Source organism: Dipodomys spectabilis, unplaced genomic scaffold (genome assembly GCF_019054845.1).
Source record: "Dipodomys spectabilis isolate Male_0828 unplaced genomic scaffold, ASM1905484v1 ptg000004l, whole genome shotgun sequence".
Classification (NCBI taxonomy): Eukaryota; Metazoa; Chordata; class Mammalia; order Rodentia; family Heteromyidae; genus Dipodomys; species Dipodomys spectabilis.
In genome coordinates, this window is record NW_024870681.1 from 10005728 (window position 1) to 10294085 (window position 288358).

General features: G+C 39.7%; 4 protein-coding genes and 1 non-coding gene across 6 annotated transcripts; 2 read left to right on the forward strand and 3 right to left on the reverse strand.

Moving 5' to 3' along the window:
- Window positions 1–1621: 1621 nt before the first annotated feature.
- On the reverse strand, window positions 1622–106516 carry Vmp1 (vacuole membrane protein 1). Of its 2 annotated transcripts, none has more exons than XM_042691770.1 (12): window positions 106410–106516; window positions 77481–77582; window positions 75396–75531; window positions 74356–74446; window positions 72318–72428; window positions 52844–53011; window positions 48159–48290; window positions 34469–34549; window positions 29623–29739; window positions 21760–21821; window positions 5001–5103; window positions 1622–4006 (listed from the first exon to the last, which is right to left on the reverse strand). In XM_042691770.1, exons 2-12 carry the CDS (start codon window positions 77554–77556, stop codon window positions 3863–3865), a joined length of 1221 nt encoding a protein of 406 aa, XP_042547704.1. In that variant the 5' UTR covers window positions 77557–77582; window positions 106410–106516; the 3' UTR covers window positions 1622–3862. The 2 variants fall into 2 exon arrangements, with proteins under 2 accessions (XP_042547704.1, XP_042547711.1); XM_042691777.1 differs by lacking the exon at window positions 106410–106516 and adding an exon at window positions 86008–86020.
- Window positions 34782–34888, forward strand: LOC122120516. Its single transcript, XR_006149715.1, has one exon. It is a non-coding gene; the product is annotated as a U6 spliceosomal RNA (small nuclear RNA).
- Window positions 106517–106641: 125 nt separating the features above from the next.
- On the forward strand, window positions 106642–112062 carry Ptrh2 (peptidyl-tRNA hydrolase 2). The gene is made up of 2 exons (XM_042692604.1): window positions 106642–106809; window positions 111438–112062. Exon 2 carries the CDS (start codon window positions 111438–111440, stop codon window positions 111975–111977), a length of 540 nt encoding a protein of 179 aa, XP_042548538.1. The 5' UTR covers window positions 106642–106809; the 3' UTR covers window positions 111978–112062.
- Window positions 112063–116766: 4704 nt separating this feature from the next.
- Window positions 116767–191960, reverse strand: Cltc (clathrin heavy chain). Its single transcript, XM_042692045.1, is given in 33 exon segments — window positions 116767–117790; window positions 119286–119361; window positions 124533–124754; window positions 125102–125272; window positions 127134–127244; window positions 127353–127484; window positions 127577–127726; window positions 128123–128290; window positions 128370–128477; window positions 128579–128743; window positions 128889–129046; window positions 130087–130279; window positions 130460–130643; window positions 130849–130994; window positions 132442–132564; window positions 135926–136160; window positions 140089–140231; window positions 141191–141316; window positions 147306–147469; window positions 148595–148775; window positions 148901–149065; window positions 149275–149412; window positions 151204–151326; window positions 151979–152131; window positions 154888–154906; window positions 154908–155083; window positions 156221–156418; window positions 159573–159746; window positions 160360–160473; window positions 160617–160778; window positions 161657–161925; window positions 165613–165820; window positions 191726–191960. Coding segments are annotated over 33 exon segments (5022 nt in total). The 5' UTR covers window positions 191768–191960; the 3' UTR covers window positions 116767–117665.
- A 7414-nt stretch (window positions 191961–199374) lies between these two features.
- Window positions 199375–240140, reverse strand: Dhx40 (DEAH-box helicase 40). The gene is made up of 18 exons (XM_042692236.1): window positions 239973–240140; window positions 238933–239100; window positions 235142–235287; window positions 233601–233720; window positions 233172–233399; window positions 233005–233071; window positions 231177–231308; window positions 218297–218396; window positions 215993–216079; window positions 215671–215853; window positions 214253–214333; window positions 213109–213266; window positions 208012–208126; window positions 207462–207570; window positions 206252–206346; window positions 202965–203034; window positions 202274–202502; window positions 199375–200664 (listed from the first exon to the last, which is right to left on the reverse strand). The coding sequence occupies exons 1-18, from the start codon at window positions 240082–240084 to the stop codon at window positions 200525–200527; spliced, it is 2340 nt and encodes a 779-aa protein (XP_042548170.1). The 5' UTR covers window positions 240085–240140; the 3' UTR covers window positions 199375–200524.
- Between the last annotated feature and the right edge of the window lie 48218 nt (window positions 240141–288358).

Consider the following 288358-nt stretch of genomic DNA (forward strand, 5'->3'; position numbering starts at 1 on the left):
CTTAAAATTACTATGTATTATCTGTGTTTTATACATTGTCTTAAACAGGATACACCTAAGGGTGTACTTAACTTAAATGAATTTTGTTTTTTATTAACCAAGTTACTAATTCAGTAATTTTCATTTTTGCCGTCATGGGGCTTGAACTCAGGGCCTGGGCTCTGTCCCTGAGCCTCTTGTGCTCAAGGCTAGCCCTCTACTACTTGAGCCACGGTGCCACTTCCAGCTTTTTCTGTGTATGTGGTACTAAGGAATTGAACCCAGGACTTCCTGCGTGCTAGGCAAGCACTCCAGCCACATTCCAAGCCCTCAGCTTTTTTTTTTTTTTTTTTTCTCTAGGACAGCCTGACCTCAAGCTTGTAATCCTCCTCCCCCAAGTGCTAGAATTAAAGGTGTATACAACCAGGCTTGGTGATTTTTGCTTTATTAACTTGGGATTTTTTTCTTAAATGGGTTCTTGCTATGTACCCCAAGATGATCTTGAACTCTCATTGTGCTGCCTCAGTCTCCCAAGCTTCATCTTGCCTGGCTACTAATTTGGAGTTAAAGTAGAAATTCATGCAGGTGTTCATCACCCTGCCTCCCCCCGACCCTTAAACTTTAGTAAAACGTTGTATAGCAGATTGGTAGAGTGTATGATTAAATACAAGGATGCTTTTTTTTTTTTTGTTGGTTGTGGGGTCTGAACTCTAGGAATGGGCACTGTCCCTCAGCTCTTCAGCTCAAGGCTAGTGCTCTACCACTCGAGCCATAGCACCACTTCCGGCTTTTTCTGCTTATGGGGTGCTAAAGAATTGAACCCAGGGCCTCATGCATGCAAGGCAAGCACTCTACTACTGAGCCACCTTCCCAGCCCTAGATGCTGGGTTTAACCCCTAAAGCCCACAAAAACACAAAAGGTTTTCTGGAGGAATGAGTATGCTATCAAATACTGAGCCACACATTCACCCCAGTTTTTTGGCTATTTTGGAGATGCTGTCTAAGGGACTTTTCTGCCTGGGCTGGCTCTGAACCTCAGTCCTTTGGATCTTGAAGAACTACCACCACAGGCATTAGCTACTGGTACCTGCTTCTTTATCAGACTGTTGCATGCTTATCAGTGCGTAGTATTCCCTAAACACTTTATTGTAGTACTTTACAAGAGAGTGGTTGGTTCTTTAGCTTAGTGCACGATTTGTACTGAGTCACAGCCGAATGCCTTGTGAACATAGAGAAGTGGCATGCTGTTCTAAGGCCAGATACCAGAGCACACAGATACAGGGTCTCAACATAGGATGAGACTGTGTGGGAACACTCATTACTGGGCACTTTCATGATTACTGAATTTAAGAAACCTCATTTCCAGTCTGAGTTTTTCTGTATTCTTAGGAGAATGAGACTAGGTGATCACTATCCAAATGAAAGTGAAAATATCCTTTTTTTCCATGCCTCATACTCCACATTATACATATGCACAGGACTCCAGAAATCCATGAAAACTGGATATGACTCCATTTTTAGGTCAGTGCTTAGGTATATTAACTGCTGATGTATTCTGTTCAGCAATCACTGGGATGGGAAATGATAAGAAATCACAGATGGGTAAGGCACAAGATGAAACTTCTATGAAATAGAGATGAAATCAGAATTTTCAAAACCCTCTTTTATTTAGAGTAATAATTAAACCATCCACATGCAAGTTCTCTGCTTTCCACCACCTAGTGTGTGCATTTATTTCTGGGATCATGTAGTTCAATTTACCTTAGTGAACATAAGAAAGGAATAGGCTGGACTCAAATGGGAGAGCCCTTGCCCAGGGAACTTAACCGTAGGTTCAATCCTCAGTATTGAAAAAAAGGGAACAAACCAAGCTCTGGAAAAGACAGGTTATCACATTGCTCGAGCTGGAATCCAACAGAAACATACAAGTGAAGCACAAGTGAATACTCAGAAGGAAAGAGAGCTGTTCTTCATTTTTCTTAAAGCAAGTTAGTTTGAAACAGTGAATAAGTGGTCACCTTAAGTCAAATGAAGCTCTAAGGCAGTTAGCCTAAGAAAGATTTTCTAATACATTACCTGGAACAAATTTATGATAACCCCCCCAAAATTTAGTATGCATGGTGCCATTTATATTTACTTCCTCTTTCCTTTCTTTAGACAAACATGAAATAAATGCAGGTGAAGGAGATGAACCACAACTGGAAGTCAGTTTAGGAGCCCTGACTTTAGCCAACACCAAACAATCTAAAAAATTATGCTGTTTAATGTAAATCTACAATAAAGTTTTTGGTACTGTTTTTCAAGTAGGCTCAACTAACAGTTAAAATGCTAGTCTTTGAAAAACAAACATGCTAAGAAGTAATAACCTTTTCAAAACCGATAAAGCAGCATATTTTATTTAGCTATGGTCATGGAGACTATCCCTATTGCCCACAAAGTCTTCTCGATATGTTGCTATATCATGGCATAAAAGGACCCAAAAGTGCCATTAGACACAAGGACCACAGGTTTTGATTGTGAACCATGATACCAAATGTCTGAATGAGAATACTGATATGGATGGTCAGATGAAAGATACCAAAATGTCAGACAGCCCATCGACTGCTGTTGCCATGAGATTCAACAGTCAACATCAGTCTGATAAGCTACCCGACAAGGTGGTACAGCCATGGAGATGTCACGACGGTAGGCAAAACAAGCAGACATTCAGGAAAGATTTGAATAACCAAACCAAGCATTTCTGGCTTGTTGAAATTTATCTCCAATTCGATTCTACTTTGACACAATGTCAGTATAAATTTTCCTAAAGGAAAAAAAAGTAAAGTCATTTATTTCCCTAAACAAAATGGATAGAAAAAAAATCTCAAAGAAAAAAAAAAGTGTTAAAATTGGAGTACAAATTTGCTAAAATTAACAGATTAGAGAAGGTGTAGTGTTTTTTAAAAAAAATGAGTAACTTTTCTCAAGTGTCCTGTGATTTGTACATTAGCATTTTTCTTTTCTTTCCTGGGTTTTACAAACCATCAAATCCTCAGACTAGGCCAACGTTAGAGGTGTCATTTAGCAATGTGTAGTAGTCCAGTTCGAGCATAACAAGATAACTGGGTGTTGGCTCTTTCATGCAAATAAATAAAGCTTAAGAAATCCCGGTAATAGTTGGATTTGGCAAGGTTGTCCCTCAGTTGATATAAGCTAAAAGGGGAAAAAAGATGATATCGCTCAAGAAAACAAACACAATTTTGGAATGATCAAAGATGTCTTTATAAAGTTTTTTTTCATGACTTCATTCTAAATATACAGAATAAAAAATGGTGTACTCACTTGTGAGACACCAAACAGATTTTCCTTATACTGTTTTAAAATTTAAAGATTAATCTCCCAGAGGGTGTGTAATGCATCATAAAATGGCCTTTTTTTTTCAAGGGTGGGCAAGGAAAGTTTGGGTAGGATGGTATATTAAATTGTACCATGATAGGCATGCAAGACTGATATCCAATCTATATATAATTTATATACATTTTGATGACTTAGAAAAAAACAAACCAGAGACAAGCCTAAAAAGCTTGACATATTTAACATAGTATTCTCCAATTGTACCAAGTAGACCTTTTGAAAGTAATACAGAAGGCCAGTTTCTGTTAACTTTGTGGCTGAACATCACATTCACCCTAATAAAAAAAAAAATGTGGATTGAATTGAGGGTCGATACCTTACCTTAACACATAAAGGAAAAGTATGTCAGTGCAAAATATGAACTTAAAACTGCTTTCAGGAAAAATGTTTTTAAAATTGATACAGGTTGGAAAAGAGAATTTTTCTTCCTGGTTATGGGTCCTCCCATAACCTATTCATCCTAATTTCTGCAGTTAAAAGCCTTCTCTGCTTATTTCGTTTTCTCCTCTGAGTTCAACCGCTGTTGGATTCGTTTGGCATAACTTTGTGCCATTGAGTTAATGATAGACAGGATAAAGTAACACACCATCACCACGACCAACTTCTCAAACATCCAGGATAACCAGTTTTCTCCCTGCAGGAAAAGCAAAAAGCAAACAATTCAAATGAAAAGGCTTCATTTGTTCAGCAGTAAGTAGGGGACCATTTACTACAGTTTAAGGAAAGTAACAAAAATAATAGAACTTGAAACTTGTAACCTAAAAACCTAGGCTAAGGCCAGCATTTTTATATACTTTTATATACAAGACTTCACTTTGTTGGGCAAACAGTAGATATGATTCACAGTTTGGTGAGAAATGCAAATGTGAGTTCATCTTTTGTCTTTTACTATGATCCAAGAGTAGTTATGAGCAAAGTAGTTATGTTGCAAAGCAGTTGTTAGGACAGTTAAACAGTTTTGTTTCAGTATTGGGAGTTAAGATATAACTAAGTTGTTTATGGACAAGTGAGGGCAGCAAAGTGCCTAGTGAAGAGTGCTAAGGCCATTAAAAAGCAACTGCTTCCTTCAAGTTTCCCATTTCAGGCATTTGCTTACTTCCTCCAGTCACAGAACTGTTTATAAAAAAGCATTCTTGGTTAAAGTTAAAGTCTTAAAGTTCAACTTTATAAGAGGAGCCTTGATTTATCTGAAAACAAACTGAAATGATTATTTTCTCACAAGTGAAATAAAAAACAGAATAGGCAGATATTTAAGTTACCAAGTATTTTGTTATTTAAACATTCCAAATTTTAACATTTTAATTTAATCAGGCAGAGACGTGTATCTGATAAATCAGTTAAGATCAAGGCAATAATTCATTTCACATAACAGAATGGAACTGTTCTGCCTCTACTGTTGTTTTTGGAAGATACTCAGAAAAGTAATTAACTTTCTCTCTCTCTTTTTTTTTTGGTATGGATTAAAACAGATTTCCCAGTAGAGAGTTAAGTGCATTCAGGATGCCACAACATCTGTTAAGAAACAGCCAAGCAAACTTCACTCTATCTGCCTAAAAATGTGAGAGCCAAGAACCTAATTTCAATCTGGGACTGCCTAGGGGGAGAAGAACTCAAGAGTAAATTCTCACCTGTGGGGTGCCCACATCTCTTTTGTGGTGAAGCTTCTGGCGCTGAGCCTCCAGGTATTCCTGGAATGGCTTCTGCAGAGAAGGACCGATGCCCGGGACAGCACTGGAGGCAGGGCACAGTAGCCCCAGGGAAGAAAGGCAGGAGAGATAGATATTAAAGAAAACCCACTTACCACCTGGACTCAAAAAAGCAGAAACTGGATTAAAAAAAGAGGAACAAAATATATAAAATAATCCTTGTCAAAATCCCATGAACTCTTTAGTAGATGAAAAATGCTTCATTTAAACAGCTCCTTAAAGTAAGAAAACCTCTGACATCTGAGAGGAACTAAAAGCTGCAGTTAGAAGCCACTTCTGAAGCACAAGTGCTCAAGAGTGAAGCCAACAGAGCCTTCAGAGCACACTTGGGGCTGCACAAAGAATAAAATGAATGACTTCTCAGAAGTCTCACATTTATCACCACCAGTTCCTGTAAGAACTGGTTTGAACCGATTAATAAGGAAATGACTTATGGTTGTGTCATCCCTAGTTAAAAAAGAAACTGCCCGCCCTCTCTCCAACTCGTCCCATCTTCTCAGAGGGGGAGGTGCTTTCTCAATCTAAGTCCTTATTAGGACAATCTGTGCGTCATCCTTATCCAAAAAGAATGCATTAGCAAATTTGGGAGGCACCTCCCCCTAGTCAGAAGTCAGTGATTAACAAAGGAACAAAGAGGAACTATGGACCTTGAATCATTTCGTGGTTTATGGTAGATGGTTTGCACTGGAACTCCTGTACATTACTAAACAACTTGTTCTGAGATGACCTGGACAGAGATCTTTGATAAGAGCTGTACTTGGAGCTCTCTCACCCAGCATATGTGGGGGCAGTGCAGTTAAACCGGTTGGGCAACTGCAGCTATCAGGCACCTGTTATAGATATATTGCAGCCATTTTATAAAAGAGGTAACTAAGGACAACCTAGAAAATCAAATCTTTATTTTCTCATTTGTCACACTATGGCAAAAAGGCAAGTAAGTCCAATCTCTTCCCTTGGGCCAGAAGTGCCTAATGCTTTCCCTAAAGGTATACTGAATCAATTTAAGTTGATTTTTTCCTAGGACAAGTAGGCTCCAGCTTTTGAATCTGGATTTTTACAAAGCAGAGGAATAAAAGAGAAAAAAAAAACTTAGCAATGTCCCTGAGCCTCTCGGTGCTGCTCAAGGCTAGCACTTTAGCACCTGAGCTACAGGGCCACTTCCAGCTTGTTCTGTGTATATGGGATGAAGGAATCAAACCCAGGACTTCATGCTTGCTAGGCAAGCACTCTACCACTCAGTCCCATTCCCAGTCCTTTGCTTTGATCTTCCACCACCAGATACATTAAGGAGACCCTAGTTGGTATTCATGCTATGGAATAAAACCCAAAGTAGTGCGAAAAATAGCTTCTGCACACAAAGAACTTCATTATGGGAATTCAAAATCTCCCCCCCCACCTCAATCTGTGAACAAAGGAATGTACAATTCAAGATTAACTATTGGTACAGAAAATAAACATTAAAAGAACTGGAAGGAGAAAGGACAGATCAGTGTGAGATGAAATGCTCTAAAATGTACTTTAATGAGAACTTGTAGGATGTGCAAAAACGCGTGAGGAGAAATAAAGGAAAGGGGAAGCAGTGAGGATGATACCAGGAGACCTAGAACAGACACAAAGACAGAGAAGGGTAGTGAGGTCTCAATGACTCCTAAGTTGCTTTATGTTACTGGCACACCAGAGCTGTGTCTGAACTGTGTTACTGTTTACCAGTAATGACTCTAACTACAAAGGAGCAACAACAGGAAGTTTTCTCAGAAGAGAGATTTTCCTTAGCAGTTAAAGTAACTTTAAAAAAACATGTAATACAGATAGAAATGCCAGTAGATCATATATTTACATTAGCAATAAATGAGTATAAAATAAATTACAGTAACATACATGCTCCGAAAGATCCAGTTTAAAAAAGATTCAGTATCCAAAGTAAGACTGTTTCTGTTGGGGGCAGCTATCCAGAGGAGAGATGGTAAATGGAGAAGATGATTATGGTTGAAGTATTTGTACAATGGTTGAAGCATATGTGCAAACAGAACAATGAAACCTATAGGAATTGTTTTACGAAGAAAGGGGGTAGAGGACAGGGGAAAGTGGTAGAGGGGGTGAAGTTGATGGGTACTTTGTATGCATGTATGGAAATGTAATGAAAGTTCTTACTGCAACTAATGTACGCTAATAAAGAATTTTAATAAAAAGCTTTCCATTAGTCAATTTACTCAACCTTATCTAATACTCTGTCATCATTTTAAATTACCAAGGATGCCAAAGTTATCCTTAAGGGATGGTCATTAAGGGAAGGAACAAAGACCTAAATATTAGAAAAATTTTAATTTTTCTTGAGGGAATGAAGAAGAATCAGACAACACTTATTGTAGATTTTAACTAAAACTATCAAAAGAAAAAAATTGAACTCATCTACTTTCTCCTTACTAGAAACATTTTTCTTTTTCTTTTTTTGGGTAGTGGGGCTTGAACTCTGGTTCAGCTCTTCAGCTCAAGACTAGCGCTCTAACACTTGAGCCACTTCTAGCCTTTTCTGTTTATGTGGTACTGAGGAATCAAACCCAGGGTTTCATTTCATGCATACAAGGCAGGTACTCTACTACTGAGCCACCTTCCCAGCTCCAACATTTTTTTCTTTTTTTATGCCTGTACTGGGGCTTGAACCCAAGGACTTGCACTTTTGCTTGGCTTTTCCCCTCAAAGCTGGTATTATACCACTTGAGCCCCATATTTTTTTGCTAGTTAATTGGGAGTCTCTTTGATTTGTCTGCCTGGGCTGGCTTTGAACCACCTCCATCCTTAGATCTCAGACTCCTGGTTAGCTAGGATTACAGAGTTCCCATCATTGTTAGAGGTTTGTTTTATTCTGTTTTTCCCAGTCCTAGGGCTTGAACTCAGGGCCTGGGCACTGTCCCAGGCTCAAAGCTAGCACTCTACCACTTTAATCATAGCACCACTTCCGACTTTTTCTGTTTATGTTGTACTGAGGAATCGAACCTAGGCTTCATGCATACTAGGCAAGCATTCTAGCAGTAAACTGCATTCTACCACTAAACCACTTTCTCAGCCCTGTTAGAGATTTTTCTTTTTATTTTTTTTTTGGGTCCGGTCGTGGGGCCTGAACTCTGGGCCTGGGCGCTGCCCCTCAGCTCTTCAGCTCAAGGCTAGCGCTCTACCACTTGAGCCACAGCACCACTTCCGGCTTTTTTTTTCTTTTTGCCTATGTGGTGCTGAGGAATGGAACCCAGGGCCTCATGCATTGCAAGGCAAGCGCTCTACCACTGAGCCACCTTCCCAGCCCCTAGAGATTTTTAAAAAGAGACAAAGTTTTTTAAAAAAAAAAAGTTCAGGAAAACAAACAAAAATTGTTAAAAAAAAGGAAAGCTCCAACAAAACTCTAGATCTACTCAAAATCAGTTTCCTTCTGGGTGCTGGTAGCTCACACCTATAAGCCTAGCTACTCAGAAGGCTAAAATCAGAGGATTGTGGTTCAAAGCCAGTCTGGGCAGGAAAGTCTGTGAGACTCTTTTCCAATTAACCACCAAAAAGCCAGAAGTGGAGCAGAAAGAGTACCCAGGCCCAGAGCTGAGGCCTAAGGACTGGCACCAAGGAAAGAAAAGAAAAGAAAACCAGTCTCACAGGCATGAAAAGAAACTGTACATGGGAAACAAAGACAAACTTCTTGGCAAATTTAGTTACTGTTAAAAATCCACTCAAAGGAATATTGGACAGAAGTATGTCAAGAAGCCTGACTGATTTGCAAACAAAATTTATGGTTTCCTATACTTCTCAGTTTTTTTTTTTTTTTTTTTTTTTTTCCTTTCTTGGATGTCCCTGAGCTTTTGTGCTCCAGGCTAGCACTCTATCACTTAAAGCACAGCTCCAATTTCTTCTACATTTTTTTTTTTTTGGCTTGGGTGCTGTCCTTGCGCTCTTTGGCTCAAGGTGAGCGCTCTACCACTTGAGCCACAGCACCACTTCTAGTTTTCTAGTGGTTTGTTGGAGATAAGAGTCTCATGGACTTTCCTGCCCTAGCTGGCTTTGTTTTTTGTTTTTTTTTAGGTCCGGTCATGGGGCCTGAACTCTGGGCCTGGGTGCTGTCCCTCAGCTCTTCAGCTCAAGGCTAGCATTCTACCACTTGAGCCACAGCGCCACTTCCGGCTTTTTTCTTTTTGCTTATGTGGTGCTGAGGAATCGAATCCGTGGTCTCAGGCATGCAAGGCAAGCGCTCTACCACTGAGCCACCTTCCCAGCCCCCGAGCTGACAGGTATGAGCCTCTGGCACTGGGCTACAGTTTTTTTTTTTTTTTGGGTCCGGTCATGGGGCTTGAACTCTGGGCCTGGGCGCTGTCCCTCAGCTCTTCAGCTCAAGGCTAGCGCTCTACCACTTGAGCCACAGCGCCACTTCCGGCTTTTTTCTTTTTGCTTATGTGGTGCTGAGGAATCGAACCCAGGGCCTCATGCATGCAAGGCAAGCGCTCTACCACTGAGCCACCTTCCCAGCCCTAGAGTTTTGTTTTTTTTTAAAAATACATACACTATTGTGCTTTTGGAAATCACTTATCTGAATAAAATTTGTATTTTAAACTTTCTTATTTCCTCATAAAGGTTTGCATTACTTTCTGTTCTCATAGCCAGAAAATCTTCACCAGGAAGCAAGACAATTGGCAGAGGTTGTATACAGAGTGGGTGGAGTGATTATTCCTGTTTTTCACAATGGTAAATTCTCCTTTGTTGGTTAATACAGTGCACACACCCATTCCAAGCATGCTAGAATCCATGGTTCATTATTATTCCTGTTTGTCAAGGGACTCCTTTCAATTGTGTCTCAAGCAGGTTGGTTCACCACATATTAAAAACATATTTGAATTTCTGCTCTGTCACAGAGCCATTAAATTCAGTCTTGCTATCTGAAGATACTTGCCATGATTATTTGTATTTTTCCAGTCAGGTAGGTTTTTTTCTTCTTTAAGCAAAAAGAAAAAAGCCGGAAGTAGCACTGTGGCTCAAGAGGTAGAGCGCTAGCCTTGAGCTGAAGAGCTGAGGGACAGTGCCCAGGCCCAGAGTTCAAACCCGTGACAAAAAGAAAAGTACAAAACAAAATATACTGATTTGTCTTGTCTGGTCTTGTCTATACTGAGGCATACTTAAAGGATAAGCAGTAGAAATACCAATGATTACTATGGAGGTATTGATAAAGTAATATTTTTATTTAACTCAGGTTTTGCTCCTTTCTCCACTGTTCTTTTAGGGAACTTAACACTAATGTGAGCATGTAAGTTACATTCACTTTCCTAAAAATCAGATCACTAAAAGCTTTAAATGGGGCTGGGAAGGTGGCTCAGTGGTAGAGCGCTTGCCTTGCATGCATGAGGCCCTGGGTTCCATTCCTCAGCACCACATAAGCAAAAAGAAAAAAGCCGGAAGTGGTGCTGTGGCTCAAGTGGTAGAGCGCTGGCCTTGAGCTGAAGAGCTGAGGGACAGCACCCAGGCCCATAGTTCAGCCCCCATGACAAAAAAAAAAAAAAAAAAAAGAAAGCTGAAGATTAAGTGCTCCAGGCCAGTCTGGGATACATTGTGAGATTCTGTCTCAAAACAAAACAAGGAAATCATTTTTTTTTAAAGTGCTGGTTATAGAACCCAGAGTCTTGTATATGCTAGGAATATCACCACTGAGTGATATTCCTAGCCCTAAAATATCTTTTAAGGCTTAGATAGCAGGACAAATAAACATAAGACTGTTAGGCAAGATACCTAAAAAAAGAGAAAAAGGAGAGAGAGTTTCTGCAAAATGTAAGCTGTATATTTCCTTTTTTCTCCTCTTTCTAATAAAGGACTATAGAGAAAGAGCCTTTTATAAGTGTGTGTATGCATGTATGCAAGTAACAGACTTTGAACTCAGGGCTTCAAGATCTTAGTTGGCTTGGCTTTTTTGCTTTATCACATGAGCCATGCCTCTAGTCCAGCATTTTGCTGGTTAATTGGAGGGAGAACCTCCTTACAGCCTTTTCTGTCCTGGCTGGCTTCAAACTGCAATCTTCTAGGCCTCAGCATATTGAATAGCTAGGACTATAGTAGAAAGCCACCCATGCCCTGCTTAGAAAGAGACTTTTCAGTCTAGATAGGGCAAAACCTCAATAGACAGAAACCCTACGCCAGCTTTTAATTAAAAGATGTATCAAAGCTTTAAGAATTAAACAAGGGCTAATGGGTGTAAATCACTAAATCAGTTTATCCTCTGGTACCAGAGAATTCTTCTGAGATTTGACTTAGGAGCATAATAGGGGTAGAGCCCTAAATAAAAAAAGGTCAAAACAAAACAAAAAAATGTTCCTCTTCCTCTTCCTGTTTTTTTTTTTTAATTTTAATTTTTTTTTTCCTCTTTCAGATGATGGATCTCAGGATTGCCTAGAACTCTTGATCCTCCTGGCCCAGCTTTCTGAATGACAGTCTTACAGACATGTATCACCATGCTAGTAAAACAGTTCTCTTCAAACTGAAGCTAACAGACTCTTCTGAAGAGAATGATAAGTAGGACCTATTTTTAGGTCCAACTATCATTACAAGCTGTTGGCTTTTTTTTTTCCTATACAAAAAAAAAAAAAAAGAAGCCAGGCGCCAGTGGCTCATGCCTGTAATCCTAGCTACTCAGGAGGCTGAGATCTGAAGATCACAGTTCAAAGCCAGCCCAGGCAGGAAAAGTCGGTGAGACTCTTATCTCCAATAAACGACCAGAAAACCAGAAGTGGAACTATGGCAAGTGGTAGCGTACTTTCCTTGAGCTGAAAAGCTGAGGGACAGCACCCAGGCCCAGAGTTCAAGCCCCATGTCCAACAAAGAAAAAAAAAAAAGGCAATCCCCTTTCTTGCTAAAAAAGCTTTGCAAATAAACCTGTTTTTAGAAATGTGTCCATTTAGTCATCACAGGGTTAAATTTTTCTCCCCACTCCCCAGGCAGTGATCTAAATAGGCTTAACGGTTAGTATTTTAATGAGTTGTCATTTCCTGTCTGATAAAGGTTCTCACAGTATTTAGCCACCAGTTTCCTTGGGGACCAACCAATTCTACAGCTCTGTTCATAGTGACTCAGAATGGATCTCTGACTCTAGGCCTGATTCAACTCTGACAGATGGCCCGCTACATGAAACTGTCTTCCTGAGGAGACTGCTCAGAAAAGGTGGCAGCTTATCCTGGGCTCTTTCTGAAGATTCTAATGGCCATTTCTTGCTGACTCTCAGTATTTATAGCAGTCCTGATCTCAGAGTTAAAAAGAAAAAAAAAAAAGGGACATACACATTTTTTTTCATTCAGTACTAGAAACTGAATCAAGAGCCTTGAGCATGCCATTAAACAAGCACTCTACCCTCAGTCATACCCAGCTCTGAAAATTTATGATTCATCTGGTAAAAATAAGGTCTAGTAATTTTGTGTGATTAGAATGCAAGTATTTTATATTTATCACTTAACTGGATACAGAATGGAATCTCTGAAGCTGATACTGGAAGAGAAAACTGGTTATTGGATTTTATATGTGGTAGCCTGCCCAAATCAAGTTCCTTTATAGTTAGGATCTTGGAAAGCATCTCAATATAAAACAAAATTCAGGATAAAAATTATGTATTGCATGGAAAAATCTAGTGTTTCCTCACATATACATGTTTAGAATAAATCTCTGGCTAACATTAAGTTCGTTGTGATTCAATCTAAGGACCTGGGATTAAAACATCTTGAATTCCATTTATATCTGTGCCCCTTTCATACTTTAAACCTTTTATGTACTCATTTAGTTCATTGTAAACTGAGTGGCATACAAACACAGGATAGCCTTTCTTAGCTACACAGAAGACCACTGCTTTCTCCAGAAACTTCAGGTATATGGTTTACTATTGCCTTACAACATATTTTGGTAACAAAAGAATTTGCAGGGGCTGGGAAGTTGGCTCAGTGGTAGAGTGCTTGCCTCCCATACATGAGGCCCTGGGTTCAATTCCTCAGCACCATATAAGAAGTGCTGGAAGTGGCTCAAGTGGCAGGACGCTAGCTTGAGCTGAAAAGCTGAGGGACAGAGCCCAGGCCCAGGGTTCAGCCCCCATGATAGACAAAAAAAAAAAAAAAAAAAAAAAGAATTTGCAGCTGGGCGCTGGTGGCTCTTGCCTGTAATCCTAACTACTCAGGAGGCTGAGATCTGAGGATCATGGTTCAAAGCCAGCCCAGGCAGGAAAGTCTGTGAGACTCTTCTCTCAATTAACCACCAGTAAACTGGAAGTGGCACTATGGCTCAAATGGTAGAGCTTGTCGCCTTGAGCTGAAGAGCTCAGGGACGGCGCTCAGGCCCAGAGTTCAAGCCCCATGACAGACAAAGAATTTGCAATTGCCTTTGCTTTTGAACATTCAGAATTGCTTTCTTTTTCCTTCTTTGTGATATCTAAGATTGAACCCAAGGTCCTGCACACGCTAGGTAAGTAAGCACTCTACCACTATTTCTGGCCTTTTTTGCTGTTTATGTGGTACTGAGGAATTGAACCCAGGGCTTCATATATGCCAGGAAGCACTCTACCACTAAGCTACATTCCCAGACCAATATGGTATCACTGAAAAGCAGCTCCATAACACAAAACCTCATTTCACAATGCAGACTTGGGCAATAGAAGACAAGCAGACATTTGTGTTAATTAAGGAGCCTAAAGTTATAAGAGTGTAAACTGCTCAGCTGCCCAAAAAGACTCTGTTAAATAAAGTCAGTTGAGGGTTCTGGTGGCTGTAATCCTAGCTACTCAGGAGATATGAAGATTGTGGTTTGAAGCCAGCAGGAGCAGGAAAGTCTGTGAAACTCTTACCTCCAATTAATCACAGAAAAAGTCGGAAGTAGTAGTACTGTAGCTCAAGTGGCAGAGTGCTAGTCTTGAGCAAAAGGGAACATAGTGACAGTGCCCAGAGTTCAAGGCCCAAGACGGGGGCGGGGGGGGAGGGTCAGTTGATTTCGCTTTCAGCAATTGACAGTCTCCTGGCAGTGAGTGTGTGTGTGTGTGTGTGTTGGACTTGAACTCAAGAACCTGGGCTCTGTCATTGAGCTTTTCTGCTCAAGATTAGAGCTCTACTACTGGTGCCACAATTCCACTTCCAGCTTTTTTAGTGGTTAATTGGAGATACTAGTCTCAAGGCCTTTCCTGTTGGATTTGGCTTCAAACCATGACCCTCATATCCTCATACCTCAGCTTCCTGAGTAACTAGGATTATAGGTGTGAGTCACCAGCACCCAGCATTGGCAGCTTTTTATAAACAGAGCTGAGGCTGACATGAAGATACATTGAGTTATAAGAATGAAAAAATATCAGTAATAGGGACCCACACAGACCTGAAGGTCAAGAACAATGAGTAGTCTACAGAATTTTAAATTTAAGGTAAGACAGCATGAAGCTTACTGTCATGAGGTCACTGAAAATGACATGATCATATGATCATCATAAGTGGATCCCCAAGATGACAATAATTACTGGAATTCAATTTTACCTAAAAATAATGTTATTTCAAGGACTAGTTAAATAGAAAAACCCTCCATGAAAATAGAGAACTAAGAGAAAAAAGTTGCCTTTCCTGCCCTTAAGACACTTGACCTACAAGGGTGTCAGCAGAGAAAGTGTTTAAACCTACAGCACAGGAACTAGTAGGTTTGTCTCTACTACAGTACTGGTGGTAGTAACTAACCCCAGTTTACACAGCAACTGTTTGAGATTGTTACTCTAGCCCAAATCTCTGGCTTCAAGCATCTTAGAATCTTTACCCCAGGCTTGACTTTTTTTTTTCTTAATTTTTTTTTTTTTGTCGGTCGTGGGGCTTGAACTCTGGGCCTGGGCATTGTTCCTCAGCTCTTCAGCTCAAGGCGAGCACTCTACCACTTGAGCCACAGTGCCACTTTTGGTTTTCTGGTGGTTTATTAGAGGTAAGAGTCTCTCAGACTTTCCTGCCTGGTCTGGCTTTGAACCACAATCCTCAGATCTCAGCCTCCTGAGTAGCTAGGATTACAAGCATGAGGTACCAGCTCCCGGCAATATGCCAGGCTTTTCTCTTACCACTTAATGAAACTAAGTTCTCTGTGCTCTGGATTCTCCACCTACTGTAGTACCTCACAGGCTCTACATATTAAATACAACCTTATGGAAAGTATCTAACACTAAAGATAGCTACTAAATGTAAATTTCCTTGTTTTAGTTTTTCTTTATTTTTTAAAATTTCCCATCTCTAGCTTAGTATTTTACCCTTACTACTAGGGATTAAACTTGGGTCCTCCACTTGGCCTGCTCTATCCTCAGTTTTCCCGACAGTCTAAAACACACAGTGCATTCACCTATTAATGAAATAAAACGTGTCAGGAATGACCGTGGCTTATCTTTTCCTTTACCCTACAATTTCACATAATCCAGGATAGTATCTTGGTTTTAGTTTTTACAATTCTAATGAAATGTTCCAATTATGGTCAAGAGCTATTTCCTAATTCCCTGAGCTTCTTTTGCTGAAGGCTAGCACTCTGCCACTTGAGCCACAGTACCACTTCTGGCTTTTTCTGTTTATCGTGGTAAGGAGGAATCAAATCCAGAGCTTCATGCAAGCTAGGAAACACTCTACCACTAAGCCACCTTCACAGCCATGAAGATGAGATCTTAGGATGGAGGTTTAAAGCTAGCCCGAGCAGAAAAATCTAAGAGACTCTATCTAATTAGCCAGCCAAGAAGCTGGACTGGAGGTATGGCTCAAATGCTAGAGCTCTAGAGGTAAGTGAGAAAAGCAAAGCTTTTTCAAGTTCCAGCCTGGTAGGTGGGGAAAAAAGATAATATAATCTAACATTGCTATGAGAAGTTTCCTTAAACTGTAGAGGTTAAATTAAAATCAGTGTACAACTGAGTCTCAGTAGCTAGGGTGTTAACCCTAGTGTATCCTTTTTCAGATACTAAAAATAAATGAATTCTGCACTTTTATAAACTTTCCTGATTATTTCATAATGATCAATGCTAAAGAGAATAGGCACATAAAATTTTTTTTTTTTTTTTTTTGGTTATGGGGCCTGAACTCTGGGCCTGGGCGCTGTCCCTCAGCTCTTCAGCTCAAGGCTAGTGCTCTACCACTTGAGCCACAGCGCCACTTCCGGCTTTTTTCTTTTTGCTTATGTGGTGCTGAGGAATCGAACCCAGGGCCTTGAGCATGCAAGGCAAGTGCTCTACCACTGAGCCACCTTCCCAGCCCACATAAAATATTTTATATTTTAAAGCAAAAGGATTTTCTTTCTATAGAAGAAAAGTCCAGGTTCAAATGTTTACAGCTCATTCAGACCATTTTCCATAGAGTGAGAAACAAGATTCAAACACTTAAGTTACAGTTAAAATGATCACTCTTGCCATAGGCAAGCCCTATGATAAGGTCAAACACCAAGTTAACTCAGAAATAGAAAACAGCAAAGAAGAACATGGAACATTCTGTATCTGGCAAAAAGTCCCTGTTCCAGCCAAACCCATCCCCCAGTACTCAAGTTCAATGATTGAGTTATGGAAACTTTTCTTATGTGGTAAAACTGGGGACTTTGTCTTCCAATAAGACTCTGGCAACCTGACAATGAGCCAATGTTCTGCATATGGTTTGTTGCAAGTCATATGCTTAATGTTATTCTCTGGGAATTCTCATCTTCTATTTGGTGAGAATACCGGAACATGTCATTTTAATTAGGATTTTTTCAAAGTTAGATTTGGTTATATTAAGAAATCTATGCATTTCTCTCAGTGGAGATGGTCTAAAATTAAATAAAAATTAGTTTTAAATCTTAAAACAAATAAGTAAACAAACAAAAAATACCTCACAACCAATGTAACAGTGCCTATTAAGCTCTAAAACTTTCTGGTTTGTTGGTTCTATCCCTTTACTTATTTCAATGAGTCAAAAAAAATTATAAGCTTATCTTTCTTTTTCCTTTTTTTTTTTTTTTTTGCCAGTCTTAGGGCTTGAACTCTGGGTCTGGATGCTGTCCCTAACCTTCTTTTGCTCATGGCTAGAGTTCTACCACTTGAGCCACAGTGCTAGTTCTGGCTTTTTGAGTTAATTGGAGATAAGAGTCTCCTGGATTTTCCTCCTTAGACTGGCTTCCTCAGATCTCAGCCTTCTGAATAGCTAGGATTTTAGGTGTGAGCCATCAGTGCCTGGCTAAGCCTATCTTTCTTTATATTGCCTTTTCTCTTTCTACCCGCTAAATATACCATAAGCCAGAAGGTATTACCTATAGTCTAACTTCTCTCAGAATATCTAACACTGGCAACTACTTTCCAGAATTGGCCAAGAATCTACTAAATATGATTGTAGGATGGAAACTATTTAAATGAGGAGAGGTATTCTCTCTGGGACCTATGGACTTGTATACAATAATGTACTATACTAAAAATAACACAGGCCAAAAGTATACTTAGGGTATTGTATGGAATAGCTAGACGCTTCATACTTACATTAAGAATAGAAATGAGAGAGACTATATAACAGCTTACACTAAGCAAAAGGAAAAAAATGTACATATCACCCAATTTGGAAAAAATAGCTGTAGCGTCAAAGTTTGTAAAGTCCATGAGCTTTATAGACCACAATAATGACAATGTGCCTTGTGAAAGTTAAAATGTGTTTGTGACTTTAACTAAGTATCACTATCCTACAATATTGTGAAATTTATGTAATCACTTAATCTCAGAGAAAAAGAATAGGAGCCATTTGGGTAGTCATCAGAATAGCATTTAAACTTCTGTAAAATACTAAACATGATTACTAGAGGTGTGACTGTCAACAGTAATTATCTTTTTTTTTTTTTTGGGGGGGGGTCTGGTCATGGGGCATGAACTCTGGGCCTGGGCGCTGTCCCTCAGCTCTTCAGCTCAAGGCTAGCGCTCTACCACTTGAGTCACAGCGCCACTTCTGACTTTTTTCTTTTTTGCTTATGTGGTGCTGAGGAATCGAACCCAGGGCCTCAGGCATGCAAGGCAAGCGCTCTGCCACTGAGCCAACTTCCCATCTTTTATTCTTATTTTTTTATTGCCAAGGTGATGTATCAAGAGAGGGGTTATAGTTACATAAGGTAATAAGTACATTTTTTGTCCAACTTGTTATCCCTTCCCTCGTTTTTCTGCTACTTTCCCCTCGTCCCACCACCCCCGCAAGTTGTACAGATCATTTCCAACATATTGTCTTGTGCATGTTGAACAGCAATTATTTCTATGCTCCCCTGGAACAAATACAGAGCCAGACTTAGCAAGCCACAGGTATACTTGTGGTGCTAATTTGCCCAAATATGGTCCTATAGAAAATTAAGAGAGTCATTATCTCATTATCTTATTTATCTCCTTTTTTTTTGGGGTGGGGTGGGGTGGGTCAGTCGTGGGGTTTGAACTCTGGGCCTGGGCGCTGTCCCTCAGCTCTTCAGCTCATCACCTTCAGCTCTGAGCCACCTTTCCAGCCCTATGTCAGTTATTTATAATCTTTCGGAAGTTATACATTTTCTGATTGGTAAAAGGCATTAGAAATAAACAGGAATAATAAATATAACATGTAAAAAGGGCCCACTATGTTCAAAAAGTATTTTCTTCCTTGGGGCTGGGGCTCAGTGGTAGAGTGCTTGCCTTGCATGCATGAGGCCTTGGGTTTGATTCCTCAGCACCACCTAAGCAGAAAAAGCCAGAAGTGGCGCTGTGGCCTTGAGCTGAAAAGCTGAAGAGCTGAGGGACAGTGCCCAGGCCCAGAGTTCAGCCCCCATAACCAAAAAAAAAAAAGTATTTCCTCAAAAATTATCTGTATAGTAGCTAGGCATGGTGGCTGAGACAGGAGGGTTGCAGATTGAGCCTAACCTAGAAAAAAGCTATAAAAGTTAGCCAGACCTATCTCAAAAATAAGCAGGGAGTGGGTGTTCACCTGTGGTACCAGCTACTTGGGAGAATTGTGTTGCAAGTGTTATATAAAATTATGACACTATCTGGAAAACAAATCACAGCAAAAGGACTGGGATGTGGCTAAAATGGTAGTTTATGCTTAGCAAGTCTGAGTACCTCAGTTAAATCCCAGTAATAAAAAAAAAAAGTATTAGTGCCGCCCTGGTGTCCCCGCCCTGGTGTCCCCGGTGTCTCACGCCTTTAAGCCTAGCTACTCAGGAGGCTGAGATCTGAGGATCATGTTCAAAGCCAGCCTGGCCAGGAAAGGCTGTGAGACTCTTATCTCCAATAAACCACTCAGGAAACGGGAAGTGGCAGTGTGGCTCAAGTGGTAGAGCGCTAGCCTTCAGCTAAAGAGCTGAGGGACAGCGCCCAGGCCCCCAGGACCAAGAACAACAAAAAAGTATTAGTATAATCTTCATAAAAGCCTTTGCCTTGGCTGAAAAACATTTTAGTGATCAAATAGTGAAGTAAGCCAGATGTTGGAAGCTGTAATACTTGCTAATTAGGCAAGCACTCTACCACTGAGCCACCCTCCCAGTCCTACTTCCTAATTAGGAGGCTAAGATCAGAGGATTCTGGTTCAAAGCCAGTCCAGCAGTCCATAAGATTTTTATCAATTAAACTACCAGAAGAATGTCTACTCAAAAACAAAACAAGCCCCCCCCAAAACATGTCAAAAGTGCTGCTGGGGCTCAAGTGGTAGAGTACTAGCTTTGAGCTCAAGGATAGCATCCAGGCTCTGAATCGATCACCCCCCCCAAAAAAAAATTCAAGTAAGAGCACAAAACCCTGAGTTCAAGTCCCAATACCGATGCACACATTGAGTGTGTACACATACTTTAAGGAGGGGCTGGCTTTCCTTCAATCTTTCCTGAGAACACAATCAAATCAGCCTTTTCCTGCAGTCAGTAGAAATTGTGGAAATAAGATTTTTAAGAATAAAGGTAGTATCAAACCAGAAACAAAGTCATTTAAAAAACCTCCATATTGGGGCTGGGAAGGTAGCTCAGTGGTAGAGCGCTTGCCTTGCATGCCTGAGGCCCTGGGTTCGATTCCTCAGTACCACATAAGCAAAAAGAAAAAAAAAAGCTGGAAGTGGCGCTGTGGCTCAAGTGGCAGAGCGCTAGCCTTGAGCTGAAGAGCTGAGGGACAGCACCCAGGCCCAGAGTTCAAGCCCCACGACCAGACCCTCCCCCCAAAAAAAAGATAATTGACAGTCACACCTCTAGTAATCATGTTTAGTATTTTACAGAAGTTTAAATGCTATTCTGATGACTACCCCAAATAGCTCCTATTCTTTTTCTCTGAGATTAAGTGATTACATAAATTTCACAAAAAAAAAAAAAAAAAAAAGAAATGTACTCATTACCTGACTTATGTAATGTACTGTAATCCTTCTACATATTACCTTCATAATAACAATTTAAAAAAAGCCAGACAGGAGATTGGCTCAAGTGGTAGGGCACTAGCTGAGTAAGTGCAAGTCCTTGAGTTCAAACCTCAGCAACAAGAAACAACAACAAAAACAATTACAACCACTAAACAAAATTTTCCTTGTATAACTTAGCCTTCATTCTAGTTTCTGTGAGTAATGTTTTGTAGTGTTACTTGCTAGTTTTCATTTGAACACTATATTTAAAAGCAATTCCCACTTCAAACCATAGAAAAACAAATCACATCATGTTCAACTGGAGAATCTGATGATGATATTTTGATGATTACCAAAAAAAACAAAAAAGATACCTTTGGCATCTGATAATAAAGCATCACTTGTCAAGTCCAATCCAATTATTTGTATTGTTTAATATATTACCTATAGAAGAAGCTAAGATAATTCCTATAGACAATGCTGGAAAAACTTAGGTGGATAATATAGTCTTTTAAAATGGTCTAATTTTTCTCTAGTGAGTGAAGTAACAGACTCCTAATTGACATATTTTTGGTAATATTACAATCTCTTATTGTGCCTTATTTAATAAAATACTAAAATACTGTGTAAGATTTATACTTATATGGGAATTGATGTATGATTGGTAAGCTTCATTTTTCCTTTAAAGGATATTCTGAAGGTCTTCTTCAATTTAACAACAGGGCAAGATATCTTTGCTTCTCTAAAACTAAAAAGCTATTTCAAAAATTCTGACCCAAGCCGGGCGCTGGTAGCTCACGCCTGTAATCCTAGCTACTCAGGAGGCTGAGATCTGAGGATCAAGGTTCAAAGCCAACCCGGGCAGGAGAGACCCTGAGACTCCTATCTCCAATAAACCACCAGAAAACCGGAAGTGGCGCTGTAGCTCAAGTGGTAGAGCGCTCGCCTTGAGCTGAAGAGCTGAGGGACAGCACCCAGGCCCAGAGTTCAAGCCCCATGACCGACCAAAAAAAAAAAAAATTCTGACCCAGCTAGGCTCAGGTGGCTCATACCAGTAATCCTTAGCTATTTAGGAGGCTGAGAACTCAGCCAGTCCAGGCAGAAAAGTCTATAAGACTTTTATTTCCATTTAACCATCCAAAAGCTAGAAGGGAAGCTGTGGGTCAAAGGGTAGAGTGCTAGCCTTGAGTGAAAAAGTTCAAGGACAGTGGGGCACATAAATCTGCACATAAATGTACATGCACACATGCATGCGCGCACCCACCCACCCACCCACACCCACACACACCCTTGACCTAATTTAGTCTTTTACACATTTACTCTACTCAAACAGTGATATTAACATTAGTCTTTAAAGAATTACTCACCCAATAAAAGCCACCATTTGTTCTACTATGTGCTTGCTGAATGTTATTATAACAAAGATTTTCTGTAAGAAACACCAATTAAAATATTGTCATTAAAAAACATACTATAAGTTAAAAAAATCTAACAATAATTTAAAAAAAAGCGAAGTCCTGCTATAACTACAATTTAAAATTGTCTTTTATTCATGTGCTGGTACTGGGTCTTGAACTTATCCTTGTACTCTCAGGTTTCTTGCTCACAACCACTTGACATTACTACTTGACAGACTTCTAATCCAAATGTTTCATTTTTATTTTTATTTTTTTAGTTGTGGGGCTTGGGCCTGGGTGCTGTTGCAGCTCTTTTGCTCAGGCTCTACCACTTTGAGCCATAGTGCCACTTCTGGTTTTCTGGTGGTTAAGTGGAGATAAGAGTCTCATGGACTTTTCCTGCCTGGGCTGGCTTTGAACCTTGATCCTCAGATCTCAGTTTCTGAGTAGTTAGGATTACAGATGTGAGCCACTAGTTGATAGATAGAGTAAAAGAATTTAATTCAAATAGTAGGTTTTGTTTTATTTTTTAAGTGGTGGTACTTGGGCTGCACAAGGGTCTTATGCATGCTAGGAAAATGCTCTATCACTTTACTGTGTTCCCAAACTGGTATTATATATTTTGAAAGTGCTTTTCCTTAAGTGCACAGCTTTAATCTTATTAGGATACTTGACAATGACTGAAAGAAATGTGAGTCAAGAAACCCCAGACTGGGCTGGGAAGGTGCTCAGTGGTAGAGCACTTGCCTTGCATGCATGAGGCCCTGGGTTCGATTCCTCAGCACCACATAAGAAGGCAAAAAAAAAAAAAAAGCCGGAAGTGGTGCTATGGCTCAAGTGGTAGCACGCTAGCCTTGAGCTGAAGAGCTAAGGAACAGCGCCTAGGCCCAGAGTTCAGGTACCACAACCGGACTCCTCCCCCCCCCCCGCAAAAAAAGAAACCCCAGACTAAAATGGAATATAGTGGACATGTAAAATCCTGTATGCAACAGAAGCTATACTGATTCACATACAGCTTTTTATTTTTTTAATTTTTTTAGTCAGCTATGAGACTTGAACTCAGGTCCTAGGCACTGTCCCTGAGCTCTTTTGCTCAAAGTTAGTGCTCTACCACTTGTCTACTTCCAGCTTTTGAGTAGTAAATTAGAGATAAGAGTCTTACAGGAACTTTTCTGCCTGGGTGGGCTTCAAACTGTGATCTTCAGATCTCAGCCTCTTGAGTAGATAGCATTATAGGCTTGAGTCACCAGTGCCTAGCTCACACATAGTTTTTTTTTTTTGGGGGGTCCGGTTGTGCGTCCTCAACTCTGGGCCTGGGCGCTGTCTCTCAGCTCTTCAGCTCAAGCCTAGCACTCTACCACTTGAGCCACAGCACCACTTCTGGCTTTTTTCCCCCCTGCTTATGTGGTGCTGAGGAATTGAACCCAGGGCCTCATGCATGCAAGGCAAGCGCTCTACCACTAAGCCACCTTCCCAGCCCCTCACACATAGCTTTGACTACAAAAGCTCAGGGATAGTACCGAGGGCCTGATTTCAAAAACTAAAGACCAGCACTCCCTGCCCCCTAAAAGTATTACAAGGATAGAACAAGTATAGAAGCCGGGAGCTGGTGGCTCACGCCTGTAATCCTAGCTACTCAGGAGGCTGAGATCTGAGGATCATGGTTCAAAGCCAGCCCAGGCAGGAGAGACCGTGAGACTCCTATCTCCAATAAACCACCAGAAAACCGGAAGTGGCGCTGTAGCTCAAGTGGTAGAGCGCTCGCCTTGAGCTGAAGAGCTGAGGGACAGCGCCCAGGCCCAGAGTTCAAGCCCCACGGCCGACAAAAAAAAAAAAAAAGAACAAGTATAGAAATGTAAATGTGTATAAAAGGGTATAACTGCCATTACTGTTTTTTTTAAAAACAATTAAACAAAGAAAATCTAAAAACAACCTAACAAAATAATCTATAATGTCACAAAAGCTTAGAGAAAAACAAGTGTTTACTATTGTTATTAACTGGTGAATAATTACTTTAGCCAATGTAACCTACATAAAGGGGAAAAAAATAAAATGAATCTGAGGAAAGAAGGCAGGTTTGCACTAAAGCATACCATTTTATGTAGAAAACTAGTAAGACAGGGTTACATGAATGGTATATGAATATTAATGAAGCTACCAAGATAATTATTACAGATAGATTAGGGGAGAAGAGCATTAGTATAAGGGGTCTGTGCCAAAAGTCAGTTATTTAGGCTATAAATCTTATCCCAATCAACAGAACCAATGGCACTGACTTCCAATGATTTCATCACCATGAGCTTTCCCTATCATCATTTCCTAACATGTAAAATAAGTTAATGCCCAGATAATTGCACAATTTTGCTTGAGAAACAAAACAAGATTTTCTTTTAAAATATAACAGCTTAAAAATTCACTGTCTTAGCCGGGCGCTGGTGGCTCATGCCTGTAATCCTAGCTACTCAGGAGGCTGAGATCTGAGGATCATGGTTCAAAGCCAGACCGGACAGGAAAGTCTGTGAAACTCTTATCTCCAATAAACCACCAGAAAACTGGAAGTGGTGCTGTAGCTCAAGTGGTAGAGCGCTAGCCTTGAGCCGAAGAGCTGAGGGACAGCACTCAAGCCCAGGCCTACAACGGACCAAAAAAAAAAAAAAATTTCACTGTCTTAGGCAAGGAATAAAATACATCATGTTTAAGAATGTACATCTGAATCTTTTACATTTGAAATCTGAGTGGGAACTCTAGCGAATGATAAAAGGCACAGACCACCAAACAGCCCATCAACAACCATCTGTCAAAGAAACAGGGGAAAGAGCTCAGCAGGAAGAATAAAAATATGAGTACTGATCATGCCAGAATGAATAAAGCAATTATCTGTTAAAGAAGTGTCCTTCATCGGAAAGAAGTATCTTAGACAGGTTTAGCTGTCAGACAGGCACTAGAAGGTATCAGTAAATCAATACATGAAAATTTCTGGTCTCCTGGTGCTAATAATTCCATGCATGTGTTTGCTGGTAAGTGGGAAGGAAGATAGGTAAGAGACAATATCCATGGTAAATAAGTTGTATAAGATAATAGAAACATGTATGTTTTCTTCATTATTTGGGAGAAAAGACAATGTCTCTAGGTAGAGGAGCTGAACTCATCTAATGGATAGACAAAACTTCATCTAACTTTTTTTTTGGCCAGTCATAGGGCTTGAACTTGGGGCCCTGAGCTTCTTTTGCTCAAGGCTAGCACTCTACCTTGCCACAGTGCCGCTTCTGGCTTTTTATGTTTATGTGGTACTGGGGAATCAAACCTGGGGCTTCAAGCATGCTAGGCAAGCACTTTACCATTAAGCCATATTCCCAGCATTGATTTAACTTTTTTGTTGTTGTTGTTGGTTGTGGGGTTTGAACTCTGGTCCTGGGCACTATCCCTCAGCTCTTCGGCTCAAGGCTAGTGCTCTACCACTCCAGCCACAGTGCCACTTCCATTTTTCTGGTGGTTAATTGGAGATAAGAGTCTCATGGACTTTTTTTTTTTGGTCGGTTGTGGGGCCTGAACTCTGGCCTGGGCACTGTCCCTTGGCTCTTCAACTCAAAGCTAGCGCTCTACCACTAGAGTCATAGCTCCACTTCTGGCTTTTTCTGCTTATGTGGTGCTGAGGAGTAGAACCCAGGGCCTCATGCATGCAAGGCAAGCGCTCTACCACTGAGCCACCTTCCAAGCCCCTCTCATGGACTTTTCTGCTGGGTTTGGCTTTGAACCTTGATCCTCAGATCTCAGCCTCCTGAGGTGTGAGCCACCAGTGCCCGGCTTTGATCTAACATTTTTAAGTGAGCCCATTTGAATTTTTTAGGGAAGGCTAACAGGTAGCAAGACAATAATAAAGATAACTCTTATTGGGAGCTGGGAAGGTTGCTCAGTGGTAAGAGTGCTTGCCTTGCATGCATGAGGCCCAGGGTTCGATTCCTCAGCACCACATAAGCAGAAAAAGCCGGAAGTGGTGCTGTGGCTCAAGTGGTAGGGCACTACCCTTGAGCTGAAGAGCTGAGGGACAGTGCCCAGGCCCAGAGTTCAGGCCTCATGACCGACAAAACAACAACAACAATAAAACTCTTATTGGACAACTGTCTGATTTTAAGTTGAGGAAAAAGAGATGAAAGGTGTAAATGTTGACTCACACCTGTAATTTACAAAGAGCTGAGGACCATTATTCAAAGCCATCCAGGGCAGGCGTGTCCATGAGACTCATATCTCCAAATAACCACCAAAAAGCCAGAAGTGAAGCTGTGGCTCAAGTGGTAGAATGCTAGCTTTGAGAGAAAAAGCTCAGGGACCGTGCATAGGCCTTGAATGCAAGTCCCAGGCTTGGCATCAAAAAGAGAGAGAGGGAGGAGAAAAAGGGAGATAGAAGGAGGAGGAGGAGGCGAAGAAAACAAATGCAGAAATAGGTTTAGTATAAAGAGTACAGAAAAAAATGTGTTTGGGTGTTTCTATTTCAGAAATGGCTAAAATATTTACACTGCTCGCTAATATTGCTTACCCAAGAAATGAGAAATGCTTGTTACCATGAACTGCATCTGGATGTACATCAAGTGACATGCCTTTATAAAGTATGTCACTATGACACAATAGAACATAGCAAACATAGCTTTGGTTTAGTGAAGCAATACAGATTCTTTCCTTTCAGAGACAAAAGGATTTGCAGCTTTGTTTTGCTTTTTCCTTCCTTTTTCTTTTTCTTTCCTGTACATAGTAGGTTCAATGAAACAGCTTCAATTTTAAGAGCTCAGTTTGGATTTTAGTATCTTAGGTAAGAAATTTTGTTTCTTTAAAAAAGTTTTATTTTTACCTTAGTTATTTCCTTCTTTCCTGTATTTCCTACTTTGGGTAGTACTGGGAATCTGAACTCATCTTTATTACTTGAGCTATACCTTCAATCTACTTTGTCTTCTCTAACATAGTTTGTCCCTCTTTGAGATAAATAATATGAATTACCTGGCAAGGATCCTGATAAATAGTAGGCATTCAACAACTTAGTTTCCGTAGTCATATTAATAATTTACATAGATAAGAAGGGAATGCAAAAGAAAGAACACTGAACATGAAGTCCTAAGATTTGGGTTCAAATTCAAGCTTTTTTTTTGCTGTCTTGGTCACTGTCCCTGAGCTTTTTTTTTGCCTGAGATTAACAATCTACCACAAGAACCACAGTTCCACTTCCAGTTCTTTTTTTTTTTTTTTGGCCAGTCCTGGGGCTTGAACTCAGGGCCTGAGCACTGTCCCTGAACCTCTTTTGCTCAAGGCTAGTACTCTACCATTTGAGTCACAGAACCACTTCTGGCTTTTTCTGTTTATGTGGTACTGAGGAATTGAAGCCAGAGCTTCATGCATGGTAAGCAAGCACTCTACTACTAAGCCACATTTCCCAGCCCCACTTCCAGCTTTAATTTTTAATATAGCATACCACACTTTACAATGCTTAATGTAATCATATTAAAGAATTACTATGATCATTTTGTGACTGTCAGACTTACAGTGGTTAATAAATGTTGCCTATAAGAAAACCAGCTTGAAGCCGGATGCCAGTGGCTCTCACCTATAAGCCTAGCTACTCAGGAGGCTGAGATCTGAGGATTGTGACTCAAAGACAGCCCAGGCAGGAGTCTGTGAGACTCTTCAATTAACCACTCAAAAACTGGAAGTGGAGCTGTGGCTCAAATTGGTAGAGCTCTAACAAAAGAGCTCAGGGACAGTCCCCAGAGGCCCTGAGTTCAAGCCCTATGACCAACAAAAAACAAAACACAAGAGTTAAAAATGGTTATAACTTAAATGGTCATAACCAGTAGGGTGGTGGCAGTGAATTGCTGTAATCCTAGTTACTTAGGCGACTGAGATCTGAGGATCATCGTTCAAAGCCATCCTAAGCAGACAAATTGAGATGGTTATCTCCAACTAAGCAGCAGCAAAAATACTGCAAATGGAAAGGTATGAGAAGGCCCTACATTCAAATCCCAGTGCTGTCAAAAAGAAAAAAACAACCAACAAACCAAAAAACAGCAAACCAAAAAACAAAAACTTATGGATTCCTAGAAAAGTTCCTATAAATTAATTAAAATACTCCCCTCTACCTCCCCCCCCCCCCCACCTCAGGAGCAGGGGGTTGGTTGTGGGGCTTGAAGTCAGGGCCTAGAGTTTTTCTATTCAAGACTTCCTACTCTACTTCTTTGAGCCACAGTGCTACTTCCAGCCTTTTCTGTTTATGTGGTATAGAGGAATTGAACCCAGGGCTTCATGCATGCTAGGCAAGCACTCTACCACTAAGCCACATTCCCAGACCTCATTCTTTGACTTTAAGAACCAGAGGAAGAGCTAGAGAGAAGGGCTTGAATCCAGGGCCTCATGCTCAGTTTTCTCACTCACAGTTGGCAGTCCACCCCTTGAACCACATCTCTAGTTTGGCTGGTACTTAAGACTAACTCAAGCCGGGCGCTTGGTGGCTCATGCCTGTAATCCTAGCTACTCAGGAGGCTGAGATCTGAGGATCTCTGTTCAAAGCCAGCCCGGGCAGGAGAGAGAGACCGTGAGACTCCTATCTCCAATAAACTACCAGAAAACCGGAAGTGGCGCTGTAGCTCAAGTGGTAGAGCGCTCGCCTTGAGCTGAAGAGCTGAGGGACAGCGCCCAGGCCCAGAGTTCAAGCCCCACGACCGACAAAAAAAAAAAAAAAAAAAAAAAAAAGACTAACTCAAGGTCTTACACATGTGATGCACAGGTTCAACCACAGAAATATATCCCCAGCTGGTTGAGTGTATTTTTAATTATTATGGAATGATATAGTGACACAGAGACATTACTTCATGGTTCTTAACTTTCTTTGGATAAATACCTGTCTTTGTTGCAAATCACATCGATCAAGAACAAATTTTTTCCAGGTTAATTTTTAATTTTATTCTAGTGAGACTTGCCCTTAGTAGGAAATAATTCACATCACAGCTCTTGATTCACATATCTATTTCCCTTTAATGTCTTAGGCTCTAGTTGTGTATGTGTGTATCCTACAGATATTCAGTGTCTCTGGGGACTAGCAGAGTCTCACTTCTGTAACCACAGCCCACATTTCCTTGCTTCTTCAGAATCCTTTCTTCCCCATTTTCTCCCCCACTAACATCTGGCTGGTTTTCGGTAAAGAATGTTAGTGTCAAGAGAGGAAATACTATATAGAGTATGCGAAAGAAAAAAAATAGTGAAAGGCAATATTCTCTCAGGTTGTGGTCGGGAGAAAAACTACATTATTTGACTGTATATATAAAATGCTGTGGATTTTTCTATATAGGAACACACTTTTATTTGCTAAGTTTTAGGTAGATGGTTTCATGGAGCAAAAAATAGATGAGAAAAGGGAAGAGAGGAAAAAAAGAGAAGAGGAAAACAAAGGATTTTTTTAAAAAAAATCTTATTTTTCTGTGCCAGTACTGATGCATGGGTATTGTCACAGAGGTTTTTTTGCTTAAGGTCTACTACTTTGGCTGAAGTAGTAGCTCTCCACTTTCAGCTTTTCCTGGTTAACTGGATTTTGGTGGTTAATTGGATTTTCCTGCCCAGTATGGCAGTGAGCCTCCATCCTCAGATCTCATCCTCCTGACTAGCTAGAATTAGACAGGAACCAACAACATTAGGCAATAAGGGAATTTACTAACATCCAAGTAACATTTGCATACTTTATTATCTAAGTAAGCTATTAAACCAAAGATGAGCCTAATTTTCTTAAAAATGAGCCAGTTTCAGTGTCTTATAACAGTTTATCATAATCAGTTAACAGTCAATAAAGGCTATAATTACCTGGATATGCATTTTAATTATTGCTTTTCCAATCAGGGTTGCACCAAAGAAGGTCCAAAAAGGTACAAGAAAGTGTCCACATGTTATTCCAGCCAGATCAAACAGAGGATTTGGAATCTATTAAGAAAACAACAACAATTTTCATACAACATTCAAAGACCAATTTAATTTTAACACCCACTGGTATATATTATTTTGTTTTGGGCTTTGTTTAAATTGTAAAACAAATCATAAGTTCCCTGGTTAGTTCTACACTGTTCAGAAGCTGGCTTTCACATTTTTCACAGGCTGTTTTTCAGTATGTTCACAGTGAACCAGGCCTTTTCTTTATTTACTGATGGCCAATGCCTCATAAACAAATCTTCTTCCCTTAAATCACAAGAGAAATGGACAAAGTCCATGGATCTGCAGGTATTGAATCCCATTGACTGGATTCTTGGGCATTTGCTTTGGATTGCTTTCTATGGCAAGGTATGAGTAAAGCATTAAAATTATTATTATTTTTTTCCCAGGGCTGAGAACCGAACCCAGGGCCTTGTGCACACCAGGCAGTCGCCCTTCTGCTGGGCTAAACCCCCAGCCCCAAGCATTAAAATTATTGCAGAAGTTACTTAGGTTCTTTTTTTGGTGCCAGTCCTGGAACTTGAACACAGTGCCTGGGTACTGTCTCTACACTTTTGTGCTCAAAGTTAATGTTCTCCTACAATGTCACAACAACATTTCCGGCTTTTTGGTAGTTAATTACAGACAAGACTCTTATAGACTTTCCTGCCCAGGCTGCTTTGAACTGTGATCCTCTTGAGTAGCTAGAATTATAGGTGTGAGTCACCACTGCCCAGCAAGTATCCTAAATTTTTTAGACTGAAATATGAATATTACCTGAAAGTGTTCACATCTTTAACAAGCATTTTTATACATTCAAAATTAATTTACAGATGAATGTTCTTGACATTTAAAATTTCATAATTTCCTTTATATTTGCCAGTTATGGGCCTTGAACTCAGGGCCTAGGTGCTGTCCCTGGGCTCTTTTGCTCAAGGCTAGTGGTCTACCACTTAGAGCTACAGCATCACTTCCAGTTTTCTGGTGGTTGGTTGGAGATAGGAGTCTCATAGACTTTTCTGCCTGGGATGGCTTTGAACTGTGATCCTTAGATCTCAGCCTCCTGAGAAGCTAGGATTACAGGTGTGAGCCACCAGTACCTGGCTCATTATTTATATTTCATGTTTAGAGAGCTCAAGGCTTTGAGTCCCTGTGACATATTTCAGAAAGAAAATAAAATGTGCAAATATGAGAGCACAGATTCACATGTTTTGAATACTTAGTCCCAGACAGAAAAATGATTTACAATAAATAACTTTTCTCCTTCCTCCCTTTCTTTCCTCCCTCCCTCCCTCCCTCTCTCTCCTTCCTTCCTTCCCTCCCTCCCTTCCTCCCTCTCTCTCCTTCCTTCCTTCTTTCTTGGCTGAATCACTTACAAGTCAATAAATTTAATTTTTTAACTCTGAAAAAGCCCAGATGTTTAAAAACTAGTTGCCATATTTTTTTTTTTAAAGCAATGCTATGACTAAATTAGAATTCAAGAATTATTTTGTCGGGGCTGAGAAGGAGGCTCAGTGGTAGAGCACTTGCCTTGCATGCATGAGGCCCTGGGTTCGATTCCTCAGCACCACATAAGCAGAAAAAGAAGTGGTGCTGTGGCTCAAGTGGTAGAGCACTAGCCTTGAGCTGAAGAGCTGAGGGACAGAGCCCAAGCCCAGAGTTCAAGCCCCATTACTGACAAAAAAAAAAAAAAAAGAATTCTTTTGTCAGTAACACTCTGATTCAATAAATTGTCTTTTTAAATGTAAATTAAAATACTTTATGCAATTTATTTTCTTATAACCATGTTGTAAGCTTTATATCTGCCATCTTATAGTTTCTCATGTTATCCTTACAATTCTATGAATTATAACTTTTCCATTATTCTCAGACTCCACTCCACATTGAAATGCAGGTAAATTTAATGTATGGCATATATAATAAAAAGTAGGATTTGACAGACTTTTGGGTATCTCATTCTACAGTGGATACACTCACAAGAGTATAGTGAATGAGTTTATTTTTAGATATACACTTACTATTATTATTATTGTGCTGGTACTAGGGCTTTAACTCAGGGCCCGGGCACTGTCTAAGCTTTTGTGTTAAAGGCTGGAGCTTTACCACTGTGACCCACAGCTTTACTTCCAGTTTTCTGGTAGTTAATTAGAGTCTCACAGACTTTACTGTCTGAGCCAGCTATGAACCAAGATCCTCAGATCTCAGCCTTTTGAGTAGCTAGGACTATAGACATAAGCCACTAGCACCTAGTGTTAGATATTGTGTTAAGGGCTTGATGTTATCAACATAATTCTCACAACCCTATATGATATCATACTAATTTTACATAGGAAAATAATGAAAGAAATCATGTCATTTGTCTTAGGCAAAGGCAGCAAAGTAAGAGTTGAACAACTCTTGGAAGTTTGTGCCTTCTAAGCTTGTTCTCTGGGTTTCTAAATTAATGATATCATTACCTATTAGACATTTCAACATAATACCATAGAAGCCATATAGGCTTCTATAGTATTTTAGCTGTTTCTCAGTACTTCAGGATCCATAAGGAGATGGAATATGTCTTGAACCTCTTATTTATTTATTTATTTATTTATTGGGTCCGGTTGTGGGGCCTGAACTCTGGGCCTGGGTGCTGTCCCTCAGCTCTTTCAGTTCAAGGCTAGCACTTTACTACTTGAGCCACAGCGCCATTTCCAGTTTTTTTCTTTTTGCTTATGTGGTGCTGAGAAATCGAACCCAGGGCCTCATGCATGCAAGGCAAGCGCTCTACCACTGAGCCACCTTCCCAGCCCTGAACCTCTTTTTTAAAATACTTTTTATTTTAGCTGGGCGCCAGGGGCTCACGCCTGTAATCTTAACTACTCAGGAGGCTGAGATCTGAGGATCGCCGTTCAAAGCCAGTCTGGGCAGGAAAGTCCGTGAGACTCTTATCTCTAATAAACCACTAGAAAACTGGAAGTGGCGCTGTGGCTCAAGCTGTAGAGTGCTCGCCTTGAGCTGAAGAGCGCAGGAGAGTGCCTAAGCCCAGAGGTTCAAGCCCCATAACTGACCAAAAATAAAAAAATTAAAAAAAAAATTTTTTTTAACAGTGCTAAAGAGGGCCTTGTGCAGTAGTTGAACATCCTACCACTGAACTGTATCTTCAGACTCCTTTTAAACCTTTACTCCTAGAACAAAGTGGCTAATATAAAGCATATTATGAATACTTACGAGTTTGGTATCGTATTGATATATGGTCTAAAAATCCCTGTATCAGCCTTTGCAGTAAAGTGTCTTATTTCTATTTTTACATCTTTGCCTCTCTGCCTCCTTCTCCCCCTTCTCTCTTTCTCCTTCTTTCCCTCTCTCTCTCCCTTCCCTGTCAATAGACATGGTCTTGCTAAGCAATCCAGTCACAAGCCATCAATCCCTGGTCCTCCTGCTTTAGCCTCTGCAGTGCTGGAACGCAGGTCTTCACTACCATATCCAACGTATGTTCCATTTTTAAAAATAAGAAAATCTGGGCTCTAGGAGTAATGTGAGTGACATTATACAGTTAAGAGGCATACCTGGTTTATGAGTTAAGGCAGCCTGACTCTATAGTGTATTCTCTTTCTAGTCTATTCATTCTATAACTTGTTCGTGAAGTTATAATTAGCTTATGAAAATTCCAGGTATTACCACCAGAGCCTGCAGAAAGTCATCTAGATATATTCTGGCATTTGTTTTACTAAGATAAAGGCGAGTGCAAAGATGCAATATTTGTGACTTAATATATAATTAATAGTTATATCAATAATTTTTCAAATTTTATTTATAATTAAAGTTTATAGCTTATCAACTAGGTGCTTAGATATTTTGGCTAATCTGTCATTCAATTGCCAATAATTGTATATATGCCACTAAGAGAGACTGAACAAACTGGCCTATATTATAAATAAGTTTTTTTTTTTTTTTTTTTGGGTCCGGTAGTGGGGCCTGAACTCTGGGCCTGAGTACTGTCCCTCAGCTCTTCAGCTCAAGGCTAGCGCTCTACCACTTGAGCCACAGCACTACTTCCGGCTTTTTTTCTTTTTGCTTATGTGGTGCTAGGGAATCGAACCCAGGGCCTCATGCATGCAAGGCAAGTGCTCTACCACTGAGCCACCTTCCCAGCCCCTAAATAAGTTTTTATATTAGAAAAGGATGAGAATAAAAACTAATTCACGAAGGAACGACAATTTCACAAATCTGAAATTAAAACATTTTCAGACAAAAATAGCTTCATTACAATCAAAGTTGTCCTTAGCTTTGCTTCAGATACTGCCAATATCAAAGCCAGGAGATAAGGTTTCTTAAGATGAATGTTATATGAATTCTTCCAAATAACTAACACTAGAAACTTTAGAAAAAGACTTTCTCTCTACTACTTTGTGGAACATTATGCTAAAACTAATCTATGTAATTTAAGGGTAGGGATGGGATAGGGAAGATGGAAGAGAACAATAGAGGGGGTAACAGTGATCAAGAAGCACTATACTCATAAACTTATTTATAAAATTGTAACCTCTTCATACACTTACTTAATAATAAAGAAAAAAGTCTTAAAAAACAAAAGTTCTGGGGGTGGTGGTGGGAGATGGGAAGTGATGGGAAGGGAAAACAAAGGAGGAGGCAACAATGCTTGATAAGAAATGTACTCATTACCTTGCCCATGTAACCCTTCTGTACGGTATTTTCACAATAAAAAATTTAAAAAAAGTTCTCACTTTTAATACAACTCACTTACTGAAGCACATGCCAAAATCCCAAAAAATCCAACTTTTTGTACTAGATTTTGAACTGCCAGTTTAGCCCGTGAAGCAAAATCCTGTAAAAAGAAAGACATTAAAACATTAATGGGTTATATTAAATTATATTATCATAAAAACTGATAGCATTGATTTTTCTTCTTCTTCTTCTGCCAGTTCTGGAGCTTGAACCCATGGCCTGGGTGCTTTCTCTGAGCTTTTGTGCTCAAGGCTAGTGCTCTATATTTGAGGCACAACTCCACTGCTTTACTTCCAGCTTTTTGGTGGTTAATTGGAGATAAGAGTCTTACAGTGCTTGCTTCAGCAGCACATATACTAAAATTGGAATGATACAGAGAAGATTAGCATGGCCCCTGCACAAGGATGACAAGCAAATTCGTGAAGCCAGACCCAAAGAAACACAGGTCCCACATTTCCCTTATTTGTAATAATTAGTACACATCTAGGATAATCTTAGCAGAAGAGCACAATATCTCAATAGCTATGTATATATGACCATATATGATGATGTTAGGTAAAATGAACTCTAAGCCATGAACACAAGAGGTTTTTCTTGTTTTAATGTACTATGTGATTTTTTTTTTTTGCCGATTGTGGGGCCTGGGAGGGCTAGTACTCTACCACTTGAGCCACAGCGCCACTTCTGGCTTTTTCTGCTTATGTGGTGCTGAGGAATCAAACCCAAGGCCTCATGCATGCAAGGCAAGCACTCTACCACTGAGCCACCTTCCAAGCCCCTAATGTTCTTTTTCTAGGTTGATCCCAATTCTATCACACAAATTATGTAGTCTCTAACAAATGATAGAAAATTGACTTTTCTACATATGGTATACACAAGAGCAACAGAGAATTGCATCTGGATAAGTGCTCTGGTGCCTTAATTTCAAGGCTTTAGAATTTTCTATTTATTTAAACATGACTGTTAGTACCAACATTTCACATTAGTACCATTTTTCCATTACACAAACATATATATCATGGGGCATTGTTCACTTGGTATAGTAAACACAAGGCCTCAAGTTCAATGTCTAGTGCTGCCAAAATATAAAAGTTCATAAAAAGGGAGACATAACCATATATAAAAATGTAAAGTGGAAAAGAGGTATTGTATTAGTCACATTATATACAGAAAAGAAAGATTAAACATTACACAGATCACCTGTATCTGTTTATGCTATTCTCTTTCCTTTTACAAATAAAGATAGTTAAGACTGGATATGCTCAAAAAAAATTGTTTTTTGAGATGGGATCTTGCTATGGTTCTCCTTGCCTCAGCCCTTCAAGTAATGGGGATTATAGGCATGTACTAAGAACATGTTTTAAAAAAAATATCCACTCATGACCTTACCTATGTAACTGTAATCCCTGTGTAATACAAATAAGTAAAAATCCAGGGCTAGGGTGTGACTCAGGTTATAAGAGTGTCTGTCAAAAAACAAACAAAAGCCATCTTAAACTATACAGTAGTATGCAACTGTAGTTCCAGCACTCAGGCAGAGCAGGAGGTTTGAGAGTTTGAGGCCAGCCTGAATAGCAAGCAAGATTCTGTCACTAAATCTATCAACCAAACAATCCTGAGAAAGAAGTCAATTCATTACAGGAATACTAAGAAAGGAGAATAAAACAGAGAAGGTAAGAATAAAGGAAACAGACTTGTTCTTTCAGATGCCTGAGTGCCCACCATCATTTAACCTTCAAGGTGCTTCCCCAATCTTTATGTCAATGAAAATAAGTTTAGTAGAAACCTCCTTTAACTAATTAATGTTTAAAGAATTAAAGTACCTTCTTAAGGAGTTTTACTTTTTGCTGGGAATGTGGCTTAATGGTAGAGTGCTTGCCTAGCAGGCATGAAGCCTTGGGTTCAATTCCTCAGTGCCACATAAACAGAAAAAGCCAGAAGTGATGCTGTGGCTCAAGTGGTAGAGGGCCAGCCTTAAGTAAAAGAAGCCCAGGGACAGTGCCCAGGCCCTGAGTTCAAGCCCTAGGACTGGTTAAGAAAAAAAAGTTTTATTTTTTAGAAATGGTGAAAGCCATCTACCAAAATGGATTTCATAAATACTCTTAACTATGTAATACACACAGTGACCATGCTACTTTCACTTCCTATAATTTCTTTCCAAGGCTTTCACAATATTCTCAGAATTGAAATTATACACTGAACAACCATGAACATTAGTTGAAATTAAACTAATACAAATTTAAGTTGTTTTCATTAAAAGAAATGAACAGTTACTAAATATATTCTGATTCTTGATTTTTTTCCTTGTCAGTATAATAAAAAAAAATACTTAGGGAAGCACTAGATTAGTGTTCGTTCCAAATCTATAATAAAGTAGTAAATAATAAAGAAGTAACTCATGCTTATATTCTATAAACAGCTATATTTTATCGTATTTTTTTTACGCTGATTGTAATTTTGAAGCCATATCAATAAAATTTACTCATATATAGTTTTAAAGGTTTTTTTGTTTTTTTCTTTAATGTTTCAGGGTGGGTGGTGAATGAACCTAAGGGCTTCATGTGCTTTGGTCTACCACAGCAATACCATGAAACATTAGTCTTTTATTGTACAAAATGTTCTACATGTACTAATTTTGTTTTCCTTGGTGCCCTATATCATTCAAAATAAACATATCTTTTTCTGCTCTTGGGGCTTGAACTCAGGGCTTGAGTGGTGTCCGTGAGCTCCTTCTGCTCAAGGCTAGCTCTCCACCAAGCCACACTGCCACTTCTGGCTTTTTCTGAATAGTTTATTGGCGGAAGTGGTGCTGTGGCTCAAGCGGTAGAGTGCTGGCCTTGAGCTGAAGAGCTCAGGGACAGTGCCCAAGCCCAGAGTTCAAGCTCCACAACCGACCAAAAAACAAAAACTTTCCTGCCTAGGCTGGCTCTAAACCATGATCCTCAGATGTCAGCCTCCTCAGTAGCCAGCAGCTATGCATGAGGCACTAGTGTCCAGTTCTAAAAATATTTTATTAAAAAAAACCCACAAATCAACAATTTCAGTATGTATTAGTTTTATAATATGGCAGATCTTTTAATGTTAATTTTGGAATAATACTGTCCATGAAAATGCTTACATTATCACTTGCCTTTGAAATATAAAGAGGGATAATTTTTCTCTATGTACATTATTTGTCAATAAACTTGACTCTAAACATTCACAAGAAATACCTTCCTATTACCCCAACGCATTCTTTTTACTAAACTTTAAAGAAATCATTTGGAACAAAAATTGCTGTTTTTTTCAAAGTATAACTAAGAATGTATAACAATGATAAACAATATTTTAAAGAAAAAATGGGGAAAGAAGATCATTAAACATATTTGTATGTTATATATTCAATGTTCAAATTAAATACCAAAAGAAAATTAATATTTCATTTTAATCTTTCTGTAGTATTTGTGGGAATTATATACTAAGATCTGACCATCATTTTTCATTTTTTCAAAAACTGTACAACAAAAGCAAATTCCTTTTTATAGTTTCATTTCTCTGTATTCACATTTCACAACTTTTGCTTGTTTCACAATTTAAGTTCCTGGGAAGGCAGTTTCATTTTTTAATATTACTCTAAATAATAACATACATTTGTAATCAGGTTATCATTTTTCTACTTTTTCACAAAAATAAATTATAGATAAATAGAATTACATTTCCTACCCTCAACCATTATAATTTTGTATGTAACCAATCACACTTTCAAAACAATTAGAGACATAGAAGTTCTCCAAGAAACACTAGAAGAAAAACAAGAAGAGGGGCTGAGAAGGTGGCTCAGTGGTAGAGCACTTGCCTTGCATGCATGAGGCCCTGGGTTCGATTCCTCAGCACCACATAAGCAAAAAGAAAAAAGCTGGAAGTGGTGCTGTGGCTCAAGTAGTAGAGCGCTAGCCTTGAGCTGAAGAGCTGAGGGACAGCGCCCAGGCCCAGAGTTCAGGCCCCAGGACTGGCCTCCCTCACCACCTTCCCCCTCCCCCCCAAAAAAAGAAAAACAAGAAGAGTTAGTTATTTCTACCACTGACTTGAAATCTTAAGCCTTGAACTATTAATATTCCTGTACCATTACTGTGTCATAATATATTCCCTACTTAAGATATTTATAATTAAGGAGAAAAACTATAAGGCTAGTTATAATTGGCCTGTAAAATACTAATCTTTGAATCTAGGAATATCAATCTAAATTTAAATATATGAAATGTTTATCTTCAAATGGTAAAAACAAATCTTTTCCATGATGAGTGATAACATAAAAAGACCTCTTTAAAAACAGTGAAGTAGCTAGTCACTGGTGGCTCGTGCCTCTAATCCTATTGTCTGAGGAGGCTGAGATCTGAGAATTGCAATGGAAAGCCAGCTGGAGCAAAAAAGTCCATGAGACTCTTATCTCCAATAAACTACCAAAAAAAGCCAGAAGCAGATCTGTGGCTCAAGTGGTAGAGCTCTAACCTTGAGCAAATGAAACTCAGGGACAGCGACCACGCCTAGAGTTGAAGCCTTAGGACCAGTACCAAGTATAGATCTATTACAACTGTTTGACTAATTAGAACAATTAGTAGTTAGAATAATTAATAGTTATTCTGCAGTCCTTATCTTCTACTAAACTATGATTTTAGGCCAGAATCCCTGGAGGACACACAGCAGTATTAAGAAAGTAGGTTTCTGGCTCATGCCTATAATTCTAGCTACTCAAGAGGCTGAGATCTGAGGATTTCAGTTCAAAGCCAGCCTGGGCAGGAAAGTCCGTGAGACTCTTTCATCTCCAATAAACCACTAGAAAATTGGAAGTGGCGTTGTGGCTCAAGCGGTAGAGTGCTCGCCTTGAGCTGAAGAGCCGAGGGATAGCACCCAAGCCCAGAGTTCAAGCCCCATGACCAACAACAAAAAAAGAAGGTAGGTTTCTATTTAGTATACTATCCATTTGCAAACCCATGAGCAAAAACACAGAAACATATAGTCTGTCAATCCAAGTTTTGATGAAAGGGGACTTTCTAAAGGTACCTTACAAATGGTGTTTGAAACACAAACCTGAAAAAAAAACTTTAATTGGTTAACAAAGGTAGTCTACTGCTCACCCACCACTTATTTTTTCCTATCTGTAAACAAGTGTGGAGAAAATACCAAAGCAGACACAGACAAAAATGAAGACAAACTAAGAAGAGATACATTAATATTTATCAGTGATTTTTTAATAAACTGGTTATATTAATCTCTTATTTTCATTTGAAAATCATGTGGTTCTAATTAGAAGAATTGCTTCTTCATCAAAACAGATAGATTTTTCCCCTATTTTAATTTGATCACTGAGTTAACAAGTATGCCTAGAATATAAACAATGTTAAACTTCCATTATTTTTTCCCTGTGAATAATTTGTTCAAATTTTTCTAGATTCCTTCCTATATAAATACTAATTGTTACAAAAAAGCACTAGAGAGACAAATTTTAGGTGGCTGGACTGAGATTTTTTTTTTTTGGGTCCGGTCATGGGGCCTGAACTCTGGGTCTGGGCGCTGTCCCTCAGCTCTTCAGCTCAGGGCTAGCGCTCTACCACTTGAGCCATGGCACCACTTCTGGCTTTTTTTCTTTTTCTGCTTATGTGGTGCTGAGGAATCGAACCCAGGGCCTCAGGCATGCAAGGCAAGCGCTCTACCACTGATCCACCTTCCCAGCCCGATTGAGATGTTTTTATTCAATCTGTTTTATAAATAAGTCAAGCTAACGACAACAACTTAAGTATAGAAATGAACATGAAAAATGGACAAGCCTGTTATCCTAGGTACTTGGGAGGTAGAGATTAGAGGATTTAAAAGTTTGTGAGATTCCTCTTCAACCAATCATGTGGTATGGGACCAATGACTAGGCATGGTGGTATGCACCTGTTATTTACAACTATGGGGGAAGCAGAATTGCTGAGCACAGTGGCACACACCTGTCATTGTCAGTAATGTGTGTATACACAAGTAGGAGAATTATATCTCAGGTCTGACCTGGAAAGTGATAAGGTGACAGAGTGTATGCCTAGCAAATGCAAGACACTGAACACACACACACACACACACACACACACACACAGACACACGCATGCACACGCACACACGGGGGTGGTGGTGGTGGGAGAAAAGAAAGAAAAGAAAAGAAAAGAAAATGAATGTACAGCCCAGGGCTGGTAGCTTGCTTACACGTTTAATCCTAGCTTCTCAGGAGGCTGAGATCTGATGATGAGGTTCAAAGCCAGCCCAGGGCAGAGAAGTCCTGAGACTCATCTCCAGTTAAAGCTAAATGAGAGTGCTGGGCCCTGTGTTCAAGACCCAGGACTATGCCAAAAAAAAAAAAAAAAAGGGGGCTGGGAAGGTGGCTCAGTGGTAGAGTGCTTGCCTTGTGTGCACAAGGCCCTAGGTTTGATTCCTCAGCACCACATAAGCAGAAAAAAGCTGGAAGTGGTGCTATGGCTCAAGTGGTAGAACGTTAGCCTTGAGCTGAAGAGCTGAGGGACAGCGCCCAGGCCCCATGACCAAAAAAAAGTACAAGGAAAAAATAGCTTTCCAGTGGCCATTCAGTAGCCACATATTAAGTTGCAATTACACTGTAGGAATGAGTTACAGAAATAGAAAAGCCAGAAAAATGAGAGTAAAGTCTGGGAGTGGTGTGGCTAGAGAAGAGTTCAAAATAGAGTAAATACCTCTTGAGAAAGCAAGCAAAAGGAGGCATGAAGAATTCCATCATGCTGGACACCAGTAGCTCCCACCTATAATCCTAGCTACTAAGGAGGCTGAGATTTGAGGATCACAATTCAAAGCCAGCCTAGGCAGGAAAATCTGTGAGATTCATCTCCAATTAACCACTAGAAAACTGGAACTGGTGCTGTGGCTAAAGTGGTAGAGCTCTCGCCTTGAGCTGAGGAGCTCAGGGACAAGGGCCCAGGCCCATGACTGCCAAAAAAAGAAAAAAAGTCCATCATAAGTCATGCTACGTGTGCTGAGAAATTTTAACTACTAAACATTTTAAATGCTACATTTCCTTGCTGACCAAAATGCTACCTTTGATAGCAACACCCAACTATTCTAATAGTTGAAATATTCTGCAACAGAATACATCAAGAGACCACGTAAAATTGCTTAATCTTGATGGCACTTTGTGGTAAAGTCATGAGCCAGCTATGGAAGATGTAGCAGGCTTGCCTTTTCAAAAACTAAGCCTTACTGGGTATAGTAGGTTCACTGTGAAAGGAGAAGCTACAGTTCAGTTACAGTAAACCTTGGTAGATTTGACATGGCCTTTAATGATAAAGAAATGTGTTGAACACATCACTCTTAAGGTTTATTATGATAAAGTTGATCAGTTTAACTCTAGACAAGCACACAAGAGATCCTGAGAGCAGGAAGCTTCTCTGTGGAACTCCTGACGCAACACAAACCATAGCAGTTACTGCCAAGCTTAATGCAAACCCTCTAGAGTCCACGTTGACAAATTCTTTAACAGGCCCTGTGGTTACAGGGAAGCTGGTTTCACTCTGACTCACTCCAGCTCAAACAGTTTACTGGAAATGAAGGGGAGGGGGAATTTTCAGAGAAGTCATGTGATGGCCAGACAAACCACAACCAGCAAAGGTTCAAGAGTCAAAAACAGGTTCCAGCAACAAACTGATATTCACAGGATTCAAATGGCACTCATGAAGTTTTTTATAATCTGTGTGCATATAAAGGAACAGATACTTTATGGAGGGAAAACCAACAGACATTCACATGGTGTAGGCAGTAGCAAACACTTCAAAAGAAAAGGTGTTAAAAGGAAAATAGGAAAAGAATAAAGAATCTTTTGGTTTTCATATTTTCACTTAAATAAATAAATAGAATGTTAAAGCGCCTTAATGAGTGACTAAATAACCATTAAATTCTTTCTCTGTCTAAACTGAAAAGATCAGATATTTTATCATGGTCAAAAACTGAAAAGAACCATTCGTTGAAGAACCTTTTACCTTCCTTTCTTTCTTCCTTCCTTCCCTTTCTCTCTTCTTTCCTTCTCTCCCTCTCTTTTTTCTAGTTTCCTTCCTTCCTTCCTTTTTTTTTTTTGGGGGGGGGGGGGGTCCGGTCATGGAGCCTGAACGCTGTCCCTCAGCTCTTCAGCTTAAGGCTAGCGCTCTACCACTTGAGCCACAGGACCACTTCCAGCTTTTTTCTTATGTGGTGCTGAGGAATTGAACCCAGGGCCTCGAGCATGCAAGGCAAGTGCTCTACCACTGAGCCACCTTCCCAGCCCCCTTCTTTCTTTCTTTCTCTCTCTTTCTTTCTCTCTCTCTTTCCTTCCTTCCTTCTTTCTTTCTTTTCCTCAGGTTCTGGGGCTTAAACTCAGAGGGCCTGGGCACTGTCCTTGAGCTTCCTTTGCTCAAGGCTGGCACTGTACCACTTGAACCACAGTGACACTTCTGACTTTTTCTGTGTATGTAGTACTGAGGAGTCAAATCCAGGGCTTCATGCATGCTAGGCAAGCACTCTACCATTAAGCCACATTCCCAGCCCTTTTTGGAAGGTTTTTTACTATGGAACTATCTATTTCAATGCATAAAAAAAGTCACTAGCCGTAACTATCATAAAGATATCATAAAGAATAAAGAACCTTTTGGTTTTCATATTTTTACTTAATTTGTATAAATAAATTTAAATTTTTGAATAGGGTAAGAATCTTATTTTTTATTTTTTGGGTCCGGTCGTGGGGCTTGAACTCTGGGCCTGGGTGCTGTCCCTCAGCTCTTCAGCTCAAGGCTAGCGCTCTACCACTTGAGCCACAGCGCCACTTCCGGCTTTTTTCTTTTTGCTTATGTGGTGCTGAGGAATCGAACCCAGGGCCTCATGCATGCAAGGCAAGTGCTCTACCACTGAGCCACCTTCCCAGCCCCGGGTAAGAATCTTATTAAGCTAAACTTTTTTTTTTCAGCCTTCAGGAAGTGTAATATAAACTAGTAAAGAGAAAAAACCCTACTTAAATAATTTCAAATAGGCCTTGAAAATTGATTGAATATGCGAGGCAAGGAAGGCAATCGTATGACTAAGATTTTATTCAAATATTTATTTAAATACTTGCTATGTAGCCCAGGTTGGCTTGGATCTTAAATATAAAAACTAATTTACTGTAATCCTAGTCTGGGATTATAGACATGTACCATCACATCTAGCTAGTTTTTAATTTTCTTGGTAATAGGAAATTAATCAAAGATAACTCATATTAACTATTGAGGATAGTAATACTGTTAACAGAAATCAAGAATAAAGAAAAGTTGCCAGGCGCTGGTGACTTACGCCAGTAATCCCAGCTACTCAGGAGGCTGAAATCTGAGGACTGCGGTTCATAGAAAGCCAGGGAAGAACAGACTATGACACTCATTAATTAACCACCAGAAAACCTGAAGTGACAGTGTGTCTCAAAGTGGTAGAGCACTAGCCTTGAATGAAAAAGCTCAGGGATAGCCCTGAGATCAAGGCTTATGACTGACTCCCCCCCCAACCCCCCCAAGTAATTTAACTTTGTAGGAGGCAATTCATAAAATGAAGGAGCAGCTATTTAGATCTGTTATAAATGATGAAAGGATTACTCAAGGACATAGAAAGCTACCTTTATTCATGTCAACCTCCCACAGACATCAAGTTAAAACATGATAAAAAGCCAAGAGCAAACGAAAGTCAGTTTAACAAAAAATACTGCCTAATCTCAATACTATCATCACAAAAAAAATTCAAGTAATCTGAAGGAATCACAATATAAATAAATGCTTTAATAATACTTTTACTGTCAAAACATCTATATGAAATCTTACCATTAGTCAAACAAATTTAAGAAAATAATTACTTTTGAAATTGTTACCTAGTAACAATTTCTAAGCAAAATTCATATGCATCCTTTAACCTACTTGGAAGACACATGACAAAGCAATCAGTGCCAAGTTTTTCTTTTTTCCTGTGATAAACTTATGCTACTAAAATATTTTAACATCAAAAAAAAAAAACAAAAACCACCCCACATTTTCTAACGTACTCTAAAGTAATCTTTGTTTTGTTTGGCTTAATTTTTTGAGACCAGTTCTCACTATGTAGTCTAGTTTGGCCTCAAACTTATGCTCTTTTGGCTCAGCTAATCTGTAAATAACTCACATTATTGATTTTACGTAATTTGTTCTTCTTAACTATGGTTGACCTAACTCTTCCATATTTTAATCACTCTTACCAAACTGAAGATTTTACAAAACCTATGTATCTATGAGCCAATTTAGCACCAAAGTCATATAAACTTTGGATCACCTAAATTGACTGCTAAAGAATTTAAAAATCATAACCAGTAAGACATAACTAAAAAGATGTCATTTTTAAGTTTTTAGATTACCAAACAAAAACTTCATACCTTTTGTATATACTATTAACAACTACAAAAATAAGAAAAAAGATTCAAGTTACAACAACAAGATACAAGGCAAAGATAACATGTTAAAATCATTTGCAAAATACTGTAAGAAAAATTCACAAGTAATTAAAAAGAAAATTTGTTGGATGTTAGTGCCTCAATGTCCTAGCTCCTCAGGAGATTGAGATCTGAGGATCAGGGTTAAAAGACAGCCCAGAGAGACAAATCCATGAGATTCTTTTTTATTTTTTTGGTCAGTTGTAGGGCTTGAACTGTGGGCCTGGGTGCTTTACCTCAGCTCTTCAGCTCAAGGCTAGTGCTCTACCACTTGAGCTACTGCGCCACTTCCGGTTTTCTGGTGGTTACTTGGAGATTAGGGTCTCACAGAGTTTCCTGCTTGGGCTGGCGTTGAACCGTGATCCTCAGCTCTCAGCCTCCTGAGTGGCTAGAATTACAGGTGTGAGCCAGCAGCGCCCAGCAAATCCATGAGATTCTTATCTCCAACTAACCAGCAAAAGAATGGTTGTGGAAGCAAGGCTACAGTGGCTCACGCCAGTAATCCTAGCTACTTAGGAGGCTGAGATCTGAGGATTGCAGTTCAAATTCAGCCCCACAGGAAAGTCTGAGCCTCTTATTTACCATTAACCACTAGAATCTGGAAGTGGCACTGTGACTCAAAATGGTAGAGCACTAACCTCAAGCAGAGCTCAGTGCCTAGACCCTGAATTCAAGTCCCACGACTGATAAATTCTGCATGGGTAGAAGGAAATGTCTTTCTTTTCTCCATCCCCCCCCCCATTTTAACATATTATGGCAAAACAAATCTTTGCTAGAACCTAAAAAATAAAAAAGAGTTGAGACATAGTGGTTATTAGCCTACTGGTTGAGTACATGTTACCTACACGTTTTACTTTATAAACATAAGCCAGTGATCCCAGCTCTAAAAGGAAGAAAAGGAATTGAGTCTACTTTGGGCTACACAGCAAAACTAGGTCTCAAAAAACTCCAAAATTTCAGTGGCTTAGTGGCAAAGTGTTTGCCTTGCATGCATGAGGCTCTAGGTTCAATTTCTCAATACCACATAAACAGAAAAAGCTGGAAGTGGTGCTGTAGCTCAAGTGATAGAGCACTAGCCTAGAGCTGAAGAGCTGAAGGACAGTGCCCAAATCCAAAGTTCAGGCCTCATGAAAGACAAAAAACAAACAAACAAACAAACAAAAAACCCTCCAAGTCTACCTGGTGGCTCACACTTGTAATCCTAGTTACTTAGGAGCCTGAGATCTGGTAATCCTAGTTACTTAGGAGCCTGAGATCTGAGGATTGCGGTTCAAAACCAGCCTGGGCCAAAAAGTCCGTCAGACTCTTATCTCCAATTAACTACCAGAAAATTGGAAGTGGCACTGTGGCTCAAGTGGTAGAGTGCTCACCTTGAGAGCTGAGGGACAGCACCCAGGCCCAGATTTCAAACCCCACAACTGACCAAAAAAAAAAAAAAAAAAAAAAAATATATATATATATAAGTTGAATATAGTAATAGTTCACAGTTTTAACAAACAAAACCAAAAATTTATCTTTGCTGAGCAACAACAAGAAACTCTAACTAATGTATTAAAACACTAATACTTTCTCAGATAATCAAGTCTTCTATCTTATGCCTTCAACAACAAAAATATAAATGAAAAAAATTTGAATTCCATATAACCCCCCTTGTCTAAAATCAGGAAAAAAAAAATCATATTATCTGAAATTTATAGTAAACCATAAAATTAATGGAAATTACTAAAAAGTATAAAAAGAAAAATCAAATCACATATAGGAGAAAAAATTTAAAATTTCATTTTCTGTACTATAAATCTTGATTAAAAAATGCTAAATGGTAGGACTGGAAATGTGGCTTAGTAGTAGAGTGCTTGCCTACCATTCATGAAGCCCTGGGTTCAATTCCTCAGCACCACATAAATAGAAAAAGCTGAAAGTGGTGCTGTGGCTCAAGTGATAAGGGTGCTAGCCATGAGCAAAAGAAGCCAGGACAGTGCCCAGGCAGGCCTTCAAACCCAGGACTGGCAAAAAAAAAAAAAAGACTAAATTATGGTAAACACTGCACTAATCTCACAGTCAAAAACTTGGGTTGGGTTTTGTCTCTAAGATTCACTGGCCTTATATATTCCAGGGTGTGTTTTTAAATTCAAATCAGGGATAAATCTGGCTCAGTGATGCTTATAGTCTCAACTACTATTGAGGAGTAAGGAGGATCACTGAAGTTTGTTTGTTTGGCTGAGCCTGGACAACACTTCTAGACCTCTGCTCTACTGAAAAAAAAAACAAAAAAACCCCACCAAGAATAATAAATACCTTTTACTTACTAGGGATACACGTGGACCCATTGCAACAATGAGATGTGCAAGTCCTTATGTCGAAAAAGGAACTTTACAACTTTGGTGGGGGGGATCGGGTGGGCCGAGGGGGGGAGTATGGGAAGGGATGGGAAAGGGAAACAAAGAGGAGGCAACAATGCTTGATAAGAAATGTACTCATTATCTTGCCCAGGTAATTATAACTCCTCTGTATGGTATTCTCACAATAAAAAAAGAAAAAGAAAAAAAAAAGAATACCTTTTACTGTACAGTTACAGTTGAGTAATTCACTCAAGTATGGTTTTTATTGATCTTAAAAGAAAAATAGTGAAGATCACAAAGTTGCATAGATGAATTACTCTTTTCTCTTTAATCGTATTTATTTAATTATTTTATATTTTACATATTGGCTGACAAGTACATGTAAATGAAATTTTGGTAAAAAATTTTAATAAAAATTTCATAAAGAATATACATATTGTTTTCTGCCAGGTGCTAGTGGCTCACAATTATAATTCTAGCTAGACAGCAGGCTGAGATCTGAGATTGCGATTCATAGCCAGTCTGGGCAAATACATTCAAAATTATTATATTCAATTAACCATCAAAAAGCTGGACGTAGCCAGGCACTGGTGGCTCACGCCTATAATCCTAGCTACTCAAGAGGCTGAGATCTGAGGATCACCGTTCAAAGCCAGAAGTGGCACTGTGGCTCAAGTGGTAGAGTTCCCCTTGAGCTGAAGAGCTGAGAGAGAGTACCCAGGCCCAGAGTTCAAGCCCCACAACATCTTCTTATTACTAATTTGTCTGGAAAACTTGCCACTGGCGCCCGGCAAGGCAGTGTTCTTTAGTGCAACTATTAACCATTTTGTGTTAATAATAACCTTTTTGAAGATTAGTGTTCTATCCCCCACACCCATTCTTACTTGTGGAGTCTCTCCATTTTCCAGCATCTCTTCAAATTCCTGATATTCCTCATCGTCTGGTTCAGCACCTGAGAGGCGAGCTGCCCTGGCCATGAAATATGGAGGTAGCTCTCCAATCGCTGTACCGATACCCTAGGGTGTTAAAACCAAAATATTTGCAATGACTTCCGTTTCCAACATAATGACACTGAACAGATTAAATTTATCCTTTTCTATGTCAGCAAAAACATTATGGAAAAGGGGGAAGCATACATTACATGACCAGAAGGGTAAAAGTTTGAGTCCTGGCTCTATTCTGACCTATATGATATAAATCAAGAAGGCAGACATAAAACTCGTAAGACAATCCTGGCACATACAGACACTAATAGGTATCTGATATTATTATATTCACTAACAGGTTCTGATATTTTTCTGTTTTTCTCCTTCTTTTCTTTTATAGCTTTTTTTGTCCCTAGAGATGAGGACTGAACTCAGGGTCTTGAGCTAGCTAGGCAGGCGCTCTTCTGCTGAGCTAAACCCGTAGCCCCTCTTCTTTTTTTCTATTAGCTAAATGATCTGGTAGTAAAAAAAAAAACAAAAAAAACACTAGTACATAGGTTAATTAATATTCTCCAGGAAATTTGACATTTAAAATGTTTTCTTTACTCTCAACATAATACTTTTTTTTTCTGTGTTAAAACTGAAAACATGGGATCAGGAAGCCCCTTGAAAACTCAACATAAAAATGGACAAATTTGGGGCCAGGGTGGGGGTGGGGGGAGGGAGGTTGTAGTTGTGAAGATGGGAGGGAAGGGATGGTAGAGGAAAAACAAAGGAGAAGGCAACAATGCTTGATAAGAAATGTACTCATTATCTTGCTCATGTAACTGTAACCCCTCTGTACAGTATTTTCACAATAAAATAACATGGGCAAATTCGGACTAGGAATGTGGCTTAGTGTTAAGAGTGCTTGCCTTGCATGCATGAAGTCCTGGGATCGATTTCTCTGTACCATATAAACAGAAAGAGCTGGAAGGGATGCTGGGCTCAAGTGGTAGAGTGCTAGCCTGGAGCAAAAGAAGCTCAGGGACAGTGCCCAAGCCCTGAGTTCAAGCCCCAGGACTGGCAAATATATTAGAAAAAAAAAATCTTCAAAAACGAAAGTCTTCAAAATGACAGGAACATGAGTCACTCTATGTTATGAAGAAATTAAACGTAAAATGTATCTTTTTAAATTTTTTATATCTTAAGATATAAGAATGAAAACAAACTTTGATGAATCAGAAACTTGGTTTAGACTTAAGTAGCTTAAATATGTAATAGGCTATAATGTCACAGGCACACAGTGGTCTCCAGGGAAATTCTGAACGTTGAACCAGACAGACCTGGTTCTCTAAGTCACAGTGAATGAAAAACTTTTGCTAATTGTCAAAGCAACTTTATTATTTTTATTTGTTTTTATTTTTTGAGCCATAGCACCACTTCCGATTTTCTGGTGGTTAATTGGAGATAAGTTTATGGACTTTCCTGTCCAGGCTGGCTTTGAACCGTGATCCTCAGATCTCAGCCTCCTGAGTGGCTAGGATTACAGGTGTGAGCCACCGGTAGCCAGCCTCAAAAGCAACTTTAATCTTTTCAGTTTGCTATGTGCTAATGCGCTGTCTCCAAATACAGAGAGAGAGAGAAAATGAGAGAGGAAGAGGGAAGGGTAACATACATATACAGAAGGATAAGGATAAAACACAAATCATAAATTGCTAAACAAGAAAAGTTAATGATGGTCAACTATGAAGGACTACAGAAAATTAATCATTATTTAAAAAACTGGAACAGGTATGGCTAAAGTAGCTGAAGTCCTGAGTTCAAGCTTGAGTACCACTAAAAACATTATTTCAAAAAGTATTAAGTTAGCCAGCCAGGTGCAAGTGGCTCACCCCTGCAGTCCTAGCTACTCTGAGGATCATGGTTCGAAGCCAGCCTAGGCAGGAAAGTCCATGAGACTCTATTCTCCATTAAACTACTCAAAAAAGCCTGAAGTGGCTCTGTGGTTCAAGTGGTAGAGTGCTAGCTAGCCTTGAGCAAAAGAAGCTCAGGGACAGAGCTCAGGCCCTGAGTTCAAGCCCTACAACTGACAAAACAAAACAAAAAAAGTTAATAAGGAAGTCACACAATGAACTGAACTGTAATCAAGAACTCTGTACTAAGCTGGCAATTTGTTACACTAATTTAATTGTGTTCATGTTTCTCATTAACAAGAAACAAGAATGGTGATCATGTCAGTATATATTATTATACAAATATATAAAGAAAATATATACTGAATGCCAATGCTTCATGGTTGTAATCATAGCTAATCAGGAGGCTGAGATCTGAGGATCGCAGCCAGCCTGGGCAGGAAAGGTTGTAAGACTCTTATCTCCAATTAACCACCAGAAAACCGTAACTGGCACTGTGGCTCAAGTGGTAGAGCGCTACCTTTGAGCACAAAAGCTTAAGGACAGTTCTAAGACCATGAGTTTTATCTTCAGAACCAGTACAAAAAAACCCACAGAAGATTAATGACATTAAATTTATAAAACATGTAATTAATATAATGAATTTGCTTGCATTGTTTAGAAAAGGGCAACAGGAAACGACTTATTTTCCTCTTTCATATTCAACAAATTCAACGGATTATGGCATTTCCTTAATACTTTTATTTTTTTTGCTGGTCCTAGGTGCTGTTCCTGAGCTTTTTCAAATGCTAGTGCTCTACCACTTGACCCACAGCTCTACTTCTGACTTTGGAAGTTTTTTGGAGATAAGAGGTTCATGAACTCTCTTGTCCAGGCTGGCTTTGAGCCATAATCCTCATATCTAAGCTTCCTCAGTAGCTAGGATTATAGGTATGAGCCACAGTTGCCCGGCTATAATAATAATAATAATAATTATCATTATTATTATTTTTGTCAGTCATGGGGCTTGAACTCAGAGCCTGGAAGCTATCCCTGAGCTATATTGCTCAAGGCTAGTACTCTACCACTTTGAGCCACAGCTCTACTTTTGGTTTTTAGGTGGTTAATTGGAATTAAGTCTCATGGACTTTCCTGCCTGGGCTTGGCTTTGATCCTACATCCTCAGATCTCAGCCCCCTGAGTAGCTAGGATTACAGACATGAGCCATCGCGCCCAGTTTCAATTCAGTGTTCTTATTAAATCAAGAAACTATCTTTTATCTATTGCTGGTGTTGGGCTTATAAATAAGAAATAGATCACTACTTCTCTGTACAGTATCTTTACAAGAAAAAAAATACAAAAAAAAAAATAGATCACTGGACTAGGGAACCCAGCTCCATGGCAGGGGTCTTACTTATTAGTAAGTACCAAATTTTTTATTTGATCCCCTCCCTTCAAAGCTAAAACTGCCTCTGCCCCCTTTAAGGGCATACTGTTTATGGCTATTTGAATGAACCGAGAGGATTTTTTTGGGGGGGTGGGGGTGGCATGCTGGAGATTGAATTCAGGGATTAGTTAAAATTTTGAAACAATCTGTTAAAAATGACAGGTATATAAACTTAAAAAATCCAAATGATGAATTAAACAATTTAAATGGTAATAATTTGAAGTCTTTAACAAATAAAATCAATATATTCCTAACTGATAGACACACAAATTTAGGCATATAAACAAAACCAAATCTAGTTCAAGCCCCATGACCGACAAAAAAACAAAACAAAACAACAAACAAAACCAAATCAACTTGAGTGAATTAAAAGATAACTTTCTTTTTTTTTTTCATGGTGACATTGTTTTTTTTTTTTTATTTTTTGTGAACATACTGTACAGAGGGGTTACAATTACATGGGCAAGATAATGAGTACATTTCTTATCAAGCATTGCAGCCTCCTCCTTTGTTTACCCTTCACATCCCTTCCCAGCCTCCCCCCACCAAAGTTGTAAAGTTCGTTTTCGACATGACAACTTGTACTTCTCATTGTTGCAACGGGTCCACCTGTATCCTTAAACGACTTGTTTTTCCCCATCTCCTCCACAAATTATACCGACATCTAAAAGATACTTTCTATTGACAGTATAATCCAAAAAATTCTTAAAATAAACCTAAGAAAATCACAGAGAATAATTAATGTATCTAGAAGGAAGATCTCATTTATAACTGTATAGTTTGAAACCATTACTACAAAAAAAGCTGAGTTTATGGATGAAATATTAGACCATACTTTAACATTGAAGCGACTCCATAAATGAAGAGTATTCTAAGAACAATACTTTAATCTAAGAATAAGCTATATTAACATGACACATGACACAGGGTCTCATAGACAGGTTGGCCTCTTAATCCTACTACCTCAGTCTTCTAAATGATAGGACTACAGCTATGTGCAACTACACCTACTCTATAATTGGTCAGCTGGTATTGACTAAGTATATAAACACTGGAACAAATTTTATAACAGTATAGTTACATCATTTACATTCCATTTTCCTTTGCTGCTGTTGTCTTTGTGTGATCGGTTGCTTTGTGGTATACACTTTGTGGCTTACTTGCAAAAGTAAGTTTTGCCAAGGCTCTAAAAAGTTCTCTCTGCCTTAGAAATTGACATCTGGTCATTTCATGAAGTATATGTTTGAATTTGATTTCAAAAGGCTTAATACAGTATATCAAGGTGGTAAGGTATCAGACAAATATGAAAATGCACAACTTACCCACATACAGGCCTCAATTCTAACTTTTGAGATGATACTCCACAAAGAAATGGCTCCTTCAGTGCCCTCTTCATCTGGACAGATAATCTGATCAGGATAGGGTGGCTCAGGAAAATTGACTGAGTTGCATTCATAAGCAGCTAATGTAACTGAAGCTATATGTGGACCCTACAAAAAAAATAGAAAAAACTTCAGTTGAGAAATATTAATGAAGGAAGAATACCTATGTATGTTAACATAAATATATATTGTAAAGAAGTTTGGCTTTTAAAGAAAATTATTCTGTTTAAGTACGCATTTCAAAATGCAGCTGGTATGAACAACTTGTGATGGATATAGATTATTCTTCCATTTAATGATGAAACACTAGGTGAGTTAGGATAAAGATGCATTTTTTAATCAAATAGGAAGAGGTAAAACTGTTTTAACTATCTTAGGAAAAAATCCAAGTTTGTATTTCTTCTTTTTTTTTGGTCGTGGGGCTTGAACTCTGGGCCTGGGCGCTGTCCCTCAGCTCTTCAGCTCAAGGCGAGCACTCTACCACTTGAGCTACAGCACCACTTCCGGTTTTCTGGTGGTTTATTGGAGATAGGAGTCTCATGGTCTCTCCTGCCCGGGCTGGCTTTGAACCGTGATCCTCAGATCTCAGCCTCCTGAGTAGCTAGGATTATAGGCGTGAGCCACCAGCGCCCGGCTCAACAAGTTTGTATTTCTTTAGGCAAAAACCAAATTCCAAATGCATCGATAATATAAAAGCAATGTAAAAGAATGAAAGTAACCAGTTATTTGATAATCTCCTACATACATAACATACCGCTAGGCTCTCATCTTAGCCCTTTGCATGCACCCGTACCTGTATATCAATCCTGGAGCTTGAACTCAGGGCACAGGCACTGTCCCTGAACTTCTTTTGCTAAGGTTAGTGCTCTACCTTTTGAGCCTTTGAGTTCCATTTCTAGCTTTTTGGTGGTTAACTGGAAACAGAATGGTAAGAACTTCTCTGCCAGGGCTGACTTTGAACCAGGATCTTCAGATCTCAGCTTCCTGAGTTCCTAGGATTACAGGTGTGAGCAACTGGTTCCTGGCTTTGATTTCTATTTTATAAATCCATATCTGTTCATCAAAATGTTATTCCCTGTGATATAAAGTTTCCAAGAACCTGGTTAGGTATAATTTGAAAATATTACCTTTTTTCTGTACTTAAAAACAGTTGCTGGGGCTGGGAAGGTGGCTCAGTGGTAGAGCGCTTGCCTTGCATGCTCGAGGCCCTGGGTTCGATTCCTCAGCACCACATAAGCAAAAAGAAAAAAGCCGGAAGTGGCGCTGTGGCTCAAGTGGTAGAGCGCTAGCCTTGAGCTGAAGAGCTGAGGGACAGCGCCCAGGCCCAGAGTTCAGGCCCCAGGACCGGACCAAAAAGAAAAAAACAAAAAACAAAACAAAACAAAACAGTTGCTGAGGGGCTGGGGAAGTGGCTCAGTTGGTAGAGTGCCTGCCTTGCATGCATGAGGACCTGGGTTTGATTTCTCAGCCCCACATAAGCAGAAAAAGCAGGAAGTGGCGCTGTGGCTCAAGTGGTAGAGCGCTAGCGTGGAGCTGAAGAGCTGAGGGACAGCACCCAGGTCAGGAGTTCAAGCCCCACGACCGACAAAAACAAAAACAAAGCTCCCCCCCAAGAAACAGTTGCTGATGCAACTACCTAACATACCTTTTTCAATTATTCTAAAGTAATGATAAAGTATGAACCTAATAATAGTAAATTTTTCTTTTCTTTTGCAGTCCTTGGGCTTGAACTCAGGGTCTGGGCACTATCCCTGAGGTTCTTCTGCTCAAGGCTAGCACTCTACCACTGCAGCCACAGCGCTACTTTTTGTTTATGTGATACTGAGGAATCGAACCCAGGGCTTCATGCATGCTAGGCAAGCACTCTACCACTAAGTCACATTCCCAGCCTGTAAGTTTTTCTTTAAAAGTAGTATTTCACACAATTTATGCTGCTTTGTTCCTTCGCTCTAAAATACTACAAATTAGCATGAGGGCCTGGGTTCAATTACTAAGCACCACATAAGCAGAAAAAGCTGAAAGTGGTTCTGTGGCTCAAGTGATAGAGCGCTAGCCTTGAGCTGACAAGCTGAGGGACAGTGCCTAGGCCCAGAGTTCAGGCCCCACAACCGACAAAAAACAAAAACAAAAAAAACCCTGAAATTAAAATAATATATTAATGTTGTCAAGAGCTAGTGGCTCATGCATGTAATCTGGAAGCTACTTAGGAGGCTGAGATCTGAGAATTGCAGTTCGAAGCTAGCCTGGCAGGAAAGTCTATGAGACTCTTATCGCCAGTTAATCAGAGAAAAAGCTAAAAGTGCCACTGGTGAGCTCAGGTGGCAGAGTGCTAGCCTTGAGCTAGGACTGGAGGTAGGTGTGTGTGTGTGTGTGTGTGTGTGTACTTAGATGTGTGACAACTATTTGTTGTTGTTGTTGTCCCTGGGGTATTTTTGGCATAATTTCAGGAATGATGCATTTTGTAGGACAGTTTAAATTCTGAATTTGTTAGGCATGGTGGCACATATCTACACTCCTACTAGCATTGGAAGCTGAGGCAGGAGTATTTCCAGGTCAAGGTTGGCATCGTTTTGCTACATAGATGTTAAAGCAGCAAGAACAAACTGAAGGCTTTAAAAAACAATAAAAATTTATTGTAGACTGAATTAATAATATATTGCTACTACTGAAGCTAGAGTAGAAATGGATTCCATAGAATTTAGTACTTTTTCAGTCACTAAAACTTCCTACTTTATACTACTCAAGAAAGATTGTAGGGCTGGGAAGTTGGCTCAGTGGTACAGTGCTTGCCTTACATGCATGAGGCCCTGGGTTTGATTCCTGAGTACCACATAAGCAGAAAAAAGGTGGAAGTGGCACTGTGGCTCAAGTAGTAGAGCGCTAGCCTTGAGCTGAAGAGCTGAGGGATAGCGCATAGGCCTAGAGTTCAGGCCTCATGACTGACCCTCCCTCCCCCAAATATATATATAATCTTTTTCCATAGGTAAATACTTCTATCTGTTCTTATTAGAAATGTTACCTTTCAGTATAACTGATTTGTTCTCTCCTAGACATAGTCTTGCCTAGCCAAGAACTACTTCTATCCTGGACAAGGCAAAATTATTCCATTATCAGACTTTGGAAAATATTGTGTAATAAATGCAGCTCATGAGACTAGATATATGGAATTTTAAAGTGAAACAAAACCAGATGTCCAATATGTCACAAATAGTTGAACTGTCTTGTTGAGTTAGAATGACTATCCTGAATTTTACTCCAAAATAAGATCTTCATTTCCTACTTTGCTTATTGGATAGTCTTCTGTATTGTTCAATTCTTCCATAAGAATTATCAGTCTGCTACTTTTATCAGTTAATGAAGGGTAAGTATTGTAATTTCCAACTGTAAATAGAGATTTGTTTGTATCTTTGTTCAGTTCTGTAAGGATTTATTTTTATATTTTGCCAATCTGTTACTAAGTATTTGTGTATATGTATATACATACATACTTTTAATTGTTCTAGCTTCCTAAGAATTTGTCCTTTTATCATTATGATGTGTCCCTATTCTTGAATTACTATGTTGTAAAGTTTACTTTGTTTAATGTAGCCACTTCATTTTTATTTATTCATTTATTTAGTCTGTCATGGGGCTTGAACTCTGGGCCTGGGTGCTGTCCCTCAGCTTTTCAGTTCAAGGCTAGTGCTCTACCACTTGAGCCACAGCACCGCTCCCAGCTTTTTCTGCTTATGTGGGGCTGAGGAATTGAATCCAGTGCCTCATGCATACAAGGCAAGCGCTCTACCACTGAGCCACCTTCCCAGCCCCCACTCCATTTAAAGGGTATCTCTTTTTCTCATCCTTTACTTTTCATTGGGTCTTGATATTGTGTGTGTGCACGTGCACTGCTAGATTTAAGTTAGTCTTACACTTGCTAGGCAAACTGTCTTACCACTTGAGTCATACCTCCAGCTATTGTCTACTAACCCATTCTGTCTTTGCCTTTTCACTTCATGTTTGCTCCATTTACAGTTAATGTTTTAATCAGTATAGTTGGATTTAAGTCTACCACTCAAGCTGTTTGTCCTATTTATTCCCTCCACCTCTTTTCCTGAGCTCTTTTTAAAATTTTTTTAGTATCTTATTTATTGGCTTGTTATAATTTTAAAAATTTTTAATCATTACTCTGCAGTTTACAGCATGTATCTTCAGTTTAATAAGGTGACTTGTCAAGTGACATTTGTCATTTCACATATACTGTAAAAACCTTACAATAGTGTTCTCCGTTTTCCTCCTTCCATTCATTATCTTCATTGCCTCCAAATGTCATACACTCCAAGTGTTTGTTTTTTCTTTTCTTTTTAAATCCTAGGCCCTCATATATCCTAGGCAACGACTCCTGTTTTATACAGATTCTACTATCTCTTCTGTCTACACACCTCTGGTAACATTTTTTGTCACGCATATCTCTTGGAACAAATTGTTTTGTCTTTTATCTGAAAGTTTTTTTGGTTTTTGTTGTGTTTTATTTTTTGCTAGTCCCAGGGCTTGAACTCAGGGCCTGGGCACTGCCCCAGAGCTTATTTTGCTCAAGGCTAGCACTCTACCATTTGAGCCACAATGCCACTTCGAGCTTTTTCTGTGTATGCGGTACTGAGGAATTGAACCCAGGGCTTCGTGCATGGTAGGCAAATACTCTACCACTAAGCCACATTCCAAGCCCTGAAAGTGTTTTTATTTCATCATAATTTCTTCTTTTTTTTTTAATATAGTAAGGGTTTGAACTCAGAGGGTCTTGCACTTGCTAGGCAGGCACTCTGCCTGTTAAGCCACACCACAAGCTTTTTTTGCTTTAGTGATTTTTCAGATACGGTCTCATACTTCTTTTTCTGCCCATGTAGGTGTCCCCCAGTTCCCTACCTATGCCACCTGTGTATCTGGGATAACAGGTGAGAATGAGGTCTTAGTAACTTTTTGCCCCAGCTGGTCTATGACAGTTAAAGTCATGATCTCAGATATGCTAACCTTATTTTTACATGTTTGCAAGTGACTTAACAGCAATGGCTAAATTAGTTATCCTGTTAACTTACCTCCAAAGGTTTGTTTAATTCATTTATATGCTTATTTATTTTTTTTTATGAGTCCTGGGGCTTGAACTCAGGGCCTGGGTGCTGTCCCTAAGCTTTATTGCTAAAGGCTAATGTTCTACCACTTTGAGCCAAATTCTACTTTTGATGTTTTTTGGTGATTAATTGAAGATAAGAGTCTCACAGACTTTCCTGCCCAGGCTGGCTTCCAACTGCGATCCTCAGGAGCTGGGGAGGTGGCTCAGTGGTAGAGTGCTTGTCTTGCATGCATGAGGGCCTGGGTTCGATTCCTCAGCACCACATAAGCACAAAAAGCCAGAAGTAGCGCTATGGCCCAAGTGGTACAGTGCTAGCCTTGAGCTGAAGAACTGAGGGACAGTGTCCAGGCCAAGTTCAAGCCCTACAACTGGGGAAAAAACCCAAAACATTCCAATCCTCCAATCTCTGCATCCTGAGTAGCTAGGATTATAAACATGAGCCATCTGCATCCCGCTCTCATTTTATTTTTGAAATACATTTTTCCTGGGTGCATTGTCCTTCGGATTGCATAAATTCTAATGAAAAATCCTACCTGTTTTTTTCTATGGATAATATGTTGTCCTATTTTCTCCTTATTGAGTTATAGCAATTTGATGATGATGTGACTGTGATGATTGTCAGCAATTCAATTACATTTTATTTAATTTCATTTACTAGCCAGGCTAATCATGAGCTCTTGATCCTCCTACCTTGCCTCCCAGGTGTCTGGATTATAGACATGTACTTACCATACCAGGTTTTATTCGAATATGTATAATGTTACTAGTACACACTGTCTTGATTTGAATGTTATGTCCAGTGAATAGGGATTTCAATTTGGTTAAAAGCTGTATTATAGAATCTAAAATAATATCACATATCAAAATGATAAATAGCTGAATAAATGAATTATATGAATAAATTCCAATTTCTATATATAGTTGAATAAAGCCATAAAAAGTACTCAAGTTTCTTACTTTTCAAGCCTACTCAGTTTGACCTTCAGAATATAGTAACACTTAACTTTCTTTGAATTGGTAATTCAGTTTTTGTATTTATAGTATTCAACAATGATATAACCTCTACTGGTCATACAATACCATGAAAAGAAAAATAAGGGAATCTTTGCACTCAGTTTTATAGAAGCAAGAAGACAAACAGCAATAAAAATATACTGTAAACTTTGAGATATGTTTCTGTGGTAGCAGAGAAGAGAAGAACCTAACTTGCTATAGGAAAGTTTGGGAAGGCTCTCCAGAGAGAAAGAAAGTTGAGTCCTAAAGGTTGAGTAGGAGTTATTCAAGTATGTATATGTTATGGGTATTTGTTGATCATAGATATACTCCAAGCATATAAAACTCTGAATTTGAAAAATATTTTGACTATTGCTTAGAGCCTGTCTTTGGATCATAGATTACTTTCATCTCCCTTACTCCTTCCTTTGCACAGAGATAGTCTGCAGACAGAAAGCTCCTTAAGATTTCCTCATTTACAAATGAAATTATTCTATGTATGTTGCTCAGTTTTCTGGTTGTTAAAGGAGTAGAAGACTAGTATCCCCTGCTTCATGCTCTGCAGCCAAAACCCTTCACCTGCATACTAGAGACTATAAGTTGTTTCCATGAGGTTAGAACCAACTGCTCATTACAAAGGTTAATTTCCTATTTAATGGTCCTTGTAACTGGTAACCTTTCCTATTTATACTGTATGGATTTATGGCTCTACCCCATTTGTTCATGTTATATGTCTAAAATGTGACTTTTTCACATATAATTCATCATAGAATTGTACTTTTTTAGGAAGTACATTTAAAAGATAGTTTGAGGGCTAAAGGTATATAACTGTAGAGTGCTTGCCTAGCATGTGTTGTAAGGATCTTGAGTTTGATCACAGTACTACAAAAAGGAAAGTAAATATATGTAGCTATTCTAAAGTTATTTTAATCACAATTACTTTTGTTTGGTTTTTATATAAACTTATTAAAAATTATTATTATTATTTAGGAACCATTAAGCTATATTTTTCTAAAAAGAACTCAAGATTTCCTACCAGATAATGTAGTTCAAAATAAAACATCAAGCCATAGGCAAAAAAGTCTTGAGAATGAACAAAGGACAGGAAATTGAGTTGTTAGTGTTCATTTTGTTTGGGAACCAGCACATCTGCTTCTAAGGCTGAGTAATCATGACTTAATAGTGTGGTTACGGAAAGTATATATCACTTTGAGTGAATTAACAGTGTTCTTTAAGGAGAAGATTCTCAGATTGTTGAAAAATTCCTTTTTAGGACACTAAAATTAAGACTTTGTTGGGGAATATATTTACTCTGTTCATGGTACATTTTTTTCATCTATATTTTAGAACAGAAATATATCTCTTCTTGTATATCTCAAAAATAAATTTATCTGTCTTCACCTGGGAGTAAACTCAGGATCCTTTATCTGATCATTTTAAGTGTATGGTAAGAAATTTTTTACTAACTGGTTATTCTAAATATTATATACTTTAAACTCAAGATTTTTGTTTTGGTAGATCAGAAAATAATTTTCCCAACTATGAAATCTCCTATGAAAAATGCTCAAAAGAAAATATCACTTAATTTTTCTATATTTTAAAACCTTAAATATTAATGCTGAAGCATTCTTTTCTTTTTTTGAGGTGGGGGAGTTGGTCATGGTGCTTGAGTTTTCATCTCAGGGTCTGGGCACTGTTCCTGAGCTTTTATGCTCAAGGCTAGTACTCTACCACTTGAACTCCAACTTCACTTCTGGTTTTCTGGTGGTTAATTAGAAATAAGAGTATCACAGACTTTCTAACCCAACCTGGCTTTGAACTGAAATCCTCAGATCTCAGCCTCTGAGTAGGTAGGATTATATAAATGAACCACTGACACCTGGCCTTAGAACTTCATTTTTTAAGATTTTTTAACACAGGGCTGGGAAGGTGGCTCAGTGGTAGAGTGCTTGCCTTGCATGCTTGAGGCCCTGGGTTCGATTTCTCAGCACCACATAAGCAGAAAAAAAAAAGCCAGAAGTGGCACTGTGGCTCAAGTGGTAGAGTGCTAGCCTTGAGCTGAAGAGCTGAGGGACAGCGCCCAGGCCCAGAGTTCAGGCCCCATGACCGGATCCAAAAAAAAAAAAAAGATTTTTTACACAGTATTTAGAAATGAATACAGCTTAGGTTTGTAAGTATCTTTCATTTTAATATGATAACAAAAAAGTGATTATACCAGTAGGCTTTTTGTAATGTTTTATTTTCCATCACTATGTCTTACATTCTTGGCTTTTTGGGAGGAGGGAGACTAGTTTGAACTCGTCATCATGCTTGCTCAGTTGTCACTCTATCACTCAGTTCATTTTTGCTGATTATTTTTTGAGATTGGGTTTCATAAACTTTCCTGCCCAGCCCTAGTCTTCCTAGTCCAGTCTTTTGAAGAGCTAGATTACAGGTGTGAGTGACCAGCACCCTATTTATTCTTAGCTCTTGATCCACAAATTCTTTTACCTGTTAATCTTAAAAGTCTCTTACACTAGGCTGGGAAGGTGTCTCAGTGGTAGAGCGCTTGCCTTGCATGCTCAAGGCCCTGGGTTCGATTCCTCAGCACCACATAAGCAAAAAGAAAAAAGCCGAAGTGGCGCTGTGGCTCAAGTGGTAGAGCGCTAGCCTTGAGCTGAAGAGCTGAGGGACAGCGCCCAGGCCCAGAGTTCAGGCCCCACGACCGGACCCCCCCCCCAAAAAAAAGTCTCTTACACTAATGCCATTTTTCTTTTGTCTCACTTTATGAAAAGTTAATAGAGAAATATTTAACAGAAATGTTAAGATTCAGAAATATTCCCAGTATATGATTAGTAAGTCTTTGTAATTCTAAAGTATTTTTTTATAGAAACTAATAGCTAATATATTCTAAAAGATTTCTATTAGTCTATACTGAGTAAGTAAATTTGAGGGGAAGGTGCTGGTAATGGGGCTTGAATTCAGTACTTATGCTTTCAGTCAGCTGTTGTTTTGCTTTTGATACAACTAGTTTTTTATGAAAACCCAGGGATTTATATTTTAATCAACCCCCTGTTGATTCTCCTGCAGCTAACTTATCCTGTGGATTTTAGAAACTACTGTTTTGTATTGTTTTGTTTCAAAGTGTCTTGGGACTTGAACTCACTGTCTGGTTGCTGGACCTTAGCTTTTTTTTTTTTGGTTGGTCGTGGGGCTTGAACTCTGGGCCTGGGCGCTGTCCCTCAGCTCTTCAGCTCAAGGTGAGCGCTCTACCACTTGAGCTACAGCGCCACTTCCGGTTTTCTGGTGGTTTATTGGAGATAGGAGTCTCATGGTCTCTCCTGCCTGGGCTGGCTTTGAACCGTGATCCTCAGATCTCAGCCTCCTGAGTAGCTAGGATTACAGGCGTGAGCCACCAGCGCCCGGCCCCCTTACCTTTTTTGTTCAAGACCAGCACTCTGCCTCTTGAGCCACAGCTCCACTTCCAACTATTTTTCTGTTTGTTTCGTTTTGTCTTGCAGCCCTGGGACTTGAAACTTTGGGCCTGGGCTCTGTCCCTCAGCTCTTCACCTCAAGGCTAGTGTTCTACCACTGGAGCCACAGCACCACTTCTGGTTTTCTGGTGGTTAACTGGAGATAAGAGTCTCATGGACTTTACTGCCCAGGCTGACTTTGAACTGTGATCCTCATATCTCAGCCTCCTGAATAGCTAAGATTAGGGGCATGAAACACCAATATCTGGCTTGGAATTACTGTTTTTTAGATTTGTTACACATTGGGTGCTGGTGGCTCATGCCTATAATCCTAGCTACTTGGGAGGCTGATATTTGAGGATTACAGTTCAAAGCCAAGGGGACAGGAAAGTCTTTGAAACTTTCTCCAATTACCAGGAAAGCAGAAGTAGTGCTGTGGCTCAAACTGGTAGAGCATTAGCTTTGAGCAGAAAGAGCTCAGGGACAACAACAACAACAAATAGTTATCACACATCTAAGTGTACACACACACACACACACACACACACACACACACACACACACACACACTCAGGGACAACAACAAGTTATCACACATCTAAGTACACACACACATACTCTCACTCACACGTCCAGGGAAATAGATTTTCTGTCAAAAACACAAATTAAGACCTCTGTGTAAGTTGAAAACAATTCTATTAGTAAAATGACTAAATAGCATGTGCATTACTATTCTATTTCAAACAAACCATTTTCTGGATTCCAAAATGTTCAAGTTCAAAACTTTCAAGTTACTGTATTTATCCTTTCCTTACATACTTTTAGCATCCAAGGAACTTAAAAGTTTGTAATCTATAACTCTTGAAACCAAAGAGAGTTTGGGACACCACTGACTTTACTTCAGAGCCATCTTCTAAAAACTAAAAGGAGCATATTAATTAGTTCTAAGCCTAATTTTGTCAAGTCTCTTTATCAACCAAGATAAAGAATACAAAGTAATATTAAGAATGTAAACTATGCCGGCCTGGTAGCCTGTAATCCTAGCTCCAAAGGAGGCTGAGATCTGGGGATCCCAGTTCAAAGCCAGCCTGGGCAGGAAAGTCTGTGACTCTTATCTCCAATAAACCACCAGAAAACCAGAAGTGGCTGTGGCTCAAGCACCACAACCAGTCCAAAAAAAAAAGGAATGTAAACCAGGTGCTGGTGGCTCATGTCTATAATCCTAACTACTCAGGAGGCTGAAATGTGAGGAGTCATGGATTGAAGTCAGCATAGCCAGAAAAAGTCTGTGATACTCTTTTTTTTTGGGGGGGGGGGGGGGCTCGGTCGTGGGGCCTGAACTCTGGGCCTGGGCACTGTCCCTCCGCTCTTCAGTTCAAGGCTAGCGTACTACTACTTGAGCCACAGCGCCACTTCTGGCTTTTTTTCTTTTTGCTTATGTGGTGCTGAGGAATCAAACCCAGGGCCTCATGCACGCAAGGCAAGCACTCTACCACTGAGCCACCTTCCCAGCCCCTTGTTATACTCTTATCTCCAAAAAAATACTTAAAAAAAAAAAGCTGAAAGTTGAGCTGTGGCTCAAATGGTAGAGTACTAGCTCTGTGCAAAAAAGCTCAGAGATAGCACCCAGGCCCTAAGTTCAAGCCCCAGGACTGGCACAAACCAAAAAGATTAAGAATGTAGTGTGCTGTGTATGAATATATTTTTTAATAAGGTAGACAAACAAGAGACAGACAGGCATTTTTCCATGCCAAAGCAGTTTCCTCACAACTGATAAAGCATTCTTAAAGACTGGAGTTGTTTGCACAACATCTGTAACGTCAATTCATAGCCTAATCTACCATCTATATTCAGAAGTCAAGTAAGATTCCCAAAGGCAAAATTTCCAATTTGTTTTGTCTGGAAAGTTCAGGGTAAAGGTAATAAAACCAAGACTCCTCTGCTGATTCACTGGGAAAACATGTGTTTGCCTCACTCCTTCACTAGGAACAAAAGGAGTCAGTGGTTAGTCTGGAATGTGATTCATTGGGAATATCTGGATGATAAATAAATGAAAGAAGATGATAAATGGCTGCCTGTAGGACTTGCCAAAGCATTTTTCCCCCATCAGTTGAGGGCCTAGAACTAGGCCTGGGCACTGTCTCTGAGTTCTTTTGCTCAAGGCTGGTACTACCACTGTAAGCCACAGTACTACTACTGAGTTTTGACCAGTTAGCTGGAGATAAAGAGTCTCACAGGGACTTTTTTGCACCAGCTGGCTTTGAACAATGATCCTCAGATCTCAGCTCCCTAAGAGGCTAGGGTTACAGGCACATGAGGCACTGTCACCCAACCTTTTTTTTTTTTTTTAAATAAGAGAAAAGAGCTTGACTTTTTTAGGACTTCAGAAACCCTTTTTCATACATAGGAATTCTACTCCTCAAGTTTTTTTTTTTTTTTTGGTCCGGTCATGGGGCCTGAACTCTGGGCCTGGGCACTGTCCCTCAGCTCTTCAACTCAAGGCTAGTGCTCTACCACCTGAGCCACAGTGCCACTTCCAGCTTTTTTCTTTTTGCTTATATGGTGCTGAGGATTCGAACCCAGGGCCTTGAGCATGCAAGGCAAGCGCTCTACCACTGAGCCACCTTCCCAGCCCATACTTCTCAAGTTTTTAAACCATTGTTTTTATCAGTATCAAAAAACAACTTATTTAGAATTATGGTCCATAGCAATAATTCTAGAAGGCTAGAGTATAAAACTACTGCTTCCAAGTGAGCCCTGAAAAGTTGACCGACTGCTCATACTTTGTAAAGATTCAAGTTACACCTCTTATCCCTCTCTATAAAAATGCCCAGTTTATTGCAGTTAGATACATTGGGTTTTTTAAATCCATTAGTAATTTCACAGGTATAAAATTCCATCTCATCTTTCTAATTTAATAAAATGCCTAAGAATATAATAATGTCTGTGTTATCACAGAGCAAGAATATAAGATCACAGAATAAAACGCATAAATAGAAAACAAAAGTATAAATTCTGTAGTATCTGATTATGATCCAAGTTACAGTGTATTATTTTAAGCCATTTTTATTACACTGGATTAGCCCATATCTTGTAAAGGTATGTTTTATCTTTCTTTAAACAAATAACCAGACTGGAGTCATGGCTCAAGTGGTAGAGTGTCAGCCTTGAGGAAAAAGGCAAGTGAGAGTATAAGGCCCTGAATTGTTATTTTGTTTTTGGTGTTGGAGCTTGATCTCAGGGACTGGATACTGTCCTTTAATTTTTTTGCTCAAGCTTGGAGCCCTATAGCTTGAACCACAACTCTACTTCCAGCTCTTTGGAGGTTAATTGGAGATAAGAGTCTCACCAACTTTTCTGCTTAGGCTGATTTGGAACCCTGATCCTCAGATCTCATCTCAGCCTCCTGAGGATTACAGGCATTGAGCCACTGGCAACTTACTTAAAAATTGTTTTCCCAAAAACAATTGTGTCAACAATAATTATGTGATATTTTGTTACATTTATACATTGTAGACTGGTCAATTGAAGATATTTAGGCTATGTATCATTTCAAAGATCTATTATTAAACCTTAGCAATTTGGTCACAAGGCTCTTCTAAGTATTCAGGAGCAATGGACTACATATTAACAAAGATAATTATTTTAACAGGTTATAAGCTGGATGCCAGTAGCTCACACCTATAACCCTAGCTATAATCTATCTGGAGGATCACAGTCAGTCTAGAGAAAAAAAGCTTGTGAGTCTCTGTCCCCAAAATAACCAGAAAAAAAGCAAGGGGTTAGAGGCACAGTTCAAATGGTAAGAGTGCTATGTTGCCAAGAAAGTGGAACAAGTGAGCAAGTATGAAGGTCCTGAGTTCAAATCCTCAGTACTAGAAAAGAAAAAAAAATCAAAATTGTTCAAAGTTTATACCTATCAAAATAAACTTAAATGGAGTTTTTTTTTAATCTTTCATTTAGAACACATTAATAAATAGTGACTTAAAAGCAGGAAATTATCCAGTCTGCATACCTCTTTCACTTGGCAAAAACCCAGTCCTGGAGATCTTGACTTCTTCTTTTGATGTGTTGGTACTCATAAGAGTTAAAACATGAGTCATTATTTGGGAAAAGAGCTAGTCTGCTCCCATCAAACAAAAGGCAAACATATCCTTTTCTCAGAAGGGCCTGTTGCTCTTCCCACAAGAGCCCTGAGTCACTACATGCTTATAGCCACAGTCATCGGCCTATAGAAATCAACATTAAGTCATACCAGAACCTGAAGTTTTGGCAATTTCCTCCTTCTTTTGTAAGATACATAGGTAAGCAATGAAGCATTAATAACAAGTCAAACAGAAATGATAGTGATAATGTTTGTTAACAGTTTTTCTGTGTGTAAGTGTGTCAGTGCTAGGGCTTAAACTCAGAGCATGGGCACTATCCCTGAGCTTTTTTGACCAAGGCTAGCACTATACCACTTGAACCACAGCTTTACTTCTGGCTTTTTGGGGGAAGTTGAGATAAAAGTTTCACAGACTTTCCTGCCTGGAATGGCTTTGAACTACAATCCTTAGATCTGTTTTCTGAGTTACTAGAATTAGAGGTATGAGCCACTGGTTCCCAGCCCTAATTCTTAAAATAAACAAATCCCTCTCATTTGCATTCCTAAATTTGAGAAAATCCAATGGTCAAAATATGTGAAAGAGAATTATTGTCAAACATATTCAGTCTTCTATTTATATTCAAGAGTTTGGATGCTTTTAAAAATTACAAAGTAAATATTGATAATCTTCTATTCTTCACTTGTTTAGGAGCTGGGCTCATTTGAAAGGGATATAGTATGTCTTTGTTAAACTTTTCTCCAGGAAATTGCTCCTCCTAGTGTCAAAAACTGCACACACCATACTATATGGGACTGAATTGTTATCCAATGGATCAATTCATTATTAAACAGAAGACTTTATAAACCATTAATGGAACACATAGCTTAGAAATTGTTCTTTAGTGGGCCGGGAAGGTGGCTCAGTGGCAGAGCGCTTGCCTTGCATGTATGAGGCCCTGGGTTCGATTCCTCAGCACCACATAAGCAAAAAGAAAAAAGCTGGAAGTGGCGCTGTGGCTCAAGTGGTAGAGCGCTAGCCTTGAGCTGAAGAGCTGAGGGACAGCACCCAGGCCCAGAGTTCAGTCCCCACGACCGGACCCAAAAAAAAAACAGAAAAAGCTGGAAGTGATGCTATGGCTCAAGTCGTAGAGCACTGTCCTTGAGCAAAATGAAGCTCAGGGATAGTACCCAGGCCCTGAATTCAAGCCCCAGGAATAGCACCAAAAACAAAAACAAAAAAAGCTGGAAGTGGAGCTGTGGCTCAAATGGTAGAGTGCTGCCCTGAGGAAAAAAGATAAGGAATAATGCCTGGACACTGAGTTCAAGCTCTAGTGTAGCATACACAGAAAAAAATCCTTGAACAAAAAGTTCAGAGATAGTGCCTGGGCTCTGAGCCAAGACTGGGGGAAAAGAAAAAAAGAAATTGTTCTTTAATCTTATCATAAGAGCTATGATTTGAATCATAATATATGTGCACATAAAGGGGTATACTTGAGATACATTTCTTGTTAAGTAGCAAAATTTGTTTTAGCCTAGTTGTTACAGAATTATAAGTACTAACATGCTGTTAATGGTAAATAAATATAGGATCTAATGAGTGCTAGCTTAGCATAAATCTGGCCCAGATTTCAGGGGCTGACATGGAAGAGAAGAGTGGTAGCTTAGAATGAAATCTTAGTAGCTTATATTATTTGCCAGGCAAAACTTGCTCACACAGTGATAACATGCCTCCATAAGAAAGAAAAACATGGAAGTGATGCAAGGGTGCTCGCCTTGAGCTGAAGAGCTCAGGGACGGCACCAAGGCCCAGAATTCAAGCCCCATAACCAACACGGACATACACACACAAAACAACAACAACAACAACAAAAACAGAAGAATTATAGTTTGCACATGCGATTTACTCCCTAATTGTTGTTTATTAAACTACAATATGGGCAAATCAAATGATAAGCACATTGATACTGAATAAAGTGATAAAAAAAAAAAATCACATCTTAAATCATGGAACCTGTTTGTCTAAATTAAGCAAACCCAAATGCTAACAGTCTGTTTTAGGGATACATTATTTGGTGAAGCACAATTATTATTTTATTACAAGAATGATATTTTAATTAGCTTTAAGTAGAGTTTATAGCACTAGAGATAAAGGGTTGTTAACAAACATAGTAACAGTAACAAATGGACATATGATTAGTCTGAGGCATTATCCTGTAAACATATTTTTTGTGTAGATTCAGTTCGTAACATTTACACAAAGCACAATGTAAGGGTATCTTACTACACTGTAGCACAAAGTAAGAGTATCTGAAGAGGCTAATTCAGAATGATTTTTTGTTTGTTGTTGTTTTTTTTTTGGTGTTGATCCTAGGGCTTGAACTCAGGGCCTGGCTACTGTATTTGAGCTTTTTGTTTGCTCAAGACTAGCAGTGTACAACTTGAGCCACAGTTTCACTTTCAGCTTTTTTTTTTCCTTAGGAGTTGGAGATAAAGAGTCTCACAGGCGTTCTTGCTTGTGCTGGCCTCAAACCACCATTCTCAGATCTCAGCAAACTAAGTAGCTAGGACTACAGACTTAAGTAATCGGTGCCCAGCTAATTTTTTCATTCATATATTCTATATGAAAATGAACTGAATTTCTGAACTGGCAAGCAGAAGATGAACACTACTGCTGAACACTGCTAATGCACACACTTTAGTTCGGTTCTACCCCTCCACATGAATGAATGATACATTAACAGAATTTAAAGTTAAATGAGGAAATTTGCAGCAATTATAGTTATCATTAAGAACACATGCACAAATTTTCAAAAACTAAAAATGTAACTTATTTCCTACCTTTATTTTTTAAAGCCATGTTCAGCATTTTAAATTATGCTATGATTGCCAGGCACTGATGGCTCAAGCCTGTAATCCTAGCTACTCAGGCAGGTAAGATCTCAGGATCATGGTGCAAAGCCAGCCCCAGCAGAAAAGTCCCCATGAGACTCTTATCTCTAATTAACTACTCAAAAACTGGAAATGACACTATGGCTCTAGTGGTAGAACGCTACTGTTGAATATAAAGAGGCTCAGGGACAAAGTTCAGGCCCTGAATTCAAGTCCCACAATGGACAAAAATAAAATAAAAATAAATTATGCTATGACATAGGCTATATTAAAATTAAGTACAATAAATGGTCATTTTGGGGCTGGGAAGATGGCTCAGTGGTAGAGCGCTTGCCTTGCATGCCTGAGGCCCTGTGTTCCATTCCCCAGCACCACATAAGCAAAAAGAAAAAAAGCTGGAAGTGGTGCTATGGCTCAAGTGGTAGAGCACTACCCTTGAGCTGAAGAGCTGAGGGACAGTGCCTAGGCCCAGAATTCAGGCCCCACGACCAGACCCCCCCCCCCCCCAAAAAAAAAAAAAAAAGAAATGGTCATTTTTAGAGTAAGAGCTAAAGCACAGAAGTTGCAAATTATTGCTTGCTTAAAAAATTATTGTAAGAGTAATGATACAACCACATATTGTCAATCTTATATGTACTAGGCACTATGCTGAGTAATAAAAATGCACTATTTCATTTATTCCTGTAACTAGCCTCTGGAGATAGGTGCTATTATTATCACTTCTATTTATTGTTAATAAACTGGGTTTAAATGTTAAGATATTTGCCAAATATTATACAGCTATTAATATTGGAATACATTCCAACCCAGCAATTTTATGAATATTCTGAATAATCTAAATATTCTCTACATCCTCTCATGATAGGAATCTGTATATATATATGTATACATATGTGTGTATATACATTTCCCCTCCCCAGTACCAAGGTTTGAACTCAGGGCATTTTGCTTGCTGAGCTAGCTTGCCTGGCTAGCACTCTAGTACTTGAGTCATGCTTCCAGCCTGACCTTGTTTTTGGCGGTTGTGGGGCTTGAAGCCAGGCACTGTCCCTGACTTCTTCAGCTCAAGGCTAGTGCTCTACCACCTCCGTCACAGCACCACTTCCAGTATTCTGGTGGTTAATTGGAGATAAGAGTCTCATGGACTTTACTGCCTGAGCTGGCTTTGAAGGCAATCTTCAGATCTCAGCCTCCTGAGTAGTTAGGATTACAGGCGTGAGCCACCAGCGCCTGCCTGGCTCAGCCTGACTTTTTACTTGTCACTCTGGAGTTGGAGTTTCTCAGTCTTTTGTGCCCAGGCTTCCTTTGATCCTCTCCATCTTAGCTTACTGAGTAGCTAGGACTACTGGTTAGTAGTAATGTGAGCCACTAATGCAATGCTTGCATATTTTTTATTTGTTTTTCCAGTGCTAGGAATCAAATTCTGGGCTTTGTACATGCTAGGCAAGTTCTCTACCGTGGAGCTACATTCCCAGCCCAGCATATTCTCGAATATTAATGAAAAGATGGAACTATTCTTACCACTGAACCTGACACTGGGCATGCTATGGGAGTTATATCCTACATGTAAATATGTAGGTCACAATGGTAAAAGGGTGGTAACTGCTGAACTAATGAATACATGTGGAAAACTATTAAGAAAAGTATTTTCACTCACATGTACTAATTGATCTTATATTGACAAAATTAATAGGCATAAATATGAAAATAATAGAATGTCTATAAGCTAAGTAGAGCCATTCTGTTTTTCACTGAAGTTGCTCTAAATATATATTTATCCAAAACAAAACCTGCAAATATAGTATGATGTATTGTTTGTACTAGCAATGCCACCTAGTGGTGGCCAAATATAGGCACAGTTCAAAACAGTTTCAGAAGAGCCGTTTTAAAAATAATTGATTAAAGTACTTTACAGAATGTGACAAATGCTATCAATTCCTTTTTAATTGTTTGCCAGAAAAAAATTATTGTACTTACAGACATATTAGTCAAGTTTAGTGTTTTGAGATTTACAGATATTCTGAAGCCCATTTACTAAACATTAAAATTACCAGAATTTACAAATGTGAAGCTTGAGTTCAAACTCCAGAACCACAAAAACAAAAATAGATAAATGAATGAATGAACAAATGAATCCAACAAACCAACTATAAAATTATAAAATTAGCAGAACAAATCGACTAACCTCTAGGTCCAATTAGCAATGAACTATGAAACAATCAGCTAGAAATGTGTCATTCAATGGTAGAGCACAAGGCTGTCATATGTAAGACTCTGAGTTCAATTCCCAGTAGTGAAACAAAAAACAAAATAAAAGAATACCAAAATACCCATCCAAGTGCATATGTGGCATCTCTGGACCCAAATCTCTTTTGATGAACAATAGATGAACAAGTGTACAGATTATAAACTTTACATGTAATTTTGTATACTTAACATTAATTTCAACTACTAAAATAATAATTGTATAAGCAACAGAATCATTACTCAAAATCTGGAGGGCAGAAAAAGTTCCTGACTAATTTAAATTTATAACATTATTTGTTTAACTGGTTATTTTTCTTGTCTCCTTTTAAATCCTCAAGAAAGCCACACAAATTCCAAACCAAACTTAAAAGTAATGATAAGAAACTGGAAGAGAGGAAGGGAAGGGGTGACACTGTCCAAAAAGAAATGCACTCATTACCTGACTTATGTAACTGTAACCCCTTGGTACACCACCTTTACAGTAACAATTAAAAAAATATATATATATGTATATATATATTTTTTAAAGTAATGATTTGAGGATCTGGATGCTTGCAAAACACAAATCCTAAGATTTTAACTTCTGAAGTAAAAGCCTCAATAAGAAGAAAAATCTCATTTTTGTTCATTAAAGGAAGTTCTTACCAGATAAAGCAGAAAGGTATGCAGCCCTGTTCCAAGCCCAACAGAGGACAAAATCCCCAAGCCTATCCAATAGGCATACAAAAGGAACTGTTTCTCTATACGTTGCACATACTGAAAAACAAAAGGGATGAGATAAAAAACAGATGTTTACACAGCCATGTGATATGTACATACTATTGACAAAATTAAACAAACCGTTAAAATAAGTTTAAGAATAAAATCTTTACAAAGAAGCCTAATAGTTTAGTATAAGACAGCAAGATGAGGGGAAATTATATATACCTGAAATAAAGCTAACATAGCAAAACAGCAAAGTAAGGTTAAGGTATTATAAGACTGAAAAGCAGTGGCTCACACCTGTAATTCTAGCTACTCAGGATGAGGAGATCTGAGGATTTTGGTTCAGGCAGGAAAGTCCAAATAAACCACCAAACCAAACCAAACCAAACTGGAAGTAGAACTGTGGCTCAATGTGGTAGAGCATTAACCTTGAGCATAAAGGTCCAGGGACAGTGCCCAGGCATTGACTTCAAGCCCCATGATTGACAAAAAAAAAAAAAAAAGAATTAAAAATTTGGAGCTATCTACAACTTACAAAATTTTATGTAACAAAATATATAGTAGTAGGAAAGGGGTGATTATATAGTATTTGTGAATCTAATACATTTTTTCAGTAAAAAAAATTATAATAAAATTTGTATATTTAAGACAAGTATGTTTTTCAAAAGAGCAAAATGAAGTCTAGCGAGAAACTTGTTGAAGAAATATAGACTTATTTCTAGAGAAGTTTTCCAGTTTGGGTAAGGAAACTCAGAAAGCTATTTCATCACAAATTCTTAGTAAATGCATAAAATTATTTAAAAGGAAGGGGTGGGATTGGGAAAGATGTGGAAGAATGATAGAAGGGGTGACATCAATGTAGATGTGTTATACTTGAAATGCATATAAAACTATAAAAACTGTAAAACCCCAAAAGTAAATTGCTTCAAATATAAAACAATTACCACTTTAGAAGCATTTATTCTTATAGCAGATTAATAATGTTTGTTTATTTAATGTAAGGTAGTAACAAAATTTTCTATTTTTCCATTACGAATACATTTATAGACTTCAAGCAAGAGAACTTAATATTTCATACAAATAAAACCTAACCCTCAACTCAGGACAAGTCCCATCTATTTGAATATATCATACAAGATACAGTGTAACTTGGGTGTTAAAGTAGCTTACTCTAGCTATTTGAAAGGCTAAGAATGAAAGGATTGTGGTTTGAGGTCAGATGGGGCAGAAAAGTTAGTGAAACCCATTCCCCTTTGATAGCTGGGCACAGCCGTGTGCACCTATCATTCCTAAACTGGGTGGGAGGCTGAGATCAGGCCAGATTAGGTAGAAAAACTGTGACTGTTCCATGGAGTGAAGCTGGACACATTAGTTTGAACCTGTGACCCCAGCAATGCTGGGAAACCTAAAGCAGGTAGATCAAAGCAAAAGGCAGATAACCAAGACTTTGGCAGAGATGAAAGGATTTATGCTGCTTTGACTGAATGGTTTTAAAAGGCATTAACCCTGGGACCCTGGCTCACTCCTATAATCCTAGTTACTCAGGAGGCTGAGATCTGAGGCTCTTGGTTCAAAGTCAGCCCAGGAAGGACAGGTCTGTGAGACTCTTACCACCAATTAGCCAACAAAAAGCCAGAAGTGAAGCTGTAGCTCAAGTGGCAGAGCACTAACTTTGAGCAAAAAAGCTCAGGGGCAGTGCCCCAGGTCATGACTGGTAAAAAAAGAAAATAACAACAACAACAAAAGAAAAACACATAAAGCATGGCTTAATAGGAGAATGCTTGCCTAACAAGCACAAGGCCCTGAGTTCAAGTACAGTGAAAAAAAATTAAGATATCAGTTATGAGAAATTAAAAATACAAACCTAATTCTTAAAATGTTGAGTGTAGAAAAATCTATAATGCATTTATTCCATTCTGAAACTTTCTGGGGTCAACAGAATGTGTAAGACTAGAAAAAAACTTGCTAAATCTCTTACCTGTTGATGTGCTCCTTCAACATAATACGTAGCTATGAGCACAGCAAGCAGCAGTAAAAAAGACACCACAAGGCTTTGACGATGCCATAATCTTAAAAAACAAATTAAAGAATAAAAATAAAATCTCACATTTATCTCACTTTGAGGAACCAACCAGCATTCTCAACATAATTATTAAAGCAGACTTGGGGATAAAGGAAGGATTCAAAGACTTCTGAGCGTAGAACCTATTCTATCATAAACTCCATTATAGCCTTTTCCAAGTCTAATCTTGTCTACATTTTAAATTGTAAATGAAACAGCACTGACATTCAGTCAGGGGCACTGAGCCAGAAATCTTTAGTGCTTTTAGCAAGTTCAAGACACTTAACTTATTCTATTAACCTAACCTATACTTATTTTGGTTCTTCATGTTGTTCCTAAATGAGCTGAACATGTTTTAAAATAGTTTATAAAACTTAAGTACAATAAAAGTATATGATAATAATATAGATAACTTTGTGTGGTAATAGTACAGATAACTTGGAAGGCAAGCAAGAAAATTATAGGATGTGTAAAGTTCAACTTGCTTATGATATCTGAAACAGGGTTTATAAGTACTAAGTTTAAAGACAGAAGACATTATCATGGTAGAGTCCTTCTTCGTTGGTTCAATCTATCAGCAAACTGCCACGTATCCTGAACCTTGTCCTGCGATAGACTCAGTGTATCTAATGTGTACAAGCCTGACTTCTGTTGAGGGCAAAATCAGGAGGAAAATTACTATCACATTTTCCCTTGAAAGATCCAACATTAGACAGTAGAAAACTATAAAAGTCCACTAAGCAAATTCCAACATATAGCCTCATCTATTTTTCTTTGAACAAAATTCCCTACTCTGTTTTTTTCTCAAAATATAGGAAAGAAAATAAATATGTTCTTATGATAATATTCTAAACTTAATCTACTTTGAGGAAGCAGTTGGCAGGGAGCAGGATATGATGAGGACTTCTTAAATTAGACAATAGGTTTATATAAAAAAAGAAAAAAAGATTCTTTACTTTGAGGTCCATTCCTTCAAGATTACAAGAGTTTCCAAAGAAAAATACTGCAAGGTAATGAGTGGCTGTCTCCATAGGACAATATTTTGTCTTTCTTCTCGATCCCTCCTCTTCTTTTCATTCACTGATGAGGGATCTGAAAAATATTAGCAGAAATGTTGAAATGGAAATCTTAGCACTCTTTTTCAAACTAATTATGAATTCATCCATCTTCCTATCCTATACTTGAAAGACTACATATAAAACCTCAAAAGCAGAAACATGATTCACATGTAGGTCATGAAAGTTTAAACAGCAAGAACTAAGGTAAACTGGCACTGGTGGCACACACCTGTAATACTAGCTACTCAGAATTTCTGGCTGAGATTTGAGGATTACAGTTTGAAGTCAGTAGGAAAGTCCCTGAGACTCCTTATCTCCAACTAACCACTGAAAAGCTAGAAGTGAAGCTGTAGCTCAAGTGATACAGTGCCAGCCTAGAGCAGAAAAAGCAAGGGAGAGGATCCAGACCTTGAGTTCCAGTCCTACTACCAATACCAAAAACAAAAAAAAAAAAACCTGAATAAAAACAAACAAATAAACAACAACTAAGCTGAGATCACCCCTTCTGTAGAGGAGGCAACCTTTGGAACACAATACTAATGAACAAAAGTCGTCCAGTGTAAGCGTATCTAAACTCTACAACATAAAGCCAAGATTTGTGATCGATTCTTGTAACTTAAGCCTCCTTGGTATTTGCCTTTACATTTGTCTGTCTCTACCCTGTTAGTAGAAATCTGACTGCTATTGAATGAATTCTTTTCTCATGTCTTGGAGAGGGGTGGTACAATGTATGAGTGCTTAAAGAGAGGTGTACCCATATCCTGGGTAACCATTAAAGTAAGTCCTTTAATCTTGAAACAGCAACTAGTCCAGACGCATCAATACCTACTAGTTCAGAAAGGAAATGCATAATCATAATTACTACTCTTATTTTGATGCTAGGGATTGAATCTGGGTCCACATGTATGCTATACACGTATTCTACCACTGAATTTCACCCCCAAACTATAGCTATCACTTTTAAATCAGTGTTAAGAGAACAACTGAGGCTACAAAGTTTAATGACCCCTGCCACTCTCCCAAAACAAAACAAAAACCCACCAGGCTTTCCTTTGCCAGTTCCTCCTTCTGACAGATTAAAAAAAAAAACCTTTGGGGAGAAAGTGTCCAAAATTAATAATACCAAAAATTTCAGCAGCTGAACAACAGATATTTAGGAAAGAACAAGTGTGGACTAAGTGCTTCTGCCCAATCTTAACATTATTCTTGTGATTATTTTACTGTCAGAACACAGGTTCTACTCTTTTATGTTACTGCAGGTCTAAATTGGGCCACCTTCTTTCTATAAAAGGTATTATTTGAATTTAACATCATACTACAGATCATACCATAGTTTAGATCTCAAAATGTGAAGGCACACAACTTAGTTCCAAATCCAGGCTCTGCCAGGTACCTTTTTTGGTGCCAGTCCTGCAGCTTGAATTCAGGACCTGGGCCTGATCCTTAGATCTCAGCCTCCTGAGTAGCTAGAATTACAGGCATGAACCACCAGGGCCTGGCAGCCAGGTACCATTTATGTGATCTTGGGCAAGTTAGTTAACATTGCTGTGCTTCAGTTTTCTCTTCTGTAAAGTGGAAGATAACAAGTACCTAGTTTTCAGGGTTAGTATAAGGATTAAGTAAGTTAATATATGTAAAATTCTCAGAAGAGTTCGACATTTAGTAAGACCCTACCTATGATTTGTTACTATTGGCTAACTCTGATGGCTCATGCTGATAATCCTAGACACTTGTGATCAGGAAAATTGAGGTTTGATGACACCGTAGGAAGAAAAGCTCATGAGATCCTGTCATCCTCTAGATGATGGTCTAGGGATGTGCCTAGGCAGGAAATAAAACCCTATCTTAAAATAACCAGAGCACAATGAGGACAAGGTAGGGAAATGGCTTAGAGGTAGACTGCCTGGCTAGCAAAGAGGCTCTGAGTTCAAATCCCAATCCTGAAAGAAAAAGATTTTGTTATTGCTGCCATCTAGACTTTACCTGTAAAATTTCCATTATGCTGTTCCTTGTTCATTGCTACACGTCTCTGGTCACAATTTTTTCCATTCTCTGCCATTTCATGGATCAGTAACTCTTGAGGAGCTAGTATGGCAAAATAAAACCTATCAATACATTATATTTTACTTTGCAGCTGAGATAGAATAAAACTACAGGAATAACATAGCAATATAAATATTTGTATGTTTATACTTTTTCTTTTTATAACCAAAATTTGAATGAGTAATTTGTATAAAAATTCTAGCACAACCTAAATGCTTTTAGTTACAAATGGAGGAAATTTATTCACATTAGAGTAAGGATTTCAGGCACTAGAACTCTCAAATATCAATTCAAAATATATCTTTTCATCAGTTCCATCTTTTAAACATTTTTTTGTGTGCCAGTTCTAGGACTTGAACTTAGGGCCTGGGTGTTCTCCCTGAAAGCTAGCACTTCACCTGAGCCACAGCTCCACTTCAGCTTTTTTTTTGGGTAGTTTGTTAGAGATAAGAGTCTCAGGAACTTTCCTGCGCAAACTGGAAATCCTCAGATCTCAGGCTCCTGAGTAGTTTGGATTATAGGCATGAGCCACCAATGCTTGATTATCTTTTAAGTATTTTGTCTTTCATAGTTCTTTCAGTGTTATTAGAGAAAATATAGACTATATTAACAAAGCTATCAGGAATGTTGACTGCTATATCTAAGGCCAAAGATTAGGGGTTTCCTTTTTTTTCCCCCCTGTAGGAACTAAGGGTTTAAGCTTAGAGCCTTGTACTCTTGCTTGACTTTTTGCTAATGGCCAGCATTCTACCACTTGAGTCACGGGAGTTACTTGATTATTTCCAGCATTTTTCTGGCTAACTGTAGATAAGAGTCTTGAGAATTTGTTCAGACAGACTTTGAACCTCTATCCTCAAATCTCAGCCTCGTGAGTAGCTAGAATTATTGGTAAGAGCCACTGGCACCCAGTTTCATATTAGTTTTCTGTAGGAAACAATGCTATGGAATTAGGCATAGAAAATAAAAATAATTAAATGTTTAAAATACATTAAGTGTACTCTATAACTTTTCATATTATATGTGTTTTTACCTTAGGATTTTTAAAAAACTTTTTGTAGTGTTGCTAATTGAATCCAAGACTACATACATCAGGGATGGGAATGTGGCTTAGTGGTAGAGTGCTTACCTAGCGCACATGAAGCCCTGGGTTTGATTCCTCAGTACCATATATTCAGAAAAAGTTGTAAGTGGCACTATGGCTAAAGTGGTAGAGTGCTAGCCTTGAGCAAAAGCAGCTTAGGGACAGTGCCCAGACCCTGAGTTCAAGCCCTAGGACTGGCCAAAAAGAAAAAAAAAAGAAAAAAAGATTACATACATGCTAGACAAAAGCTATATCACTGAGTTATATACCTAGCTCCAATTTTTACTTTAAAACATTGCCATAGCTGAGCACCAGTGGCTTAGGCTTGTAATCCTAGCTACTTGCCCCTGAGTTCAAGCCTTTGTATTGGCCACAAAAAAGTCACTTTAATACAACATGCACCAAAATTCAATGACTGTCATGCCTAAAGTATACTTTTCTTGTCAAAAAGTACCTCATTACAATGCTGAGTTCCTTTTTTTTTTTTTTTTGTTGGTCGTGGGGCTTGAGGCACTGTCCCTGAGCTCTTCAGCTCAAAGCTAGCACTCTACTACTTCAGCCACAGTGCCACTTCCAATTTTCTAGTGGTTTACTGGAGGCAAGAGTCTCACACTTTCTTGCCTAGGCTGGCTTTGAACCGTGATCCTCAGATTTCAGCCTCCTGAGTAGCTAGGATTACAGGTGTGAGCCACCAGCGCCTGGCTCAAGCTGAGTTCTTACTGTAACAATAGTATTTTTAATATAGCTTTTCCAGACTTTCCTAAAAAGACAACTGAGAACTAGGGATGTGGCTCAGTAGGAGACTACCTATCTAACATGTAAGAGGCTCTGGGTTGGAATCCCAGCACAGAAAAAAAGGTAAATAATAAGGAAGTTGTTATAATTACATTTATGTTACAAAGCACATCATCAAGAAAATAAAGAGGGCTGGAAAGGTGGCTCAATGGTAGAGTGCTTGCCTTGTATGCATGAGGCCCTGGGTTCGATCCCTCAGCACCACATAAGAAGACAAAAAAAGCCGGAAGTGGCACTGTGGCTCAAGTGGTAGAGCACTTGCCTTGAGGTGAAGACCTGAGGGACAGCACCCAGGCCCAGAGTTCAGGCCCCATGACTGAACCACTCCCACAAAAAAAAGGAAAAAAAAAAAGAAAAAGAAAATAAGACAACTTACAGAAAGGGAAAAACATTTACAAATAATGTATTTCATGAAATGCTTTTATACAGCTATATAATAAACTTTTATTCTTAAAATAAAGCAAATTTAATCTAATTGAAATACAAACAAATGTTATGGGATTTCTCCGAAAATAATATGCTAATAACTAATAAGCATATGTGGAAAAATGCTCAACATCTTTAGCTATCAAAGAAATGCCAATAAAGCACAAAGATAGCCATAAAATGTCATAATATGATTCCCATTTATAGGAAGTATCCAGAAAAGAAATACAGAGTAGGGGCTGGGAAGGTGGCCCAGTGGTAGAGTGCTTGCCTTGCATCCATGAGGCCCTGGGTTGGATTCCTCAGTACCACATAAGCAGAAAAATCTGGTAGTGGTGCTGTGGCTCAAGTGGTAGAGCACTATCCTTGAGCTGAAAAGCTGAGAGATGGTGCCCAGGCCCAGAGTTCAGGCCCCATGACCAAAACAAAAACAAAAACAAAAAAACAGAGTACATAACAAAAGATTAGTTGAAGGTATGAGGAGGTGCTGCCAATATGTTGCTCCTTTTAGTGGTGATAAAAATATTCTAAAATTGACTGTGGTAACAATAAATAAATGTGAGTATACTAACATTAATTGAATAATGTTTAGTTAGTTCTTTATATCTGTGCTGAGGACCAAACTCAGGGTATGATATATACTAGCCAAATACTCTAAGCATGCCCTGAACTGTACAATTTAAATAGGTGAATTGTATAGTATGCAAATTATACTTCAGTGTTGTTATCTAAGAAAAAAGTCATCAATGGAAACAAAGAATCAAAACATCAAAAAGTCATACAGAAAATCATTTTAGTAAATGCTTTTCATTTTCTCTATATTTAATAATAGCTCCAAGCTTAAAGATATTTTCATGATCAAGTAGTTCAATTTTTTATTTTTTTCTGACTCAGTGATAATCTGAATTAAATTAGACTGTGAGTTTGGGGGGAATATTAAGAAGTGCAAAACTTCAAATCCAAGGTAAAACAAAAAAAAACCCACAATAAATCATTTTATAAGATATTTATGTAACTTTTCTTACTTTCAATTCAGCAATTATTCTGGCAGTGCTGAACAAACCAAGAGTCTTGTGAATACTAGACCCAAGGGCTTTATTACTGAGCTATATACATATACTTTCTGCCTCTTAATTCAACTATCTTAACTAAAGATTATGTAAACTAAGAATCACAACAGATTTGTAGTCAGCTTATCAAAAGATGATAGTCTAAGGTTTGCTAGCTGGGACTAGCTTATTAGGTCTAATTATCATTTTGTTTTATTTTGTTTTGACAGTCTTCCCATGTAAATTAGGTTGACTTCAAACTAACTATGTAGACAGGTTAGCTTCAGAACTTTTTATCTCCTGCCTGACTCTCCCAAGTTCAGAGATTATAGATGGGCTTCACATGTCTGGCTCTAACTATAATTATTTCTAATAACTCATGTAAAAAAAGAACAAGTAAAAGACTATATAAAAGCATACATTTATTCACTGTAAGAGTTTCTTCTTAGCCGGGCACTGGCAGCTCATGCCTGTAATCCTAGCTACTAAGGCTAAGGAGGCCAAGATCTGAGGATCACAGTTCAAAGCTACCTGTGCAGGAAAGTCTGTGAGACTCTTATCTCTAAGGGACCACCAGAAAATCGGAACTGGCACTATGGCTCAAGTGGTAGAGTGCTAACCTTGAGCCGAAGAGCTGAGAGATAACCCCCGCCCTTCCTCCCCCCAAGAAGTGAGGCTGTGGCTTAAGTGGTAGAGCACTCTCCTTGAGCTGAAGAGCTCCGGGACAGTGCCAGGCCCAGAGTCCAAGCCCCGTGACTGACAAAATCCATTTTTGCCAACCTTTGTTTTACTGCCTTCATTTTTCAATGAACAAACAAACACATCAAAAAATAAAGCACAAGGGGCTGGGAAGGTGGCTCAGTGGTAGAGCGCTTGCCTTGCATGCCTGAGGCCCTGGGTTCGATTCCTCAGCACCACATAAGCAAAAAGAAAAAAGCTGGAAGTGACACTGTGGCTCAAGTGGTAGAGTGCTAGCCTTGAGCTGAGGGACAGTGCCCAGGCCCAGAGTTCAGGCCCCACGACCGGACCCCAAAAAAAACAAAAACAACAACAAAAAAAAGCACAAGTTTCTGTTGGTAAGCCTGGTCTAGTCTGCATGACTTAAAGTTTGAATGTCTAGATTTGCATCCTTGTCTAGCTGTATGATCATGAGCAAATTTCATTTTCTTTTGGCTTTGATTTTCTAGAACTACAAAATGAAGACAATAATTGCCACTTTATTAGGATGATAGTTGGATAAAATAGTGTGCACGCATATACATATTTGTGTGTACATATATGTGCAATTATAAATGTAGGAGGTATATAAAGCAATCAACCTGGAAACTACCTAAACTAGAAAAACAACTTTCAGCACATGCTACTGCTCTTCATTTTCCTAGAAGATTTTACAGTTTAACAGAACTATGTTTTAATTGAAGCTTAACATGAAACTATTCAATGAAATTTGGATGAGTTTGTAAATCTCTCCAAATCTCAGCTTTTTTTTTTTTTTTGGGTCGGTCATGGGGCCTGAACTCTGGGCCTGGGCGCTGTCCCTCAGCTCTTCAACTCAAGGCTAGTGCTCTACCACTTGAGCCACAGCGCCACTTCCGGCTTTTTCTGCTTATGTGGTGCTGAGGAATCAAACCCAGGGCCTCTGGATGCAAGGCAAGCACTCTACTACTGAGCCACCTTCTAAGTCCAAATATCAGATTTTTTAATCTGTAAAACAGGAATAACATGATACATATTAGAGGGAAATTATGAATATTAAAAAGGCAATATATGCAAAACACATTATCTCATCACATATTGCCTCAACTTCACACAATGATGATGATGACAATGTAATAGATACTATGGGAGATCAGGACCACTCGTTCAAGAGTTCTTAGAATCGCAAAGTCTAATTAATTATACAAATGTAACTAAAAATAGTTATTTTGTGAAAACACGTAAGATTATAGCATCACAACAGGTTTACAAAATTGAAGTCTACTCCACAAATCTGGATTTTACTTTCTTTTTTATCAGTCATGAGGCTTGAACTCAGGGGCTGGGAGCTATCCTGAGCTCTTCTGCTCAAGGCTAGTACTCCACCACTTTGAGCCACAACTCTCACTTCCGGTTTTCTGGTGGCTAATTGGGAAATAAGAGTCTCATGGACTTTGCTGCCTTCTACTCTGGACTGTCTTCAAACCGTGATCTTAAGATCTCAGTCTCCTGAGTAGCTGGATTATAGGTGTAAGCCACCAGTGTCCAGTCTGGATTTTATTAAATAAAATAAAGGGTGTTTGAAATAGATCCATATAACGGAATTAAAGATTTTCTACCTTCCAGTCACTTATCCTTAAGTTATACTTAAGTTTTATAAATACTTAACAAAACATATGCTCATATTTAGCAATTTCTTTTGGAGATTAAAATCCATTAACCTAATCACAATAAGTAAATTTATATAATTTGTGGTGAAAAGAAGAACAGGGCACAAAAAGGCTATGAAGCAAACTATATACTTTATACTTATCTTTCTTTTTCTTTTCTTTTTTTTTTTTTTTGCCGGTCATGGGGCCTAAACTCTGGGCCTGGGTGCTGTCCCTCAGCTCTTCAGCTCAAGGCTAGTGCTCTACCCCTTGAGCCATAGCGCCACTTCCAGCTTTTTCTGTTTATGTGGTGCTGAGGAATTGAACCCAGGGCCTCATGCATGCAAGGCAAGCACTCTACCACTGAGCCACCTTCCCAGCCCCTATACTTATCTTTCTAACTAAAAAGTTAAAAAAACCAAAACTCTGCTAATCCCCCTTCTCCCCCCAATGACTATTTCCCAGAACACTATTTTTAAGAGGTACAAGACTTTTATCCCAAACAACTTTGGTCCACTTGAGATTGAATATACAATAATGGCTTCCCATAATTATTTAGCAGTTTTGTTTTTAAGACATTACAACAGAGCCAGGCACTAGTGGCTCACGCTTGTCATCTTAGCTATTCAGGAGGCTAAGATCTGAAGATCATGATTCAAAGCCAGCCTGGGCAGGAAAGTCCATGAGACTCATCTCCAATTAACCACCAGAAAATGAGAAGTAGAGCGGTGGCTCAAGTGGTAGAGCATTAGCCTTGAACAAAAGAGCTGAGAGACAGAGCCCAGGCCCTGATTCAAGCCCTATAACTAATTAAAAAACATTACAACAGGAATTTTTATTTGAGAAAATATGTTCTTACAAAATGTGCTAATAATCAAAGAACAGCTTACTGTCATTGTCTTCTAAAAATTATCTCTAGAAAACATAATAGTCTAGAATTTTGTTAAGAAATAATCTAGGGCCCTGAGTTATTTTTGTATAATCAGCCTACTTCCACACATATAAAATAAATCCAGTTTAAAAAAAACCTTCAGGGGATATGGCTCAAGTACTTAAAAGTGTTGCCAAATGAAAGATTCTGATTTCAATCCTCAGGACTGAAAAATAACAAACTAAAAAAGGTTTAGCAGGGCACTGTGGGTAGCTCTCATCTGCAATCCTAGCTACTCAAGAGGCTGAAATCTGAGGATCCTGGTTTGAAGCCAACCTGGGCATAAAAGTCCATGAGACTCTTAACTATATTTAAGCACCCAAAAAGCTGTAAGTGAAGTTGTGGGTCACATGTTAGAGCACTAACCTTTAGTAAAAAAGCTTAGAGAAGCCGGGCGCCTGTGGCTCACGCCTGTAATCCTAGCTACTCAGGAGGCTGAGATCTGAGGATTGTGGTTCAAAGCAGCCTGGCCAGGAAAGTTCTGAGACTCGTATCTCCAATAAAACCCTAGAAAACTGGAAGTGGTGCTGTGGCTCAAGCGGTAGAGTGCTCTCCTTGAGCTGAAGAGCACAAGGACAGCGCCCAAGCCCAGAGTTCAAGCCCCACGACGACCCAGGGCTGGGAAGGTGGCTCAGTGGTAGAGCACTTGCCTTGCATGCATAAGGCCCTGAATTCGATTCCTCAGCACCACATAAGCAAAAAAGGAAAAAAAAAAAAAAGCCAGAAGTGGCGCTGTGACTCAAGTGGTAGAGCACTAGCCTTGAGCTGAAGAGCTGAGGGACAGCACCTAGGCCCAGAGTTCAGGCCCCATGACCGGATCCCTCCCCCCCCCCACAAAAAAGCTTAGAGACAGTACCCTAAGTTCAAGCTCCAGGACCAGTGTGTGCACGAACATACACACACACACACACACACACACACACACACACACACACACACACACACACACACACACACACACACACGTTTGCCATTTCCCAAAAAAAGAAACCATAATAATATATATATAATCCAAGAAAAGAACCACCAGAGTTCTGAACAATTAAGCTTATAAAAACACGAAAACTGTCTATATTTTGACTATTTAGCTATTTTGCATTTTAAACATTTTCTAAAGAGTCTTATTTCTTACAGAGCACTGGTGGCTCATGCCTGTAATCCTAGCTACTTAGGAAACCGAGATCTGAGCCAGAATGTCCCTGAAACTCATTTCTCCAATTAACACCAGAAAATCTGGCACTGAGGCTTAAAGTGGCAGAGCGCTGGCCTTAAGCAAAAGAGCTAAGGGACAGCACATAGCCCCACAACTGATCCCCTCCCCGCAAATAAGAGTCTTTTCTTGCCTTTTTTTTTTTTTTTTTTTGGGGGGGGGGAAGGTACTAATACTGGCTCTTGAACTCAGGGACACTAGTAGACTCTTGCTCAGGTTTTTCCATTCATGGTTGATCCTCTACCAGTTGAGCCACATATAAGTTTTTGTTATTGTGTTTTGGTAAATGGTGATGAATCTCCTGAATTTGTCTGCCGAGGCTGGCTTTGAACCTCAGTCCTCCGATCTTGGCTTCCTTAATATCAAGGATTATAAAAGTAAGCCAGTGGTAACTGACTTACTAGCCATACAACAGACAAGGGTCTCATATCTAAAATATACCTGGAACTCAAAAAATTAAATCCCCCAACAACAAATCCTCAAAGAAACAACTGCCCAATAAACAAGTGGGCTAAAGACTTAAAGAGAAGCTTCTCTGAAGAGGAAAGAAGGATGGCCATTAGACACATGAAGAAATGTTCAACCTCCCTAGTCATAAAAGAAATGCAAATCAAAACAACATTGAGATACCACCTCACTCCAGTTAGAATGGCTATAATCAAGAACTCTAATAACAACAGATGCTGGAGGGGAACAGAAGGGAACCTTATGCATTGTTGGTGGGAGTGTAAACTTGTTCAACCACTTTGGAAAGCAAAAGACTCCACAAAGAGCTCCGCTATGACCAGCAATCCCACTTTTGGGCATTTACCCAAATGATCATAAACAAGATTATACTAAAGCTACCAGCACAACTATGTTTATTGCAGCCTTATTTATCATAGCTAAGATATGGAACCAACCCAGATGCCCCTCAGTAGATGAATGAATCAAGAAAATGTGGTATATATACACAATGGAATTCTATGCCTCCATCAGAAAGAATGACATTGCCCCATTTGTTAGGAAATGGAAAGGCTTGGAAAAAATTATATTATGCGAAGTAAGCCAGGCCCAAAGAAACATACGCCCCATGGTTTCCTTTATTTGCAATAACTAGTATATGTCTGAGACAAGCAGAAACGGTCAGATAAGTTGATGTTAGGCGAAATGAACCCCACGATAAAGATTCAAATGTTTTTTCTTTCATGTGATTGTTTCTAACATATTTATTTATTTTTTTTTGGGGGGGGGGGGTCCGGTAGTGGGGCCTGAACTCTGGGCCTGGGCACTGTCCCTCAGCTCTTCAGCTCAAGGCTAGTGCTCTACCACTTGAGCCACAGCGCCACTTCTGGCTTTTTTCGTTTTGCTTATGTAGTGCTGAGGAATCAAACCCAGGGCCTCATGCGTGCAAGGCAAGCACTCTACCACTGAGCCACCTTCCCAGCCCTCTAACATATTTATAAGATGATTTCTTTGTTGCTTTGTATGTCCCTCCCCCACGGTATAACCCCTGCTTTCACTGTATTTGATGTTGATATAATTTGTGGAGGGGAAGGAAAAACAAATTGTTTAAATAGGGATACAGGTGGACCCATTGCAACAACGAGATATACAAGTCGTTATGTTGAAAAATGAACTTTACAACTTTGGTGGGGGATGGGGGAAGATGGGAAGGGTTAGGAAGGGGAAACAAAGGAGGCAGCAACAATGCTTGATAAGAAATGTATTCATCTTGCCCATGTAAGTGTAACTCCTCTGTACGGTATTTTCACAATAAAAAAAATTTAAAGGAAAAAAACTAATTCATGATATCAGAAATATGAACAACAAATGCTGGCAAAGATGTCTGGAGAAAAAAAAGAACACTATTATATTGTTGGGGAATGTGAATGCAACTGCTACGGAATTCAGTATGGAGACTTCGAAAAACAAATGAAAATAGAACTACTCTTTGATGCAGCAATATCACTCTTGGGTATTTATCCAAAACAATAAGTCATTATCTAATAATTGTGTGCATGTGTGTATCACACACAATGGAATTTGATTAATCTATTAGGAAGAATAAAATTATATCATTTGCATAAAAATATATGGATATGGAAAAAATCACATTGAGTATAATAAGCTCAGAAAGGCAAAGGTTTGTTTTTTTTTCTCATACATAGAACTCAGATCTAAAATATAAACATTAATACAAATATGTACAGGGTCATATGCATAAAGTATCAAATTGACTAAAGTACGTAATATACAGGAGTTAGATTATATGATATAATCCCTCTGAACAATTAAAAGACAATTTAACAAAATGATTATAGGAAGATGAAGCATGTCTTGTCTGTGGACACTATTTCAAAGGGGACAGTAGATGAATATGGGCAAAGACTATTTATGTGTGTGTATGTGTGTTGTGTATGAGAGAGAGAGAAAAAAAAAGAGAGAGAAAGAGAGAGAGACAGAATGGAACCAGAAAATGTAATGAGACTGGTAGGGGAAGGTATAAGTGGTGGTGGTAGAAGAAGGGGTGATTCTTATCAAGATACATTATATATGTGAGTGAAAATGTTCAGTTTTGGGGCTGGGAAGGTGGCTCAGTGGTAGAGGACTTGCCTTGCATGCTTGAGGCCCTGGGTTCGATTCCTCAGCACCACATAAGCAAAAAGAAAAAAGCCAGAAGTGGCGCTGTGGCTCAAGTGGTAGAGCGCTAGCCTTGAGCTGAAGAGCTGAGGGACAGCGCCCAGGCCCAGAGTTCAGGCCTCACAACTGGACCAAAAAAAAAAAAAAAAAGTTCAGTTTTAACCCCCTTGTACAATTATTTGAAGATAATAAAAATTTCCCTTGAAAACATTTCTGCCTCTTTTTCAATCCCAACAACTGTAAGAACAGGCAAAATCATAACCTTAAAACTTTTTATTAAGCTCTGTATGAACAGCTGAACGTAGCTGGAGAAAAATGATCAGAACTATAATAGAACCACTTAAAATTCATTTATCAATTTGATGCATAGTTATCAACTGTCCATTAGGAATTAGTTTTGTGTTTTGTTTGTGTAGGTGCTAGCGTTTGTACTCAGAGCCCCTGGTTCTTACTTGGTTCGACATTCTACCACTTAATGCCACAACTCTACTTCTGGCTTTTTGCTAGTTAATCGAAGACAAGAGTGGGCTTGGACTGACTTCAAACAGCTGTGTAGGTAGATTACAGGCATGAGCCACTTGTGCACAGTTGTCAGGTTTTTTTCCCTTTTCTTCCTCCTAGTTTTTTTCTTTTTTTTTTGGAGGTGGGGGAGTTGGTTGTGGGGCTTGAACTCAGGGCCTGGTCACACCTAAGCTCTTTTGCTCAAGGCTAGTGCTCTACCACTACTACTACTTCTTCCTTCTTCCTGCTCAAGGCAAGTGCTCAACCACCACTACTTCTTCCTTTTTTCCCCTCTTCCCCCTCCTCCTCCTCCTCCTGTCAGTCATGGGACTTAACTCTGGGCCTGGGCACCGTCCCACAGCTCTTCAGCTCAAGGCGAGCACTCTACCATTTGAGCCACAGCACCACTTCCAGTTTTCTGGTAGTTAATTGGAGATAAGAGTCTCACAGACTTTCCTGCCCTGGCTGGCTTTGAACCTCAGTTCTCATACACCTGAGTAGCTAGGATTACAGTCGTGAGCCCCCAATGCCGGGCTTGCTCTACCACTTCTAGCCACAGCACCAACATTCTTTGTTCTCTCTTCTCAAACTGCTTCCCATTTTCTCCTTTTCTACTCAGCTGCTTAGTTGCATTTTTTTGGGGGGGGGGGGTGCCAGGCCTTGGGCTTGAGCTTAGGGTCTGTTCCTGAGCTTTTTTGCTCAGTGCTAGTGCGCTACCACTTTCAGCTTTTTGCCGGTTATTTGGAGATAAATAAAAGTATCTAGATTTTCCTGCCCAAGCTGGTTTTTTTTTTGGGTCTGGTCGTGGGGCCTGAACTCTGGGCCTGGGCGCTGTCCCTCAGCTCTTCAGCTCAAGGCTAGCGCTCTACCACTTGCACCACAACGCCACTTCCGGCTTTTTTTTTCCTTTTTGCTTATGTGGTGCTGAGGAATCGAACCCAGGGCCTCAGGCATGCAAGGCAAGCGCTCTACCACTGAGCCACCTTCCCAGCCCCCAAGCTGGTTTTGAACCTTGATCCTAAAGTCTCAGTTGCTAGGACTGCAGGTATGAGCCGTAGTTGCCAGGCTTGTTTTTTGTTTTGTTTTGTTTTTTTTTTAAATTAAGTACAATTCTATTGTTTTTAAGTGTTGTACAGAGGGGTTACCATTTCATAAGGCAGGTAATGAGTACATTGTTTCTTTTCTTTCTTTTTTCTTTTTGGGTACAGTTGTAGGCCCTGAACTCTGGGTCTGGGCGCTGTCCCTCAGCTCTTCAGCTCAAGGCTAGCGCTCTACCACTTGAGCCACAGTGCCACTTCTGGCTTTTTTCTTTTTTCTTATGTGGTGCTGAGGAATCGAATTCAGGGCCTTATGCATGCAAGGCAAGCGCTCAACCACTGAGCCACCTTCCCAGCCCAAGAGGGGAATTTTTTAATCCTTCTACTAAACTTAGGAAAAGATTTACACCTTTACCTTTATGAGCATTCTCCTTTTTATTCCTAAGGCAGAGTCCTCTACTTGCCAAAGGCTGGCAGGCAATTCTCAGGCACTTAGCTCCTACAGTTCTCACTGTCAGCAATCTTTCCTTTATTCTCAACAACAAATAAGCATTATCTAGTCCTTCCCATTTCTGTACTTCACAGATACATTTCTTAAGAGTTGCATATATATATGGCCATGTGTTGGTGGCTCAGAGCTGTAATCCTAGCTACTCAGGAGGCTAAGATCTGAGGATACTGGTTTGAAGCCACCCTGGGCAGGAAAGTCCCACTCTTTATCTCCAATAAACCACTAGAAAATAGGAAGTGGCACTGAAGCTCAAGCGGTAGAGTGCTCGTCTTGAGCTGAAGAGCGCAGGGACAGCGCCCAAGCCCAGAGTTCAAGACCCACCACCGACCAAAAAAAAAAAAAAAAAAAAAAGAGTTGCATATATGCACACAGTATCCCCTTTAATCACCAAATCTCTACGCAACTCATTGCAACATAACTCCTAACTCAATAAATAAAAGGACATTTCTTTTGTCAAGATCACTAGATGATCATGTTGCCAAATCCCAAGGACACATCTTACTGAACTTCTCACTTTCACTGAAAACAAGTAATCACTTTCTTTTTAAAATATTCTGTTTTGGAAGTGGCGCTGTAGCTCAAGTGGTAGAGCGCTCGCCTTGAGTTGAAGAGCTGAGGGACAGCGCCCAGGCCCAGAGTTCAAGCCCCACGACCGACAAAAAAAAAAAACCTATATAAAATATTCTGTTTTTCTTCCCATTTCTCTGGCTACTCCATTGGTAGGTCCCCCTGGTCTACTTCTTGGATTTCTTCAGATTCTGATCTTAGCTTCCTTTTTGTTTTTCTCCTTATATTCTATCCCTAATGAAGTCATCATGTTACTCAGCCTTAAATAATTTCTGCATACTGATAATCCTCTTTCTTTCAAAAGAGGTATGAAGTTCCCAAGACTGTCCTATCAATATTTGGTAAAAACAAACAGGAAAGAAGAATGGACCTTACAGAGTATTCAAGCTTAACCTCCTCCTGTAACTTATAGATAAGCATTAAGAGGTAAAGTGAGCCGGGCACAGGTGGCTCACACCTGTAATCCTAATTACTCAAGAGGCTGAGATCTGAGGATCACAGTTTAAAGTCAGCCCAGGCAGAAAAGTCTGTGAGACTCTCATCTCCAATAAAAAATTAGAAAACCAGAAGTGGCACTATGGCTCAAGTGGTAGAGTACTTGCCTTGAGCTGAAGAGCTGAGGGACAGCACCCAAGCCCAGAGTTCAAGCCCTAGGACCACGACCATGACCACCACCACCAACCAAAAAAAGAGGTAAAGTGATTTAATAATGTCATGGAACAAATTAATGAGAAATCTAGAGACAAGACCTAGATGCCAAATGGTCCTAAAATAATAATATAAAATGTATTGGCATGTGGGTAAGATAACTTCTTCCCCAACTTAATCTAAGATTATTTTTCTGAGAATTTAAAAAGGGAAAAACTCAATCTATAGAGCGCTTCCCTTTGCAATATTAGAAAACTGACACTGTGGTTTGCAAATCTGAGCAGAATAATTTTATCCCCTAGTCTATTCAGCAGTGTTTTCTCATTCAAAATTTGAAACTACAAAGCTGAAGATACCCTGAGAAAACAGTTTGGACAGACTATCTTCTATTCAGGAAATACCCTATGTACTTTGTTTGCCAATGCTTTCAACAGTAATTATCTAAATGTCTGTGTTCACAGTGACTAAACTACCTCATCTAGTATTAACTCAACCTGTTTCTCTCACTCATTATCTCTTCATATTGACAGGAGAAGTTGGTACCTGAAGGCTGCCAATTTGTCTTGAGTGATCTAAGGCCACACCAAGGCAAAACACATTTGGACCACTGCACCCCAAGACAGAAACTCATTCACCCCATCCTAATTCTGTTCTACCTGTCAGCTCAAGTAGTTAAAAACAAACAAAAATCCTACCATCACTTATTAGTTAGGCCATCTTGATAAGTAGTTTAGACCTTTGCATTTGAATATATTTGTATACTATCCCCATCTTGAGGATTGATTTTGTTTTGCTTTTGGGGACTGTCAGTAATTTAGCTTCTCTACTATAAAAGAAATCACATGTAAGTGCCCAGTTAATGTTTGGCACATTGCAGCCACTTTCTCCAAGCCCTTTTCATGTCATCATTTTCCAAAATAATCACATGACTCCTGAGTATTCATTTATAAGCACTTGCTTTCTATGCTGCCTAAAAGCCTAGATGATTGGTTTTCACAGCCTATGTTACAGAAGCATTCACACAAAGAACTCTTAGTTTGTTGTGTTGGATAGCAAAATTGATTTATTTTCATACAATCTGACTACTGTAATGAGTACTTAAAAGAAGTATTCTAAAAGTTATAGGGATGGGCTGGGAAGGTGGCTCAGTGGTAGAGCACTTGCCTTGCATGCTCGAGGCCCTGGGTTTGATGCCTCAGCACCACATAAGCAAAAAGAAAAAAGCCGGAAGTGGCGCTGTGGCTCAAGTGGTAGAGTGCTAGCCTTGAGCTGAAGAGCTGAGGGACAGCACCCAGGCCCAGAGTTCAGGCCCCACGACTGGACCCCAAAAAACCCCAATAAATAAATAAAAGAAAAGAAAAGTTATAGGGAACAACGGATAGTGCCCTGCACTTCTAAAAGTTATGGGGTAAAAGGGCTCTAGTCTCTATAGCTAGAGTAATTTAAAATAATCATTTTAAAGAAAAGCAACTATTTACAATTCATTGAAGTTGTATCTGTTTTGGTCCTTTTCATGAAATAAGGCCAGTAAAATGCTGGATGTGGGAATAAGTCCCAAGTATTCTTAGTCTAACTGAAATGTCCTCAAGGAGAATTCTAACATATATGTATACATGTAAGCTAGTTTTGCTTAAAAGAGACAGTTAAAAAATACCTTCATAACCAGGTGCTGGTGGCTCACGCCTGTTATCCTAGCTACTAAGGAGGCTGAGATCTGAGGATGGCAGTTCAAAGCCAGCTGGGGCAGGAAAGACTGTGAAACTCTTATCCAATCAACTACCAGAAAACTGGAAGTGGCTCTGTGGCACAAAGTGGTAAAGCACTAGTCTTGAGTAAAAAGAGCCCAGGTACAGAGCCCAGGCCCTGAGTTCAAGCCCTATAACTGGAAAGAACAACAAACACCTTTACATTATTTGTAATGAAGTAATTTATAACTCAAATTCCAAATAACAATGTTCACTATAAACACAGATATGAGAAATACTAAAAAAAATGTGGGTTTTTTTTGGTTTGTTTGTTTCTGGCAGAAATGCTTAGAAAGCACTGCTGAAATTAGCTTATAAAGGTCCTTTGTAGACAATACATCCAGTGTGAAGACAAAAATACTCTATTCATTTTAAACATTAGCTATATTTGTAAAGCAAAAACAAAGTGAAGCTAGATTGCTTAATCCTCCAAAGGACAAAAAAAAAGAAAACTGACACAATAACTCAAACCCTTAGAGTAAGAGTTTGGTAGTTATTAAGAAGGTGAAAAGGAAGAGACATTAAAAAAGTCATTGATTGCATTTCATTATTCCAAAATGAAATGAACATCTTTACTTTAGAAGATCACCCCAGGGCTGGGAAGGTGGCTCAGTGGTAGAGCACTTGCCTTGCATGCCTGAGGCCCTGGGTTCGATTCCTCAGCACCACATAAGCAAAAAAGGGAAAAAAAAGCCGGAAGTGGCGCTGTGGCTCAAGTGGTAGAGTGCTAGCTAGCCAGCCTTGAGCTGAAGAGCTGAGGGACAGCGCCCAGGCCCAGAGTTCAGGAACCACGACCAGACCCCCTCCCCCCAAAAAATAAGTAAATAGAAGATCACCCCAGTTGATGAGGGGGTAAATGAAAAAAAAATCCAAAGGAATTCTACTTTTTTTTTTTGTACCAGTACTAGGGCTCAAACTAAACTAAAAGCTTCTTGCCCTTGCTTGCCTTAGCTTTGTTTTTTTTTTGTTGTTGTTGTTTTGTTTTGGTGGGTCCTGGGCTCTTCAGCTTAAGGCTAGTGTTCTACCACTTGAGCCACAATGCCACTTTCGGCTTTTTCTGCTTATGTGGTACCAAGGAATCGAACCCAGGGCCTCACGCACGCAAGGCAGGCACTCGACCATGGAATCACCTTCCCAGCCCTTGGCTTAGCTTTTCTGAATCATGCCTTAGCCCAAATTCAACTTTTTTACAAAAATACCAGTAAGTTTCCTTCCTTCCTTCCATCCTGTCAGTTATGGGGCTTGAACTTAGGATCTGAGTACTCTCCTTGAGCTTTTTTGTTCAAGGCTAGAACTCTATCACTTTGAGCCACAGGACCAATTCTAGTTTTTAAGTGGTTAATTTGAAATAAGGATCTCACAAGGGCTTTTCTGTCTGGGCTGATTTTAAATTGTCATCCTCAGATCTCAGCCTCCAGAGTAATTACAGTGTTAGCTACCAGCACCTGACTCAAGTAAGTTTTCTTAAATACATTATTCTTCACTCAAGGCATACAAAAACAGTCAATGAAAATGTTACACCTTTCAATAACCTTTCTAGCTTTCAGAAGTATCCACTGTTAATTAGATTTAGAACATCCACTTACAGGCCACTGAAAAAAGACTAAGGAATTTCAATTTACTCTTCAAAACTGAAAAGACGATTTAAGTCTCACACATACACACACATATATACACATATACACACCAAATTATATATTATCTGTCACATAATTATGGTAATGGATTGTTCCCTGAAAATTCATTATGATCTGAATGGGAATATTTCTAAAAAGTCCTTTAAAAATTTTTTTTTTGGTTTCAGTACTGGGCCTTGAACTCAGCATGGCCTTGTGCTCTTGCTTAGCTCTTTCAAGGCTAGTGCCACACCTCCACTTCTGGCTTTTTTGCTGGCTAATTGGAGATAATGCATTTTGTCTTCCCAGGCTAGCTTCAAACCAGGAGCCTAAGATCTCAGCCTACTGAGTAGCTACAATTACAGTGTGAGTCACTGAAGCCTGGCTTTTTTTTTTTTTTTTGGATGGGTTGTAGGGCTTGAACTCTGGTCTGGGCGCTGTCTCTCAGCTCTTCAGCTCAAGGCTAGCGCTCTACCACTTGAGCCACAGGGCCACTTCCCATTTTCTGGTTGTTTATTGGAGATAAAGAGTCTCAAGAACTTTCCTGCCTGGGCTGGCTTTGAAACACAATGGTCTGATCTCAGCCGCCAGAGTAGCTAGGATTACAGGTGTGAGCTACCGGCACCCAGCCCTAGTTTCTTTTTTAACTTTAACTTTACAAAGTACTTAGGGAATTAGACCAACTAAAACCTCAAATTAGGAAATAATTTAAAAGCTTTATTCAAAGATCTCTACATATCTTCCAACAATGGGTTAGCAGGTTAGGAGGGTACATATTTCTGGCCTAAAATCTCTCACTTTTTTTGGTGATGTACAAAGCACATTTAATTTATAGTCTCTAATCATTCAAAAAGACCTAAATATAATGTTTTGTTTATTTTTAGTGCTAGAGATTAAATCTGGAGCTTTCTATGTGCTAAGCAAGTGTTCTATAACTGAGTTATACTTACAACTTCTGATCTAATCATAAATTAAATAAAATCTAGCCGGGCACCAGTGGTGCACGCCTGTAATCCTAGCTACTCAGGAGGCTGAGATCTGAGGATTGAGGTTCAAAGCCAGCCTGGGCAGGAAAGTCCATGAGACTCTTATCTCCAATAAAGCACTAGAAAACTGGAAGTGGCGCTGTGGCTCAAGTTACAGTAGAGCACTAGCCTTGAGCTGAAGAGCATAAGGACAGCACCCAAGCCCAGAGATCAATCCCCTCGACCGACTAAATAAATAAATAAAAAATCTGAAGAATCCCTATTAAAAAGACATAACATGGAAGAATCTAGGACCTCTTTTTATGAGTAAGGGGTTTTAGAGAGGTTTCTCCTCTACCCATCCCACTCCCCTTTTAGTTTTTGAGATAGGGTCTTGCTGTTTACCACAGGATAACCTGGATGTCCTTATAAACCCAAGCTGGCTTGGAACTTGTGATCCTCCTGCCTCAGGCTACTGAGTGCTAAAAAGTGTGTGCCCTCATCTCTGAGGGAAGTTTCTTCACCACAAATATATACATTTTGTTTTATGATCCTTTACATTAGCACACTTTTTTTTAATATAAAAAATGTACAATTTAGGGCTGGGAAGGTGGCTCAGTGGTAGAGCACTTGCCTTGCATGCATGAGGCCCTGGGTTCGATTCCTGAGCACCACATAAGCAAAAAGAAAAAAGCCGGAAGTGGCGCTGTGGCTCAAGTGGTAGAGTGCTAGCCTTGAGCTAAAGAGCTGAGGGACAGCACCCAGGCCCAGAGTTCAGGCCCCATGACTGGACCAAAAAAAAAAAGTACAATTTATAAAACTACAGTCTGAAAAAAATTCTATTCCTCACATATCTATTTCTGAAAGTTCATGTAGTTTTCATAACCAGTGCAATCTTAGCAACACAGATGGAGGAGTTAAGTAAGTGTAAGGTAAAGAATTAAGATAGTGAAAAGAATGCTAAACTAGAGTTGGGAGACTTATAAACTTGCCCCAAGGAAAGGTTCAAAGTTCCTCAGGACAGATGTCTCCCTTCCCCCCCCCCCCCCAATAACTTATTTATCCAGATAAGACAGCTCCTTCAAAGGTCATTCCCCTGGAGCCCTTTCCAAAACAAAGACTACCAACCAGAATACAGGAGAGACTGGGCAGACTTAACAATGCATACTTTTCACACATATACCTCCCCAATTCTTTTTCTACTTGAACCTAAAGCCCATGCAGGTAACCAAAAGATGGCTGAAGTGCTTTCTACCTGACATTTCCTGAGCCATATAATAAACCTATTTTCTTCTACCGTTCACTCTATCTCTATTTGGCATGTAGTGGAAAAGTGACAGGACCTGACAAGTATTAACCTAGGAGTTCAGGCCTGGAGTATACAACTCTGGTTTGATATTTTTACATCTGAATTGCATGTAACCCTTTAACAAAAACAAAGATCAGCTAAATTACACAAGAAAGAATCTTACCTTAAAGAGATCCAGGCCACTTATGATTACATAATAACAAGAAAATTCCTCTGTCTACTAATCAATCAGTCGTAGATATCCACAAGTTCTGCATCCATAGATTTAACCAGCTTCTTTTTGAAAATACTAGGAAAAAACTTGCATTTAAACATGCAATGAATTTTTTCTTCTTTTCTTTTTCTTTTTTTTTTTGTCGGTTGTGAGGCCTGAACTCTGAGCCTGGGCACTATCCCTCAGTTCTTTAGTTGTAGGCTAGTACTCTATCACTTGAGCCTCAGCCCCACTTCTGGCTTTTTTCTGCTTATGTGGTGCTGAGGAATTGAACCAAAGGCCTCATGCCTGCAAGGCAAGCATTCTACCACTGAGCCACCTTCCCAGCCCCTTTTTCCTTTTCATTCCCTAAACAATGTAGCAAATAACTATTTATACAATGCACCGTATTAGGTATTATAAATAATCTAGAGATAACTTTTAAAATACACAGGAAGATGCATATGGGTTCTATGCACCCATGGATTTAGTATCTGAAGGAGTTTCTGGAACCAATCCCCATGGGTACCAATGGACAACTGTACTGTAATCTTCTATAAATGGACCTTAACATTTTTATGATGGAGGCTGGGAATGTGGCTTAGTGGTAGAGTGCTTGGCTAGCATGCATGAAAGCCCTGGGCTCGATACCTCAGTCCACATAAACAGAAAAAGCTGGAAGCGGCGCTGTGGCTCAAGTGGTAAAGTACTAGCCTTGAGCAAAAGAAGATGAGGGACAGTGCCTAGGTCCTGAGTTGCAGGACTGGAAAAAAATTATGATGGAAACCTTCCGTACTCTTTTCATGAAAGCCTTTTTAAAGGCTTTAAATTGAATTCTGGAAGGACTTCACTTGAACACTAAGAAGTAGTTCATCAAACAATTTCATTTCACTGAATTTCATTTTGTCCTCAGCTAAATCAGACAGCAATAGCAACTTGATTCTTAAAAGAATCAAGTTTTTACTTGATCAAGTTTTGACTATATTATTACTTTTGAAATCTCTCCTCTCAAAGAGTGATAAAATATCCATTTATTAAAATTGCAGACTGATAAAATCTTCTAAAATCATCTGGCTTCAGTAAAACATTTTTCATCCGCAGAAGGCTGCTACATTACAGGCATATTGCTTCTCAGCTTTCAGTCAGCTGTACTTGCTCCATATACCTCATTATATAACCCATTTTTATTTCCCATTGAAGAGAAAATGGGGCTTGGGACAAACAACGACCTATAGATACTTCCTGAAGGCTGATGGATGAGACCATATCCTCAAGACCAATTCACTGGTAAATACAGCAATGCGTTAAATTGTTTTAAAAATCTTGCTGTAGGGGGCTGGGAAGGTGGCTCAGTGGTAGAGAGAGCGCTTGCCTTGCATGCATGAGGCCTGGGTTCGATTCCTCAGCACCATATAAGCAGAAAAAAATAAAAACGCCGGAAGTAGTGCTATGGCTCAAGTGGTAGCATACTAGCCTTGAGCTGAAGAGCTGAGGGACAGTGCCCAGGCCCACAGTTCAGGCCCCATGACTGGACCAAAAAAAAAAAAAAAATCTTGCTGTAGCAGGCACTGGTGGCTCCTGCCTGTAATCCTAGCTACTCAGGATGCTGAGATCTGATAATCATGGTTCAAAGCCAGCTCGGGAAGGAAAGACCGTGAAATTCCTTTCTGCAATAAATAAACCACCAGAAAACCAGAAGTGGCGGTATAGCTCAGTGGTACAGCGCTGGCCTTGAGCTGAAAAGCTGAGGGACAGTGCCCAGGCTGAGTTCAAGCCCCACAACTGGCAAAAAAAAAAAAAAAAAATCTTGCTGTCTTCTATCCCAGAATATTGAATAATATTAAGAATATTAATTAATTAATTAAGATATTCCAAGTGCCTTGATGTTTTATCAGTCTTGATGGATAGAGGAGGAACTATGGTAGCCTCTGTATTTAAAGAAAGACATGCTCTTTTATACAGTATGTAAGTATATAGGTAAAGCCATGTGGTAAAGCCGACTTAGGTATTTAATGTAACGAAGAGTGGGGTTTCTTGACAGCACATGTGATTAGTATGAATCCTTTCCTTGATGCTGTTTTTGAAATAAACGTTACTACAATACTGAAAAAATTATCCTCCCCCTTCCCCTGCCTCCCGCTGGTCCTGAGGCTTGAACTCAGAGCCTGGACGCTGTCCCTGAGCCACTTTGTGCTCAAGGCTAGCATTCTACCACTTGAGTCACAGTGTCACTTCTGGCTTTTTGAGTAGTTTATTGGAGATAAGTAAGAGTCTCAGGAGGCCGGGCGCTGGTGGCTCATGCTTGTAGTACTAGCTACTCAGGAGACTGAGATCTGAGGATCACAGTTCAAAGCCAGCCTGGACAGGAAAGTCCGGGAGACTCTTATCTCCAATAAAGCACTAGAAAACCGGAAGTGGTGCTGTGGCTCAAGTGGTAGAGCGTGCGCCTTACGCTGAAGAGCTGAGGGACAGCGCCCAAGCCCAGAGTTCAAGCCCCACAACCGACAAAAAAAAAAAAAAAAGTCTCATGAGGACTTTCTGCCCAAACTGGCTTCAAAAACTGCAATCCTCAGATCTCAGCCTCCTGACTAGCTAGGATTACAGGCATGAGCCACCAGTGCTGGGCTAAGTAAACATTTTATATGCTTAAAAAAAAAAGTTCCCCTGTCTCTTGTTTACCTAGTATTCTCACTGCTAAATATAATTTCTATATTAGTTTTATGTAGCTGACCTCCATGCCCCCCAAGTCCTCCCCCAAGCCAACCTTTCTCCTTTATTTAAATGGGTCCCTCTCCTCTAGCTCTTCAAATAACTCATCTGGTTCTAGGATTAAAATATTCTTGAATTTGTGTCTTTGGTTCTGTCTAGTTATATGTGTAATAGAACCATTAGGATGTTTTTTCAGTATCTCAAATTTAACATACTCTTTCTTCCCAATACCTATCCATCTTTTTTTTTTTTCTGCTTATGTGGTGCTGAGGAATTGAACCCAGGGCCTCATGCATGCAAAGCAAGCGCTCTACCACTGAGCCACCTTCTCAGCCCCACTATCCATCTTATTACACAAACAAAACCTATTCCTCTCCAAATTTTCCCTCACAAAGTATCTGGAACAAGCACCCATCCAGTTACTAAAGCTAGAAACATAGTCATTCTTAACTTTTCTCTTTTCCTCATCACTCATCTAAGGCAGGATCCAGTCCTGTTTCAAATACATTTAGTAACTACACACTACTCTACATTCTCTTTGCCACCTCTCTAGTTCAGAACACCTTTATCTTCCACTTGGACTATGTGAGAGATGACAAGTGATTCATTTTTTTTTTTTTTTTGTTGGTTGTGGGGCCTGAACTCTGGGCCTGGGCACTGTCCCTCAGCTCTTCAGCTCAAGGTTAGCCCTCTACCACTTGAGCCACGCACCACTTCTGGCTTTTTCTGCTTATGTGGTGCTGAAGAATCGAACCCAGGGCCTCATGCCTGCAAGGCAAGCACTCTACCATTGAGCCACCTTCCCAGCCCTGACAAGTGATTCTTAAGGCTAAGAATCAATTTCTTATTAATCATATTACTCTTCTATTTAGAATTACAGAATTATTTCTTAGTAAACTTAAAACCAAAATATCAAGATATGCAAACTCATTCTCGTGATCTGCAAAGCTCTAGGTGATTTGGACTCTGCATATCTTTTCTACTTTACCTCGGTGTCACTGTAATAAGTCCACTTGTGTTCCAACCCTTAAGGCACATATCCAAATTGTTAACACTGCCTCGAAGATGGCGGAGAAGTTGGAGGCTAAACAAGCTCTCTCATAGAAAGCAGTTTTAGTGTTCCAGTGAACAGTCCTAGGCCAGAGAAACACTGCCTCAAACCTTTGCCTGTACCCTTCATAACATTTATTTTGTATTGTTTTTTCTAGAACCAAGGATAAGATCTAGGACACAAGATATTTGTTCATTGATGGAATGAAGAGATAAGGCAACATATGTCACTGAGAAATAAACTTTCTGTGCAAAGGAAATAAGATATTAATTGTCAACAGTTGCTTTCAATTTCTAAATTCTGTGTCAGGATTTACAATAATAATGTAAACTACTAATAGGGACCTGGAAATGTAGCTCAGTGGCAAAGTGCTTGCCTAGCACATGTAACACCCTGGATCAGATCTTCAGCATTAGAGAAAAAAACAAAACAAAACAAATAAACCTTAATAATAATACCAAAAAGTTAAGGAATAGCTATAAGGATATCTCCTTTGGTTAAAGAGCCCACGTGTGTTATAAAATATTCATGAAATGAAATGTATGTTGAGGTATTTATTTACTGAAACATCATTAATAATGAGTAAACAATAATTAAGTCAGCAACAACACAAAGATGCTTTCAAAAGAAGGCTGAGAAAGAGTTCTTGAAAAAAGCTCAGGGGTCAACACGATGATAATTATTATAATCATGGCTAACTATATACTAGGCTGTGTTCTAAAAGGCTTTCTTTAAATGTATTTATTGAATACTAACAATAAAGGTGCTGTCTAGAAGGAAACTGCCATAGCAAAAAGTTAAGTAGGTCACATAGTAATAGAACTGGAATCTGAACCAAGGCTTCTTTGTCCTAGTTCTTTATCTGTTTGGTCCTTCCAGATAATGTAGAAAGGCCAAAATTAACATGGAAGAATCTTCAATACAAAACTAGACATGTTTTCCCTACAGAAAAAAAAATTGGGAATTAATAACTTTCACAGGTATAGATAGACTGGGTTAGAACTACTCAACGGATTGCCTGAGCTTGACTTAAATATACTTAAAACTTACAAATATCCCTACTTATTTACTTACATGTGCTCTACGCTACTTTAACCAAGTCCCTCAACCAAGTATCATCTTTAATACAATACAGAAACATTATTTCTTGTTCAAATTTTCAAGCAGCACAATGTTTTAAAATTGGCTTTATAAAAGGGTTCACAAACTATGACTAAAGTTCATCAAACTCTAAAGCTTACTTTCCCAGAAAAAAAGGAGTTTCTTAGTAGGCAAGATGCTTTTTTTATCATCAGGACGAGGGGTACTGCTCAGCAGTAGCTCTGTAAGAGCATGCACAAGACACTGGATGCAATACCTAGCCACACACACAAAAAATCTACTCTCAAAAAGATTTACATACATCTGTGAAGGCAAATTTGCTAATATCAACTATCAGAAACATAACAAATTTACCACTTCAATTAATGCTGTTCGTCAGGATTTGCTCATCTATACTTCACAATAAAAGAGACACACAAAGGCACTTGAGCATAAACAATAGTGATAGTCACTATTATCAGCTCAAAAAGAGACAGAACAGGTCTTATGAAATCAATGAAAATAAAGTTTCCAACAAGGTTAAAAATTTACTCTTCTACATAGTGTTTACCTAGAATGAAATAGCTAGAAAAATTGTAATGGATAAAACAGAATATTAAAATTTTAAGTTTGGGAAATTTCTTTTTTATTGGGAGCAAAGAAATCAATTCAACTACCTTCTGCACATCAGCAATATTCACTTAGCCACACATTGCAAAAATTCTGTCATTTCTACTTGCCAGAAAGAAGCTATGTCAATACCTGACATCAATGAAGCATGAACTTAAAATAACTTCTAAAGAATATAGCTAGAGAACAGACTCAAGTGGTGGCATTCCAGCCTTGTAAGAAAATGGAGCAAGTGTGAGGCCCTGAGATCAAATTCAAGATCCCCTTGCCTCAGCCTTCTGGGATGATAGGTATGTATTACCATGCTTGACTTCTACTGGGGGGAAAAAAATCTTACTAATCAGTTTTTTTTCCCTAAAATTTACAAATCTAAGCCAAGGAAGTGGCGCTGTAGCTCAAGTGGTAGAGCGCTCGCCTTGAGCTGAAGAGCTGAGGGACAGTGCCCAGGCCCAGAGTTCAAGCCCCACGACCGACCAAAAAAAAAAAGTACAAATCTAAGCCAACTAAAAAGGAAAAAAAGTTCATATGTATATTTATATGTGTCTTTCTTTAATAGATAAAACATTTTATGCAAACCAGGAAATATTACCAATGTTAAAGATGCTTGGAGACAATTGTTATCAGATGACTGGGTCCTAATTTATTTCACGACTAAATGAGAAAAATCTAAGCATGTGGCCACAGAGGATTCTTTTAATTCTAAATACTGGTTTCGCCAGTGGCTCACGCCTGTAATCCTAGCTAGTCACTCAGGAGGCTGAGATATGAGGATCTCGGTTCAATGCCAGCCTGGGCAGGAAAGTCCATGAGACTCTTCTCTCCAATTAACCACCAGAAAACTGGAAGTGGTGCAGTGTCTCAAGCAGAAGAGTGCTAGCCTTGAGCTGAAGAGTTCAGGGACAGCACTCGGGCGTACTTCAAGCCCCAAAACTAAAAAAAAACAAAAAAAAACCAAGGTTTTGGGGGCTGGCAATGTGGCTTAGTGCTAGAGTGCTTGCCTGGCATGCATGAAGCCCTGGGTTGGATTCCTCAGTACCATATAAACAAAAAGCTGGAAGTGGTGCTGTGGCTTAAGTGGTAGAGTGCTAGCCTTGAGCACAGAGAGGCTCAGGGACAGTACCCAGGTACGGAGTTCAAGCTTCAAGCTCCAGGACTGGAAAAAGAAAACATAAAATAATGTTTCTTATTTAATGTTAAATGTAAGGTAGGGCTACTTCTAACCTTTAGTAAATAATATACAGGCATCAAAAACTTCAGCTGTTTCTGTACTTAGAAATTCTCAATTGATATTATATGACCAAGAAAGATCAGATTTAAAATCCCAAATGCAAAGCTACATGCAACTTCCAACACCAACTTCTGAACCAAGGTGATTAATTCAATGAATCAGAATATCAAACCATTCTTTTGTAGTTGTTGTTTTGTCGGTCTTGGGGCTTGACCTCAGGGCTTGTGTGCTATCCCTCAGCTCAAGGCTGGAGCTCTCCCTATTGAGCCACGGTGCCACTTCCTGCTTTCTAGAGCTTTATTGGAGATAAGAGTATCAGGGACTTTCCAGCTGGCTTTGAACCCTGATCCTCAGATCTCAGCCTTCGGAGTTAGCTAGGATTATAGGCGTGAGCCACAGGCACGCCAGGCTCAAACCGTTCTTAACCAGCTTTATTGTGCTCAAAAGTAGGTCAAAGCTCATCTCACAAATGTGTGTGATAATATTTTCAGATAAAAGATTACGGGACTGGGAAGGTAGCTCAGCCGTAGAGTGCATGCCTTGCAAGCAGGAGGCCCTGGGTTCGATTCCTCAGCACCACATAAACAGAAAAAGCCGGAAGTGGCGCTGTGGCTCCAGTGGTAGAGCGCTAGCCTTGAGCTGAAGAGCTGAGGGACAGCGCCCAGACCTAGAGTTCAGGCCCCATGACCGGCAAAAAAAAAAAAAAAAAAAAAAAGATAAAAGGTTAGACAATATAAATCGTTAAATTTTGAAATGATGAAAAGTAATAATATTTGACACTTATATTTCCTGCTGAGTAATATCAGTAGTTTCATTTAAATAGTGATTTCATACTTACCATTTCCCTAAATTTTATAACTCTACATAAAGTGTGCAGTGTTTTTTATCAACACAATCCAGACTAGCTCAGATAAGTTTTGCAGCTCTGACTTCAATCAGATTATCTGATTTAAAGTTTAATGTTTTACAAAATCCTAAAAAGCAGTGATTCCATCCAGCCCAAGGCAGGAAGAAATTAGAAAGAAGAAAAGCTGGATAAATGAGCGGAACAAAAAGAGAATATAATGAACAAATTTGGCAGTAATACAATCCATAAACAAACTCAGTGGATTTAAATGATAAACCTAGCTTTTATAATTCCACCATCAAAGATCGTTATTGCACTTAAAAGACAAGTGTAAAAAAAAGTGCTAACTCAAAAATATGTGAATTAAACAACAAAAGACAATTCTTGAAGTCGGAGGCATGGCTCAGTTAGCAGAATGCCAGTCAATGAGTGAAAGCATCAGGTACCAAGTTCAAGGCTTGATCTCCACCAAGAAAAGAAAAGAAAAAAAAAATCCATTAACTGAAATCTTCAGAAACTTGTTTATATTATTTTCTTTTGGGAATATGAGCCATATAAACTTAACTATTAACCAAGCATATTTTTTGTGAGCGTTCTCTCTCTCTCTCTCTCTCTCTCTCTCTCACACACACACACACACACACAAATCCACAATTTAAAATAGTGTAGGCAAATAAGTAAGAGCCTTCCATGTCATACTCATTTCACATACATAAATTTGTCATATTTGTCTGGGTACCAACATCGCGCTTCCAAAGGCCAATTACAACAATCTGGAACGCATAAAATGCTGACTTGTAAGTAGATCCTTCCCATTTTCGACCCTAAGAATATATAGCCATTAAAATCAGACCTAATGGTAATACAACAGCTGTCGGAATATTAAATTCTCCGTCATTGCAATACTAGATAAACTGGTACAAGGTTCTCTAAATGATCCATGGCAGTCTGCAAAATCTCCGAGAAGGAACACCAAAGCAGAACTGAAAGACTTCTGGGTCAGCATAAGACACGATGTAGTCAAGATAAACAAACAGTGCCAGCCTACACATGATTAGCCCTTTGACGGAGTTGCAGAGAAACAAAAGATGACTGGGTAAATTCTATTGGCGGTCCTAAGTCACCGCCAAGTGTGTGACATGGGGCTAAATAAATACAATTTCTTGAAATTTTAAAGATGAAGCCGACCTTCGAGTCTTACTGTAAATACTTCCACTGTCGTGAAACACCAGCGTTGGGGGGGGGGGGGGGGGGGGTTCAGGGGTTTTGGCAAAGGCAAAGGCATGACAGTGGAGAGAGATCCGACTAGGTCCTCGGCGAAAGGCCCATTCCCTGGGCACTAGGCACTGCCAGATGGCACCTGCATGCACACCGGCATTTTGTGCGGACACATCGAACAGCAGGCGCTTAAGTGACCGGCGAGGGCAAGAACCCCACAGCGAAAGGTCCCGAGAAACAGCTCAGTCATCAGCAGGTTAAGACCTTTCCTCCATTTACCAAGGTCCCGGACACCTCAGAAGGTGAGGGGGGCTCTCTATGGAAGCCCAAGTCCGTAAACGGTCGGGAGTGCGTCCACTGACGGGGTTCACCGTCCCGGCGACCACTCAAGGAGAGGTGTCCCAGATAAATAACCTGGCTACGGTCGAGCTGAGACCTCCAGTCAGCGGTAACCTCAGACCCCTCAGCAAGCCCAAACCACCATGCCCGACGGGCTGAGCTCCGAGAGCAGCCACGCTCTGAGGACGGTCGCAGGCTCCGGTTTCCCCGGCTTACCTCCCCACTCCGACTCCGGCTGCGGCTCCTCAGGATCCCAGAAGCTGCTCAACACCGACTCTCACACCCGCCGCTGGGATCCCGGCCAACCGGAACTCGCTTGCGTCACTTCCTGTGCTCTCCCCCTCCCCTCCACGTCCCGAGAAGACTGCCTCCAAACGAGAAACGTTCCACCTCAGTTGGAACCAACCGCCTCGGTTAATTACCATACGGCCGCCTCCGCGAAATCTCGCGGGATTTCTGTTGAAAGAGGCAGAACGACTGCTAAGCTTCGTTCGTGGTTCTTGATCCGGAATTAGTTGTTTCGGGAACTCCGGAAGTGGTTGCTGGCGCGCGAGAAGCGTGTTCGCTCCCTAAAAGTGAAGTGGCCGCCGCGGTGCGAGGGAAGGGACCTGTTTAGGTAGGTGGTGGCTCCTTCCGGGGCGAAAGAGCGGGTTGCCGGGCTCCATTGGTCCTGTAACTCGCCCCGTTTTCGTGTGTGTGTGTGTGTGTGTGTGTGTGTGTGTGTGTGTGTGAGTGTGTGTGTGTGTGTCTGTGTGTCTGTGTGTGTGTGTGTGTGTGTGTGTGTGTTGGTCCTGGGGCTTCAGCTCGGGCTTTGGGTGCTGTCCCCGAGTATCTCTTTTGCTCAAGGCTGGCGCCCTATCACTTAAGAGCCACAGCTGCATTTCTGGCTTTTTACGAATTAATGGGAGATCAGAGTCTCACAAACTTTCCTGCCCAGGCTGGCTTCAAACCACGATCCTCACTCAGCCTCCAGAATTGCTAGGATGACAGGCGCGTCCACCGGCGCCCAGTGATCCCTGGTTCTCTTCCCTCTTCTGCCTTTGGAAGAAGGAGGCAAGATGGCCTTCGAGAAGGGGTAGGACCCGAAATTTCTGGTTTTCATCATCCATATCTCCTCGTCTGGCAGCATTGATCGATGCCTTTTTTTTTGTCTGTCATGGGTCCTGAACTCTGGGCCTGGGCACTGTCCCTCAGCTCTTCAGCTCAAGGCTAGTGCTCTAGCACTCGAGTCATAGCGCCATTTCTGGCTTTTTCTGTTTATGTGGTGCTGAGGAATCGAACCCAGGGCCTCATGCGTGCGAGGCAAGCGCTCTACCACTGAGCCACCTTCCCAGCCCGAGGCTAATATTTTTTAAACACATCACGTCCCAGGCATTGTACCAGCACCTGGGAATAGACTGTTCGGTAGTTATGTATACATGCTACGGAAGAAAGTCTGGGGAATGGTAAAAACTTCAGCTAGACTTCTACAGGCAAATGGGATGTTTTTGTGTGTATGTTTTAAATGGAGAAGACTAGCAAAGAGAATTTTAGTGTGGCCGTATGGTACAGTGAGTAGCAGGAGAAAAAGTTTGGAAGGGAAAAACTAATTATGTAGTGCTTTGAATTGGTGCTGAAAGATTTGTTTCATTCTGTAGGCGTTCAAGCTGATGATTTTCAAGCATGTGCTTTATAATTATAATTAATGACAGTACCAGCTAGGATGAAGTAGAGCAATAGTGAAGCAAATGGGCAGAGATGGGAGTTTAGAAAGTTAATTTTGGAAGCTGTTGGCAAGAAATGACTAAGACACTGAAGAAATAAAAAGATCTATTGAAGATACGTTTCCTTTTCAGGACTTAAGAGGAGGGAAAGTACAAGATTTCTCAAATAAAAAATACAGAAAATGTTTGGGGGCATAACTCTGGGTTTGATGCCCAAACACTCCCACCCCCCACCCCCAAATGCAGTGTGGCTGATGACTTAGGCCTGTAATCCTAGCTGCTCAGGTGGTAGAGATTAAGAGGATCACAGTTCCAGGCCAGCCCCAGCAAAATGTCTTTGAGGCCTCATGGGAATGAAAAGGCTGGGCATAGCAGTGTGTACCCCAGCTGGTGAAATCTAGCAGAAACTGAAGGTTCAAGTTTTGGAGGCCTGTGCCTAGGATGATTTGGGAATAACAGAGCTTGTTTATCTAGCTCTTTCTCCTCCCACTAGAACATTAGCTCTGCGTGGAACTGTTTTTCTCTTGTTCCTCCCCACCCCCCAATCTTCAGGCTTCTAAACTACCTAGAGCATAATGAGCCCTTAGTGAATACTGATGGATTGGACCAGTGCTGTCTCATAAAACTGTCTTTAATCATGAAAATATTCTGTTTCTCCCTGCGTGAGTAGCTACTAGACACTTTCAGGTTGTTGGATATTTAAGCACTTGAACTGTGGCTAAGTATAGCTGAAGAACTTAGTGTTAGCAGCTAATATAAGTTTATTTATGGCTAAAGGTTACCATATTGGACAGTCAATAGACTGAAATGAAGACCATGTGTAAAGTTATGTAATATAGTTTATTGAGCTCTTTAGTCAGAAAGAAACTAAAAATGCTGAGCTGTTGGATGCTTAGGTGAAAGTTAAAGAATTCAAGGAGGAAGCTGAGTGCCAGTGGCACATGTGATCATTTTAACAGTGTTGATTCTTCTGATGCATCAGTCTGAGATATTGTGTCAGTTTTTCTCGTGTTTTCTTTAATCAGTTTTTTTAAATATAGTTTTCACTGTAGAGAGAGCTTTCTTGGTGAAGCTTATTCTGTAATAATTTCTTTTGTAGGTATTTTGAATTGTATTGCTTTCTTCATTTCTCTCAGGAAGTTCATCATTTGAAAAAGTTTTTTATGAGTGTTTCATTTTTCCATGTATGAATGGTCTTATCTGCAAACATGGATTATTTAACTTCATCTTTTTCCAAGTTGGATTTCTTTTCTTGACTAATGACTCTTACTAAGATTTCCAGTAATGTTTAATAAGAAGGGTAAGTCAAGCCAGTTGCTGGTGGGTCATGCCTGTAATCCTAGCTACTTTGGAGGCAGAGAATTGAGGTTCAAAACCAGACTGGTCAGGAAAATCTGTGAGACTCCTATCTCCAATTAAACCACCAGAAAACCAAAAATGGCACTGTGGCTCAAAGTGGTAGAGTGCTAGTCTTGAGTAAAAAGAGCTCAGGGACAGTGCCTGGGCCTTGAGTTCAAGCCCCACAACTGACAAAAATAAAAAGAATGGCAAGCCAAACTGGGTGCCCGTGGCTTGTGCCTATAGTCCTAGTTACTTTTGAGGCTGATATCTGGGGATCACAGCAAGAAAGTCCATGAGACTCAACCACTAAGAAAGCCAGAAGCCTACTGTGTCTCAAGTGGTAGAGTTCTAGCCTTGAGTACAAAATGTCAGGACAGAGCCCAGGCCTTCAGTTCAAGTCACAGGACTGGCATCAACAACAGCAACAAAAAGAATGGTAAGTCAAATGTGGTGGCACATATCTATAATCCCAGCAATCAAGAGGCTGAAGCAGGAGAACCACAAATTTGAAGGCAACCTAGGTTACATAGCAAGACCTGGTCTGAAAAGTTTCCTCTTTTTTTGGTCAGTTGTGGGGCTTGAACTCTGGGCCTGGGGCTCTGTCCCTGGGCTCTTCAACTCAGGGAGAGTGTTCTATTGCTTGAGTGGTTTATTGGAGATAAAGAGTCTGATGGACTTTTCCTGCCCGGGCTGGTTTTGAACCACTATCCCCAGATCTCAGCCTCCTGAGTAATAGCTAGGATCTATAGGCATGAGCCACCCGCGCCCAGCTCTTTTTTTTTTTTATATATGGAAATATCCTAAATTTCCACAGTCATGGATCAGATGACATACAGGACACAAAGTGTTGCTGAAAGTTTGTTTTTGGTCATGGGGCTTGAACTCAGGGCATGGGTGCTGTCCCTCAGCTCTCTGCTCAAGTAGCCCTCTACCACTTGAGCCACAGCGCCACTTCCAGCTTTTTCTGTTTATGTGGTGCTGAGGAATTGAACCCAGGGCCTCATGCATGTGAGGCAAGTACTCTACCACTAAGCCACCTTCCCAGTCTGTTGCTGAAATTTTGAGTTATAAAAGTTTTAGCCAGGCGCTGGTGGCTCACATCTATAATCCTAGCTACTCAGGAGGCTGAGATCTGAGGAGCACAGTTCAAAGCCAGCCTGGGCAATAAAGTCTGTGAGATTCTTTATCTCCAACAAACCACTAGAAAACCAGAAGTAGAACTGTGGCTCAAGTGGTAGAGCGCTTGCCTTCAGCTGAAGAGTGCAGGGACAGCACCCAAGCCCAGAGTTCAAGCCCCACGACCGACCAAAAAAAAAGTTTTATTAAAATGCAAGAAGTTCGCTAGCGCCGGTGGCTCACACTTGTAATCCTAGCTACTCAGGAGGCTGAGATCTGAGGATTGCAGTTCAAAGCCAGCCGGGGGAAGGAAAGTCTGTGAGACTAACATCTCCAATAAACAACTAGAAAACCAGAACTGGCGCTGTGTCTCAAGCGGTAGAACGCTCACCTTGAGCTGAAGAGCACAGGGACAGCGCACAATCCTAGAGTTCAAGCCCCATGACCGACCAAAAAAAAAAAAAAAAAGCAAGAAGTTCAAAAGTAGAATCAAGGTACTTCCAAATCTATTCTAGAATGTCAATTCCATCACCATTAGGGAAGGTACTTTCCTGTTTTGTGTTTTCTTGTATACTTTGGACCCTAGAGCCTAGCCCAGTATTTGTGAAGAATGCAGTAGTTCATAAAAACAATAGAACTTCTGGCACTATTTCTGATACTTGTTCCTTCAGCTGTGCCCTAGGTTTAGTATCCTCTTTAAAATAAAAGCCTGGGGCTGGGAATGTGGCTTAGTGGTGGAGTGTTTGCCTAGCATGCATGAAGCCCTGAGTTTGATTCTTCAGTACCACATAAACAGAAAAGGCTGGAAGTGGCACTGTAGAGCAGAGGGCTAGTCTTGAGCAAACAAAGCTCAGGGATAGTGCCCCAGGCCCTGAGTTCAAGCCCCAGGATTGGCAAAAATAAAAACAAAAACTCTTCACATAAACATAGCCAATTGCCTTTCCAGCTCATGTTTCATGCATGTGTGCAAGTGCTGCCTTCTACATGAGCTCACATAATTCTTTAAAAATGCTGCTTATATTTGTCTGAGAAACTTGAAAGTTTTCACTGCTAGATAGTAATAACTTTCTCCTTTCTTTTAAAGATGCTCTCCAAGTCCTTGGCTATGGAGTATTTGGCTCATCCTGGTGCACTCAGCTTGGCTGCTGGAGTTGCTTGTGGCATATGCCTGGGATGGGGCCTCAGGATGCGCTTTGGGATGCCACCCACACGCCTGACAAGTGAGCCTGACGCAGAGACCGGAACTGAAGCAAGCATCATGGGGGAGAATGGGGAGTACAAAATGATTCTTGTGGTTCGAAATGACTTAAAGATGGGAAAAGGAAAAGTTGCTGCTCAGTGCTCTCATGCTGCTGTTTCTGCCTACAAGCAAGTCCAAAGGAAAAACCCTCAAGTGCTCAAACAGTGGGAATACTGTGGCCAGCCCAAAGTGGTAGTCAAAGCCCCTGATGAAGAAACCCTGATCGAATTGCTGACCCATGCAAAAATGCTGGGGCTGACTGTAAGTTTAATCCAAGATGCTGGACGTACTCAGATTGAACCAGGCTCTCAAACTGTCCTAGGAATTGGGCCAGGACCAGCAGACCTAATTGACAAAGTTACTGGTCACCTAAAACTTTACTAGATGGGTTTTTGAGTGATGGTAATCCTGTCACAGTGTTTGAAACCTGTCAAATTATAATAAAACTGGATTTCTTCCCCAACTTAAATATCCTCAAGATGAAAATAGAATCTTGGCAAGAATTATTTTTGGGGCAAAAAAAAAAATCTTTCTGGTTAAATGGCCTTGGTGTTTCAAGTAACAGATGCTGAAACAAATAATGAAGATGAGCAAAATGTGTCATGATAAAGGTGGATTTAAAAAGCGGTAAAAAGCCGCACCCTGGTGGCTCACGCCTGTAATCCTAACCACTCAGGAGGCTGAGATCTGAGGATTGTGCTTCAAAGCCAGCTGAGGCAGACAATGCCATGAGAATCTCACCTCCAATAAACTACTCAAAAAAAGCCGTAAGTGGTGCTGTGGCTCAAGTGGTAGAGCACTAGCCTTGATCACAAAGAAGCTCAGGGACAGTACCCAGGCTCTGAGTTCAAGCTCCAGGACCAGCAAAAAAATATAAAAGTGGGTAACAGCATTTCCTTATGTTAGGTCCCTTTTTATCTTTGTTATCAGGTCCTTCCCTGAAACTGTTTACTCTCCCTTTCTTTGGAGGATCTGGATCATGGGTAGTCCCAGTGAGTTCAAATTGCAGTTACTTTTTTACTGTTTTTATTTTTTTGTCATGGGGCTTGAACTCAGGGTCTGGGCGCTGTCCCTGAGCTTTTTTTGCTCAAGGCTAGCGCTTTACCACTGTGAGCCACAGGACTACTTCCCATTTTTGAGTGGTTAGAGATGAGTCTCACAGGGACTTTTCTGCCTGAGCTGGTTTTGAACTGTGATCCTTAGATCTCAGCCTCCTGAGTAACTATGAATACAGGTGTGAGCCACTGGCGCTTGGCTTACTTTTAGCAGTACTAATGCATGGTAGACAGGTACTCTAGCACTTGAGTCATACACCTCCATCCCCTTTTTGCATTGGTTAGTTTCAAAATAAGTCTCACTGTAATGCCCATCAACTTGGGCTGTGGTTGTGCCACGTCACTAGGCACATGCCCTGCCCTCAGCCATTGTGCTTCCTCCGTAGCTTAGAAAACAGGTATATACCACTGTGCTGAGACACTGAAAATAGGAGTCTCTGAAAATTATCTTTGCTGTGCTAGCCTTGAACTCATCCCCCGATCTCTCCTTCTCAAGTAGCTAGGATTATAAATTTGAGCCACCATTTCTGGCCCTGCTTGTTACTTTTTTGGATGACTGATAAACCTATTACTGATCATGATAGAGCCATCCAATGGAATCCTGATTTCAAATTTAACCCTCTGGAGTTCTCATTTGTGTTTTAAAGTTGAAGTTTTTCAGCACTGACAAAACCCATCTGTAGTATTCAACACTCATTTCCCTTGACCCACTCTGGCCTAAGGTTCTCAGCAGTGGTTCTAAGTCACAGCCAAATAAAAATTCTTTTATTTCCCTTTTTCTTTCAATGGTGAAGCAACTGAAATTTGAAATTGCCTTGGAAGATGGAAATGAAGCGAAAGAAATGATCCTAACTAAAATGAATATTAGTTGTCACCAATGTTTCCAAAGAACTTAAGGAGTTAGCAATTTTATTATTTTAAAGGCATTCCCCTTCCTTTTGATCCTTATATAGTTGATGTAATTCTAGTAATTACATAAGCTGCCCAAAATGATTCACTAGGGCCCAACTTCCAAAAATCACATAGCTTCCCAGTAGTCTTGCTAGAATTCATTTTCCTTGAAAGCCCATGGGGAGTCTGACAGCAATTTCAGAATATATCCCTAATAATCCAGTAGATCTAAGAACTATGAGATCTTTATCAGTACTGTGAAGTCACAAATTAAGGAGTTTAAGACTTCCAGCTGGAACTCTAAAAACAATTACAGGCTGTCTCAAAAGTTGTAATACTTGATGCATACTTAGAATACACTAACATATGGCAACACAGGAGAAATTGCAGCTGTGAATGATGACACTGTAGCAACTGTTTCTAAACACATTGTTTATACTAGAGTTAAAATGATGCAACAACCTGTAACTGAGTTAAACGCAATCCTAAATTCATGATATGAGTTGAATAATTTCTAAGACTTAACTCAGATTAATGACTCCAAATTGAGACATTATACATTCCCAACAGAATGGCCTGCCTGCAGTGGCTGGTTTAAGAAATTAATAAATCGGGGCTGGGAAGGTGGCTCAGTGGTAGAGTGCTTGACTTGCATGCATGAGGCCCTGGGTTCCATTCCTCAGCACCACATAAGCAGAAAAAGCTGGAAGTGGCGCTGTGGCTCAAAGTGGTAGAACGCTAGCCTTGAGCTGAAGAGCTGAGGGACAGCACCCAGGCCCAGAGTTCAGGCCCCACAACTGGCAAAAAAAAAAAAAAGAAACGAAACTAATAAATCATTACCTATTAGGATGAATATTATAAAAATTCTGGAAATATTCTAGTGTTTACTGCTCACTGTTAAAGTATACTTTGCAAAGCTCATTGACTCTTATTACAGGATCAAAACTATTTTGATAGTCCTAAGACATTTGGATTTTCCCTGTATTGACATTTGCACCAATGAAATGCCAGTTTACTGTATCCTTTACTGCCTTGGGCTCAAAGTAGTTTCACTTAATATCTTTGATGAAGCACTAAAAAAGACTGACCAGTGACTATTTGTCTTAAAATTCTGTGTAACAAAACATCAGACTATGCTTAAGAGAAATGATTTGTCTGAGTCATGAGCTCAACCAGTTTCATTAACATTTTTACTTCCAAGGACTGTAACTACAGTTTACTGAAATCTGGGTGTAAAGGAACCAGTCACCTCAAGGAAAACAACTGTTTACTATCTCCTCTCTTCATATAATTCAATGTAGAGATCAGTATTCCTCACAAGAACAACTTAAAAAAAATGTAAGCGTCTGGGAAAAAAACCCCCACACTTCAGTAACTTAGTATTTTCCATATAACCAGTTTAATACTGCATAATGTGCAATGAGTATTGGTTATTTCGATTACTATTTCTAGACTTAATTTCTAATGGTATATAAATGACAGGTCTGGGGAGCTTCTGTTATTTGAGAATATAAAAGATCAAAGTGAGAATGTATGTGAATAACAGAAAAGTCAAGTGGCACTATTAGGAGCAACATTGAACGTGACCAACACGTATTACATTATTTATATAATGGCTGGACTTGGATACCAGACAAATCACTGAAATTCTGCCATTTCAAAAATTTCCCATTAACCTCTCCCCTTTCTTTGTGAGTCTTCAAGTAAGTTAATAACTTTTAGGCCTCTTATTTTCTGGTTTCAGTTTCCTTCCCTAGACCATGCATGGTGGCTTATACTTAAAATTCCCTACACTTAGGAGACTGAGGCAGAAGGGACACAGCCTTGGAATATATAGCAACATCCTATTTCAAAACAGTAACCAAAAAGAAAAGAACCCCCCAAACCCAACCACATACTTGAAAACTGAAAAGTACTTAGTGTTTATATACAGAAAACAAACTCACTGAGGATTTGAGCCTGACCTAAATCACTATTTCTAGTGTAGTCCATTATTGATAATTCAAGTGGCACCTCAGTATCACAGGATGTAACACAGTATTATAGCCAGGCTTTTTGTTGAGAAAAAAAAAATGCTATAAGAAAACAAAGTATTCTGAATGGTTTCTATTACAGAATGGAGCAGAATCATGTTATAAGTACAGGAAAGGTGTAGGTAAACAAATCTTTATTGAAAAGATGAGGGTTCCTTCTCCTAGATTTGTTAGTGATGCAGATAGAACAGCTAGGTCTGAGCAAGAGGTTTTTACTATAACAAACCTAAGGAACTTTCCAGCTAACAGTAATTACGAGACAAGAATAGTAAAGCAAAAATTACTAGGGAAAGATACAGGAGAAGCATTTATGGTAAGGTATCTAAGAGTGGTAGAGCAATAAGACTAGGTAGTAGGAAGAAAATAAAGTGAATGTAACATTTGTAGTTGTAAGACTTGGATTCACATACCAGTTTAAAAAGAAAAGGCAAACTACCCATAATTTGAGTCCTTTATAACACAGGATTAGAAACAGCATGTTAACTACTCTTTAAACATGTGCACAGCTGTAATCACAGAAATCAGGAGGACTGAGGCAGAATTCAAGAATTTTAGCCCACTTTGGAATATATAATGAGCTCTAGGTTTGCCTGGGCTACATGAATTCTCTTTCACACACACTTTCAAATTAACATAGCATCTGTGATTTAGTTAGGTAAAATGGTTAGATTAAAACAAAAAAATAAGCCAGGCACTGGAGGCTCACAACTAGCAACTCAGTGGCTCACACCTGTAATCCTAGCTACCCTTGAGGCTGACAAGGATCATAGTCCAAAGCCAGCCTGGGAAGGAAAGCCAGGGAGACTCTTACCTCTGATTTATCACCATAAAGCTAGAAGTGGAGCTGTGGCTCAAGTGGTAAAGTGCTAACCTTGAGCAAAAAAGCTTAGGGACAGCACCCAGGCCCTGAGTTCAAACTCAGGACTAGAACACACATACAACCCATGCCCAATCTAAAGGGCTAGGGCTAGTTGGTTAAAATATTGAGTAGCCAACTACTGAAGTGACTGATTCTTCGGATTATTGCATGTATACTTATTAACTGGGATGCTCATGACCTGATAGTCCAGTTTCCACATATCCCAATCTTTATTTCTCATATTCTTTGGACTGCCTTCGTATCTAATATGAAACTGCTAGTACTACTGTTATTTTGATTTTAGAGGAATTTAATTAAAACTCTGATTCTACACATTATTTCCACAGTCCAGTAATTTATTTTAAATTGGAGTAATTTCAAATTCCACAAAACTGAAGAACAGCAATATTTTGTTTGAATTCTCTCTTCTGTACACTCAGTGATCTAAAACACCACAATATCCAACATACACAAACCTCAGGGAAGGGTTAGTAAATACACACAAGAGTGGAATCATGGTGCTCTTTGTTCCTGAATGGAATGGTCCCACAGAAAAAGCACAGGATACAGCACAACATAAGGGCACCTGTTATATATGAAGTGAGCAAAACACACTAGCATTTTCTATATGCGTATGGGGTAACCTGCATAGGTTAAAGGGCCTTTTAAGTTCATTTAAAAATCAGGCAAGTTGTCTATATGCATTTTTCAAATAATCTGGAGAGCACTGCAATCCCAGAGGATATACTAATTAGTGTTGTCTTTGTTGGCATTGACAGTCTTGCATGGTCACATACCAGTATTTTCGCTTTAGCTCTTCTTTGAGTAAGAGATTTAAATGCACTTAGACAATACATATTTTAAGCTGTTTACATACACTAAATTTAAGAGAGTCAATATTAGAGTTTCTTTGTTTCTTTAAACACTACAGAGTGCAAATCAGGTTCTTCACAACAGATTGAATATTAAACAATTCTTCAAAGAATCAGGGGAAAAGAAAAAGCCCACATGAATACTATTCCCCTTTGAAAATAAATTCTAAAATGATGTGGAATGTGAAATAAGGTTTTAACATAGGTGATCAAAGTGTTCATAGTTAGAAACAAAAAAGGTAGTCCTTCATGAAATAAAGGTTACAAGAACAGGTTGCCTGTTTCCCCCTTTTATACACTGAGAAGTGGGTAGAGACAATGTTTCAGTACGAAAATAGGAGACTACAGGATCAGCTTCCATCTCACATGCTGTACCCAAAGCCAGGCTGTGGCTGGCCATATGGTGGTGCAGTATAACCATAACCAAAAGGTGCCTGGGGAGGGACTGCAACACTGGGTCCTGCAGTCAACATCAGCTGGGGCTGACCTAAAGAAGACAAAAAGAGAAAGGGGACAGGGGTGGTGAAAGAGGAGAAATTGTTAGCATTATGAGGATGTAATCTCCAACCTCCCCTGTTCTAGCAATAGAATTTGGAAAAAATTGAATGGGGCCACTTTTGACTGTCAAAACTTGGAATTCAGTAACTCTAAGAAGGGACCTGCCTAAAAAAAGTTCTACGCTGAAAAACCACAACTTCCCATTATTTAAAGCAATAACACATAGCATTCAAGATTATTATCAACTAGCCTGTCAAGCTAAAACTTGTATATTATGTTTAATAACAAAACTAGCATAAGAAAACCTAACTTGAAAACCAACATCTTTTAATACAACTTTAACTTTTAAATTTTCAAATTTAATTAAAAAATGTGTGAACTGTAATGAAACCTAATGTATTTCTTGCAAAGAAGCCAACACTAATTTAGATATGAAATGTATTACACATCAAATACCACATTAACACACTTGCTTGTAAAATTTAGTGGTTTGTATGTATGTTTATACTAGAGATTAACTCTTAACCTTGTGCTTGCCAAGCAAGCACTCTACCACTGGAGCTACAACCCAAGTCCTATATAGTTCTTAGCATATAAAGAAAACAACCTGGGGGCTGGGAAGGTGGATCAGTGGTAGAACGCTTGCCTTGCACGCATGAGGCCCTGGCTTCAATTCCTCAGTACCACATAAGCAGAAAAAGCCAGAAGTGGCACTGTGGCTCAAGTGGTAGAGCGCTAGCTGAAAAGCTAAGGGACAGCACCTTGGCTCATACTTGTAATCCGAGCCACTTAGGAGGCTGAGATCAAGACAGGAAAACCCAAGACTCCAATAAATCAGCAAAAAGTCAGAGATGGAGTTGTAGCTCAAGTGGTAGAGTACCAGCCTCAGTACCAATTGTTGTGTCCCTTCACACTACCCCCCCCCCAAAAAAAATCAGAACTTATATTACTTGTTTTTAATTTTTTGGCAATATTGAGGTTTATCTACTTTTGGTTGTGGGGCTTGAACTCTGGGTCTGGGCGTTGTCCCTCAGCTCTTTAGCTCAAGGCTAGCACTCTGCCACTTGAGCTAGAATGCTACTTCCAGGGCCTCATGCATACAAGGCAAGCACTCTACTGCTAAGCCACTTTCCCAGCCCAATATTGAGGTTTAAATTCAGTCTTTAGTGCTTTGCTGGGCAAGTGCTAAATAACTTGAGATATTGCTTTTATTTTACTTTAGTGAATAATGCCAATGCCTGTTATAAAATTGTCTCCAGAGTCAAAAAAGAACTTTTTTCAACTCAGCAAAACGTTTACACTTTAGAAGCTTCTTTTTCTTTAGTCAGTCGTAGGGCTTGAACTCTGGGCCTAAGGCGCTGTCCTTCACTCTACCACTTGAGCCACAACGATACTTCCAAAGCTTGTTATATTTCTATTGGAAATAGTCTCTAAAGATTTGTCTAAATTTGTCTAAACCTTGAGGTTAAAAGGCAAAAGATTACCATAAACAATGGGTTGTGTCTCTGTGGCTTGTTCTTCTTCTTTTCTCAGTGATTCTGAAGCATCTAATTTATCCACCTACAGAAAAACAAGTTATGTTAATGAACACCTCAAAAGGATTATAAACTCAGGCTTATGGCAGAAAGTGGAAAAGCCTTAATATTAAATTCTGTCAAAACAAAGCAAACTAAAAAGAACATTCTCAGGCCCCCTCATATTTAATGGTAATATTCACACTTCAGTCAAGGTGGTTTTCAGCACTGTCATTATAAACCCTCAGGAAGGAGGGATTTATAAATGCCACAGAAGCTCACGCCAGGCTAAAACTGGGCATGCTAGGATGCAGCCTGAGGGAGGGAGAAAACAAGGAACCACTTTGTCAAATGAAATTTACACCCTAAAGAAGACAATAATGAACTCATGAATTGACAAGACTTTCCTCCTGAGAGGAAATGACATTCAAAAAAGTGAAATGGGTTTAATAACTGAACAAGCATTTGGGAAGAATAAGCTATTTTTGCCAATTGTGCACAGATTCTTTTTATAATGACTTACAGGTATAGCCTGAAACGTTAAGACTCAAGTGGCTCCATATTCGTTTTTTGTTTTTGTGTTTTTTGGGCGTATAAAGTCAGGCTGCAGATTGTAACACTACAAAGCTCTACATTTTAAAGAAGTTATTAAGATAGCTCGATTTGGTTCGACTTCTTTGAAAAATTTTTTTTTGCTTTTAAGACAGAAGTAAATGGGTATTATATGCTAGCTACTCTAAATCAAAGTGGATAGTAACAGACAGAAATACAATTTTGGAGAAAGAGTCTACGTGTATTAGTGAGAGATCCTGCCATTAATAAGTTGTGTGACTTTGGCAAAGCATGATGTTAGCCCCTAAATCCTCCCTCTACATAAGAGGGTTGAAATGATCATTCTAGGGCCAGATAAAAGAAAAGTAACAATAGGATCCTAGTACTATAGAATATCCTACACCCCCTTTGCCTTTTACACTATAGGTTTTTTTTGTTGTTGTTGTTGGTTGTGGGGCTTGAACTCTGGGCTTGGGCGTTGTCAGTGCGCTCTTCAGCTCAAGGCGAGCACTCTACCTGCTTGAGCTATAGCACCACTTCCGGTTTTCTAGTAGTTTACTGGAAATCAGAGTCTCATGGAGTTTCCTGCCCGGGCTGGCTTTGAACCATGATCCTCAGATCACAGCCTCCTGAGTAGCTAGGATTACAGGTGTGAGCCACCAGCGGCCAGCTGTATTTGTTTTTTAAACTACATTTGGTATCTTAATCTATAGTTGTTATCTCAAAGCATCATACTTGGTCTAGCATTATATTATAAAACTGAATTTCAAATCCTGATGTTATGTATTGTAAGGCTTTTAAGGCCATAAGTGTGCTCTGTGAGCTTGAAGGACATTCATTGTATGTATTTCAAAAGGCAAACAGTGGGAAGCCATTCAAAAGAAACAAAATATGCAGACTCCAGTAAAATAGTTATGAAAACCAGGTTTAAAAAAAAAAAACGTTAAGGGGCTGGGAAGGTGGCTCAGTGGTAGAGTGCTTGCCTTGCATTCATGAGGCCCTTGGTTCGATTCCTCAGCACCACATAAGCAGAAAAAGCTGGAAGTGGCACTATAGCTCAAGTGGTAGAGCGCTAGCCTTGAGCTGAAGAGCTGAGGGACAGCGCCCAGGCCCAGAGTTCAGGCCCCACAACTGGCAAAAAAAAAAAAGAAAAAAGAACCTCTAAAAAAACGTTAAAGCAGTACCTGGGGTCTATTTGAAAATGAATATAGTGTCTTTGAATGTGAACATAGCCATTAAGCATAGGACAGTGTTTCACACTTAAATTATTCCATGTTAAATACAACATGGGTCTAATCTATCTTAATTTGGCAGAGAACTGAAAGTTTGAGAAAAGTATGCTTAAGTTCAAGACTCCTTCATACGAAATGTGATTCTGACTCCCGGAAGAGAGATTTGCTTTTACCTACTACTATCTTTTTTTGTGTCCTACATGATTATAATGTCAAACTAAAACACTATCAAGTATATAAGTACCTTCTGAAATACCTATGATTCAGCATCCAAACTTGGAACAAAAATTACTGAACCTCAGACTTTAATGCAAAGCTGTGCCCTCAAGGGTCAGATGAGGTTTGTTAATCTAGCCAGCTTTCAAGAGTGAGAAACAGAGGTTATCCAGAAAAATGCAGGGATGCCTATATTCTAGTCATTTCTAAGAAAAACAACCAAAAGCCACTGCATAACACACTTCTAGACTTTAAAGGTAAAGAATCTAAAATGAATGCAAGTGTAGAAAAGTTTATGTCTGAGTCAGATGTTGAACACAGAAGTCTTGTTACAGAAATACATGGAAGACTTAGAAGAGCTAGCATTATCACAATGCCCAGGCACAGAGATAAGCAGATTGGGCATAGGGAAAAACAAAAGATCCCAAAAGAATAAAATTATGCTTAACAATTTTTTTAAATGTTTTTATATAATGGGACAGCCTCTGGCACAGGAACATCCAATTTGTTTCTACTAACCCAATTTAGATTGTTCAAAAAAGAAAAACAGAGAAGGCTGTTGGTTTTATACAAGCTTTTGTTAAGAGCTGTAACAAAAGTTTCTGATCCTTGGATTTAAAGAGAAAAATTACAAGTAAGCATGTCACTGAATTCAGTTCCATCTGTATTACTGAAAATTGACTAAAATGTAAAAGGCTTTTCCACAAAGACTGCAATATGCTGCAGAGTAAAAGTTAACATGCAGTCAGTTATTTTGGTGTATGTGTGCATGAAAAAAAGGCAAAAGTACTGAAGCAAGAAGTGAGATCTGAAGATGATTGGTGCTATACAGGCTCTCAAGAAACACACACAGCCCACAGCAATGCTATAAGAGTTTCATAGTATGATGTAATTGCAATGACTTGAACATGCTTGATTTAAAACAACGCGTAACACTGCAGTTCAATTACCTGTTTTTCACACACACGCTTTCTAACTGCCTTGCTTACTAGCTGCTGAAGGGTCTCACACACAATGCATTTACTCAGGTTTGCCCTAAGTTCCAGTGGTGACTCTGGTTCAGTTCAACATAATCCCAACTCATTGCCGCCACCCAAATTCTTTTCTCCAACTCTCCTTTACTTTCCCACTATCCCTTTTCAAGTCACAATTTAAGAGCAGATAAAGCTTGTTTCATTTATACTAGGATTGAGACAAGCTAATGAAAGAACTAGCCAAAAGGTGCTTAAATTTGGCCTCCTTGGTCAAGCCAACAAATCTGTAATAGAACAAATTTTAGGTAACTTCAGGTATGCCTATTACAGAAGTAGACATTAATATTGCTTTTTAAAAACACAAATAATCCTGTTGCTTAGCAACAATTATAGCAAGCTTGAAAAAAATTTTGTTTATTCCTCTTAAAAAGGGAATAGCACCATAAGAACCGGACACCTGGAGAAACGTGAGGAAAGCCTCTTCGGAAGCAGCTAGTATCTCATATATCTACTTTCAGCAAAAAATTAGTAAGAATCAAGAGATCAGAAACTGGATCACAGTCCTTCAATACCAAAAAAACAAAAACAAAAACAAACAAACAACAATTAAAAAAAAACAAACCCCCAAAGCCTCTTAGGGCATGTATATACATATATAAATTCAACAACTGTCAGGCAAGCTCACAAATAAAACCAGAGGCTGATTTAATTTAAGGATCAACAAAGTCCTACTACAGTCCAGATACCCTGACAGGGAAAAGAAATTTCCTGATAGTTTGGAATTAATATTGAAACTCACCATGCTCAGTTTTTAATAATATATTACAGAGAGACTGTGAACCAACTACTGATTAGCCTCCTGCCCTTCCTAAAGCCTATTAGCCGATTAGTAGCAAACATCTACTAATGTCCTACAGCTCTATTGTAGTTATGTTTCAAGAGACTTGCAGAGGCTTTAGTGAAAATTTATTGGGGGGAAGGGAAGCAGCAGCAGCAGTGTAGAAAAGGAAGGAAAAAAAAATCATGCAAATTCCTTAGACTTAGTCCTCCAGACTTAAAGATGGAAAAGAATCAACTTTCACCTTTTCCTTTATTGCATCAACCTGCAAAGGAATTCAGAAGGTGCAGCTTAGAAAAAAAATCAAATTCCATATCGAGCATAAAAAGGTAGAATCAGCAACAAAGATTTAGGGGAGAAACATCTAACCACTAAAAAAGGTAAAAGAGGTGAAAATAAAGGGCATACTGGAAGCAAAATTTAGAATCGTTTTTAAACTTCAGAGCTTATTGAAGAAGAATTTATGCTAAGTCAGTGTGAAAGAAAGCAGCTTAATAGCTAGTAAATTTTACAGCACTTAGGTTAAGAGCAGCTTAGAGCCAGGTCTCAAAAGTTGGCATTACGCATAAGAGATGCTATTCTCATCTATATAGCTATGATAATGCTAGGTTTTTCTTACATTGAGCTTTACATACAAAATATTACTCCTTTAAAATTTCAACTGAACATAATATAATTAGTCATTAATTAGGGATTGCTAGTAGTACCCCCTCCCCTTTGCTCAGGCATGCTAAAATTATCAGATGTGAGACTCTGATTTTAAGTTTTGCTTTCATAAGATGGGCCCTTCTAAATTCATTTTAAAACGTTATAATCAGAAAGCTAGTAACAGAAGATAGGGTGTGTAAAAATATTCCCATCAAAAGGGACACTAAAATGAATGGTAAATTTTATCCTTAACGTGTTTAAGGTGTTTTTAGAAAACATGTGGTTAACCTCCTTAAGACATTTTAAAATTATGGTTTGAACTACCAAAATACTGAAAAAATTAACAGGATACTAAAAAAAATATAGATATTACTATATACATCTATATACACAAGCTTCTTCATATGAAACAGGAAAAGACATTAGTCAGGAACCAACCAAAGAACAGGGAAACTGCAATATTATTATAGGAAAACTGATTTATGGAATTTTAAGATGGTATTAAATTTTAAATATTAAAACAAAATGAAATAAGATTGCTATTCTAAAAAAATGTAGAGGATAAACATTCCTACAAGTTTTGAGTTTCCTTTCCAATCAGTAATTTGCCAGCTAATAAAAAAAATTTTCCATAGAATGATCAACTAATTTTACTAGATGTTATTTAAAAAAAGAACTTGAAAAACTAAATCTGCATGTTGAATTTTATATATTCTGAAGGTAATTTAGCTCTGAATATACTTAGAAGAGTCATTACCTTGGTCAAGTATTCCTTCATGACCTGGATGAAATAGGGCATGGCAAAATCCATGATATTGTGTCTCCATGCAGTTTCCAGGACAACATCTGGCCTTAAAAGATCGTAACAGGTAAAGAGACAAGCTCCAAAGCACTCTCTTTTTTCTTCCTGCAAAAACCACTGTAGGAGTTCTTCAGCCAATTCAGTATCTTTAGATTCAGAGGCATACTGCATTGCATCCTGTTACATGAAACAATAAGGTTAGAGATTCAACTCAAAATACGCAGAACTGGTAAAACAACAGAACTTTTAAAACTCTCAAATTGGAGGTGGGCTCTCTATAATTTAAAAGACCATTTTGAAAGAAAAGGAGGAAGGCTAAAAGTTTTGATTCTTTTTTTATTTTTTTAAATAACAGGTTTAATTTAATCTGAACAGGAGCACCTTATATTCAAGAAATCCATTAACTTAATTACAACCTACTCAAATAAGGAGCCCTAACGTCAGTGTTTATGTGCATAAAGCTTTAGAATCACTTGTTATATGCACACTATTGAGGGTTAGTCCAGACCACCAACTTTACAAACCTTGTAAAGGCTATCTTTCTTACACAGCTCCACACTCTGTTTCCAGCGATTATTGCCTTTGAAGAGATAAGCAGCAATTCTTCTGAACTCAATGAGTTCATGTTTTTCTAAACGCTGAGCAAGTGAAATATTGTCAAAGTTGTCATAAGCATCTATTGATGTCCGCAGAGCCTTGAAAACAAAACAAAACAAAGCTATACAAATATCAATCAGTATCTTGCAGTTTAACATTCATATTCCACAGTTCTTTATCATAGACTCCAGTAGATAGTAAAATGAATATTACAGCCTACGTTCAAGCATCAAACTATTAAACAGTTACACATGAAAACATACCAAGTTTCTTTAATTTCCTAATAATAAAGTTCTCAAATGTACTAGACTGTTCTATATGTACAATTTTCCCCATAGTTTCCAGTATCATAACTAACTTGAATGCTTATGAAATTAAGAGAATGTGTACTTTGGTTAGTAGGAACTTAAGGTCTTATTGTTTGCTAGTCCTGGGGCTTGATTTCAGGAGCTGGATCCTGTTCCTGAGATTTTCTGCTCAAAGACAGAGCTCTACCATTTGAATCATAACTCCACTTATGGCCTTTTTCTTTTCTTTTCCTTTTTTTTTTTTTTGGTGAAGGGGAGTTAACTGGAATTATGCCTCACAGACATTCCTGCCTGGGTAGGCTTCAAATGGCAACAGCAGTCTTCAGCTCTCACACTTCCAGAATAGCTAGGATTACACGCATGAGTTATGGTGTGAAGTTAAGAAAATACTTTTTTTTTTTTTGGTCAGTGGTAGGGTTTGAACTCTGAGCTTGGGTGATGTCCCTCAGCAATATAGCTCAAAATGAGATCTCTACTGCTTGGGCCACAGGGCCACTTCTGGTTTTCTGGTGGTTAATTGGAGATAAGAGTCTCATGGACTTTCCTGCCCAGGCTGGCTTTGAACCGTGATCCTCAGATCTCAGTTTCTTGAGTAGCCAGTATTACAGGCGTTGAGCCACCGGCGCCCTGCAATATCTTTTTTTTTTTTTGGCTAGTCCTGGATCTTGAAACTCAGGCCTGGTATTGTTCCTGAGCAACTCTGTGCTCAAGGCTAGCACTCTACCACAAGTCACAGCATCACTTCCAGCCTTTTCTGTTTATGTGGTACTGAGGAATCAAATCCAGGGCTTCATGCATGTTAGGCAAGCACTGTATCACTAAGCCACATTCCCAGTCCCAAGAAAATATCTTGATATAATTAACATGTTAATCAGCTATACAGGTCAGCATGTACTCTGAACCTGAACCATGCTGAGTATAGTAGGTATATGCCTATAATATTAGATTCCATAAAGCTGAGGCAGGGGATCATTGTGACAGAAGGAGAAAAAATGCAACTAGCTTAACCTTAACTAATTATTTTATGTGAAATCTTTCAGAGGAGCAACTTTATTACAAATACCAGTAAGATAAGCAAAAAAACACCAATAGACAAGAAAAGCAATAAACAGATAATGGTTAATAACAAATACTGTTCATGGACTAAAGAAGAGACCAAAGACTTTTGACTATAATCTAGATGCTGAGATACCTTTTATTTTTACAGAAATATATAAAATCTAGGGCTGGGAAGGTGGTTCAGTGGTAGAGTGCTTGTCTTGCATGCATGAGGCCCTGGGTTCGATTCCTCAGCACCACATAAGCAAAAAGAAAAAAGCCGGAAGTGGCGCTGTGGCTCAAGTGGTAGAGCGCTAGCCTTGAGCTGAAGAGCTGAGGGACAGTGCCCAGGCCCAGAGTTCAGGCCCCACGACTGGACCCCCCTCCAAAAAAAGAAGAAATATATAAAATCTATTTAAACAAAATTCATTAAACTTGGTATTTAGTTAGATTTATCAACCCTGAAAAACCTTATTAAATTTAGATCTGAAGACATATAAGTACTGTTTATAAGCCTAAATAACAGATGCTTTTACTACAGAATATTCTAACATGACAAACCTAGTCATAATCTGAGCTTTGCCATATTTATAAAAGAATCAAAAAGTTTTACCTGATAATCTTCTTCTGTAATAAAGAGATTGTTTAGCGATTCATTCACTGATTTGTTGTTATGGTTCTGAACTGAACGTAAATATGGTTTCACCAGTGGTAGCTGTTTGACCTTCAAGATAAAAGGTTTGTTACAAAGAGCACATTTTTGAAGTTCCAGTAACAAGTTACCCAAATAGATCTCCATTCCTTGTTATCAAGTTTAGTTTAAAACTATCACCTTGCTGAAATAATTGACTGCACGAGTGTGGTCCAACCGTGGAGACAGCACCATCAGCAAATCATTTAACAAAAGAGGCTTGAATTCTAAGTAGAACTGTATTGCTCTGTAGTACAATTCAACATTGGCAACCTAAAATGGGGGGGGTGGGGGAAATCCATAAGTCAGAGTTCTTTCCTAATGAGCATTCCTCTTCTAAAGCCTTTACCTTTGAAGGTACACACCCTGGTAATGATATCTTTGAACTGCCCTTCTTTCCATGCATCAGTTGGATGATTCATCATGGTAATTATGGCATTATCAAATTCTTCATACTTGTCATACAAAAACACCAGTTCTGCCCAAAGATGTGCTTGTTCTGCAGCTCTTAGCACCTGTGTAAGAAAAATCAACTACTTTAGCTAATTGTAGTATTCAAGTCTGTAATCCTAGCTACTTGAGATAGAGTTAAGAGGATTGTGGTTCAAAGCCAACAGTTATACAAAATTCTCCATCTCAATTGAGACTGTCTCATCACTGATAGGTGCAGTAATATGTGACTGCTATCCTAGATATGGGGAAATAAAATGGCTGATACAGTGGTATACATTTGCCATTCCCCAGCTACAGAGGGAAATAAACAGGATGCAAAAATGAACAATGTATGAAGGGGCTAGAAGTATAGCAAGTGCAAAACCTGAGGCTCAATTTCTAATACTTAAGAAATAAAAACAGTATTTCAAAGTATTCACTTTTGCCATAAGTCACTCACAACGGTAAAGGTTGATTACCTTAGGAATATTCACTCTGGACCAGAACAACTCCAGGTGCTCCCTCATTTTCTGTGGCTTAAATTTAGAATACAGAATAGCTAATTCGGTAAACATTCCCATGTGAGCTCGCTCAAGGCCCAATGCTGCTTCCAACATGGCTATTAGTTCTTCAAAATATCCACGATCCTAAAAGAAATGTAAAATTAAAGATGAGAATATCTGTAGCAAAGGGTATCAGTGTAAATAAAAGACCTGTGTTCATTACCTGGTAATAGTTGATAAGTTCCTCTAATTCATCTGCATGTACTACAATATGAAGACCACACATCTGAGCAAGACGGAACTCTTTCCCATCTACACATGCGAAGCAGACCTGGAATAAACATTTATGTTATGTGAATTCCAATGCAAAACTGGCCATACTAATCATATAAATAGCATTTTCAAGTAGTGTTAAGCTTGTGTTTAGATTACCTCTTTCCATGTTCGAGTACTGTTAGCTTTCCTGGCTCCATCAACTGCTGCCTGATATTCACCCAAGTGAACCAGGGTAGATGCCAAGCGTCCAAAATTAGAAACATTATTGTACAGCAACTTAGCAGCATCATACATTTTCTCATCATAACAACGGTCACCAACCTGGGAGTAAAAACATACAGTAATATAGTAGTTTGAGCTTCATTGTCTTTCCTAAATTAATACTGAGGAACAATTTGTGTTCCTGTGAGATTTTCTTAGTTCCTATAATGTACTACATGGTTAAAAGTCTGAACAGGAAACATACTTGTTGAATATGAGCATTATTTGGCCCATTGATGAACTCTTCTAACTCTGAAAGGCGGTTTGTTTTAGCCAGTGCAAATATCAATTCTGTCTCCACATAGGACTCACGAGCCTTCTTTCGGGCCATCTGCAAATATTTCACCAGTTCTTCCCAGTTTCCTAATGAAGAAAGAAAAAGTCCACATAATAACATCATAATTAATCTTTTCAACAAAATAAATGAGAATTGCCATTCTGTTTTCTTGAGAGATAGGTACGTGTGTGTGTGTGTGTGTGTGAGACAGAGAGAGAGAGAGAGAGAGAGAGAGAGAGAGAGAGAAAGAGAGAAAGAGAGAGAGAGAGAAGGGGGGGGAATGTCTTGCTATATAGCATGAGCTAACCTTGAACTCCTGAGTCCCCTGCCTTTTTTTTTTTTTGCCAGTCCTGGGGCTTGAACTCTAGGCCTGAGCACTGTCGCTGAGCTTTTTAGCTCAAGTCTACATCTTTACCACTTGAGCCACAGCTCCACTGCTGGATTTTGGAGATAAAGAATCTCATGGTCTTTCCTGTCCTGGCTGGCTTTGCACAGTGATCCTTAGAGCTCAGCCTCCTGAGTAGCTAGGATTACAGTTATAAACCAGTGTGCCCAGCAAGTCTGCTTTATTTACCCTCCTTTGTACTAAGATTATAGGTGTGTCACACCTGGCTTAATTTCTTTTACAAACAATATACAAAATGACAAATAAAAGGACTGAGGGGTGACCCAGGTGGTAAAATGCCTGCCTAGCAAGCCCCAAGTCCCAAAGTTCAAACTCTAGTAACACCCTCCCTCACACACTGATAAATGATAAATGTAAACTGTGCAGTCTACTTGTAATTATATGCTATTATGTGTCTATATTGTCACTGAATAAATTGAATTCTTTTCTCCCTTATAGAATTATCACAGCTGAATTGTTGTGAGACTGCTACTCGAACTTGGTACCTGATGTCTTTGCTTATTGTCTGGCACTCTACCATCTGAGCCATGCCACCAATCTCAGGGTCTTACAAAACACAGTATCTTCCCCATAGACAATATAAATCCAGAAAGTATAGCCTGTCTTATCTGGATAAAGATGAAGGAACTAAGTGGTATCCGATTCCTATACAATTCCAAATAGATCTTATTGCTTAATCATTTTCTGCAGTATCAAACATGTAACAGCAAGAAGTCATACCACTAGTATTGGCAGCCTGAACAACTTCCATGTAGGATGAAGGATCATCTGCTTTGATGTAAGAATCAATGGCTTCTTTCACCATTCCTTTCTGCAACTGTGCTTTTGCAAGTTGACTCCAGACAGCAGGTTCATTACAGCGTTCAGCAAACTCATATGCCCGGTCCAAGTTTCCAATGTGTTCAATTAATACCTAGCCAACCAGTTTTAAATTAAAATTAAATGGCTGTTAAATAATTAAATAAATATTTGCATTTTATTGTTGTTCTATTGCCCCAACCATCTATGCCTACTCTCAAAGGATAAGACATTTTTGAATCAAAGAAGGTATTTTAAGCCAGTAGCTAAAGAAACACGTAATCTCAAGACATACCTGTACTGCTGAAGTATTGACATCAAACTTCCGGAAAATGGCAAATGCTTCCTCAAATAGCTCATTGCTGATGGCAATATTGGCAATATCTGGGGCATCATAATTATCCAGGCGATTAATATACTCCATGACACGCGTACGATCAGCCTTAATTGCAGTGAGAATGAGGAGGTTTTGCAGATTCCTTTAGGGAAAAACCGTAATATTAACTGTAATATTTTAAAAGATTATCAATTATAATCAGTCTATAGAGAAGTTTTGCTTAAGATTGTAGTGAAAACAGAAGGACTACTACAAGAGATTTTTGTTCTTTTTGTTTCATCTCAAAACTGACAGGCCATAATTAAGGATAATAAAAAAAAGAGCCCATAAATCCTCTAATTGCATACCTGTGTTCACTGAATACAGAGTTATCAAGGACAATTTTCTCTAGCAGCTCAATGAGTTCATTAGGAAGATCTGCAGTCATAAAAGCCTTGACAGTTACTGACACTTCTTCTGGGTCCTGAGTCTCAGACAAGGCTGTCTGTACAACCTACAGGGGATATATAGGGAACATGAATTGAAAATCAAGGTGGTACTTTTTTTTTTGGGTTGGTTGTGGGGCTTGAACTTGGGGCCTGGGTGCTGTCCCTCAGCTCTTCAGCTAAAGGCTAGCACTCTACCACTTGAGCCACAGCACCACTTCCGGTTTTCTGGTGGTTAACTGGAGATAAAGAGTCTCATGGACTTTCCTGTCTGGGCTGGCTTTGAACCGGGATCCTGAGATCTCAGCCTCCTGAGTAGCTAGGATTACAGGCATGAGCCACCGGTGCCTGGCTCAAGGTGGATTTTAATGTATAAATTAGCCTCTGACTAAAAATGTCAAATAAGCAAAAAAAAAAAACAAAACCCCAAAAAATCCCAATGAACTTTAAATTTACTATTCAAAGGTCTTTCTATACAAGCAAACATGAATATATACCATGTAATTCTGTTGAAAAACCACCCTAACTGTATTTTTCTTTTCCCTGACTAAATCATTACCCATACTAACACTCATTATCACTTTAATGGCTATATATAATTCAAGTACCTAGATGTGGAATTATAAAACCAGTAATTCCTCTGTTTTTGGCTATTTGCCTGGTGCTCAGATGTTGCAATGAGTATTTTTTCCAGGAAGCTTTGTATCTACTTGGGAATGTTCCTTAGAATGCTTCCTAGGAAAGGAATAAAAAATTAATAGCCTTTAATCTATTCATCTCAAAATGTATTTAAACTTTTTTCAAGGCTCTTGGGTTTGGAACCCAGGATTTTGCCACTTGCTAGTTAGATGCTCTGCTACTTGATATGCCCAAGCCCTTTTTTGCTTTAGCTACTATTAAGTAGGATCTCTCATTTTTTCCTGTGGCTGACTTCAGACAGTGATTTTCCTATGTAAGTCCTCCCATATAACTGGCATCAGGTGTGTGCCACCACACCCAGTCCAACTGATGGGGTATCTCTAACTTTCTGCCCACACAATTCCTCCCAACTGCCACCCAGAAGCTAGAATGAGAAGCATGAGCACCATATCCAGCCCCAAATGTCATAGTTATACCTTTATCAGAAAAATTTGAGAATCATTGTAATAGCATGAATATTTAGGGCTTTCAAATTAGGTTTTCAATTTTATATCAGCAGAAAACATTTCCTCTGCTGAGCTATTCTTATTAGTAAAATTTAACATCAACTAGACTTTTGTATTTCCTATTATCAATTTTATCATATTGTAACTTGTGTTTTCAATAAATTTAGTCATGTCTAAGGTATTAATAACAATACTTAATGCTTAATTTACTATTTTCCTGTAACTATGATGAATTGAGACAGTTTTATATAAATAATGTTTTTAGATTTAATTTTAGTTTTGTAACTTTCTACTGCCCTCTTTTTTAGTTAAGTATGATGAAAAAGATTTTATTCATAGTTCAAGAGTGAAATGTATTTCCCAACTTTACCTGGTCAATTAGGGGTCTTCTGTATGGATTGCTTTCAAGTAGGACACTGCCCCACAATTCTGGATCCTTTCGACGTACTAGATAGCGCGAAAGACTTTTGAAGAGGGAGTTCTCATTGCAGACCTATTTGAGATACAAAAGATTAATTCCAAGGTTAAAAGTAAAGACATTTTACTAGTTTGACTTGCCTGGGAGCTGCCCCTTAGTTTTTTTGCTCAAGGCTGATACTCTACCACTTGAGCCACACCTCCACTTCTGGCTTTTTGGTGGTTAATTAAAGATAGGAGTCTCACAGACTTTTCCCTAGCTAGCTATGAATCAGGATCCTAAAATCTCAAGACTCCTGAGCAGCAAGGATTACAGGTATGAATCAGGGGCACCCAGCATTGGATGTCTTTTAAGAGTTATTCATAGTAATTAAAAAAAAATTTTTTTTTTTTTGGTTTGTCAAATACTGGGTTTCTGATTTTTGGTGTTGCTCATTGGCTAGTATTCTACAATCTCACCCACTCCTTTTTTTGGTAGGTCGTGGGGCTTAAACTCTAGGCCTGTGCTCTGTCACTCAGCTCTTCAGCTCAAGGTAAGCACTCTACCACTTGAGCCATAGCGCCATTTCTGGTTTTCTAGTGGTTAATTGGAAATAAGAGTCTCACAGTTTCCTGGCTTTGAACTGTGATCCTCAGATAACCTCCTGAGTAGCACCCAGCCATCACTAGCTTTTTTAAAGAAAAGAAATCTTGCACTTTTACATAGACTATTGTCTAATACCAATTGTTCTCACTGAAATTCAACCCACTGGTGGGAGATAGAATTAAAATTTTTAGAGGCTCTTAAAAAGCATCCTGGAAGTGGTGCTGTGGCTCAAGTGGTAGAATGCTCGCCTTGAGCTGAAGAGCTCAGGGACAGCGTCCAAGCTCAGAGTTCAAGCCCCATGACTGACCAAAAAATAATAAATAAATAAATAGTACCCTCATTTGAACCTATATTCTATTCAAGTAAGAAAACTGTGCTCCTTTATAGACTCTCTAATATGTTAAGTAGGACTAGCCTATCTTCATATCTTCCATGTTTCATTAGATTTTTTTGTTGTTGGGGGGTAGAAATGGGGCTTGAATTCAGTTTTTTGTGCATATATTCTTTTGCTGGAACCATTCCTCTAAACCCTTTTGGTTCTGGTTAATTTTGAGATACAGTTTTGCTTTTTTGTACAGACCAGCCTGAACCAAAATTCTATTTACACCACCTACAGTTAATGAGATGGGGTGTTCAAAGACATGGAAGAGATTTAAAAAGCTCCTATCAGGCAAAATGGACAATTTGAACATCAAGATAAATAACAGTAAATGGATTATAGTGTATAAAAGAAAACAAAAATTTTTGAGTTTATGAATAGAGGAGGACTAACAGAAATAGGGAAGCATAAGAAGGGAAATCTTTATCTCTTTCAATCAACACAGTAAGAATAGTTGCTACACTATGACAATAGGCTATTTGTATCTATTCACATGTCTGTAAGATAAAAAGAGTAATTATAGCATTGTGTGCTGTCACAAGCCTATGACCTCAGCTTTTTTTTTTGTGGGGGGGGGAGTGGACTCAGACATGGGTGGGGCTTGATCTCTGGGCCTGGGCACTGTCCCTGAGCTCTTTTTACTCAAGGCTAGTAGTGCTCTACCACTTTGAACCACAGCACCATTTCTAGTTTTCTAGTGGTTAAATGGAGATATGAGTCGCACAGACTTTCCTGCCCCAGTTGGCTTTGAACCATGATCCTCAGATGTCAGCCTCCTAAGTAGCTAGGAATATAGGCATCAGCCACCGGCACCTGGCTATGACCCCAAGGCCAGCCAGAGCTACATAGCAAAATCTGGGCTCAAAAAGTCAAAGCAACCAATCAATGAAAACTCATACAATTTAATCTAAATCCAAAAATGGAGTATTGTATAAGAAGTGTGTGTGTGTGTGTGTGTGTGTGTGTGTGTGTGTGTGTGTATGTGTGTGTGTGTGTGTGTGTGACTGAGGCTTGAACTGAAGCCTTGGGTACTGTCCCTTAGCTTTTTTTGCTCAAGGTTGACACTCTACCAATTGAGCCACAGTTCTACTTCTGGTGGCTAGTTAACTGTAGATAAAAGCCTCATGGGGGCTGGGAAGGTGGCTCAGTGGTAGAGCGCTTGCCTTGCATGCCTGAGGCCCTGGGTTCAATTCCTCAGCACCACATAAGCAAAAAGAAAAAGCCAGAAGTGGTGTTGTGGCTCAAGTGGTAGAGTGCTAGCCTTGAGCTGAAGAGCTGAGGGACAGCGCCCAGGCCCAGAGTTCAGGCCCCATGACCGGACCCAAAAAAAAAAAAAAAGCCTCATGGACTTTCTTCCTAGCCTGATTTCAAACTGCAATCCTCAGATTTCAATTTCTTGAGTAGCTAGGATTATAGGCTTAAGCCACTGGCACCTGGAAGAAGTATTTTATTTTTTATTTTATTTTTTTTTTAAGAGATAGGTGTGGATGTAGCTTATTTAGTAAAGTACTTTCCTAGAGTAGGCAATGCTATGAGGTGAAAAAAGGGAGAGGGATAAGAAGAGGCAGAGGGAGAGACTGACTTTACATTTATTATCAACTTTTCAGAATAGACAAATATAGTTACTGAACAATGTTTGATGGCTGGTACAGGAAATGGGAAAGGGGCAAAGGAAGAAGCTGTATTTCAGAGTAGCGAAAAATTAGAACTAGGTAAGGGTAGTGAGTACTCACCATTGTGAAAGTACTAATAGCTACAAAATTTGTTATGTGTATTTCATCTTACAAAAAGGATCCAAACAGAATTGACTACTTCATACAAAATACATGAGATATGAAAATTTATCCTAAACTAAATAAAGACTGTGATATAATTGATTTTTAAAATATCACCAATGTCATACTGACTGACGGGTATCCATATTATGGTTAAAAGAATACTCTTATTCTTAGGAAATATATCCAGAGTTAATATAAGGTTTAGCTTTCATGATTACAAAATTATGTGTGAAGCTGGCTGCTTGTGGCTCACGCCTATAATCCTAGCTACCCAGGAGACTGAGATCTGAGTATAACAGTTTGAAGCCAGCCTGGACAGAAAAGTCCCCCTATGACTCTTATGTACAATTAACCACTAAAAAAGCACCACCAGAAGTGGTGGTGTGGCTCAAAGTGGTAGACCACTAGCCTTGAGCAAAAGAGCTCAGGGACAGTGCCTAAGCCCTGAGTTCAAGCCCCACAACCAAAAAAAGAAAAATTATGTATGTCCAAGCATGATTGGCATGTACATGTTTATGATGATGTTTAACAGTGTATGGAAATATAAATGACAAAGATAATAGAATTAAACTGCTACAAGTTCAGAATAAAGGGCACAAAATGTTTTATCTTTGGGCTCCTTTCAGCTCCATAGTCATAAAAATTTGTTAGTATAACATTCATTCTATATATATTAGGGTAAAAGTATACTCACATTAATAAGTTCCAAATCACACTGGCCACGTTCATAAGCAACACAGGCTAGATGTGGATCTCTTTTTTCACAATACTTTCCAACAACACGACTGTCATAATAGGGATTTTCACGAAGAAATCTTTCTGGGTTGTTATTACTATCAATGTAGATTTTGGCTAATGCATTGTGAGTAGCAGGTTCTTCACAGCCTTCATGAATTCTGGCCTCTAGCCAAGGCAGAAGCAGTTTCAATCTAGTATAAAAAAAACAAAACCAAACATACTCCAGTATAAGCGGCACAGTCATAAAGCATCATACATTCTTTCACATACATTCTTTTTCTTTTGGCAATACTGGGGTGTAACTCAAGGCCTCATGTTTGTTAGGTAGGTTGTTCTAACTCTGAGCCTCGTCTCCAGTCATTATTTTTAACTTGAAGCAATCCTATTACAAACAGGGAAATTCGAATAGATCCTTGAATTGTGTACAATTTCACAGTATCAAAATGAACATTGATTTTTACTTTTCCAATGTATCTATCTGCTTATATCTGGAAATGAAACAATAGAAACCATAGATTCCTAATTATGCTAAACAAAATTACCTAGACCTTACAGGAAAAAAACTTGGGAGAAATATAGGCAAGATAATTTGAGGATCCTTTCTTTTTTAATAAATGGTTTTTAAATAGGGTTTTGCTATGAAGGCCAAGCTGACCATTAACTTGAAATCTTTGCCTCTGCCTCCTGAGACTGAAGTTACAGACTGTGCCACCATGGCTAGCATCCTTTAAATCAGTTAATATACAATATTGCCTGTAGCCAAAAGAATATGCCCTAACTAGATACTGGGAATAAAGTCTAGAAGCTTTGTGTTTAAATATTTTTAAAAATTTTTTTTGTCGGTCGTGGGTCTTGAACTCTGGGCCTAAGCGCTATCCCTTAACAATTCAGCTCAAGGCTAGCGCTCTACCACTTGAGCTACAGTGCCACTTCCAGTTTTCTGGTGGTTTATTGGAGATAAGAGTCTCACAGATCCTATCTAAGAAAGTGCATTTCGGGCTGGGAAGGTGGCTCAGTGGTAGAGCGCTTGCCTTGCATGCCTGAGGCCCTGGGTTCGATTCCTCAGCACCACATAAGCATAAAGAAAAAAGCCGGCAGTGGCGCTGTGGCTCAAGTGGTAGAGCGCTAGCCTTGAGCTGAAGAGCTGAGGGACAGTGCCCAGGCCCAGAGTTCAGGCCCCACGACCGGATCCAAAAAAAAAAAAAAAAAGAAGTGCATTTCTTCACAGAGCTGTGTCATACCACCCTTTGGCCCTCTGCTGGAAAAGTAGAATCAAGTCTCAATAATGCCTTTTTAATTGTATCCTCTAGTATTATGTATGGAGGACAGTACTGTAACATCCCTCTGTGAATATAAATACCTTGTACCTGCTTTATGATACGTAGTAGTGACTGTGCTTTATCAGAGCTGTTTTTAACGATGTTACTCAAGAATGTGTTATTTCCAGATGATGATTGAGAAGTTAATAAAAAAAAAAAAATGGTGCCAGGTACCACAACAGTAACAGAACTTCACATTTTTCTGGGGTTTTGTGTTTTTATCTTTTTTTTCTTCCTTTTTATTAATGGATGTGCTGGATGTCTAATTTTGTTCAGATGACTGCAGAACCTGGAAAAGCTGTTGCTGCTATTGGTGCATAACATACTGCTATTACTGGTCTTTTTATATAAATATAAATATATATATACATATAATTTGAATTTTTGTAAACTTTAGATGTGCTGTCAACTTTGGAAAAAATATCCCAGTTTACTGTTGAGTTGGCATTGTACAGAAACTAATAGCCATATTGGTCTAGAAATGTTAAACAATTTTTTTCCATTTGTACAGGGGTAAACGCACTGTATTAAATATGTAAGGTCATATCTACGTGGGTTTGATTACAGAAACTAATAAAGTATTCTCTAAAAAAAAAAAAAAACCAGAGTCTCACAGACTTTCCTGCCTGGGCTGGCTTTGAACCATGATCCTAAGATCTCAGCCTCCTGAGTAGCTAGGATTACAGGTGTAAGCCACCGGCGCCCGGTCTGTTTAAATAGTTTGAGTTGTCATGTTCATTCCTAGAAAGGTCAGGGCTTCACTAGTTTACATTTCAATGGTCCTGATGACCATGACTCTTATTTATGCTTTAAACATTAAATGGTATCATTCTATTACTTTGGCTATCAAATTCATGAAGCTAGTAACAATTCCATCAGGATAAAGATACAACACATTTTTAATAAAAGAGGCATAAATCTCTCAAAAATATAAGCACCATAAACACTGTACTTTGTTAAGTGAAAGAATAAAAATTATCTAAACAGAGTTGGCAATATGCTTAGTGGTAGAGTGCTTGCCTAGCACGTATGCAGCCATGGGTTTGATTCCTCAGTACCACATAAACAGAAAAAGTCAGAAGTGGCACTGTGGCTCAAGTGGTATGGCGCTACCCTTGAGCACAGAGTGGCTCAGGAATAGAGCCCAGGCCCTGAAGTTCAAGCCCCAGGACTGGCCAAAAAAAGAAAAAGAAAAAAAGAAAGAAAGAAAAGAAAAATTGTCTAAAGCATGCCTAGATTGAGGATTTAAGTTAACTAAAATATAATTTGTCACTTAAATACCAAATTAACTAAGTGTAGGCTTTAGATTTAAAACTCAACTGAACGTTTTTTCACCCATTATTTATGAACTAAAAATCACTAACATAGGCTCAGATGACAGTACTATCGTGTATATCTCTACTGCAAGTCCCCCACCCATTTTCAGTTTTAGAATTTGAATTCGGGACTTGCACTTGCTGGGTCAGGGTTTTACTATAAAACATGCCTCCAGTCCTACTTTTTGCTGGTTATTTGGAAATGAAGTCTAGACAACTTTTCTGCCTGGGCTAACCCTGAACTATGATCCTCCAGATCTCTACCTCCTGAATACTTAGGATTATAGGTGTGAGCCACCAGCACCCAAGCTTTCTCTATTGCTTTTTTTTTTGTTTGTTTTTTTGGCTGTCCTAGGACTTGAACTGGGCCTGGGCACTGTCCTGAGGGTCTTTTGCTATGCAGCTCCCACTTGAGCCACAGTGCCATTCTGGCTTTTTTTCTGCTTGATATGGTACACAGCGCCACTTTAGGCTTTTTTCTGTTTATGTGGTACAGAGGAATCCAACCCGGGGCTTCATGCATGGTAGGCAAGCACTCTTCCACTAAGCTATATTCCCAGCCCTCTATGGCTCTTTAACACAAAAACTTTCCATATATGAAACATTCTGGTATAAATTCTATTAATAAAGCTAGTAGGTCACTACCCTATCTCAGATTAAAATGATACCCACAGGTTTTGTTGATATCCTCTCATAGAGCTTTAGTAAACTTCTCACTATTATGTCAACTCCACTGACTATTTTGAGCACTCTCTAAACACCAATTTCTCAAAATGTTTTAGCTAAAAACTTTTTAGAAGCACTTATACTGTATTCTACTCTAACAGAAATTCACAATTTATATTACTATATTAAGCTATAAATGAATAAGTTTAACTCAGAGTGCCACAGGAAACTCTTTGCTCAATTATACTTGAAAGAAACATCAGTTTAGAATGATTTATTACATATACTGCTATTATACAAAATAACTAAAGAGAGGGCTGAGAATGTGGCTCAGTAGTAGAGTGCTTGCCTAGGATGCATGAAGCCCCGGGTTGGATTCCTCAGTACCACATAAACAGAAAAAAGCCTAAAGTGGCGCTGTGTGAAGTGGTAGAGCACTAGCCTTAAACCAAAGCTCACGTCAGACAGTACCCAGGCCGAGTTCAAGCCCTATGACAGGCCAAAAAACAACAACAACAACAAAAAAACTAAAGAGGAATTCCTGCCTAGTTGAGTCAAAGGACATGAAAAATCAAATCACATAGTAGGCAATTATAAACATGCAAAAGAAATGATCAAAAAAATGGGGATATAGCTCACTGGTAGAATTGGTTGGCCTATGTGAGACCATGAATTTGAACCACAGGATTAAAAAAGGAAGCCAAGAGTCAGACAACTGAACAGATTTTGTTTTCAAATCTATCAGCTTATCTTCCATGTATTACTGAGTTACTCTGAGAAACCAAACCAGATTTATGAAGGTAACAATAGTACAATACCTGTTTCTTTTTTCAACTTCAGCTACAAGCTCATCTGTAGAGAACTGACCTCTCACAACAAGAATTAAGTTCTTAATGACATCTTCAGAGCAGTCAACATCAAGTAATCCTCCAATAACCACTGGAAGTCGACTTGGATTTACCTGTGGTTAAACAAAAAAGAGTGCCATTATGTTAACAAAGTAAAACATTTAAAACTCATTCCTGTCTTTTAATTTTTAAAATTAGTAGTGAACAGTTTAAAAATTATAGCTAGACAATGGAATTTAGCAGAAGTCCAGTTAAAAAAAATTTCATGGTCTAATAAACACTTTTATCATAGTCTCTGTAAACCTGGTTAATTGGTTACCTAAGGATAGCTCCAAATGATAAATACAAAGAAGGTACCTTCAAAGAATGATTAAAGAACACTGTCTAATAAAAAGAAAATCTTGATCACGAAGGTTAGAATAGGTTTGTAACTTTAAGTATCACTATCTCACAATACTGTGAAATTTGTGAAACTTATGTAATCACTTAATCATAGTAAAAAATTATTTAAAAAAATCTTGAACTAGGGCTGGGAAGGTGGCTCAGTGGTAGAGCGCTTGCCTTGCATGCCTGAGGCCCTGGGTTCGATTCCTCAGCACCACATAAGCAAAAAAAGAAAAAAGCCGGAAGTGGCGCTGTGGCTCAAGTGGTAGAGTGCTAGCCTTGAGCTGAAGAGCTGAGGGACAGCGCCCAGGCCCAGAGTTCAGGCTCCACAACCAGACCCTCCCCCCGCCAAAAAAATCTTGAACTACAGAAAAAGTGTCTGTTTCTACAGTTAGAAAACAAACTTTCTAATTCTATATTTTAAATACTTTAAAAACTTAATTTTAGAGAAAGTGAAACCCCAAGGCCTGTGGCCCTAGCCCATTTGACTTGCTCAACTATGGCAGTTCTATTCTTACATTTTATATACTTAGCATATGTAAAATTTAAACATGAAAAGAAATGTTGAAAGGTACTCTAGGAGACTACTCTTATTAAGCACAAGTACCAAAAGGATAAAGATTTTCAGAATTATGAAAATTGAAACCTATTATAAAATATTCCTTTAGATTATATAACCATTACTTACCTTCTGCACATATATTTCTATATACTTTTGAAGATTATTCCTATATAAATATAGCACCAAGTCATGGACAAAGTCAAATCGATCACAGACAATGATAAGTGGCAACTGATCTGTTAGTTTCGCTTCCTGAAAAAAGAACAAAGTTAAGTCTGAATTTTCTTCTGCTATCAGTTATCAACTCTACGTAAAATGAGGGTGTATTCTATACCAATGGGAGACACTCAGGTAAACTTGTCTCTTCTGTTAAATATTCCTAAAACAGAATGAGCCCATCCCAATTTTAGTATATTTTACTAAGTAATATTTAGATTTACCCAACAAAACACTAGGTTCTTCCCACACATACCCTTCACTAAAAAATTAACAAATAACCATTTGAGAGCCACCAGTGACACTTAAGATTATGAAACTATCACATGGGAACTTTTATTTATAGTTAACAATTCAACTGTATTTGACAGTTGATTTAGGAACTACAGCTATATTGTCCAAAACATACTGTATGAATGGGTCATATTTGTTCCAAATGATTTATTTATCCCTCCCCAATCCCAAGCTACTTAGCCAGCCTCTAACACTCTATCATAATAAAGCCTATACAAAGAGCAGCATGATGTTAATGGCCATAAATTAGGTATAACACATGTTTCTATTAATAAAAAAGGCAAAAATTAAAAAGCATTTAAAGAAACATCATCTTTAAATTGCCAATTGCTTTTATCAGAACAAATACCAAACTACGATCCTAATTATAGACTGACACAAAAGATGTTATAGACAGGTAGTTAAGACCTGTACTGGGCATTTACCTGATACATGTCCTGTTACATTCCACAGACATAAGGTACAGCACAAAAAACAACAGTTTCCATCAGGAATTCATTTATACACAGTGAAACATTCTTCAATAAATGATTCCTCAAAGACATTCTACTAAAGTAGAACTAAACAGGATAACTTTCCCCAATGGTAGCCAATAAGAATCCTATATATAAGGTAAATGTAATGGTTCCCAAGTCTAAGTTTTTAGGCTCCAATCACCCTATTATAAATCATATGAAAATTATTCTTATGAAAGGTTCAGAGAACATCAAGAAAATTTTGTGATCTACTCAAAATGAAAAACAATGGCTATAAATCTGAAATGCAAATCCAGTTACAGAATTTCTACATTAAGAAAAAGTGCAAAGCAAGTACATGTTTTTTAAAAACCATGGGAATTGGGGGCTGGGAAGGGGGCTCAGTGGTAGAGTGCTTGCCTTGCATGCATGAGGCTTTGGTTGGATTCCTCAGCACCACATAAGCAGAAAAAGCCAGAAGTGGTGCTGTGGCTCAAGTGGTAGAGTGCTAGCCTTGAGCTGAAGAGCTGAGGGACAGTGCCCAGGCCCACAGTTCAGGCCCCACAACTGACAAAAAAAAAAAAACTAAGAGTTGCCACAATCATTTCTATAAAAATTTTTATAAAGGGCTGGGAAGGTGGCTCAGTGGCAGAGCGCATGCCTTGCATGCCTGAGGCCCTGGGTTCAATTCCTCAGCACCACAGAAGCAAAAAGAAAAAAGCTGGAAGTGGCACTGTGGCTCAAGTGGTAGAGCACCATCCTTGAGCTGAAGAGCTGAGGGACAGCGCCCAGGCCCAGAGTTCAGGCCCCACGATCGGACCCCCCCCAAAAAAAAATAATAGAAAACTTCTATAAAAATTTTATCTAAGGGCTGGGAAGGTGGCTCAGTGGTAGAGCGCTTGCCTTGCATGCCTGAGGCCCTAGGTTCGATTCCTCAGCACCACATAAGAAAAAAAAGCCAGAAGTGGCGCTGTGGCTCAAGTAGTAGAGCGCTAGCCTTGAGCTGAAGAGCTGAGGGACAGCGCCCAGGCCCAGAGTTCAGGGCCCACGACCGGACCCAAAAAAAAAAAATTTTTTTTATCTAAGCCTGGCACCAGTGGCTCATGCCTGTAATCCTAGCTACTCAGGAGGCTGAGATATGAGGATCCCGGTTCAAAGCCAGGCCGGGTAGGAAAAGTGTGAGACTCTTATCTCCAATAAACCACTCAGAAAACCAGAAGTGAACACCCAGGCCCAGAGTTCAAGCTCCACAACCCACCAAAAAAAAAAAAAATCCTCAAAAATTTTATCTACCCATACAAAAATTGAAATCACATTTTTTCCTTCTAAATGAACATAAAAAAAATGCAGTGGGCCAAGCTAGGCATCAGTGGCTCATGCCTGTAATCCAAGCTACTCAGGAGGCTGAAATCTGAGGATCGCAATTCAAAGCCAGCCCAGGAAAATCCATGAAATTTATCTCCAATAAGCCACCAGAACACAGGAAATGGTGCTGTGGCTCAAGTGGTAGAGCACTTGCCTTGAGCTGAAGAGCTGAGGGACAGTGCTCAGGCCCAAAGTTAAAGACCCATGACCAAGGGAAAAAAAAAAGTAGTGGACCAACACACAAGTTGGTAGAAGACACAAGTCTTCTATCATACCCTGTTTAATATTAATATATTATATATATATAATCACTAAGTGGAAAAGTAATCTAAATGACTTTGCTCTTCTATTCCCTTTACATGAGTGTTTAAGACTTCCATGGTGGGCTGGGAAGGTGGCTCAGTGGTAGAGCGCTTGCCTTGCATCCATGAGGACCTGGGTTCTATTCCTCAGCACCACATAAGCAGGAAAAAAAAAAAAAAAGACTTTCATGGCAAAAACAAGTAGAGGTATTCAAAAAGTAGACTGAAAATGTGGATGAGCAATACAGTATTTTCCTGATTCCTAAATCTGCACTAGAGTTTATACATGGAAATAAAGTCATAAATATTTTAAACTATCCAGTAACAATAGTCAACGTTTTCAATATCAAAACTGGAATTATTTAAATATATCCAGAGGTTTTCAAAACATGAATCTGATCAATTAACAAAATATTTGCTAAGTACCTATGTATTCTAAGTTAGCAGATTCTATTCCCACAAGAGAATTACATCCCATTAGGCAGAAACAATGTTTCACAATGGTGGATGTTATAATGACACAACAGGGTAAGAGTTAAGAGTAGAATATGGTTAGGTTCTATTTTAGATAGGCAGCCAGGGAGCAAGACAACAAGGTCTGAGAGAAAAAATAGTTTGGAGCATAAGCACAAGCCTAGGGCAGGAAATGGCTAGAGCTAGAGCTAGGGCAAGTTCCAGGAACAGCAAAGACATTGGTATGGTAAGGCAATTCCAGGAGACAAAGAATGGTAGGAAATACAATCAAGGTAGTAAGAAGCACATCACCAGTCTAAAAAAACAGTTGTACGTTGTTTAAGGAGAGCTACAGATAAATAAATTTAGTGTCTAATAATATTAAGAGCAGTTTCACTCTTCTTTGTGTGTGTGTATATGTATGTTTGGTTTTTTGTCTTGTTTTGTTTTTGACAGTCCTGGGGCTTGAACCCAGGCGTGACCACTGTCCCCGAGCTTCTTTTGCTCAAGGCTAACACTCTGCCATTTGAGCTATAGTGCCACTTCTGGCTTTCTCTGTTTATGTGGAACTGAGGACTTGAACCCAGGACTTCATGCATGCTAGGTAAGCACTCTCCCACTAAGCCATATTCCCAGCCCCCTGTAGTATATTTTAATCCTTGTCTCTCTTTTTTCCTTTCAGGACAGTGCTGGAAAGTGCTGGTGATGAAACCTGGGTCTGCTATGGAAGTACTCTACCACCAAACCAAGTCCCCAGACTTCATAGGATATTTTAAAGGAGAGATTATACAACATTCCTTGTGGCTATTATAAAAATAGCACCCAATATTCATAATTACATTCAGAAGTAATTTTCTTATAATAGTATTTACATATGATATCAGTTAATAATCATAGAAAGTATCTCCTAAATTAAGTTTAAATAATAGTGATGAGAAGCAATATAGATACATATATAGGTCAGTTTTTAAAAAGTTGAGTAAATGATCTAATATGGAAGCCCTGCCTCAAGTTCCAGCTTTTTGTTGTAACTGGAGATGAGAATCTTTGTCTTCCAATGTTGGCTTCAAACCTTGATCCTCAGCCTCCTCAGTTGCTAGTATTACAATCATGAGCCATCAGTGTCTGGCAGACATAAAGTTTTGATCTCTAAATGAAATCCTCATAAAAATCAATTAAACTGTCATGTTCTAACATCATACTGGCCAGGTTCTCCAGAATATTCATGTCAAGTATAACGTTATACTCATTTTCAGAAAGTTTATCTTTAAAAAAAATTTTTTTTGTTTTTGTTGGTTGTGGGGCTTGAACTCAGGGCCTGGGCATTGTCCCTGAGCTCTTCAGCTCAAGGCTAGAACTCTACCACTTGAGCCACAGTGCCACTTCTGGTTTTTAAGTAGTTAATTGTAGATAAGAGTCTCATGGGGACTTTTCTGCCTGGACTGGCTTTGAACCGTGATCCTCAGATCTCAGCCTCTTGAGTGGCTAGGATTACAGGTGACAGGCAGAAAGTTTATCTTTTTAATCTAAAATGTAAGACAATTTCAGCACTTTGTTAAACCATCAAGGGCTTCACCACTTATCATAAAAGCCAGAGAGTAAATTCTTCAAAAGAACATCTGCCAATGCAAATATAGACTATCTACAAATGGTGATAGCTGAAAGGGAGGAAAGCTGGCTTTGTTTTCATTCTAACAATTTTCCAGAAGACAAAACTTTTAAAAACTCTGAAATCATTACACACAGGCACACACAGTAGTGGGCAGGTGATAATCTGGGTGTTCTCTTATTTTTCTAATCTTTTATACACAACTGCAAACTTTACAAAATTTTCCAGCAACTGGCAGGTATGAAAATAAAGCTAAAGCAAAGCTAAATATAGCTCAGTGGTAGATCCCGGGCCAAGCACCTATAGGGTCCTGGGTTTGATCTACAGCAGCACAAGAAAAAAAGCTGTATTAAACAAATTAACTGCCATTAGGCATCCTCTGAATAGTTTAGAATTTTTAAAACAAAAATTTCCCCTTCAGTAAAATATAGATAATTCTTAATTTTTATTTTTTAGAATCAGGCAGATTTCATTCTAGACATCAACCTATATCCATCAGACTACTACTTTTTTTGCATACAATAAAAGCTCCTCAGCTGGGCATCAGTGGCTCATGCTTGTAATCCTAATTACTCAGGAGGCGGAGATCTGAAGATCATGGTTCAAAGCCAGACAAAGCACGAAAGGCTGTGAGACTCTTATCTCCAATTAAACACCAAAAAGGCCGAATGCAGAGCTGTGGCTCAAGTGGTAAGAGTAGTAGCCTTCAGCAAAAAAGATCAGAACAGTGCCCGGGCCCTTTAAGTTTGAGCCTTAGGACCGTGGGTACCTGCATACACATACACACATCCTTCTCATAATGATATCAAGGCTCAGCTGATTTTTTGGAGGGAGAGGGGGGATGTGCCAGTTCTAGGGCCTGAGCACTGTCCCTGAGCTTTTGTGCTCAAGGATAGTGCTCTACCATTTTGAGCTACAGTGCCAACTCTAGCTTTTTGGTAAGTTGATTGGAGATAAGAGTCTCACAGACTTTTCTACCCAGACTGGCTTTGAACTGCGATCTTCAGATCTCAGGCTCCTGAGTAGCTAGGATTCCAGGTGTGAGCCACCAGGACCTGGCCTAAACTGATTTTAATCTTGAAATCAAAATTAGAGCAAAATTGTGCACACCTGTAATCCCAATACTCTGGAGGCTGATACAGAAGGCTGAATTCAACACCAGCCTGGACTCTACTATCTTGTCTCAAATACAAAATTAAACAGAGAGAAAAGAAAACTAAATGATTACTCTAAAAGATATTGAAAATAAAGAACACTTTAAAAATATTTTCTTCCCAAAATTAAAATGGGGAAAAAAAGGGAAATCTTCTTTGAGGCTGTTTTTTTTTTTTCTTTTTAAACAGATGGTCATTCTCAAGTATTACTTAATTTCCTTCCTTATTTCAAAAGAAACCACAGAGTATTAAAAGAACCTAGCACACAACTTGAGAATGCTAAGATTTTCACATTTATGGAGGAAAAAATAGGTTTTTCCAAACACGACCAAACACCCACAGAAATGCTGATCTTCAAGTCAACCTGAAAACACATAATTCAAAAACACTTACCTTGAGGAAATTCTTGACTCGCTCAGGATCATAGCAGTTGCTTTCTCTGCAGATTCTTTCCACTTCTTTGATCTGCCCAGTCTTGCAAGCTGCCTGGATATATTTAAAGTGCACATCTGGGTCCTGACTAAAGTTAACAATGGATCCCAGAAAATAAAAGAGACCTTAAAAAAACATAATGTAAATTAATCACAGGAACACTTGAGGATAACTGAAAACATGTAATTAAAAAAAGTTATACCAAATACTCCCAAATATAAATAGGTTGTCTAAAATGTTTTCTAAGAATACTAACCCAGGAATAACTAGTTCAGTAAAATGGATTTGTACTTTAATCTTACAGAACAAAGTATTCAATCTAACTTTTTTTTATAATTTAGAAATAAGTAGGAATCAATATTGAGACTAAATATACCATATTCCATGAGAAATTTTAAAGAAAGTAGCATAAAGCCAGTATTTTTCCATATTTAATTAACAGAAAACATTGACAAAATTTTTGAAAGAACTTAATGCAGTGATGTCCAACAAAACTTTGTACGGATATAATGTTCTTTACCTAAATGCCATTTTGGACAGTTTTTCACTTAAAGAACAGTGACTACATTTAAATTTTTAATTTTAATAACTTTAAACTTAAATGGCTATATATGGCTAAATAACTACTGTACTAAAAACGGTAAATTAACTGTTACAAACCAATAAAACTAAGAAAACTCACAAAATCACCCGTCTCTTCTGCCTAAGCACTAATATAGAGGAGAAAGGCTAAGTAGAAACCAGGACTCAGTTAATGAACATAATACTAGCCACCCAACAGTTACTTTGTCAGTACTTTACATATTTGTAGTTATTACTTAAAAGGCGTAGTCCCTGGTGACATTTGGCAATGGTGGGACTGGCACTTGGTAAATAGAAGCCAAGATTACTAAATAATATACATAGAAAGGGCAACCAACCTTTTACAACATGTGATTTTCCAGCCCCAAATGTCTACAGTACTATAAGCCTGAAAAGACCAGCTGTTTAGTAAGTAATGAGGCAGTTAATCATGAAATATTATTCTATATAAACATTAGTATTTTCATTTTACATAATTAGAACAAAAACATTACACATTTTTATCTTAAAATTCATCTACAAAATATCCTGTGATGACATTGTATGTCCCAAGGATCTGCTGTGAGAGAGCAATGAAACTAAAATATTAAAATGTTCCATAAAGTGTTTAGAAAGAATGTCCAACAGCCCAATTGTAAGAAAACCTCTCTTAGAAAACTTCTAATTACCTTCAAAACTCTTAAAAGATTCAAAGAGTTCAATCAGAGATTGAGTTGACAGTTGTTCATGATACTTAGAAGCCACTTGAACACAGATCTGTAGATTTTGACGAATATTAGCAGATAGCATGGCTCTGAGACATTCTAAAGAGTCTTCCACTGATAAGGACCCAAAATAATTCACTAACCACTAGAGGAAAAAATAAGAAATTAAAATGATGTTGAAAGTCATGTTGGTATGAAATTATCACCAGTACCACTAACAAATTTTCAGCATACCAACTAATCACAATTAAGGGGTAAGAAACAAAATACCTCAGGATTAAGAAGGTGGGTATGAACAACTGCACGCTTTATATCATATAAATCAGTAAAATGTTCTAATGCACGCTGCAGTAGGCCAGCTTTCTCGCATAGCTGAGCGATATGAGCCCGGTCATAATGTGTGAACATCTGATTTCCTAGAATTGCATCTGCAACCTATACAATGACAAAGAAGATGAGGTCATTTTACTATATGGCTTATACTAATAATTCTATATCCAAACTACATAGATTCAATAGTGAGCTGGTAAGGAAATATGGTACAAAGCTTATTTTCTTGAATAAAGAATAAACACCTCATAGCTTTGAACAATAACTTATGAAACAAGGAATAATCACATTAGGCAAAACATGAAAACACATACTTGAGGTGCATGTATAAGGTTCATCTCAAGCAACCGCGTCTGTAAAGGACCTTCAGATGGGCGATTATTCTTCAGAGCATCAAGCAAGAATGCAGTGCACTGCTGGATTAGATTGTATTCCATAAAGACATCCACAATCTACAAGAATAAAAATTAAAATGCTGTTGATAAAACAAAAATGAGATACCAAATACCAGATGTAAAGACTATTAAGTCCAACAAAAGACCTTTCAGTTTAATACACAGAAGGACTGGGAGGTGTAGTTCAAATAGCAGAACGTTTGCCTAGTAAAGGCAAGGTGCTAAATTCAATTTCAGTAAAAATAAAACAAAGCAAAACAACTACAAAAGATTTTAAGGTATTGTATAGCAGCAGAATATAAACAATGTAAAGTTTTTAATAAACATATGAAAGTATATACACTATAAAAAACTCTGACTCTGTTTTTACATGCCTTTCTCCCTCAGCAGTGGTAGCCTGTCTTCTGTATTATGTAATTCACGTATATTCATTTTTTAACTGTATTATTTTTGTTTTTTCTTTTTTAGTATTGGGGATCAAATGTAATACATTGCACTTGCTAGGCAAGAGCTATATCCCAGACCTCATATATTAATTTTTAAAATACATACGCATCTTCAATATTTGTTTTAAAACTGTAATACAGCTGGGTGATAGTGGTTCATGTCTGTAATCCTAGTTATTCAGGAGGCTGAGATCTGAGGATTATGGTTCAAAGACAGCCCAGGCAGGAAAGTCATGAGGGTCTTATCACCAATTAAGTACCAAAAAGCTCAAAGGGAGAGCTGTGGCTCAAGTGGTAGTGCATTAGCCCTGAGCAAAAGAGCTCAGAGAGAATGTTCAGGCCCTGAGGCCAAGCCTCAGGACCATCACAGAAACCAAAACTAAACAAAACCAAAAACTAATACTGAATCCAGTCCCTGGTGGCTCAGACCTATAAACCTACTCAGGAGGCTGAGAGGATCATGGTTTAGCCTAGGCAGACAAGTTTATTAGACTCTAATTCCAAAATAACAAGCAAAAAGCAGGGCTGTGGGTATGAAAGTCCATAAGACTCTTTTCTCGAATTAACTACCAAAAAGCTAGAAGATTTGTAGCTAAAGTGGTAGTATGTGAACCATGGGGGGGGGGGGGGGGGGGGGAGGAAGGGGGAAGGAGAGAGGGGGAAGAGAGAGAGAGAGACACAGAGGGAGAGAGAGGGAGAAAGGGGAGGAGGGCTCAGGGAAAGCACCCAGGCCCTAAATTTAAGCTCCAGGACACACACACACACACACACACACACACACACACACACACACGCACGCACGCACGCACGCACGCACCCACCCACACATGCACGCTCGCTCTCCTCTCTCTCTCTCTCTCTCTCTCTCTCTCTCTCTCTCTCTCTCTCTCTCTCTCTCTCTCTCTCTCGGATGAAGGTGTGGCTCAAGTGGAAGAGTATCAGCCTAATAAATGCAAAGCCCTAAGTACCAATCCTAGTACCATATTGGTTATTCTGCATAGAAAACTAGATAAGAAGCCAGTGCAGTAGCTCATGCCTATAATCCTAGCTACTCAGGAGGCTGAGATCTGAGAATCATGGTTCAAAGCCAAAATGGGCAAGAAAATCTGTGAAACTCTTATCTCCAATTATCCACCAGAAAATGGGAAGGGCACTGTGGCTTACAGTGGTAGAGTGCTAGCACTGAGCAAAAGAGAGCTCAGGGCTGATTTCAATTCAAGCCAACTATGGGGAAGGGGAAAAGGAAGGGCAGAAAGTAAAGTAGGTAAGAAAAAAACTTGTTTTCCTAAAAAATAAGTATACATTTAATTTCTAAGCTCCAATTTTCTACAATACTGTTTGAAATCAGATTTCCCCTACTCTCCATTTTCATGAATTACAGAATACATTTTAATGTTCTTACCTGTGTAATATCAGCAAGAGGCTCTTCATCCTGAACTAATATTTGAGCAAACTGCTGTCCCTGATCTGGACTGATGCGCATTACATTTCTCAGCAGAAAAATCCAGTCTGGAGTATATCCAACCTAAAAGTGGAAAAAGATTTAAACCTTGTCAAAAAGCTTTGCTTTTATAGCATTTAAAGGCCTTTTCTACATTACTTCAGAAATACTGGGGAAAGCACAGCTTTCTTTACAATTAAGATCCTTAATTAGAGCTTGGAGATGACATTACTTAACAAAGATTTATGACGTTTCTTAACTTAGTCAATGACCACTCCAAAAATGCATATTTTTATGCAGGAACAGTTGTCTCCATTCTTAAAAAATGAAGTATGACTTCTACATTTGACAGCTAAGAGGATTGTTAAGACTTTTTCAAGCTGGGAAGGTAGCTCAGTGGTAGAGCGCTTGCCTTGCATGCATGAGGCCCTGGGTTCCATTCCTCAGCACCACGTAAGCAAAAAAGAAAAAAAGCTGGAAGTGGCGCTGTGGCTCAAGTGGTAGAGCATTAGCCTTAAGCTGAAGAGCTGAGGGACAGTGCCCAGGCCCAGAGTTCAGGCTCCACGACTGGACCCAAAAAACAACAACAACAACAAAAAAACAAAAAACAACAACAAAAAAGACTTTTTCAAGTAAATAAGAAAAAAAAATTTTAATTCACTATTAAAAACTTAGGCTATTTTCTCTCAACAGTTTTAAATAAATTTACGTTAAAAATCAATTTCATTGAACTCACTTTTTTAGCATATAAAACAATCTTCTGGACTTGACCTGTTTCTGCAAAGCACTGAATGACTTTACTTGGGACATTAGCCCTGAGGTACACACTAAGTGCTAATGTTGGGTCCACGGATTTTACAAGATCACCCAGTTCTTCAGAACATTCCAGCTGTGCAAAGGAAGAAGAGATTGGTTAGTGATCCACAAACTGCTTCATAAATGAGCAGTTCTTACTATTTCCCCTAGAATAACAAAGGATATACATAAAATATACACTTTTCCAAAACATACCCTACATATTCAGGAATTGTAGTTACTACTAACCACAATTAATATTGTATTCACAGCAATGTCTTAGTAAAACTCTCTCCTACTAAAACAAAGATGGGAAGTCCAACAAGACTTCATGCTTTTGGATATTAGAAACTACCTTGTCAGGAATACAACTACTTTGTTTACAGTAGAATCTCATACTTTTGTCTTCTAAAAGAATTCATATATATCCAGGTGTTCCCATATTTTCAAAAAAGAAACCAAGTGCTTTTTCCATTATATTGCTAGGCCTTGAACTCAGGGCCTCCTACAATCTAGGTAATTCTATACTACTGAACTACACCTGTAAAAGGCCAGTAATGAAAATTGTAATGCAATGTTGTCAAATGAAAATATCATATTGTTGGCTGTGGTGGCACACTTCTATAAATCCAACACTTGAGAGACTAAGGTAGGAGAATAACAAGTTTTCCAGCACCCAGGATTACAGAAAAACTTTGTTTCAAATAAAAAAGGAGAGAGGGAAGAAGGAATGAGGGAGTTGATGAAGCATACTCTAAGGAATTTACAGAAATTACAGTTAGAAGGCAAGACACTAATTTTACAAAGTTAAACAGATGAAAATGTTACAGTTGTTCTATAGTAAACAAGCACTATTCATTCTATTCAATCTGCCTTAGTCAGCTTCCCAATTTAGAAATCAGCTGTCTAAAATTTTTGCTTTAGATGCTAGTCTGTACATCTTAATTGAACTTATACTAACAAAGAACTGACCAATGTCTCTTTTCTACAAATAAGCCCCATTTTGACTGTCACAAAAAATGCTAAGTGATAACCAAGAAGCTGTCAACTCTTTACATAGGTGAACTCAGTTTTCTTGGTTATTCCCATCCTCCCTTATCTTAAACAATTAGAACAGACCTCAAATACTCGCTAGTGTGGCTTAGTAACTTATTCTTCAGCAAAGACCTTTCAAACATCTCAATTCTGAAATCTACCCTCCAATTCCCTATACAATGCCAGAAGCTGGGTCAAGAAAAACAAGGACTTAGAATACTTGTAAACAGCTTCTATTACTTTTCAGTCACTGTATTACATAAAAAAATACAACCATTCACTGGGGCCAGGGGCTCACACCTATATATCATTGCTACTCAGGAGGCTGATATCTGAGGATCAGAGATGGAAGCCAGCCTGGGCAGTAAAGTCCATGATGAGACTCTTCTCTCCAATTAAGAAGAAGAAGAAAAAAAAAGCCACTAGTGGAACTGTGATTCAAGTGGTAGGTGTTAGCCTTGAGCAAAAAAGCTCAGACACTGCCTAGGCCCTTAGCTCAAGCCCCAGGCCCTGCACAAAACAAACATCCACAAGACTATAAAGAGAAATTACGTTGTTAGTGAACTGAAAAGGCATAAAGAAATTGTACAGTAACAAAAGCTAGGTTTTCATATATTACATCAATAATTATCCTGTGGAAACACTTTCAAAAGGTTGTTTCACTACTAGACTAGTTTGCGGCGGGGGGGGGGGGGGGGGGGGGAGTGGGGGGGGTAAGCATGTTGAACTTAAGGCCTGGGTGCCATCCCTGAGCTGCTTCAGCTCAAGGCTAGGGCTCTACCACTTGAGTCACAACTCCACTTTGGTCTTTTTTGAGCCACAGCTCTATTTCTGGCTTTTCTGGGTAGTTCAGTGGCGATAAGAGTCTACCAGAAATACTTGCCTGGGCTGGCTTCAAATCACTATCCTACCTTGTCTCCTGAGTAGCTAGGATTATAGGCATGAGCTCCTGGAACCCAGAGCCCTGCAGTCTGCTGTCTTTTCAAAGGTATGTTTTCTTTGGTGGTGGTGATACTGAGGGTTGGCTAAACTCAGGACCATTTAAGCTATGCCCCCCAGCTTTTTGTCGTCCTTACTTTTCAAATAGGGTCTTGCATGTATGCATGGGCCAACCTGACTAGTATGGAGCTATTCATGCTTCCAACATAGATAAGATGAAAGATAGGCATCATTGTGTCCAGCTATTAACTGAGACATGGTTTATGACCAGGCTGGCCTCAAGACAGAATCTTCCTAATCTCTGCTTCTTGAGTGGCTAGGATCACAAGTATGAACCACTGGTGACTGGCAACATGACCTAACATTATGTATTTTCATTGAATACACAAATACATTACCTGGCAGCAAATACAAGTTTTATGACACTTTGGAAGTTCTAAATGGAAAGATGTTGTTTGTATGTGGTAATGACAGTGCCTACCAAGTGTGGCATCTAAGAGGTAAGATTATAACTCTACGTCCAGATAAACTTCACATATGCTGACAAATATGACTATATAACGAAGTAAGTATCCTACACAAAGTTTTTCCTAAAGCAAAAGGGTAAGAACTCACTTCTAGGATTAACTATCAAGCAAGAATCTTGGGTCCATTTAAAAATTTAAACAAAAAAAAGTTATTTCAGCTCAACATGTATAAAAATAAGCATTTTACTAAGCAACTAAAAGTCATGCATTTTACAAAATGTATGATCTTGTTTTACTTCTATAAGCAATAAATAACACATGGACACATTTCAGCATAATCTAAACAACTTTAACTTGGTAACATGATATTTAATCAAAGCAAAATCAATCAATTTACAAATTAACACACCTTATCTTCCTTTAACCATTAAAAGCTGTTTCCGTCCTTGTTGAAGTACAGGCCTACATAACTCTAAGGACTCATATTTGTTTAGCTGGCCCTGGTCTAAAAGGATTCCAAAGTACTGAAGTAGAGGAGAAGTTTGACCTGGCTGAGCTGGAACACTCTGGAACCGACGGATAGTGTCTGGAGTACGAAGAATTCCCTTTAAGAAGGAAAAATGTTAGACTCTTTAAAGTAATCAAAACATCAAACTAGGGTTTAATGCAATCTTTTTTTAAAATTTCTTTTTTTTTTTATTTTTTCTTTTTGTCAGTCATGGGGCTTGAACTCTGGGCCTGGGCGCGGCGCTGTCCCTCAGCTCTTCAGCTCAAGGCTAGCGCTCTATCACTTGAGCTACAGCGCCACTTCCTGTTTTCTTTTTTAATATATATTTTTTTATTGTAAAGATACTATACAGTTACATTAACAAGGTAATAACTCCATTTCCTATCAAGCATTTAGGGCAATCTTTATTAAAGGCTTAGTTGATCTACGGACTCCTATATTAAAATCTTTGTTTTAGTGATGTAAAATTATTCAGAATCAGAAACATATAACTTAATTGTACTATTAATATGCAAAAAAATTAGTATAGTTATAGAATAGTTATAGCTAGCTATTAAACCAAATTCTCACCAAATTAAGTACCTACTTCGTAGTCAATTTTGGCCAGGAATGTAAGAACTTAATTCAACACAAATCAATATAAAGGTCAATAGACATAAATTCAGCCCAGTTACTAATAGTTCTATATATCTATCACAAATTGTCAATCAGAACTCAAATAAGTACCTATATTCAAACAATAATAAAACAAATTAAATTTTTTTTTTCGGTCATGGGGCTTCAACTCTGGGCCTGGGTGCTGTCCCTGAGCTCTTCAGCTCAAGGCTAGTGCTCTACCACTTGAGCCACAGCACTTCAAGTTTTCTGGTGGTTTATTGGAGATAAGAGTTTCACAGCTTTACCTGCCTGCGCTGGCTTTGAACCTTGATTCTCAGATCTCAGCCTCCTGAGTAGTTAGGATTACAGGCGTGAGCCACTGGCACCCCGCTCAAAGTAAACATTTCGCCTCAGCTATTGACACAGATATATCTTGCTAGCCTATTGTTTAAACATTCTGAGTTTTGAAATATATAAATTTAGAGGCATAGATAAGTAATTGTCATATATTCAACTATAGGAAAATGTAACCTGAAAGTAACTGGTTTCTCTGTGCAATTTAAAACTGGTTCTTCTACCAGTACTAGAAATAAACTATTAAATCTAATCGTGGCAACTTCAATTTACAACTATTTACCTTTGGTGCATTAGCAGCCACCTTTGCAGCCTCTGAGTAATTTCCTTGGGCAAAAAGAGCATTAAATTTCCTGGCAAAGAGTTCTTCAGCACCAGCTAGGTTGTTACGTACAGCCATTCTCAGAGCCAAATCAGGATTCTGCAGTACATTGGTGATGTAAGGAATTATGTTTTCTTCTTCCACACAAACTGACAGAACCTGAAAGTTAATGATTGAAGAATAGCTGGATTATGTTCTTTTGGATATAAATAACAAATCTGTTTAGAACAGGCTATTACTGAGTGACAACAGGTATTCAAACAGAATTTTTTAAAAACTACTTTCTTGCTAAAATAATTAAATTCTAAAAAGATTTTTTTTTGGGGGGGGGGGGGGGGTTGAGTTGTGGGGCCTGAACTCTGGGCCTGGGCACTGTCCCTCAGCTAGGCTAGTGCTCTTCCACTTGAGCCACAGAGCCACTTCCAGCTTTTTCTGCTTATGTGGTGCTGAGGAATCAAACCCAGGGCCTCATGTATACAAGGCAAGCAACTCTACTACTGAGCCACCTTCCCAGCCCTCTAAAAAGATGTTTAAAATGTCAGAAAGAGACAACTAAGATTTAAAAACAAGTGCCATGGAGTGTGAAATCATTTCTGGTCACATTGTCCAGACTAACTGCTTTATCATCCAAGAAAGACACAACTAAATAAATGAAAGCTACTTAATCTTTCAAACTTTGTATCTAACACTAGTTCTAGAAATACAACTACACAAAGATAAAGCACCTTTGTAATGAAGAATAGTCACTGAGAGAACTAGCAAGTTTAATCTAGTATCACAAGTGCTATGAGAAGGGACACATAAGTCTGAGGGACATAAAGCAGAAAACGCATAACCCGGTCTGGAGTAAGGTAAGGAATGAAGAGCAAGAGAAAGATTCCCTTTACCCAGAGAAACAGTCTCTTCATATAGATTCTATTTTTCTAAAACAAATAAGATTGGGGGGGGGGGGGTGTGTGCAGGGGAATAACCAGTTTTCTTTGCTTACTATCTGAGAAAAACATTAATTTGAAAGAAAACAAGGTAAATGGCAAGACCATTAACAGCGCTAAGCATTAAAAATAAAAATTTTTAGATAGTTTTCAGAAAAAAAAAATACTTCTTGGCAGAATTTTTTAATTCCATTAAAATACTAGAAAAACACACAAAAAGAACCACTTGCCAGGTGATATGAAGATAGTATCAAATGTGACACATTCAGAACAATAATTTTTCCTATCCTACTGGTTATCTTTCCAGGAATACACAATTACAGTAAGTTATTACCTTCTAACATTAAGTATTTAGTAATTTAGGGAAGGATCAGGTATAAATTTTATTTTTGTAGTTTATCTTCACCTTGGAGATAACTCCTATAAGAATGATAGCCTGGGGGCTAGGGGGCTGGGAAGGTGGCTCAGTGGTAGAACGCTTGCCTTGCATGCATGAGGCCCCGAGTTCGATTCCTCAGCACCACATAAGCAGGAAAAAAAAAAAAAAGTGGCACTGTGGCTCAAGTGGTAGAGCGCTAGCCTTGAGGTGAAGAGCTGAGGGACAGCACCCAGGCCCAAAGACCGGACTCAGAAGAAAAAAAAAGAATGATAGTCTGTCAAATAAGACCCTAATAGGTTTCTTTCCACAGAGTTACTTTTTTTTTTTTTTTGGGTCCAATCGTGGGGCCTGAACTCTGGGCCTGGGCGCTGTCCCTCAGCTCTTCAGCTCAAGGCTAGCGCTCTACCACTTGAGCCACAGTGCCACTTCCGGCTTTTTTCTTTTTGCTTATGTGGTGCTGAGGAATCGAACCCAGGGCCTCGAGCATGCAAGGCAAGCGCTCTGCCACTGAGCCACCTTCCCAGCCCCAACTTTTGAAAATAAAGAAATATTCGATGGCTAGATGTCAAAGTTTCTAGAAAACTGCATTATAAGGCTTCTATTCCTTTCACAAACATGATAATGACAATTTGACTTGTGAAGGTTAAAATGTGTTTGTGACTTTAGTAAAGTATCACAGCACCACTTCCTTCTTAAGATAAATTTTGTGTGTGTTTTAGGCATATAAAATGACAGTAAAAGCCGGATGCTAGTGGGTCACAGCTATATTCCTAGTTACTCATGAGGTTAAGATCTAAGGATCGAGGTTTGAAGCCAGCCTGGGCAGAAACATTTTATCCTCTCTACTGACTAGAGAAAAGCCAGAAGAGAATTTTATCCTCTCTCCTGAAAAGCCAGAAGTGGAAGTGGGCTCAAGTGGTAGAGCATCACCTTGAGTGAAAAAGCTGAGCAAGCATGAAGCCCTGACTTCATGATGACTCAATACCCGCACAAAAAAAATATACCAAATAGATGCATATCAACAGAAAAATAGTCATTATAGTTAAGCAAATTAACATCTATCTTCCTATATGTTTAATTATTTGTCAAGAATTGATAACATTTATGTATTTAAAAAATCACAATATCGGGATGGGAAGGTGGCTCAGTGGTAGAGCTCTTGCCTTGCATGCATGAGGTCCTGGGTTTGATTCCTCAGCACCACATAAGCAAAAAGAAAAAAGCCGGAAGTGGCGCTGTGACTCAAGTGGTAGAGCACTAGCCTTGATCTGAAGAGCTGAGGGACAGTGCCCAGGCCCAGAGTTCAGGCCCCACAACCGGACACCCCCCCCCCCCAAAAAAAATCATAATATGGGCTAAGAATATGGCTTAGTGGTAGAGTGCTTGCCTTGCACGCATGAAGCCCTGGGTTTGATTCTCTAGTACCACATACACAAAAAAAAACAGAAGTGGCTATGTGGCTCAAGTGGTAGAGTCCTAGCCTTGAGCAAAAGAAGCTTAGGGAAGGGCTGGGAAGGTGGCTCAGTGGTAGAGTGCTTGCCTTGCATGCCCGAGGCCCTGGGTTCGATTCCTCAGCACCACATAAGAAAAAAGAAAAAAGCCGGAAGTGGCACTGTGGCTCAAGTGGTAGAGCACTAGCCTTGAGCTGAAGAGCTGAGGGACAGCGCCCAGGCCCAGAGTTCAGGCCCCATGACCGGACCCCAAAAAAAAAAGAAGCTTAGGGACAGTGCCCAGGCCCTGAATTCAAGCCCCAGAATTGGCAATAAATAAATAAATAAATATCATAATATATAATATTAACTTTACTCCTCAGGTCTGGATATGAGATCTCTTGATAAATTCTTTATGTATGCTATTTGTATCCTTAGACTTAAATCTCCTTGTTTCTTCTTTACTTAACCCACCATGTATTACTTTCTGGTATCTGAAGCTACTTTTTGAAAAAAGCTAGTGAAATGTTATTTTATTTTATTGCTTTAGTTTCAAGGCTTCCTTTCCTTACCTGTCCCTTTCTGTTTACTCCAATTATTCCAGCAGTGGCTTCATGAGGTGCAGTAACAAAGATCGTTTCTCCACTGATTCTATTCATGTAGATGCAGGTACCAGTCTCAAGATCATACAGGTGGATATAGCCATACTTAGTAATCAAAAATACCACATCATGCTTTTCACTGATCTGTACAAAGAAAATCAACAGTTTTGTAAAATAATGGATCTACAAACAATAAAAGTATTTAAGGCAATTCTATTTTAGAGATGGTAAAATTTTACAACTTTGTCAAGAGACTCATGTGAAAATTAAGGTAATATTTAAAACACATCGACCTCAGTTTTACAATACATTCAAATATGGGATATCCTAGCTCTTAAATAAAACATTAAAAAATGAATAAAACCTGTAAGACAAAGAGGAAAGATAATTCTGATAATCTTGGATAACCCAATTTATAGATTACATGTCAGGGTACTGTTTTCTCAGTTTCTTTAATAAAACTTAAAAAACTACTTATATCAACTGTGAGTACAGCTTGAAATAACTTTTAAAAGAGAAAATTCTGGGGCTGGGGCTGGTGCTTGGTGGGGCTGGTGCTTGGTGGGGCTGGTGCTTGCCAAGCATTCCTGAAGCCCTGGGTTCCATTCTTCAATATCACATAAACAGAAAAGGCTGGAAGTGGCGCTGTGGGTCAAGTGATATCATGCTAGCCTTAAGTAAAAGAAGCTCAGGGACAGTGCCCAGGCCCCAAGTTCAAAAAAAGGAAAACTTAAGTATATTTAGTTTTCTTAAATACCTGCATTGCAACAGGAAAGTCATTTTGTGCTTCTGGAGGAAAGAAAACATCCACTGCCTTCTTTGGAAATGGTTGGTTCCCTGTAGGTGGTGTGCCAACTTCAATGATATGTAACTGTTCAAAATAAAATGTATACAAACCTGAGTATTAAAAAATTATAAGGGAGAAAGCCATTCTCTGAACAGCCTTTTGAAATTTGACAATTAGTAGCAGAAAGATAAAGACTCATCAAAATAATTACTAAAGCTAAAACTTACCTTCCCTCCAGCTTGACCCCGTACTGCAAAACAAAATAACGTTGATTCTTCTGCATTTCCTTCCATCTTAAACTGTGCAAAGCTAGCGGCATGTCCTTCAATGGGCTGAGACACTTTCCTATCTACAGAATATAACTGCATAGCTCCCACTACACGATTTTGCTATGAAGGAACAAACAAAATGAAGTTTAGAGATGCAATGAACCAATAACTCTCAGAGTCATCTACTAAACAATTAGAATATGATAGCATCTTAAGAAGCATTTATAATTCATTGTTAGTCTCTATCAATATAGATTTGATGCATCTTAACTGAAAATCCAGCTCCTAACATCTTACGTAAGCCTCAGGTAAATGTTTAAAATATGCCTCCACTCATGGGTAGAGGGAGGGACTGGGAGAGCATGAAGGAAAAGAAGACACCGCACTAAAGGAAATGTACTCATTACCTGACTCATGTAATTGTAATCCCTCTGTATATCACCTCTACAATAACAATAAATTAGTAATAAAAATAAAATATGCCTCCTGCAATCATCTTTTCTTTATACTATCTTTTTGTTTGTGCATGTGTTTGTGTGCGGTTTGTGGGACTTCAACTCAAGGACTGGGCTCTGTCCTTGAGTTCTTGCTCAGGGGTCCACTTTTGGCTTTGTTGGGCTAGCTTCAGACCTCAGCATCTTGATTAGTTAGGATTATAGCTGTGAGCCTCCAGTGCCCTGCTCTTTTCACTACCTTAGTGAAAAAGATATAGAAGTATTCATTTAGTTTATATCAGATGTTTATACCAGAATAAATTCCAAATCATTCATACTGAAAATCAATTTCTATTCAATGTGCAAGAGCTAAACAATTGATAAGAGTACTCAACATTTTGCCAGTACAAAATTTTTAAGCCAAAAACGTGTATTTTGAAAAGAAAATAATTTTGCAAAGTCAAATTTAACAGAATTGAGTATAAAAGACCTAACTTTAAAATAAACAGAATTTTAGGCAAGATAGTTCTCTTTACAATTTATCAAAAACTAGAAAAATGTTACCTGTGCAGATATGCCAGTTAAAAGTAACCACTTTTGTTTTGCATCTGTGCGATAATTGATAATCTGGCATCCTGCAAGGCTAGAATGACGATCAAACATTTTCACTGGCTGAGACTCTCCTTCCATACTCCAATGATAAACTGCATTATCCGTAACAAGAGCAACCGTATTCAATGAGATCCACTTCCAAAAGGTGACATCATCAGTCATAGTATGAGCCTTCATTTTACTTTTCATTTCAATGTTAAATATCTGAAGAGTTTTCCCAGCTAAACAGAAAATTAAAAGTTATGAATCATTAAAAAGTGTTATGAATATAGTCATACCTAACTAGATTTAGCTTTAAAATGTCTACAGTATTCTATCATAAGACTAATAGCCAACTGCAGAAGTCATACTAACAAAGCAACAGTCATTAAGGAGGTAACAGCTGAGACTAAGCAAACAATCTACATCTATGTATGTCTTAAGCAAAAATTACAGGACCTCTAATCAATACACCAACAGTGAAAATGCATGACTTCTACAGGACTCTATAGTCCACTGAAAAAAGTCTAAAGAGAAGCTTTCTTAATGACAAAAACAAAGTTGTAACCTTCATAATTGTAATGAAGTATGCCTCCTTTATACACAAAATAATTATTTGTACACAGGACAACACATGGAGAAAATGGCTATTTTAAAAAATGTAGTTATCATCATTTAACTATATCTCATGGAAACTGCTTTCTGAAAAAGGATGGATTTCATTTCTGCCACGTTACTGTTAAGTACATGCTACACTTAATTGGCTTAAGATACACAGGGAAGGTAGAGGTGCTAGAGGGAAGGAGAGGAGACAAAGGTAGAGGACAGTTTCAGATGCTGTTAATGTACTGGAGGTAAGAACAAAGTTCAAGCTTCATCCAGTTAAGACAGCAAGCATTTAGTAAAAGAGGATGAAATTTGCCTTGAGGGTTAAAAGTCCACTGAGTCAGATGCAAGGGCTTTTAATTGTAATTCAAAATCTATTACAGTCCAAAAATTGATTAGATTGACTTTTAAGAATGGTCAAAGCCCACAGCTATTACTAGACTGACTATTCAGTCCCTAGAGACTTAGGAAAACTCCATTCCCGAGCCACAGAGAATCTGGCTCCTAAAGGACAAAAATTTAAGAGACTGGAAGTAGGGGTAGGGTAGATGGGAAACAGACAAAGCATAACCACTTTGTACCACAACCCTCTTTACCAAATATGCAAAAACTGCTTCTATAAGACAGAGCATGTTACTCCCATCCCGAATAGTAATATAAACCACAATCAGACTTGGAAAAATTGTGAGAGTTAGAGTCCTGTTTATAAAAAGAAGCCACGGGATTTAAAACTGGCATTGAAGGAACAATATTTTATAATGACTTACTGTCCTTTGCTGCCTTCTCAAACCACCATATTATTACACTTTTTCTACTTTTCACAGGAAAGGGGTTGGAGTATGCTTCAGTGGGAGAGTATGGAGAGGGGGCCAAGGGTTGGTGGCTTAAACTCTAATGAGGACAACATAAAGGCACACAGCTATGACATACTATTTTGCAATGCTCTAAAAAAAAAATCTTTCAATGTATTCTTTTTATGGAACAGGACAATAACTAATACAATCTAATTTAAGATAACTCACCATCTGCACACATAAGAAAGCATTAAGAAATGTGATAAAATAACAATAACATTAAAATAGAAAAGAATTTTGACAAAATTAAAACGATGGCCTTTTAATACAGAGGTGTAAGAATTGGTAAGCACTTTAATTCTTAAGCAGGCTGAAGAGAGTTTAATATATTCAAGTGTAATATGTTATGATTTTTTGTTCTATTTTGTTTTGGTCATACTGAGGATTGCACTCAGGGCAAGTGCTTTAAGCAATTGAACCAGTCATTTAGTCCAGGCCAGCCTCTAACCTTGATCCTTCTACCTCTGCCTCTGAAATAGCTGAGAGTACTGCATACCTAGCCTATTATTTAACAGAAGCACAATGCTCACTACCATGTTACCTGGTAATGCTTACAACCATGTTACCAGGTAAAAGCTGCATCATCTTTTCTTTTTTCTCCTTCTCCTTCTTCTTTTTTTTTTTTTTGGCTGGTCCTGGAGCTTGAACTCAGGGCCTGGGTACTGTCCTTGAGTCTCTCTGTGCTCAAGGCTAGCACTCTACTACTTGAGCTACATAGCTACAGTGCCACTTCCGGCTTCTTCTGTGTATGCAATACTGAGGAATCGATTCCAGGGCTTCATGAATGTCAGGCAAGCACCCTACAACTAAGCAACATTCCAAGCCCTTGACTATCTTTTTTGTTGTTGTTGGTCATGGGGCTTGAACTCTGGGTCTGGATGCTGTCCCTGAGCTTGTCTGCTCAAGGCTACTGTTCTACCACTTGAGCCACAGCACCACTTCCAGTTTTCTGGTGGTCTTTTGGAGATAAGTTTCACAGACTTTCTTGCCCAAGCTGGCTTCAAACCATGATCCTCAGATCTCAGCCTCCTGAATAGCTAGGATTACAGGCATGAGCCACCGGCATCCAGCCTGACTATTTTCTTAAGTACCTACCCACCCATTACTTCTCAACTAGTACTGCAGGTTAAATGTACATCACAAACTGAATATCCAAAACGCTTCACAAAAGAACTCAGAAAATTCTGGATTTCAGAGCACTTCCGAGTTTTTATTTTCAGATTATGGATGCTCAACCACAAAGTCTATGCAAATTTTCCAAAACCACAAAAAAAATATTCTTCAAGCATTTTTAGTAAGGCATACTCAATCTGTATTATTAAAAATCAAGTTTAAGTCGAGTGAGGAAGAGCCTGGTTTAAAAGTTCAACACTTCTAGCCTAGCATCAGTGGCTTATGCTCTGGAATCCTAGTTACTAAACAGACTGAGGTCTGAGGACCATGACTTGAAACCAGCGTGGGCAGAAAGTCCATTAGATTCTTATCTCCAATTTACCACCAAAAAGCCAGAAGTGGAGTTGCAGCTCAAGTGGCAGAGTGCCAGCCTTGATTAAAAAGAGCTCAGGGAGTTTAAGTACCACAAATAGCAGCTCCCCACCCTCCAAACTTCAGCACTTCTAAAAACTCACTCAAAATTTTTCAAGACATTACTGGGAACATCAATTCTTCCTCATATTATTAAGAGAAATAAAAAAGCAAAAGGCTGCTAACTGCCTTCTGAAGAGTCACTGACTTGGCATCTGATTACTCTTAAAATTTTCAAATTTAAGGGATCAGTTTACATTCTCATTCTAAAATATTTTTTTAAAAAAAGGGGAGTAGGGTCCCAAATAACATGAGATTGCTCAACTCTGTTTTGATTGATAGGCTGTACAGTTCCCTGTTGTAACAACTGAAAAGTCTGGCTGGTGTGGTGGTGCACACCTGCAATCCCAGCTACTGAAAAGTTCAAGGCCACCTGCGGCAATTCATATGTCAAAAGAAAAAAAACTCAAAGAAAACAAAATGTTACTCTGAATAAACTCAAGTACTCTTGATTCTAAAGCTTAACATTTACTCTCTCTCTCTCTCTCTCTCTCACACACACACACACACACACACACACACACACACACGCACACACCAGTGTAAAAGATAACTTGATTAAACATGAAGAAGCATGAAGAGAATAAAAGAAAAGTTGATCATAATAATAAATTCTAAAATGTTTGTCTTAATATTAGCAATTTGTTATTATAGAATATGATCACTTATTTCCTCTATCCAGAAATTTAAAATCTATTTTAAAAAGTAGATATGAGACATTTCACAAATTCCACATAAGTCATGAAAGCTCACTCAAGCTCAGTTTTAGTCTTAACTCTGCAAATCTATTTTAATTAAATTTACTCAATATACTAAAAAAGTAGACCCTTTGAATTATATTCACACAAAATATACAGAGTTTTTAAAAAATTCAATTTTTCATACCTTTCAGTGCAATTACTTTGCTAGCAGGATTCATGATGGCACTGTCTGCTGATATTGGTCTTCTAATTGGATTACTTGGGTCATTCATATCGATGATTACCACCTGGGCCTGCTCTCCTACTTTTTCTCTAATGCAGATGAATTTGTCTGACTCCATAGTTAGGGTACTGAAGCCAATGTTTGCTGGGTTAATACCCAGGTTCTGGAGCTGGAAAAAAAAAAAAGCCATGTTACCAAGAAAAACTTGACATTCTTATATTTTTATTATTATAGATCCTCCCTTATGTTAATACAAAGTCAGTAGTAACCACTTCCTTACATGTATTACAGTAAGGCTATTAACAGACAAGTAGATGGGTGCTTCTCGCTCAAACTTAGGAGGCTAAGATCTGAGGACTAAAGCTGGAAGCCAGTGTATGCAGGAAAGACGGTAAAACTCTTTATTTTCAATTAACAGCCAAAAAGTCAGAAGGGGAGCTGTGGTTCAAGTGCTAAAACACTATCCTTAAGCAAAAAAGCTCTGGGACAGAACTTGAACTTAGGCTCTGAGTTCAAGCCCCAGGACAAGCCAAAAAAAAAAAAGACACCATTAAAAAGGAGAGAGAGAGCCAGACAGCTCACGTCTGTAATCCTACCTACTCAGGAGACTGAGACCTACCTGAAGATCACAGATTAAAGCCACCACAGGCAGGAAAGTTTGTGAGACAATTATCTCCAAATTAGCAAAAACAAGATGTACAGGCCTGGTTCAAGTGGTTAAAAAGCCTAGCAAGAACACGAAGCCCCAATTACCAGCACAAAAAGAGAAAGATTTAAAAATATTAGAGTTCTTTTTTTTCTTTTTTGTTTTTTCTAAATTTTTTATTGTAAAGATACTATACAGAGGGTTACAGTTACATGAGCAAGGTAATGAGTACACTTCCTATTGAGCATTGTTACCCCCTCCATTGTTTTCCCCCTACCATCCCTTCCCTCCCTACCTTCCCGGAGGTTCTTTTTTTTTTTTTTTTAATTGTGATTAAGTGATTACATAATTTCCCAAATTTCACAGTATTGTGGAATAATGATGCTCATTTAAAGTCACAAGTTCATTCTAACTTTCCTGGAGCAAATTGTCTATCACAGTCTATAACATATAATGGTGTACACATATACACCATACATGTGATCAGCAGCATGGGGATATTTAGTAGTGGTTCCACCAGATGAGTGGGAGTTCTTTGTTTCTTAAGTCCTGTTAATTTTGTCATATCATCTAACATTTTGGATTTAGCATCCACTTATCAGGGAGACCATGTACCGTTTGTCTCTTTGCTCTTGGCTTATCTTGCTCAACATGATTCCTTCTAGCTCCATCCATTTCCCTGCAAATGCCATTATTTTGTCATTTCTAATGGCTGCATAAATATTAGAGTTCTTGATTGAGCATGAACCAAGGCACAGATTCAATAGTGTGTGAAAAGGAGATACAACTATTTTTGTAAAACAACTCAGAGTGTAGACTAAGAAAGCTTAAAAAGAGCTGGGCAATGGTGGCACACACCTGTAATCTCAACTACTCAAGAGGCTGAGATCTAAAGATCAAAGTCCAAAGCCAGGTCTGAAAGTCCATGAGACTCTTATTTCCAATTAACCACCAGAAAACTGGAAGTGGTGCTGTGACTCAAGCGGTACAGTACTAGCGTAGAGCTGAAGAGCTCAGGGACAGCACCCAGGCCCAGAGCTCAAGCCACATGACCCACCAAAAAAAAAAAAGAAAAGAAAAAAAAGTGCAGACATAGGCATCTTGGCTGAATTCAAGCCCCAGGACCAGCATACACACACAAAAAAAACACAGCTTTCCCTTACCCTAATCCCCTAGCTATATAATTTCCTTCCTTAATGACCACCAGTAGACTGGCTGGCTCAAATCAACGGCATTTTATCTAAATATTTTTGCCAAATTTTGTACTAACTGGTGCTTAAAAATAACCAGGACAATATCCAAGTAAGATACAGCATTAAGACTAAGGGCCAGAGGCTGGGTAGGTGGCTCAGTGGTAGAGCGCTTGCCTTGCATGCATGAGGCCCTGGGTTCGATTCCTCAGCACCACATAACCAGAAAAAGCCAGAAGTGGGGCTGATGGTCAAGTGGTAGAGCGCTAGCCTTGAGCTGAAGAGCTGAGGGACAGCACCCAGGCCCAGAGTTTAGGCCCCATGACAGACCAAAAAAAAAAAAAAAAAAAAAAGACTAAGGGCCAGACTCCAATGGATTATGCCTGTAATTCTAGCTACTCAGGAGGCCTCGATCTGAGAATTTCAGTTTGAAGTCAGCCTGGGCAGGAAAGTCTATGAGATTCTTATCTCCAATTAGTTACCAAAAAGCTGGAAGCTGGATGTGGAACTGTAGTCAAGGTCAAGTTGTAGAGTGCTAGTCTTGAAGAAAAAAGCTCAGGGACAGTGCAGGCCCTGAGTTCAGGTCCCGTGACTCACTCACAATACACACACACACACACACACACACACACTCTCTCTCTCTCTCTCTCTTTCTCTCTTTCTCTCTCTCCACTCACTCTTATACCCAAAAGAAAAGATTAAGAGGCTATACTTTATTTTCACTTTCCTTTAATCATTGATTTCATAGTGTAGTTACAGTAACTTAAACACTGAAGTTTCAGGGGCAAAGAGTCAAATAACTAACCAGTTATAAACACAGTTCTAAAGTAGAATATTAACCAGCTTTACAAGCTCAAGTAGATTCTATAATGCAAGGCAAATGAAATATGTAACTTATAATAAAATGTATAACTTATAATTAATTTGGTTACAATAAATTACTTCTTGACTTTTAACTTATATTTACTTTCTAGAACTGAGAAGATAAATGTGAATCCCCCAAACATACAAAGGGACTATGGGGGGTTTTCAGAGAAGTCTTTTACAGACTTAAGTTATCCGTTTAGTTTCAGGGGAGGTATATACATCTATTTTTTAGAATAGAGAGTATTTTTCATTCAAGACTGCAACTCACTATATAGACTGACTTTAAACAAGTGATTTTCCAGCCTCGTAGGCACTAAGATTATGGCATACATACATGTGTTATACCATGCCCAGCTGAGTAGAGATTCTTTAGACTCTTGAAGGATTAATGGATAGTAGTAACTTTACAAAAATGGGGAGAAATAACCCAATGGCTAATGGAGTCCATACAATTAAATGCCTAAAAGCAATGTTTTGTTTGTTTGTTTGTTTTTTGCCAGTTGTGGGGCCTGAATTCTGGGCCTGGGCACCGTCCCTCAATTCTTCAGCTCAAAGCTAGCACTCTACCACTTGAGCCACAGCAACACTTCTGGCTTTTTCTATTTATGTGGTGCTGAGGAACTGAACCCAGGGCCTCATGCATTTGAGGCAAGCACTCTACTACTGAGCCACATTCCTAGGCCAGCAATGTGTTATGTTACTATTCTGTAAGAACTACATGTCTCTTATCTACCAATTCTTTATCAACAGCACTTTTGAATTTAGCAGTCACTGTTTAAGTCCTTCAGTATTTGGAAAATATAGAGTGAGGACAATATCAGTCAAGAGAAAACAAAAGCAAAGCAAGAATATACACTAGACACACTATAATCTGAATCAAGAATAGATTCTAACAAGTCCTCTTATCCTTCAATTTCAGAAGCAGGCTTAAAACAAATTTAAGAAAAGAAATGGCTGGGCGTCGGTGGCTCACACATGTAATCCTAGCTACTAAGGAGGCTGAGATCTGAGGATCAAGGAATAAAGCCAGCCTGGGCAGAGAAGTCCATGAGACTCTTCTCTTAAATAAACCATCAGAAAAACGGAAGTGGCGCTGTGGCTCAAGTGGTAGAGTACTATCCTTGAGCTGAAGAGCTCTTGGATAGTGCCCAGGCCCAGAGTTCAAGCCCCATGACTGACCAAAAATAAATAAGTAATATATATATTCTCTCTCTCTCTCTCTCTCTCTCTCTCTCTCTCTATGTATATATTCAAAATACTCCAAGCAGAATGGGCATATTTCATTATTTCAAAAACATAAAATTAGGGCTGGGAATGTGGCTTAGTGGTAGAGTGCTTGCCTAGCATGCATGAGGTCCTGGGTTTGATTCCTCAGAAAAAGCTGGAAGCAGTGTTATGGCTCAAAGTGGTAGAGTGCTAGCTTTGAGCAAAAAGAAGCTCATGGACAGTGCCCAGGCCCTGAGTTCAGTCCCCAGGACTGGCAAAAACAAGCCAAAAAAAAAAAAAAAAAAAAAGGAAAATCCACAAAATTAAACAGTAGAGAACTGGTAAACACCTAAGAGTACTATATAACTAACTTGGTATGATAGTACTAGCCTGTAATCCTAGGTACTTGGGATGCTGAGGCAGAAAGAAATACTGTTCACTATACTACAGTATAGTGAAACACTGCCTCAAACAAAACATTTAAATGACCATTTACATAACTAAATAGAGAACTGCTCTATCATATAAAGCCTTTCCTAGTTTTTGGCAATTGACAGAATTCAAGCCATCTGTTCCCATTGTTAACAAGAGTTGCATTTGCTTCTGCCTCTTTAAACTGGTTAAGATTGTATCCCTTATTACTTTAAAAACAAATGCCCAAACCACTTACCAATTTTCCTGCGACATATTCCAAATGAAAATATGGGAAAACAAAGACTAACAAGATGAGCAGTCACTATTAATTGTAACCCTGGCTTAGGAGCACCCTTAAGAATAGAAACATAGGAAGTGGCGCCGTAGCTCAAGTGGTAGAGCGCTTGCCTTGCGCTGAAGAGCAGAGGGACAGTGCTCAGGCCCAGAGTTCAAGCCCCACAACTGACACACACACAAAAAAAAAGTAGAAACATATAAAGCATTACCATGTAGTTAACTAGTCTAGTAATACTTGTAGATTAAAACTACACACCCACACCCACACCCACACACGTGTGCGCGCACACACAGAGCTAATCATGGGGCTTGAACTCAGGGCCTGGAACTCAGCTGTCCCTGAGCTTTTCATGTTCAAGGCTAGCTCTAACACTTGAGCCAGAGCTCCACTTTCAGCTTTTTAGGTGATTAATTGGAGATAAAAGTTGTATAGACTTTCTGCCTGGGCTGTCTTTGAACAGTGATCCTCAGATCTCAGCCTGCTGAAGTAGCTAGAATTACAGGCATAAGCCCCTGGCATCCAGCTTCAAAATTTATTTTAAACATGTTTACTTTTCGAAGCAACTTCGAAAAGTAAACTTTAACTATAAAGTATTCTTTTAACTATAAAGTATTCTTTTTTTTTAAGTGTTTTATTTTATTGGGTCCGGTCATGGGGACTGAACTCTGGGCCTGGGCACTGTCCCTCAGCTCTTCAGCTCAAGGCTAGCGCTCTACCACTTGAGCCACAGCGCTACTTTCGGCTTTTTTCTTTTTGCTTATGTGGTGCTGAGGAATCGAACCCAGGGCCTCAGGCATGCAAGGCAAGCACTCTACCACTGAGTCACCTTCTCAGCCCCTATAAAGTATTCTTAATTATCTCTACCACAGGAATTGAATTGACTGTGAAACAAACCACAGGTAAATTTAAAGGACATACAGTACTCTCCAAATTCACAATATTTTCAGAAATCATACATAATACCTAAACTATAGCCATTTTTTTCTCTCAATTGCCAAAATGTTGCTTCTTTTAAAGCATATTTTAAAATATACTTTGAATTTTCTAGAATAAACTTTTTTCGTAGAATATGGCATCAACAAACTTGAATCCAATAAAAAATGCTCCTTTTCAGTTATCACATGTATATGGTACAGCATTTAAAGTGTATAAGAGTATAGTACCGTGAAAAACCACCCACCCCATTTTTCTATTAATACCTCTCTTCCTCAAGCAATTAAGATATATTTTTACATACTAGAGGTATTCTATAGCACCGGAAGGTATATATTCCCATTCTCCTCTTTTCAAAAAACATGTGGGAAAAATGTATAAAAGCATATTAAAGCCAGGTGCTGGTGGCTCACGCCTGTAATCCTAGCTACTCAGGAAGCTGAGATCTGAGGATCACGGTTCAAAGCCAGCCTGGGCAGGAAAGTCTGTGAAACTCATCTCCAATTAACCATCAAAAAACCGGAAGTGGCGCTGTAGCTCAAGTGGTAGAGCACTTGCCTTGAGCTGAAGAGCTGAGGGACAGCGCTCAGGCCCAGAGTTCAAGGCCCACGACCGACAAAAAAAAAAAAAAAAAAAAAAAAGCATATTAATTATAAACTGTTTCTTTCTCTTTATTGATAACTGAGTTCCCAGACTAAATTTTGGTTAGCCAATACAAAATTTGGGAATACTCTGGAGTTAGTTATAAATTAAATAAAACATTTCCTTTCCCCTCTCCTCTCAATTTGGATTAACATGGGGGAGGGGAGAAGCAATTCTCAGTGTTTTTTGTTTGTTTTTTTTTGGGGGGGGTCCAGTCATGGGGCCTGGGCCTGGGTGCTGTCCCTCAGCTCTTCAGCTCAAGGCTAGCGCTCCACCACTTGAGCCACAGCACCACTTCCAGCTTTTTTTCTTTTTGCTTATGTGGTGCTGAGGAATCAAACCCAGGGCCTCAGGCATGCAAGGCAAGCGCTCTACCACTGAGCCACCTTCCCAGCCCCAAATTCCCAGTTTTTTGTAGTAAGAAATACTTCAAGCTGGGCACCGGTTACTCACGCCTGTAATCCTAGCTACTCAGGAGGCTGTGATCTGAGGATCTCAGTTCAAAGCCAGCCTGGGCATGAAACTTATTTCCAATAAACCACTAGAAAACCGGAAGTGGTGCTGTGGCTTAAGTGGTAGAGTGCCAGCCTTGAGCTGAAGGTTAGCACCCAGGCCGACAGTTCAAGCAGCACAAACGTACAACTGATTATCAAGTACAAGTTTCATCTAGAAATGCTTTTGTGGATTTCTCCAAAGAAACGGAATGTGTGGATATAGTCCCAGTTCTGCCACTAAAATGCCCATAAGGTAAATAAATGTTATTATTAAGAGTATTATTCCTCCTCTGAAATATCTGGTAGGATAGTACCTATTCTCATAGTAGTAAAGATTTAATGTAAAGCACTGACAACAAAGTCTAACACACTGTAAGGATTCCAATAAATACTACTCAGACTATAACACTTCAGTACTTCAGGCTAGCTCCAAGTTAGCTTTCATGCTGCATTATCTGCTTAAGTCAGCTGTCCATAGATTAGTTACACTTCTGGGTGTGAATTTCTTTTAACTACTGATAATTGTGGTTACTGGTCTCTCAGAGCTTCATTTATTCAAGACTGCAAAAATGCCTTGTTTTATTTTTGAAAAAGAAAAATTATACCTTAAGACTTCTAATTCTCTGTAATCCTAGTTACTCAGGAGGCAGATATCTGAGGATCGAGGTTTAAAGCCAAGTAGAAAAGTCTGTGAAACTCTTATCTCCAATTAACCATCAGATACCAGAAGTGGCACTATGACTCCAGTGGTAGAGTGTGAGCCTTGAGCTGAAGAGCTCAGGGACAGCACCAAGGTCCAGAGTTCAAGCCCCATGACCCCCCCCAAAACAAAAACTTCTAATTCTTCTCTAACTAAATTGTAAAGAAAAGAATCTTCAAAACCTTGTCAGATGTAACTTATTCTTTTTAGAGGCATATTTAGCTAAAGCTTTTTAACAAACAGCAAATATGACTATGATACCTCTACTGGAAGAAGAAGCTGGTAAAGCTAATACAAACTGATGGCATTAGGTTAATATCATTTAAAAAAATTAAGATTGGGCGGGCTGGGAATGTGGCTCAGTGGTAGAGTGCTTGCCTGGCATATACAAAGTTCTGGGTTCGATTCCTCAGCACCATATAAAGAGAAAAGGCCAGAAGTGGCGCAGTGGCTCAAGTGGTAGAGTGCTAGCCTTGAGCAAAAGAAGCTCAGGGACAGTGCCCAAGGCACTGTCAAAGCCCTGGGATGGTCCAAAAAAAATTAAGATTGGCTGATGGCTCAAGCCTATAATCCAGCACTCTCCAGAGGTGGAGCCAGAACAATTAAAACTTTGAACCCAGCCTGTGCTATATATAAAAAGATGCCAGTGTCTAAACAAAGCAAACCAGAAAACAGTGGCTCACCCCTGTAATCCTAGCTACTTGAGAGCTAGGATTCCATTTTAACGGAAGAAGCTAAGCATGGTAATGTACAACTGTAGCCACTGTAGGAAGTGTAAAGTAGCAGGAATGAGGTTCAGGAATGGGCCTAAGAATAAAACCCTATTTCAAAAATAATCAGTGGAGGTCTGGGAATGTGGCTTAGTGGTAGAGTGCTGGCCTAGCATGCATGAAGCCCCGGCTCCCTAATACCACATAAACAGAAAAAGCCGGAAGTGGTGCTGTGGATCAAGTGGTAGAGTGCTAGCCTTGAACAAAAGAAGCTCAGGGACAGTGCCCAGGCCCTGAGTTCAAGCCCCAAGCCTGGCAAAAAATAAAAATAAAAGAATCAGTGGAAAAAAGGGATGGAGAGGCAGCTGAGGTAAGTACCTGCTTAGTCAGCATAAGGCCCTGACTCAAATCCCAAGACAGCAAAAAACAAACAAAAAAAGTCAAGCAAAACCTCTCTACACTAAAGAGCTCAAAACTAAGAAATGGACAAAAATGGAAAGACAGCACATTTACCAACAAGCTAGCACACGCACACACACGCACGCACACGCACGCACGCGCGCGCGCGCGCGCGCGCGCACACACACACACACACACACACACACACACACACACTCACCATTCCAAAGCCAGTGTTTCCTTACCTTTTAACTTACAATTTCCAAGTTACACCGGCTAACTAAACATAAAGTTGGTCAAAATAATGAAATCGTCTTCTAGAAGTCACTGATCTTTAATATTCCTTTCTAAAAGGACAGTATAGGATCTTCTTACATAGAAAGACAACATCCTTTTTACTATGTCTACACCATAAATTATTTTTCAAGACAACTGCAGATTAAGAGAAAATCTAAGTGGATACAAATATATATTAATAAAAATAATAAGGTTAAAAAAACAGAAAAGATGTATTACAGTTATGGTTGTATATGCCTGTAATTGCAGTATTCTGGACATAGAGGCAGAAAGATGAAGTGCTGAGGGCTAGCCTATGTTATAATGACCTCTTGTCTCATTAAAAAAAAAAAAGTATAATTTTTTTTTGTCAGTCTTGGAGCTTGAACTCAGGGTCTGGGCACTGTCTCTGAGCTTCTTTTGCTCAAGGCTAGCACTGTATCACTTGAGCCACAGCACCACTTCTGTTTTTTTGTGTTTGTGGTACTAAGGAATAGAACCCAGGGCTTCATGCATGCTAGGCAAACCACTAAGCCACATTCCCAGCCTGGACAATTACTTTCATATAGTTCTGTATAAAAAACATAGAAAGACGTAAGAACCCAAGTCAAACAAATAAATGTTCACAGGCTGAGCATGCTGGCATATTTCTGTAATCTCAGAAAACTAAGTTCCAAGTTAACATAGGAAACAGTGCAACTGTGTTCCCTCTAACACCTAAGAGTTAGTTAACAGTTGATGAATATAAGTAAATCCAAAACTGAAAATCATTTACTTTAAAATAGCTAAAAGTAACATGAAGATCTTTCTTAGATGCTGATTTAGACAAACTAACATTTGATCACAATAAGAAAAATCTGGACTGTTTTCAAATATTCAAGAGTTGTTAAACATTACACATTGACAATAATATCCTAATTATAAAATGTCCTTAGAAATCCTAGCATCCAGAAAGTTGTGGCCGGAGAACCACAAGTTCAAATCAAGCCTGGACTGCATAGCATATTCCAGACCACCCTGCGCAACAGAGACCCCGTTTTAAAATGTCATTTTTTAAGGTGCAACCCTAAGTAAAATGTTGTCATGAAGACTAAGTATCTTTAAGATAGTTAAGCAAAATTTAAAAAGTAAAAATAGAAAAAAAAATTAATCTAGATGTTGTTATGTAACTCACCTCAGAGTTTTTACAAAAGCTTGCAAAAACTTAAAAGTTGTTAAAAATGAAGTAATCATCATCATTAAATAGATGTATGGACTAGAACTTTATTAGACAATTTACCTGTACAACAGGAAGAATACAACTTCATAATGGTCTTAACTTTTAGAAAACAAATCAAGTCATGGACTTATTATACATTTTAAGCATAATACTTAATGTTCTGTAGATGAGGAATAAATAAGTTGGATGCCTGTCCAATAAAAGATGAGTAAGAGGTTTGTTGAGGTTTGTTGCATTCTCCAATGTTAGCCACTAGCCCATGTGGCCAATTTTAAGTTAGTTTAAATTTAAAACTTAGTTCCTTCATCATAAGTCATATTTCAAGTGCTTAACAGCCAACGGCTACTGCACTGTACTGCACAAAGTATGTAATAGTATAGTATTACACAGTTGCACTGGATGACATTATTTTCATAAATATTTCTTGGGAGGCCAAAAAAGAAAATATATGTAGTTTTTTGTTTGTTTGTTTGCCAGTCCTGGGGTTTGAACTCAGGGCCTGGGCACTGTCCCTGAGCTGCTTTTTGCTCAAGACAAGCACTCTATCACTTGAGCCAAAATACCACTTCTGGCTTTTTTTGTTTATGTGGTACTGAGGAATCGAACCCAGGGCTTCATGTATGCTAGGCAAGCACTCTACCACTAAGCCAGCTTCCTAGCCCCAAGAAAAGGTGTTTTAACACTAAACTTTGGAAAAGTATGGAGGACAGTTGGTAGAGATGGAAATGATCATACACAAACTTTCAGACAAAATAAGGAGAAGTGAGTCAGGAACAAATTAGAACTTCCAAGTTTCAAAGTCTGATCTGGAAGAAGTTAAAAACAAATAACTAGCAATCAGGCAACCCAGAGGTGGTAAATCAGTCTCTTATTAAATACATTAGTGATCCAACTATGAAAATATTGTTAAAACAAATGGGATAGCGCTGTAGCTCTATAGACTACTTGCCTAGTATGATAAAGTTAATAGTTAGAATTTCCAAAAACAAGAAAGAAGCAGAAGGGAGGGAGGGAGGAAGGGAGGAAGAGAGGGAGGAATGAGAGGTAAGGAAAGACTACTTAACCCAGTAATATACATTATGAAGGGCAAAAAACATACAGGTGTGGCTCATATCTGTAATCCTAGCTACTTGGGAAGATGGCAGAGTTCAAAGCCAGCCTGAGCAAAGTTTTCAAGACACTCCCCCTCACCCCTATCTCAACCAATAAAAAGCTGGGAATGGTGATACACATCTCTCCAACCTCACCAAAAGCATACAAAGGAAGATTGTGGTCCAGGCATAAGGTGAGACCTTATTCAAAAAAATAGCTAAAGTAAAAAGGGCTGGGAGCATGGCTCAAGTGGTAGACAATCTGCTTAACAAGCTCAACATCATGAGTTCAATCCCCAGTACCACAAAAAAAGGGCAGGAGGGAAATGGTAACCAAATAAAACTATACTAATATTACAATGCTCAATTCTCCATCTAGCAAAAGACAATTCTCCGTTAACACAAAGGCTCCATCCATATCTCAGCAACCAATACAACTGTGTTTGTGCCTACAGAGTAATATGCTTGCTTTAAACCTATTTTATCCGGTAGGAAAAAAAAAAAAAATCAGACAGAAATCCATCAGAAATTGGCTTCTCTACAAGCACACTCAAGGAATTTGCTTCCTAATGACTGATTAGTAAACTTGGAGCACAGCTTTTACTAGCTTTTTATCAGCTGAAAATTAAAATGCATTGAAGCAGGCATTTGTGACAGTATTACTAAGAACTTATGTTTCACAATCGGTGCTTGGCTTTACACTTTCCAGATAGTTCTTGTTTCATTTAATGGTGACACTGTCAGGAAGTATGCATGTTTTACTAGAATTTCATATAAAGCAATTTTGTAAGTGCTCTATGTATGGTCCTATTTTCAGTTATTTTTTCTGTAAGTTATTTTTATATTTTGGTAAGGATTTAATAAGTGTTGAAAATACAGAAAAAAGCCAATAATTTCAGAGACCTGCTGATACTTTGTAAACATATTTTTAAATATGTGGCACCTCAAGATTTGGTTAACTTCCTATTCCAAGTATTTCACTCAGCAGTTTCCTTTGAAAACTCCTAAACATGTTCTAACTTCCTAATACCAATCAGAAAAAAATGCTGAGGAGTTACTACACTGAGCCCTTCCTGGAAACCAGAAGAATATCAAATAAAAACTGCAGTTGCTCTATTCTACAGGAAGTGAAAAAAATGCTGAGAATCAGAATTCTTTCACTTCATCAACAGGATACCAACCATTGTTTTCACTGGCCCCACCAATTGTGAGCAACAAATAAAAACTTGCTTACCTTTTGCTAATCCCTTACATGTAGGTTTTTTTTTTTTTTTTTTGGGTGGGTGGGGGGCTGAACTCTTGGCCTGGGCGCTGTCCCTCAGCTCTTCAGCTCAAGGCTAGCGCTCTACCCTTGAGACACAGCACCACTTCTGGCTTATTTCTTTTTGTTTATGTGGTGCTGAGGAATCGAACCCAGGGCCTCATGCATGCGAGGCAAGTGCTCTACCACTGAGCCACCTTCCTAGCCCCACATGTAGTTATTTTTTTTATTTCTTGTTAAGCCTTTGAAACAATCAGTCTCTTAGAATTTCTGAGATCTTGTCAGTAACTGCATTTTGTAAGCAATATATTCAGGACTGAACCAGACACAAAGACAACTGTGACTGTGAGCTTTGATAAGCTACCAGGAGATCCAAAGACCAAAGGAATTTCTATTTATGACCTACCAGTGACTGGAAATTTTAAGGAACTTAAAACTGTACTCACATTAAAAAAAATTTAATATTAGATAAATTCTGACTATGCTCTATGGAACTACAAGAACATTTACATGGGGCTGGGAAGGTGGCTCAGTGGTAGAGTGCTTGCCTTGCATGCATGAGGCCCTGGGTTCGATTCCTCAGCACCACATAAGCAGGAAAAAAAAGCCGTAAGTGGTGCTGTGGTTCAAGTGGTAGAGCGCTAGCCTTGAGCTGAAGAGCTGAGGGACAGCGCCCAGGCCCAGAGTTCAGGCTCACGACTGGACCCACCCCCAAAAAAGAAAAAAGAACATTTACAAGCCCTAAATCTTGGGGATCTTGGTTCAAAGCCAGACTGGGCAGCTAAGTCTCCGAGACTCTAGTGGCAGTGCACCAGTCTTAAGCAAAAAAGCTAAGTGACAGCATCCAGGCCCTCAGTTCAAGCCCCAATATCAGCACAAAAAAAGAAAAAAAGGAAAAAATAATTTAACTATAAAATACTGTTTTTTGTACTTCACATTTCAAAAGCAACTTTGCTATACTTTACCATTCTTTGCTACAGTTTAAACGTTCTTGTATTGAAAACCTAATCTCCAAATTCATGTTAATGTATTGGAAGTTGGGTCTGTGATATATTTATGAACAGTCTCCCTCAGGCTCATGTGTTGAAAGGCTTCATTCCCACTTAGTGGTACTATTTTCGGAGGTTTTGGAAACTTTAGGAGGTGGAACTAAGTTGGAGGAAAAAGATCACAAGATATGTCTGTGGTTACTATATCTCATCCCCCGTTTCTTCTTGTTCTCTACTTCCCAGTGGACGGCCATAAGGTATATAACCTCTATTGCCATGATGCTCTTGCTCAAGCTCATGAGGCCAAGCAACCGTGGACTAAACCCTCTGAAATGAGCCAAAATAGTCTTTCCTCCTTTAAGCTTTTCTCTCAGATATTCTGATTACATAAAGTAACTAACATATGGAGATAACAAAGATTAAATAAAGTCAGCAAAGGTCCCTACAGTGGCTTTATAAAAGACAGGTGGGCACTAGCGGCTCACGCCTGTAATCTTAGCTACTCAAAGAGGCTGAGGTCTTAGGATCATGGTTTGAAGCCAACCTGAGCAGAAAAATCCCTGAGACTCTATCTCCAATTAACCACTCACAAACAGGAAGTGGCGCTGTGGCTTAAAGTCATAAAGCACTAGCTTTGAGTAAAGGAAAGAACTCAGGGACAGTGCCTAGGCCCTAAATTCAAGAATTCAAGCCCCATGAAGTGAGAGTGAGAGAGAGAGAGAGAGAGAGAGACAGACAGACAGATCCAAGGGATATGCTCTGCCCTTATATGATATAGTAAAAAGGCCCTTGCAGATGCCAAACAATGCTCTTGGCCTTTTTTTGAATCCAGAACCATGAGCCAAATAAACTTCCTTTTTTATAAATTAACCTGGTCTCAAGCACTTTGCTATACCAACAGAAAATAGACAAATACTCTATTCAAAAGTATTTTTTGATATTAATGCCCTCATGAATACTCTAAAGTGCTTTATAAAAGCACTTTATAGGGCTGGGAAGTTGGCTCAGTGGTAGAGTGCTTGCCTTGCATGCCTGAGGCCCTGGGTTCGATTCCTTAGCACCACATAAGCAAAAAGAAAAAAGCCGGAAGTGGCTCTGTGGCTCAAGTGGTAGAGTGCTAGCCTTGAGCTGAAGAGCTGAGGGACAGCGCCCAGGCCCAGAGTTCAGGCTCCACGACTGGACCCAAAAAAAAAAAAAAAAAGCACTTTATAGCCAGGCGCTGGTGGCTCACGCCTATAATCCTAGCTACTCAGGAGGTTGAGATTTGAGGATCGTGGTTCAAAGCCAGCCTGGGCAGGAAAGACTGTGAGACTCCTACCTCCAATAAACCACCAGAAAACCGGAAGTGGTGCTGTAGCTCAAGTGGTAGGCACTTGCCTTGAGATGAAGAGCTGAGGGACAGCGCCCTAGCCCAGAGTTCAAGCCCCATGACCAACAAAAAGTAAATAATTTTTTTTAAAAAAGCACTTTATAAAAATCCATTATGGGGCTGGGAAGATGGCTCAGTGGTAGAGTGTTTGCCTTGCATGCATGAGGCCCTGGGTTCAATTCCTCAGCACCACATAAGCAGAAAAAGCCTGAAGTGGCACTGTGGCTCAAGTGGTAGAGCGCTAGCCTTGAGCTGAAGAGCTGAGGGACAGCGCCCAGCCCAGAGTTCAGGCCCCAAGACCAAAAAAAAAAAAAAAATCCATTATGGTAAAGCCATAGAATTTTTGTAAAATTAAAAATTTCCACCTGTATTTCAACAGTTCCCCCCCCCCCCAACTTTGGATGTAAAACTTGACTTTGGATATTATCCCCATTAACACACTTCTAATGAATTGTTTGTCAGTGGATACTTAAGATGTTTGTGACATCTAGTAGTTTCGATTGTGAAACATGTACACAGGAGAAATTATTAGAGCTATATAACCTTGAAATCCAAGTGCTTTCATATCTACAGTAGCTTCTGCTCCACAATTGGTTAGATGTTCAAAATAGAACTATGAGGAGGACTCAAACTTTTGGAGAGTTAGTAAAGCTTTTCATCAGGAAATTCTTTCCTTAAGAATTTGTGGTAAATGAATTTTTAGTTATTATGTCCATAGTTCAAAATGGTCAAATATAGAATATTGTAGAGTGGGGAAATGAGTTGTAGGCCATGTAGTCATCTTCAAATAATGACATCTATTAAAAGTTACACTAGCTTATCTATTTGTAAGTTATATATTACCTTATATATGGTCTTTATCCCTCAATTTTCAGTAGTTTATCAGATGAGCAAATGATCAGAAATAAATCGAAGTAACCCCTGAATCAACTCCTATTTTCATCTATTATGATCCCTGGTCCCTGGACCTCTGGATTCATCATTATACAGGTTCTTCCTTTCCCTACCCCAGAAATAATCTGAATGAACAAAATAGGGAGGGAAGAGATCAGTCAGTGTAACTTCAAGATCTTGGCTTCAATAACTGGAGACGTAGTTTTTCCTTTAGCATGGCATTTTTATCCACCTCTACTGAAAAAAGGAGACTCCTACATAGTAACAGGGAAGAACTAATATTTAAGTGTCTGTAAAAAATAAGTATCAAGGCTGGGAAGGTGGCTCAGTGGTAGAGCGCTTGCCTTGCATGCATGAGGCCCTGGGTTCAATTCCTCAGCACCACATAAGCAAAAAAAAAGCCGTAAGTGGTGCTGTGGCTCAAGTGGTACAGCACTAGCCTTGAGCTGAAGAGCTGAGGGACAGTGTCCAGCCCCAGAGTTCAGGCCCCAACCGACAAAACAAAACAAAAAAAACTAAGTATGAATTTTTTTACAACGAACTTATATTACATAGCCTAACATCACCATTACCAAAAAGTATGCTTTAATAAATGAGGAAGTTGAGGCAAGCTAAAAACCTGATAAAACCAGGTGAAACATCTGAGAGCATTTTCCAGAATAGCACTGCTGATTAAATTTAAATGAAATGTAGTTTTTCACATGTATAGGGCATTTTGTCTATATATTCAGAAGCAATCTTTGAAAGTTGTTTTCTTTAGAATTTACAAGTCTATGTTTACCTAATGATTCAGAACAGCAAATACTATTACTTGCTGTACTCCATTACGACGACACTGGAACCAAGCAAGAATGATCAGCTACTCATCTACTATTCTCCCTTCCTCCCTCCTCCCCACATATCCTCCTCAAGCACAATTACTCATGAGTTCTATCTTTTAGTGTACACACAAAAACATGAATATACAGTAAAATTGAAAGCAGTTTTCTACCTTCAAAAGTGGCTTCAGAATGGAATACATCACTCTCATCATTAAGGAAGTCTACAGGAAAGTCCCAGTTGTTATAAGTGAGGGATATAATCATAAAATAATTATGGTTACAAGCCAACTTTATCCTAAAAATTTTGCATCATTTATCACTAGGAAATTAGTTGAAAACCTTTTAAAAAGATATCTTGAGGGCTGGGAAGATGGCTCAGTGGTAGAGCGCTCGCCTTGCATCTCGAGGCCCTGGGTTCGATTCCTCAGCACCACATAAGCAAAAAGAAAAAAGCCGGAAGTGGCGCTGTGGCTCAAGTGGTAGAGCGCTAGCCTTGAGCTGAAGAGCTGAGGGACAGCGCCCAGGCCCAGAGTTCAGGCCCCACAACCGGAAAAAAAAAAAAAAAAGATATCTTGATAATAGTTTCAGATGTAAAGTCAAATATTGGCTGTGCTGGTCCTGTTGTTGCATGTCTAAAAATCCCAGTATTTGGGAGGCTGAGACAGGTGTATGAAGAGTTCCAAGGACAGCCTGGGGTACATAGTAAGATCCTAACTCAAAACAAAAGAGAACTATTACCTAAAAACAAACTGATACTAGAAAATGTACATTGAAGAACACCAGAGCATAGATACAACTGTGGTGTATTTTGCAGTTCAAATTATACAAATTACTGACCAAATGAGGCACCTTGTCAAATTGAAAGAATATTAAAGACTGAGAACTTATTAATCGGGAGACTCTGTAAATTAACTACTATAACTTAAACAATCCTCGGGCTGGGAAGGTGGCTCAGTGGTAGAGCACTTGCATTGCATGCATGAGGCCCTGGGTTCGATTCCTCAGCACCACATAAGCAGGAAAAAAAAGGCCGGAAGTGGCACTGTGGCTCAAGTGGTAGAGCACTCGCTTTGAGCTGAAGAGCTGAAGGACAGTGCCCAGGCCCAGAGTTCAGGCCCCTCGACTGGACCCCCCCCCCCCCAAAAAAAAAAAAAACAAAAAACTTCAACAACACTGTCTTATCAATTAAGGTAACCCCAGCAACCCAAAACGGTTCTCTTACTAACTGACATAATGAACATAAAGGAGCAGGTTTTTAGCACATGCTAGGTACTCACATCTCTGTAATACTCAAGGCATTTAGATTTTGTATTCTAGACTTATGGACAATTAAGATTTGGTGGTATTCTCTTGAAAGCAGAACAAATTATGTCTCCCACAATGCAAAGTAAGAAATTCATAAAATCCATATTTGACAGATGTTTGCTTAATACATTCAGATCCAAACTTCCAGCCATCCCTTCAAGTTAAGAGTGTTATTAGCCACACAGGGCAGGAGGTGTGGAATGGAAGATGACAATACAATAATCTTTACTTTGGCACAAAGACAAGCTAACTTCATGAAGCTAGTTTTAACATAGCATATATGAATATTAATTTAGAAAAACAGCTTCATTCTAACACAAAACATTAAATTATAAACAATGAACTTATTTCCACTTACGTATACTGACTTCAATATTATCACCTTAAAAAACATTTATAGGAGGCAGATGTAGAAAGATGACAAATTGAGGGCAGCTGGGTTATACAGCAAAACGTTTTTGTTTTTTTTTTTTTGGTGAGTCCTGAGGCTTGAACTCTGGGCCTGGGCGCTATCCCTCAGCTCTTCAGCTCAAGGCTAGTGCTCTACCACCTGAGCTACAGCACCACTTCGGGGTTTTCTGGTAGTTTATTGTAGATAAGAGTTTCACAGCCCTTCCTGCCTGGGCTGGCTTTGAACCGTGATCCTCAGATCTCAGCCTCCTGAGTAGCTAGAATTACAGGCCATGAGCCACTAGTGCCAGGCTCTAGCAAGACCTTTTATTGAAAGAAAGCATATAAGTATGCTAACAAAAGCCAGACTAGCATGCCAACAGTATTTTATTAAAACGTGCGTCATTAGGTTTCTCAAATATATATGATCAATGAACACTAGTTAATAATGTACCAAAAGTATACAAGGAAAGATCACACACTATAAGATTTATAATTAAACATGGCTATTGTCACTTAGTTTAACTTAATTAAAATTAAATAAATAACTAATTCAGCTACTGGAAAAAGTATGCTCAGAATAATATATGTATGCAAATATGCTTTTCCCAGTAATACTTTTAGGATATAGATCAAGTATTTTTGGACACAAATTAAGTATTTCCAATGAAACTAGGGTCTGAGTTAAAATGCAGAATGTAAAATACACATCAAATTTAAAAGTCTAGTACAAGTAAATGAAAGATAACAGTATTTTTTTTTAATTTTTTTTGGGTACGGTCGTGGGGCCTGAACTCTGGGCCTGGGCGCTGTCCCTCAGCTCTTCAGTGCCACTTCCAGCTTTTTTCTTTTTGCTTATGTGGTGCTGAGGAATCGAACCCAGGGCCTCAGGCATGCAAGGCAAGCGCTCTACCACTGAGCCACCTTCCTACCCCCCAACACAGTAAATTTTATATTGCTTATCTGCTTAAATATTTTGGGAATGAGTTAAAATGCATTAAAATTTACTCCACCTGTATTTTACTTTTAATATGGACACTAAAATTTTTTAATGATTATACACGGATTTTTTTTGGGGGGGGGGTCGGTTGTGGGGCCTGAACTCTGGGCCTGGGTACAGTCCCTCAGCTCTTCAGCTCAAGGCTAGCACTCTACCACTTGAGCCACAGCACCATTTCCGGCTTTTTCTGCTTATGTGGTGCTGAGGAATCGAATCCAGGGCCTCATGCATGTGAGGCAAGCACTCTACCACTAAGCCACCTTCCCAGCCCATCATATTATTTTTCTATTACACAGTACTAGGTTCCACAATCCCCAAACTCAAATTCTGACAATAGCATCGTTTAATTAATTATATTTTAAGCAAGTAGAATTCTTTTTTTTTTTTTTTTTTGCGGGGGGGGGGGGGGAGGAAGGGGTGCTGGTCCTGGGGCTTGAATTCAGGGTCTGGGTGTTATCCTTTAGCTTCTTTTACTCAAGGATAGCACTCTATGAGCCACAGCTCCACTTCCAGTTTTTATGGTAATTTAGTGTAAGTAAGAGTTTCACAGGAAGTGGCGCTGTAGCTCAAGTGGTGGAGCGCTCTCCTTGAGCTGAAGAGCTGAGGGACAGTGCTCAGGCCCAGAGTTCAAGCCCCACAACCAACAAAAAAAAATTTTTAGGGGCTGGGGGTTTAGCCCAGCGGAAGGGCACCTGCCCGGCGCGTCCTCAGCCCTGGAAAAAAAAAAAAAAAAAGTCTCACAGACATTCATGTCCAAGGTAGTTTTGAACCATGCTTCAGATCTCAGCCTCCTGAGTAGCTATAATTACAGGTAAGAGCCACTGGCACCTGGCTTAAGTAGAATTTTCTAGACCAAAGTCCAACAGAAGAAAAAAACAATAGGGCACTATATCATTTCTCTTAAATATGGTCGTCTGTTTATATGATGATATAAGACCAAAAGTCTCAGCACTTAAGATGATGAGGGAGTACCATATAATGGAGGCCAGCCTGGACTATAGAACCAGATCCAAGACAATGTGTGCTAAACAGCAAGACCCTGTTTAAGAAAAGTCATTCTAGGTCAGGCACCGGTGGCTCACGCCTGTAATCCTAGCTACTTAGGAGGCTGAGATCGAGGATCACAGTTCAAAGCCAGCCCGGGCAGGAAAGTCCGTGAGACTCTTATCTCCAAGTAACCACCAGAAAACTGGAAGTGGTACTGTAGCTCAAGTGGTGGAGTGCTAGCATTGAGCTGAAGAGACAGAGCTCAGGGGCAATGACCAGGCTCAGAGTTCAAGACCCATGCCTGGCTCCCCCCCCCCCCCCCAAAAAAAAAGCTCAGGCACAGCACCTAGGATCTGAGATCTGAGTTCAAGCCCCAGGATAAGCGTGTACTTAAGTGTGTGCGTGCACCCCCCCCACACACACACACATAAATAAAGAAAAAGTCATTTCACTTCTTTGAAATATTTTTGTCAGAAATCCCATATAATAGCTAGGCACCAATGGCTTACACTAGCTACTCAGGAGGCTGAGATCTGAGGATCAGGGCTCAAAGCCAGCCTGGGCAGGTACGACAGCGAGACTCTCATCTCCAATTAACAACCAGAAAACTGGAAGTGGCGCTGTGGTTCAAGTGGCAAGTGTTAGCCTTGAGCAAAAGAAGCTCAGGAATAGTGCCCAGGCCCAGAGTTCAAGACACAGGACTGGAAAAAAATAAAAATAAAAATAAATCCCATTCTGATACTGTGGTCCCCAGGAACTACTTTGAGTCTCACTTTCTTCAAATGTTAAGAAAGGTGGTAGTGGGGGACAGAAGAGTAGTATTCAGTGAAGATCTGAAAAGTACTAGCCACATTATAGACCTAACAGATTCTCAAAGTCTGCTGCTGTCCTCTCCAGTCATTAGTCATATGTATCATCACCCCTCCCATAAAGGACAGCATTCAACCAACAGTTCTGGATAACAAATGATTTTAACTTTAGCTAGCAAAATATTTCAAGCACAGTTAGATCAATCTCCAATCTTCCAAAGTACATCAGTGTGGCCTATAATTAACTACGCAGTTCAATGTTGGTAGTCAATAGCCACATGTAGTAGTAGTTGTTGTTATTATTATTTTGCTAGTCCTGGGCTTGAACTTGGGACCTGGATGCTGTCCCTGAGCTTTTGCGCTCAAGACCACCACTTGAACCATAGCTCTACTTCTGACTTTTTGGTAAGCTACTGGTATTAAAAGTCTCATGGACTTTCTTGCCCAGGCTGCCTTCAAGGATTACAGGCATGAGCCACTGATGCCAGGCTTGCTGTATGCACTTAAATTAATTAAATAGAAATAAAATAAACTAGTTGGTTTCTCAGTCACATTAGCCACATTTCAAGTGCTCAATATTCTTGTTAGCTAATAGACATTTCCATCATTGAAGAGAACTTTTCTAGTGAGGAGTAACACAAGGAACCACATCACCAACACTATCAGAAAAAAAAAAAAATCAGTTAAATGTAATTCAACTATCAACCCTATAGAGCTGAATATAAAATTTAAGAATAATTTTGCAAAGAAGCTGAGGACCAAATATAAATGGAACTTATAAAAGCAAAGTACAAGGTTCAAGGTTTCTAAGATCACCAATTTCACTGCACACTAACATCATGTTTGGTGTTTCTATAAACACTTAGATCCATGTTTTGAATTATTTACTTATCTGAGTAAAAATATTTCACTAAATGTCATATTCCTTAAAAAGCTGAGTAAACGACTCATAAGAAAACTATGAAAAGTATGTTTTAAAACTATTCCAAGGGTAGACTGCAGATTAATTCCATAAAGTATATCTCTTTCCAGCAGTCCCCCTGAGTATATATCAAATCTCAGGGAGGAAATAATTGCTTTCTCTTTGCAGCAAATGAAAATAACCTTAGCAAGAATTCCTACTATTTACAACACACTCCATGTCTGTATTTATGTATCAACACTAAAAACAGGTGGGGGGAAGCTGGGCACCAGTGGTTCACCCTTGTCATCCTAGCTACTCAGGAGGCTGAGATCTGAGAATCAGGGCTCAAAGCCAGCCTGAAGCCGGCGCTGGTGGCTCACACCTGCAATCCCAGCTACTCAGGAGGCTGAGATCTGAGGATCACAGTTCAAAGCCAGCCCGGGCAGGAAAGTCCATGAGATTCTTATCTCCAATAAACCACTAAAAACCCAGAAGGGCGCTGTGGCTCAAGTGGTAGAGTACTCACCTTGAACTGAAGAGCACAAGGACAGCCAAGCCCAGAGTTCAAGCCCCAGGACCAACCAAAAACAAACAAACAAACAAAAAAAAAACCAGCCTGGGCAGGAATGATAGTGAGACTCTCATCTCCAATTAACCACCATAAAACTGGAAAGTGGTGCTGTGGTTCAAGTGGTAGTGCTAGACTTGAGCAAAAAAAGCTCAGGGACAGTGCCCAGGCCCAGAGTTCAAGCACGATGACTGACAAAAAGAAAGAGGAGAGGGCTGGGAAGGTGGCTCAGTGGTAGAGTGCTTGCCTTGCATGCATGAGGCCCTGGGTTCGATTCCTCAGCACCACATAAGCAAAAAGAAAAAAGCCGGAAGTGGCGCTGTGGCTCAAGTGGTAGAGCGCTAGCCTTGAGCTGAAGAGCTGAGGGACAGTGCCCAGGCCCAGAGTTCAGGCCTCACGACCGGACCAAAAAAAAAAAAAGAAAGGGGAGGGAGGGAAGAAGGGAAAAATCTTTAATTGGAAATCTAAAGCACCCCAAGATTACAAAAGAATTTGCTAGCTGGCCTAAAGCACTTAATATCCCAAGAATTGAGAAGTGCAGCAATTCTTAGTAGTCCAGAATTTGTTCAGTAACCGCAACTCTGGCAATGTCATGCTGAAACAAGCACTTAGTTATTGGCTGCTATCAGTCTACAAAATGAAAACAGAATCCTTAAAAATGTAATATGTTGGGCTGGGAAGGTGGCTCAGTGGTAGAGTGCTTGCCTTGCATGCCTGAGGCCCTGGGTTCAATTCCTCAGCACCACATAAGAAAAAAGCCGGAAGTGGCGCTGTAGCTCAAGTGGTAGAGCGCTAGCCTTGAGCTGAAGAGCTGAGGGACAGCGCCCAGGCCCAGAGTTCAGACCCCACAACCGGACCCCCCCCAAAAAAAAATGTAATATGTTAACATTCAATGTCGTTCCAAACCTTGATGACAAATTCTTTATGTGGACATTATAGGTGGGGGGGGGGGGGGTGCACAGTTCACTTTTTTGAAGTTTCACAAGCTTACTCACACTCAAGTTCCTCATTTCTTGTTTCTATCTTGTGTATGCACACGTGCACATATGCACACATAGATGCACATGCTGCTCCTGGGGCTCCAACACCAGACCCAGGTGCTGTCCCTGAACTTCTTTGCTCAAGGCTAGTGCTCTACCACTTAAGCCACAGTTCCACTTCTGGCTTTTTGAAGAGTCTCGTAAACTTTTCTGCTTGTACTGGCTGCGAACTGCTCATAGGGATGAGCCACCAGTACCTAGCCTTTTTCTGCTTTTTATCCCCAGTGTTGCAGAACACATTCTGCTACTTAGAAAACTGACAGAGGCTCAGACAGAGGTCAAAGACCTAAGACAATAATCAAAATAATCCTTATTAATTCTTTAAAAGGGAGAAGATAAAATGTGATGTCAAGATCCAGACGCCGGTGGCTCATGCCTATAATCCTAGCTACTCAGGAGGCTGAGATCTGAGGATCACAGTTCAAAGCCAGCGGGGGCAGGAAAGTCCATGAGACTCTTATCTCCAATAAACCACCAGAAAACCAGAAGCGGCGCTGTGGCTCAGTGGTAGAGCACTAGCCTTGAGCTTAAGAGCTGAGGGACAACACCCAGGCCCAGAGTTCAAGCCCCACGACTGACCAAAAAATAAAAAAAAGAAAGAAAAAGTGATGTCAAGAGATGTATTATCCCGGAAGAGGTTGATGATTTGGGCATTTGTGTATAACACTAATCACTAGCTACTAACCTCATACTAGCTAACCTCAAATTTAGGCATGGCTAAGCACTCCAAAAAATGGATGTCTAAAGTTCAGAAACTTCGAACTTACTAATCACACCTGTTTTAAATCTATCTTTACTTAGGATAAGGTTAGTTTCCAATGTTTAATACCATGTTAACAACTCATTTCTATTTTTAGAGATAGAAAATAAAAAAGCTGTACCTCAAACCGTCACTAATCAAGTAAGATTTACCAGTGAGACAAACCTCTTTCATGTGAAATTATTAGTAGTTGTACCTGGTTTACATACATTTTGTTCACAAGTATCTTTCAAATATACTGTAGTGTAATAACAAGCCAATGTTTGCTCTTCACTGTATCTTCCTAACTTTCCACACTCACTGACTACCACATTTTTAACAGAGGCAACCACAAACTTCAATCCTGTTGGAAAAATAACCTTTTCATATTGTCACCTAACATTTTTAAACCTTTTGTAGTGTTTTATTGCAAAGGTCAAATGAATTACTTAAAAACTAGTAACGATTATAAAAGTTGCATTTGTTTTAGAGGAAAAGATTCTTAACATTTCAGTCTTAAAATTTCTTGCTAGTGAAAGCAATTGTGGTAATATCTATAAAGCAATAATAAAATTATTTTACTCACAGCCTGAATATTAAACCTTACTAGGTCTTTCTACAAGTGGAAGTAGATAAAATCTGTCTTCAATGATAAAAGTGTCCAATAGTCTACTAATAGTGTATGTCAAACCACTGCATCCTCATGAAATAAGCCTTCAGAGTTTGAAGTAGGCTCCATTAAAGATATTGAAGTGGAAAACAAATTGATAATAAATTATTCTGTTAAAGTAAAACCTGGGATTGGTGGAACTAGGAAAATTGGAAAGCTCAAGAGAGGCTTAATTCAGTGAACCCTCCAATGGTCACCTGCCTAGGCTGATCACAGGCTCGCAGTCAGATTAGACTACAGTATGTTGCCTCCAGGATAAAGCCCAGTGGGGGGCAGAACTGTAGAACCTATTCAAAAAGAAGCCAGTTACAGATCAACTAACCCTGCAAATCTCCAAGCAGGCTCTGTGTAACTCCAAGCAGTCCACAGGAAGAACAAACGCCCCAATAATCCTACTACCTGCTGGACTCCAGAAGAACTCCCTGGATGATTCCCAAATAATTCTTCCACAATCAAAGGTGTGTGTGTGGGGGGGGGGGGGGGCTAGGACCTTACACGACCCCCTCCACCGGAGAAATCCAGAAAGGAAAAAAAAAAAAAAAAAAACACGCAAGTTTCCCTAGGGACCTTGACCTCACACACTCTGAGGCTGACACCGCCCCAAGAAATACGTCCTCTCATTCAATCCCCTCACAGTTCCTTCGGTGACCTTCTGTTCCTACTGCCTCCGGGAAGGCGAGAGTCGAAGCACCGCCATTCCTCTTCCCCCCCCCCCCCTCCGGGGAAGGTGCCTTTCTCAGTTGTGAGCCGCAGAGGGAGGATGAAAAAGGTTGCTCCTCCCCAACCCACCAGCCACACAACTCCAGGGTGCAGAAACAGAGAAAGATTAGAGCAGAAGAAGGTGACAGCTCTGCGCTGGCCCAGGGGTGACGAGAATTCTGCGACAGGAGAACCCCCCCTTCCCACCCTCCTACCCAAATGAATGAACCGAGTAAAATGAGGAAGGGGGGAAGTTAGTATGCGCAGGTCTTGCCATCCAGGAAGCTGAAGGCCCAGCCGAATTCAGGCCTGGCCTCGCCGCCCTTTGCACCCCGAATCGTCATTTCCAACCACGTCCCGTACCGTTTTAACCCTTTTAAGCTGTCCGAGACCGAGGGCCCCCTTCCTCCATCTACGCCAGAGACTTGACAACCAGACCCCCTCCCTCCGCTCCCCTCCCCTCGGTCCCGCTCGAAACCAGACTTCGGCTCCTTCCTTCCCACCGTCCTCCCCATGGCCCTCCCCAGCCCGGGCCCAGCCGCACCTGGAGATGCTCCTGAAAACGAATTGGCAGAATCTGGGCCATGGCGCGGTCGGGAGGTATGATGTCCTCCTGTCACTGGGGCTGGGGCCAGGGGCTGCCCGGGCTCTCCGAGGGAGAGGAGAAGGGGGAAGGGGGGGGGAAGGTCGGGCTCAGCAAGATACTCTCCGGGGACGCAGGAAACTGGCAGGCAGACGAAAGAGCTCGGGTCGGGGGCGGAGGCTCCTGGGGCCGGGAGAGCCGCAATGGCGGAACCGGGCGCAGCGCAGACTCCGGAAACGGCTGAGCCCTGCGGATGGATCCCGGTGACAGAACTCCGCCTCTCCACTCACTCCCTCTGCCTTTATATGTACCCCTCCGCGAGCGCCGCGCCGCGCCGCGGTCGGGCGCAGGAATTCGGAGCGCAGTGCGCCGAGAGTCTCCCTTCACCGATGCGACGGGAGTGGAATAGAGGAACCCAGGGACTACTTTTTTTAGACTCATCACTTTCTCCAGCTTCGGGTTTCTCACTCCCTCCTCCCCCCCCTTTTTTTTTCTACATTTTGCCACATCATGCGACTCGAGAAGACCGACGTCATTTCCGTTGGCGCTTTGAAGTCCCACCCACGCACTTCCAGGTGCACGTGACGCTGGTGGGGAAGGGTCGGCTGGTGGCTACCCAGCATGGACGGCGGGGGTCAGGGAGGGAGCTGCTGAGTCTTCTGGGAATGAGGTGGTCTGATGTGGGGCCGTCTTGAGGCCCTGGCAGCCCTTCCGTATTTCGACCGAGTCGCGGACTGAGAAGAGGACGTGGCGCGGGCGGACGGGCCCAGCCTCCCGCCCTCTCCGTGACTCAGGGAAACGGCCTCTCCGCAGAGCGCGGCCCCGGCGGCGGCTGCGCCAGGCCTCCCCCGCCGGCTTTCACGCAGTGGGCGGTTTCTTACCTCTCAGGGAGGGCGATCGAAACGGGGCTGAATTTCATCCCTGCCCTTAGCACACGCCCTTTGGGCGTCCGGGAGAACCTGACGCGCGCATTCTCTTGGAGTGTTCCTTCCTTAGATAATTACCTTAAAGGACAGTGAAGGCCATTCGTCAAATGTCTCCAAGCTGGCTTTGTGGTAGCTTGTCCTCCTAAGCGTTTCTGCGGACATCTTGGTGGACTTGCACCAACCTGGTTTAGCTAGCAGTTGTCTGGATTGAAAAGGATTTGGGTATTTTAGGCGTCATTTGCCTGTAGGACTGGACCGAAATTGTGGCAGGAACTTTTTAGCAGTGCCAAATTACTAGTCTCGAAGATGGGGATAAGGAAAGGGTGATTGGTAAAACCTGAAGAGTGTTTTTGGAGGAAAGGGAATAACTATGAGTCTTCTATTTCAGTGGGAACACTTGGAGGTTACCTCTAATTTAGCCCTTCAAAATCCAAGCATCGTGTCTTCCAGAAGCATGAAGGTATCTCATAGCATTATCAATAAATCCAATACTTTCTTGATAAAATATAGCCTGCAGTATTTCATAATACTAATATAATAAAAGTTAAAACAACTTAATTGGATGTCTTTTCATCTTTTGTGATTTTTCTTCCACTTCCCCAGAAAGCTCTTGAGAAAGAAGTCAAGTCCAATTTTTAGTGTCCTTTTCAATTAAAAAACATAAAGTCCTGTTGGGTATACAATAATTTTGTGTCAGCAGTCTTGCTTAGAGAAGTTTGCTTAATCATTTTAGTTGCTTTTAGTGAATCCGGCAAGAATTGCAAACAGAGGCTGTTCTTCAGAGAAAAGCCTTGCCATCACGTTGTAAGATTTATGCTTGCATATTTTCATTTTGTTTTGTTAAGACAAATACTGGAGTGTGTTCTGCAACATTTGAAATAACTTTCTAATACCAGTCTTAGAATAGCTAGCATTTGCCTACACGTGAAAAAATTCTGTTAAAATTCTAAGGAAGCTAGCTACCACTGTTCTGTGTCAGTAATGCAGTAGTTTAAATTACATTTTCAATCTCTGAATCTGGGATGCAGAACTACTTGTGAGCATACCAGAATCTATTAGTAAATATCTTGCATTTTCATACAGACCCTTAAGTTTTAGGTACATTTAGAATTCCAAAAACAACTGACTTGTAATTAATATTGTGGATATCTAGTCAAAGAGAGCAGAGGTTCTGTTACCATGAATGCTGTGTCATTACACATAGAAATCCAGTGAGTGTGTTGTTTTCATAAATCACTTAGAAAAATATTAAGATCTCATTTTGAGTATGTCATCTTCAAATCAATAAATGCAGCATTTTCAAAAGGAAAAAGAGAGTTGAAATGGTAAACATTAAAAAAAAAAAGCCAAAGCTGGGCACCAGTAGTTCAGGCCACTCCTAGCTATTCCTAGCTACTCAGGAGGCTGAGATATGAGGGTCACTGTTCTAAGCCAGCCGAGGCAGGAATCTCCATGAGACTCATCTCCAATTAACCACCAAAAACCCGGAAGTGGCGCTGTTACTCAAGTGATAGAGTGCTAATCTTGAGCTGAAGAGCACAGGGCAAGGCCCAAGCCCAGAGTTCAAGCTCCACGACCGACAAAAAAAAAAAAAAATCCAAGGCAACCTGTGACACATGCCTAGAGTCTCAGCACTGGGAAGAGGTAGTAAGAGGGGCTCAGGTAGAAAGATCCAGTTTCAGGTCAGCCTAATCCACATATATTACCAAGATCCTTTCTGAAAAACAAGTAAACCAAGAACACAGAGACTTTTTAAAGATCTGCAGTTTGGGGTAGGGTAGTGAGATATGAGTGAGATATGTTTATTATGACAGTTGCTACCCTTTCTAACACTAAAGGCAAGAGAAGTGTCATATGGTTTAGAAATCCCAAACAGTGGCCTGAGAATGTGGCTTAGTGGTAGAGTGCTTGCCTAGCATGCATTAAACCCTGGCATTCCTTACTACCACATAAACAGAAAAGGCCAGAAGTGGCACTGTGGCTCAAGTGGTAGAATGCTAGCCTTGAACAAAAGAAGGCTCAGGGACAGTGCCCAGGCCCTGAGCTCATGCCCCAGGACTGGCAAAAAATAAAAATAAAAAATCCCAAAATTTTAAGGCATTATGATTAGGGACTACCTAAGTTAGAGAACATATAAACTATGAAACCAGAAAACAAATCCTGCTATGCAGAATGGATTTTTTTTTAACCTGCAGCAAACTACTGCAATGTATGAATCAATTCCCTAAAAAGTGTTTTAGTAAGGTAGCCATGTAAATGGTCAAGTTATTTGAATTTGAAGTTGTTTTTTTTCTGAATGTTCAACAGTAGGTCCTTGCAGTGAGGCACTGTGCATTAACAAAAACCACATTGTTTGGTTTAAGTGTGCCAGTTTCATAAAACCTATACAGAAACCTGTATTGTGCTACCAATATTATATTTTACTCCAAGAACTAAGGTATGTGTATATACATGTTACCCCCAATGGAAAGATACCTTAAAAAACAAACAAACTTTTGTGGGGCACTAGTGGCTCACAACTGTAATTCTGGCTACTCAGGAGACTGACATCTGAGGATCACCCAGATAAGACTCATCTCCAGTTAACCACCAAAAAGCCAGAAGTGGAGCTGTATCTCAAGTGGTTCAATAATAGCTTTGAACAAAAATAAAACAGAAAGCCCAGGCTAGAACTTACTCTCTACCTTTTAAATTCTCTTATAGAAAATAACTTGAGCTAGTTGCAGGAAAAAATTCATACCACAAAGGCATTTCTCAGATATTTAAACATTTGGAAGCAAACTTTACTTACAGTTCAGATTGACAACTTGTAGGAGATACACTTTAGCTAAACCCAAGTAAGACAACTATTTGAAATACCTCAAGCTCCCTTGGGTTACTGATAGGAATTCCAGCAGGATTAGACCAGGTCTTTATTTCAAGCAAGTCACATGCCAGTAAGAAAATAAGTATTGCTTGGGTCTTCAGTATTTGCCCATTCAGTATCTAACTGTATACACCCTATGTATAAGGTAGATTGTAGGTAAAGCTCCCCAACAGAAGTGGAAAAAAAAAAGTGGCACTGTCGCTCAAGTGGTACAGCACTTGCCTTGAGCTAAAAAGCGCAGGGACAGCACCCAGGCCCAGAGTTCAAGCCCCACAACCAACAACAACAACAACAACAAAATCCTGATAATAAAAAGTGAAAAAAAAAAAAAGCATTTACAAAGCAAGGGAAAAAAGTCCTCAGTGGCTCTTATAAAATGCACCTGAGCTTATAAGACTACATTCATTGCTTGCCTGTCTGGGGCCTTTATGTAGACAAGTTTTATAATGTATCATGGATGGCAATAAGATGTATAGTGACTCTTTACTCTTTATCACGTAACTGCCAAGATGTCTTGTGGAGGATCAACCTAGAATCTGGTCCTGTTGTACAAGTCCCTCATATATTTCCTAAGGGTTCATTTAATCCCAATAAATGTTAATTAGATCCCAATAAAAATGAAGTGGCTCATGTTACTTTAGAACGTCATCTCAGAAGTTAGTTTAGACATAGAAATTTACAGAGAATTATGGAAATAAAAATTCAAAAGCAATTTAACTGCTGATCAATAGATCCCAAATCACTTTTTTTATACTATATCCCTTTCCCAACCCCAAAACAAGTCACTTGAAGCTTGAAAGAACGCATAGAATGAAAAGGGAACAAGGGATGAGAGTGGGGGGTGGGGTTTCCTCTTTGTAAATAGTTTAGAACTGTCTTTCTTGACCTCTGGAAATTATTAGTCCCTGCAGTTCAAAGTGAAGCCTGAAGCATGACCCATAAAAGTTTTGTCAGGGATGGTTGTAAGAAGGCACATGCCTTGTTAATGAAGATAAAACAATTTCCTCAGAACAGAATTGACAAGGACAAATTTAGTGAAGTGTTAAATCAGTAATGAAGTTTCAATTAATTATAATTTACTCCAAATATTTTACAGTATTTACAGTATAAAATTAAGTAACATTACATTCTTTGGAAAGGCTTAAGAAACAACTGATGTGGGGAAAGCAATTCTGAATCTTAAAGACTTCATTCCATTCCAATGAAGTTTTTTTTTTGTTTTTTTTTGGGGGGGGGGGGTCCAATCGTGGGGCCTGAACTCTGGGCCTGGGCGCTGTCCCTCAGCTCTTCAGTTCAAGGCTAGCGCTCTACCACTTGAGCCACAGTACCACTTCCGGCTTTTTTCTTTTTGCTTATATGGTGCTGAGGAATCGAACCCAGGGCCTCAGGCATGCAAGGCAAGCGCTCTACCACTGAGCCACCTTCCCAGCCCCCCAATGAAGTTTTATATATCACTTTTAACAAACATAATCCAACCTAAGTATGTACCAAACCTAAAGAACAATTTAAAATTGCTTTTTTAAAAAAGTGTTTTTAATGCTGTTAGGGATCAAATCTAGGACCTTTGGTATGTACAAAAGTACTCTACTGCTGGGCTACATTCCTAGTGGTAAAAATTAGTTGGTTTTTCTTTTTGGTTTTGTTTTTTTTTTTGCAGAATTGGGGTTAGCGCTATTAATTGAGGAATATTCCCAAACCCTTTTTTTTTGCTTTATTTTTCAAGTTGTGTTTTGATTTTTGCTCCAGGCTTGATCTCAGTCTATGATCTTCCTACCTTCTAGTTTCAAATGAACTTCAGATCACAGGAACACATCACCATACCCAGATTCTTAAGATACTTATTTTTTGCCCAGCTGGCCGCAGACCCAGATCACCTTGATATGTACTTCTGTATAGCTGGGATTACAGGCCTGAGTCATCATAGATACCCAGCTTAGGAAAAAAAAATTTAAAGAAAACATCAGTTTGCAACCTTAAGAATAAACCTGGAGCCAGGCACCAGTGGCTTACACCTGTAATCCTAGCTACTCAGGAGGCTGAGATCTAAGGATAATGGGTCAAAGCCAGTCTGGGCAAGAAAGTCTGTGAGACTCTTATCTCCAATAAACCAGTCAGAAAACCGGAAGTAGTGCTGTGGCTCAAGTGGTAGAACGCTAGCCTTGAGCTGAAGAGCTCAGGGACAGCACCCAGGCCCAGAGTTCAAGACCCACGACTGACAAAAAGTAAATAAAAATAAACCTGACAGGCAAGAATTATCAACTGATGACAAACCCTCACATTTTATGCAGAATGGGATAATTTACATAATCTAGAAGTACTTTCCCCTGAAATTACTTATGAATTGTAAGAGTAACCAGGTTGAATTTTTTTTAAAATTCTAACCAAGTAAAATGTCACCAATAAGGAACAAATACCATATGCCTTAATATGTGATACCCTAGGAGAGACTATCACTTAAGCAGTATTCTAATTAAAAAAAAATACCTTACTAGCAGAGTGCTAGTGGCTCAGGCCTGTAATCCTAGCTACTCAGGAGGCTGAGATCTGAGGATCTTGGTTCAAAGCCAACCCAAGCAGGAAACTCCATGAGATTCTTATCTCCAATTAACCATCAGAAAACCAGAAATGACACTGTGGCTCAAGTGGTAGAGCACTAGCCTTGAGCTGAAAAGCTAAGAGACAGTGCCCAGGCCCAGAGTTCAAGCCCCACAACTACCACCACCACCACCAACAAAAAAAAACCTTACTATGAGGTGGGGAAAAACCCTTAAATGGAGGATGCTATGAAAATAGCAAGTGCCATTTCTTAAAATTCAATGCAAAAAAACTAAGGGAAACTGAAGACATTTTCCAGACTAAAACAGAGGAGCTGGGAATGTGGCTTAGTGGTAGAGTGCTTGCCTAGCATGTATGAAGCCCTGGGTTTGATTCCTCAGTACCACATACACAGAAAAAAGGCAAAAGTGGTGCTGTGGCTCAAGTGGTAGAGTACTAGCCTTGAGCAAAAGAAGCTCAGGGCACAAGCTATGAGTTCAAGCTCCAGTACTGGCAAAAAAAAAAAAAAAAAAACAGAGCAGGGAATGAGATGGAGAGCAAAATAGACTAAATGTTAACACCTGACTGTGGACTGAATATCCTTAAGAAAAATGCCACAGAAGATGATATTGGGACAAGTGATGGCACTTGACTATATGACTGTAGACTTTAAGTGTGTGTAAATATTTGCTGAAAAGAGCTTTCAAGAGCCCACAAGCCCATCACAAGTTCTGTATCTAAGGAAACACACTAATAACATACACCTTAGCAGAGAAATTGACAAGACTAAATGATCAATGTACTGAAAGTGTCTAGAGCCCTAAGTAAATTAACATTGCTGCAAAGACAGAAACCATAACCACTCACCTACAAGGAAAAGCACATGGATTTGGGTCCTCTTGTGACTTTTCAAAAAAGGCTTCAAGTTTCTAATACTGAACATAAAACTGTGTAGATAGCCGGATGCTGGTGGCTCACACCTGTAATCCTAGCTACTCAGGTGTCTGAGATCTGAGGATCGCAGTTCAAAGCCAGCTTGGGCAGGAAAGTCCGTGAGATTCTTATCTCCAATAAACCACCAGAAAACCAGAAGTGGCGCTGTGGCTCAAAGAAAGCCGCCAGGCCCAGAGTTCAAGCTCCTCGACCAACAAAAAAGCAAAAACAAAAACAAAAAACCTGTGTAGATGCCAAAGGAAAATACTAGAAGTTAGTTCCCTATAAAGTTTAGACTCAGATTTTACTCCACACCAAAATATCTAAAAACACACATTATACTGTCTTTTGAGTTTTAATGACACTAATAGCTTTATTTAACAAACACTGAGTGACTACTATGTGCAAAAGCACTATGCCAGGTGCCATGAAAGATACAAAGACAAAAAAGACACAGCCCCTGCCCACAAGGAGCGTATAATCTAGTGAGAGAGACAGACATATACACAAATAACTAGAATACAAGGCAGTAAACAAGAGTAGGCAAGTGCCGAGTGTGGCCTGAGTGTAATACTAACTAGCCTCAAGGTTCCAATTTGAAACACTGGTGAAGTAGTGTTGGCTGCTTTGAAAATACCATCTTAAGATCAGTGTACCAGATATTTAAATAGTCCTACTCAAGCAGCTGGAGGCAAAAGAGTAGGCCAGGTGGAGGGACTACTTGAAAGCACTGTTATACCTACATACATGATGCTAATGCAAGTATGTAGGAACAGCTAAAAAAGACTTTATATATATATATATATATATTTATATATCATCTTTCCTTTGGTTAATGGCTATAGCTACTGTTTTAAACAATATATTTTTTATATAAAAAGGAATTTGTATAATCCCAGAAAAAATCAATTTTAAGGATTAGTATTAATTCAAGAAAGAATCCTGTCATAGGCAAATTTTATTTACTAACTGACTCTTCTCTATATCTATAAAGCTCTGTAGCAATTAAACAGTTAGACATCTACGTATTGCTGAGTAAAAACCTCTTAATGTAAATTCAGCCTTCCGAAGAAAAAGGTCACGTACCTGAATAACACTAATCTAATAGCAACAAGAAGGCCTTAAAGAGATTTAAGGAAAATAATTTTTAATGCTTCAATGCAAATGGAATACACGCTGATTAAATACAATTCAATGTTCTTGGAAAATATCTCAATGACAGCGTTTAATACCAGTTAAGGCCAGCAAAACTGAAGCAAGGAAAATATTACAAGAATTGTCTTTCATTGGTTCGGGTATCATTGCTTATGACTATGCAACCCAATCCTTTCCTTCAAAATTCCATTTGTTGGTACTGATGAGCTTTGATTTGCTTTCAGCTCACAGGCTAGAAATAGCTGCTGACCACTTCCTCTTAGCAGTAATGTCTGAAATAACTGGCAAAGTAGAAGCACACTTCCTGGCTGCTTTTCCTACTTCCTGAATTGGAGGGTTGACTGCTTAGCCTGTTTCCTTCAATGTGTCACCATGATCTTGTGTCCTCTGCTGCTTTCTCTCAAGGAAACGAGCCCGTGCATCTGATATGGATTTGTCATCGTTTCTTCTTTGCATTTTCTTTAGGACTTCTTTTGATATTCCATCTGAAAAAAAGATAAATTAATTCAATAAAATTTTAATTTTGCATTTCAGAACTAAAGAAAGAAATATCCTAATTTTTTCAATGCTAAGTAAAGAATTAAAAGGAAATTAAGTTTTGCTTTATCAAAAGAAATAATGATTTATGCTTACAAAGTAAGAACTTGTGCTGGGAGATGTAACTCAGTGTAGTGTGTGCTTAGCATGCATAAGACTCTAAATTTGAACCCCTAAATATCGACTACTGACACAACAAAAAAATTACATGGAGGGAAAGTCAAAACAACTGTCCCTAATGCAAGCATGTAGGACTATGTTACATTACTGCAACAAAACACTAAGTGGCTGACATTTCTAAAGACCCTTTTATATTTTCTTGGGTAAAAAACTTCACAATTCTATTAACCAGAGAAGCTAAATAAAGATATAATATGACCCATCCATTTAGCCTCAAACCTTTTTGTGTATGTAAACTGATAATTAAGTTTCCTGCCCTATTTCAGGATCTTTGCTTTTCTTTTTCTTTTTTGTCAGCTGTGGGGCTTAAACTCAGGGCCTAGATGCTGTCCCTGAGCCTCTCTGTGCTCAAGGATAGTGCTCTACCACTTGAGCCACAGTGCCACTTCTAGTTTTTAAGTGGTTAACTGGAGATGAGAGTCTCAAGAGACTTTTCTGTCCAGGCTGGCGTTGAACTGCAATCCTTAGAAATCAGCCTCGTGGGGGCTAGGAAGGTGGCTCATTGGTAGAACACTTGCCTTGCATGCATGAGGTCCTGGGTTCGATTCCTCAGCACCATATAAGCAGAAAAAAAAAGCCGGAAGTGGCGTTGTGGCTCAAGTGGTAGAGCGCTAGCCTTGAGCTGAAGAGCTGAGGGACAGCGTCCAGGCCCAGAGTTCAGGCCCCACGACCAGAACCCCCCCCCCAAAAAAAAAAAAAAAAAAAGAAATCAGCCTCCTGAGTAGCTAGGATTATAGGCATAAGTCACCAGCACCTGGCCTTATGCTGCTTTTCTAAATTTTCTTGGAAAAAAAAAAAAAAGGAATTCTAAAGTAATAATTCAGGAGCTGGGAATGTGGCTTAGTGGTAGAGTGCTTGCCTAGAATGCATGAAGCCCTGGGTTTGAGTCCTCAGTACCACATAAACAGAAAAAAGCCAGAAGAGGCACTATGGCTCTTAGTGGTAGAGTGCTAGCCTTCAGCAAAAAAGAAGCTCAGGGAAGCTGGGCACCAGTGGCTCATACATGTAAACTCTACCTACTCAGGAGGCTGAGATATGAGGATGGTGGCTCAAAGCCAGCCCAATCAGGAAAAGTCTGTGAGACTTACCTCAAGTTAATCAACAGAAAACCAGAAGTGTACTGTGGCTCAAGTGGTAGAGTGCCCGCCTGGAGCTGAATAGCTCAGGGACAGCACCCAGACCCAGAGTTCCAGCCCCCGGACCAACAACAATAAAAAAGCAGCTCAGGAACAGTGCCCAGGCCTTGGGTTCAAGCCCCAGGACTAGCAAAATAAATAAATAAATAAATAAAGTAATAATTCACAAAAATACAGACAAAAATAGTAAAGCACCACTAGGAAATAGTATGACATAACAGTTAAGAGTAGAATGACTCACCCTTTAGCTGCTTTACATTTTCCTTATTGGTCCATCTTCTTCTTGCATCTTCTCTAACTTCTCGTCGAGCCACACTACTCAAATCATGAGCATTCAATTCATGCAGCTTGGGCAACAAGTCTCTCACCCATTCATAACGGATTGGACACACAATTCTTGCGTAGACTTTGGTGGTAACTAATACCTCATGAAAAATGATCCATTCAAGTTTGGTTTCCTGTTCATGAAGCTATACAAAGGAATTCATTATTATTCATTATTCCACATCAGACCAATCAAATAACCCAAATCCTCCTAACAATTAGATCAACCAATACCCTTACGGCTCTATGTACAATATATATGAGGATATATGAGATATATGAGGCTGGCCATTGGTGGCTCACGCCTGTAATCCTAATTACTCAGGAAGCTGAGATAGTGGCTCAAAGCCAGTGCGGCAGGAAAATCCATGAACTCCAACTGATCACCAAAAAGCCAGAAGTAGAGAAATGGCTCAAGTGGTGGAGTACCACTTGAGTGAAAAGCAGCCATGAATGAAAAGCTGAGTTTAAGGCCCTGAGTTCATTCTCCAGTATCAACACAAAAAAGAAGATATAAACTCAACCTCAAAGTGAAAAGTAAAAGTCATTTATATATTATTTACTCCTATACTCTTATGTCTTCCCTTTATTAAAAATAATGTACTTACTGCTGAGGAAGGATGAATATGAACTGGGCTTCCACGTCCATCCATTGTACAAAACGTTCTCCCAACAGATCTATAAACAGAAAAAAACAAATGATAAAAATCAAAACAATAAAGAAATGAAGTAGAACATCAAGTCTAACAATGAATAACTAAAATATGTTCTACTACCAAGAGTACAGTAAGCAGAGGTTTACTTTTTTGGGAGGGGGGAATCATAGTCTGAGTAACTCATAAACAATAACATCATAAAAGCTGGTTTAAGGAGGCCACAGAGCACTTGCCCATTCTCAAATTCTATACCTCCTCAATGAACTTCTACATAATAGCAATACCCTCTCTTTCATTGCAATATTAACTAAGGAAGTTATTAATGATACAGAAGAAATATACCTAATGACTTTAACACTTTATTCTTTTAATTATATATTTATTTTTTTACTTTTTTTTTTGTCGGTCATGGAGCTTGAACTTTGGGCCTGGGCGCTGTCCCTCAGCTCTTCAGCTCAAGGTGAGCGCTCTACCACTTGAGCTACAGCACCACTTCCGGTTTTCTAGTGGTTTATTGGAGATAAGAGTCTCACGGTCTTTCCTGCCCAGGCTGGCTTTGAACCGCAATCCTCAGATCTCAGCCTCCTGAGTAGCTAGGATTACAGGCGTGAGCCAGCGGCGCCTGGCTTTAATTATATTTTTATACTAATGCAACATGGTCCAAAGAACCAATTTTCCTTCAATGTGAATGTCTTGCTTCTACAAATCCATTTGCAAGTCTACACCAATAATTCACTCAAACAAAGTTTAGCATCTCCTAGGTTTGGCGCATACTACAAAAATTGCTTTATTTCATAGAAGCAAGGACCATTATCACTGCTGCTATTGCTGCTTCTGCTATGGCTAAGCCACTAAAGACTGCCGGTTTTGGTGTGGTCAGGCTGTGAGAACTCAGCATTGCTTCTTCTGATGAAGGCCCCAGTGATATGATGGCATGACCCAGAGTGTGCTCCAAAGTAGAGCCTATAGCCAAACCCAGCTGCAGGTGAACCAACAACAGATGTAAAGCTACTGCTGACAACAAGCTGAGAGCACAGGCTCTCATTACCAAAACTATCCTAAGATCAAGCCCCAGGAGTAGTGTGCACGTGCACATGCACGGGCAGGCGCGCACAGACAGACAGACAGACAGACAGACAGACACACACACACACACACACACACACACACACACACACACACACACACACACACACACACGAGACCTTATTAAAAGATCAAAACTAAGACTCAAATAAATCAGATAGTGTTCTCAAGACATGTATAAGGAATATAGTTTTTTCAAGTAATACATAGTAAAAAAAAAAATTGTCTACTTCTGGGTTACATAATGTACAGTTTGGGGCTTTTTTTTTTTTTGTCAATTATGGGGCTTGAACTCTAGGCCTGGGCACTGTCCCTTAGCTCCTCAGCTCAAGGTGAGCACTCTACCACTTGAGCCACAGTGCCACTTCCAGTTCTGTGAGTGGTTTATTGGAGGTAAGAGTCTCATGGCCTTTCCTGTCAGAGTGGCTTTGGACCACAATCCTCAGATCTCAGCCTCCTGAGCAGCTAGGATTACAGGCTTGAGCCACCAGCACCCAGCAAATAAACCTTTTTTTTTTTTTTGGTTAGTCCTGGAACTTAAACTCTGGGCCTGGAAGCTGTCCCTGAGCTCTTCAACTCAAGGCAAGAGCTCTATCACTTGAGCCACAGTGCCACTTCCTGTACAGTTTTTATATTATAATATGCTACAACTCTTTTCAAAGTGATTTTTTACTGTTCTAAAACATGACAATTAGAAAAATCTCATGGATCTTTTTTTCTTTTTTTTTGTCGGTCATGGGGCTTGAACTCTGGGCTTGGGCGTTGTCCTTGTGCTCTTCAGCTCAAGGCGAGCACTCTACATCTTGAGCCACAGCACCACTTCCAGTTTTCTGGTGGTTTATTGGAGATAAGAGTCTCACGGACTTTCCTCCCTTTCCTGCCCGGGCTGGCTTTGAACCTCAATCCTCAGATCTCAGGCTCCTGAGAAGCCTGAGCCACCAGGCGACGGGCTTCTCATGAATGTTTTTATAAAGATTTTTTTTAATCTTCAAATGGTTGTACAAGTGGGTTATAATTTAACATGTCCATTTATGTGTCCAGTGCATCTGGATCAAAGATACCTTTTTTATCATTCTCCCCTATTTCCAAAATCCCTCCCCACTTGAATCATATCAAGTTTGCCACTTTCTTTTTCACAAATGTACACTGGGTACTCTGATGACATTTGTTCCCCATTCCCTTTTTGTCCACAATACTTCCACTAAATCCCCCACTTGACACTATGTTTAACTTCCTGATAGTCATGTCTCTTAATTATTCAGAGTTTTTCTCAGAATATCACTCCTGCATAGACTATACTTTAGTCAACTTAATTATGCATATATCGGGCTGGGAAGGTGGCTCAGTGGTAGAGTGCTTGCCTTGCATGCATGAGGCCCTGGGTTTGATTCCTCAGCACTACATAAGAAAAAAGCCGGAAGTGGTGCTGTGGCTCAAGTGGTAGAGCGCTAGCCTTGAGCTGAAGAGCTGAGGGACAACGCCCAGGCCCAGAGTTCAGGCCCTATGACCGGACCCAAAAAAAAAAAAATTATGCATATATGTATAGTCGCCTATGTGTTTACATGGAAGGCTGAATTCTGGGTCTAAGAGCCACATAGGAGAGAAAGTATGTGCCCTTTGTCCTCTTGACCTATATATATATACACACACAATTACATACACACACACACACACACACACACATTGTTTTGAGGTGTTTTTTTTTTTTGATGCCAGTCCTAGGCCTGAATGCTGTCCTGAGCTTTTGTGCTCAAGGCTAGTGGTCTTCCACTTGAATTACAGCTCCATTTCCACTTTTTTTGTTGCTTTATTAGAGATAAGAGTCTCATGGACTTTCCTGCCTGAGCTGGTTTCAAACTGTGATCCTTAGATCTTATCCTCCTAAGTACCTGAGATTACAGGCATAAGCCATCAGTGCTGGCAACATATCCATTCATTCACTTTAGGTATTCTGGGGCTGTTTCCATAGGCAACGTTTTCCTAATTCACATCTTTAACTCCAAATTTTATACCTTCCTATACTTTGTATACATTTAGTCTTTAATATTAAATATTAACAGTAATATTAAATTTTTAAATGTAATCTTTAATAGTTCATATATTATAGTCAAATGTAGTATTTCTGATCCACCTTTCAAAGTCTTATAGCTTACCTTCGAGCAACATTTTTGAAGTAGCCTGCACAAAGACATCTTCGTAGTACTTCATGTTTAGGGCCTTCAAAAGTCTCTCTTGGAAAGTCACTTTGCTGTAGAATATATGTTTAGTGGTAAATCTAACAGAACAATTTAAATACTCTTTTATTTTATTTTATTTTTATGTGTGTGTATGTATGCCAGTACTGGGGCTTGAACTTAGGGCCTGGGCATTGTTCCTTACCTTTTTCATTCAAGGCTGAGACTCTTAACACTTGAGCCACAGCTCCACTTCTGGCTTTTTGCTGATTAAATGGAAATAAAAGTCTCATGGACTTTCCTGCCTAGGCTGTGGTCCTCAGACCTGTGGTCCTCAAATCTCAGTAGTAGCTGGGATTAATATTCCTGAATAGTTGGGATTATAGGCATGAGCCAATGGTGCTCAAATCTGATCTTTTATTTTTATTTATTTTTTTGTCAGCTGTAGGGCTTGAATTCAGGGCCTGGGTGCTGTACCTGAACATCTTCGTGCTCAAGGATAGTACTCAACTACTTGAGTCACAGCACCCCATTCAGTTTTTGAGTGGTTGATTGGAGATAAGAGTCTCGTGGGGGGCTGGGAAGGTGGCTCAGTGGTAGAGCGCTTGCCTTGGATGCCAAAGGCCCTGGGTTCGATTCCTCAGCACCACATAAGCAAAAAGAAAAAAGCCGGAAGTGGCGCTGTGGCTCAAGTGGTAGAGCGTTAGCCTTGAGCTGAAGAGCTGAGGGACAGCTCCCAGGCCCAGAGTTTAGGCCCCACGACCAGACCCCCCAAAAAAAAAAGGTAAGTACACTCATTCCACTTATATTAAATAGCAGGAAATGAAAACATATATAGTGACAAAAGGCAGACGAGTGGTTACTCAAATAAGGAGGACATGGAGGCATGTGAGGTGAGATACAAGGATTGCAAAAGAGCTTTAGGAAACTTTGGGAGGTGAGTATGCTCATGATCTTGTCTGCAGTGATGTTTTAGAGGTTTATACAGATTTCAAACTTTGTCAAATTATGCATTTTTAATATATACAGATAAATGTTTTTATACCTATTAGTAACTATTCACAGGGTCAGAGAGATGGGTTTATACAGAATTAATCAGAAAAGGAAAGGTAGGTAGATCAGAAAGGATGGCAAGAAGAAAGAATGACCTATATAGGCCAACAGAGAAAAAAAATATTAGAGTAATCACCTGTTTAAGTTTCCTAATTAGTTCTCGAAGTTGAGCTTCCACACGAAATGCAGAAAATAAGCACCTCCAATGAATCCAATGTTTTTGGCACCATGAAGCTGGAGCTCCACTATAAAACAGAAATATTGGTACCTTGAAAACGTGTTTTAAAAATTTTGTTAACAGACTTCTTTTTACATACATATGCACTAAAAAATACATCTAAGCATTTTCTCAACTAACTTATCTACACAGAAAAAAAATTCTGTAAGATCATTTTCAGGAAGAGATTGAGGAAAGAACAAAGAGAACCAATACATACCATAGATAGATAGATAGACAGATAGATAGATACATACATACATATAGCATATATGCTTAACATATATGTGTCTAACACACACACACACACACACACACACACACACACACACATACCCTTAAGTCACCTGACATGATGTTGATGTTTAAATACCTCAGCATCATCCCTACTGAACCTCAGTGCCTAAAGTCACATAGCTATAGATCCAACTAACATTTACCAATACAAGGGATCACCTCACTCACATACCTTGATTTGCACTGTTCAAAGATAACAGCTAAAGTTGCAAAGTCATTAAATCCTCCAGCTTTAGCTGCCAATTCTCGATGTCTCTGTTCTGCTTCCTTCTGGTACTCGGGATCAACTAAAAGAAAATAAGACAATTTAGTTCTATTTTCCACCACTGTGCCTGTTTTTGCCAAATTCATCAAAATCTTGTTTCACCCTATGTAACATAAGGTAGAACTACATAAGCTCTTCTTGAGAGGCTTTAAATTCCTTTTACAACTTTTCTTCTTTACTACTTCTTCTTAATGTTTTCAGTTTGTCACATATTCATTAAAAAAAATCCTCAAGCCAGCACCAGTGGCTCACCCTTGTAATCCTAGCTACTCAGGAGGCTGGGATCTGAGGATGGCTGTTCAAAGCCAGCCTGAGCAGGAAAGTCCGTGAGACTCTTACCTCCAATTAACCACCAGAAAATGGGAAGTGATGCTGTGGTTCAAGTGGTACAGAGCTAACCTTGAGCTGAAGAGATCAGGGACAGTGCCCAAGTCCAGAGTTCAGCCCAACAACCCACCCAAAAAAAAAAAAAATCCTCAAGGCTATCCAATATTAATTGGTCCCCAACTAATAATAATTCAACTTGGGATGTTCTATTTTACAATGATGTGAAAACAATATGTATTCAGCAGTAACCACACTTTAAATTTTCATCTTTTCTCAACATGTACCAACTCCTTCATGATACAGTATCAGGAGCCAGACTTCTATGTTAACCATACATTTATGAGGATAAACAACAGATTATTTCACAGTGCACTCTGTTATAAGCTCTGATCAGTAGGTTACATATTTTAAATGTGTACTTGACCTACAATATTTTCAACTTATGATAGGTTCATCAGCACATGAACAGTCTAAATCAAAGAATACTAGTCTTAAGTGGGTATACTACTAAATATTTTCTATGTATGATGTATCTATACAGTGTTTTATTTTTTGTCAATGGGATGTAAAAATTACTTTATTCATTTCATTACTTGTATTTCAGTACATATAGAATCATTCAATAAAAATTATGATCAGTTATTGCCTAGAGTTGAGGAACACCACAATTTAACTGACCATTACATATCCAATTTCTAATTATAGGAATTAAACATGACTCCATTGCTAAGAAGGGAGGACTGAGTTTGAGGTACAACAGTACCTCAATTCACCTTTCCCGGAGTTCCTGCTCCATATAGTTCCAAGAGGAGGATGAGAACAATTGCTATAAAACATTAGCAATATTTTTTTTTGGGGGGGGGGTCCGGTCATGGGGCCTGAACTCTGGGTTTGGGCGCTGTCCCTTAGCTCTTCAGCTCAAGGCTAGCGCTCTACCACTTGACACAGCTCCACTTGCAGCTTTTTTCTTTTTGCTTATGTGGTGCTGAGGAATCGAACCCAGGGCTTCATGTATGCAAGGCAAGCGCTCTACCACTGAGCCACCTTCCCAGCCCACATTAGCAATATTTTCCCTGCCAACTTAGTATTTGGTAAGGTTACAGGTTAGTGATACCAATAGAGGCACGCCAGACAAAAATTTAACAGAGATATCAGTGCTAAAGCCTAGTATCCTGGAAAACTGTACAAATGCTCAAAGCTAGGTCTTCTGAGGAGCAAACAGGAAACATAAGCCTTCTGATCCTTGGCTGAACAGAGAACAAACTGAGAAACTCCCTCAACTAGGAAAGTAGTCTCCAAAACGTACAACACAGATCCAATTATAAAAGATGAATATATTCTTGGGTGGGCTGGGAAGGTGGCTCAGTGGTAGAGTGCTTGCCTTGCATGCATGAGGCCCTGGGTTCGATTCCTCAGCACCACATAAGCAAAAAAAAAAAAAAAAGCTGGAAGTGGTGCTATGGCTCCAGTGGTAGAGTGCTAGCCTTGAGCTGAAGAGCTGAGGGACAGCACCCAGGCCCAGAGTTCAGGCCCCATGACGGGACCCCCTGCCCCCCCCCAAAAAAAAAAAGGCTGGAAAATATTCTTGGGTTAAGAAGTTCAACTACCTCTGACTAAGCATTGACTGACCACGGGAATTGACAAGTACAATAAACAAAATTAAACCTTTCTAAGAGGGAATGAACAGATTAAATCTGGAAGAAAAATAAATGAATGAATTAGTTTTTAAAAATTTCTGACATAGCCAGGTGCCAGTGACTCATGCCTGTAATCCTAACTACTCAGGAGGCTGAGATCTGAGGATCGAAGTGCAAAGCCAGCCCAGGCAAGAAACTCGTGAAACTCTTATCTCCAATTAACTACCAAAAAATCAGAAGTAGCACTGTGGCTCAAGCGGTAGAGTGCTTGCCTTGAGCTGAAGAGCTCAGGGACAGCACCCAGACCCAGAGTTCAAGCCCCACGACCAAAAAAAAAAAAAAATTCTGACACAGTCAAAATGTTTTAACATAGGCTGGGAAGGTGGCTCAGTGGTAGAGCACTTGCCTTGCATGCATAAAGCCCTGGGTTCGATTCCTCAGCACCACATAAGCAGAAAAAAAAGCCGGAAGTGGCGCTGTGGCTCAAGTGGTAGAGCACTAGCCTTGAGCTGAAGAGCTGAGGGACAGCGCCCAGGCCTAGAGTTCAGGCACACGACAGAACGCCCCCCTCCCCCCATATTTTAACAGATATGTCGCAAAGAAAGACACAAATTGTCAGTAAGCATATGAAAGTGTTCAATAGCAGTCATCAGGAAGATGCAGATCAAAATAAATATATAAAAATATGTATAAAATGAAAATGAGCTAGGTGTCTGAAATCCTAGCTACTCAGGAGTCTAAAATCAGTGTATCTGCTAGAAACCAGCCCAGGCAGACAAATCAAATCTATGAGACCCTTATCTTTTATTAACTAGCAAAAAGCTGGAAGTGGAGATTTAATTCAAGGGGGTACAGTCCCTACAGAAAAAAGCTAAGCAGCCGGGCACTGGTGGCTCACGCCTGTAATCCTAGCTACTCAGGAGGCTGAGATCTGAGGATTGCGGTTCAAATCCAGCCTGGGCGGGAGAGACCGTGAGACTCCTATCTCCAATAAAACTACCAGAAAACCGGAAGTGGCGCTGTAGCTCAAGTGGTAGAGCGCTCGCCTTGAGCTGAAGAGCTGAGGGACAGCACCCAGGCCCAGAGTTCAAGCCCCACGACCGACCAAAAAAAAAAAAAGAAAAAGAAAAAAGCTAAGCAAGAATGGGAAGCTGAGTACAAGCCCCAGTATGTGTATGTGCACAAACACACATACACACATGCACACACACACATACACACATGCACACACACACACAGGATGGCAATACTAAAAACCAAGGAGACCATGTGGTACAACTGTACTCTGCTGATGGAATATTTAAAATGGTACTGTTAATTTTGCCAAAATGTCTGGCAGTTTGCATACCTCTACTCAACAGCATAATTTTATTTCCTACATATACAGAAGATTCACTGTATTTACTCACAAACAAATGTTACTCATAAATGTTACTCATAAATAGCTCAAATATTCATAAAAAGGATAACAGATGAACCAACTGTAGAACCAAGGTAACTTTATGGAATGATAAAAACTGTTAGGGGTATGGATTATATGAATTCACTAAATTATATATCTTAAAAACTATAGGGAAGGGATAGTAGGGGAAAAACAAAGAGGGGGTAACAATGCTCGACAGGAAATATACTCATTACCTTACTCATGTAACTGTAACCTCTTTGTACAGTATCTTTATGATAAAAAATATATATTCAAAAAACCTACAAGCAATTAATTAACTCTAATTGTAAGGGTTATCTTTCACAAAATCAAATCAATGAATTCTAAAACTACTTTTATATGTCTAGGTAAAAGGGACAGTCTGAATACAGACTCTGTATAAGCTAATAGTAGTATTATGTCAATATTCCTATTTGTCCTTGCTCTAGGTAAATATGCATGTAGATATTCTGTGGTAACAGAGCACAATGTCACCAATTTATTCTTAAGTTATTCAGAAAACAACAAGAATATATAGACATACAGATGAGGGAGGGGCAACAGGGACAATTTTTATTTCAATTGATAAAATTAGAAGGTATTCCTGCTTTGCAGTACTTCTGTTTGGGTCTAAAATTATAATAAATTATAATAAAAATTATAATAAACCCCTAGGGAGGGAGAGGAGGGAAGAAAGGAAGGAGAAAAACTGTTCCAGCTACATGGGAGGTTGAAATTGAACCAAGGAGTTCAAGGTTCAAGGCTAGCCTAATAAAACATCTAAGACTCAAAAAGTAAAAGATTATTTCATCTATTTAAATTTACCAACAAGGAAAAAGTGGTTGTTTTGCTTTTACCCTAGCCTTAACTGTTGGCTCCCTAATTTTACAAATGAAAAGTAACAAAAAACCAGAAAAGCTAGACCTATAGTCAGATGACTCAGTAGTGGTACAGTTAGATAGGACCTTAAATTCCTGATTCCCAATACTTTACAATTGTTTTTACAGTAGGTTTACTTTAATTCTTCCTAGTAAAAACTAGTCAACATTACTTACTGCTAATAGAATATTTTTCAGGAAAAAAGCAATTGCAACTATAATTATTATATTACACACACATACACACAAGATAGGGCACTCCATTGTTAATCTTGAATGTAACAAGGTAGAAGCCCTTGGGGAAGAGTAGGGAGGTCACTCCAAAAGATGAAAGCAAAGATGACATATATTGAATTAAGTTATATCCCAAACTGACACACCAAAAAAAGAGGAAAAGGAAAGTTTAAAGACATGGAAACTTCAAATAATCTAAGGATATAAGGGCTGAACTACCTTTTCTTTTGAGATTCTAGGAAAAAAAAACAAGGTTAATATATTACTGATGGTGGCTGGGAAGGTGGCTCAGTGGTAGAGCGCTTGCCTTGCATGCATGAGGCCCTGGGTTCGATTCCTCAGCACCATTTAAATAGAAAAAACTGAAAGTGGCGCTGTGGCTCAAATGGTAGAGCACTAGCCTTGCACTGAAGAGCTGAGGGATAGTGCCCAGGCCCAGAGTTCTGGCCCCACGACCCACAAAAACAACAACAACAACAAAAAACTGTATCAATAAATTTCTTACCAGGTCTAATGAAGACATTTTCCACAGACAACATTGCTGCTATTGGAAGTAGTAAATCTTCACAATCAAGAGAAGCAGCCTTGATTACTGCACATGTCAGATGTGGAGGGAGAGGAAATTCCACCATAGATAAACCCAATCTTGTCACATGGCCACTCCTTAATACAAAGAAAAAGTTCTTACATACAAATGTAATACTGATGAGAATAAATCAGATATAATTTAAATTTCCTGAATTGAACTCCAGAAATTCAATCCCAGGAAACTGTGATTATTGACAAGATGAATATAAGGATTTAAACTGTCTATTATAAAACCATGATACAGCCAAAAATTAAACAACTGAGTTAGGAGACAGTAGTATAATAGATATAAACATATAAAAGCACAAAAGATGCCTTTGAAGAAATAAAAGAGTAATAAAGGATCTCCCCCCATGACACAATCATGAAAACCATGATTCTGGCTCCCTTTTCATTTTTATATGCCCAGCATAATGTGTAACACTAAAATGGCAGTTAGAAAATGCTTGTTTAATAAAACTAGTATTACACAAAAATGGCTTGGGTTTGGAGAATATTTCTGCTTTTGCTTTTAGTTTAGGTTTTTATTTGTTTGAGAAGATCTCACTAAACAGCCCAGGTTTGTCTTAAAATCAAGATATACTCCTGCCTCAGCCATGTGCTTGTATGAGAAGCATATACTACCAAGATAAGCTAAAAAACTGGTTTTACACGACAGGGTTTAAATCAGAACTGTGGTGACAATTAGAATTTCCAATAAAACAATCCATTCAAATTGAGAAAAATAATTTTCTATTGAAAAAGAAAGTTACTTAGAATTCTGCTTAAAAAGAGATCAACAGCCGGGCGCTGGTGGCTCATGCCTGTAATCCTAGCTACTCAGGAGGCTGAGATCTGAGGATCGAAGATCAAAAGCAGCCCGGGCAGGAAAGTCTGTGAGACTCTTATCTCCAATATACCACTAGAAAACCGGAAGTGTGGTGCTGTGGCTCAAGCGGTAGAGCGCTCGCCTTGAGCTGAAGAGCACAGGAACAGCACCCAAGCCAAGAGTTCAAGTCCCACAACCGAGGAGAAAAAAAAAAAAAAAGAGATCAACAATCTATTTTTATGTTTTTTTTTACCTGTCAATAGCATCACACTGATAAAGTTGTTTAAGAGCTTCCAAAATAAGTCTTTCATTAGGTGGATCCAAATAGGGAAACCTGTGCATTTAAATGAGATATGAAATGTAAAGGTTGTTTCTTGAGCATGGTAGAATTTTTACAGATTTGAAAATTGTTTAAAAAATTTACTTCTCCAAGGGTCACTCACACCTATAATCCTAGCTACTCAGGAGGCTGAGATCTGAGTATTCCAGTTCAGAGCCAGCCCGGGGAAGAAAACCCATGAGATTCTTATCTCGAATTAACCATCAGAAAACCAGAAATGGCACTGTGGTTCAGGTGGTAGAGCGCCTTTCATGAGCCGAAGAGCTCAGGGACAGTACCTAGGCCAAGAGTTCAAGGTCCATGACGGACAAAAAAAAATTTACTTCTCCATTTCTTAAATCCTCTTCTAAAAAGCAAATCATTTATGATCACAATCAATTCAGCAAAAATTTTCTTTCAGTTTATTCTTTTTTTTTTTTTTGGGGGGGGGGGGGGGTCTGGTCATGGGGCCCGAACTCTGGGCCTGGGCACTGTCCCTCAGCTCTTCAACTCAAGGCTAGCGCTCTACCTCTTGGGCCACAGCGCCACTTCCGGCTTTTTTCTTTTTGCTTATGTGGTGCTGAGGAATCGAACCCAGGGCCTCAGGCATGCAAGGCAAGCACTCTACCACTGAGCCACTTTCCCAGTCCCTCAGTTTATTCTTTCATTCAAGATGTACTTCTTTTTATCCCCCCTCCATGTGAACTCCTTTTATACTTGTTCTGTCAAACTCTCACAACCAATATAACCTACTTTCTTTAGCACAATTCTTCTTATGTTTTTGTATGTGTGTGTGCATTGGTCCTAGGGCTCAAACACAAGGCCTAGCCACTGTCTTTGACCTTTTTTGCTAGAGGTCTACCATTTAAACCACAGTTCCACTTCTGGTTTTCTGAAGGTTAACGGAACATAAGAGTCTCACTGACTTTCCTGCTCAGACTGGCTTCAAAACACAATCCTCAAATCTCAACCTCCCGAGTAGTTAAGATTGCAGGTGTGAGCTGCTAGCACCTGACTGCAAAAACATTTTAATATTTTATGTTTTTGACAGTCCTAGGGCTTGAACTCTGGGCTTGGGTAATATCTCGAGTTTCTTTGGCTCAAGGCTAGCTCTCTACCCACTTGAGCCACAACGCCACTTCTGGCTTTTTCTGAGTAGTTTATTACAAAGAGTCGTCTCATAGACTTTCCTGCCCAGGTTAGCTTTGAACCATAATCCTCAGATCTCAGCCTTCTGAGTAACTAGGATTACAGGTGTGAGACACCAGCAGCTGAGTTTGCAAAACAATTTTGAAAAATGACCTGACTTCACTCAAACACATTTTTTTTTTCCAACTTGCCTACATACATACCTTATGACATCGTGTATGGCAAGGCACTTTAAGGTCAGAACTACAGATGTCAAACTAGTTCTCTTAATCTCAGGAATCACATGGTCAGGCATACATTGGTTCCAAAAGTCTTTACTATAAATCCGAAAACATTTTCCTGTAGCAGTCCTTCCAGCTCGGCCACTTCGCTGTAAGGCCTCACTTCTAAAAAAGAAAAAAGAGCCCCCAAATTGTTTTGTGAGTTTTCTAAACAATTTTCTTCCTATCCCTAAATAAAGTAGAAATTATATATAATTATATATCAACTGTTCTTTAAACAAAAAGGCCTAACAGAGACACTTACTTTGAAATTGGAACCACTTCGAGGATATCCAACCCTAACCTAGGGTTGTGATTTAACTGTTTCACAAAGCCACCATCTACCACATATCTAAAGAGAGAAGGAAAACAGGTTAAGTTTCTAGAAACTAAAGGAGAGACATTTATTTTTAACCACTTTAGGTTCTCCTTTTGATAAACTACATTACCTTTTAAGTAATAAAACTTAGAAGAAATACATTGCTGATAAGAATACAAAACTGGATGGATGGACGGACGGACACACACATACACACACAAACACACACACACACACACACACACACACACATGCACGCACCCACGCATGCACACACAGCTGGAAGTAGAACTCTGGCTACAGTGGTAGAATGCTAGCCTTAACTGATAAATCTAAGGGATAGCACCTATGCCTTGAATTCAAGCCCCAGTACCAGCTAGCTAGGAAAGTAAGCAAGCAAGCAGAGCAAGCATAAAATCCTGAATCCATTGATTTTTTTTTTTTTTTTTTTTTTGTCAGTTGCGGGGTCTGAACTCTGTCCCTCGGCTCTTCAGCTCAAGGCTAGCGCTCTACCACTTGAGCCATAGCACCCCTTCCAGCTTTTTCTGCTTATGTGGTGCTAAGGAATCAAACCCAGGGCCTCATGCATGAAAGGCAATCACTCTAACATTGAGCCAACTTCCCAGCCCTCTAGTGATTTTTTGGGGGGGAGTCCAGTCATGGGGCCTGAACTCTGGGCCTGGGGCGCTGTCCCTCAGCTCTTCAGCTCAAGGCTAGCACTCTACTACTTGAGCCACAGTACCACTTCCGGCTTTTTTCTTTTTGCTTATGTGGTGCTGAGGAATTGAACCCAGGGCCTCATGCATGCAAGGCAAGCGTTCTACCACTGAGCCACCTTCCCAGCCCCATACATTTGACTCTTTTTTTTTGTCGGTCGTGGGCCTTGAACTCTAGGCCTGAGCGCTGTCCCTCAGCTCTTCAGCTCAAGGCTAGCACTCCAGCTCTTGGGCTATAGCGCAACTTCCGGTTTTCTGGTGGTTTATTGAAGATAAGAGTTTCACGGACTTTCCTGCCCGAGCTGGCTTTGAACTGCAATCCTCAGATCTCAGCCTCCTGAGTAGCTAGGATTACAGACGTGAGCCACCAGCGCCCGGCTTCATAAATAAATCTTAAAATCCAATTTCATTACAAAATATACACTCAAAAAGAACTGAAACAAGTACACAAATATTTGTAGATTAATATTCATAGCCCCAACGTAAATAAAAATCTATCTGAATGTTCACTAAAGACAAGGTATACAATGAAATACTGTTTGATACATGCTACTTTATGATGAACCTTTAAAACATGCTAAGTAGCCGGGTGCCGGTGGCTCATGCCTGTAATCCTAGCTACTCAGGAGGCTGAGATCTGAGGATCACGGTTCAAAGCCAGCCGGAGCAGAATAGTCCGTGAGACTCTTATCTCCAATAAACCACCAGAAAACTGGAAGTGGTGCTGTGGCTCAAGCGGCAGAGCACTTGCCTTAAGCTGAAGAGCGCAGGGACAGTGCCCAAGCCCAGAGTTCAAGCCCCACGACCAACAACAACAACAAAAAAAACATGCTAAGTAAAAAAATGAGACATAAAAAGTCATATATTGGGGGCTGGGAAGGTAGCTCAGCGGTAGAGTGCATGCCTTGCAAGCATGAGGTCCTGGGTTCGATTCCTCAGCACCACATAAACAGAAAAAGCCAGAAGTGGTGCTGTGGCTCCAGTGGTAGAGCACTAGCCTTGAGCTGAAGAGCTGAGGGACAGCACTCAGACTCAGAGTTCAGGCCCTATGACCAGCAAAAAAAAAAAAAAAAAAAAATTAAAAAATCATATATTGTATAATTTCATTTATATGATATATCCAGAATAGAAATGAAAACTACACTAGTGGTTGCTAGGGGCGAAAGTGAAGAAGCCGAATGTGGGGTACTTGCTTAATGGACAAGGTGGTTAAATGTTCTAAAATAGAGATACATACTGCAAATGTACTAAATATCACTTGTTTATATCCCAATAAAAGAAATTAAATAAACTTCAAGGTCAGATCTAGACCATTCTAATAGATTCAAAATCAATCCTTAATAGCCTTTAAACACAACTTTAAGTCAAATAAATAGAAAACAAGTCAGGTATAGAATTAAGTTAGGACCAACAGTAAGTCTCTAATTCACTAAAGCAACATTTTAAAGCAAGTTACTTAATAGTATTTGCCTGTACTGGAAAAAGAAAACTACAAGAGGTTTCTTTGAATTAGGAGAATTTTCAAAAGTTGTACCTGATCCCATCTATCGTCAAAGATGTTGCAGAAATATTGGTGGATATGACACATTTTCTAATTCCAGGTGGAGGTGGTAAAAATATTCTCCTTTGTTGATCTAAAATACATGTAACAAACAAAAATACTGGTTTATAACATGTCCTTGTCACCCTCATACCTTGAAGAGGTCATTTTTTTAATTGAAAGTTATGTTTTCTTCACCTCTTTAATAATCTTAAATATAAAATACAATCTTGCACTGTTAATATTTTTAAGTGGAGTCATAGATGACTATAGTAAAACCACCTCTAGAGCGAACTCCTTTACCTAAGTCCTGGTTCTATTTAAGAATATGTATAAAACTGGATTTCACATATGTGTGTACACACACACACACACACACACACACACACACACACACACACACACACACACACACACACACACACACACACACACACACACACACACACACACACACACACACACACACCAGATAATGTTAATGAATTCAGACTCCCTAAAGCCAATCCATGCACAAATTGAAGACCTTTGGTTCTATTTAAGAATATGTATAAAACTGGATTTCACATATGTGTGTACACACACACACACACACACACACACACACACACACACACACACACACACCACACACACACACACCAGATAATGTTAATGAATTCAGACTCCCTAAAGCCAATCCATGCACAAATTGAAGACCTTAAAGGTTGATGAGCTAGCCGGGCGCTGGTGGCTCAAGCCTGTAATCCTGGCTACTCAGGAGGCTGAGATCTGAGAATCTTGGTTCAAAGCCAGCCCGGGCAGGAAAGTCTGTGAGACCTCTTATCTCCAATAAACCACTAGAAAACCAGAAGTGGTACTGTGGCTCAAGCAGTAGAGCACTGGCCTTGAGCTGAAGAGTGCAGGGACAGAGACCAAGCCCAGAGTTCAAGCCCCACGACCAACCAAAAAAAAACAGAAAAAAGATTGATGAGCTAACACTTTTTGCTTTGGGGGTGAGAGATATGACTGCCTAACTAATAATTACCTCTCAAAAGAAGTAACACCACACTCATTTCCACTAGTGAAGGGTAAGCTCCAGCACCAATGTCTATAATATGGTCTCTTGCACTTCTGTACACTTTATAGCACCAGGAATAAATTAATTCCCCTAAGGAGGGGAGTCTGATTCTCTGGTGAACCCGAAGTAAGGTCCAAGAAGATTTTAAATTTGAAAGCTAGTATACAGGAATAAATAAAAGTAAATTTGTAAACCACAGAGAAGTAACTAAAGGACCCTGAGAGATATTAGCCTAAAAAGAGAAAAGAACAAACTAGTGAGATGTTGAGAGTGTGTCTACATTCTAGGTACTTCTCAGGCCTTAAGAGACATAACTGAAATAAGAAATGGGTTGTCCAAACTCCACTCACCCACCCTCCCCTACCAGATTAAGCAGAAAATATAACAACAGAGTTGGAAGTGTTGGCAAGGAACAAGAGCTAAGTGAAAGTTGGAGAAGGATGAGTATGAATGTGTTCTGCAAAGTGTTAGATTGGTAACAGTAGAGTTGGGAGAAATAGAAAGCATCATAGCATTTTCAAAATGGTAGGACTCAGAAATTATGCCTGTGACAAATTCTAGGATGTTAAATATTTGAAAGGATAGCTGACTTGGGAGTGAGATAAAAGGAAAGATCACAAAACTTCAAAACAAGGGAGTTGGTTAATCCTCTATTTCAGTGATATCCAAAGATTAGAAATATTCCAAGGAGAATACAGGCAAAAGTACTGCAACATAGAAAGAAATTCTTAGTATTTGTGTTTATATTTTTCACAGCATCCTTCTCTCTCTCTCTCTTTCTCTCTCTCTCTCTCTCTCTTTGCCAGTCCTGGGGCTTGAACTCAGGGCCTAGGCTCTAACCCTGAGCTTCTTTTGCTCAAGGCTAGCACTCTACCACTTGAGCCACAGCACCACTTCTGGCTTTTTCTGTATATGTGGTACTAAGGAATTGAACCCAGGACTTCATGCATGCTAGGCAAGCACTCTACCACTAAGCCACATTCCCAGCCCAAACTTTTTATTTTTGTCGGTCATGGGGCTTAAACTCTGGGTCTGGGCGCCGTCCCTCAGCTCTTTAGCTCAAGGCAAGCACTCTACCACTTGAGCCACAGCACCACTTCAGGTTTTCTGGTGGTTAACTGGAGATAAGAGTCTCACTGACTTTCCAGCCTGGGCTGGCTTTGAATCACAATCCTCAGATCTCAGCCTTCTGAGTAGCTAGGATTACAGGCATGAGCCATCGGTGCCCAGCATTCAAAACATTTTGTTTTTTATTATACATTATATATTAGTATAGTAGTATATACATAACTTGGTAAACAAAACTTTTAAAAATGCCTTCCATGTGATTTCCAGAAAATCAGTAGCCAAGAAAATCTTAAAATGGGGCTAGAGGTATTGCTCAAGTAGTACACTGCTTGCTTAGCATGTGCAAAGACCCTAAGTACAATCTCCAGCACAATGAGGGGGAAAAAAAACAACTTAAGGGCTGGGAAGGTGGCTCAGTGGTAGAATGCTTGCTTTGCATGCATGAGGCCCTGGGTTCGATTCCTCAGCACCACATAAGCAAAAAGAAAAAAGCCGGAAGTGGCGCTGTGGCTCAAGTGGTAGAGCTGCTTGCTTAGCATGTGCAAAGACCCTAAGTACAATCTCCAGCACAATGAGGGGAAAAAAAAACAACTTAAGGGCTGGGAAGGTGGCTCAGTGGTAGAACGCTTGCTTTGCATGCATGAGGCCCTGGGTTCGATTCCTCAGCACCACATAAGCAAAAAGAAAAAAGCCGGAAGTGGCGCTGTGGCTCAAGTGGTAGAGCGCTAGCCTTGAGCTGAAGAGCTGAGGGACAGCGCCCAGGCCCAGAGTTCAGGCCCCACGACCGGACCCAAAAAAAAAAACTTAAAAACTTAAGTGAAAAATTGTTTTCAAGTAAACTTACAAATATTCATGTGCAAAGTAATAAAACAAACCAAAGTTGAACTATTTCTAGTAAGAAAGAAAAGAATGGCATAGATAAGCAATTTTAAACTAGGTCAACCACCTGATTTTACAGCCGAGAAAACTCAAACCCAGGGAAAGGAGATGAAGTGCAAGGTCCAAGATTTACATATTAACAGGCAAACAAACTTAACAGAGTTACATGATACTTCTTTACATCATTCTAAAATTAATTTGTCAAATAAAAAAGTGCTAGAAAGGTGACTTGGAAAATCGGTATTGTATCCAGCTACTTGGGAAGTTAAAGCAAGATGATTTCTTGAGCCCAAGTGTCTGGACAACATTAAAAAATAAACCACAATAAAAAAATATAGGAAAAAATGTATTATTCAGGCTTTGGAGAACATGATGAAAAGTTTAACCATGAATTTTTAGGCATTTCTATACATAGATAGTAGCCTACTTCTTCTAGATGGTTCAGATGACTAATATACTACTGTATAGTTTATGTTTATGAATTTATTATCTATTTATTCACTACAGGTAACTTCATGAGGACAAAAGCTATCTTTTAAGGCATATCCTAAGTACCTAGATAAATGTCTGCCTCATTTTAAGTTCTCAATAAATGGTTATTGAATAATTGATTAAAATTTTAGTAGATAAATAAACATTAAGGTTCTACCTTTAAAACTCTACCATAACATTTTGTAAAGTTCGGAATGTCTTTCTTTTTTTTGCTGGTAGTGGGGCCTGAACTTGGGGCCTGGATGCTGTCCCTCAGCTCTTCAGCTCAAGACTAGCACTCTACCACTTGAGCCACAGTGCCACTTTCGGCTTTTTCTGCTTATGTGATGCTAAAGAATCGAATCCAGGGCCTCATGCATGCAAGGCAAGCATTCTACCACTGAGCCACCTTCCTAGCCCCTATGAAAGTCTTTCTAAACTCGTCATGATGATACATAAGTGAGGAGGTAGAGGCACACAAGCATCACAAGTTCAATGCCAGCCTATGCTACATAATTCCAAACCAGCCTGGGATATACAGTGACAATATTATCTCAAGCTACATCTCCACAAAAAAAACAAAGCAATGTCCTTTCTGAACATATTTACACAAAATCAATACGTTTTTTAATCAATCCATTGCTAAAAGATTTGTTTTATATAGCCTTCAGTTTAAGCAAAATTCATGACATCATTTTATTCAACACAAAATTAAGTCTTGAAACTACTGTTTAAAAAAAACAACTGTTTCACATTTTAAATTTCTCCCACATACTTTACACCATATTTCAGTTACAAACACAAGCCAATTTTGTTTTTAAAGGAATTGAAAATGATAAATATCGATATTCTTAAAGTGAGTTTTCACTCTCCAGGCAGAAGAGAGGAAAATAAACGAATGTTTTTCACTAAAAGAAAGCAATTCTCAATACTTCCTTTATGATTATTCTATCTCAGAGCCTGATAAGGAATTACAATGTTATTAGTAAGGAGAGTAAAAAGTTGCCATAGAGACAGAAAGACTATCAAGAAACGAAGGTATTGGGTAATGTTCCTACAGAAGATATATAAATATATATTTGGCAACTGAATTGTCTTCATAAAATATCTCATCCCAAATATTGTTTTCCCCTCGCCCAAATCACAAAAGAGTGCTGATGTATATGTATATGTGAATAGGAGAAATATAACAATGCAATAAACTTCAAAATTGTCAAAGGGAAAAAAGATTTAGAAGCAAACAGGTAAAAAACACTGTCTAGCTCAAACCCTGCCTTGACATGTAGAAGTCATATTAGGGGGAGTAAACAATGACTTAAGGCTGGACACTGGGAGCTCATATTCCCCTGGAGGATGAGATCTAAGGATCACAGTTCAAAAGACAGCCCAGTCTGGCACTGGTGGCTCACTCCTGTAATCCTAGCTACTCAGAAGGCTGAGATCTGAGGATCACAGTTCAAAACCAGCCCAGGCAGGAAAGTCCGTGGGACTCTTATCTCCAATTAACCACCAGAAAACCAGAACTGGAGCTGTGGCTCAAGTGGTAGAGCGCCAAGGGACAGCGCCCAGGCCCAGAGTTCAAGCCCTACAACCGACCAAAAAAAAAAAAGAAACTAAAAATATGGGGAACAGAAACAATCTAACAGCAGAATAACTGGTACCCTGAAACAGAAAAACAACAAACTATATTCAATGACTCTATATAAGAATTTCCTTGACCCAGAGTTCAAGCCCCACGACTGGGGGAAAAAAAAAAAAGAATGTCCTTGAGATGAATTGGAGGCTGCAGATCAAAAAGACCACAGTAGAAATTTTCTTCATGTTTGTGATGGTGACTGTTCAATAGGAATATACATGGTCAAAATTCAATATGTTGTACACTTAAAACAATAATTTTGTATGTATATTATTATTGTATGTAAATTATATCTCAATAACTTGATTTCAAAAATAAGTACATCAAATTTCAAGAGATTTTAATACCAAAAATCCCTAACTGAAACTCCTGAAGTTGTGGAAAAAAACAGAAAATTTCAGGCAATCAGACAGAAAAAACAAATCACTTACAAGGAAGAGAAAAAAAATCAGGCTGGCCTCAGACTTCTCCGCAGCAACATTCAATGCCAGAAGACAACTGGATAACGTCTACCAAGTTCTAAGGAAAAGAAAGTGTGACCCAAGAACATAAAGCCCAGCCAAGAAGTAGTTTAAATATAAAGGCAAAAGCCACACATTCTCAAACATAAAAAGAGAGTACAGAACTCACATTTTGAAAAAAAGGAAGGATTAAAATACAGCTAACCTAAATGACTGAAGAATATGGGAAAACATATTAAAAGGATTAATTGTGAGTACTGAAGATATCTGAACAATAACATGAACTAACAAAAATCAGACCGAGAAGATACAGAGGATGAAAGGTGATTTTTGTCCTCATCTTTTACATTGGAGAATTGACAGTATAAGATCCCCAGTCAAATATATCTTTAAAGACAGAAACAAGACATCTTAACATTTTTCATGTTTTTAATCTTTAATAAAAAGATTATTTTATGTGGTAAACATCAAACAATCTCTCTAAGTAAATTCAAGGAAAAGTAAATACTTAAAAAAAAAACAAATATAATCTCACTTAAAAGTATTTTTTTTTTTTGAGACAAGTCTTGCTATAATAAGCAAAGCTAGACTTAAACTTGCCTTTCTGGCTGGGAAGTTGGCTCAGTAGTAGAGTGTTTGCCTTGCATGCATGAGGCCCTGGGTTCGATTCCTCAGTACCACATAAGCAGAAAAAAACCAGAAGTGGTGCTGTGGCTCAAGTGGTAAAGCACTTGCCTTGAGCTGAAGAGCTGAGGAACAGTGCCTAGGCCCAGAGTTCAGCCCTCACGACCGACAAAAAAACAAACAAAAAAAAACTTGCCTTTCTCCTGTCTCTGCCTTCCAAGTGCTGATATTACAGGCATTGCCACTATGCCTACCTTTAACAAAGTATTTCAATCAAGGTTTGTATCTACTTATGCTTCTATATATGTACACATACACACATAGAAATGTATGAATAATGTTTTTCCTGTTACACATAAAGCTATTTCTAGTGGAATAATTTGAGGTATTATCTTTACTTTTTATCTATGAAATTAAGTGTACAGGGCTGGGAAGTTGGCTCAGTGGTAGAGCGCTTGCCTTGCATGCCTGAGGCCCTGGGTTCGATTCCTCAGCACCACATAAGCAAAAAGAAAAAAGCCGGAAGTGGCGCTGTGGCTCAAGTGGTAGAGCGCTAGCCTTGAGCTGAAGAGCTGAGGGACAGCACCCAGGCCCAGAGTTCAGGTCCCACAACCGGACCCCAAAAAAAAAAAAAGAAATTAAGTGTACATGTTGAATTGTCTTTAATAAAAACAGTATATTTATTTCTCTCAAACAAGTAATTTTTCTTAAAGAAAACTAGAGGAAATACACTAAGACATTGTTAATTTTGTACAGTGCAAGTAAGTCTTTGGTCTTTTTTTACGCTTTAAAATTTTTTGCCAAGATAAAAAAGAAACACAAAATAGCATAAATATATAATCCCATTTTGCTTAAAAAAAACTAAACAATAAAATGAATTTTAATATATAAAGAAAAGGTTCAGGACAATGTCTCCAATGTATGTCAAAAATGTTAACAGTGATTACTACTTGGTAGGATCTTTGTGATTTTAAATATTTTCCTTATTTTATTTACTTGCCATATAATTCATAATTTTTTTATTTAAGAGATTCTACAAGGAAAAAATGATTCAACAGAGTAAAAGTTTTTGCAGGAATATCACTAGCCTTTTTCTCTCCCATCTGGTTCCTTTTCTTTGTATATTCTAGAAATACAGATATTGTTTTATCACCCTCTACTGATTAATCACTTATCAAATGCATTAATGCCATGTGCCTCTTTCTGTAAATAAGAAGCCTGATTATCTGTAAATAAGAAGTCTCATTATAGAACCATATAATGTGCCATATGTTCTTCATTTTTCTAGAGAAAAAAGAAGCTATGGTTTTTATAACCTTTCTAAAGGCACATGAACCTTCCCAACCCTCCCAAAAGGCTAAGAAGCATTAAATTTCAAATGATTACTTTCAGTGCTAAAATTCTCTAATTCCATGTAAATATTTGTGCTTTATAAAACGTACATTTCAGTTTAGTATTTTGTGAGATTTAGTTTGCCTACATCCACATTTATAAAAAAAGCTGCATAAGCCCACAAAAACAAGCAAGTTATAAGGAAAATGTATGAGAGCTATAGTGTTTAAAACATAAAAGAATTTAGAAGAAAATAAAGTTCTGGAATTCAGTTAAATAAAGTGAGTATGATTCAACATACAGTACAGAATACTTGCCCTCAAGAAGTTTACAATTTCATAGAGGGCATAAGACAATTATAACACAGGGTAGAATGTGTTAAGTGTAACAGAGATACAAGAAAGCAAGAGAAGTTCAAATGAGGAAAAGATCAAAGTATTGTGTGAGGAAGAAAAACAGGAAAGGTTTTTATGGAGTTGACTACACTAGTGAAGTGAAACAGCAGGATTTCAGCCAGTGAGAAGGAAGGAGGAAAAATGGATGGCAGTTCAAGATAAGGAAACCGCAAAAGCAGAATCACAAAAAGGATGAGGGAAGAAAAACAAAAACAATTCCTACCCTGATAGAACATTAGTGATAGCTATGTGTAGTCCAGATTAGGGATTCAATCATAAAATCAATATAATCTAATATAATCTCCATATTTGACAGATGAAAATTTTGGTTGTCAATTCGGAAAATATTTTAAAATGTGTCTTTAAAACAGCCACTCTCGGGGCTAGGAAGGTGGCTCAGCGGTAGAGTGTGCTTCCCTCACATGCATGAGGGCCCTGGGTTCGATCCCTCAGCAACACCTAAACAGAAAAGGCCAGAAGTAGTGCTGTGGCTCAAGTGGTAGAGAGCCAGCCTTCAGCTGAAGAGCTGAGGGACAGTGCTCAAGCCTAGAGTTCAAGCCCCACGACTGACAAAAAAAAAAAAAAAAAAAAAAAAAAAGCCACTCTCATAGCTAGCCTAGAAGAAAAAAAAAAAAAAAATATATATATATATATATATATATATATTATATACATATGTATATATACATATAATATCTACTTCAGCCAGGCACCAATGGCTTAAAACTATAACCCTAGAAATTTAGGAGGCTGAGATCTGAGGATCTCTGTTCAAAGCCAGCCAGAAGCAGACAAATCTGTAAGACTCTTATCTTCAATTAACCAGGAAAGCAGGAAGTAGAGGCATGGCTCAAGTAATGTGCCAGCAAGCAGTGGAAAAAGCCAAGCAGGAGGCCCTAATTTCAAGCCCTAGTTGGCACAAAAAAATTAAATAAAAATAGTTAATAAATAGTTAATGGGCCGGGCGTTGGTGGCTCACACCTGTAATCCTAGCTACTCAGGAGGCTGAGATCTGAGGATCGCGGTTCAAAGCCAGCCCGGGTAGGAAAGACTGTGAGACTCTCATCTCCAATAAACCACCAGAAAACCAGAAGGGGCGCTGTAGCTCAAGTGGTAAAGCGCTCACCTTGAGCTGAAGAGCTGAGGGACAGCGCCCAGGCCCAGAGTTCAAGCCCCACGACCGACCAAAAAAATAAATAAATAAAATAAATAAATAAATAGTTAATGGCCAGGTGCTGGTGCCTCATGCCTGAGATCCTTAGCTACTCAGGAAGATGAGATCTGATGATTCAAGTTTGAGGCCAGCCAGGGAGGGAAAAAGTCTGTAAGACTCTCATCTCCAATCAATTAGCAAATGCTGGAAGTAGCGTTGTGGCTCAAATTGGGAGTGTTAGTGTTAAGCAAAAATAAAAAGCTCAGGGACAGCACTCAGGTCTTGAATTCAAGCCCCAGGACCAGCACAAAAATAATAAAATGTTGAACAGTGTTGAACCCCTTTTTTACAGGAAACAGGCAAGAAACCACTGTTCTCCTCCCTCTCAAGTAAACTTTTATGTCCCAAAAGCATAGGAAATCAGTTTACCTTTGTTAGTGCTCTTGGAAATCAAAAGGGAAACTAAAATAAACAACTATTCAGCAATAGCTCTGTTCACACCCAATCACACAGCTCTACCATTCATAACATAAGAAATTACATATACTGGGAAATAAGGCTAAATGCCAGTTATAGTCATGCTGGAAGGAAAATGAAAGAGAATATTAAGTTGGCATTTTAATTCCATTGGAAGTAGGGAACAGCTGTCAATACTAGAAGACTAACAAAACCAGAGTTACGTTCTTGGAAAATTATGCTTACCATTTCAGGGAGGACAGTAAATTAAATGAGGAAAAATAAGTCAGCAGAATATAGAAACAACTCAGGAAAGCTAAATGAGGATCCCAACTCTAGCAATGCATGAATAAAGGAGGAAATGAAGTAGACAAAACAACAGTAAAAGAACATCTAACTGTATAACTTGCCACTTGCACAGATTCAATGATCTGGGGTGATATGATACACAGACCAAAAAGGCCATTTAGGAGACACAGGAGGTTCAAGGTAGGGGAGTGAGACTGAAAAGACAGTGCTCATGAATCATCCATCGAAGTGAAAGATGAATTCTTGAAGACAACCACTCAAAAGCAGAAACTAAGAAAACAAGAAGATAAAGATATCTTAAAGTTATGTTTGGGGAGGACAACCTTGCCAAAGAGGAACTGCTGGCAACTACCTCAGGGAAGGAGTAGTCCAAAGAACCAGATAATTAAATATTATCCCAGAGGAAAGAACTTCAAGCCATTACCACTGTATTACAAAGTGAAAATACAAACATACAGAGGGGTGAGATTTGAGAAACAAGCTGTCACTAGAGCCTTTAATAATATAAAATTCTTATTTGTGAAAGTTAGTACAGAGACAATAGCAGATACCAATTTACTTTCAGTGTGGCAATAAGATGAAAAAACATTTATTTTATATAGAAAAATATATTTAATAACAAAGCAACCATCGTTTTTTGTTGGGTTTTTTTTTTGGTTGTGGGGCTGGAACTCTGGGCCTGGGTGCTGTCCCTCAGCTCTACAGCTCAAGGCAAGCACTCTACCTCTTGAGCCACAGCACACTTCCAGTTTTCTGGTGGTTTATTGGAGATAAAGAGTTGCACGGACTCTTCTACCCGGGCTGGCTTTGAACCTCAATCTTCAGATCTCAGCCTCCTGAGTAGCTAGGATTACAGGTGTGAGTGAGCCACCAGCGCCCAGCCATCATGAGTTTTGAACTTAGTTACAAAGTTACTCAGGAAAGAGCCAGCAGATCAAATTCCAGACAACAATGAGAACATTAAATATCTAATAGTGATTTAAAATTCCCTTTTATATGCAGAAAATTGGAGCAAGAGCCTAATATCACATAAGAGACTTCCAAACTAGCACGGGGGCTAAGGTTCTTAACTAACACATATATTCCTAAACTTTAAAATATAAGAACTAAAAACTGCCTAACTCAACAAAAATGAAAGTTATAAAAATCATAAAAGATAAAAAAAAAAAAACCATTTAAATGTTAACCTGAGTCAAAATCCAATAGGCTAATTTCTCTCTTTTTTTTGGGGGGGGGTCCCATTGTGGGGCCTGAACTCTGGGCCTGGGCGCTGTCCCTCAGCTCTTCAGCTCAAGGCTAGCACTCTACTACCTGAGCCACAGCGCCACTTCCGGCTTTTTTCTTTTTGCTTATGTGGTGCTGAGGAATCGAATCCAGGGCCTCATGCATGCAAGGCAAGTGCTCTACCACTGAACCACCTTCCCAGCCCCTAGTTTTACACATCAAATTCCATTAATTAAAAAAAAAGAACTTACAAATTCTAACTTCAATGAGCACCAGTGGCTTACACCTGTAAACCCAGCTATTCAGAAGGAATACAGTTTGAAGCCAGCCAACTCTTATTTCCAACTAATCACAGAAAAAAAGGGAAGTGGTGCTGTGGCTCAAGTGGTAGAGTGCTGGCCTGGAGCAAAAGGCGCTCAGGGACTGTGCCCAGGCCCACAGTTCAAGCCCCAGGAGTGGCAAAAAAAAAAAAAAAAAACCCAAAAAACCAAAAACCAAAAACCTAACCTCAACAATATTAGGAGCAAATATGAAAATAAGAGTTAACATACGATTCCTTTTTTTTTTTCTTTAGAATAAAGTTGATTTGAAAGTGAATGAGCCAGGTAATTGTGGCTCAAGCATGTAATCTTTTTTTTTTTGGTCAGTCATAGGCCTGAACTCTGGGCCTAGGCACTGTCCCTCAGCTCTTTAGCTCAAGGCTAGCGCTCTACCATTTGAGCCATAGCGCCACTTCCGGCTTTTTCTGCTTATGTGGTGCCAAGTAATCAAACCCAGGGCCTCATGCATGCAAGGCAAGCATTCTACCACTGAGCCACCTTCTCAGCGCCTGTAATCCTATCTACTCAGGAGGCTGAGATCTGAGGATTGCAATTCAAAGCCAACCTAAACAGGAAAGTCCAGAAGCCTTTCATCTCCAATTAACCAACAGAAAACCAGAAGTGGCATTATGACTAAAAATGGTAAAGAGCTAGTCTTAAGCAAAAGAGTTCAGGGACAGTACTCCAGGCCCTGCCCTTCAACTGACCAAAAAAAAAAAGTGAATGAATAACCATGAAAGTAGCAAAAGCTCTCCATCAGAAGTGTCTGAAAAGGGGGCTGGGAAGGTGGCTCAGTGGTAAAGCGATTGCCTTGCGTGCATGAGGTCCTGGGTTCAATTCCTCAGCACCACATAAGCAGAAAAAAAAAGCCGGAAGTGGCGTTGTGGCTCAAGTGGTAGAGTGCTAGCCTTGAGGTAAAGAGCTGAGGGACAGCGCCCAGGTCCAGAGTTCAAGCCCCACGACCGGATCCCTCCCAAAAAAAAGAAGTGCCTGAAAAGAAGTCTCTACATATGATCTTTGCATTTTGAAAAAAAAGATCATTCTTGAAGTACAGACTAATTGATGGCTAACTAAAACAGGGGAAAAAATCCACTATGTTTAGTCCTAGATATATTTGGATATATATGTGTAAAAATTCTGAAGCAAGGGCAAATTATGTTTGATTTGCGCTACTACTGAGAAATTATCATCCTTAAAAAATCACCACCACTATTTCTGTTCTGCTAAAACATGACATAGCCTAACTTAATAACATAAAAGGGTTATCTAAGGTTCTTCTCTTGAGGAATGATACCTCTCTTAATGTCTTATTTCATGATCTTGGTTATGATCTGTGTCTTAGTAACAAAAGCAAGGTCAGTTGTTGAAATTTGTTACCTAAACACTTAAGATCCATATACTTTCTGTTGGGTGTACGTATGTATTTATATATTTCAATAAAGAGCTTTCAGAACCAGTCATATTTTCTATCCAAGTAAAGATTTACCTGTAGTCATAGATCCATAACACGGCAATATTAACAAGCCATCTAGAGTGGTATCTTGAACATCATAATCATAATCAACAGACTCTGCCATTTGAAAAAGTAACTCACAACTTTTTTCAATTTCAAACTGCCCTGAAATAGGAAGGAAGAATAACTTCAGCAAATGAACAGAAAAATTTATTTAAAGTATTTTTGAAGTCTGCATTAAAATTAGTCTTTCCTAATAGTTTCAATTAATCAGTCATTTGATCTACAGTACATAAACACATTAGATGTATCAAACCTCATCAATAAAACTGAAAGCAGTTGGGAACCTGTGATTCACACCTAGCAACTCAGGAGGCTAAGATCTGAGGATCCTGGTTCAAGGCCACCCTAGATTTGTGAGACTCATGTCCAATTAGGCACCAAAAAAACAGAGGCAGACCTGTGGCCTAAGTGATAGTGCACTAGTTTTGAGCAAAAAGCTGATAGTGCCTAGGTCCTGAGTTCTAGCCCTAGAGCTGGCTCTCTATCTTCTCATTCTCACTCTGTCTCTGTCTCTGTCTCTCACACACACAGACACACAGACACACATACACACCTGAAATCAAAAATACACCAGTTTGAAGGGTAAAATTTCTAAAGAAAAAGTGTTTATCACCTTCAAGCCTTTCTCCTTGGTAAGACCAAATTTACCATTGTATAGATAAGGGAAACATCCAGGAGACACTGAATTTAGGTATTTCAAGTAAGTAGTAACTTCCAAAAGGAAAACAAATTGTTATAATGTCTCACTTCTGACATTAACACAAGGCAGAATAGGAGATGAACTATAATATGACTTAAAAACACGACTCTTTCCTACTAGCAGGACAATACTACTTAAAAAGATACACTAGTTGAGGATGTAACTGTTTTAAGAAACTCAAAAAATACGGCCTAAGTTTCACCATAATACATGGATTCCATACTTAATGTACAGCTATTATCTAGTATCATTCCACTACTCAAAGCAGAAAGAAACTGGTAGGATGTCATTTACCAGTTAATTAGTCTTTACAAAAGTGTCCGTGTAGGGCTGGGAAGGTAGCTCAGTGGTAGAGTGCTTGCCTTGCATGCATGAGGCCCTGGGTTCGATTCCTCAGCACCACATAAGAAAAAAGCAGGAAGTGGCACTGTGGCTCAAGTGGTAGAGCGCTAGCCTTGAGCTGAAGAGCTGAGGGACAGCGCCTAGACCCAGAGTTCAGGCCCCACAACCAGACCCAAAAAAAAAAACCAAAAACAAAAACAAAAGTGTCCGTGTATTTCACATTTTTACTAATAAATTTGGCATTCTGTATACTATCTAATCTATCCAGATGGTAATAAACAGGGCAAAAGTCAAGAAAAGAGTACCCATGGGGCTGGGAAGGTGGCTCAGTGGTAGAGTGCTTGCCTTGCATGCATGAGGCCATATAAGCAGAAAAAGCCAGAAGTGGGGCTGAGGCTCAAGTAGTAGAGTGCTAGCCTTCAGCTGAAGAGCTCAAGGACAGCACCCAGGCCCAGAGTTCAGGCCCCACAACCGACCAAAAAAAAAAGAAAGAAAGAAAAGAGTACCCATCCCAAAAGAGGTAGTACTCTACTTGGGTGTCACATCCACTATTTACAAATAGTAAATATTAGCCAGGCATAACAGTATGCACCTGCTCTACCAGCTCCTTGGAGAATGAGGTGGGAGGACTGCTTGAGCCCAAAAGTTCAAAGTCAGTATAGACAACAGAGCAACACCAAATGTAAAATACATACATACATACACACACACACGCACACACATATGACATTGTACAATCTGATATGGAATGTTTACCTGTCAGAAACACTAAGATATCTCCAGCCATTTCATTCAAATGAATATCCATGGTCACTTTTACAATCTAAAACATTAAAAAACAGAGAACAAATGAATTACCAAACTACTCAATTAACAAAAATTACAGATTCAAATAAAAGACATAAAAAGATGTCAAGTAATACCGCTTGAATATATGCAGTATTTTCTCTGTCTCGTGGGCCAATCAAATTGCAGAATTTCTCTCTGACTGGATAAAGCCTTCCAGGTATGTCAAATATAGGACAATTTCCAAAGAACGCAGAAAGCTTGGCTAACTCCATAGTTGCTGACATTATTACCACTTTTAAATGTTCCTTCCTGTTTGGAGACTTCTCTTGAAATAGCTTCTTTAATAAACCAAATAAAATATCCTGAAAGAAAAGTAAGTCTATTAAGTCACAAATAAACTTAACAGTCAATCTATTTTAAGTACATGGCTATCCTAAATCAAGTAATTTCTATTTCAACAGATTACAATGTAAGTAAGAGGTGCCAATTCTCTGTACAATAAAAGCTACCCAATCAAAGAACTACTTGTTAATAAAAACAGATAAGCAAACATTAATACTCACTGTAGTTAGAGTTCTCTCATGAGCTTCATCCAAAATTATGACACTGAATTTGGTAAGATTTGGATCTCCCAGAATATGTTTCAGTAAACACCCATCTGTCATGTATTTGATTGCTGTTTCCTAATGTTAAAAAAACCGCAGAGCAAATCAATTCTCAACATCACAAATATGTAGCACTACTTCCTCAACTAAATTCTAACCCCACATACAGACAGTCAGTGATCAAATCAATATGACTGAAACAAGCTCCTAAAATAGTATAATAGTTATGGTCAATTATGAAACATGATTTATATAGCTAAGGACCTAACAGCCTTAAAAACAAAAAGGAAAGCTAACTTTATTAAGTTATCATTTTTCCATTGACTTCAAAAATTGATTTGATAAAATACAATGCCTTTGCACAACTGAAGATAATTAAAAAAAGAAAAAATACAAACACTATATGAACTCTTAAACATGCTAAGTGAAATAAGCAACAGAAAATACAAAATATTGTGCGATTTCACTTATGAAATTCCTGGAGTAGACAAATTTCTAGAAAGTAGTCCAAACGGTAGAGAGGCTGGGGAGTAGGAAGTTTTAATTTATTGTTAAACACATACAGTTTCTATTTGGCATGATGAAAAATTCTGAAAATACTGAACAAAATTCGGAAAATACACAACATTGAATTGTGGATGTACCTAATGCCATAGGATTATACACCAACAAATGACTGAAACAGTAAATTTTAGGTTATATACTTTTAACAACATTAAAGAAAATTTTAGGTTCAAGCATAACCCACATATGGGCTTTATGGCTTTAAAATAGTGAAATAAGAGAGTCCTAAGAAAAATAAACATTATTTTTACTTATGAACTGAGAGAAAAAATGGGTTAAATATCAGATACCTCGGAGCTAAAGCATTAACAATGTTTTAATTCTAATCTAGGGCTTTGTTTCTTTAAAATAAATATGGAAAGCCATGCACTAGTAGCTCATGCCTATAATCCTACTCAAGAGGCCGAGATCTAAGGATCACCATTCAAAGCCAGCCTAAGCAAGAAAGTCCGTGAGACTCTTATCTCCAATTAACCACCAGAAAAACCGGAAGTGGGGCTGTGGCTCAAGTGGTACAGCGCTCGCCTTGAGCTGAAGAGCTGAGGGACAGCACCCAGGCCCAGAGTTCAAGCCCCACGGCCGACCAAAAGAAAAAAAAAAAGAAAAAAATGGAATTTTGAAATTTAAAATGTTTCATAAAACATCGTGGTACATGCCTATATCCCAGCTAAGGAGGCAGAAGCAGGAGGATCACTACAAAGTGAGTTCAAAATCAGCCTGAGCTACATTGTAAGATCCTGCCTCACAAAACTAAGGGCTGGGATTTAGCTCAGTGGGAGAGAGCTATATATACTATATATAATGTACATTATATATTAGATAGTCTATATGACATAAAATATATTATATATTTGGCATTTTTCATAACATTAAAAACCCTATCATAACTTTTTCCATTTTAAGTCACAGTACTTAAATATAAACAACTTTTATACCTTAGAGCTGCAATCATCAAAACGAACTTGGTATCCTACTTTGGATCCCAAAGCACATTTCATTTCTTCAGCAACCCTCTGAGCAACTGATATGGCAGCTACTTTTCGTGGCTGAGTCACACCGATCATACCATGCTGTGAAAACCCTACCATAACCAGAAGTTTAAAAAGAAGAAAAAAAGTTAGTTAGTGATATCTTCTTCCTACTAGAACAAAATTATTTCTGATCAATCAATACAAGTGATTCGAATCCTTGCAAAAGAAAATCCTATTGTACTACATTTGCATCACAGATATTTAGGTATTAATTAAAAACAAGAATGCATCAAGAATATATATATTTGAGGGTAAGAGACATAGCTCAATGGTAGAGGTGCTTAGCAAGTACAAGGTCTGTGTTCAAACCCCAGAACCCCCCCCCCACACACATGCACACACATGAGTGTGCACATGCACACATACATATACACTTCCATTCTAAAAGTATATTTATCTTTTGCCAGTCCTAGAGATTGAATTCAGGACGTGGGCACTGTCCCTGACCTTCTTCTTTTACTTAAGGCAAGCAATCTACCACTTGAGCAAGAGTGCCACTTCCAGCTTTTTGCTTATGTGGTACTGAGGAATCAAACTCAGTGCTTCATGCATACTAGGCAAGCACTCTATCACTAAGCCACATTCCAAGCCCTAAAGGTATATATTTTAATTATGTTTGAGTTTTTCTTTTTTTTTCTTTCAACTTTCCTTATAATACTTACTTGACTTTTTTTTTTTTTTTTTTTTTATGAGAACGTAGGAGGAGGTAAGAAGCGTGTTAGAGGAAGAGGCATGGGATGTGTATGGGGTGGGGGTGAGGAGGACACGAGATAAGAACATTCAGAGGCAGGGGGCAATAAGGGTCTCTTAAAAGCTGTTACTGGGCTGGGAAGGTGGCTCAGTGGTACAGCGCTTGCCTCGCATGCATGAGGCCCTGGGTTCAATTCCTCAGCACCACATAAGCAAAAAAAAAAAAGCCAGAAGTGGCACTGTGGCTCAAGTGTTAGAGCGCTAGCCTTGAGCTGAAGAGCTGAGGGACAGCACCCAGGTCCAGAGTTCAGGCCCCATGACCGGACTCCCCAAAAGCTGCTACCTTGGCCCAGACTTTTTGGGCTGACTTTGAACTACAATTGTCAGATCTCAGCCTCCTGAGTAGTTTAAGATTATAGGAATGAGCCACTGGTACTGACTTAAAGTAACTTCTTTTTTTTTTTTTTTTTTTAATTTTTTTTTTTTTTTAATTGTAAAGCTACTATACAGAGGGTTACAGTTACATGAGTGAGGTTATGAGTACACTTCCTCTTGAACATTGTTACCCCCTCCATTGCTTTCCCCCTACCATCCCCTCCCTCCCTCCCTTCCCCGAGGTTCTTTTTTTTTTTTTTTTTGATTGTGATTAAATGATTACATAATTTCAAAGTCACAAGTTCATTCTAACTTCCCTGGCTTACTTGACTTTTTTAGACAAGTTCTCACTATTTCCCCGATAGGCTTCGAGTTCCTAGACAAATCAGTTCTCCTACCTCAGTCTCTTAAGCAGCTGAAACTACAAGTGCACACTACCACAACTGGCAAAGAATTTTGAAACCTAGAAATCCATAAAATACTACACACTTCCTAAAATAAAGGAAAAATTTTGTTCCCCCCCCAAAAAATCCTGGATTTAAATATACTACTTGCAGGCACATTATATTATTCATTTTCTTGTAGGTTTGTTATACTATTCATTTTCTCTGGAAATGGAGATTCATCTTACAATTGATTATACCTTTTTTTTTTTTTTTGGTCGGTCATGGGGCTTGAACTCTGGGCTTGGGTGCTGTCCCTCAGCTCTTCAGCTCAAGCCGAGCATTCTACCACTTGACCCACAGCGCCACTTCTGGTTTTCTGGTGGTTAACTAGAGATATGAATCTCACCGACTTTCCAGCCCTTTTTTAAAAATAGGGGGTAGAACTCAGGGCCTAGCACTTGATAACCAACTGAGCCACACCTTAGTTCTTTTTTTTTTTCTTTTTTTCTTTTTGCTGGTCCTGGGGCTTGACCTTGGCCTGGGCACCGTCCCTGAACTTCATTGTGCTCAAGGCTAGCATTCTACCACTTGAGCCACAGTGTACTTCTGGCTTTTTCTGAGTAGTTTATTAGAGATAAAGAGTCTCATGGATTTTCCTACCCAGGCTTCAAATTATGATCCTCAGATCTCAGCCTTCTGAGTAGCTAGTATTACAGGCATGAGCCACCTGTGCCTGGCTTACACATCCTAGTTCTTGATGTTACTTTTTCTTCCTACTAGTATACAAGTTAGTGGTATGATTTAATGGCTGGCAACTTGAGTTTGATACATCATGCTAAGAAATATTATTGAACTATATCCTATATAATAAAGTTCTTTACCAATATTACAGTAGAAACTTTTTTCATACTGAACAGAAAGCCTAGGATTTTTTGTTTTGTTTTATTTTGTTTCTGTCAGTCATGGGGTCTGAACTCAGGGCCTGGACACTGTACCTGAGCTTTCACTCAAGGCTAGCAGTCTACCACTTTGAGCTCAGCGCCACTTCTGTTTTCTGTGTGGTTAATTGGAGATAAGAGTCTCACAGGGATTTTTTTTTGCATGGGCTGGCTTTGAACTGCGATCCTTACATCTCAGCCTGAGTAGCTGGGATTACAGTCATGAACCACCAGTGCCAGGCTCATTTTGTTTTGTTTTTGGGGCAAATTCTTACTATGTATCCCAGACTGCCCTAGAATTTTCAATCATTCTACCCCAACTCCTGAGTCCCGGGATTATACAAGTTTGCAATACTGTGCCAAGCTCCCTTATGGGTTTTATATGTTAGCTAGCCTAGTCCTGGCAGAATCAAGAAATAAACAGTTATCTGATAATGCTCTAGAGAAAGAACCAATAAAAACTAATGTCAGCAACAGATATCAATACATTCCTTCCTCCTCAATATTACTTCAATACCAAATGGCTAATACCCTAATGCAAGAGAGCCACAGTCTACAGAAGAAAATTAACACATTCCTTTCATTCTCCTATGATTACTGTAATTAAAGCAGAAATATCTGTCATCCCAACTAATTCCTGAATTTGAAATAAGGCCATAAAGAAGCAAAGGATCGGGGCTGGGAAGGTGGCTCACATGCCTTGCATGCATGAGGCCCTGGGTTTGACTCCTCAGTACTACATAAGCAGAAAAAGCCAGAAGTGGTGCTGTGGCTCAAATGGTAGAACAATAGCCTTGAGCTGAAGAGCTGAGGGCCAGCAAGCTCCCAGGCCCAGAGTTCAGGCCCCATGACTGACAAGACAAAAAAAAAAAAAAGAAGAGGCAAAGGATTGTAATCTCAGCTACTCATTAAGTGGAAATTGAGTAGATTATGCTTCAGGGCTAGTCTGGGAGGGGAGGAAGGAACTAGTAAAACCCTATCTCAACAATTAAGCTAGGCATAAGTAGTGTGCACCTTTAAGTCCAGCTAGGCAGCAGAATGTGAATATAAGGATCAAAGTATGAGACTAGACTAGGCAAAAAAGGACGAGATCCTACCTGAAAAATAATCTAAAGGGAAAAAGTCAGCAATCATAAAGTCCTAAATACAAACCCAAGTACTACTCTAAAAAAAGAGCTGCAAAGGAGATAATATTAGAGTTCGAATTATAAAACAACAATGGGCATTTGCACAGTACAGAAGTCTATTATCCTTAAAATGGGTATTTTTTTAAATACTTCCAAAGTCACCCAGAATAAAATTTTACCTGCTTCATATAGATACTTTGGGAGCTGAGTTGTTTTACCACTTCCAGTATTTCCAGTAACAATAAGGAATGAATTGTCCCTTACAGCTTGAATAAGCTTTTTTCTTTGTTTCTGAATAGGAAAAGTTGGAGTAGTTCCTCCCTCTTGTGATGTGCATCCTTTCTCCTCTGTCATAACAGAAAAAAATAATTGCACAATTAAAAGACCTATGAAGATATCTGATAATTTCTTAGAACTGCAAAGGCATCGAATTCTAGGGTTGGAAGGGATCAATCCATGACTTTCCAGTTACATCATCTACGAACAATTCACTGGAAGAGGTTTATAAGCTTGAAATAACTTTTTGGTGAAATCAAACTTCAGGCTTTGTTCATACCTAACTCAAAAGTACTTGACAAAGTGGGTTTGGCACAAGGCAATGCATGTGCAAGCATTACCTACACAGACGCACAAAACCCCAATTTTCTTAAACAATAGACCAAGAGCTAGAACACCGCAGAAAACTCTCAGCTGAATTGGAAGGCACCTGTGTTTGCTTCTGATTCATGGTTCAAGTTAGGTCCCTGTTCAGAGTGACTGATATCCCAGAAGGCCAAGTGGTGGGTAACCATGGAAACTGGCTCCTGGAAACTGGCTCCCTTCATACCGTACCCAAAGGCAGGCTGGCGGCCCGAGGAGGGGGGGGGGGGGTGGATATGAACGGGTAGAGAACAAAGGCTTTAGGAGTCTGTTTAGCAGCAGAACGCATATCGGCGTTTGGGGTTCACTTTTTGTCCCCCCGATAAGGTTTTCTCCCAACTTGGGCTTGGGACCGCCCCCCTCGAAGGCAAAGTGCTCACTAGTCTCAAAGTTCGCCTCAGGCTGGGAGGAACAGGAGGACGCCACGGCTTCGCGCCCCCCCCCCCCCGCGACATTCTTCTCAGCCTACCCCAGGCAGACTTTCAGCCTCCCAACCCTCAGGCCGTAACAAACTCCTGCTGTCTTTCCCCAGCGTTCCCACCCCCCCCCCCCCACTCCGCTCCCCGCCCACGGTTCGCACCTCTATCCGCGATGGAAACCACCGACGGCCGCTCTTCCTGGAGCTCTCTCGACCGCTCACCTTCCTCCTGCCGCCTTGGCGCCCTGCCCGCGACGGCAGGAAACCGGGACATAGACCTGGCCCGGAGCGGAGGTGAGCACGTCCAGTGATGTGAGGAGATTGTGGGGGGGGGTGAGGGTGAGGGGGGGGGGGGGGGAGTGAGCGCAGTCGCGCCCCGATGACGTCAGGCTGTTTACTTCCGCGCGTGCGACTGGAAGCGAAGGGAGGGAGCGCGGCTGGAGGATGACGTGGCGCGCGGTGGCACGCCAGCCGAGGCCCCGCCCCCAGGGCTTTCCCGCCAACCGCCACGTGCCTCCTGCCTCGGGCCGCGAAGCCATACCAAGCACCCTAGGTTTCCGGTTTTCCCTCGTGTTCTGTGCCACGGAGTCTGGGCTTGACACGCTTGAGTCAACAGAACCCTTTGCTGGGGACCCAGTTAAGAGCCATCCTACAGGGAGGCCTTTGCAATTTATGCTCCTCTTTCTCCATCTGAACTGTTCAGGACACACAGTTACTGACTGGTCCTCCAAACTTCTACTTACGGAGGATCCAAAACTTAGGTTCCCCCGTGCTGTTCCTGCACAGAACCCTACATTCTCAGACTTTCTCTTCCCTCTTACTAGACACTAAAGCCCCACTAGAGTCAGAAATTCAGACTACAGCTTCACACCCAGCAAATCGGGGTTCAAGCTGTCAACATTGGTTGAATTTCCTGGGCTTAGATGACTGGATAATTGATCATGGCAACTAAGCCCAATTTGAATAGATGTGCATTCCTCAGAAACCACAATAGCAGAAAAGTTCCAGAGATATACAGCATCTGAGATGGAGTGACTTAAAGGTGCTTTGAGCTGGGTGCCAAGTAGCTCATACATATAATTCAGTCTACTCAGGAGGTTGAGATTTGAGGCTTGCAATTTCTATCACGCCTGGGCAGGAAAGTCTATGAGACTCTTATCTCCAATTAAACACTAAAAAAAGGAGGGGGAGAATAAGAGTAGAAAAGATGAGGAGGAGCTGTGGTAGAGCACCAGCTTAGATTAAAAAAAAAAAGCTAGACTCTGTGTTCAAGCCTTAGTACTAGAAGAAAAAATAAAGTATTTTGAGGCCAGGTCTTCCTGTTATCGAATCGGAAAATTTGTAAAGAGTCAACTGTAACAAAATCAGCACAATGTGAAAAAGATTGTTTCTTAATTTGTTTTTGAGACAGTCTTATTAGTTAGCCCAGACTGACCTTAAATTTGTAATCCTCCTGTAATTCTGGGATTATGAAGTGCATCTTTTCAGCCTTTTAAATGATTTCTACTATTAGAATTAGCCAAATTTTTCTACCAAAAAAGGCAGCTCAAAGCTGACAGTCACTTTAGCCAGGGGCCAGTGGCTTATGCCTATAATCCTAACTTCTCAGGAGGCTGAGATCTGAGGATCGCCGTTCAAAGCCACCTGGCCAGGAAAATATGAGACTTATCTCCAATAAACCACCAGGAAACCGGAAATGGTGCTGTGCCTCAAGTGGTAGAGCACTTGCCTTGAGCTGATGAGCTCAGTGACCGTGCCCAGGTGCAGAGTTCAAGCTCTACGAATGACAACAATTGTCACTTCACCATCAACTCAATGTCCTTACTCTGATCAGGCATCAAAAGACATAAAGTTACTGAAATCCAAAACCTCACTGAAATTTAAAATTTACTTATACCTTTCCCTTTAAAATTGAACAACTCTTGGAAGTTTGTCATAATTTGAATGATACGAACGTGTAACTAATAACTGGGGCACTACACAGAGCTGGAAATAGATATCTCTTTTGCACCAAGGCTCCTAACCCTCTGAATTCTGTTAAGAATTCAAAATACTACAAGCCAGGAACACAAGCCAAAAAAAAAAAGCAGAAATATGCTTTTATTATAGACAAGGAAGGGATTTGTGACCTTAGCAAGTATTTTAGAAGAGACTAGCTACAGTAATCATTTGAAACCAGTGGTAGGTACCATGTAGTAAACAGTAGATAAATGGTTGGTGTAAATCATTTCCTTTGTTCCCTACAAAAACTCAGAGTAATCAGCTATTATTTCTATAGTTTTCAGATATGAGAAAAAAAAATCCCAGGAACTTGCTCATGATAACAAAGAGCTAAAAGGAATTTAAATCACACCGATTACTACTACAAGAGAAGGTTGAATTCTGTAGCTCAAGATGACGATGATTCCAGTCCTGAGGCTTAAACTCAGGGCCTGGACACTATCCCTAAACTTTTTTTTGCTCTAGGCTAGCACTCTACCACTGGAGCCACAGCACCACCTCTAGATTATTCTATTTATGTGACGCTGAGGAATCAAACGCAGGGCTTCATACATGCTAGGCAAGACTCTAACACTAAGCCACATTCCCATCCCTAGCTCTTGCTTTTATTTATTTATTTATTTGCTTGTTTATGTATTCATTTTTGTCGGTTGCAGGGCTTAAACTCTGGGTCTGGGCACTGTCCCTCAGCTCTTCAGCTCCAGGTGAGCGCTCTACCACTTGAGCCACAGCACCACTTCCAGTTTTCTGGTGCTCAATTGGAGATAAGAGTTTCAGGGACATTCTTGCCTGGGCTGGCTTTGAACCATGTTCCTCAGATCTCAGCCCCCTGAGTAGCTAGGATTACAGGTTTGAGCCACCAGTGCCCAATTTAGCTCTTGATTGTTTCTTTCTGTGTGTGTGTGTGTGTGTGTGTGTGTGTGTGTGTGTGTGTGTGTGTGTGTGTGTGTGTGTGTGTGTGTGTCATGGGGCTTGAACTCAGGGCCTGGGTGCTATCCCTCAGCTCTTCAGCTCAAAGCTAGCGCTCTACCATTTGAGCCACAGTGCCACTTCTGGTTTTCTGGTGGTTTATTGGAGATAAGAGTCTCACAGAGTTTCCTGCCCAGGCTAGCTTTGAACCATGATCCTCAGCCTCCTTAGTAGCTAGAATTACAGGCATGAGCCACCAGTACTACAGGCGTGAACCACCGGTACTGAGCTAGCTCTTGATTCTTAAATGTCTTTTCTTTCAGTGTTTGCAACTCATAGAATTGACTCTATTCTTTTATGAGAATTGCTTAATGAGAGCATCCAAAACAAAAACTGCAATCTGAGAATGAAGGAAAATAAAAGTGAAAACTCAACTGATGTTTAATGTCATTCTTTTTTTTTCTTTTTCTTTCTTTTTTTTTTTTACAACCAAGGACATTTAAAACATGTTACTATTAATAACCATGTGCTTCAGGCTATTCCAAATTGAAAGATTAACAATTATTTCCTGCCCAGTGACCTTATAAATTGCAGTGGCAAACCAGACACAAATACAGAGTAAAAATAGAAACTATGTGGGTGGAATCTGGGGGAAAAAAGGTCAGTGTTTTCAACAACATTGTGTTTATGTCTTATTAACATTCAAATCACACAAAAAATCGGAAAGAAGTGATATTCAACTAACCATGATAAGTATAAATTACATCTGGAGCAGACTTTCAACATGTTCTTGAATCCAAGCAACCTGTTTCAGAGAATCCAAAAGAGACAAAAAGGAGGCTCATCATTAAAGATTCATGAACATGTAATCAGCAAACAAGAAAGGAAAGTATATGACCATGGTGGATGGTTGAAACTAATATGTAGAGACTGGGAATGGTAACTCAGGAGGCTGAGATGAGGAGTCTTGAAGTTAGAGACCAGCACAGGCAAAAAGATTATGAGTCCTCATCGTAATAAAAAGTTGGAAGGGGTGGCATACCTGTCTTCCCAGCTACATGAGAAGTATAAATAGGAAGATACTAGTCCAGGCTATCCCGGGCATAAACACGACTGAAAAAAAAATAAGTAAGGAAGTGGCGCTGTAACTCAAGTGGTAGAGCGCTCGCCTTGAGGTGAAGAGCTGAGAGACAGCACTCAGGCCCAGAGTTCAAGCCCTCTATGACTGACAAAAAAAAAAAAGTAAAACAAAAGGGGTGATGGTATGTGGGTCAAGTTGCAGAGTTCCTGCCTAGCTAGCAAGCACAAGGTCCAGACTTCAAACCTCAGTACCATCTAAAAAAACAAAAAAGTAACTGGGTGCCATGGCTTGAGTTTGTAAACTTAGCTTCCTGGGAGGAAGAGTTAAGATTGAAGAAATCTTGTAACCCTAGCTACTCAGGATACTGTGATCTGAGGATCTCGCTTCAAAGCCAGCTCAGGCAGAAAAGTCCATGAGACTCTTATCTCCAATTTACCACCAGAAAATCAGACATGGCATGGTGGCCCAAAGTGGCAGAGCACTAGCCTTGAGTGAAAAAGCTCAGGGACACTGCCTAGGTCCTGAGTTCAAACCCCACAACCAAGAACCACAAAAAGTAATGTGCAGGACACCAGTTGCTCACTCCTGTAATCCTAGCTACTCAGGTGGCTGAGATTTAAGGATCACAGTTCAAAGCCATGCTGGGCAGAAAAGTCCATGAGACTGTTACTCCAGTCTGGAGTGGAAACTGGAAAGTGACACGGGCTCAAGTGGTAGGGTGCTCGCCTTGAGCTGAGGAGCAGCGCCCAGACCCAGAGTTCAAAGCCCCATGATCGACAAAAAGAGTAACATGTATAGTTGAAATAAAATTATCCAAGATATTAAAAATGCAATAATAACCAGAAGGTTGAAAGTTGTAAATAGTTACATAGAGAAATCTAATAATTACAGAAACAATGAGCAATGGTATAAAAGTACATGGATTTTCCAAATTCATTATTTTTACCAAAAAAAGAAGTTTTTTAAAATACAGAGAACTAGGCAGAAGCCAGATTTTAAGTAGATGAAAAGAGAGAACAAACAGATAATATAATTAAAGCATTTGAAGATGTCTAATTAGAGTTAGTGAAGGTAATTTTAACAGAAGAGAATAGCTGAGTTAAGATGTTACTTTTAGGGCTGGGAAGGTGGCTCAGTAGTAGAGTGTTCGCCTTGCATGCATGAGACCCTGGGTTTGACTCCTCAGCACCACATAAACAGAAAAAAGCCAGAAGTGGTGCTGTGGCTCAAGTGGCAGAGCACTAGCCTTGAGCTGAAGAGCTGAGGGACAGCGCTCAGGCCTAGAGTTCAAGCCCCACAACTGACAAAAAAAAAGATGTTACTTTTACAGAATAATATGGTAATTAAGAAACGACTTGGGGAAAAAAAAAAAAAAAGAAACGACTTGGATGGGGCTGGGAAGGTGGCTCAGTGGTAGAGTGCTTGCCTTGCATGCCTGAGGCCCTGGGTTCAATTCCTCAGCACCACATAAGCAAAAAGAAAAAAGCCGGAAGTGGCGCTGTGGCTCAAGCGGTAGAGCGCTAGCCTTGAGCTGAAGAGCTGAGGGACAGCGCCCAGGCCCCAGAGTTCAGGCCCCATGACCGGACCCAAAAAAAAAAAAAAAAAAGAAACGACTTGGTGCCATAGTGCTTTGTGTTGTAATCCTAGCCACTAAGGAGATAGAGGTTAGGAGGAACAAAGTTAGAGGCTAATAGGAAAAAGTTCATGAGACACCCATCTCAACCAATAAAATAGTTTCTTTTTCATTATGTCTTTCCCTTTTTCTGCCTTGTCACAAGACCAAGATTTATCAGTGAGAGAGAAAGATAACAGAACAGTGAGTAATCACCAAATCTGTAATCTGGCCCTTTGCTCAGTATTATCTGTGGATCTTTGTTTCTACTGTAATGTAGGTTAGGGTGGAGGAAAGACTCTTAGTTTACCAATGAGATACAAAAAGAGAAGAAAAATGAAGAGAATCAAGTTAATAGATCAAGATACAAATTTATCATCATAATGTGAACTAAAAGAACCCTTAAAGTAGACCAGAGTTAAAATTTTGTTCAGGAAGTCCTGTGCCAGTGACTCATGCCTATAATCCTAGCTGCTCAGGAGGCTGAGATTTGAGGATCATGCTTCAAACCCCCCCAGGGCAGGAAAATCAGTGAGACTCTCTCTCCAATTAACCACCAGAAAACCAGAAGTGGCGCTGTGGCACAAGTGGTAGAGTGCTAACCTTGAGCTGAAGAGCTGAGGGTCAGCGACCAGGTCCAGAATTCATGCCCCACAACCAACAACAACAACAAAAAAGATGAATATAGTCAAAGTAGATAGTTTGCATATTTGAATATAGAACAATGAAAGCTGTTGTAATGGTTTTAGGAAAAGGGAAAAGAATAGAGAGAATGATACAGAGGGTGAGATTGAATGAAACATCATATATATGAGTAGAATATGACCATGAAATCTCCAGGGTGTAATTAATTATGCTTATTAATCTAAATTTTGTGTATGTTTTTATTGTTGTTTTTTTTTTGGTCCGGTTGTGGGGCCTGAACTCTGGGCCTGGGCGCTGTCCCTCAGCTCTTCAGCTCAAGGCTAGTGCTCTGCCACTTGAGCCACAGCACCACTTCTGGCTTTTTTCTTTTTGCTTATGTGGTGCTGAGGAAACGAACCCAAGGCCTCAAGCATGCAAGGCAAGCGCTCTACCACTGAGCCACCTTCCCAGCCCCTCATCTCTCATTTCTTACACTGCCTATGTATAACACTTTCGTTAGGTTTACTTTCGCATACTGGTTTTGAGATTTTTGCCTTAATTAATTAATTATTTTATTGTCAGTCATGGGGCTTGAACTCTGGGCCTGGGCGCTGTCCCTCAGCTCTTCAGCTCAAGGCTAGCGCTCTACCACTTGAGCCACAGCGCCACTTCCGGCTTTTTTCTTTTTGCTTATGTGGTGCTGAGGAATCGAACCCAGGGCCTCAGGCATGCAAGGAAAGCACTATACCACTGAGCCAACTTCCCAGCCCCGTGTGTGTGTGTGTGTGTGTGTGTGTGTGTGTGTGTGTGTGTGTGTGTGTGTGTGTGTGTGTTTAAAAGCATAATGATCATTGCTTTCACTGAGATTACATGGAATCAAGAGATAAAACCAGCTAGAATTTTTGAGCTTCTTGGAGTTAGTGACATTTGAACTGAGACTCTAGTTAATGCTGGGCAAAGATTTTAGACCTAGCAAACTGCACAATAGCACTAGTAAAGTGATCTAGGTGTTATTAATTATAGATTCTTGAAAATGCTGCAAAATTAATATTCTAACTATGATTTCTGTAAATCTTTCAGTTGCCTGAAGGTGGCAAGCTGGGTTTATTTGAGAAACTTCGGTATCAGCATTATTTGAGAGAAAAATGAAGCAGTACTATTCCTCTGAGGAAAACAAAACAAAACCAACTTTCCTTGATATTTAAATCTCAAGATCAGAAAGTGAAAAAGAGGGCTGGGAAGGTGGCTCAGTGGGTAGAGTGCTTGCCTTGCATGCATGAGGCCCTGGGTTCGATTCCTCAGCACCACATAAGCAGAAAAAAAAAAGAAACTTCTCAACAGAAAGTGAAAAAGATTAAGCATCAGTTATCAGTAAAATATTGTGCACATTTAGTATCTGAAGGCATATAGATTGTGTATTGCAACTGCTTTTCATTTTAATAGTTTAATTACTATTGTCCTTGCTGCTTTCTCAGTTCTGATATAACATTTTAGGAAAAAGTTTATACTCTAATTGTTTGCATTAGAATCTGTGATGAGTGAGTGGGTTGAGTGGTATGGTTGTGCACACCTATTATGTCAGCACTAGGGAGGCTGAGACAGGAGAATCATGAATTAAAGACCATCCTGAACTAACTAGCAAGGCATTGTCCTGAAACACATACAATAAAAGACTGCAATATCACTGTAAAAGTCTTTTTTGTGTGTGTGGGGGTCTGGTTTATTGGGGCATAATTTCCAAGTGGTATCATTGTAATATATAGTTTTATGAAGTTAAAGAATACATAGGGGCTGGGAAGGTGGCTCAGTGGTAGAGTGCTTGCCTTGCATGCATGAGGCCCTGGGTTTGATTCCTCAGCACCATATAAGCAAAAAGAAAAAAGCCGGAAGTGGCACTGTAGCTCAAGTGGTAGAGTGCTAGGCTTGAGCTGAAGAGCTGAGAGACAGCACCAGGCCCAGAGTTCAGGTCCCACGACCGGACCGCCCCCCCCCCCTGAAAAAAGAATACATATAGTAGCTGGGCGCTGGTGGCTCAGGCCTGTAATCCTAGCTACTCAGGAGGCTGAGATCTAAGGATTACAGTTCAAAGCCAGCCTGGCAGGAAGGGCAGGAAAGGCTGTGAGACTCTTATCTCCAATAAACCACTCAGAAAAACAGAGGTGGCACTGTGGCTCAAGTGGCAGAGCATTCTTCTTGAGCTGAAGAGCTGAGGAACAGCGCCCAGGCCCAGAGTTCAAGCCCCACAACCGACCAAAAGAAAAATTACATATAGTTATATAACTATCACCAAAATTAAGATATAAAACTATTTTAGAACTCTAAAAGTTTCTCTCTGTCCTCCTCTTTATGATCAACCTATAGCTTCATATCTGGGCCCTGACATCACAATTTCTGTGTATAGTTTGCTTCTTTAAAACTTCATGTGAATGGAGTCATGTAGCATGTACTGTTTTGTCTGAAGCCTTTCAGTACAATTACTTTGTGACTTATCGATGTGTTAGTGTGTAGCAATCATTTCTTTTTATTGAATAATACTTCAATGGATCTATGGATCCATTAGTTAAGAGACATTTATGTTGTTTCAAACTTAGGGTATTTATAAATAAAGTCACTATAAATAGTTACATAGAGGATCAAAATATAGGAGAGCATGTCTCAAGTAGTAGAGTGGCTGAGTTTAAACCCTGAGTTTAAAACCCAGAACTAAGTTGGATACCGGTGATTCAATCCTGTAATCCTAGTGATTTAAAAGGCTGAATCAAGAATCAATCAAGAAGGAGAATCAAGGATCAGAGCCAGCCAGGAGCATATATATATCTGAGGGATTCTTGTCTCAATTAACCAGGAAAAAAATAAAATGGAACTGAAAGTATGGCCCAAGTGGTAGAGCAGGAAGCCATGAGTAGGAAGAGCTGAGCCAGAGGCCCTGAGTTCAAACCCCAGTATCAGCACAAAAAGGATAAAAATAAAAACTTCCTAAATATTAACTAAATCTCAGTAAGTAAACCTACTCATGCAAATAGGTGATTTGGTATTTATAAATATCTTCTCAAAGACTATAAAGACATTGGAGCCTATCTTTCCCACATCTGTTGTTAACATGGCTATGGGAAAGGCAGTGTACTGCACCACATCTTGAATATTTCTTTTTCTTTTTCTCTTTCTTTCTTTCTCTTTCTTTCTTTCTTTCTTTCCTTCTTTCCTTCTTTCTTTCCTTCTTTCTTTCTTTCTTTATTTCTTTCTTTCTTTCTTTCTTTCTTTCTTTCTTTCTTTCTTTCCCGGTCATGGGGCCTGAACTCTGGACCTGGGTACTGTCCCTCAGTTCTTCAGCTCAAGGCTACCACTCTCCCACTCGAGCTATAGTGCCACTTCCGGCTTTTTCTGCTGATGTGGTGCTGAGGAATCAAACCCATTCCTCATGCATGCAAGGCAAGCACTCTACCACTGAGCCACCTTCCCAGCCCCCGCCCCCCCCCCCCCCCCCACATTTTGGATATTTCAATGATCCTTTAGCTACTACAGAGAAGAGGGAGGTAGAAGGGCCTTGACATCCGAGACTGTATTGCTGTGCATCCAAGATACTCTCCTCACTAATGTTCATTGTTGAACATTAACTGTTCAATTCATTTGTTAAAGAAATGCAAGCATATAAAAGTTACACAATTCCTATAGCAATCTTGGCACTTGTATCTTGTTTTACCGGATCCCCAGGGTTCAAGGCAATATGGGTCTTTTGTCAATGAGATAACTAAATGAATTTTTTTTCCAGAAGCTAAGAAGGCAAAATAGGAAAAAAATAAATAAATGGGGTCAGGCACTGGTGGACCACGCCTGGATCCTAGCTACTCAAGAGTCTGAGATCTGAGGATTGCAGTTTGAGACAGACTGGGCAGACAAGCCCATGAAACTCCCTCCCTCCCTCCCTCCTTCCCACCCTTCTCTCTCTCTCTCTCTCCTCTCTCTCTCTATTTCTCCCCCTCCCTATTTCTCCTCTTCCCCCTCCCCTTCTCTCTCCCTCCCCTCTCTCTCCCTGCTTCAACTCCGGGCCTGGACACTGTCCCTGAGCTTTTGTGCTCAAGGTTGGCACTCTACCACTTTGTGCCACAGCTCCACTTCCAGGTTCTTGGCAGTTAATTGGAGACGAGTCTCACAGACTTTATAGACTTTCCTGCCTGGGCTGGCTTCAAACTTTGTTGTTGGTGGTGGTGGTGATAGGGCTTCAATTCTAGGCTTGGGGGCTGTCCCTCAGCTCTTCAGCTCAAGGCAAGCACTCTACCACTTGAGGCACAGTGCCATTTCCAGCCTTTTCTGTTTATGTGGTGCTGAGGAATAAAACCCAGGACCTCATGCATGAGAGACAAACACTCTACCACTGAGCCACCTTCCCAGGCCTGGCTTCAAACTTTGATACTTAGATCTGAGCCTCCTGAATAGCTAGGATTACAGGCAAGAGCCACCAACATCCAACTAATCTGTGAAACTCATCTCCAATTAGCAAAAAAAGCCAGAAATGCGGGACTGGGAAGGTGGCTCAGTGGTAGAGCGCTTGCCTTGCATGCATGAGGCCCTGGGTTCGATTCCTCAGCACCACATAAGCAAAAAGAAAAAAGCCATAAGTGGTGCTGTGGCTCCAGTGGTAGAGTGCTAGCCTTGAGCTGAAGAGCTGAGGGACAGCGCCCAGGCCCAGAGTTCAGGCCCCACGACCGGACCCCCACCCCCCCCCCAAAAAAAAGCCAGAAATGGAGCTGTGGTTCATGTGGCAGAGCAGTAGCTTTGAGCAAAAAAACTGAGGGACAGTACTCAGGCCCTGAGTTCAAGCCTCAGGACTAAAACCAAAAAGAGAGGAGAGAAGAGACAAAAGAAGAAGAGAGAGGGCTGGGAAGGTGGCTCAGTGGTAGAGTGTTTGCCTCGCATGCCTGAGGCCCTGGGTTCGCTTTCCCAGCACCCACATAAGCAAAAAGAAAAAAGCCAGAAGTGGTGCTGTGGCTCAAGTGGTAGAGCGCTAGCCTTGAGCTGAAGAGCTGAGGGACAGCGCCCAGGCCCAGAGTTCAGGCCCCACAACCAGACCCCCAAAAAAATATTAAAAGAAGAAGAGAGATGGGGAAGGGGGAAAGAAAGAAAAATAGCCAGGTACCAGTGGCTCACACCTGTAAACCTAGCTGCTCAAGAGGCTGAGATCTGAGGATTGCCAGCTCAGGCAGGAAAGTCAGTGGGAATCTTATCTCCAATTAATCAACAGAAAAGTGGAAGTGGCACTGGGGCTCATGTGGTAGAGCACTTGCCTTGAGCTGAAGAAATCAGGGACAGTGCCCAAGTCCAGAGTTCAAGCCCCACAACCAACAACAACAACAACAAAAAGAAGAAAGGAAGAGAGGAAAAAAAGAAGAAAGTGAAGGAAGAAAAAGAAAGAAAGTCTCCAATAGTACATGCCTATAATCCAAGCACTCTAGAGGTGTCAGTAGGAGGATTGTGAGTTCAATGCCAGCCTAGGTTACCTAGTGAGACTTTATGATCTGAAAAATATTAAAGTTCTTCAGATAGGAATTGGAATATATACTTCTTTAATGTAACTGATCTCAATGTTCAAAGTGAGAATTCTTTTTCAAAAATCATTGTGAAATACCGTTTTTCTCTGCTGATGCTCCATAGTTTTTTTTTTACCATCATGGCATGTGTAATTAAGGTTTCACCAAGCTTGTCGAGAGAAATTGGAACATTTATGGAGAATAAACTAGTAGTTTATGAACCCCATTTCATCAAAAGCCATTCCCAAGAGGTTGGGGGCATTACTCAGTTGATAGAGCACTAGGCAATGAACAAAAGCATAAGGTCCGAGTTCAAGTTCTGATCTCAGACCAAAAAAACAAAAACAAAAACAAAACCCACCCAATTCTAACAGACCCTTTCATAGTGCAGAAAAGATGCCCTGTTTGCCATTATGTTTGAATTTACACTGCTGACCTTCTTCCAGTGAAATAGGATTCAGAGAACACTTTACCGAAAGAGAAAAAATGTGAAGGATGGATGACAGTCCTAAAAGGGCAAAAAGAGACCTCTGTGTCTTGAGCACCCTTCTTCAGAGTAACTTTCTAGAGAAGGAAGGTGTGCAGAATCACATGAAGAGAATAATGAATAGATGAATAGAAGAGCTCAGACCTCATTTCCATTTGGCTTGGTCCCATGTTCAATATAGTGATTGTCCAGGTGTAAGACAATGTAAGATAACTGCCTCAATCTCCCACAGCCATTCAGGCTGCAGGGGGTTGGGTGAGGAAAAACAGAAATGGGCTTGAGTCTAGTGGTATCAAGGAAGCAGCAGTGTGAACCACAAATAGCCCAAACCACAGACCGTGCCTCTCAAGATGATGCCAGCACTCTCTCCATTGTCTGAAGGTCAGGGATAACTTGTGATACATCATAAAGGGCCATCGCCCCACAGACATGCCACTAGGTGCAGAGACAAATGTGACCTCATACCAATCAAGTCACAAATCCTAAGCAATCAGAACATTGTGAAGAGGAGCTAGGAAAAGGGGGAAGAAATATGGAAGATTCTGCACTCAAAAAAAAAGACACTGCCAGGTGCCAGAGGCTCACGCCTATAATCCTAGCTACTCAGGAGGCTGAGATCTGAGGATTGCAGTTCAAAGCCAGCCTGAGCAGGAACATCCATGAGACTCTTATCTCCAATAAACCACTAAAAAACTGGAAGTGGCGCTGTGGCTCAAGCAGTAGAGCTCTAGCCTTGAGCTGAAGAGCGCAGGGACAGCGCCCAGGCCTAGAGTTCAAGCCCCACGACCGACAAAAAAAGAAAAAAGAAAAAAAACGAAATGGTACTATTCAAAAGCAGCTATTTATTTAATCTAAAAAAAGGTTGTTACCTGAAATTGACAAGTTTCAAGTTTGGAATGGGTTATTTTTTTTTTCTCTCACTATGGGGCAAAAGTCAAGCTTTCAAGGAAAATGAAAAACAATTTATTTGCATATTGCAATTATCATGTATCGTGTGTGCATGTGTTAGTATAGAGGAACTCAGAGCCTGAGCACTGTCCCTTAGCTTTTTCATTCAAGGATGGTACTCTATCACTTGAGCCATAATTCTACTTCTAGCTTTTTGCTGGCTAATTGTAAATAAGAGTCTCACATACTTTCCTTCCTTGGCTCGCTTTGACTATGAACTTCAGGTCTCCTGAGAAGCTAGAATTACAGGCATGAGCTACTGGTACTCAGCAAATGTGTTTACTTTAAAAAAAATTTTGTTGGTCATGGGGCTTGAATTCAAGGACTGGATGCTATCCCTGAGCTCTTTTGCTCAACCACTTTTAGCCACAATGCCACTTCTAGTTTTCTGGTGATTAATTGGAGATAAGAGTCTCAAGGACTTTCCTGCCCAGGCTGGCTTTGAACTGCAATCCTCAGATCTCAGCTTCCTGAGTAGGTAGGATTACACATGAGCCACCAGTGGTCAGCTGTCTGTAAATTTTTTGACCCCACAATACTCATTTAATAGGATTTTTTATTTCAGATTTTGATGTTTTTCCTGATGCTAATAGTCTCCCTTGATTTTCATGTGTTACCTCTTTTTAGAATTAACTATGCACTCCACTGTAAGGACTAAGAAAGCTGTAAACTCAGTATTAGCTTTGTCTAGGCTGCAAATGGCAGGTATAAAGCGTGAAGCAAGACACAGTAAGATTAAGAGAAGATTCTGTTCTTTGTAATCACAAGGAAATGCCCACCCAGACATTCTGCTGTTCTTTTTCGTTTGTGCCTTTTCTCTAGTCTAAATGCATTTATAATTAGAACCACACAATACCACAAGCATCGTGCCTACCATTCCTCACCACTGTGACCATTCCCCAGAGTAAAAGAACATTTAATAAGCCTGTCCCCCACATCTAATAACAAAGGAAAAACACGTGGCAGATCACGATATAATGATTTTGTGTCTTTCTGTAAGGATGAAAAAAATGCATCACGCATAATAATCGCTTTGTTATTCATGGAACTTCAGTGGCATTTCCTCATGAATTTTAATGTGCCATCCATTTGCTCACTTTCTTTGTGAGCATTTACAGACCTTTGTTCTATCTCTTACCTTCTTTAAGTGAGGTCTTTGCTGGACATAACCAAAAGCCTTTACCGTGTCGCTCTTTTATTGCACCAGTCAGAGAACCTGCCTAGGTTGCCTTCAAATAACCTGGGAAGCTCAAATTGTACACTTAGAATTTCTGTACTCTCCGCTCTCCCCTCAGTGCCAGTACTGAGGTTTGAACTCAGGAGCCAAGGTGCTCTCCCTTAGCTTTTATCTTCTAGGCTGGAGCTCTACCACTTGAGCCATACCTCCACTTCTGCCCTTTCATTGGTTAATTAGAGATAAGAGTCTAGTGGACTTTCCTGCTGAGGCTGGCTTCAAACTTTGAGCCTCAATCTTCAGATCTCAGCCATCTGAGTAGATAAGATTACTGGCTCCAGCCACCAGAGCTGAGCTGATACTTAATTTTAAAAAGTTGGGCTGTGTGCTGGTGGCTCATGCCTATAAACCTAGCTATTCAGGGGGCTGAGATCTGAAGATCATGGTTCAAAGCCAGCCCAGGCAGGAAAGTCTGTGAGACTCTTATCTCCAATAAATGACTAGAAAACTGAAAGTGGTTCTATGGCTCAAGTGGTAGAGTGCTAGCCTGCAGCAGAGGGGATGAGGGACATTGCCCAGGCCCAGAGTTCAATCCCCATGACCACCACCACCAACAACAAAAAGTTTATTTAGTGTGGCTGGGAATGTGGCTTAGTGGTAGAGTGCTTGCCTAGCATGCATGAAGCCCTGGGTTTGATTTATTAGTACCGCATAAACAAAACAAACAAACATACAAAAAGCATATTTAATATGACATTAAATATATGTAATATATATACTATAGATAGATAGATAGATAGATATAATGAGCGAAAGCATACAGATACCAAATTTGAGTTGTAGTCTCAGACAATATGTATATGTGTGTATATATTATATATACTACATATATAATATTATATATCTATAACATTCTGTGATCATAAATTTATATCTTTTTAATGCACAATTAGTGGCATCGATAAAGGCACAGGATTTTGTTAATGTTCTCAAATTTCAGGAAGCATCAAAAGTGTTTTCTTTACTTCTTCTTCAGTAGGCACATTCAGATTGAAATCCAGTTGTGAATTATGTGTACACAGTGTAACCTCAAAATTACATAAATCTAACACTAGATTTCTAGCTACTAGTACAAACTGGGTCTTAACTGCTTAATGTATTCTATGAAGTACCTGGCTCAAGGACTTCCAAAGAGAGTACTTGTAAAGATTTGAATAGGGCTGGGAAGGTGGCTCAGTGGTAGAGTGCTTGCCTTGCATGCATGAAGTCCTCGGTTCAATTCCTTAGCACCACATAAGCAGAAAAAGCTGGAAATGGGGCTGAGGCTCAAGAGGTAGAGCACTAGTCCACAGCTGAAGAGCTGAGGGACAGAGCCCAGGCCCAGAGTTCAGGCCCTACAACCCTACTAAATAGTATCGTTTTTCGCTGGGTTTTTACTTGGTGATTTTTTCTTGTTTTGCAAGGATAGTCTGAGTTGTATGATTAAAGTAAATGAACAATAACTAAAATAATAGTATAGGGGTTGGGAAGGTGGCTCAGTGGTAGAGTGCTTGCCTTGCATGTATGAGGCCCTGGGTTTGATTCCTCAGCACCCCATAAGCAAAATGAAAAAAGCCGGAAGTGGCGCTGTGACTCAAGTGGTAGAGCGCTCGCCGTGAGCTGAAGAGCTGAGGGACAGCGCCCAGGCCCAGAGTTCAGGCCCCACGACCGGACCAAAAAATAAATAAATAAAAATAAAATAAAATAATAGTATATACTGCAAAAAAAAAAAAAAAAATCAGTGATAACCAGGGAACTGAGGGTAGAAGGAGGGAATCGACTTCAAAAAAGTGTAAGGAAACTTTCATGAAAACCTGTCTACTGCTTGTAGTTGACAGCTCTGCCATCCATCCCCATACACCAGTTAAAGAGAGGAGCTCTGAAGGACTGCAGAAAAAGGAAATTTAATCCATGCAACTAGTCAGGAAGGGGGCCAGTGACCCTGAAGTTGTCTTTGAGGTATTGTCTTGAAGTTTTAAGGTTAAATAAATAGTTAGGTAGAGATCACTTAGTCACTGCTGGTCAAAGGTGTGTTCCTGTGGACAAGATGTCTCTCCATGATAAGCAGGCATTGCTGGTGGAAGGGCAGTTTTGGCTCTTGTCATAGAGGTTTATCCATGATCCAATCCTTCCTGCAGACCCAATGTGACTGTGAGGGAGAGAGACTCAGAACAAAGAGTTAAGGCAGAGAAAGACAAAATGGGGTTTGTTCAGCCAGTGTCTAGGAGCCCCTTTTTTTTTGCCAGTCCTGAGGCTTGAACTCAGGGCCTGGGCACTGTCCTTGAGCTTCTTTTGCTCAAGGCTAGCACTCTACCACTTGAGCCACAATGCCACTTCTGGCTTTTTCTGTTTATGTGGTGCTGAGGAATCAAACCCAGGGTTTCATGCATGCTAAGCAAGCACTCTACCGCTAAGCCACATTCCCATCCACCTTCTCTTTTTTTTAATTGTTATTTATAAAAGTGCTGTACAGAGGGGTTATAGTTACATAAGTCAGTTAATGAGTACATTTCCTTTTGGACAATGTTACCCTTTCCCTAGCTCTTTCCCAGTTTTTTCCTTCTGTCCTTACCCACAAGTTGTATAGTTTATTTTCAACATAGTGTCTGGTGAGTACCACTGCTGCATTTGTTCACTCTTTGTCCCTCCATTTCTGTGCTCCCTTCTTACCTCCCAAAGACAGACAAACGAACAAACAAGACAAAAACAAAAGAAAATGAAAACAGCAAGAATAACAAAAAATTCAGGGGCTGGGAAGGTGGCTCAGTGGTAGAGCGCTTGCCTTGCATGCCTGAGGCCCTGGGTTCAATTCCTCAGCACCACATAAGCAAAAAGAAAAAAGCTGGAAGGGGCTCTGTGGGTCAAGTGGTAGGGCGCTAGCCTTGAGCTGAAGAGCTGAGGGACAGCGCCCAGGCCCAGAGTTCAGGCCCCAGGACCGGACCCTCCAAAAAAAATTCACGTATTTCCATTTCCTGGAGTTCATTTCAATAAATATTACTTTATATGATTAGATATTCATAGGCATTGCACCTTTATATTCCTCTCCTAAGAGTATCCTCCTTTGATTAGAACCTTCTTTTAGAACTTCCTTCAATCTTGACAAGCCTGATTATTTTTAGAAACAGTAACCACCAAGAAGAATGTAGGAATTGCCAGGTGCTGGTGGCTCACGCCTGTAAGTTACTCAGGATCACAGTTCAAAGCTAGCTAGGGCAGGAAAGTCTATGAGACTCTTATCTCCAATAAACCACCGTAAAACCGGAAGTGGTGCTATGGCCATTTACCATTTGGTAAAATGATCGCCTTGAGCTGAAAAGTTGAGGGACAGCGCCCAAGCCCAGAGTTCAAAACCCACAACTGACAAAAAAAATAAAATAAAATAAATAATGTAGGAATGGTTCAAAGCTGCATATTTTTGTTCAGGTTTTCCACAAATGTGTTGCAAAAATAGTGTAAACTACTTAACCTAATAAGTTGTGAAAACAAATTTGAAACGATCTAGTTAAGCTTAAACAGGACAGTAGATGCTTGGTGCCTTTGTTACCTTATCCATGTAGAGTGCCCCCATCAGGTTAGTGTGGTGAGTGCTGTATGACAGTGGTTCTTTTAGGGTCATGCAGATCTCTAATGGCTACTTTGAGGTCCAGTTGAAAAGGTAAAATGCCATGACATTTAGCTTTGAGCTTAGAAGCAAGATAGCTACTCTTTGGGTGACAGAGAAAAGGGAATGGAGGAAGCTGCTGGAACAGAAAGTATCTGATGCTGATAAGCATAGTATCCTTTTTCTCAAGTGTGCTCTAAAGTATTCTAAAGTAGGGCAACCTTTGAGCCAGACATGGTAGTCAGTTTCAAATTGAAACTTTCTTTTGATAGTCTACAAAAAAAAAAAATCATATATCTAAACAAAATAGTAAAACCAAATAAAAAGACATTTAAAAGCTAAAGAAATAAAATGCAATAAATGCGGGTTGTTTTTCTTGAGGTATCTACATAAATTTAATCACCTGTCGCAAAGTACTCTTGTTAGGTTAAAATAAAATCCTTCTTACCAAGCTAGTTGTATGGCATTATTATTTCTGAGAAAGTGCAATGCTTATCCTCATGTATGAAAAATGATAGCAGATGATTTAACTCTGTGTGTGTGTGTGTGTGTGTGTGTGTGTGTGTGTGTGTGTGTGTGTGTGTGTGCCCTTCCTGAAGCTGAACAGGACCTGGGTGGGCTATGTTCCTGAGCTTGTTTTTGCTCAAGGCTGATATTCTTATCACTTGAGCCACACAACTCCACTAACAGCTTTTTTCTTTTTTGTGGTGGGGGTGGTTAATTGGAGATAAGAGTCTCCTTGACTTTCTTGCCTGCACTGGCTTTGAACTGTGATCCTCAGATCTCAGCCTTCTGAGTAACTAGTATGACAAGATGTGAGCCACCAGCACCAGACTGATTTTCTTTTCTTTTTTTTCTATTTTTTGTGGGTCTTGGGACTTGAACTCTGGGGCTGGGCACTGTCCCTCAGTTCTTCAGGCTCTACCACTTGAGACACAGCGCTACTTCTGGTTTTCTGGTGGTTAATTGGAGATAAGAGTTTCATGTATGCCGGGCGCTGGTGGCTCACGCCTGTAATCCTAGCTACTCAGGAGGCTGAGATCTGAGGATCGCAGTTCAAAGCCAGCCTGGGTAGGAGAGACCGTGAGACTCCTATCTCCAATAAACCACCAGAAAACCGGAAGTGGCGCTGTAGCTCAAGTGGTAGAGCGCTTGCCTTGAGCTGAAGAGCTGAGGGACAGCGCCCAGGCCCAGAGTTCAAGCCCCACAACCGACAAAAAAAAAAAAAGAAAGAGTTTCATGGACTTCTTGCATGGGCTGGTTTTGAACTGAGATCCTCAGATCTCAGCATCCTGAGTAGCTAGGATTACAGATTTGAGCCACCAGTGCCTGCCCAGACTGATTCTTTATAATATCTAGTATGAGAATCAACTTGATGGACGTTAAAAGTTAAGTAACAGTTAACTATAACCATCAAAAATCTTTTGCCCTAGCCTTGCTCTAATTAAATTCTTTTACTTTTTTTATTGTAAAGATACGGTACAGAGAGGTTACAGTTACATGAGTAAGATAAAGAGTACATTTCCTATTCAGCATTGTTACCCCTTCCTCTAACTAAATTCTTTATTCTCAGTTTAGAGCTAATGTTACAAAAAACCTATGAATATGCAAGGCAGGATGTGATTCCTTAAACTTCCACACAGATGGAAGTCTGCACAGATGCCATGATCTTCTGTCTGCTGTGGTTTCCTTTACAAAGAGGCCTTTCCTGACCATGCCACCTAAAAAGAGTATCTCATCACTATTCATCCCTCTTCTTTATTTTTGTTCATATCATTGATTACCTGGTATTATATTAAATATTTTGTATTTACTTGTCATTTGTCTCCTTTAATTGTATTTAAGTTATTTTAGGGGAGGGGACAGTAGAGTGCATGCCTAACAAGCATAAACCCTGTATTCAGTCCTCAAGACTAAAAGAAAAGAAACGCACCTATGTGAAAGGACTGTCCTTATTATTGGGTATTGTATTATTCAACTTTTCATTATTATAACAAAATACCTGCTGGGTACTGGTGGCTCACACCTGTACTACTACTACTACTCCTCAGGAGGCTGAGATCTGAGGATCCAGGTTCAAAGCTAGCCAGGGAAGGAAAGTCCATGAGACTCATCTCTAATTAACCACCAGAAAACCAAAGTGGTGCTGTGGCTTAAGACCGCTTGCCCTGAGCTGAAATGCTGAGGGACAGTGCCCAGGCCCCAGAGTTCATGACTAACAAAAAACAAAAAACCCAAAAAAACAAAATACCTGAGATAATCTATTTATAAAAAGAAAAATCCTGGGTTCAACCCTAAAACTGAAGTAAATGGTGCATTACTGGGCGTTTATTGTGGCAGAGCACTTGCCTAGCATGCATGAGGTCCTGGTTTCCATTCCCAGAATAACAGCACAACTTAAAAAGGCTGGGTCCACATTTGAAGTACACAGAGCTTGAGAATATATCATGCCAGTAAATCAGGCACATGCCGGGACATATTGGACAAGAATAATTGGTGCCTCCTGGCTCTGGTGGCTCTTGCATATAATCCTAGCTACTTAGGAGGCTAAGATAGGAGGATCACAGTTCAAAGCCAGCCTGGGCAGGAAAGTCCATGGGACTCTTATCTCTAAATAATCACTGAAAAAGCTGGAAGTGGTGCTGTAGTTCCAGAGGTAAGGTGCTAGCCTTGAGCAAAAGGAGTTTAGGGACTGCACCGAAGCCCAGAGTTCAAGGCCAGGGAACAGCACACACACAAATAAACTGGTGTCACTGATATGTATTTGTCTGGTTATGTACCTCTATTTAAGGTTCTATGGATAAAAGATTTAACTTCATTTTCTATCCCATTTCCTGCAAATTAAAAATGCAATTGAGCCATTTATGTATCTCTTAGAATCCAAAGAGTTTATATGTTATACCTCAAGTAATTTGGATGATGCTGTGGGTTGAGGTGGGCATTTTTTCCTTCTTTATAAAATTCTCATCAAGTCATCCTATCACTTCAAGGTGATAATTTTCTCAAGTATGCTCTGCTTGAAACCGTTGGGCTTTATTTAATATCCTATAGTGAAGAACTTTGACTCCTAGAGAAAAATCTGAAAAAAAAAATGGAGCTGGGTGTCAGTGGCTCACGCTTGCAATCCTAGCTACTCAGGAGGCAGAGATCTGAGGGTCATGGCTCAAAGCCAGCTCGGGCAGGAAAGTCCTTGAGACTATTATCTCCCATTAACCACCAGAAAACTGGAAGTGGCGCTGTAGCTCAAGTGGTAGAGCGTTAACCTTGAGCATAACAGCTGAAGGACAGTGCCCAGGCCCAGAGTGCAAGCCCCATGACCAACAAAAAATAAAACAATAAATAAAAAATGGTCATTTGTTATCTGAGGAGGGAAAGTCGTTCTGATCCTTTTGTTTTGGAAGTCATCTTCCACTCTAGGAATTCTTCTACTCCATGGTGGACCTGTCAGAGACAACCTATGTATCTTCCTTCTTCCCACAGATACCAGCCATATGGTCCTGAATAAATCTTCTGCTGGCCAAGCAGAGTGCCCAAGACACACAAGTGGTTTCCATAGAGAATCACTCCAGGATCTGAGTTAATGATTAGGTTATTTGTTCCTTTTGACATTTAATTGTTGAGTTCTTTATATATTTTGGATATTGGTCCCGTCAGATGAACAGCTGGCAAAGATTTTCTCCCATTCTGTAGGCTATCCCTTCATGCTGATAATTACTTCCTTTGCTCTGTAAAAGTTTATGAGGTTTGATGAAATACCATTTATTAAGTCCGGCTATTATTTCCTAAGCTTCTGAAGTCCTATTTTAGAAAACTCTTGCCAAAGGGCTGGGAAGGTGGCTCAGTGGTAGAGCGCTTGCCTTGCATGCCAGAAGCCCTGGGTTCAATTCCTCAGCACCACATAAGCAGAAAATAAAAAAAAAAAAAGCCGGAAGTGGCGCTGTGGCTCAAGTGGTAGAGTGCTAGCCTTGAGCTGAAGAGCTGAGGGACAGCACCCAAGCCCAGAGTTCAGGCCCCACGACCGAACCCAAAAAAAAAAAAAGAAAACTCTTGCCAAGGGGCTGGGAAAGTGTCTCAGTGGTAGAGCGCTTGCCTTGCATGCCTGAGGCCCTGGGTTCGATTCCTCACCACCACATAAGCAAAAAGAAAAAAAAAGCCAGAAGTGGCGCTGTGGCTCAAGTGGTAGAGCGCTAGCCTTGAGCTGAAGAGCTGAGGGACAGTGCCCAGGCCCAGAGTTCAGGCCCCACGACCGGACCCAAAAAACAAAAAGAGAAAACTCTTGCCAACAGAGTATGGGGGCTCCTGCTGGTAATCCCAGATGGTTAGGATGCAGACATTGGGAAGATCGTGGTTTGAAGTTATTAAGATCCATCTCAGTAAATAAACTGGGCATAATGGTACAGGCCTGAGATGTAGCTATACTGGAGGAAGAGGTAGGATGAAAGTCTGACCCAAGACAAAAAAGAAGAACCCCTAACTAAAGGTAACTAAAAGCAAAAGGGGCTAAAGGTGAAACTCAAGTGGCAGATTACTTGTCTAGGGAGCATAATGTCCTCACTTCAAACCCCCGTACTGGAAAAAAAAGAAAAGACAACTTGTTGCAGTTGTTGCCTGTAAAGGCTATAATATTATATTGTTTTCCCAAGGTTTTCTTCTAGTAGGTTCAAAATTTCAAGTCTTGCAGTACGGTCTTTGATCCATTTTGATTTTTTTTTAAGTGGGGAGCTATACTGAAGGTAAAATTCAGGGCCGCAGGCTTCCTAAGTGAAGCTAAGCACTTTACCAGTATTTGTTTTTTTTTGTCAGTCATGGTCTTGAACTCAGAACCTGGGCACTGTCCCTGAGCTCTTTTGCTCAAGGTTAGTAATCTACTACTTTAAGCCATAGAGCCACTTCCAATTTTCTGGTGGTTAATTGGAGATAAGAGTCTCACAGACTTTCCTTCCCAGGCTGTCTTTGAACCGCAACCCTCAGATCTCAGCTTCCTGAATAGCTAGGATTACAGGCTTGAGCCACCAGCACCCAGCTTGAATTTTTATATAAGATGAGAAATAGGTATCTCCTTTCAGTCTTCTATGTGTAGATATTCAATTTCTTCAGTATCATTTGCTACTGAAGCTACCATTTCTTTCCAATGGATATTTTTATATCTTTGTCAAGAATCAAATGTCTGTGAGCTTATTCCTACTAGATCCTTTATTCTGTGCCATTGGTTTACATATCTATTATTATGCTCTTTTTGTTACAATAGCTCAGTAGTATAATTGAACTTGGTGTTATAACACATTTAGCATTACTCTTTTTTTTTGCTCAGGATTCTGTTCTAAATTTTAGAATTTTGTTTTCTAGTTCAGTGAAGCATGTCATTAGAATTTTGATGGCAATTGAATTCAATCTCTACATCTCTTTTTTGTAACATGGCCATTTGAGAATATTACTACTAGCTTGCTTATTTTGTATGTTTATTTATTTTTGCTTCTTGAATTAATTCCATGATGTATATTTCTTGGTCCTATTTATTCACTTGGGTCTTTGTTTTTCATGAGAACTTTCTCACCTATTTCTAGTTAGGTGTTACAAAACTGAGAACATAGCCAAGCGCTGGTGGCTCATGCCTATAATTCTAGCTACTCAGAAGGCTGAGATCTGAGGATCACAATTCAAAACCAGTCCAAGCAAGAAAGTCCATGAGACTCTTACCTCCAATTAACCGCCAGAAAACTAGAAATGCAGTTGTGGTTCAAAGTGGTAGAGCACAAGCCTTGAGCAAAAAGAGCTCAGGGACAGCACCCAGGCCCCGAGTTCAAGCCCCACAAGTGACAAAAGCAAAACCCAAAACAACAGAGAACACGATTGACATCTCTGAGAGTACAAACTTGTCAAATGCTGACCTTTACTTGTAAGGGTATGGGTAAAATCTTAATTTCACTGGAGGATTCTTCCCTCCACATTGTCTTATCTATAGTGTGGATACTAGGGTTTTACATATGATCCACTAGTCTCAAGGTGGATCCACCTGAATGTTAATTATACTCAAGCTTTTCACTGAAGCTGTTACATTTTTATTTTGCATAACAAAATCAAATTAGTCAGCAGCTGTCTGGTATAATTTCTATCATAAAAATGCTCATGTTTAGAGAATTGGAAAAACTAGACTTAATTATACAGTATGTATATACCAACTGTAATGAGTTAGAAAACAGTCTGGATGCCTCACTTTTGGTCAATGATGTGCAGAGAAATGTACAACACATTTTCTAGGAAAACAAAAACAAAAAACATTGACGTGTAGCATTTACAGACTTTACAGGAGTGTGTGTGTGTGTGTGTGTGTGTGTGTGTGTGTGTGTGTGTGTGTGTGTGTGTGTGTGTGTGTGTGTGTGTGCTGGTCCTGGGGCTTGAACTCATGGCCTTGACACTCTCTTTTAGCTTTTTCACTCAAGGTTGTTCAACCACTTGAGCTACAGCTCTACTTCTGGCTCTTTGAGTTCAGAGTCTCAGTCTTCTGCCTGGGCTGAGTTGAAACTGTGATGCTCAGATCTCAGCCTTCTGACTAGACAGGATTACCATGTGTAAGTGACTGACACCCAGCAGCATTTGCTGATTTTGTCTTTCTTTTCTCTTCTCTTCTCTTTTTTCTTTTCTTTCATTCTCTCTTCCTTCCTTCCCTTTCTTCTAATTTTTCCTTCCTTCTTTCCTTTCTTTCTTTTTGCACTCATAGTAAGGCTTTAACGCAGGGCATGAGTACTATCCCCGAGTTTCTTTTGCTCAAGGCTAGCACCCAACACTTGAGCCACAGTGCCACTTCCAGCTTTTTTGGTAGTGTAGAGGAGATAAGAGAGTCTTACAGACTTTCCTGCAGGGTCAGCTTCAAATTGTGATCCTCGGATCTCAGCCTCCTGAGTAGCTAGGATAATAGTACCTAGCTTTTTTCTTCTTCTTTCTGAGATGGAATGTGACTAGGTGGCCCACACTGGCCTTAAACTCTCAATCCTCCTACCTTAGCCTACCCAGTAGCTGGAATTACAGGTGAGCACCACCACACCCAGTTCACATTTGCTGTTGATATAACTACTCCATCCTGGACAAGTTTTTGTCTAGTGAGAACTGACTGAGCTCAGCTGTAGTAAGACATGTAAACAGTTGGCTAGGTAGGAGTAAATCCAGCACATGCTTGTTTACTTAAGTTCTTAGGAGCCAGTGGAAATCTCCTATGCATGTGGCTGCATAGGATAGCTGGGAATAGTCTTGTCAATTTACTAAAAAGTGCTACCCAACTATTCCCATTGTCTTTGCATGACATGGCATAATAAGGCTGGGAAGCTATGTTCTACTTTAGTACTTGATTTTTTTTTGGTTGGTTGTAGGGCTTGAATTCAGGGCCTGGGTGCTATCCCTGAGCTTTGGCTCAAGGCAAGCATTTTACCACTTTGAGTCACAGTTCCACTTCCAGTTTTGAGTGGTTAATTGGAGATAAGAATCTCATGGGAAACCATGCAACCTATGTTTCTTTGGGTCTGGCTTACTTCACTTAGTATAATTTTTTCCAAGTCTTTCCATTTCCTTTTGAATGGTACAATACCATTCTTTCTGATGGATGAATACAATTCCATTGTGTGTGTGTGTGTGTGTGTGTGTGTGTGTGTGTGTGTGTGTATAGTTTCAGTTTTTAATTTTTTTGTACCTTTTGTCGTATATGTAAGTTAATCTGTTTGGGGGAGGGTAAGGGGGAACACAGAAAGGATGGAACAAATGGTGAACTAATTCAGCAGTGGTACTCACTAGACACTATGTTGAAAATGAACTATATATCTTGCAGGGGAGGTGACACTTCAAAAAGAAACATACTCATTACCTGACTTATGTAACTGTAATCACCTTTACCATAGCAATAAAAATAAATTAATGAATAAACTAAAAACTACTCTCAGTTTCAAAAAAGAAAAGAAAAGAAAAAAGAATCTCATGGGGACTTTTCTGCTCAGGCTGGCTTTGAACCTTGATCTGCAGAGATCAGCCTCCTGAGTAGTTAGGATTATGGGCATGAGCTACCAGCACTGGCTGCTTTATTTTTAAAATACAGTGTGTAACTATATCTACCTACACATACATAACTCAGTTCACTAAGATACATTAATCCTTTTCTTACAAGCATGATGCTGTATAAGTTTCTCATTGAATCTCTCTGCTATGATTTGAATATGTCTCCCAATTTTATGTGGTAGAAACTTAATCCCTTAAATCATTTGATCATGACTGAGATCAGTGATCTAGAGGTAAGACCATTGGTTGGTAACTAGATATGAGGACTCTGCCCTCATCCATGGGTTAATTCATTTGTGGATTAGCTGATTATGGTAGTGGCTTTATGACAAGAGCTCTTGATCTGTTTCTGGCTAACTTGTTCTCTGTCTTGCAATGCCTCTGCCAATTTATGATATAGCACAAGACCCCTCACCAGATGCCAGCACAATACCTCCAAGCCTCAAGATCGATGAGCTAAGTAAACTTCCATACCTTTTTATGTTTGCCAGTCCTAGAGATAGAACTGGGCACTGTCCCTAAGCATTTGTGCTCAAGGCTAGTGCTCTACTATTTTGAGCCACAGTACCACTTCCAGTTTTCTGGTGATTAACTAGAGATTAGAGGCTCACAGACTTTTCTGCCTGGGCTTACTTTGAACCATGATCCTTAGATCTCAGCCTCCTGAGTAGCTAGAACTGCAGGCTGACCCACCAGCACCTGACTATCTCAGGTATTTAGTTGTAGCTACAGAAAACTGATTATACTACTTCTCTAGTAAATTTTTTTTGGGGGGTCCGGTTGTGGGGCCTTAACTCGGCATGGGCACTGTCCCTCAGCTCTTCAGCTCAAGGCTAACGCTCCACCACTTGAGCCACCTTCCCAGCCCCTCTAGTAAATTTTTGAAAAACAATTCAATAGAGAATATAATGGCAACCCTGGCATTACAGAAAATACTTGAAACCCTGGAGAAATAAATGAGATCTTATCCTACTCTCAGAGAGCATACTGTCTAGGGAAAAAATAAAAAAAGATTTGGAATAATACAAATTCACTTTATTCTTAATAGGTTTGTTAATATTTGGTAACAAGCAAAGATCGATTCATTAATTTTTTTCATTTTGTCTTTTAATGTTTTGGTCTATTTATTTATTTATTTATTTTGGTCATGAGGTTTGAACTCTGGACCTTGGCACCGTCCCTCAGCTCTTCAGCTCTAGGCTAGTGCTCTACCACTTGAGCCACAGCGCCACTTCCAGTTTTCTGGTGGTTTACTGGTGATAAGAGTCTCACAGACTTTCCTGCCCAGGCTGGCTTTGAACCATGATCCTCAGATCTCAGCCTCCTGAGTAGCTAGGATTATAGACATGAGCCACTAGCACCCGGCTCTATTTCTTTATTCACTGATATACTGTAGAAATTGAATAGGAGGAAATAAATGTCCTTTATCCTCAGTGAATAAAATTATTAGAACTTTAATTTTAATTTTAAAAGCAACTATATCAATGATAACCTAGTTTTGATGTCCTGGTATTTAACAGAAAGCTGCCTTTATTTTATGTGCTTTTGTAATGGAAGCTCTTCTCAGTGAACACTTTGATTGTGAAATAGAAAAGCTAATTTGATGGTTGAATATTCATCTGATGAGTTAGATGGAGCCAAGATAATTTAGGTCAATAGAAAAAGCTCCAATATGTTTCTCACTTAGCAAATTCTCAAAGTTGATGCTGACTCCTAATCATGAGATCTATACAAAAAAGTTCCATAATGAGTTTTTTAAAGCTGTAAATTTTACCCAGAACTCATATTTTAAAACATCACATTCTTTTTTTTTTTCTTTTTTCTGGTCATGGGGCCTGAACTTTGGGCCTGGGCACTGTCCCTGAGTTCTTCAGCTCAAGGGAAGCATTCTACCACTTGAGCCACAGAGCTACTTCCGGTCTTCTGGTGGTTTATTGGAGATAAGAGTATGATAGACTTTCCTGTTCAGCTAGCTTGAACCATGATCCTCAGATCTCAGACTCCTGAGTAGCTAGGATTACAGGCATGAGCCACCAGCACCTGGCTCTACTCATCTATTTATAATATATATATATATATATATACTATATATATAGTATACATATCTATATATATACTATATATATTTATATATATAAATATATATACTATATGTATTTATACTATATATATACATAATATGGAGCTCTGGATTTCATATATATGTGTATATATGTACATATATACATATATACACATATACATAGCATTGTCTTTCAGGTGGTATTAAAATAAGTAGTGAGGAAGTGGCACTGTGGCTCAAGTGGTAGAGCGCTTGCCTTGAGCTGAAGAGCTGAGGGACAGTGGTCAGGCCCAGAGTTCAAGCCCCATGACCGACTTAAAAATAAATAAAATAAAATAAAATAAGTAGTGATATTTTACTAGATAGAATAAATAATAAATGGGAGATCATTGCAGACTCCAAACTACATCTTTTCATAAATTATTGGGAAATGTTCTCTCTATAGAAGATTTTTAAATTAAAGTAACACCTGATTCAAGTATATCACATTTATGTATGGAAGATTACATCTTAAAGTCAAATTAAAACTAGTGCTATAAAAACTGGGCATGGTGGTATACAACTGTAATCCCTGAATTCTGGAAGCTAAGACAAGAGAATTACAAGTTCAGGGCTAGTTTGGGCTACATAATAAGGGCTTAAATGAAAAAAAAATTGTTACCATAGTCCATGTAGAATTAGAATAATCGTTTTTAGTCATAGGTGTGAAGGGCTTCACGTTCACTAGAGCCCTGGTGCTCTACCCTTTGAGCCTCCTGCCAGCCCTTTTTGTATTTTAGTCTCCTGTTTATTCTTCATGCTATTGCTGGGATGACAGGAATGCACCACTGTGCCCAGCTTTTTTCTGTTGAGGGGGAGGGTCTTCTAAGGATTTTGTTGTTGTTGTTGTTTTTGGGGGTCCGGTCGTGGGGCCTGAACTCTGGGCCTGGGCACTGTCCCTCAGCTCTTCAGCTCAATGTTAGTGTTCTACCACTTGAGCCACAGCGCCACTTCCAGCTTTTTTTCTTTTTGCTTATGTGGTACTGGGGAATCGAACCCAGGGACTCATGCAAGCAAAGTAAGCGCTCTACCACTGAGCCACCTTCCCAGCCCTGTTGTTTGTTTTTTTGTGTGTTTTATGTTTTTGCACAGACTGGCATAGACTCTTTTTTTTTGTCCGTCGCGGGGCTTGAACTCTGGGCCTGGGTGCTGTCCCTCAGCTCTTCAGCTCAAGGTGAACACTCTACCACTTGAGCCACAGAGCCACTTCCAGTTTTCTGGTGGTTAACTGTCTTTCCTGCCCAGGCTAGTTTTGAACCTTGATCCTCAGATCTCAGTCTCCTGAGTAGCTAGGATTACAGGCGTGAGCCACCAGCACCCAGCTAGCCTAGACTCTTGATCCTTCCAATCTCAGTCTTATACAAGGTTTAGAGGACAGATGTGTATCATTGCACCCAGCTATGGGTTGAGATGGGGATATTGGGAACTTTTTGTATGAGCTGGCCTTGAACCTCGATCCTCTCAATCTCATCCTCCATACTAGCTGAGATTATAGTGTGAGGCACTATATTCAGTGTCTAATGAGAAAAATGTTAACTGACTAGAAATATAGGCAATGATAATAGTAAGAGATACTGTTTATTCAGTATTTAGAATGCTACTTTTTCAAGCACTTTCCCTATTTCTTTTATTGACATGAAAACCCTCTGAGGTGGATACTATTAATTATCATCCCTATTTAGTAGTTCAGAAATCAGTAGGGGTGAAGCTGAGATCAAACTCAGGAAACTGAATTTTGGAGCCAGCCCTCTGAGTCTGAGTAAGAACCAACCTTGTGTACAACAGCGAGAACTAAAAGAAATAGCAGGTATCTCTTAGGAGTCTTTGATTGCAAGAAATATAAAGTCATTCTAGCAACTCACTGGAATTTACTAGAAGAATATAATAGCTGGGCTAATCTTAGCTACTCAGGAGGCTGAGATCTGAGTTGTAGTTCAAAGCCAGCTGGCAGGAAGGGCAGGAAAGGTCCTGAGACTCTTATCTTCGATAAGCCAGCAGAAAACTGGAAGTGGCACTGTGGCTCAAGTGGTAGAGAGCTAGACGAGCTGAAGAGCTGAGGGACAGTGCCTAGGCCCAGAGTTCAAGCCCCACAACCAACAAATAATAATAATAATAATAAATTTACAAAAACTCATGGGAAGGCTGGACAAGCAGGCTTGGATTTGGGCACAAGGTAAAAACTGCAGAGTAGCAGATCCAGAAGTCGAAGACAAGAATGAAAAAAGCTAAAGGCACAGGCAGTCTGCTTATGACCCCTCTTCTCAGTTGGTAATCAAAGGTTGCAAGCATCTATAATCCTTTATTTGGTTGACCCAACTTGGCCCAGTTTGGATCACAAAAAACATAGGGAGCATGATAACTACTTTAATAATTGGCCATCTTCTTCCAGTGCTGATGGCTCATGCCTATATTCCTAGTTACTCAGGAAACTGAGATCTGAGGGTTATGATTCAAAACCAGCCCAGGCAGAAAAATCCCTGGAAGACTCTTTTTTATTTTTATTTTTTTCCTGGAAGACTCTTTATCTCCAATCAACCACTCAAAAACCAGAAGTGGAGCTGTGGCTCAGAGTGGTAGGGCACTAGCCTTGAAAAAAAAATAGCTCAGGGACAGTGCCCAAGCCCTGAGTTCATAGCTGACAAAATAAAAAATAATTGGACCTCTTTTCAATTAATTTGGGGATTGAATGCAGAACCTGATGAGGGCTACACCTACCACCTACCACCTACCACCTGAGCTACACTGCCAGCCCAACAATCTTTACTTCTTAGAAGGCTAGATGTTCACTCACATAGCTAGAACAAAGGGTACAGATTACTTTTGTGGTTGCTTTGTGTTCTTGCTTTGTGTTCTCTTTTCGGTCCACATTCAGCTATGATAATGTCATGATCTTGTGATGGGCTTATCCCTCCATGGTAACTGAGTGGCCTTGTTTGATTATTGCTGTTCATTGGTGGAAATTATCTTTAGTAAAAGAACACTGTGGACTAGCTACAGGTACCATGGTAGCTGTAGGATTCCAAGGCCATTTTCTTTTCTCACCTTTCTCAGTCAGCTATTCATTTTGGAGATGGACATGTGCTTGAGTCTCTACATAGGACTCATCAAAACACAGCTGACAAAGAGCAATGAAGTGTGGAAAGAGGGTCGCCTTTTGTTTCTGTACAGCTGTCATGAAATTACTTTTTTTTCTTTTCTTTTTTTTGGTCATAGGGCTTGAACTCTGGACCTTGGCACCATCCCTGCGCTCTTTAGCTCAAGGCAAGTGCTCTACCACTTGAGCCACAGAGCCACTTCCAGTTTTCTAGTGGTTTATTGGAAATAAGAGTCTCATGGACTTTCCTGCCTGGGCTGGCTTTGAACCATGATCCTCAGATCTCAGCCTCCTGAGTAGCTAGGATTACAGGCGTGAACCACTGGTGCCCAGCTATGAAATTATTTTTAAGAGTTTACTGCTTCAGATATAGTCTTGGCCTGACAACAACATTCTTTCTGGGCTGGGGTCAGAAATGAGAGGGAGATGCTGCCTATTAGTGGTTCCTCTGGTACTTACATCAGTTGACTGTCCAGCTTATGCAGACTTCTAAGAACTTTCAGAAGGAAAAAAAAAAAGCATATTTGTCTCTATGAGAAGAGCCAGTAAAATTTCAGGGGTTACTATTGGTGAAGATCTTTTAGTATGGTCAGCTTGTTGAAAGCTGTAAAAATATAGTTTACAGACATAAGTTTTCATTGATTACATGTTGCCTTTATAATGATAGAAGGTACATGTGGCAGAGAGAAAAATGAGAATTTAAACATTTGTGGCACCAGTGGCTCACACTTTATTCCAAATACTCAGGAAACTGAGATCTGAGGATCGCATTTCAAGGCCAGCCCAGGAAGAAAAGTCCATGAAACTCTTTTTTTTTTTTTTTTTTTTGGGGGGGGGGTCCAGTCGTGGGGCCTGAACTCTGGGTCTGGGCGCTGTCCCTCAGCTCTTCAGCTCAAGGCTAGCACTCTACCACTTGAGCCACAGGGCAACTTCCGGCTTTTTTTTTTCTGCTTATGTGGTGCTGAGGAATTGAACCCAGGGCCTCATGCATGCAAGGCAAGCGCTCTACCACTGAGCCACCTTCCCAGCCCCATGAAACTCTTATCTCCAAATAACAAGCAAAAATCTAGAAGTGGAAGTGTGGCTCAAGTGGTAAGAATGTTGGGACAGCACACAGGCCCCGAGTTCAAGCCCCAGTGCTGTGCATGCGCACGTGTGTATGTGTGCACGCACGCTCATACAATTTAAATATTTTTATGGCACCAGAAAAGGACCGTGCCACCTAGAAATAAAGAAAAAATTAAATATGAGTCAGTTAAATGATTTTTTAATGTCAAATGCTGTGTAGAGTTTAAATTTTTACTTATGTTGAGGAGGATGCTAAGAAATTGAATCATTATACGTTGCTAATGGGAAGGTAAAACAGTGCTGCTACTATGGAAAATAGTATGGTATAACAGTTCTGTAAGACCAGATGGGATGGCTCATGTAATCCTAGGTATTCAGGAGGCAAACACTGGAAGGATTAAGGTCGGAAGCCAGCTCAAACAAAAAGTTTGAGAGACCTCATATTAATACAAGTGGAGCATGTTGGTGAATACCTGTCATCACAGGTACTTGGAAAGGACAAACAGGAGACTCTTGCTCCAAGAAAATCATGGTTCAGGTCAGCAAAGACATAAACTTGAGATCTATTCAAAAAATAAATAAAGCAAAAAGGGCTGGGGCATGGCTCAAGTGGTAAAGTGCCTATCTAGCAACACAAGTCCCTGAGTTCAAACTCCAGTACTGTAATAAAAGGAAGAAAAAGTAATGCAGAATTATCACACGATCCAGTAATTCCACTTACAAGTACATACCCAAAATGACTACAATTGGGTACTGGAATACATTTTGTTCAGAACAGCATTATTCATTTTAACTCCAAAAATAGAAATAACCCAAACATCCACTGGAAGATGAATAGATAAATAAAATGTAGTATCTATATATAATGGAATATTATGCAGGTTTAATGTAAAGGAAGAAAGTTCTGCTAAAACACAAGTTAAGTCTTGAAGATATTGTGCTAATAAGTCAGTGGCAAAGGCTAGCTAATATGTGGTTCTGTTTATATGAGTTAATTATCACAGTCAACTTTACAGAGAAGAAAGCAGAATGGCATTTATTATTTCTGTCTCCCTTATTCTTCTTCCTTTTCCTTTTCCCCTTTCCCTTCCCCTTCCCCTTCTGCTTCTTTTCTTTGTACTGATTCTGGGGCTTGACTCAGGAGCTGTGCCTTTGATTTTTTTCCACTTAAAGCTTAATCTTTACCGCTTGAACCACATCTCCACTTCCGACTTTTTGATGGCTAATTGGAAATAAATCTCAACGGACTTTTCTGCCCAACCTGGCTTGGAACTGTGATCCTCAGAGTTCAGCCTCGTTAATGGCTAGAATTACAGGCCTGAGTCACTGACCTGGCAACTTATGGATTTCAAAAGTACTTAGATCTACTTCCTTGGATAAACTATCCATTGTCTAGTGGATTTAAATTGACTCTCTGTGATATATTTCCCCAATAATTCATTTTACTTCCTTCTCCAAACATGAATTCATTTCACAAAACTTCATTCAACTCTAGCTATCCCAGACTTTTATAGATAAGAGCAGAGACTAACAATAGTTGCCAGAAAGAATGGTATTATACCTACATTAAACTATGTCAATCTTAAGACTGGCATTCTACTATTTGAGCCACACCTATAGTTTTTTGCTAGTTAACAAATGACAAGAGTCTTTTGGATTTATTGCTCAGGCTAATGAAGCCCACCTTTTGGCTTTTTTCAAATCTGACATTCTGTTTTACTCAGCAAAATGGTCAAATAAGGATTTTTGGTTTGAATGATTTTGGATTTTCTGGATCTTGTTTTGTTTTGTTATTGAGACAAAAGCGGCTCTTAATCTAGCCCAGGATAACTTCAAAATCAGGTCCTCCTGTCTCTACTTCCAGATTACTAGACTTGCAGTGTATGCTTGAGAGTTCACTGAACCTGTCTCTTTTTTTTTTTCTTTTTGTCAGTAGTGGGACTTGAACTCTGGGCTTGGGCACTGTACCTGAGCTCTTCAGCTCAAGGCTAGTGCTCTATCACTTGAGTCACAGTGCCACTTCTGGTTTCCTGGTGGTTAATTGGAGAGAAGAATCCCATACTTTTCTGCCTGGGCTGGCTTTGAACCGAGATCCTCAGATCTCAGCCTCCTGAGTAGCTAGGATTACAAGAATGAGCCACCGGTGCCCAGCACTGAGCCCGTCTTGAATATAGGTCAGGCTGGCCTTGAATTCTCAATCCTCCTGCCTCAGTTTCCTGTGTGCTGGGACCAAATAAATTCCTAACCCAGGGCTTTATTACTTTACTTTAAAGTAATAATTGTAAAATAATTGCTTTGTTCTACACAAATTATTTTAGAATAATAGACTTATAAATGTTAAAAGCAATTAGAGGGCAAGGATAGATAGAGGTCAGTTGTTGAGTGCTTACAACTATGAGCTCCTGGGTTTAATACTCAATACCACAAAACAAACAAAGGAATTAGAAAAGTTTTCAATAATGAAAATTCAATGTGACACAACAAAGGGAAAATGTGGTTTATATTTCCATTGACCTAATAGTTTTATAAAAAGAAAAGTGTTGTTTTGAAATATCTCATTGTCTTGAAGTAATGATTACTGGATATTGAGCCAGGATACAAAATCAGGACTCAACCAAATTAAAGATGACATGGAAGTATTTTAAAATGTTTCCTATCTAAACTGAGTAAATTGATACATGTAAAATGAAAAGTATTAGCTTTGTATTTTAAAAGAATTTTTAAATATGTGTTACATATAAGTAGTAGGTTTTGAGTGAAAAATGGTTCTAGCAAAACAAGGAGCTTCAAATTACTGGAAGTCAGTATTAAGAGATTATCCTTTAGCTTTTACAAGTGCTGACTTGAAAATTTTTCTTTAAAACCTATGAAGTGGGGCTGGGGAATGGTCCCTATGGTATGGCTCTTGCTTAGCAAGTACAAAGTCCTGAGTTCAAACCCCAGTACTGATAAAAACAAAAAATTCAAGTATCTGCTAGGTTTTGTTTTGTTTTGTTTTGTTTTTGCCAGTCCTGGGCTTAAACTCAGGGCCTGGGCACTGTCCCTGAGCTGCTTTTGCTCAAGGCTAACACTCTACTACTTGAGCCACAGTGCCACTTCCAGCCTTTTCTGTTTATGTGGTACTGAGAATAAAACCCATGGCTTCATGCATGCTAAGCAAGCATTCTGCCACTAAGCTACATTCCCAGCCTGCCTAGTAGGTTTTAAAGAATAAAAAACCTATGAGGCATTATAAATTTGCAGTGAACAGTGTGGCTTACATAAGCTGCATAACAGCCGGTCACCAGTGGCTCAGGTCCGGAATCCTAGCTCCTCAACTACAGCTGTGAATTTACAGAATCAATTTTGTACTAACAGAAGCATACCTTGGCACTTTTTGAAGTATGTCAGATACGAGATTTTTAAATTGTTGCATTCCAGATTTTTAAATTGTTGAAACCAGTTCAGAGTAGTCAGAAGTCCTTTAAAAAATGTATGATTGCAAAAAATAAACATAGTCTTTTCTTTCTTTCTTTCTTTCTTTCTTTCTTTCTTCCTTCCTTTCTTCCTTTCTTTCTTTCTTTCTTCCTTCCTTCCTTCCTTCCTTCCTTCCTTCCTTCCTTTCTTCCTTTCTTTCTTTCTTTCTTTCTTTCTTTCTTTCTTTCTTTCTTTCTTTCTTTCTTTCTTTCTTTCTTTCTTTCTTTCTTTCCTTCTTTCTTATCCTTCCCTCCCTCCCTCCCTCCCTCCTTCCCTCCCTCCCTCCCTCCCTCCCTCTCTCCTTCCTTCCTTCCTTCCTTCCTTCCTTCCTTCCTTCCTTCCTTCCCCACCCCCTCTCTTTCTTTTCCATTGTAGGGCTTGAACTCAGGGCCTGGGCACTGTCCCTGAGGACTTTTTGCTCAAGGCTAGTGCTCTACCATGTTTGAGCCACAGCACAACTTTCAGTTTTCTGATGGTTAATTGGAGGTAAGTCTCACAGACTTTTCTGCCTGGGCTGGCTTTGAACTGCAATCCTCATATCTCAGTCTCCTGAGTAGCTAGGATTACAGGCATGAGACACCAGCCACCCAAGCTTTCTCTTTTTTTTTTCTTTTTTTAGATCCAAGAGAACTCAAACTCAGTAACCTGATACTTTCACACAGTTGCTAACACTCTACCAATCCCCTTTCTGTTTTCCCTATTAAAAATAATTTCCAACTGGGCATAGTGGCACTTGGGGGCAACAACAAGAGGCTCCCAAGTTCAAGACCAGCCTGGGCTACACAGTGAGACCCTGTCTCAAAAAACAAGAGTAGGGATGCATCTCCTTGTTGAACATGCCCAAGGCCCTGAGTTCAATCCCTAGCACCATATCATAACATATAAACATCTATAACACTTTATAACACACAAATACTATGTAAATATATTTAATAATACAGAAATATGCCATATATAAATTATTATGAAGACATACACATAAATGTTATGAACAAAGAAATTATTAAATTTATTTATTATTACAGTTATAAAAGCCATGACAGTTTCAGAAGCAGCTCCAAAAATCTCAGTTCTTCACATGTCATTGGCAGTGGTCTTCCTAATGGGTCCCAGCTTTGACTTCAGCCTTCTCCCTTCCTCTTCACTGTCTGCATATTGTGTGTCCAAATGTGTCTGATTGCTCTCCGTATCCTAAATAAGTCACTGCTTGCCATTGTTTTCACACTTTGGAACACGAGGGTCCCTACTGGGCACTGATCACTGCTCTACCCATGCCTCCTCCTCACTTGCCACCTCTGAGAAGGAGCCTTAACTCCCCAGGCTAAGTGGACACCAGGCCTCTGGTTGTCAGAGAACTTGGGCTCACAGCTACACATCAATGCTTTCCATTGTCCTGGATATGGGACTTAACTGTGGCTTATGTGGTAGAGTGCTTGTGAGCACTTGGACCCACAGTGCTTCACAACAGTGCTTTCAAAATTGTCCTGGATATAAGACTTAATTGTGGTTTATGTGGTACAGTGTTTGTGAGGTGTTGAGTTCAAACCCTAGCACCCCAGAAAATATAAACAAACAAAACTCAGATTCATATAACCTCAGAATTTCCATGAGAGATGGCTGTAACATACATATTTAACAACCAATCCAACCAGATGCCAGTGGCTCATACCTATCATCCTAGCTCAGGAGGCTGAGATCAGAGGATTGCAGTTTGAAGCCAGCCTCAAGCAGGAAAGTCTGTGGGACTCTCATATTCAATCAACTAGCAAAAAGCAAGAAGTGTTGCTGTGGCTAAATGGTAGAACTCAAACCTTGAATGAAAAAGCTCAGGGACAGAGCCCAGACCCTGAGTTCAAACCTCAAGACTGGTGCGCGCACAACACACACACACACACACACACACACACACACACACACACACACACACACACACACACACACACACACACACCCTGGAAGAGTCTGATTTTCAGAAAACTTGTAGAAATATATTTCTCTCTATCATATTATGTCACAAATGTTTGAATTATCTGTCTCTGAAGAGCCTGCAGTCTGTCTCTGGTCATTATTGTGTTCCTGGCCTCAATAAAGTGCACAACTCATGGAAGGAAACAAAATGGGTAAATAAAAATCCCGATGTGTCTGTGTATTTTTCTTATCATGAGTTCTGGAAACATCAAGAAAGCACTTTTCTGACCTCTGATCTTCTCTTTCCAGGTAAGTCTACCTTACCTTTATGACATTGCCCTACTGTGTTTGTTCCTGTGCCTGTTCCTGTGCTAACACCTCCTCCTGACTTTGAACCCCATCCAGATGTTGCACATCAGCATGAGGCTACCAAAGGTAAGATAGAGCCTCAGCTTCTAGTTCATGGAGTACACGTTTTCTTAGGGTGTGTGTGTGTGTGTGTGTGTGTGTGTGTGTGTGTGTGTGTGTGTGTGTGTGTGTGTGTGTGTGTGTGTGCCAGTACTGTGGATTGAACTCAAGGTCTGGGCTATTTTGCTCAAAGTTAGTGCTCTACTACTTGAGCCACATCTCTACTTCTGGCTTTTTGGGTGGTTATATGGACAGAAGAGTTTCCTGGACTTTTCTGCCTGGGCTAGCTTCTTAGCTCTCAGCCTCAGGAAGCTGAGAATTACAGAATTATAGCTATGACAAACCAGCACCCAGCAGTCAGTATTTAAATATCTCCTACTTTGTAGTTTTGTGTATATGTGTGAAGTAACGGGAATAATATATATAAAACACCTCGCACATTGTCTAACATTAGGAAGTGCCAAGCAAATGTGGTAATAATAATGCCAGAGCGGTCACACATAGTCACCGAGGAAGATGTGATTGCCCTTGTGAAGAAAAAAAATACAAAAAGAAACTTGTCATGGGATGCTCTGAGTCATCTTAAAGGGCACATGGAAGACTTAAACCCTTTCTCCTGCTGTCACACATCAACATCCACTCTGATTCAGCTTTACATCCCTTGTCACTTTAATAACCCTCATTTCATGGCAAAAAAAAAAAAAAGTACTATCTAGGGAGAGAGCAAGAGTCAGCATGCTAATGCAAATGTCCCTATTTGGAAAAGTTTGTCCTTGAAGCACTGTCTCTCAAGTTGTCAGCATCCTGTGCTCTTTTGTGCCTATCCATAAACACTGATTCCAAAAAAAAATCAGATCCTGAATCACTTTCCTGACATCTCTCTGTACTAGCCCATGTGACTAGATCCAAACCCAAGTGAACCAGTTCCGTGTTCTGACATAGAACTTAGCTCTTTAACAGAATCACTGACTGTTTAACAAAGCAGTGCAAAGGGCCACATGGTGGCTTAATTCTGGACAAGAAGGAGGAGAAAGATTAACTCTAAAGACCTCTGGCTGTGTGCCCAAGTTGCTTAAGTGATAATCCAGAATAAAGTCTCAATTCCAACTGGTTATTCCCACCCATTTTCCAACCTCCTCATTCAGCACATTTTTTCTCCCTGCACAGATAGATCCTAAATATATAGATCTAGCCCAGGCTTCTCTCTCAAATGTCTGAGTGTCAAATATTGGCTGTCTAAAAGGTATCTGTTTCACCTTAAATCTTTTTTATTTTTATTTTTAAGTTAATTTATTTTTTGTCCTTAGGCTTGAATTTAGGGCCTGGGGGCTGTCCCTGGCTTTTTTTCTTTTTTTTTTTTCCTTTTTTTTCTGGAGGTTAGTGCTCTACTGCTTGAGCCACAAATCCACTTTTGGCTTTTTAAGTGGTTAATTAGAGTCTCATGAACTTTCCCACCTGGGTTGGCTTTGAACCACAATCCTCAGATCTCAACCTCTTGAGTAGCTAGAATCACAGGCATGAGCCACTGGAATTTGACTTTTCATTTGTTTTTAGATATGATATCTCATCTATCTATCTACCTATCTATCTATCTGTCTGTCTGTCTGTCTGTCTGTCTGTCTGTCTGTCTGTCTGTCTATCTATCTATCTATGTTCATTCTTGGGCTTGATACACACAAAGGGTCACATGTCTCCCTCTCTCAAACCAGTCACTGTGTTGGGGGATACAGTGTTCTGGTGGCCACATAGCTTGTGCTAGAGTGGAGGATGGAGCCAACACTAGCGAATTCTAATGGAGGATGAAAACTATAATGCTGTTAGTTGACCAAAGGCCAATGGATAATAGGTAACTGTATAAACCAAACTTTGTGTCTCACACCTGTAATCCAAGCTATTCAGGAAGCTGAGATCTGAGTATCATGGTTTGAAGCCAGCCTGAGCAGGAAATTCTGAGACTCTTACCTCCAATTAACCACTACAAAGCTGGATTGGAGCTGTGGTTCAAATAGTACAGCACCAACCTTTTGAGCAAAGCAGCTAAGTGAAAAGTGTGAAGTGCTGAGTTCAAGTCTCAATGCTAACACACACTACTCCACCACAACCGATGTTCTGTTCTAGTTAAGTATAATGTACATAAATTACATGTTTGTGTTATCCTAAACAGGTGAAAATTATAGGATGCTGATGAAGGGCAGGGTAGTAGAATCAACACTTTATATTCATTTCAGCCTCCCGACAACCTTTTGAGGAAGGAAATATTATCTGTGTTTGAGGAGGAAAAGCACAGAAAGTTAAAGTAACTCACACAATGTACCACAGATTGTGGTAGAATCAAGCATCCAGTACTTGCATTCTGCAGGAAAGATCTCAGCCAAGACAGCACACAGCTCCTTCTGTAGAACTTCTATCTTATCCACTTTTAAATTTGGGGGTTTTGGTTTGGTTTGGTTTGAGGTGCTTGGGATCAAACCCAGTGCCTTGCATATGTTAGGCAAGCATTCTACAATTAAGCTACATTGCTGGCCCTCACCTGTTGTTGTTTGTTTTCTTTTTTCTTTTCTTTTCTTTTTTGTTGATCGTGGGGCTTGAACTCTGGGCCTGGGCGCTGTCCCTCAGCTCTTCAGCTCAAGGCTAGCACTCTACCACTTGAACCACAGCACCACTTCTGGCTTTTTCTGCTTATGTGGTGCTGAGGAATCGAACCCAGAGCCTCATGCATGCAAGGCAAGCACTCTACCACTGAGCCACCTTCCCAGCCCTTGTTGTTTGTTTTCAAAGCCAGTCCAGGAAAGATGAATTTGAGACTCTTAATTCCAGTTAACCAGCAAAAAGCCAAAAGTAAAAGTGTGGCTCAAGTGGCTAGAGCACCAGCCTTGTGAGAAAAAGCTAAGACTCTGAGTTCAAGCTCCAGTATGGGTACAAGTTGGTGCATGTGTGTGTGCGCACACACACACACACACACACACACACACACACACACACACACACACATGATGACAGCAATAGAAATTTACCTATCTTCTTCCAAGAATGAATTTGAAGCCGGGCGCTGGTGGCTCACGCCTGTAATCCTAGCTACTCAGGAGGCTGAGATCTGAGGATCGAGGTTCAAAGCCAGCCCGGGCAGGAGAGACCATGAGACTCTTATCTCCAATAAACCACCAGAAAACCGGAAGTGGAGCTGTAGCTCAAGTGGTAGAGTGCTCGCCTTGAGCTGAAGAGCTGAGGGACAACGCCCAGGCCCAGAGTTCAAGCCCCACGACCGACAAAAAAAAAAAAAAAAAAAAAGAATGAATTTGAAGTTCAGCCTATCCAGTTCAGCCTATCCAGCACAGCAGGAATGCCAAGATCTGGCCATTTCTACTCCACACAGAACTCTTCTAAAAGGCAGCATTTGTTCTAGAGATCCTGTTAGGTTGGCCAATATATATATATATACTTTTTTTTTTTTTTGGTCGGTCATGGGGCTTGAACTCTGGGCTTGGGCGCTGTCCCTCAGCTCTTCAGCTCAAGGTGAGTGCTCTACCACTTGAGCCACAGTACCACTTCCGGTTTTCTGGTGGTTTATTGGAGATAAGAGTCTCATGAACTTTCCTGCGGGGCTGGCTTTGAACCATGATCCTCAGATCTCAGCCTCCTGAGTAGCTAGGATTACAGGCATGAGTCGCCGGCGCCCGGCTGGGTTGGCCAATATTACATCAGCTCTGTATCATGTTCTAAGGTGGGCATGGAGAGTTTGTGCACATGGTAGCACACTCATTCCTAAGGCTCTCCCTGATTATGCCTGGCAAAATGTGTCAGTGATGTCCCAGCATGCCAGAAAATGTCACTCAGCCTTCTAAAGAGCACTGAGGAGTTGGGGGGCTGAGGGGAACAGGATTGTGACTTAGTTATTATTTATGTGCATGCCCTACAAGGGAGAATAATGAGAAACAAAAACAAGAAAATTAACAACTAATTGAAAGCAGTCTGAAGGCTAGAGGATCTCTTTGGAAGTTTATCGAGACTTTAAATCTTTCAGTGAGAGAAAACAGACAAACAAAAAAAAAAAAACAAACTAAGCCTAAATTTCAGATTTAATTAGAGCACACAACTTCAATTGTGACTGAAGGTCAGGTGAGTCAGATCTGGTATGCTGTGATCATGGCCCTGATATGTAGAAGCTGGGAGTCAGACATATGCTATTCCGAGAGGCTCCAGCATCAGTAAGAAGTGGATAAGGAAGCCGGGCGCTGGTGGCTCACGCCTGTAAGCCTAGCTACTCAGGAGGCTGAGATCTGAGGATCGCGGTTCAAAGCCAGCCCGGGCAGGAGAGACCGTGAGACTCTTATCTCCAATAAACCACCAGAAAACCGGAAGTGGCGCTGTGGCTCAAGTGGTAGAGCGCTCGCCTTGAGCTGAAGAGCTGAGGGACAGCGCCCAGGCCCAGAGTTCAAGCCCCACGACCGACAAAAAAAAAAAAAAAGTGGATAAGGATGGAGGGTGGGACTGGCAGAAGTTGGCTCATTGTTGACAATGGGCATGATGGAGTCCTGAAGCAACAAAGGCCAGGGAGCAGCACTGAACCACCAGAAGCTAGGAAATCATAATTATTATAATGATTGGCGATACGGCATGGCAACGAGAGGGCTTGACCCAGAGAGCGCTGTGGAGATGGATAACGGACTATAGCACCTCCAAAGGCACAATGGCAAGAAAGGCCAGGAGGATGCGGAGATTCATATATTTTGTTTGTTTTTCTTGGTCATGGGGCTTGAACTCTGGGCCTGGGCACTGTCCCTCAGCTCTTCAACTCAGGGCTAGCTCTCTACTACTTACTTCGGGTTTTCTGGTGGCTAATTGGAGATGAGTCTCACAGACTCCATCTATTGGGTGGTACCAGGGTTTGATCTCAGGGCCTTCCTTGCGCTTGTTAGGCAAGTACTACTAAATCATGCTTCCCAGCCCTTAAAAATATCTTTCTTCTGGATATAACTATGGCCATCAAAATTTTAGATTAAAAAATAAATCCTGCTGGGTGCTGCTGGCTCCCGCCTGTAATCCTAGCTATTCAGAAGGCTGACATCTGAGGATTGTGGTTCAAAGCCTGCCCAGGCAGGAAAGTCCATGAGACTCTTATCTCCAATTAACCACCAGAAAACCGGAAGTGGCGCTGTGGCTCCAGTGGCAGAGACCTAGCCTTGAGCTGAAGAGGTGAGGGACAGCACCCAGGCCCAGAGTTCAAGCCCCACAACCCACAATAAAATAGTATAAAGGGCTGGGAAGGTGACTCAGTGGTAGAGCACTTGCCTTGCATGCCTGAGGCCCTGGGTTCGATTCCTCAGTACCACATAAACAAAAAGAAAAAAGCCGGAAGTGGCACTGTGGCTCAAGTGGTAGAGCGCTAGCCTTGAGCTGAAGAGCTGAGGGACAGCACCCAGGCTCCGAGTTCAGGCTCCACAACCAGACCCCCCCCAAAAAATTAAAATAAAATAAAATTTACAAAATCCTGCTTCTGTTATCAACTGTAAAAGTACACAAGAGATCATGAAGAATAGTATGCATTTTCTATATCTAAAAACAAGTATAAGGTAGGGTGGTTTTATCCTTCCGCATGAATTTTGATGTAGTACTCACAAGTCCATTACAAGGATTGTTTAGTTTTTCAATGATATATGTTTTCCTTTTGAAAAAATCAGAACTTTTCTTTTGATTTAGTTCTCATGTATAAACATATATAAATCGATTTGGACCAAAATGTTTTGCCAAGGTATAAATAGGAATACCATTAGAAACTTTATGCAAAGAGTCCAGCTCAGCAAAACATATAAGCAAGTATATTTATTTATTTACCCTTCCAGCAGTTATAAACCACCTATGATCATGTTTGTGGTGACTGTGAGTCCTATCTGAACTAAATTTATCATGTAGGGCATTTATTAAAGTACTTTTTGTTTCCTCTGGTGAGTCTTCTAGCTAGCAGAATTCTAACACGTATAACCTGGAGACTTTACTTCATTCCATTCTGCATTTTATTTTAATGAGGGAACGAATCATTACAGTGCACTAAACCCTAAGATAGAAATAAGCAATCTGTAGGAGAGAAGCTGACATTTATTTATATTTCATTTGGTAATTTTTTTTCTGACACACCTTTTTCTGCATCTGTTGCATTTAAAGTTAATTTTGAAGAAATTTCCTTACTGTAGGTGGATAATTTGAAGATGACAAATTCTCACCCTATGAATTTCTCACCCAGAGTACTTTATTTAACCTTTTCACCAAGCAACCACCACCCCCAACTCAGATTAATGAAGTCACAAGGTTTTTTTTCTAAAAAAAATTCTTTCTAAAATTGTTTTTTAGGGGCTGGGAAGGTGGCTCAGTGGTAGAGCGCTTGCCTTGCATGCTCAAGGCCCTGGGTTCGATTCCTCAGCACCACATAAGCAAAAAGAAAAAAGCCGGAAATGGCGCTGTGGCTCAAGTGGTAGAGCGCTAGCCTTGAGCTGAAGAGCTGAAGGACAGTGCCCAGGCCCAGAGTTCAGGCCCCACAACCGGACCCAAAAAAAATAAAATGAAATAAAATTGTTTTTTAAAATTATCTCTGCTTAGTCTGGTCAATTAGAATGAACTGATTGCCTTTGTCTGTTTTTTAGAATATTACCCTGAATTTCTGTTTCAACTACTGCACACACGCATACACACACACACCTGTAAAATACACCTTATTCAAAATAATAAACAGATGTGTGCCCCTCATACATCTTCTTTAAAGACACATAAAACATTATTAACATTATGAAACTGTATATTTCACAAATATAAAGTCACCAGCACATCATGCAGGGTTGCTTCTTGTTTGGCTGTTCCTCCCTACAACTGTTGAGAAGCCCTTCTTAGACCTATGTTTGCTTCCAACGTCGCACACATTTTCTTCTCGTGCTTAAAAATAAATGTCAAGTTCTTGATCTTTTGTTAAAAATTCATTGCAGCAACGGTTTTGCAGCAGGAAACTTCCTCCAGAGAGAGCTGGCTCCCATTCCTGCTAAGAACGTAACCTAGGAATGATGGAAAAATAATTATAATCAATGTCAGAGAGCATCTGGGTGTCTACCCAGCAGCCTGCCAAGTGGGACCTGCATTAATCCTTTCCATCCACTATCAGCTTGAAGCTAGCAGACACAGGCCTCATGTTTGATTTTTTAAAAAGTGAAAGTCCAAATCTTACACACATTTCTCCCTCATCTGAAAGGTTTCTAGGAGAAACCAGTAAATGCCTTGCATTTTCTTCAGCTTGGTGTGTCTTGCTTTTTCTTATCTCTGAGTGTAGAATTGCCTTATTTCTGTCACATCTTTTATTCGGGGTGACCCATTAAGATCAGTCCCCACCTAGCGAAAGAAATGAGGCCTTTTCAGTATGTACATAAGAAAATACATTTTAAGGCATGGTGCTTAGTGCTGATATATTTCAACTGGATCCACTCCAACCGTATGTGTCATTTCTAAAAGAGGAATAATACTGAGTTAATTAAATGGGAGCAGAAACACCTGGTGCATATCATTATGGAATAAGGTTCTGGGTGATTTAATTAAGATCTCTACTGTTACAAATTCGCTTTCCAAGTATTTTTCCACTGAACTTCTATTTTACTTTACCATCTATTCTGCTTCTTTTGAGATCTATGCCAGGTGGTATATAGTTATTTTAGTAGAGAATTCTCTGTCTGTGGAATCTCTAAATACAGGGGAATCAGAAGCAAATTTGAATTTTCCTGTGCTTCAACCATTTGAAAGCTTAGAGAAATGTGTCTTTTTTTTTTAACATGGAAGGATAAAAAAATAATTTTTTCCTCTATTTTATTATCCAACATTTTATTAATTCCCAGGACTAAAATAAATCAGTAAAAACAATGCAAGAGTAGACAGGAGGTACATTTTTTATTTTAATATTGGTGATTCTTATTTCCGACGTTTGGAACTTTTTTTTCTTCAGTTGGTTGTGGGGCTTGAACTCAGGGCTGGACACTGTCCCTGAGCCTATTTGTGCTGAAGGCTAGCACTCTACCACTTGAGCCAGAGCACCACTTCTAGTTTTTGAATGGAAAATTAGAGATATGAGTCTTACGGGGTCGAAGCCTGGGCTGGCTTTGCAGTGCAATCCTTAGATCTCAGCTTCCTAAGTAGCTAGGATTATAGGTGTGAGCCACCAGCATCTGGCTTGTTTGGAACATTTTAAGCAAGGAGAAAAATGAATTGGAGATGCAACTGATGTGTTCTTCCAGGAAGCTCCAGATCTAGAGCTTAATTAACAGAGACACATTGCTTATGAAGCTGCCTTTTGTCCTAAGGCCCCTCTGCTCCTATCGAAATATTCAATGTTGCTGTCTGATCTTGTTTCAAGGCAAATTCTAAACCAAAACTTTGGGCAAGAAGTTGTATATTGGTAATGTGATTCCTGGAATCCATGTAAGCTGGCCCCAGTTCTCACTGCTAATATTGCAAAGATAAAATGATTACCCACCTTCAATCTGCTTTTTTTTGGGTGGGAGGATCTGGTCATGGGACCTGAACTCTGGGCCTGGGCACTGTCCCTCAGCTCTTCAGCTCAAGGCTAGCACTCTACCACTTGAGCCACAGCACCACTTCCGGCTTTTTTTCTTTTTGCTTATGTGGTGCTGAGGAATTGAACCCAGGGCCTCATGTATGCAAGGCAAGTGCTCTACCACTGAGCCACATTCCCAGCCCCTCAATCTGCTTTATTATCCGCTTTCAGGAAGATTTGCATTTCACTTTTTATTTCCCTACCCCCCAACATATGTCTGTAAAACCTCCAAGATAACCAATATCCCCCAAAATAAACTTGGGTACAATTTGGTATTTGTAGAGTAAAATGAGTCAGCTTTGGACATTCTCACACAGCAACTGTTCAGAGAAAGATGAAAACTGGAACTCAAAAACCAAGTCTTTTTTGACACAGGGGAAAAAAATCTAGCTGTGTTTTCTCTGCAACTGGTTTGACAGAACCTAGAGATGAAATTTGCCAATATATGGTCCCATATATTTTGTGAGGATCATAGGCAGATCATCAGTAGGCTTCAGAGATAAGGTTCAAGGATTTTCTTTCTCTTGAGTGCTTACTAATAACAAGCTAGCTCTTCACCCACTCATTCAGTATAAAGGCAGGCTCTAATGCCCTCATGAATTGTATCGTCAAGTTTATTGCTAAGATAATGGTTTAGAAATAAAAATTGTCGTACCTTGGCACTGGTGACTCATGCCTGTAATCCTAGCTACCCAGAAGGCTGAGAACTGAGAATCATGGTGTAAAGCCAGCCCAGGCAGGAAAGTCCGTGAGACTCTTATCTCTAATAAACCACTAGAAAACCAGAAGTGGCGCTGTGGCTCAAGCGGTAGAGTGCTCGCCTTGAACTGAAGAGTGCAAGGATAGCACCGAGGCCTAGAGTTCAAGCCCCACGACTGACAAAAAATAAAAGAAATAAAAATTGTCTTTCCTTGGACACATGGTAGAAATGATAGTTAAATTCGGAGAACAAACTCCAAATCTTATTGACTAGGATACAGGAGCAAAATCAGCCAAAGTCCCAACTGCTGGGAATAAACACCTGACTGGGTAAAGCCCCATTATCATCTGCTCGGAGGTTTAAAGGTTGGAAAAGGCGGACCTCTTACAATTTGATTTATTTCCCTGGCTTCCTAATATCTAGGATTCAATTGACTTCAGTCATAGAGAGGAATAAACCTGGAATGGCAGAGTAAAAATGGATGGCATAATTCTCTGGCTGTTTCTGATTAGCTGCCACTAATCTCACAATGACTATGTCTCCCAACACAATGTGTCTAGCTGGGCAATATCTTCCACTTACTAGGCTCTTACCATCTTCCACTTTTCTAGGCTCTAGGAGCACTTCTCACTTTTTTTTTTTGTCAGTCATAGGGCTTGAACTCTAGGCCTGGGTGTTGTCTCTGAGCTCTTGAGCTCAAGGCTAGCACTCTACCACTTGAGCCACAGTGCCATTTCTGGTTTTCTGGTGGTTAGTTGGAAATAAGAGTCTCACAGACTTTCCTGCCTGGGCTGGCTTTGAACTGTGATCCTCAGATGTCACACTCCTAAGTAACTAGGATTACAGACATGAGCCATCGGTGCCCAGCCCATCTTTTTACATTTTTGGCACCTCTCTTTATTCTTTGGTGTACAATGGTTTTCTACTTTTGCTAGTCTCTGAACATTTTGGTTTTCTTAATCAAGTCTGCATTCCAGTGAATAATCTCCTCATTAAAAATCCTTCATTGGCACTATCTGAGCAGAATTTTAGCCATTAAGATCTGATTGAGTGAAAAGGAACATAACTTTTTTCTTTCTGGGGGCAGAGGTCATTGTCACTGGTGGAATTCAATTCATGTAAGCTTATTCACATACCTAATAGATATTAATTGTGCCTCATTCCTGTGCCATTCATTATGAATAAAGTAGA

What these genes read in the sequence shown, in the direction of transcription:
- Vmp1 (XM_042691770.1), bottom strand. Translation starts at nt 77,556, where the DNA reads ATGGCAGAGAATGGAAAAAATTGTGACCAGAGACGTGTAGCAATGAAC. An exon ending in GAATTGAGGCCTGTATGTGG is followed by an intron (nt 48,291 to 52,843) that starts GTAAGTTGTGCA and finishes TTAACACCCTAG; the next exon opens with GGTATCGGTACAGCGATTGG. An exon ending in TAATTAAAATGCATATCCAG is followed by an intron (nt 21,822 to 29,622) that starts GTAATTATAGCC and finishes TGTTTCTTACAG; the next exon opens with AAAATCTTTGTTATAATAAC.
- Ptrh2 (XM_042692604.1), top strand. Translation starts at nt 111,438, where the DNA reads ATGCTCTCCAAGTCCTTGGCTATGGAGTATTTGGCTCATCCTGGTGCA.
- Dhx40 (XM_042692236.1), bottom strand. Translation starts at nt 240,084, where the DNA reads ATGTCCCGGTTTCCTGCCGTCGCGGGCAGGGCGCCAAGGCGGCAGGAG. An exon ending in AAATGTCTTCATTAGACCTG is followed by an intron (nt 208,127 to 213,108) that starts GTAAGAAATTTA and finishes ATTTTCTTTTAG; the next exon opens with TTGATCCCGAGTACCAGAAG. An exon ending in ATATTCATCCTTCCTCAGCA is followed by an intron (nt 202,503 to 202,964) that starts GTAAGTACATTA and finishes TCCTTTGTATAG; the next exon opens with CTTCATGAACAGGAAACCAA.